The 288,358-nt window shown below is 34.8% G+C and overlaps 30 protein-coding genes across 50 annotated transcripts; 18 read left to right on the forward strand and 12 right to left on the reverse strand.

The window, feature by feature from the left end:
• The first annotated feature begins 4,551 nt into the window (after positions 1-4,551).
• On the forward strand, positions 4,552-12,303 carry LOC108214989 (uncharacterized). Of its 2 annotated transcripts, none has more exons than XM_017387279.2 (7): positions 4,552-4,876; positions 5,879-6,114; positions 7,701-8,370; positions 8,687-9,050; positions 10,457-10,551; positions 10,988-11,182; positions 11,550-12,303. In XM_017387279.2, the coding sequence occupies exons 1-7, from the start codon at positions 4,691-4,693 to the stop codon at positions 12,234-12,236; spliced, it is 2,433 nt and encodes an 810-aa protein (XP_017242768.1). In that variant the 5' UTR covers positions 4,552-4,690; the 3' UTR covers positions 12,237-12,303. The 2 variants fall into 2 exon arrangements, with proteins under 2 accessions (XP_017242768.1, XP_017242769.1); XM_017387280.2 differs by having other exon boundaries at positions 4,570-4,876; positions 5,860-6,114.
• A 7,905-nt stretch (positions 12,304-20,208) lies between these two features.
• LOC108211437 (protein EXECUTER 1, chloroplastic) lies at positions 20,209-24,281 on the forward strand. Its single transcript, XM_017383039.2, has 10 exons — positions 20,209-20,502; positions 20,979-21,085; positions 21,485-21,563; positions 21,883-22,275; positions 22,367-22,502; positions 22,653-22,822; positions 23,218-23,292; positions 23,466-23,552; positions 23,670-23,789; positions 24,000-24,281. Exons 1-9 carry the CDS (start codon positions 20,329-20,331, stop codon positions 23,775-23,777), a joined length of 1,329 nt encoding a protein of 442 aa, XP_017238528.2. The 5' UTR covers positions 20,209-20,328; the 3' UTR covers positions 23,778-23,789; positions 24,000-24,281.
• A 1,886-nt stretch (positions 24,282-26,167) lies between these two features.
• LOC108211812 (uncharacterized) lies at positions 26,168-30,465 on the forward strand. The gene is made up of 7 exons (XM_017383506.2): positions 26,168-26,321; positions 26,685-27,113; positions 27,641-27,760; positions 27,865-27,918; positions 28,489-28,652; positions 29,036-29,212; positions 30,030-30,465. Exons 2-7 carry the CDS (start codon positions 26,718-26,720, stop codon positions 30,244-30,246), a joined length of 1,128 nt encoding a protein of 375 aa, XP_017238995.1. The 5' UTR covers positions 26,168-26,321; positions 26,685-26,717; the 3' UTR covers positions 30,247-30,465.
• Positions 30,466-31,796: 1,331 nt separating this feature from the next.
• On the reverse strand, positions 31,797-44,252 carry LOC108214554 (PHD finger-containing protein 1). Of its 4 annotated transcripts, none has more exons than XM_017386618.2 (7): positions 44,099-44,252; positions 41,737-41,810; positions 41,028-41,155; positions 34,133-34,268; positions 33,374-33,592; positions 33,174-33,292; positions 31,797-32,209 (listed from the first exon to the last, which is right to left on the reverse strand). In XM_017386618.2, exons 3-7 carry the CDS (start codon positions 41,098-41,100, stop codon positions 32,115-32,117), a joined length of 642 nt encoding a protein of 213 aa, XP_017242107.1. In that variant the 5' UTR covers positions 41,101-41,155; positions 41,737-41,810; positions 44,099-44,252; the 3' UTR covers positions 31,797-32,114. The 4 variants fall into 4 exon arrangements, with proteins under 4 accessions (XP_017242107.1, XP_017242106.1, XP_017242105.1 ...); XM_017386617.2 differs by having other exon boundaries at positions 44,095-44,249; XM_017386616.2 differs by lacking the exon at positions 44,099-44,252 and adding an exon at positions 42,309-42,494.
• A 3,015-nt stretch (positions 44,253-47,267) lies between these two features.
• Positions 47,268-75,598, forward strand: LOC108211102 (putative late blight resistance protein homolog R1B-16). 11 transcript variants are annotated; one of them, XM_064089280.1, is made up of 6 exons: positions 52,137-52,410; positions 53,621-53,667; positions 54,122-54,546; positions 54,664-56,250; positions 74,981-75,053; positions 75,158-75,598. In XM_064089280.1, the coding sequence occupies exons 1-5, from the start codon at positions 52,408-52,410 to the stop codon at positions 75,025-75,027; spliced, it is 2,109 nt and encodes a 702-aa protein (XP_063945350.1). In that variant the 5' UTR covers positions 52,137-52,407; the 3' UTR covers positions 75,028-75,053; positions 75,158-75,598. The 11 variants fall into 11 exon arrangements, 9 of the variants coding, with proteins under 9 accessions (XP_063945345.1, XP_063945347.1, XP_017238096.1 ...); XM_064089275.1 differs by lacking the exon at positions 52,137-52,410 and adding an exon at positions 47,268-47,435 and having other exon boundaries at positions 54,122-56,250; XM_064089277.1 differs by lacking the exon at positions 52,137-52,410 and adding an exon at positions 47,268-47,435 and having other exon boundaries at positions 54,128-56,250.
• Positions 75,599-75,612: 14 nt separating this feature from the next.
• Positions 75,613-100,214, forward strand: LOC108192262 (chalcone synthase 9). Its single transcript, XM_064089281.1, has 3 exons — positions 75,613-75,828; positions 94,325-94,782; positions 99,599-100,214. The coding sequence occupies exons 1-3, from the start codon at positions 75,714-75,716 to the stop codon at positions 100,175-100,177; spliced, it is 1,152 nt and encodes a 383-aa protein (XP_063945351.1). The 5' UTR covers positions 75,613-75,713; the 3' UTR covers positions 100,178-100,214.
• LOC108211850 (uncharacterized) lies at positions 75,876-77,011 on the forward strand. The gene is made up of 5 exons (XM_064089282.1): positions 75,876-76,113; positions 76,191-76,290; positions 76,373-76,494; positions 76,602-76,689; positions 76,771-77,011. Exons 1-5 carry the CDS (start codon positions 75,951-75,953, stop codon positions 76,793-76,795), a joined length of 498 nt encoding a protein of 165 aa, XP_063945352.1. The 5' UTR covers positions 75,876-75,950; the 3' UTR covers positions 76,796-77,011.
• Positions 100,215-100,779: 565 nt separating the features above from the next.
• LOC108211674 (UPF0426 protein At1g28150, chloroplastic) lies at positions 100,780-102,961 on the reverse strand. Of its 2 annotated transcripts, none has more exons than XM_017383336.2 (3): positions 102,802-102,961; positions 102,591-102,710; positions 100,780-101,229 (listed from the first exon to the last, which is right to left on the reverse strand). In XM_017383336.2, the coding sequence occupies exons 1-3, from the start codon at positions 102,862-102,864 to the stop codon at positions 101,053-101,055; spliced, it is 360 nt and encodes a 119-aa protein (XP_017238825.1). In that variant the 5' UTR covers positions 102,865-102,961; the 3' UTR covers positions 100,780-101,052. The 2 variants fall into 2 exon arrangements, with proteins under 2 accessions (XP_017238825.1, XP_017238824.1); XM_017383335.2 differs by having other exon boundaries at positions 100,780-101,232.
• Positions 102,962-105,500: 2,539 nt separating this feature from the next.
• Positions 105,501-115,533, forward strand: LOC108215110 (phytochrome-associated serine/threonine-protein phosphatase 3). Its single transcript, XM_017387460.2, has 10 exons — positions 105,501-105,764; positions 107,779-107,925; positions 108,180-108,247; positions 110,986-111,043; positions 112,432-112,542; positions 112,670-112,720; positions 113,135-113,278; positions 113,352-113,447; positions 113,533-113,604; positions 115,154-115,533. Exons 1-10 carry the CDS (start codon positions 105,684-105,686, stop codon positions 115,235-115,237), a joined length of 912 nt encoding a protein of 303 aa, XP_017242949.1. The 5' UTR covers positions 105,501-105,683; the 3' UTR covers positions 115,238-115,533.
• A 1,065-nt stretch (positions 115,534-116,598) lies between these two features.
• Positions 116,599-117,769, forward strand: LOC108213774 (NDR1/HIN1-like protein 6). The gene has a single exon (XM_017385566.2). The coding sequence runs from the start codon at positions 116,763-116,765 to the stop codon at positions 117,570-117,572; it is 810 nt and encodes a 269-aa protein (XP_017241055.1). The 5' UTR covers positions 116,599-116,762; the 3' UTR covers positions 117,573-117,769.
• A 1,022-nt stretch (positions 117,770-118,791) lies between these two features.
• On the forward strand, positions 118,792-123,572 carry LOC108211720 (uncharacterized). The gene is made up of 5 exons (XM_017383397.2): positions 118,792-118,921; positions 119,320-119,523; positions 120,024-120,156; positions 120,257-120,371; positions 123,217-123,572. Exons 2-5 carry the CDS (start codon positions 119,348-119,350, stop codon positions 123,282-123,284), a joined length of 492 nt encoding a protein of 163 aa, XP_017238886.1. The 5' UTR covers positions 118,792-118,921; positions 119,320-119,347; the 3' UTR covers positions 123,285-123,572.
• Positions 123,573-123,910: 338 nt separating this feature from the next.
• On the reverse strand, positions 123,911-132,742 carry LOC108211048 (uncharacterized). Its single transcript, XM_017382534.2, has 12 exons — positions 132,526-132,742; positions 131,461-131,756; positions 131,314-131,388; positions 131,176-131,234; positions 130,939-131,074; positions 129,668-129,764; positions 129,533-129,599; positions 128,460-128,558; positions 127,109-127,198; positions 126,807-126,961; positions 124,616-124,717; positions 123,911-124,429 (listed from the first exon to the last, which is right to left on the reverse strand). Exons 2-12 carry the CDS (start codon positions 131,711-131,713, stop codon positions 124,294-124,296), a joined length of 1,269 nt encoding a protein of 422 aa, XP_017238023.1. The 5' UTR covers positions 131,714-131,756; positions 132,526-132,742; the 3' UTR covers positions 123,911-124,293.
• Positions 132,743-135,026: 2,284 nt separating this feature from the next.
• LOC108210773 (CDT1-like protein a, chloroplastic) lies at positions 135,027-140,080 on the forward strand. 2 transcript variants are annotated; one of them, XM_017382180.2, is made up of 9 exons: positions 135,027-135,137; positions 135,587-135,783; positions 135,882-136,001; positions 136,834-137,059; positions 137,590-138,264; positions 138,630-138,822; positions 138,905-138,995; positions 139,583-139,650; positions 139,786-140,080. In XM_017382180.2, exons 2-8 carry the CDS (start codon positions 135,611-135,613, stop codon positions 139,635-139,637), a joined length of 1,533 nt encoding a protein of 510 aa, XP_017237669.1. In that variant the 5' UTR covers positions 135,027-135,137; positions 135,587-135,610; the 3' UTR covers positions 139,638-139,650; positions 139,786-140,080. The 2 variants fall into 2 exon arrangements, with proteins under 2 accessions (XP_017237669.1, XP_017237668.1); XM_017382179.2 differs by having other exon boundaries at positions 135,032-135,191.
• Positions 140,081-140,617: 537 nt separating this feature from the next.
• On the forward strand, positions 140,618-141,100 carry LOC108210774 (miraculin). Its single transcript, XM_017382181.2, has one exon. The coding sequence runs from the start codon at positions 140,618-140,620 to the stop codon at positions 141,098-141,100; it is 483 nt and encodes a 160-aa protein (XP_017237670.1).
• Positions 141,101-141,589: 489 nt separating this feature from the next.
• Positions 141,590-143,271, reverse strand: LOC108213597 (alkane hydroxylase MAH1-like). The gene has a single exon (XM_017385407.2). It carries the CDS (start codon positions 143,245-143,247, stop codon positions 141,709-141,711), a length of 1,539 nt encoding a protein of 512 aa, XP_017240896.1. The 5' UTR covers positions 143,248-143,271; the 3' UTR covers positions 141,590-141,708.
• Positions 143,272-146,709: 3,438 nt separating this feature from the next.
• On the forward strand, positions 146,710-147,537 carry LOC108211554 (kunitz trypsin inhibitor 5). Its single transcript, XM_017383186.2, has one exon. The coding sequence runs from the start codon at positions 146,794-146,796 to the stop codon at positions 147,409-147,411; it is 618 nt and encodes a 205-aa protein (XP_017238675.1). The 5' UTR covers positions 146,710-146,793; the 3' UTR covers positions 147,412-147,537.
• Positions 147,538-147,594: 57 nt separating this feature from the next.
• LOC108211553 (alkane hydroxylase MAH1-like) lies at positions 147,595-149,464 on the reverse strand. Its single transcript, XM_017383185.2, has one exon. The coding sequence runs from the start codon at positions 149,410-149,412 to the stop codon at positions 147,877-147,879; it is 1,536 nt and encodes a 511-aa protein (XP_017238674.1). The 5' UTR covers positions 149,413-149,464; the 3' UTR covers positions 147,595-147,876.
• A 5,365-nt stretch (positions 149,465-154,829) lies between these two features.
• On the reverse strand, positions 154,830-155,836 carry LOC108211469 (miraculin). The gene has a single exon (XM_017383075.2). It carries the CDS (start codon positions 155,664-155,666, stop codon positions 155,043-155,045), a length of 624 nt encoding a protein of 207 aa, XP_017238564.1. The 5' UTR covers positions 155,667-155,836; the 3' UTR covers positions 154,830-155,042.
• Positions 155,837-158,672: 2,836 nt separating this feature from the next.
• On the reverse strand, positions 158,673-159,583 carry LOC108211411 (kunitz trypsin inhibitor 5). Its single transcript, XM_017383008.2, has one exon. The coding sequence runs from the start codon at positions 159,447-159,449 to the stop codon at positions 158,844-158,846; it is 606 nt and encodes a 201-aa protein (XP_017238497.1). The 5' UTR covers positions 159,450-159,583; the 3' UTR covers positions 158,673-158,843.
• A 2,897-nt stretch (positions 159,584-162,480) lies between these two features.
• Positions 162,481-163,451, forward strand: LOC108213239 (miraculin). Its single transcript, XM_017385009.2, has one exon. The coding sequence runs from the start codon at positions 162,690-162,692 to the stop codon at positions 163,317-163,319; it is 630 nt and encodes a 209-aa protein (XP_017240498.1). The 5' UTR covers positions 162,481-162,689; the 3' UTR covers positions 163,320-163,451.
• Positions 163,452-164,637: 1,186 nt separating this feature from the next.
• Positions 164,638-165,456, forward strand: LOC108212630 (miraculin). Its single transcript, XM_064090719.1, has one exon. It carries the CDS (start codon positions 164,695-164,697, stop codon positions 165,298-165,300), a length of 606 nt encoding a protein of 201 aa, XP_063946789.1. The 5' UTR covers positions 164,638-164,694; the 3' UTR covers positions 165,301-165,456.
• A 2,132-nt stretch (positions 165,457-167,588) lies between these two features.
• LOC108213651 (miraculin) lies at positions 167,589-168,405 on the forward strand. The gene has a single exon (XM_017385453.2). The coding sequence runs from the start codon at positions 167,639-167,641 to the stop codon at positions 168,245-168,247; it is 609 nt and encodes a 202-aa protein (XP_017240942.2). The 5' UTR covers positions 167,589-167,638; the 3' UTR covers positions 168,248-168,405.
• A 2,950-nt stretch (positions 168,406-171,355) lies between these two features.
• On the forward strand, positions 171,356-172,163 carry LOC108213606 (miraculin). Its single transcript, XM_017385412.2, has one exon. It carries the CDS (start codon positions 171,422-171,424, stop codon positions 172,028-172,030), a length of 609 nt encoding a protein of 202 aa, XP_017240901.2. The 5' UTR covers positions 171,356-171,421; the 3' UTR covers positions 172,031-172,163.
• An 8,257-nt stretch (positions 172,164-180,420) lies between these two features.
• LOC108213684 (hypothetical protein) lies at positions 180,421-184,398 on the reverse strand. Of its 4 annotated transcripts, none has more exons than XR_010290521.1 (7): positions 184,281-184,398; positions 183,619-183,680; positions 183,250-183,418; positions 181,956-182,014; positions 181,239-181,289; positions 181,052-181,128; positions 180,421-180,713 (listed from the first exon to the last, which is right to left on the reverse strand). XR_010290521.1 is itself a non-coding variant. In XM_064090707.1 (6 exons), the coding sequence occupies exons 4-6, from the start codon at positions 181,986-181,988 to the stop codon at positions 180,958-180,960; spliced, it is 255 nt and encodes an 84-aa protein (XP_063946777.1). In that variant the 5' UTR covers positions 181,989-182,014; positions 183,250-183,418; positions 183,619-183,680; positions 184,281-184,398; the 3' UTR covers positions 180,421-180,957. The 4 variants fall into 4 exon arrangements, 2 of the variants coding, with proteins under 2 accessions (XP_063946777.1, XP_063946778.1); XR_010290520.1 differs by having other exon boundaries at positions 181,048-181,128; XM_064090707.1 differs by having other exon boundaries at positions 180,421-181,128.
• A 21,327-nt stretch (positions 184,399-205,725) lies between these two features.
• Positions 205,726-206,471, forward strand: LOC108213512 (miraculin). The gene has a single exon (XM_017385310.2). It carries the CDS (start codon positions 205,781-205,783, stop codon positions 206,381-206,383), a length of 603 nt encoding a protein of 200 aa, XP_017240799.1. The 5' UTR covers positions 205,726-205,780; the 3' UTR covers positions 206,384-206,471.
• A 100-nt stretch (positions 206,472-206,571) lies between these two features.
• LOC108212632 (disease resistance protein RPS2) lies at positions 206,572-212,377 on the reverse strand. Its single transcript, XM_017384352.2, has 3 exons — positions 209,319-212,377; positions 208,073-208,678; positions 206,572-207,941 (listed from the first exon to the last, which is right to left on the reverse strand). Exons 1-3 carry the CDS (start codon positions 212,049-212,051, stop codon positions 206,997-206,999), a joined length of 4,284 nt encoding a protein of 1,427 aa, XP_017239841.1. The 5' UTR covers positions 212,052-212,377; the 3' UTR covers positions 206,572-206,996.
• A 5,486-nt stretch (positions 212,378-217,863) lies between these two features.
• On the reverse strand, positions 217,864-226,412 carry LOC108215046 (uncharacterized). Of its 2 annotated transcripts, XM_017387373.2 has the most exons (13): positions 225,984-226,412; positions 225,277-225,354; positions 224,895-225,052; positions 223,591-223,666; positions 221,447-221,514; positions 220,992-221,247; positions 220,647-220,775; positions 220,409-220,515; positions 220,279-220,332; positions 220,097-220,180; positions 219,675-219,838; positions 218,432-218,586; positions 217,864-218,305 (listed from the first exon to the last, which is right to left on the reverse strand). In XM_017387373.2, exons 1-12 carry the CDS (start codon positions 226,264-226,266, stop codon positions 218,439-218,441), a joined length of 1,605 nt encoding a protein of 534 aa, XP_017242862.1. In that variant the 5' UTR covers positions 226,267-226,412; the 3' UTR covers positions 217,864-218,305; positions 218,432-218,438. The 2 variants fall into 2 exon arrangements, with proteins under 2 accessions (XP_017242862.1, XP_017242863.1); XM_017387374.2 differs by lacking the exons at positions 217,864-218,305; positions 218,432-218,586 and having other exon boundaries at positions 219,698-219,838; positions 220,254-220,332; positions 225,984-226,398.
• A 20,444-nt stretch (positions 226,413-246,856) lies between these two features.
• On the reverse strand, positions 246,857-250,029 carry LOC135151564 (uncharacterized). The gene is made up of 3 exons (XM_064090104.1): positions 249,102-250,029; positions 248,026-248,939; positions 246,857-247,510 (listed from the first exon to the last, which is right to left on the reverse strand). The coding sequence occupies exons 1-3, from the start codon at positions 250,027-250,029 to the stop codon at positions 246,857-246,859; spliced, it is 2,496 nt and encodes an 831-aa protein (XP_063946174.1).
• A 10,176-nt stretch (positions 250,030-260,205) lies between these two features.
• LOC108212633 (glucomannan 4-beta-mannosyltransferase 1) lies at positions 260,206-263,118 on the reverse strand. The gene is made up of 5 exons (XM_017384353.1): positions 262,810-263,118; positions 262,200-262,298; positions 261,874-262,126; positions 261,521-261,797; positions 260,206-260,263 (listed from the first exon to the last, which is right to left on the reverse strand). Exons 1-5 carry the CDS (start codon positions 263,116-263,118, stop codon positions 260,206-260,208), a joined length of 996 nt encoding a protein of 331 aa, XP_017239842.1.
• An 18,602-nt stretch (positions 263,119-281,720) lies between these two features.
• On the forward strand, positions 281,721-288,144 carry LOC108214790 (dolichyl-diphosphooligosaccharide--protein glycosyltransferase subunit STT3B). The gene is made up of 6 exons (XM_017386987.2): positions 281,721-282,818; positions 283,338-283,874; positions 286,159-286,613; positions 287,034-287,156; positions 287,504-287,563; positions 287,719-288,144. Exons 1-6 carry the CDS (start codon positions 281,907-281,909, stop codon positions 287,846-287,848), a joined length of 2,217 nt encoding a protein of 738 aa, XP_017242476.1. The 5' UTR covers positions 281,721-281,906; the 3' UTR covers positions 287,849-288,144.
• Positions 288,145-288,358: the final 214 nt, after the last annotated feature.

Genomic DNA, 288,358 nt, shown 5'->3' on the forward strand with positions numbered 1-288,358 from the left:
AGGGGCGAAGTTCCTTTTCTTCTGTTTAATAGGTTTCCTCACGGGGTTTACATTCAACTTATGTGTTATGAATGAGGGGTCGATACCTGGCATATCAGCCGCTGTCCAAGCGAAAACATCACGGTTGTTCCTCAAGAACCTCACAAACTCTTGTTTCAAATCTTCCTGGAGTAATGCTCCAACATAAGTGACCTTTTCAGGTTCTTCTGTATACAATTGGATTGGAACCAAATCCTCGGCAGGCTTGCCTCTCCTTTCCTCTTCTTCTCGGACGTCAAGGTCCTCTATAGGTAATACTTGCCCCCCGGCTCCTCCAGATCTTAATGCCCCAATATAACAGCTTCGGGCCATTTTCTGATCTCCTAATTCTTCTCCGATTCCGTTCCTGGTTGGGAATTTGATCTTCATGTGGTAAGTAGATGGGATTGCTTTAAAAGCGTGTATTCCAGTCCTCCCAAGGATGGCATTATAGGTTGATGAGGCTTTAACGACCAAGAAATTTACCATGCACGTGGCTTGTCTGGGTTCGGTACCCATAGTTACCGGAAGTTGGATCATGCCTTCAATTTTGGTTTCCACATTGTTGAAGCCATATATAGGCATGTCTGAGGGTGTTAACTGAGTATCAGAATACCCCATCTTTTCATAAGCATCATAGAACAAGATATCCACCGAGGCTCCATTATCAACAAGCACTCTCTTTACGGATGAGTTTCCAATCACTGGGGTAATCACTAAAGGGTCATCATGAGGAAATTTCACCTTTTCAAGGTCGACATTGTCGAATGCTAGAGCATAATCGATTTTTGCCCGCTTCGGAGGTTCTCCAACTATATTCATCACTTCCCTTGCATAAGCCTTTCTTGAATTGCTTGAAGTGCCTGCAGCCGTAGGTCCTCCGGAGATTACATTAATAACAGGCCCTCGAGGCTGAGTTCTTTTGTCATCGTTGTCTCTTCCACGATTATCACTGTCTCGATGATTCTTGTCTCCATCCTTGGTAAATTTGGATAACTTGCCTCTTCGGATCAGGAATTCAATCTCATCCTTCAACTGCCGGCAATCATCGGTCTTATGTCCTGTGTCTTTGTGGAATCGACAATATAAATCTTTGTTACGTTTCTCCGGATCGGTCCTTATAGGCTTCGGCCATCTAACACTTTCGTCCTTCTCAATTTCCAACAGGATTTGACTCCTCGGGGCGTTAAGCCTGGCATACTCAGTAAACCTCGGACCCATCTTCTTTTTGGCAGGCGATTTTTCCTCATCTTCCTTCCGGGAGTACTTATTCTCAGCATTATATTCCGTGTCATTCCCACGTTTCTTGAAGTTGGTATTCGGTCCCTGATTGTTCTGGGATTTTCTCAAGCTTTCCTCCGCCTTTATATACTTTCCGGCTCTCTCTTGTAAATCGTTCATATTATCCGGAGCCCTCTTGGCCAGAGATCGGCGAAAATTGTCATCGGTGGTGCCTTGTTGGAGTGCAATCATGGCTACCTTCTGATCAAGGTCTGGGACCTTCAAGGCTTCTTTGGTAAAACGATTCATATACTCCCGGAGCGATTCGTTCTTACCTTGATGCAAATTCATTAGAGAGGCAGAGCTCTTGGCATGTGTTTTGCTTCCAACAAATTGCCCTATGAAAGCCCTGCTCAGGTCAGCAAAACAAGAGATAGAATTAGGGGGTAGGCGACTATACCAATGTTGGGCCATCCCACTCAAGGTTTGGGGAAAGGCGCGGCATTTGATTGCTTCGGTGACGGGTTGGAGCAAAAGAGCGTTCATGAAGGTCCGAACATGATTAGCGGGATCACCCGTACCATCATAAGCTTTAATGGTTGGGAGCTTGAATTTTCGGGAAATTCTTGCACCCATGATTTCTTGCGTAAAAGGGGGAACCGGGTTATCAGGATCGCCTGCTGGTAACAAGTGAATCTGATTCATCACGGTTTGACGAGGGGCTTCATCCCTAGATTCTGGGGGTTGCATCCTTGCCTGGTCTCTTTTTAACCGTGCGATTTCCTCTTCATGGGCCCGGATTCTTTCCTCATAAGTTATTGGCCCCCGGGGCTCATTAGTTTCTTGCCTATGGCGGCGTCGACGGTGCCGAGTATGATCGGTTTCTCTCCTTCTTCGAGGGGGGGTGTCACGCTCCTGCTCTGATTCCGAGGAGTCGTAATCAGTTACGTGCACATAGTCGTCACCCGTGCCTCCACGAGTGGTTGTCGTGACGGTTGAGTAATGCGTGCCGGTGTCGGTGACGGTTGCAATTACTCGAGTCAAAGGGGGCAGCGAGCCAAAAGTCAGAGGAGTAGTAGTCTGAGCAACGGTCGCATTCAGCGGAAGGGTGGTAGTCACGGGGGTCGATTCAGTCGAGACTCCGGTGGTGGCTCGATTGCGTGGATCATGGATTTCAGAACGTGGTCCGGTCATGGTTGTTGTTGTCTTCCCACAGACGGCGCCAAATGTTATAGAACTAAAAACGGGGGTGAGCGATTCGTGCTTTAGACTGGTCTCGGTGCGAGATGCCTACGTATCTTCTGCGTGGAGAAGAATCAAGTCCAAAACGTAGTTCTAGTTATGAGGGGTAGAGCCCTTTATATAGATGCTTCGAAGTCAGAAGCTGAATAGAAATACGATTCTAGGTATCAGACTTCTTATCGAAGTATGCCTCGAAGCAAGAAATAAGATAGAACTTTTATCCTCTTGTTGTTGACGTTTATCCGAACTTCTGAATATTTATCTGCTAGAGTCAGATGTATTGTAGAATTTGGACTTGTAACTGGACCTCTGACTGGGCCTTTATTAACTAATTACGAAATTAATTAATATTTAAGAGTCTCAGGCCCTATATAACTGGGCTTTAGTGTTCTCGGGCTTCTAATATATAATAGTGATTAAATATCATTTCTGACCCATATCACCGTGCGAAGCACAGACGGGTATAGAATTCGTAATTTATTAATTATAATTTAAATTTTAACATCATCTTATTAGTAGTATTAATGAATTAGATTTTAACCGGATTATATTTATCAATTGATTACATTTTTAGGACGACTACGAATTATACCAATATCGGTTTATTATAATATAGTATATAAATAATATATAAATTATATCTAAAAGAATAATGGTGGAGTTTTTTATCTTGTATTACCTCACAAGTGTTTGTAATTTGAACGGTATAAAACTCTTTAATATTGTAAGAGTAAAAGAAGAAGTCTACATGTGACAGACTTGTAGTTATAAAAGAGATGACCAAACCAAAATTTTGTACGACTACCGATTAAACCTATGTTGGCTTATTATATTATAGTATAGATTGTTTGCACATGCTTGCTTTTGAGGGATAAAGAATATGATCAAGGAGGAGGCAGAGAAGATGAAGTTGCATGCATGACTTCAGCGAACAAAATCCATTCCAAGAAATAATGACCATGAATGCCAAGGTGAAAAGGGCAACGATGGACCAGTCTAGCTCTGGAAACAGGCCATTCAGGATATGACAGCTGTTTCTTTTTCATCTGGATCCAGAAAAGCCAACATGTTGCTCTATCAGTACTGTTATATAAGCTAACATGGCAAGCTGAAGCTGGGCTAATACAAGTTGGTGAGTTTAAACTGATTTAAGGAAGTTGTCCTTTTGATCGAGAGGCTAAGAATTAAGATAGATAGAGTACATTCCTTATTCCCACAGAAGGGGAAATTCTTCCTTTTGATTCAAAATCCGAGATTTATTGATTTAATACATTTCTACAAAGACGGAGATAATGTATTTCTGTTACCTTTTTGTTTGAGAAATGTACTATTATTGTTTTCCACATAGGGTAAATATGTGCGAAATTTTATTCATATTGTGTCATCTTTTTGTTTGAGGAATGTATTATTATTGCTTAATAGAGGGCAATTACGAAATTTTATCTTTAATTTTTAAAAAAATTATGATACTTTTAAGCACATTATGACAATTTTCAAGAAAAATGACCCGTGCGAGATTATTATGCTAGTTTGTTTCTAAATTTTCTTTAAACTTTTATTTATATATTCTCACCTTTTTCTTTTGCTTTCATGCACTTTTACTTTTTTTCTTTGCTGTGCTCTTCTTTGCTTGATGTTGAATTATTGTAACGAAGAAGAAAACACGAATCACGGTGAATTCCTTTACATATTCTCATATGTATCTTTTGATCGACTTGGCATCACATTCGTGCAACTGGACCTCCACTTGACACATATTACTCCTCCTATGTATATATTTTTATAATATTCTGTTTATTAATTGTCAAAATATTATATATTTATACGAGAAAATAAATTATCAAAATTTTAGTTATTGCACTAATTTAATTTTTATATTAGTAATTAAAATATATTTTCACTCAAACATGTATATATATATGTTACAAATTAAATTTACAAATATTTGTAACAAAATAAAATTTTGAGTAAAAGAATAAAATCCAACTGAACCGGGCGGGTTATTCTCTGTAGTAGTGTAGAATAAACATACCAACCGTCCGCAAATAAACAAATAAATATACTCCTATAGTTTCGTTGAACCGCTTGAGAATCATAGCCCACCTTTTACAATTTTCCACTCTTCATTTTCAATCCAAATTCAAATCTTTCTACTCTTCAAACAATTTATTGACAAACCCTCTTTTCTTCAACTGAAAAAAATAAAAAGATGGGATTTTTAACCCTCTCTGTTGGGTTCTTTCTTGGTGTGCTTGTGATTATTTCTCTTGAATTTCTGGGTTTGTATTTCTTGGTAGTAAGATTGAGTAAAAAGAAAGTTAAAGATGAAGAAACAAAGCACACATCTCGAGAAGTTCATGGAGATCACTTGGATCTTTCTTACCCCAGTAAGCAGGTTTTGATCTTTGGACCCTTTTGATTATAGTCTTTATATTTTTTGTATGAGTGTACATATATTTAAAGATTGTTATTTTAGTAAAAGAAATGCTGATTAAGATGGGTTGCAAGAATGTATGTCTACTGTTTTTGTGTGTGGAATGATTATGTGTATGTGTTTTACCCAATGTTATGTTGATTTCGTGAAGGAATGCTGATTGAAATGGTTATCTGTGTTTTGCTGATTGGTATAAACCTCACTACACACTAATTACTATATATATATCTGTAATATAGAGTAATTCAATTCGTGCTGTCCTCCGTGATCAGTCTCATCCGTGTAAGAAAGGCATAATTAGTTCCACAAATCTCACTGTGCATTGACCTTAGTAAGTGCCCGTTCATGGTGTCAAAATTGGGATGTTCTAGTATGCCTATGGGTTCGTCAAGGATTAAGAATGCATATGAACTCTATATGGAATTAAAACAATCCATAAATTTGAAAGTTCTTGCAGAATCCATGGATTGTTATTAATCCAATAAAATTTCAGCCTCTTTGCCATAATAGCATCAGCTTTTGTTAACTATATAATAATAAGTCAAAGGAAGATACCAACGGTTTGAATCTTTAGTGTTTAAAATTACGTTGCAAAAAGAAAAATAATAGTTAATACCAACCACCAATTTTCTGTTTTCTATTTATAATATCATTTTGAGATAAAAGAAGGTTGCTGCAAACACATTAAGTGCATTGATTTTGGCAAGCATGTTTTTGGAGTCATGAGGTAGTCATAGAAAGGTGATAACCAAGTGGGCAATCGGAAGGTATTCTGATACATATTCTAAGATTATAAATCTATGTGCTTGGTTCTTGTCATCAATGTTCACAATATTTAATTGAGTGTAGTATATTGTAAAACATTAAGCTGCCTTAAGTGTCGTTTACAATTTCACATGATACAACTTTAGTTGTAATGTTCTAGGTTCGTGTTTCATTGACAGTTACTTTACTATACATCAGGGACCAGTGTGGATTCTAGATTTAGAAAAGGTCCCAAAGAACTGGATAAGTGACAAAGGATCACGAGAACAGAAAAGAAAGATTGATGTCCTGGAAGTCAACCCTGTCCGCAAATATGCTAATCTCAAAGATCAGGCACTTAAAATAACAGAACCAGATGGCTCGAGTACAGTAATCCAGTTGAAGAACTGCAGCATTGCAGCTGTGTCTGCTACAAACTTACCTTCAAGAAAATGGTAATGTACTTTGCACTCTACAATGACCTAGTGACTAGTTGTTTACCTGTTAACCCTTTTGATTTCGCTTACATACATGTGTGTTTGTGTGGTGGTGGTGATTTGTGTGTGTGTGTGTGTGGGTGGGGGGGGGGGGGGGGGGGGGGGGGCTTGTTGCTTCGTGTTAATGATACAACAATATATTTTTTAATTTTTCTATCAGTTCTTGTATTTCGCAAAAGTGTTGAAGTAAGGCTCTACAGAAATTCCTTTGACTTAGTTCAACTTCAAGATCATTTGATTGTACTTTTTATTGTATGTAAACCTTCTATATATTGGCCTCACAGTCTAATTTATATGATCCTGTGCCAGCTTTTATGTTGTGTATTTCTGAACGACCAGTTTTACTTGGAGCTGTGTCTGGGTAATTGTGGATGGGCATATGGGTATGTATTAGGTATTTTTTGATTTTGCTACCTCTCTTTGGTGGTTATTTAGGCCCTTAAATCAGTTGGATTTTAACACAGGAATTACAGATGCCTCAAATTAAAGGTCATTTTCGATTATTTTTTTTGCACATTTGTTTAGAATCCTTCCTGGTTCAGTAATTATATTCTCCAATTAGAGCTTCAAGTTTTAGAACACGTGCAGAAAACAGTCATTTTTATTTGTCTTAGGTATGATCTCTTTTGTATAGTCAGCTGGGGTGGATTCATGTAACAGGTTCTGAATATTGCGGACGAGAATGGAGAAGACAAGGACTGTTCCTGCATTCTCCTTTGAAATATTCATCTTTTGGAATTTTACCTATTTGGCATTATATTAGGCTTTGAGTCTCTTAAAAGGGTAGTATGATTTCAGTGGTAGATATATACTAATGATCTGCAGACTGCACATACTCTGTTTGATTTACACTAGTTTATTTCATTTTTTTTGTACTGTTTTGCATGTTGTACTGCTATTTTACCCGAATTCGGGTATGGGTGTCGGATACGGGTACAGATCCAAGAGTCAGATTCGTGGTTTTAGGATAAATAGGATTCCTGGACATTGCCCGAAATTAGACCTGGGTACGGGGTTTGGCACTTAAGCTCCACACAAGTTAAAGTTTATATAGACTGATCTATTATACATAAATCACGTACACTAATCATGTATGTTAAATGGTAGCATAAAATTAATAGAATAACATAAAATAGGTCATTCATGGACCTTGATCTCTATAAAAAAGTTGAAACAAGACCTAATTTTTCATTTTGACCTGGGATGCTACAAGGTGAAGTGTCCGGTTGTAATAAGTAGAATCCGACTCAGATCCCATAACCACACCCATGTCATTTCTGGTGGACCCAGTTATAGGCACAGAAATAAAGAGTCCGGGTAACATAGTGTCGTGTCCAGTGGACATGGGTATAGGCACAAAAATGGAGAGACCGGGTAACATAGACTGCTACTATATGTTTGTTTGATGTTACTTTGCCTTTAGGTCTAATTTTTTTGGGTTGTCCATTTAAGGGGGTTGCCAATCACAACCTGATCTCTGACAATGGCCAATTATCAAGACAGATAAATTAATAATTGCTCTAATGTCTATAATTTGTTAATAGGGCTAAGAAGTACCCGATTAAAGTGGAGACTGAGACTTCAGCAATATACAATGGTAGTAAAAGCTTATACATTTATTTGGAGACATCTGTTGAAAAGGAATCGTGGAGTAAAGCACTCCGTATCTCCTCTTGTAGTACCAACAAAAAACTCAAATCTTTTGTACAGCTGCGTACGGACTTTCAAAATTACTTGACAGCTCTAAACACCGAACATCCTTCACTAATGAAACCAACTACGGGTTTCAATGCCGAGTCAATAGAAAAGTCTATAAAGATTGACGGCTCCTCATCGAAGGTTCGCCACTTCCTAAAAAAACTTGCGAAGAAAACTTCTAAGAGTGGTTCAGATTATAAGGCAAACTCCGAGCTAGGACGTGGAGGGAAAAATGTGAATGAGAAATCTCGTTTACTTCAGGAGTCTGCAGCAAAATTCTTTGTAAAGCCTACTGCAGTTGGAAAAGTACTCAACTCTTTGGATGAAAATGCGGAAGCAGCAAGCATTACTCGTGCAGGTAGCACAAGTAGTGTCTCTGTCATTTCTGAAGCAGATTCTGATGATAGGCTTTTTAGCGATGAAGGGACGCTTTGTTGGAATTTATTATTATCACGATTATTCTTCGATGCAAAGAGCAACTCGAGGATAAAAAGCTTTGCACAAGCAAGAATTCAGGTATGATTCGTGTAGCAGCTTTTCAATTGTAACCTTAAAATGTTTCTAAAGCATGTTTGCAATTTTGCAGCTTAAACATGAAGTATTTTGTTTGCTAAGATAACTTACACTTGCTCTTTTAACTCTATTCACGTTTTTTGTTTTCAATTGAATTACTAATAGAAGTCTAGTCAATAAATGGTCTGGGAGTTAGACACTTTCTATGGGTCAGAGATTGGATGGACTATATCATAGAGATATCTTTCCTTTCTTGTTGTTCTTGCAAAAAGTAGTTATGTGCACAAATATCTCTGATACTAATTCTCTATTCTGGCAGAGATCTTTGTCGAATATTAGAACCCCCAGCTACATTGGTGAAGTTATGTGCACTGGTGTACATCTTGGGAACCTTCCTCCATACATTCATGGCATGAGGGTTCTTCCATCAGATATGAATGACATCATGGCATTAGAACTCGACATTGAATATCGTGGTGGTGCAGTGTTAGATATTGAAACAAGGGTTGAAGTTTGTGGTATTGATATATCAGAAAACATGACTTCAAATTTAGACCCGACCTCTGTGGATGAAGTCACATCAGATCTTTTAGAAGGTATTGAGCACTATGGGAACCAGTTTAAGCTCTCTAAAGGGGAAGCCGATAAAACGGAGGCTAGGAATGAGGGCAACCCTAAATTTGGTTCGTCTATGATCTGTTTTTTTCGACTCCTGTGATTCCATGTATGCATTATTTCCATGCTAAGATTATTTATGAGATAATATATAGACTGCAAGTGGTGGGGCAAAACGAGTCTACCCAACCCAAAATAAGTTAATTAAACAAACAACACTAACAAGAAAGTAACTGTACTATCTCTATAGAGATCACAAGCATGAAGGCCCTGTAATGCCATCCATTCAAAACACCGAGATAAGCTGAAGAAATATTTATAGTATGTTGTGATGTGATTCTATATATCTATTCATAAAAATCAGTATTCAGTAGTAAGTATATGAATAGCATAGGGAATATTATAGGCTGTAGCAGAATGCAAGATTTCTTTCACCGCATATGTGAAATTTAGAAATGTCTCGTGAGAAGTATGAGGTCATCATAGCATCTAAAATCGGAAAACAAGATCAATACTATAGATTGAACTTCCTCTTTGTTTTGAGATTAGCTCACTCTTTTCTAGTTATGATCAGTATGACACTGTTTAGGAGTTAGAGGTTTGAGTGATGTTAGAGGCTTGACCAAGAGAATCTAATTTTGGTGCTTGGTAGTTAGCGGATTGAAATAGCGGTTTGGATCAAAAAGCTACTTTGTGGAGTTTTTTAAGTAGAGGCTTGATATGTGTCTATTTAAGATGCAAAAAAACTAATTAAACAGCTATTTACCAAACAGTTTCACACAAACAGCTAATTCAATCTGCTAGTCAAAGCAACTACCGTAATTAGCTAGTCAAAGCAGCTCATTCACTCCGCGCCAAACCCCAAACAGGGCCTATGTTACTCTGACTTAGGGACAAACTATCGGATACAACATATACCTGAATGTCGGACTCAAAAATATTAGAATTCGACAAGGACACTGTCTTGTATTTTGGACATGGGTATAAGACATGACATAATACATTAATAAACAAGCTTGATAAGTAGATAAATTTTTAAAAAGTAGCTATCAAGTTCTGATGAAACAAAATTATGTAAGGAACTTTGCAAGTAGGGATCTTCTAGGCCTTTTTTTTTTTTTTTTGCTTCTTTTTATTATGGTTTGCATTATATATTCAACACACATGTGGTCTGTTAGTTGGTCAAAGTGTCCACATTCAGTCAAAGGATCCAACACGGAATAAGTGTCCAAGTGTCAGACATAGGTACGAGTACCTAAATAGAAGGGTCGGAGTAACATAATGTATCTAACACATGAAATTCATTAAATGTTGTTTTGACCTGTGTTGTTGCTTGTATGTACATGCATATATTAGTGCTAATCAATAAAGTTGCCTACGCATGTTATGCCGTGAATTTCAATACTGTCAACTTCTTCAGTTAATATGTTGTGTTTATAAAGTAAAATATGTACTTGATTGACATTTGTGACAGGTAAGATGAAAAGTTTTAAGAGTTCTTTACAGGAATCAACTTATGCATCTAAGTGGAGATCAATGATAAATACAGTTGCTAAACAAGTTTCAGAAGTTAGCTCTCTCTCTCTCTCTCTCTCTCTCTCTCCCTCCCCCTCCCTCCCTCCCTCCCTCCCTCTCCATCTCCCTCTCCCTCTCCACCCTCCCTCCCCCCCCCCCCCCCCCCCCCCCCCCCCCCCCCCCCCCCCCCCCCCCCTCTCTCTCTCTCTCATTTTATGGAGGTCATATTGACCAGTTGCAGTTAGGATGAACTATAAGAATTTTCTTTGTGATTTTTTGAGGATTCTATATTGTTATTGCCTTGTTGGTAACTCGCATTAAATTGTATGGATTTTTATTCAATCTACTGGCCTTGTTAATTCAGTTTTACTTGTATGAAAATATATTCCTTAGTACCATTGAGGTGCCTACGCGAAAAGTCTAGTCAAAAGTTTTTACTGTTCCCTTTTGTAGTATTTGAACTTACTGATTGATCTTTAAATAACTAAAGGTGCCTATCTCTCTGGGAATAAGGGTAGCATCTCTTCGAGGAACTCTGAGATTAGAGATAAAAGCTCCTCCATCTGATCAGATATGGCTTGCATTCACATCTGTGCCTGATATTGATTTAAATTTGGAGTCTTCTGTAGGGGAGCACAAGATTACCAATGGACATATTGCTCTGTTTCTAATCAATCGATTTAAGGTCAGGTCACTTGAGTCTTCTCAAAGAGCTGTTCTATTTCCTTTGTCTTATATATGATATTACCAAATTGTTAATAGTATGTTACTTGTCTTATTAGTTGATTTTATACATCTATTATTCTTAACTTAGTAGCAAAGGCAACTATCTCTTAGTGTCACCAAGGCCAACCAAAGAAACATTTTTGACCCCTAGTTTCATGATTCTTGATTAAACTATGTTGTTATGTCATTTCTATTATATGGGTGTGCTGATGATACTGTAGACTGTAGCTATACTCGTGCATCTATTAATGTGTTGATGTAGTGTAGTAATAACTAATAAATGTGTTTTATCTTTTTGTTAAATCCTTCTGTTGTCATTGATGCAGGCAGCCATTCGTGAAACTATGGTGCTTCCTAATTATGAAAATATATACATCCCATTTATGATAGCTGAAAATGATGACTGGCTCCCTAGGCAAGCAGCTCCATTCATTTGGGTAAATCAAGAAGCCAGCACTGATTCCCCAATCATACATGAAAAACCAAGCTCCCAACACGATGAAGGAACACAATTAAGTGGATCTGAAAGGGAGACGCACAGCAAAACGGAATCAAATGAAAGCAAAATCGAAAAAGCCGACGGTCTTCAACTGCAAACTAAGAAATCCGTAGCAACACCATCAGAATCCACTAATCAGTCATCTGTTAGTGAAAATCCTATCCAAGAATTAAAAACTCCATTGTTGGGAGCTGGTGAACCAGAAGAAATTCCCTTGTTGAGTAAAGAGGAGCATGTGGAGAGGCAAGAACCAACTCCAGGAACCCAGTCACCATCACGATCATCGAGTATATATGATTCATCATCACGTTCATCAAGTATAATGGATGAAGAGACTCATTCAATTCAGGGAGACGAGTCAAGGCCAAAAAGAATGGGGAATACGCGTGCAAAGATGCTTGGTTTGGGGAAAAAGATGGGGGAAAAACTTGAAGAGCGGAGGCGTCATATTGAAGAGAAAGGCAGAAACATTGTAGAGAGGATGCGAGCGCCTGACAAAGCTGGCTCTCAGTGATACACATGTAGAGAGTTACTGGACACATTTAACATACAGTAAGCAAACCTTTATTCTGCCGAGTCAATGTCTTTGGTCACTCTAACTAAAACTGAATGGCCGAGGTCAGCGATAGATGCATTAAAGATTCTGCAACTGGTAGCAATCAATTCTTTGAAGAAAAATTGTTCTGCATACTCTTCTTTTTGTGCAATGTCAAAACAGTTCTAAAAGCAGCTTTTGAGCTAAAGACTGCTGTTCGGAAAAACTGTTTAAAATTACGAAACGCTTTTTCACCCGTTCTTGAGCAAAAAGATGTTAGTTACTGTATGAAACAGAGATACCAAACACTGTCTAAAACTACACTACCTAAAACTGATTTTATACAGAAAGCTGTACAAGCACAACTACTATACCCATTAAACGACAACTAATAGGAAACAATATTATGAATTAAATGAGTATATTTTATCTAATTGTTATTAAAAATAATCAATGGGAAAAATAATATTTTAGGGTTGTATATTTGTATAAATATCATTATTTTAAAAAAAAGTCTGAAAAAAATGAACTATCAAATATTTTAATATTTTTCACTTGTATCAACTTATAAACATATAAAATATATGTGCATTCCTGAATTTGTTTAAATTATCTAAAATCGTTAAATTTTATTAACTCATCAATCAAAATTATTGTAAATTTATACTGTACCCATCATTGAAAGTAGCCCAGTTTAAAACCCTCGCCCTAATTAACAAGAAAGCTCGGGCTCGGCAATCGGAGAATTTGACGAGGTAAATGTCTTTAAACCCTTGTCCAAAGTATGCAATTGCATGGCTATATATAGATGGTAACATTATACAAAATGGTTTTGATGGCTATTCTTATGATGGTCAAATGGCTAGGCTTGTTAAGCTTGATGTTACTCTGAAATTTAAACAACTCTGTGATGTTATATGTGCAAAACTCAAGATTGATACTAGATTATATGGGCTGAAGATAAGGCATAAGTGTTTTAACCCCATGACTAAAATGTTTGATTTTGCGCCGGTTCTTGATGATGATGATGTTGAGTTGATGTTTGAGTTGGTGGCTTCTTTGGGTGTGAAGAATGCTGTTGTTGAGCTTTATTTGGAGAGGGTTTTGCTTGATGGGTTTGTGGAGAAGATAGTGGATGTGCCATTGGATGTGAATTGTTTGAGTGAGCAAGCGGGTTTTTTGTTTGATAGTGAATTGGGAGTTAGTCGGGGTTTTGGGAGATGTGGGGAAAATGTGGATTTTTGTTGTGATTTGGGAGGAGGTGGTGTAGTTGTGGAAGGTTGTGGGGATTTCGGGAAGAGAGGGGAAGATGGGGACGATAGGGTAGGTTTGGGAGAAAGTGGTGAGAATGGGGATGTTGGTCGAGATTTTGGAGTAATAGGTGAAAATATGGAAGTTAATCGTGATTTGTGTTTAGGTGGTGAAGAAGTAGTGAGGGGTGGTTTAAATAAGAAAACGCTTTGTAAGCGACGTGTGAATAGTCAAGGAAGGAGGAGGGTTTCAAGAGGGAGAAATAAGGGTGGGGAGAGTGGTACTCTTTATAGCAGCTTTGACGGGTCTTCTATGGTGGAATCACTTAAGGCGCCTGTTTTTAGAACGAGCGGGGATGTGTTACATGTGACGGACTTGAAGAAGGGGATGTTGTTTGTATCTAGGGAAGAATTGGCCGATATAGTTTTACAAGTTCACTATAGCAACCAGCAGGAGGTGAAAGTGATGAGGGCGGATCCATTGAATTACTCTGTGATATGTAAGCAGAAAGCAACTGGGTGTATGTGGAGCTTAAAGGCTAGAAAACGAAAGCAGCATGGTTTTTTTGAGATAATGACGATATGTGGTTCACATACTTGTGTCAGCCCCTCTTTCACACAAGGCCATGCTGCATATTCAAATGTAGAAGAAGTGCCTGATGCCCAAGTTGCTGGCGATGGCGATCCTTCCTATCAAGAAAAGGTTAAAAAAGAAATTAGCGAAGTTTGAGTATGTCATAAAACAAAATTTCTCTTGCAAATCAGTTACTATTTTTTAAAATTTGCATAATTGCTTCTTTAGTTTGTTTCCGTTGCTAAATTTTATACTGATGTCGGATTTAGGACCGCATCTTGAACATGTTATATGTTGTTGATAATTAATATTGTCAATCGTCCTTCATTCTGTCCAATCTTGACGGGATAAAGACCTTTTAAAAGAGGCTCTTGGAAGAAATTTACAGCTTTACAGACTGGCAATTGAGCTTAAGTATTGAATTTTTTGTTTGATTTTAGGTACAGATCTTCCAACTATGATACTGTTATTAAGTGCAATTAAGAAATTTACTTGTTACATAAAGTATAGAATTTGCTTGAGCTATCTTTTATCAGTCAGTGTTTTCCTTTGTTTATTGACATTTGGCTTCAACTGACTTTCTTAATAAATTACACTAGCTTGAGAATGGAGCGGATGAATTTGCAGAGGGCAGATATTTAATTTAATTTATCGTTTATCATCTCAAAACTTTTGTGCTATTTTTGTCTACCAATCTCTGTGTACTTCCCGGTCTTCCCCTAGTGTAGTGTCTGTTAATAATTCGGAGTGCAGTCCAAGGTTTTCAAGCAAAGCTGTAGACGGTCCAGAGATCAACAAATTTCCAATATATAACATCAACAGTAATGATTTGACTGTCTTTCGGAGACCAACAAATTTCAACTATGCTAAAGATTCAATGGTTCTTGCATAGACCAACAACTTCCCATTACATAAATCTTACATAATACGCATCAAACTCACACAATAATATCATCACGTAGCAGAACTTTAGTGGAAGTGCATGTGTTCTTAGTTTAAAAAGATGCTCTCTAATGAATCAATTTAGAACAAAGACACGCTATTAGGAGTGTGCATGAGTGTTTATCTTAACAACAATTATACACCATCAAGGAGTGTGCATGAGTTTGTATGTTAACAACATGTTTATTAGTGAATCAATCAAGAACAAAAACATGCAATCTTCAACATGACAAGTTATGTGAGTTAATAGCTCCCAAATTGAGTATCAGAATTCATTATACATATTTGATTACTCAGAATTTGATCGTAGATATTTAATTACTCAGAATTAGTAATTTTTAAGTTTACAATAGTACTCTGTTTTCTTTTGTGATTATAATCCTATTATATATAATTTTTTTATTTCTTTATATGCTTAGTCTAAGATCGGAACGTTTTCTAGTCATGACCATTACACTATATTAGTGTTTTATCTTTTTGTAAGACAAATAATTCTACATTAATTAAAGATATTGTATTGTCAAGAAAAATTTGATAATAAAACGATAATACGTAATAACAGCACATATATGATCGTTCTATTCATATAATATTTACTCATCTCTAATACTCCCTCCGTCCCACCAGGTAGTTTACGTTCACTGTTTGCACGCATTTTGAGGCTCTTATAAAGGATAGTTGAATAATATTTTTTTAAATTATTTTTTTTCTGAATAAAAGTTTAGACATCAAACTTTTTTTCAAGATTTTTTTAAAAATTATATATAAAATGTAAGTATAGAACCTTAAAACATAAAATGCGTGCCAAAAAAGTAACGTAAAGAACCTGGTGGGACGGAGGGAGTAGATGAGTATTTGTTACTTTCTTTGTATTTTTTTAAAGAACACTTACACCCCAACAAATTTATCCGAACTTAAACATTATTGTACCGAGCTGAAAACAGAATAATCAAAATTCTAATACATATGACCGTCGGAGATATAAAATTAATATAAGAAAATATGAATTCAGGTGCTCTCAGTCTCACGGCAGGATGTCAAGAATAAAGACAGAAGAATCATTCAGAATTTTTGTCAATTATTTTTTAACACAACTTTACCAAAACAGTTTCGAATATCTGTATGTCAACTTCCACTAAAACAGACTCTCACACACACACACACATATATATGTCGATTTGTCATCGATGATGGACGTAGCTTTGACCTGAATTAATCACCGACCCGATTTGACATTGTAATATATATATAAGTATCCGCATCATGATTATATTTCAGATCTTCAGAATCCAGTGTTATAAAAAGAGGGAATCAAACTTAATCAGTAATGTTACGAAACAAAGATTAATCAAAGATTAATTAGATTGATCAGGAATTAATCAAATAATTAATTGAATAATTGAATATTTAACTAATTTCACAAGCTACAGAACAAAGATTGATTAGTGATTAATCACTAAATTTTAGAACATTGCTTGGTACAGATAAAAAATTGCTGGAAAATGATTAAATGACCCACTTCATTTTTCTGACCCAAAAATGTGAAAACGGCCTTTTAATTCATAGTTGCTAAATACACTTCATATTTGCTTTGTGCAGTTCGCAGAGATTACAATTGTGTCCTTCCTATGGTTCCGTGCAATGCTATGATACAAAACAAAGTCAACCCTAATTTTTTGTGCACTTTGAACAGGATTAATGTAGGCGCATTTACTAATTACTCCATTTAATTATCTTTTTTCAACTATTAAGTGATACATAAATATTATTTAAATTATTAGGCTCTAATGGGTTAAAATCTCCGTAACTTAAAATATTACAAAGTTAACACTAATATTTGATATATTATTTTAGTCAAAATAAAAAATACTTGGATTTTTTTTATAATATAACTTTTAGCTGGCCTAAACTTTTTAATATGTATTAAGAATTTAGAAAGATAATTTAATTGTATAAATAATCTTTATTCGTATAATTTTTATTTTAACTTTATGTATAACCATATAATTTAAATACTTGACTTTATATATAATTTTATCAATGTCTTTATTTTTTTATTGATGTGTTTAATTTTTTTACTTTGTTCATTCTCATTTAATCAAAACAACTTAAAATTTTGAAACTATACTATCACAGCCAATTCCCAATAATATAAAATACTAAAAAGTTAACACTAGTGTTTGATATAATATTTTAGTCAAAATAAAAAATACTTATTTTTTTTATAAAATAATCTTTGGTTGGCCTAAAACTTTTATTAAGTATTAAGAATTTAGAAAGATAATTTGTTATATATAATTTTTATTTGAATTTATGTTCACTTTGTTTTGATATGTATATATGTATGCACAGTTTATCATAATTGAATTATTAATTCATATTATACTTTTTAAATATTATAATCATTATTTTAGATCCTTTTGAACAAAAATTGCCGGGTTTTGGTTCAAATTTCATGAAGATTATGGATGCTCCTATAAAAACTAGAGTCGGGGAATGGAAGTGGCTGAATGTTTTTATTTTTAATATTGAATATTGTCACGTATTTTAATATATTTTTAAAATACATTGTTAAATATAAATTTTTAATATAAATTTTAAATGCATTTTAATGTGTTAACTGTTTCTTCCCTTCTTTAATTTCCAATTCTTTTATTTATATAAAAACTTTAATATATATATATATATGTGTGTGTGTGTGTGTGTATATATATATATATAATAATCCATCCAAAAATAACGATTACAAAATATTGTGAAAGTATTTTTTAATAATTTTTTTGTAATTTTAATTATTTTTCTTGTGAATAAAATTTACTTTTTGCACAAAAATTTGAATGTATTTAAACTTTATAAAAATGAAGAATATTAAATTTGCCAAACTAATAAATTACTGAAAAATGTGATAATCATATTTTATAATATATTTTTGAAAAAAACGTGTGTTTAAGAATTAAAATCTATATATTCTAAAATTTAAAATTAAAAAAATAAGAAATTATTTGAAATGTAGTGTTGTAGCACAGTCTTTTAGGTCAGATGTAAACGCGCTGTAATCAACGCCTATTTATTAGGGTCTCACACCTTTAATAAGCAAAAGGTCACGTATGCAAACTGCAAAAAGCAAAAATGAACTGTATTTAGCAACACCGTACTACAGTCTACAGATAATACCCAGTACAGTCAGCAGTGCCCCCAATTGTAAGAACCCTAATTGGAAAACAAAAAAAGAATCTTCACATCGAGCAAATAAGGTAACATGTCATCAAACCCATCTCCAAATTATGCAATTGCTTGGTTATATATAGATGGCAATATTGTACAAAGTAGTGTGGATGGTTACTCTTATGATCGCCAAATGTGTAGATTTGTTAAGCTAGATGTTGCTCTGAAATTTAAACAACTTTGTGATGTTATATGTGCAAAACTCAACATTGATGCTAGTGTATATGGGTTGAAGATTATGCATAGATGTTTCAACCCCGTGACTAAAATGTATGGTGTTGCGCCACTTCTTGATGATGATGATGTTGAGTTGATGTTTGAGTTGGTGACTTCTTTGGGTGTGAAGAATTCTGTTGCTGAACTTTATTTGGAGAGGGTTTTGCGTGATGGGTCTTTAGAGAAGGGCGCGGATGTGGCCGTGGATGTTCAGGTGCCTTTGAACTCTTCGAGTGAACAAACGGAGTTAGTTTGTGGAGATTTGGGGGAAAGGGGGGAAGATTTGGGAGTTAGTACAGGTCGGCGGAAGAGAAAATGGAATGTGAGAGGTGGTCGACCTTTGCGGAAGAGGGGGGAAATTGTTGAGGTTGGTGAAGCTTCGGGAGTGGGAGGGGGAAATGTGGAAGGTAGTGGGGATTTGGGGGAGGGCGGTAGAACTGTGGAAGTTAGTGATGAAGCGGAAAATGGTGGGTCGAATAAGAAAATGTTTTATATGCAACGTGTGGATAATCAAGGGAACCGGGTCTCGAAAAAGGGAGACAAGGGTGGAGGTAGTAGTATCCCTTTATATAGTAGCTTTGATGGGTCTTATTTGGTAGCGTCACTCAAGGAGCCTGTTTTTACTACAATTAGAGATGTGACTAATGTTACCGATTTGGAAAAGGGCATGGTGTTTGTATCAAGGGATGAATTGGCAGATATAGTTTCCCAAGTTCACCATCGCAACCAGCAGGAAATCAAAGTGATGAGGGCAGATTCTAGTCACTGGAATGCAGATTGCAAGCAGAAAGCAAGTGGCTGTAAATGGAGATTGACAGCTGCTAAGAAAAGGCGTCACGGGTTTTTCGAGATCATGAACATTTCAGGTTCACACACTTGTGTGAACCCAGCTATCACACCAGAGGATCGGAGTTTACAGCCAATTGTCACACTAGACGGTGCTGATGTAAACCCAACTGTCACACCAGAGGGTGCTAATTAACAGCCGGCCATGAAACCAGTGGGTGCTAATTTATGGCTGACTATCACACCAGTGGATGCTAGTTCACACCAGGCACACAAGAAGAAGAAAATTTGATCTGTTCAAACTCAGAGAAGGAGCCCATTACTCAAGGAAGAAGAGAGAACTTAGACTGTATAGAACGTATATTTCTCTTGCGAAGTAGCTTCCTTTGTTCAGACATAAGTCTGAGGTCTCCAAATTTCTTCTTTACTTGTTTTCTGATTTTCTCAATACATAATTTACTTTCTGTGTTTTCTTTGAAAATCAGCATTATAAAATGTCAATTTAACTTCGAAGCTTTGTTTAAGGAATTTTAACTTTGCTTGGCTTTATATGCTGAATGTTTGGGAAATCTATGTTTTGAAACTATATGCGGCGACCAGGTTCCGGTGGGTATGATGTGTGATACCGATCAGGCGATCACATCCGTTTCATGCACCTCGATCACATCCTTCTCATGCACCTGACAGCCCCAGAAGACTTGGTTATTGATTTTTTTTGATATTGTAGATTGCTAGACGAATTGTTTCTATACCTGACAAAATTCTGATGGCGAGACCGGCTTAATCCAACTTATTATGCACATATTTTCCAAATATGTCTAGAACTAGAATTTCATTATTTCTTTATACTTTATTTTGACTCCGTACAGTCTGATTCCCAGCCGAACACATCACACGTAAAGATGTAAATCTATATACATAATGAAGTAGTCAAGGGAAGTGGTCGTTCCCTCCAAAACAAAAGACATTTCTAGTTTTGGTCAGCATTGGCACTAGAGCCTGCTGCTACTCACCCTTTGTCTCTCACTCTCTCGTTCTTGCGTGATCCGACTCACCTACCGCCATTTTTCCACTTGCAATGGCTGCCGGTATGAAAAGGAGAAAGCTGTTGATGACTTTCGGGAACTCAGTATCAACTTCTAACATATTTACTCGTATTGTTTCTTATGCTCGCTCCACCTTTCTTACTTCTCGCCATCTTCTTCCCGGAAACCACCATCATCATTCCGATGCTTCGCTTGATCGACAACTCGTAACTGCTTTAACTCATCTTTTTGGAACTGTTTTTACCCTTGTTGTTCGGTTTCATTTTCTCTTTTCATTACTTGCCAGATTTATGACTTGATTAGCTTTTCAATGAGTGGAGTCATTTTTAAGTATTATATGGCCGGATGTTGTTGGATGTCGATATCAATAGAATCTCGCCACTGATTAATGTTGGAAATTATGAAATTCGGTTAATACCAAAATTAATCCTTAATATTTAGATGAGCAGGTTACTTAACAATAGCATGGTATCGAGCTCGGTTTTACTTCCAATGTAGTAGTATTTTTAGTTAAGTTTCCAGAGTATCTTGTGGTTTGTATTTTCCAAAATTGACTCTTGTTCAGGTACTTTTATTCAATGTATATGAGTACATGTGGATTATTCTTATCAATGTCAGATTTTCTTCGTTTTGTGATTTTGTTTCAACCACGGAAGTTGATCGTTGTATATATATTTTTCAGGATGGTTGGTGGGTTGGAATTTCCGGAGAAGCAAAATATCCTTCTGGTCAAATTGTTCATATAAGTGCGGAGCAGGGGAGATACTTGGCAAGAAGTTATAGTCCTTGGTATGGTCGATAGTTTTTCCAACATCCATTCTTTAACAAAGAACTGTGTTTGGAATCAGCTTTTAATCACAGTACTGTATAGTGTGTATACATAAAGAGTAACATGGTAGTCAGTTATCGCATTGGCAAGCCATATCTTACTTGTCGACACACTTTCTTAAAAGTGTATGGATTGTGAAACTAATGACATCCTTGTTGAAAATTTACAGAACAGTTTTACCTGAATTACATGTCAGGTCCAGCCCTGTCAGATTTTTAATTAGCTTACATTATTGAATCACACTATGCATTTTTTTTATTGGTTAATTCTATTAATTTTGTCAGATTCTTATTGTGTTGAACAAAACTTAGTATCTGTTTTGTTAAAGGATTTTGATTGCGACTGTGTTTTGGTTTCAGGCAGCTCGCAACAGCCAAAACTGGAACTCCAGTATTTGAGATATATGCGATTGGTTCAGAAGGTGAATACAAGGAACAGGTAATTCTATATACAAGCTGATTCTCCTATAAAATCTTTTGCATGAAGAGTAGTTGCATACATCATGTAATATTATAACAAAGTACATTACTTGCTTTCAGCTAGATTTGATTAAACAACTAAACAGCTTAAGCTCTGAACAATTACCATTTATCATTTGAACTCTTTTTGATGACATCAAAATAGATGCTTTAGAAGATTAAATTTGTTGATTGCTACTAGTAATGAAGAAACTGAGGCAGTAATTAAAAGTAGATGTCTGAGCTTCTAAAGTCATCTACCAATTTTCTTATCATAAGCTCAAATGTTTGTTTTGTAGGCCATCTATATAAAGCATAAGGAAGCTTGTCCATATTCATCAGGGTCCTTACAGGACATGAAGGTATGTATTGGCATGTTTCCCTTGACAAGACCAAGTAGTAAAACCGATCAGGCAAATGGGGCTGCAGTGGATTCACTCGTAGAGAAAGCTGCAGTATGCTCTGGCTTTGTTGTTGGTGACATTGTAGAGAAGGTTCCTGGGACTCACAATAAAAAAGTAGTTCGGGTACCAGCAACATTTGAGAGAAAAGAAAGCTTCTTATTCTGTCTGACGCTGGAAGGAGACCAAGATCAAGATGTTTATGACGACAATGATCATGAAGTTTATCGTACTACACACCATGATTATTTTAAGTTTGTTGAATTTATTGGCATAGGGACACCCATGAAGGTTTGTTCTACTGCTTTTGTATTAGACTTCTGTGACTGAAGCTATTATTAAGGATATTATCTTACATCTTATGTTCGTATTCATTTTACAGAATATTTCACCGAAGGAAGACAAAGATAGATATATTTCGCTCCTCGTCAGCCGGGCAAGAAACCAACAACCGCTTCTATCTCGAATAACAAACTTCATTCGGATTGACATTCCAACATCATCTGATCCTTTAAATGGTAGTGTGATGAATATATTTAGCGGTGTTTGTATTCTGTATTGGAACCTCTAATATGAATGTGTCTCGTTGTTTTTATACTCTTCATCCCAGTATTCCATATTTAAGTTTTATGTTCTTCTGAGTTAACTAATATATTCAGTTTTTTCAGGATTATATATTGGTTCAAATGGTTATCTCGCTTCAGAAGTCATTCAATTGAGGAATTTTTATGCTCCTTGGCACGAGGTTGGAGGCATAGAGAATGTTTCAGAGCCTGAGTTGTGCAAATATGTTGAAGCTGTGAATTTGACTGGTGATTTTGATATGGCAGCTGGCCAGGTAAGTAATTTCACCTCGCCCTCATCTCTTTTTGTTTAATTATCAACTACCATGTGAATATCTCCTTTTAATGTTTTGTACTATGCATAATATATTTTTCATATTATTTGCTTAAATAACTACCATGCCTGTGTCTTTTAAGGTATTGATGGTTTTCCTTCTTATCGCTTCACTTAACTTTTGGGACCAGTTGTAGTTTTGATGCACTTGAAATTGCAATGTCATTTGATGATTTACAGAGCTAATGCAGCAACTGAAGCTTGATCATCATAACCCTTATATTAAACATATTTTATTTTTTTTGCCGAATTATTAAACATATTAATAGAACAAACATTGGGATATTCCAGTCAATATCTATCTCAATAAAGTTATTTTGTATTATGTTTCTACAGGTGATGTTCCGGGCAAAAGTTGGGGAAAAATATAAGCTTCGTCCAGAAATCGATCTTGAAGAAATGTATGGAGCTGTAAGTTGTTCTCCTATGCAGTTTGAAACTTTCAATACTATAGTGTCTATATTAGTTTATAAAAATCAGTGACTTGACATGGTAATTTTATATGCACAAGAAAACTGGTAATTTTTTACTTCACTAGTCTTTGTAAACCTCTCGACTGCACTGTGATCTTCATGACATTTCAGGTTGATCTCTACAAAGGAAAAGGGAGGCTTCCTGGATTTCAGAATTCTGAATGGGTGGATGTCGATGTTTTGATTATCGGGGAAGAGGTGCATATTGTCTTTGTAACTAAAAGCAATTTAATGTCACCTTGTTATAAGTTTTCCTTGCTTTAGAGTTTCTATAAGAATTGCTTAAAATGTGCAACTAAGTTATTGTCTATGCAGCATTGCGAAGATGGAATTGCTATTGCAGTTCTATATTCAGCTCCTGAATATTATTTCTTGAAGTTTTTTAAGCAGCTGAATCTGCAGAGCTTTCAAGAATCTCACTAATTTAAATTTTTAGTAAGTCATTTACCCTTGACTTGTCGACCTAGTTCAGATCTCTCATTCATGTACTCTTCGCCTTTGCAGAGCTTAAATTTTGTATGTGTATATTGTTACCCTGCAAATTAAATACTAAATTCATCTGGTATCCCATGCTCAGGCTGTCATAAAATTTAGTCCTTTTTTTTAAGGCATTCTCTAATATATATCCTTATATTTTTTTTGCAGTTTACTGATGTTTGTTATTCTGATCAGCTAATGTACCTATCGATTCCAAATGTGAAGTTGAAGGATTGGCACTGGATCATATTGGTAGCTTATTGAATTTTTGTTACCTTTTTGCGCTACTTTATCCGGCCTCGTTATTTAGGAGAGAAGTCCCTGATCTTGAAAATAGGTGTTGAAAAAATTGAAAAATTCTACAAATTCCAAAATTATTATTCTCAAAAAAATTTAGATGTAATAATAATGGACCAAACATCATTTTTGATTGATATCATCCAAATATTAGACAACTCATTATTTGGGAATACTTCTATGAATTTTGAAAATTATTTAGAACACATAATATGATTCCTAAAAATCTGCACTCGTACATCGACTTTGATTATATTATTCCTAAAAATTCAACTTGATTGTACAAATATAAATTTATTATACTTCAATTAATTGATTGTTCAATATTTTTTGACTAAGTGATTATATATTTTACACAATATTATTATTTTATCATATTTCAAAAAATCGTCTTTTGTTAATAAATTTTCACACTTCAATCTAATTATTTTTGATAATAAACTTTATTATATATAAAATGGTTTGACACATATTTCAGCTTAGAAATTATACCACAATTTAGTTGCGTGCTCCATTTCTGTTATGTCCATGATTTAACTAGAAATCTTATTCAAAATTATTGAAATTTATAAGATTACTAAAAAAGATTCTACCTTTTCTTCTTTTACTAGCCGCCGTCGACCGGGGCTTTCATCGATTTTTTTTTTTTATAGAAAGTCCCAAATAAATTAATTTTTTTATTTATTTTTATTGTACAATATACTCCTCATCGGATTTATTCTTAGTGAGTTTTGTACTCAATTTATTTGGGTTGTTTATCCTTTCTTTGTGAGAAAAGTTCTTCTTATTCCCCCTTGCGGGAGGTCGGGAGTTCGACTCCCCGCGTGTGCGTGTGTAATCAACTAGCAAAAAAAAAAAAAGTTCTTCTTATTAGTCTACGATGACAAGTTGATAATGATAACGATATCAATTTCATCATATGGTATGTTTTTAAACTTAAGGATCTGTTCTCGTGTAACAGTAGCGAAAAATAATAATATCTCTATCATTTGTTTTAACTTTTAATGCAAAGGATCGACCTTGAGATACTGCTAGTGACATTTATTTTGGTAAGTATGATTTTCAGATTGCTTTTAACAAGATAAAAAGCTCTATTTCCGGTTGATGTTCTTCTTTTAAGGTGTTAAGCAAGATATTTTTAGAACAAACTTCGTCCATACATACATCACATATTTAAAATCTTTTTTACGGAGAATGTCGAAAATGCTTTAACTTAAAAAAATAAAAATAAAAAGAAACCAGTTTTACACACCAATGCGTTTAATTTGCCGAGATAACATGAAAACCACCGAACATGTGATTTTTCAATGCATGTGGATGCGTTCAAATGAGATGATTGTGCGAAAAGTTCAAATGCCCTCAAATTATGATACAGTTTTTAATCAAAATTCTGCTAGTATCAATTTAATTGGTGGATCTAATTAAATTTCTGCTAGTATCTAAAGAGTTATGTGACACTACTCTTTAGTATCAATTTAATTGGTGGAAAGATTGTAGACGGTAGTGATCACAAGGTCAATATGCGTATCACTTTAACTAGATAATCTTGAAGTAGATGGATTGTGGGTGATAATAGCCGCGAGATCAATACCACCTCTCAATATGATTATATGATTGCAGAATTAAGAATGAGCTTTATCTAGTAATATTTCGTCGCATAGAAATATATTATTATTAAATATGATTGTATAAATTTCATCAACATAGAATTGTGTTGTTTGGATTGAGGTGTGGGGATATCAAAATATTTACATATATTTTTAAGCTCGTCATTTAAGTCTCGTTTTTGTAAAATATATCTTTAAAATATAAAAACTCAAATTAAGAGAGTTTGTTTCGTGTTCTCCTTCTTGATTTCCGACTTCATTTTTAACGAGCAGTGATTTTTCTTCTTAAATTTTTTCAAAAATTGATTTCCTGACTTCTTTTTGTAAAAATCATAGAATTACAGAAAAACCATAGAAAATACTGCTGTACAAAGTTATTGTGAATTTAAACAAGCAGTCATATGTCGTGGTGGCAATTAGTATATATAAAGAAATGCATATACCTCCATATATACTAGTCATAGTTACCAGGAGACGATGACGACTGGTAATTTGAATGTTTTCTTTAATCTCTCCCCATATATTCATTCAATTCAACGCATTATCATTAATTAACAATCCATCTTCTTCAGCACGAGCTTCTTAGGTAATTTTTTTAATTTCTCAGTAAATTTGCTCCATTAGCTGATATTTCTTGTTCCATTCTTTACTTATTTGCACGCTTATGAATGTTCATCAATTACCCATCTATCCAAATATGAATTCTGTTTCTCTGGAACCATTATTTTCAATTTTTTTTATTTTGTTGTGCTCTATGAATTTAATAGTATTCTGTGTTTATGTTTAATTCATTTGCTAAAAAGTTGGAAGCTTTGCCTCTATTTATTCATGATTGTTAGTATTTAAGTCTTGTAGATGCTTATGGACATGTTAAGAATTCATCAGCTGTTATAATTAGGCTTTAGTTTTCATGTGTACACAATCTTGAAATGGGTTTAACTTATTGCAGATCGAAACCTTTGGATTAGTTTTTTGTATTCACATGGTATTGTGGTTAGTCCCCTCGTGGCCGACTTTACGTACACGGCCTGTCTGCAAATTTGTTACTGGAAATGAGTTATCGGGAAACTGCAGAAGAATTGTTAGGTGGAAATGTACAAGAAGACCGGAGATATTGCCATGTGTTAGTAAAGAGAGAACTGGGTTACGAGTTTTTGTACTCTCGGACTTGCACACTGACTATGCTGAGAACATGATGTGGGTTAACCACATCTCGATGGTGACACACAAGAAAGATATTTTGCTTGTTGCCGGTGATGTAGCTGAGACATTCAAGAATTTTGTTCAGACCATGTCTCTTCTAAAAGACAGATTTGAACATGTTTTTTATGTACCGGGGAACCATGATCTTTGGTGTCGGTGGGAGAAAGAAAAATATGTAAGAAATACTATTTTGGGCATGCATTTTAGAATTACTTGTGATACAGATTATAGTATGATAACTTGTATTGTGAATATATCCTTCCCACGTTTAGATTTAGAAGTCAACAAAATTCTTTCCATTTTATCCGATAAGCTTATGTTTAATTGTTTGCGACAATTAAGATACATTATAATTTGATCGAATGCTCCAATATATGTTGAAAGTGTGAAAATCTTGTGTGTAGCTAGTTTTTGCCGGATCAATATGACATAAGTGCTGCTTGGATTGTATTAAAACTATATTGAACAATCTGAAGTTTCACCATGTACCTGTATATACTGGACAATCTATACTTAATGAACCGCAGCAATAAAACCGTATAGCTGTCATAGTGACCATAATCTTGTACAGAATATATCTTGTAAAATTTCTTCTGTTAGAGTAGAAGTGTATTCAGTGTTGCATTATGGTTGGATTTTATTCTAGGTTATTTCCTGATTATATGTCAGAAACTTTACATTTGTGTATTTGTGAGTTGGCAGCATGACTCTCTTGAAAAGCTTGACAATTTGCTTGATGCATGTAAAAGAATGGGTGTGGAGACCAGCCCTATGGCCATAGATAGTTTAGGGATCATCCCTTTATTCTCTTGGTACCATGAGGTAAGTGTTGCACAATATATTCTGCTTAACTGTTTAGCGATTAGTTATTATCTTGAATTGAATAGGTTATTGGAATAATCTTTTCTGTTATAACGTTTTTACAGAGTTTTGATAGAGAAGAGGAAATTACTGGTGTTCGCATTCCACCTCTGGAGATGGTGATTCACTTTCTCTTCTCCTAGTAAGGAGTTCAAATCCTCAATATTTGGTTTTATATGCATGCTGCTTGGTACTTATGTGGTGTATCCATTTTATCAACTGGTGCTTCAGCACATCACATAAGTCTATCAAGTCCCACATAATATTTTCTTTCCAAAGCTTCCATCGACAAAATAAATAGCTTAACTTGTTTTCTCGAAAGACAGTTGCTCTTGTAGTCCTGTCCCTTTCCATGCTTATATAGTTATCTATACTAATGTCTATCACATAATCAAACGTACCGAGTCTCAACTTTTACCCTTTCAATTTAATTTGGTGATGGAACTTCAATTAATTATCTAATAAACACCAATTTCCTGTAGAACTCCATAGTACTCCAAATTAGCTGACATATTATTTACTTTTAATGCTTACTGTTATATTTATGCATTGGTACTCATTTAGTTTTCTATGATTAATTATGTGCAGGTTAGCTGCCTATAAGTTTGTTTGAGAAACTCAAAGAGTAAATTTACACATTTTTATATGTTACAATAATTATTTCCAACATATCATTGTTTTATGATCAGGCTTGCAAGGACTTTCATGCTTGCAAATGGCCTGATCAGCTATCAAAGGAAGGCGTTTCTCTTGCACAGTACTTTGATACGATGAATAACAGTAATCAGAATGCAGTCTCCGATATCCAGAGGACATGCAACCAAGTTATATCTTTCTCACATTTTCTTCCCAGGTTGAGTATGCACTTAGTTCTTGGTCTTGTTTATACACTACTAGTTGGGGTCCTTGCATTGTTATTAGATATGAACCAATTTCTTTATCCAATAGTTATGATTGGGTTAAGAACATTTGGGCCAAAAAGTAGCTCTGAGAATAGCCCTATTGTGGGGAAGTATAGAATTTGAAAGAATATGTCTTTAGAAATTGTTGTGTTTTTCTTTATATATATATGACAGGTTTTTTATTTTTTCTAATCTCAACACAACAGATAATAAAAATGGAACAAACTTCTCTCTCCCCTCTAATAGTTATGGTATTCAGTAAAAATGATTAAATTAGTATGTTGAAGTCTTGTCATAACTGTTGGCAGTTATTTCCTTTGTTTTTGATTTGCAGGCAAGAGCTATGCCCAGAAAAAAGAATGCTGTTTTATCCCAACCTCCCAAAAATTATTGGCTCTGATTTCCTCGAGACGCGAGTTAGATCTATACATAGTGTTAATGGGAGCAACTCTGCTTGTCATGTGTTTGGCCATACACATTTTTGTTGGGACGCTGTTCTTGATGGTATCAGGTATGCGATCTTACTCGAATATAACTTTAAATGCACTGGAATGTACATGCAGAACTTCACTTCTAGGTTAGCTGTCAGTTAATTTGTGTCGGAAGTATAGAATATTTTGGCCCTCCTTTAAAGATTAGAACACGGCTTATATTAATTGTGTAGTATGCTCATGAATAATTCTGGGGCGAGAAGTTCATTGATGTCAGAGGTGAGAGAACCGTCTATCATATGTATTACGCACAATGAACAAGTCATGTGATGAATAATTGAACACCCTGTAATAAAATATTCAAGACACGTTGATATAATATATATGACAGAGAATCAGTTCGATAATAATTACGCTGTTGATTATTCAGCCATAAGCTGGTTTGGCATTTGAAGATTCTGATCCTTGGGGATTATAGCAATTGGTGTAGTAAAATTATCCAGATCCTCTCATTTAGTGATATTTAATCTATTTCCAATTTGTCTTTTCTAATTTAGGATAAAATCTCTAGTTTACACGTCACTTCGCCTTCTTTTATTTTTATGCATACTGCATACATAGGTTCTTCTTTAAATTTTTAAGTTTCATTACTGACCAGTGACCACATGTTAAATTATGGCAGTTTTTTAATTTCTAATGAAAAATCATTTGTGCTAACATGTATCATCTAGAATATTTATGCCAGAGTTTTAGATATAAAAAATTCAAAGATTGCTATTAAGCGGTCAGTAGCGAGAAACTTTACTCAAACTTATATTGACCTGGGGAACATGTTCTAGTTTGTGATTTCGGTTGTATAGATAGACTTGAATTCATATTTCAACCTGACATATGCAGGTATGTTCAGGCACCATTAGCATATCCAAGAGAGCGTAAAAGGAGAATGAATGGTGGTGAAGACTGGCTGCCGTTTTGCATATACTCTGATGGTCAATTAGCTGATCCTTTATCTCCTTGCTTTTGGTCTGATTATTACTCTGAAAACCCAAGGACCCCTCATGTCACACAACTTGCGCCTTGGGTAGCCAAATACTACCTCCATCGAAAGATCTAGTGATCATACAGAACTCTGACTTCACTCGGCAATGCCTCCAATTATCAGTGTTTTTCATGCGTTCTGCTGTAAAATAGAATAGGCAAAGCCTGTGGTGCTTGTGGATAGTCTTCTATACATATGGGATTTGTTTCTCTACATAATGAAATATTTAATGTAAAATAGAGAATGTATTGTTAACATTTTACAACATATGCGTATATTTCTTTGATTTAAACTTGTCTAAATCTTAATATTGTTTGCTTAAGCATGCGAAAAATTTATCACAGGAATATGGTGTGGGTTTGAGTATGGTGTATTGGTGTGGCAAAGCCTCCGGCTGTATGATCCTGAACTCATAGATCAAACCGGACAATGCTGCACCTCCGAGCCAATAGATCCAATGGTTGTTCAACCTTCACCCTAACAAAGCCGGTCCAAACGCCCTTGCCGGATTCATGGATGCGCCTGAAAATGCCCCCCCCCCCGGAACCAGCACATTAGCCCCCATTATCAGTCCAATAGCCAGCGGTGCAATTGTTTCCAAATGACCTCTTTTTGGACCAATAGCGGTGCAATTGCTCTGCAATTTCCATCAGCAGAGCATTCAAGTTCCCACATCAACAGAAAACAGATTTATGTATGATTGAGTGACTTCATGATCAGAAAAAAGAGAAGTATTTGTGTAAATAGATAAATATACCAAGAGCAAGAACGGAGCCTTCGCCAGCAAACACAAAGATGGAGGAAAGAAACTCAGCCAAAAACAATCTATGAAGCCCTCGAAAATTGCAAAACCATTGTTGATCTTCATCACCGATTCTTGATGATCATTCAGTTTCTCTTGTGCTTGATTCAAGTACACCATTCATGAGGCTTTCAAAAGTTACATTTATCTCTATCATCGACTCTTCATTAATTTTTAGTTGACAAATCATTGTGCATTTTTTTTTGGAAGAGCTCATGAACACATAGAATTGATACCACGTCTAATGTATTCAAATTTTCACAAATCAAGCACAAAGAGAAATTGGAACAAGTGACTCAAAATTCAAATTGGAAGGAATTATATATATAGACACTGAATTTTTTTGACAATAATGCATGATAAACACTGAATTTTTGATATTCACCTTTCCTTAACAATCGAAATAACCACACAACTCTATATGATTATCTGGAAATAACTCTCGTAATTCTTTCTTTTTAAAAGTTTGATTAACGTTCCAACAAGAGATGTTAATTATTAGGAAAACTGAGATTGGAATGTTCCCACAAACTACAACGCATGACTACTCAACGGCCTTTGTAACCTTCTCATAGCCTCTATATCAACACTATCTTCCAAAGTTCCTTATTAATTTTTCCCTATCTGATGATCCCCGACATCTAATTCATTACAATAAATAGTGAATAGAATATTCGTCCGAAAATTGCAAGCTCTAACCACCCCTATTTTCTGCCCATATCACATATCCAACATATACATGTCACTTAATCTTACTCAACTAATAACCTATAAATAAATTAGAGGAGTACTTACAACACTAGCTTCGAAATTTACCCTAACAAAATCAGGAAGTCTGCTACTTATATTTTCAAGGCATCCAGCCCTCACAATTTCAGCAGTCATTAAACATTTTAAAATCTGCAATATTAAGCAAATAATTTCAACTGACACCCAACAAACATTCCATTTGAAACCAAAGAAACAACATTCTCACACCTGAGGCTTCTTTTCCATCACCATAAATCCTTGAAATTAAGTACCTCCTACAAATCTGACCAGAAAAAGTGCCTCCGGTAAAAGAGGTGCATGTAATAATTAATCTGGATTCTGGACTGTCGAACCAGAATCTAGGCCAACTCCAATTGTCCTGGCGGAATGTCTAAATTCCTCTCCCTTGACTGCTTTGGAACGCACCTTTGCGCTTTCCATGACGACGTCGATATAATCCCCACAGAAAGTAAGACTTGTTCCTCTCTTGAAAAAACAAAATTGCCAGTAAGAAGTATATAAGAAAGTGATTTCATAATAATTATGTGCATGTTAATTATGATACAGGTTAAGGAGAAACTAAATATGATCCAAAACTTTATCACATGTTCTTTACTTCATCTTGCCTAGCGACAACACAACTGAAGCAGGTACAACAACAGAATCTTCCTCTCCTACTTCATTCAGTATTACCATTTTCCATTTTATTATCTTCCCAAAAAATATACCTATACATACCAAAAAGTAAGCTAGACAGATAAAACTATCAGAAGTCAAGATGTTAAAAATTGTAATGTTCAAGTTCAAGGCCTGGTGGTATCACCACAGTTAAGTACTTCTAAAGCATTATTAACACATAAACACCAGTGCCATGTCTTGACACTTTTACATGGCTTTTTTCACCACAGACGTTGACATGTAAATGATAGAATCAAGAGTTTCGGCGATAAATATAATGACCCCAGGGCATGATTACAGGCTACTACTCCCTCCGTCCTAATTTATGTATCTTGTTCGTCTTTTTATGGTCAAATTTACCAATATTAAAAAACAACATATATTATATAATTGAACAAAATTACAACCAACATAGCATTTGAAAGTATACCTAATCTACTTTAAGATTCAATTTTCAGTTTTTCAAAATGTAATTTTCGGTTTTTCAAAATTATAAAAGAATAAATTTTAATTATCAGTCGAAGTTAGGTGAATTCGACCATGACAAGACAGACAATACAGTTAAATTAAGGACGAATGGAGTACTAGATTAAAATAAAGGAGCCCGCATGAACAAAGTGAAGACAAGTATAACTTGAACACTGCACTGAACAATATTTTCCCCAATTTTATAATAAAATGAAAGACGGAAACCTCCCAAGTCAAAGGAGAATATGTTGCAAAAGATTACTTATAGTAATGTTAGACATGAGCAAAGAGATCAGAAACTCACTACGATATTCTTTTTGCAGAACTTTGGAAGTAAACACAAGCAACTCCACTCCATCAATGTAACTCCTTAAAAAAAGATTCCTTGATAACTGCTGTAGGAGGAACATGTACCCGTCCGGCCTTTATAATGAAAGCAATTACTAAGAGACCTATTCCAGAAGAAAATGTTCTAGAGAAACATTAGATGGTGTCAAAGCAAACCTGGCATTGTCATTAGGAAAAAAGTATAATCCTATGTCTTTGTCATCAGGTTCACATCCCTTAAAAACAGTCCTTAAAAAGTCCTGGTACGGACAGAGCTCAAACTCAAGAACTTCTGGCATATTTCTAGAAATCTCATTCACCTTTGAGTAACCTTCTGATGTTAGATGAGCTTGGAAACCTATTCTCGTCTTTTCATCTTTCAACATGAAGCTTCCCCTGATTATTATATAGATAATAGTTTAATATGGCGTGAAAGGACAAGGCATTAAAAACATATATGTAAGGTAAAAACAAAGTAAATTTTCCAACAATATGAACGATTCTACGCCATGCGAGATACCTCATGAACTAATACAGTAAATGTTGCATCTTTACAATAGTTTTTACTAATTTAATGAAGAGGATAGCTAGAAACATGAAACCTATTAGTGACGAGCAACAGAAAGGATTCAAACTATAGCAAAATGATTAGTCTTACACCTGATAGCTTACATCTGAATCGATTGCTAAGTGATTAATCATCTCTAGTGTACATTATAACATATATGTGTTCTCATAGTGAAACGGCATATATCTTCTTTTTTTTGACAAGAAAAGAAACTGCATATATCTGACTTCAAAATAAATTTTTAGGATTTAATAGCAGTTGTACTACTGCAAGAAACAATGATAAAATTGTAGCTGTCTAACTTGATATTTAAGCTATCATAAAAGTATCAAGCTGATTCTTGGAGTGGAACATGATAGACTACTTACTTCCATGAAGCAACTGGGGCAGGATCTGTGCGGAGAGGTTCTTCAGTTGCAGCTTTTATGTAGAACTCCCAGACTGTGAAAACAACATTACCAGCATCTGATTTCTTTGGTCTAACATCTTCAGAAAGTTTAATACCTGCATCATAGACATGCCATTTAGTTATAATTTTAGGTTGACTTCAATGGAAGCAATAAATCTACACATATCATGTCATGACTCGAAAATAATTTATACTTTAAGTAAATTTCTGTCTGGTCATAAACTAAAACATTAAACATCTTCAAATCACAAATTTGAATTTTAACCTAATTATAAAAAGTGGGCTTTCAAATACTAAGTAAAAAGTTAATTGAGGAAGACAATCCTTTTCCACTCATAATGCTGTCATTTATTTTAATCAAGTAAAGTGAGCATCTCTAAAAGCATCTTTGTGGGTACCTTCAAATATCATTACTTGTCTGTTAGCTGATCTAAACAGTTTTATGTAACCCAATGAGTACAATCCCTATCAACTCTATGCCGCTGCTTGTCTTCATCTATTTTAATCGAGAAAAATGTGTGATACCAAGGTTTATGTGAGAAAGAAAAATAAATAAAGGTGCAAGAAAGGGACAGCCGGCAGTGGAACATGCGCGTGGGAGTTAAAGGCAGAAAGAAAGGGGATCTGGGTTTTTATGAAAAGAGTAAAGTAAATTTAGGGTTTGGGAGAGGAGCTGGACCTCTCGAAGTTTCCATGTTGTTTGTTGCGTTTATCTTTCTTTTGAGTTATAATCAGTAGCTATTTTGCTCTGTAGAGTGTTAATCGAAGTTTACTGGGTCTTTTTTGTCTCATTTCTTATTTTAGAGTTGTTTTAGTGTAAATCTCCGATCCAGTTCATCACAAGTGGTATCCGAGCGCTACGATCTATGGTGCCTTCCACACCTACAGTGGGTCAACGTGTCGAGGAGTTGGAAGAGGCGGTGGGTGGACTGGAGAGTAAAACCTTGGCGTTGGTGTCTCAGGCTGTTGAGAAAGCTGTTGCGGTTATGAAGCACTCGTTGGTCGAGTTGTTGCTCGAAGGTCAGTCCGAACAGTCCCGCAAAACCAATGGGGAGTTAGAATCGGTGGCATCGCGACTCGAGAATCGTATTGCGAGATCTCGCGAACACCAGGAGACTCTCATTTATTCGATGAAGAATGATTTAGACCAATTTCAGGCCGAGATTCGCAATACAATCAGTCAACTTCCCCCCCTGAAATCTCCCTCGCCAGAAGTGCTGGCGGCCGAATCGGTAGGTCGTGGAGTCGGTTTCTCCCCAAGGGCACATGGGTTGGTCATTTGGAGCATCAGAGATGGATCTTAATGGACCTGGTGGGTCTGGTGGTGGTCTGGGAAATTGGCGTTTTCGAAAACTTGACATGTCAGTTTTCAATGGTGAAGATCCGGATGATTGGGTAGTACAGGTGGAGCGATATTTCAACTTTTAGAGGCTGTGGTTGTTGCTTTGGAAGGGGATACCCTGATATGGTACCAGTGGGAGACCAAAAGACACCCGACCCGCAGGTGGGCAGATCTGAAGGGTTTTGTTCTTAGGCAATTTCGTTCATCTAGTGGTGGCTCCTTGTACGAGCAATGGTTAGCGACTGTTCAAACAGCATCGGTGGTAGAGTACCAACGCAAATTCATCCAAACTGCAGCCCCTTTAGATCATATTTCAGAGGATATACTATTGGGACAATTTGTGAATGGGCTTAAGGATAATATCAAAGCTGAACTCCGTGTGTTGAGTCCTATGACTCTCGAACAGGCTATGGAATTGGCCGTTCGCATTGAAGATAAGCAGAAAGCATGTTGGTTCAAGCGGACTACTGTGAGCTCTTTTCGGGGTGGATTTTCGAGTTTCCCATCTAAAGGTACTCCCTCGACTGTAACCTTTTTTATTTCACAGCCTAGTCCTACTTCGGTTCGCAGTTGGGCAGTGGGTGCCAGTGAGTCGCAGTCCTCAGTCACTTCTCCCAGATTGGGGGGCACTGGTTCTAATCGAGGGGCTGGGGAGGTTCGGAAGTTGTCCGACAAGGAGTTGCAGGAAAAGAGGGCTAAGGGTTTATGCTTTCGTTGTGATGACAAATGGAATGTTGGCCACCGGTGTAAGAAGCGCGAACTCGGTGTGTTGCTGTTGGAGGGAGATGACGAGGACGGCGTGGATGATAGTCATAGTGAACTTCCACCGTCTCCAACGGAAGAACTATCACCGGAGGTCAGCCTACACCCAGAGGTTTCGCTCAATTCGGTTGTGGGGTTATCTAATCCGCGCACAATGAAATTGCGTGGCAAGGTAGGCGGCGCACATGAGGTCATTGTGTTAATTGACCCGGGGGCCACACACAATTTTGTGTCCCTCGCCAAAGTGGCAGCCCTCAAGCTACCAGTGTCGGATTCTGGTGGTTTTAGTGTGTCCCTAAGCAATGGAAAGGCTGTGAAGGGGAGTGGGGTTTGTGAAGGTGTGTTGTTAGAATTGACAGGAGGACTAATAATAGAGGAGGATTTCTTACCCCTGGATTTGGGCACGACATACATGATTCTAGGTGTTCAATGGTTGGAGAAATTGGGTGTTGTTGTCACCAACTGGAAGTCTCAGATTATGCAATTCACCGTGGGCACGAATATAGTCACATTGGCGGGGGATCCGTCTTTAACAAAGTCTAAGATCTCTGTGAAGACGATGATTAAGACTATACGAAAACAGAAACAAGCTTTCATAGTTGAGGTCAATAAACTCGAAGCTCCGCTGCCTGAAGTTTCCGAGCCTGCTGTACCTGAATTTGTGGCTGAGATTGTCACTCGCCATGGTAGCTTATTTATTGAGCCGAGTGGATTACCACCTGTTCACGGCCACGAGCATCGGATCATCTTAAAAGAAGGCGGTAATCTAGTGGGTGCAAGGCCGTACCGCTACCAACAATCTCAGAAAGATGAGATCGAACGATTAATTCAAGAAATGCTCTCTGCTGGTATTATCAAACCCTCAACTAGCCCATACTCTAGTCCAGTTTTATTGGTTTGTAACAAAGATGGTTAGTGGCGTTTTTGTGTTGATTATCGGGCTTAAAATAAGGAGACTATACCGGACAAGTATCCGATTCCGGTGATTGAGGAGTTACTTGATGAGTTGCATGGAGCTCGGTATTTCTCTAAGTTGGACTTGAAGTCCGGCTCTCATTAGATTTTGATCCACCCGGAAGACAATCCTAAGACAGCTTTTCGTACCCATGATGGTCATTACGAATTTTTGGTTATGCCGTTCGGGCTTATGAATGCCCCGACAACTTTTCAGTCCCTCGTGAATGATGTTTTCAGGCCCTATCTTCGGAAGTTTGTTTTGGTGTTTTTCGATGATATTTTGGTATATAGTCCAACCTCTTCAAGTCATTGTGAACATTTGGATGTGGTCTTAACTGCCCTGGAGTCTAACAGCCTTGTAGTGAATTCTAAGAAATGCGTTTTTGGTCAACAGGAAGTGTCGTATTTGGGCCACACAATTTCAGGGGATGGCGTTGATGCTGATAAAGACAAAATCAGAGCTATACTTGGCTGGGAATTGCCAAAGACTCTTCGTGAGTTACGGGGGTTTTTAGGCCTAACAGGCTACTACAGAAAATACGTGGCCAAGTACGCTTAATTGGCAGGGCCGCTTACAGATCAACTACGTAAAGACAGTTGTTGCTGGACAGAGCAAGCTACTACGGCGTTTAATTTGTTGAAACAAGCCATGACGACCCCACCAGTACTAGCAACACCAGATTTCACACGGGGGTTCATAATTGAAACTGATGCTTCGGGAAAAGGTCTGGGTGCAGTCTTGATGCAAGGCAACCGTCCTCTTGCATTCTTTAGTAAGTTACTGGGTCCCAAAGCTCAGCAAAAGCCTATCTACGAGAAGGAACTCATGGCTGTTTGTATGGCCATCCAAAAGTGGCGGTACTATTTGTTGGGAAGGCATTTCATTGTCCGGACGGACCAACAGAGCTTGCGTTACTTAGCACAACAGAAAGAGATTGGGGTGGGAGTATCAGAAATGGATGACCAAGCTTATGGGCTACTCGTTTGACATTCAGTTCAAACCAGGCAAAGTCAATCAGGCAGCAGATGCTCTATCAAGGAAGTCCACAAGAGAAATTTGTTTGGCTGCAATGCTTTCGGTTAATATGGTTGATTGGGCTGAGTTGCAGATGGAGGTTCAGCAGGACCCGTTACTGAATCAAATTCGACAAGAGCTGCTGAATAACAGCAAAGATCATACGGGTTTTGAATTGGTTGATGGGAAACTGCTCTACAAGGGCAGGACAGTGGTTCCAAAACAATCCTGTTTCAAAGAATTACTTCTCCAGAAATATCACAGCTCTCCAGTTGGGGGCCACAATGGTGAGGTCAAAACATATAAAAGGGCTGCAGCTGATTGGTATTGGGTGGGCATCCGTGCGGATGTAACCAAGTATGTGCAGGGGTGTCAAGTCTGCCAACAGAATAAGGCCTTGCAGCAGTCACCGGCGGGGTTGCTTCAACCACTACCAATGCCGACACGAGTGTGGGAGGACATGTCTATTGATTTTATTAAGGGGTTACCGAGTTCTAAAGGGGTGGACACTATTCTTGTTGTGGTAGACAGATTTTCTCAGTATGCGCATTTTCTGGGATTGAAGCATCCTTTTACAGCTATTATTGTAGCAGACTTATTTGTCCGTGAGGTGGTTCGACTTCATGGTTTTCCAGCGTCAATTGTTTCGGATCGAGATCGTATCTTTTTAAGTTTGTTCTGGCGGGAGTTATTTAAGTTGCAAGGTACTGAGTTGAAGCGTAGCACCGCTTATCATCCTCAAACGGATGGACAGACGGAGATTGTTAATAAAACTCTAGAGACATATCTTCGTTGTTTTACTGCTTGACAGCCTCGTAGTTGGTCTAAGTGGTTGGCTTGGGCTGAGTTCTCGTACAATACATCATCCCACTCGTCCACACGGTACACACCCTTTAAGATAGTTTATGGTCGCGAACCACCTGCCATTATCCGGATTAGTAGAGGCCAGTCACCAGTGAACAGCATTGAGGACCTGTTGTGTGACCGTGATGCCATGTTGGATGACTTGCACTTTAACCTGTTACGTGCTCAGCAGCGTATGAAGCATTTTGCAGATTTAAAACGCCGCGATGACAGTTTTTCAGTGGGGGATAAAGTGTAACTGCGCTTACAGCCATACCGCCAACGTTCTTTGGCTAAACGACCTTTTAAAAAGCTAGCTGCCCGATATTATGGTCCTTTTGAAGTGATTGCACGAGTAGGCCAGGTGGCTTATAAGCTACAGCTACCAGATTCTTGCCAGCTACATCCGGTTTTTCATGTTTCGCAACTCTGGAGAGCTCTGGGCTCACAGGACTCGTCACCCACCATTCCACAGCAGTTAACCTCAGATTTGGAGTTAGTGGTGCAGCCTGAGAAGCTGTTGCAGGTTAGAAGAGTGGGCAATTCTGCTACAGGGCACTTGGAAGTATTGATTCAATGGAAGCGATTACCAGAGTTCAAGGCCACTTGGGAACAAGCTGATTCGTTACAAGAGTAATTCCCGGAGTTTCATCTTGAGCACAAGATGGCTGTTTGGGGGGAAGGTAATGTGATACCAAGGGCAGAACTGTCAAAGCAAACCAAGGTTTATGTGAGAAAGAAAAATATATAAAGGTGCAAGAAAAGGACACCTGGCAGTGGAACATGTGCGTGGGAGTTAAAGGCAGAAAGAAAGGGCATCTGGGTTTTTATGAAAAGAGTGAAGTAAAATTAGGGTTTGAGAGAGGAGCTGGACCTCTCAAAGTTTCCATGCTGTTTGTTGCTTTTATCTTTCTTTTGGGTTGTAATCAGTAACTATTTTGCTCTGTAGAGTATTAATCGAAGTTTACTGAGTCTTTTCTGTCTCATTTCTTATTTTAGAGCTGTTTTAGTGTAAATCTCCGATCCAGTTCATCACAAAATGTGCACAAGCATCTTTGTAGGTACCTTCACACATAAAAATTTACTTGACTGAAAATTAGTTGATTTAAACGGGCTTATGTATCCCAAAAAAATATCTTGCGTAAGGATATATTATAAAAATTAAAGGAGAATAGAAATAAAGCATTAAAGGACATGTGCTCTTGCCGGACATGGGCGATTGACAATCTTCACATGGTTCTTTGCTTATTTTCATTTGAAACTGGCCATTTGTTCTTTTAATGATCTCAGTGGATGGAAGGGGAATTGCAGTGGGATAGGGTAACCAAACCATATGCTAAAGTTCAATGGACAAAAAAGTAAATGTAAAAACAATAAAGTAAAAAATAATTCCAAGATACTTGCAGAATTTCCATAACAGTAATATTGTCAAGCTTTTTGAAATTAAACAACAAAGTCTGTACCCTATCACAAGGGAATATTACCCTTCCCAATATAGGAAATCTGAACTAGTATAGCATACTGGAAAACTGCAATATAGGTAGTCCCACATAGATATTTAGAACAAAAGCCATTTAGTCTAGTCATATTGTCTGACTGAGAAATGCTGGGCATACATATTTCAGAGCAAATGGACATGCATTTGTAATCTATACAAATTACTAAGGGACCCATATAGAATTGTTCGAAACATTTCGCGTGTGACCTCAATCATCCATTAACATGAATTCAATCAACACTAGTGGACCAAATAGAGTATTTGCATATCATGGGCCAATTGGGAATCAGAATAAATACCGCAGAGGCGAAGTGTAAAGCCACAAACACAAAATGACTTTTTAGTTTTTACCACACACAAAAATACAAATAAATAAAGCTATTATTAAAACAACCTGAAAATACTGAAGTAATAGTTTGTGGAAGTGATGAACAAACCTTTGCCTTTTTGCCTTGTCACCATATAATTAGAGTCCGAATGAGAAATAGTTTTGAACTTCAACGCACCCATATTATGGTCAGATGATATGGATTTAGAAGGCCTGCTACATTTGGTGATGCAATAGCTGAAAACCAGGAAATATATTTAGAAATTCATAGTAAAACAATAACATTATAACAAGATCAATAATTTTAACCAAAAGGAACCTATTAGTAATTTAGTAGTCTCATGATGCCGTAATGCCCACCTCTTTTGTGAATGAATAAAATTATTGTACTATTAATTTTGTTCGTAAAAAGATATATTAGACATTAACTAGCAAAAGTAAAATTAGTGTGGACACCATTCACAAAGAGTTACTGTGACCACTTCCCATAGTCTCTCTGCATATGTAACCGGGAAAAAAAACAGATATATCGGAGGTACAAGTACACTATAAATTGTGTTCTGGTCTACTTAAGTTTTGTTTCCATTACATGAGAAAGATATACAATATAGCATGTTGAACAAAATAACCTTGTTCAAGAAATCCCAGATATTACATGTCTGAATAAAGCAGACCATAAGACTAATAAATACCACAAACAGTAGTCTTTCTAGAAATATGGTCAACTGCGTCCTCTAACCCACATATTCACTAAAGAATTTAACAATTAATAAAGAGAAAAAACAAACTATAATTAATAATTTTGAGAGAGAAAGTACCTATAGTCCACCCCATGTTTGCACAGCGAGAAAGTAGTTGGTGCTTCCTGATCACCAACATCGCCATGTTTATCCTGAAAGTTAGCCGGCCAGTAGATCAGCAGCAATAATAAAAAGGTGTTTGAAGTACACAAACATCACTTGTAGTATGTTGCTAAATTGAACATAATTACAGTTGCTCTGTTCCCAAACCATCAATCGGTTGGGATGGGTTGAGGGTAGGCCTGTAAACGGATCGATTCATATCAGAACACCCAAAATGCATACCGAAATTCATTTTAGTTTTCCGGATTAAATCAATCCGATTTTCCACCGGATTAGGGTTATTGACAGACCAATCCAACTCTGATATTCTAGAGTCACAGATAAACAAATCGGAGATCCGATCCAATTGCACTTTTAACATATAGTAAGATAATTATATTAACATCAAAGGGCAGATAAAACAATAATAAGGCTTGGATTCACTTTCAATTACTCATAAATATATATCAAATTATTGAGACTAATATGGGAAAAAAAAATTGATGAAACTACCTAAACAAAACCTGAAAGGAGAAAAGAAGAAATACCATATCAATCTAGACTAGATTTAGAGACTGAAAAACAAAAATGGAAAAGATTGATAAGATCCAGTAAGCTGAATCGCTTGATACTTTTGAATTTGTTGAGCTACGCGAATTGTTAAAGGGCAAGTGATGAATGGGAATATATAAGGGTAAATGGGATTGAATGATAAAGTGAGATATCATAAATATTAACGAAATAGGGCCTAAAACAAGTGGGCTAAGAAAATAGAATACAACAAGGCCCGAACTAAGGGCTAAAATAAGTATATACCTAATCCTATAAGATCTCATAATATAGGAAATAGTTTGACTCTATGCATAATGCTCAAAACGGTCAGAGCAAGCCGGTGGAAATATGCGATGCTAAATCAAGTCTCTGACCTGCCACTGAACCAGATACTATCACTATCAGGAACCACCAAAGAGAGTTGGCACAGACATCTCATCCAAAATCAATATGAACATTTGTCGTCTATCATGCCATTAAGATATTTGAGGGGGGTGCGAGTAGTGGTGGGGTAGACATAGACAATTGGGGCTGATGAATAACATAGGTACATTAATAGGTGAAGAAGATGAATGCATATCAAATGGAGTAAGACGAATGAAACGTACATATATTAGTTGCTCCATGAAAATAAGTAAGATCTTTAAACTTAAACACATGACTGATATTCTCGTCGCTACGAAGTTTCAACTCAAAAACTTTAGTGTCAACTTTCTTTTGACTCCACATGAACTCATTCTCTTTCCATACCATCACCAATAGGAAATAACCTCTTAGTTAGTGTCTAAACATTACCTGATCACCCTCGTCATACTCTTAAAAGCTAAGATGGAAATTGCAGTAGACTTATTATATTCATTGCTCAAATCAATTTCCTTATCTATCTCACCGTTCAACTCATAAAATTGATGTGCAAAGGACTTTACAGACTCAGGTGAGAAACCAAATACATGGTTTTCCTAAGCTAACAACCAATGTAGACCTCAAAGAGACTAACACTAGTAGATGTATTAATAGGCAAACTCCCAAGTACACACATGTTTATCTATCAGGACACTTAATCAATCACCAAAGCACCTAGAACCCTGTAAACGTCTCCAAAATCTTAACATAAATGCAAATCCGACTAACTTTACAGTCAAAGTGTTAAGGATAAGGCTACCCATGCAATTCCCAACTACAAATGCCGTACTCGTCAATAGACTCGAGCATCAATATACTGAAGTGCCTGGTGGTCAAAGAAATGAACGAACTCCATAGACAAGAATTAATGTCGTAAGTAGTGTGGACACCATTTACAATGAGTTATAGTGACCCGTCTCCTGAGGCGTATCTCGGAATTTGTAACAAAAAAATGATACTATAAAGGTACAAATTCACTAATCCCCCCAAGTATTGTTTTTATCACAAATGAGAAAGACAAGATAGGTATAGAGCAAGCTAAAAAAATAGGTATCTGAAAACTGGTAAATAACACTATGCGTGGACTCTTACTACAAAAATGGTCACCAAAGTCTCAAATCCCTACTAATTAAATGAAAAATCTAAGAACAAATATGCGTTAAACAATTGGTTATAATCTGATTGTAGCAACCATCACAACAATGTAGGTCAATTACTCCGGAGAAACACCCGAAATATAAATTTCAGAAGAAACCTCGTAATCAATACATTCGTGTGTGTGATAATACATATGTTTAAAAGCATGCCATGATAAACAATTGTTGAATTCATAATCAGAAAACTCATATCACACTAGCAATGCAGGTCGCTCTTTCTTACCTACCCCAAGAAGAGAGAGTCGAAGATCTCTGCCTCAGCACCTCTGTCAAACGACATGCTGCAATACATGACACACATATAAGCACTCAGTCAGACCACAACGAACTCCTCATTGATGCAGACTCAAACACCCCTCCCCCCATATAATTGATGTAAACATATCAAAATAATACTCCCCGTCCCACGATAGCAATCTCTTTTGGACAGGGGTTAGCAAAAAAAACCGGAAAACCGAAACCGAGCCAAAAAACCGAAAAATCAAATCGAAAAAAATTGTAACCGACAAAAATTGTAATTGAACCGAACTGATATAACGGTTCGGTAACGGTTACGGTTTTACCCTAAAACCGAACCGTTTATATAATATATAATAAGAATATAACATTTATTATATATTATTATATATAACATATTATATATATATGCTACAATATATTAATTATATATTTTAGTAAAAGAAATTGATAAAATAAGTATATAAATATTTTTCTAAAATTAATTAAAGGATTAGATTTGTATAGTAGTTTCTAATAAAAAAACCGAAACCGACCAATGATTAACCAAACCGGAAAAAACCGTTTGAAATGGTTCGGTTACGGTTTCTACCTAAAAACCGAACCGAACCGAAATACACGATTCGGTAACAGTTTTATGTAGAAACCGAGCCGAACCGAACCGTGCACACCCTTACTTTTGGAAGTAATTTTTTTCCAATAATACTCTGTCTACTTTTAGTTTTCAATACAAATTTGTTGAAATTATTTCAAAATTATCATTTTTCAAAGTTGTATAACAATTAATAAGGATTGAAAAAAAGACTACATTCATACATTTAGAAAGAGTACAAGAGAGAAAATATTATTTAATTAATACTTTCTTAATATGCGTAATATTTTTAAAATAGACTTGTAATGTATTGTGGGACGGAAGAAGTATCATTTATTATGCCTTTGCGATATATAGAGCTATATGTAAATGTCTCAAAATATCCTTTGCTTTGCACATGGACCCACTTTCTATATTAAAATTTGAAAAGAATTAATTGAAATATCAAATTTTAAAATTCATTATAAAATGTTTAATTTCATCTATCACAATTAATTCCGTTAGATTTTTAAATTATTTACGTCATTTCGTTCATAGATAACACTCTTTAACTTTAATAGAACCGGAAGACTCCGCAATATTTTGAGATTATTGAGATCATCCATTTTAATCATGAGAATGAGAATATTGGAGGTCAGAGCTCATGGGGAGTCGAACTCGAGTTTCACGGGAGACTAAATTCTAAGAGTATTATGTTTTTTTTTTGTTTTTTTTTTTGTCACAAGATACTTTCTCGTATAACGAATTGTATCAGAATACAAAAGCCGCTGCAAGGAGTTCCTTTCGTTCAAGAAAGTTTACCATCTAACCCTCGGACATGCAGAGATGACCGGGGACGCTTAGACAATAAAGCTTTAATGTTCGATAAGAAAACACCCATAAAGGTCCCGCTACCATTCTTTCTTCCAATCGCATACCTGAAAAAATACAATACAAATAAAACATAATAAGTTCATACATACAACAAAATAATAAAACTATCTAAAATGATGGAGGAAAAGATTTAACAAGCTCATAAAAAATTGAATATAATATAATTTTTTTAAAAAATAAGGAAAGTAAAATCAAAACTTATATAAACAATTCACTAAAAAAATCTACACCAAAGAGATAATGAGATCTCTTTGGTTAGATACATATTAGGACCATCAGAAAATAACTAACAATTATGTCAATAAATATTTAAAAATATAACTAAGAAATTATAAATAAAATTTGAAAACAAAGGTAAGATATATCTAATCAAATATTCTTGGCAAACAAATTTTTCGCGATTTTAGCTGTCATCAGTATCAGCAACATAAATTTGGTATACACCAATCAAACCAATCCACCATTAATGGCGCATTAATACCTCATTAAGGCACAATAAAACCCGCCCATGAATAATGGAATTCAGGTACAATAATCCGCAACAAAATTCTATCAATTAATTTTTTAATAAAAACACAAATTTTCAAATTAAAACACGAAGAGATGGTGAAAATCAAAGATAAACAAATTTAAAAAAGTCAACTAACCATTCAAGATCACTAAAATTAAGCTCTCTAATTAATACTATTTAAATCAAATCATATCCAAAAATGATCAAAATCAAAATAAACAAATTTAAAAACATCAACTAACCATTCAAGATCACTAAAATTAAGCTCTCCAATTAATAATATTTAAAACAAATCATATCCAAAATTACAAAGCAAAAACTAATATCACGCAATAAAATTAGTCAATCACGATAATCCAAAATTATAACGTGCACTAATTAAGTCACCACTCTCACCACCTCCACTGCCACTATCCAAATCACTATCCAAGAACCGCAAACAATAATCAAGAACACAAGCGAAATAGTAAGAGACGCACATGAACATGAATAAGCAGAACACATAAAATGAATAAGCAGAACACATAATATAGGATTAACAACACATATCCAATCTACTCACATTGAAACAAAAATAGATTGAAAAAGACGAAATAGAATACAAAACAACCCAATTATACCTAATCATGAAATATGAACCACACCACAGTAATATATACAGTAAAACAATAAACAATCACATAATTATAATCATATAGATTTTTGTTTTGAAAAGATTACACCTGTTTTTTTAAATGTATTTTTGGAGATCTGAGCCATGACAATCTTGAGCACTATGAGTCGATCAAAATTAATCCCACACACACTTGAATTTATCTCATCGGATCAATCCCGAATATCTCCAACCCAAAAGAGCATCCGTCTGCCTTGATCTCGAAAACCGCCGATACACCATTGACCATCAATTGAGTATGTTAATATAACCAAAAACATATCTTTGCAGAGATTTGATTCATAATGAAAAGAAGAAATTGTTCGCATGCAAAAAGAAAAACGAAACGCTGGGAGAAGAACTTAGAAACAATCACTTAGTAGAATTAAGAGTATTATGTTAAGTGACCAATCATCTGAAAAACTAAAATTTCAAGATGTGAGGATCATACGGTATGCTAAAAGTTTTGACTTAATTTATAAACATGTCAACTAAGTGAATGAATGTAAAGAAATTTAGATTAGAAGGGGAAACTATCTGAATTTTTATGATTCTTTCTTCATCATACACACAGGTGATATATATCAGAGCCATTGAAAAGAGCAGCGCAGAGCTGTATTCTGCCCTGGTCACAAGATATTCCTCTTTTTTCTTAGCCAGAAGAGATCGACGGGTTTCGCAGAAAAGAAAAGAAACATGGTAATATTACTTATCTCGAAATTTGTTTCCAAATTTTTTTCTCAAATGACGTGGATGTGTGTTTTAATTGGATGATTGATGTGCATATAGGGGTTTATTATTATTAGTGTGAGACGATATAGTCGTAAAGTGGTGAGATCCATTGATTTTTAATGTATAAAAAGAATAATGAAATAAAAATAATATGAAAAGGGAAGAAAAGTGGGAAAATGATAGAAATCATGGACTATTTTTCGTAAGTTTTGAACTTTAAAGAATTGAATGAACATCTAAAAAATAATTTTAAAAAAATGGTTGGGACCGAGGAGCATGTACAGTAGCAAATGGTCCTGAAAAAACAACTTGCCAGTGCACATACGACAGTCTTCAACGACTCTGGCAAGCGACTTAATTGAAGTTGGCCCCTAAGAGACTTTACAAGTGAACCAAAGTTTGCTAGACTTTAGCCCAAGAGTATCATTCTCCTCACACTCTACTTTTCTCGTTTGTAATTAGGTGCTCATTCTGCCATATAAACAGCGTTAACTCATCATCAAAGTTGATAAAATCAAAATTTAAGTGATAGTCAGGTTACTAGGATACCTGATGAGTTGATAAATACTAATGGATCACACTCATGTTGTCAGACAGCTAAGCTAGTGTCCCTGATTTCTAATATCTATATATGGAAGGCGAATCAAGGTATGTATCAGCAGTTAGGCGTTCAGTTTCTTCATCCTTCAGAATCAAAATTCAAGTGAAGATTATGTTTTCTGATTCTGTAAGATTCCCACAGCGTCTGTCATATAAAATGTTTGATGTGTTGTTGAGACAAGTAAAGAGGCTTCTTGTTGAATATCCTGATTGGCTTTCGATAGAAAGATGTCAAATTGATTTTTATCATAAACAGCTTTCTTTTTTGTCTAGAAATTTCGAACGACGCTTAGTCACATATAGAGTATATTCTGAAATTGAAGAGGAAGCGTTGAGGCTTCTTGCTAGTGAGATACTCACTTCTGAGCATGAGAGGGGCGTTGATCCTCCTGATCTTACGTGTATTGGAGAACAATTAGCTTCTCAAGTGGCTAGGATTCACAAAGCTTTCTTTCATGAATTCAAAGACTTTCATTGTTATTTTTATTTTCACAAAAAGAAATTTGAAGAATGTGATGGGGAAGCTTTGGTTGGATTCCAAGAGGAGGTTACTAATTTACTCCATCAACTTGCGTCTATCACAAAGAAGCAGCTTCAAGTGATATCGATTGTAGGGATGGCTGGACTTGGTAAGACCACGTTAGCCACAAGGCTCTATAATGATCCTTATGTTGTATCTTACTTTTATGTTCGAGCATGGGTCACTTGCTCTCAGGTTTATCGTAAGAGGGATTTATTGCTTTCTATACTTAGCTCTGTCACTGAGATTACTCCCCAAGTTTCTGCGAGGAATGATAATATGTTGGCCCATGACTTATATCGTGCTTTGAAGGGTCGGAGATACCTTATTGTGATCGATGATATATGGAGTATTAAGGCGTGGGATGATTTTAAGAGTTGTTTTCCAGATGGCAACAATGGGAGTAGAGTTATGCTGACCACCCGTCTCAAAGACATTGCTTTGCATGCACAAACTGAAGGGAATCCGCTTTGTTTGCGTTTCTTAACTGAAGAGGAAAGTTTTGATTTGTTTAAAAGAAAAGCATTCATACATGGAAATATTTCTAGAGATCTGAGTTCAATTGGACTAAATATTATGAAAAAATGCCGTGGTTTGCCTCTTGCGATAGTTGTAATTGCAGGAGTACTCAAATACGATATGGAGATCGATTGGTGGACACATGTTGAGGAAACTGTAAGTTCGTACATCGTAACTGATGTAAATCAATACATGGATACACTAGCATTGAGTTATAACCACCTGCCTCAGCATCTAAGATCTTGCTTTCTCTCTTTTGGAGCATTTCGCGAAGATCATGATATCCCAGTATATAAGTTAAGTTGGTTATGGATTGCAAAAGGATTTATACTCGAGGATGGAACAAAAAAGAGCTTAGAGGATGTTGCAGAGGGTTATCTGATGGACCTTATAAGAAGAAGTCTAGTCGTTGTAGGCAGGAAAGGGTTGAATGGTGCAATTAAAACATGTCGTATTCATGATCTCTTGCGTGATTTGTGCTTGAGAAAAGCAGAAGAAGAAAACTTTCCACTAGATATATACAAGTACGATAAACATTCCTATTCATGTCCGCATTCTATTACAAGTCTTACGACGTCCCAACTATATTTGAGCTCTACTGATGTGCTTAATATTCCATCAAACTGTCCCTGCTATTCTCCGGAAATCTCCCAGTCATTTTTTCTGGATGTATCTATTCACTGGGATACCTCTAAACTTATTAGGGATTTGAATATATCATCAATAGAATTGTTCGTATTTCCATGTGAAGTATTGCAACTAGTCCAGTTGAGGTACTTAGACCTTCGGTTCACAGCCGGTAATCCTCCAGAATCTATATCTGTCCTTCGAGAACTCCAAACACTTATCATGTCATCAAGTATGAACATGGTTGTCCCGAAGAATTTGTGGAAGATGATAAATATGAGGCATCTTTGCATCAATTCAGGGGAAAATCTTTTGAAATTTTCAAGTGCAGAAGAACCAAGCTTATTGAGAAACATGCGGACCATGTCACAAGTGAGCCCTATTATGCCATGTCAACATATCTTCGCCAAAACTCCTAATTTGCGGAAGCTAGGTCTTTGTGGACCATTGACAATGAACGCGGAGTTGAAGTGTCCTGATCTAGGCCCTTTGACGCTTCTTGAATCATTGAAATTGGTGAATACAATTCCTTCATGCAAAGCCGGAAGAGTAAGCAACTCCATTATATTCCCTGCAAGTCTCAAAAACCTTGCTCTGTCAGATACTTGTTTAGATTGGAAGGAAGATTGGGTCTTCCAAATGATGCCTAACCTTGAGGTTCTTAAGTTGAAATGTAATGCCTTTTTTGGTAATGACTGGGAAACAAGTGCAGAAGCATTCCCTCGTCTTAAATTTCTAAAACTTGATGAACTGGATATTGTGACTTGGACAGCTTCCCGTGATCACTTTCCTGTGCTTCAGCACTTGCAAGTGTACCGCTGCCCATATCTGATGGAGATTCCGGAAGACTTTGGTAATATATACACACTTGAGTGGATTGAGGTGAGTGGTTGTAGTGATGCTGCGACAGAGTCTGCAAGGGATATCAAGAGAGAGCAGGAGCGCAATGGCAACGATTGGCTTAAGATCCTTTTTAGCCATCTACCAAGTAAACCGAGGAGGTATTGAAGCCTTTTGACTAACAAATCATAAGACATTTTTCCTTATTTTTACAATTATTCTGTGGTCTTTTAAATATGTCCATTAGAACACATTTATCTTTATAATAAAAATTTGAGACTCTATTTCTCCTTGTACAACTCAGTACTGTATGTTTGTACTTTGTTTCAGTCGGACCCTTTTCTTTATAAGTTATATTCATTACAAGATTCGGGGATTTAGAAATTCCTGTTGAATTTGGAATCATTATGTTCGAAAAGGCAGGGGATATATATTTATCGATTCAAATTTATTGTGCAAAGTAACTGTAACACATAAAAAATAGAAATTTCCTCACTTTTGTAGTCAAAGATAAACGAAATTTAGGCCGAGAACAAAACTAAAATAAACTGAAAAAGGGTCGAGGTGTACAAAGGAAAACCAGGGGAAACAAGGGTAAAAGAAGTTTCTTTGAAGGTTTATGCATCCAGTAGGTGAAACTTAAAGGGCCACTTTGTTAGGAACCTTATATTTCACTTTTATATTAGTGGTTGTCTTTGAGACTTATGAATTTTAATTAGTGGATTAAATTGAAGAGGCCATTGGAAAAGATGAATCATCTGAGCATTAGAATGGAAAAGCTATGAAAATCTGCTGTTACCTTTTAGGTTTTTTCAAGTCTAGTTAGGAGTCTGTACAAATATAAAAGGGGTAAGGCTTATGATGCTGCTAGAATTAAGTCTAATAACTCTATTATCAATATTTTCATATTTATCATTTCCTATTTATTAAATCTGTTTCTTGAAAATTATAGTTGGAAAAGATAACCAAATAATTCATGTATTGTTTATCAGTTGGTTTAAACATTATTTGTAGTAATTAAATTGTCGAAAGAGCAGGAGAGGATCCAGATGAGTTTGAAACATGGAGAGGGGTCTCTTAAAGAAGCTTTGATGAGCTACATTAACCTGACTCTCTTCATTTTATTTGAAGTATCCGTGTCGGACACTCGACACTCGGACATGGATCTGACACACTGACACTTATTTTAGGCTAAAAACATGTAAAATTTTCAGAATATTGTTGAGTCCAACACTCGGACACATATCCATGTTGGACACTTTTAGCCGAGTTGGGTAACATAGTTCATGTGGAGGGAGTAGGCTCTCTGAATATCCGGATTGGCTTGCTCTACAAAGATGTCAAATTCCCTTTTATTCTCAAATGCTTCAGTCCTTCTCTAAAGCATTTCAATCAAGGATGATAATCAGGAATTCAAATTCTTGATTGATCCAACACTAGAAGTTCTTGTTAGAGAGATACTTAACTATAATTATGCCAGAACAAGCGTTACATGTCAAATGTCACTCATCCCTCTTCTGATCTCACTGCTATAGGAGACCGCCTGGCATTTGAAATGATACCTAACCTTCAAGTTCACAAATTGAAACTTCATGCCTTTGTTGGTGAAAATTGGGAAACAAGTCCAGAAGCATTGCCTTGTCTCAAATTACTAAAACTTTCCGGAAGACTTTGGTAATATTTGCACGGTTGAGTGGATATGGTTAAGCGGGTGTAGTGATGCTGCTACAAATTCTGCTAGGGATATCCAGAAAGAGCAAGAGGGCAATGGTAAAGATTGTCTTAAGATCCTTCTCAACCCTGGACTAGCTCCCTGCTAAACAAAATCACAAAATGGCAAGTCAGATTACTGATTATATTCAATTATTCAGGGAATTTTAAATTTTCTTCATTAATGGTTCAAATGTTTATGCAATTGAAGTTTCTTCGCGAAGTGGTTACTTGTTAAATTTTAGCACTTATGTTGTACTTTATTTTCAGGTCAACCAGTAGATCTTGTCGAAACTCTAGAACTTTAACTTTAGAAACCTGTCTAGTTTTCTACTAATTTACCTGCTGCGCCAATTTTAGCATTAAATTGTGTACCTAGAAAAGGCTCCATATGTTAGAGTTGTGAAAAATAGCCCAAAATACCACTTATCAACGCCAAATAATCCAGCATCTTGATTTTTGGAGTTAAATGGTTTATCGCATTGTGTTTAGGTCTGAAAATCACTACAAAACGCTAGACGATCTGGCGTTTTAGGGTTGTAACACGATATGAAATAGCATTTAGGGTTAAAAAACGCTAGACGATCTAGCGTTTTGAAGTCGAAAGATGGAAAATGCTGCACGAACTAACGTTTTAGATTGCAAAGTGGTAGGCTGAGGCCATCTACTTCATGTGGTATTTGGGGGTTTATTCCGGGAAAAAGTGATAGTGACTAGTGAGGGCCAACACTTGCCTATTAAATTTTGGTATTTGTTACGGGGATGCTAATTGTTTATGAGATTAATGTCTATTACCCAATATTACAGATGCTAAGAACATTTTACAGGTCAACAGGTGCTATATCATATACAGACTATCAGATGCAGGTTGGATATGAATTTATGCAGACATATTCAGAAAAATATTCAGCTGCAAATTTTGGCATCTGAAAATATGTCTATATTTGAAGAAATCACACTTATAAAATCAATTTGAACCACAATTTCATCATCAAAATATCTTCACCGATTTCATTATCAAGCATTGCTTTGTTCTCTGTGTTGTAAGTTGTAACATAGAACACCTCTGTCATAACATGGAACAGTGTCTATATCGCTAAATCTTATCAAAACACTAAACAAAGTTATTGCTTTATTCTAGCTTATGTACCGAGAAACTCAAAGAAGGATGCACATAGATCACTTATACATTCTTTGTTTTTGCCGTCCAACTACAAATTTAACATTTTGTTTTCATAGCTATCCAACTAACATCTATACACAGATCTTTTGCAAACACTGATTACTATAATTTTCTTTCTCTTGTTTTTCTAACATTTTGATATCTTACTGGCAGAGTGGCAGCATGCTGTTGGGCATTTTTGGAAGTGTCGGATATTTAAGGTAAGAGCTGAACAGCTGCTACTCCCACATCTAGTATTCTTTATTCGCTATTATCCTCCATGGTTAAAGCTTTCCGTTACACAGCTTCCATGTTATCCCGTGTGAGCAGTCTTCATTCATATCCTCATTGGCTTCCTGTAGAAAAACTTCAAATTACTTTTTATTGTCAAAGGCTTGAATCCTTGTCTAAATCATTCGAGATCCTTGCAAAAAAACTTGTGAATGGTCTCTATGATGTGTTATATGATAGAACACTTACAGATCTTATTAGTAGGATTCTTGAGTTCAAAAATGTGAGAACAAGTGCTGAATTTTTGAATTTTAAAGATCCCCCTGATCTCAACCTTGTTGGAGAGCGGCTAGCATCTAATGTGGCTCTTATTTATAATGACTGTGTGATAGATTGCGGGCAGGCATCCCAAGACTTTGCTTACAAACTTTTTTATTTTGATAGATACAGATTTGAAGAACAGCCCCAGGTGGAAGTCTTCATTGGATTCCAGGAGGCAAGTTATTTACTTCAAAAACTTGTGTCTATTACAAAGAAGCAGCTTGAAGTGATCTCGCTTGTAGGGATGGCTGGACTTGGTAAGACAACATTGGCTAAAAGACTTTATAATGATCCCTATGTAGTATCCTACTTTTATATTCGAGCTTGGGTAATTTGTTCTCATGTTTATAACAAGAGGGATTTGTTGCTTGTAATTTTAAGGTCCATCAATGAGATTACTGATAATGTTCAAAGGATGAACGATAATATGCTGGCCCATGTTTTGTATCGTGCTCTAAAGGGTAGGCGATACCTTATTGTAATTGATGATGTATGGAGTAGCAGCGCATGGGATGATTTTAAGAGATGTTTCCCAGATGACAACAATGGTAGTAAAATTATGCTAACTACCCGGTTTAAAGATGTTGCTTTGCATGCACAATCTGATGGGAATCCTTTATGTTTGCGCTTTCTAACTGAGGGGGAAAGTTTTAATTTGTTTACAGTTAAAGTTTCCAGGACTGGATATCTATTGGACGATTTGAGTTTCATTGAAAGGAGCATTACAAAGACCTGCCGTGGTTTGCCTCTTGCAATTGTTGTAATTGCTGGACTACTAAAAGGCAATTTCAATGTAGATTGGTGGGAGCAGGTTGCAGAAAGTGTAAGTTCCTACATTGCAACTGATGAGACACAATACATGGATACACTAGCATTAAGTTATAACCACCTGCCTCGACACTTGAGACCTTGTTTCCTCTCTTTTGGTGCATTCCCAGAGGATTATGACATCCCAGTACGCAAGTTGATTTGGTTATGGATAGCAGAGGGATTTATACCTCAAGATGAAATGAAGAAGAGCTTAGAGGGTGTTGCCAAGGATTACTTGATGGATCTTATAAGTAGAAGCCTGGTTTGTGTTGGTAAGAGAGGGTCTAATGGTGCAATAAAAACATGCCGTATTCATGATCTCTTGCGTGATTTGGCCTTAAGAAGAGCTGATGAAGAGAATTTTTCACCAAATATGTTTAAGTTCAATAAACATTCTTTTTCATGCCCTCATTCTTTAACAAATCCTTCTGCAATAACCCAACTCAGGCTCACCACTGATGTGTTCAATATCTCATCAAACTGTTCATGCTGTTCATCTGAAGTGTCCCACTTACTTTTTAAGAATGTATTGATTACATGGGATACTTCCAAACTTATTAGGGATTTGGATATATCAGCATTTGAATTGTTCGTATTTCCATGTGAACTGGTGCAACTTGTACATTTGAGGTATTTGGAGCTGCGGTTAAGATCTGGTGACCCTCCAGAATCTATATCTCACCTGAGGAAACTCCAAACACTTATCATGTCATCAAGAATGAATATGGTCATCCCAAACAATATGTGGAAGATACTAAGCTTGAGGCATCTTTGTATTAGAACAGGGGAAAATCTTGTGAACTTTTGTAATGTTGAAGAAGAACCTAGCTTACTTGAAAACTTGCAGACCTTGTCACTAGTAAGCCCTACCAGGCCATGTGAACATATCTTATCTAGAACTCGTAATTTGAAGAAGCTAGGGCTCTGTGGACCATTAGCAACAAAGAGAGGGGAGTTGAAATGCCCTGATCTAGGCCTTCTAATTCACCTTGAAACACTGAAGTTGTTAAATACAATTCCTTTGTGCAAATCCGGAAGATTAAGTGATTCAATAATATTCCCTGAATCGCTTAAAAATCTTACGGTTTCAAATACTTATTTGGATTGGAAGGAAGCTTGGATCTTTGAAATGATACCGAACCTTGAAGTTCTCAAGCTGAAATTTCATGCCTTTGCAGGTAAGCACTGGGAAACAACTACAGAAGCATTTCCTCGTCTCAAAATTCTAAAACTTGATGACATGAATATTGTGACTTGGACAGCTTCCCGTAACCACTTCCCATTGCTTCAGCGCTTACAGGTGTTTCGATGTCCATATCTGACAGAGATTCCTGAAGACTTTGGTAATATATACACACTGGAATGGATTGAGTTAAGCGGGTGCAGTGAAGCTGCATCAATTTCCGCAAGGGACATCCAGAAAGAACAAAAAAACAATGGCAATGATTTGTAAGATAATTAAAAGGAATCATGTAAGAATCAATAAAAGAACCATGAACTAATAACACTATATGTTATAATCAGGAACAGTGTAAAAGAACGCCAACAGGAACAGTAACAGGAATCCACGGATCTTGAACTGTATGATCATCACAGATAAGTAGAATACATACCCGACGACATGGTGATGATTGTTTGAATGCAACAAGGTCTTGTATGTTAGTGCTTCAATAGCTTCAATGGATATGAATGAGTTTCTCTCTCTTTTCTATATACATCTATTATGTGTTACCCTTACACTATTCTTAAGTCCAACACTTTTGATGGAAAAGGTGGATATATATATAGACAGAGAGAGGACCATCCATCTCACCTTATTTATTTACCACTTGATTAATTGTCCATCAGAATTAATCGGGTAAGTTATCCAACTCTTGAGTTTCCTATAGACCACTTTATGAGAAAGAAATATTTATAGGAATAAATGTAAATTCCTTACAATAATATAAATATTTCTTACAGTCTCCCACTTGGTCGTATAGGAAACATGTCATGAATGTGCACAAAGACATTAGTTATTCTTCAAGTCCCTAGTTGATAGATTAACAGATGCATGAGTCATGGCGTGCACATGTTATTGTACAACACGCTTACTTCCATGTACTACCACATCTGCAATTTTCTCAACCAGGTCATAATGAGAATGGCTTAATGGTCACCTAATGTTTCATTCATCTTAAACATAAGTGTGTACACCTTTATGATGAAGAAACAGAAAACTTCAGATGTTATATATACATTAGGAGCTCAGTAATTGTCTTTCACATATACATAAAAACAAGCGACATAACAGTAATTTAGGAACTGTCCAGGAGACCTAAACTTTCAGCATGCCTTTCAAAGGTCTTAATTGGCAGTCCTTTTGTAAGTATGTCTGCCACTTGCAAGTCAGTGCATATGGACTCAATGACAATTTTCTTTTGTTTAACATCTTGCTTTAACAACAGGTATTTTAGGTCCATGTGTTTTGAACCATCAGTAATCCTGTCATGCTTAGAAAAGAACGTCGCGGCTTGATTATCACAACAAATCGATAATGGTTTGGAGATAAAATTTAAGTCTCCAAACTGTGACACAAAATTGCGCAGCCATGTTCCTTGAATGGAAGCTTCATAACAGGCCACATATTCAGCCATCATGGTGGAACCGAAAATCATTTCAGATTTTTGACTTTTCCATGAAACGGCACCTCCACATAAAAGATATGTATATCCAAGAGTGCAGAGCCTAGTATCAGGACATCCAGCAAAATCCGAATCAGCATAACCAATCATCTGTGGATGATTTGATTTTCTGAATGTAAGCATGTGATTTTTGGTTCCCTTTAGGTATCTCAGAACTTTCGTTGCAGCTTTCCAATGAGCGATCCCTGGGTCACTCTGAAACCTTCCTAACACGCCAACAGCATGGCTAATGTCAGGCCTGGTACAGACCTGTGCATACATCAGGCTCCCCACGAGAGATGCATAAGGATATTTCTGCATTTCTTCTCGTTCCATAGGTGTCCTCGGACATTGCTTAAGAACAAGTTTGTCTCCTTTATGCAATGGAACAGGACTAGCGGAACAAGAATCCATGTTAAATCTCTTAAGAACTTTATCGATATAGCCCTTTTGAGACAAGCCCAAAATTCCTTGTGTTCTGTCACGAAAAATTTCTATTCCCAGAACATAGGAAGCGTCCCCCATATCTTTCATTTCAAAGTTCTTTGAGAGATAATCTTTAGTTTCTCGCAACAAACCAAGGTCACTACAAGCCAATAATATGTCATCAACATACAGAATCAAAAATATGAATTTGCTCCCACTGAATTTAAGATATATGCAGGTATCAACAACATTTTCAGTGAAACCGAAACTTGTAATGGTTTCATGAAATTTTAAATACCAATCTCTGGAAGCTTGTCTTAGTCCATATATTGATTTCTTAAGTTTACAGACCATATGCTCTTGCCCTTCAATTATGAAGCCTTCGGGTTGACACATATATATTTCTTCTTCCAAGTCTCCATTCAAGAACGCCGTTTTGACATCCATTTGATGCAACTCGAGATCATAATGAGCTACTAATGCCATGATGATTCTAAAAGAATCTTTTCTGGAAACTGGAGAAAAAGTCTCGAAATAATCGATGCCTTCTTTCTGATTAAAACCTTTAATCACAAGTCGAGCTTTATATCGTTCAACATCGCCTTTAGAATCACGTTTGGTTTTGTATACCCATCTACAACCAATTGCTTTACGACCCGGCGGGAGTTGAACAATTTCCCAGACTTGATTATCACTCATAGATTTTAATTCATCCTTCATTGCATCAACCCATTTGTCAGAATCAGGGCCTTTAGTGGCTTGAGCATAAGAAACTGGATCCTTATTTTCATCAGCTTCTATGAGATAAAGCAAGAAATCATCAGAAATAGCTGATCTCTTTTGTCTCTGAGATCTCCTTAATGTTATTTCTGATGAATCTTCATTATTATTTTCATTTGTGAGAACCTCATCAGGGGGCTGATCATTCATTGGGATTTCCTCAGTGTTCTCTTGTTCATTCCTAGAGGTATTCCCAACATCTTTCGAAATAATAGGTAGCAGAACTGGTACCCTTACTTCTTGAATGATCACATCATTTTGCTTTATGCTCCCACTGGTCTCATTATTCTCATAGAACTTGGCATTACCAGTTTCAACTATTCTCGTACTATGGTTAGGACAGTAAATTCGATATCCCTTTGTATTTTCTGGATATCCTATAAAGTATCCACTCACTGTTCTAAAGTCCAACTTCTTTTCTTGTGAATTGTATATTCTAGCCTCAACCGGACAACCCCAAATTTGGAGATGTCTTAAACTAGGTTTCCATCCTTTCCACAGTTCAAAAGGTGTTTTTGGAACTGCTTTGCTTGGAACCCTATTTAAGATATAAACGGCTGTACGTAAGGCTTCCATCCACAAGAACATTGGCAAATTAGCGTGACTCATCATGGATCTAACCATCTCCATATATGTACGATTCCTTCTTTCAGCTACACCATTCTGCCATGGAGAACCAGGCGTTGTGTACTGAGCTATAATACCAAGCTTTTGGAGAAATTTAGCAAAAGGTCCAGGGTGTTGCCCTGTTTCATCATACCGTCCATAGAATTCACCACCTCTATCCGACCTAATGATTTTCACCTTTTCTTTTGTTTGTCTTTCTGCCTCAGCAATGAACACTTGTACAGCATCCACCGATTGAGATTTTTCATGTAATAGAAAGACATAACAATAGCGTGAATAATCGTCGATAAATGTGATAAAATACTTTTCTCCTCCAAAAGTCGGAACATCAAAAGGTCCGCAAATATCTGTATGTACAATTTCAAGATGCTTAGTACTTCTTGTGGCTCCTTTCTTTGTGTTCTTTGTTGTTTTTCCCTTAATACAATCAACACATGCTGGAACATTATTAAAATCCATTTGTGGAAGAATACCATCCTTAATTAATCGTTTGATTCTTTCACTGGATATATGTCCCAGCTTTTTATGCCACACGAAGTACGTGTCATCTTTAGATGGCTTGGGCTTTGTTTCTTTATCATGCAGGGTAAAATTTATTTCAGCATTTGGATTCTTAAGTTCTAGCTTGTAAAAACCATCAATCAAAATTCCAGAACCAATACAACTGGAATCTTTAAACAAGCTGAAATTTCCATTGCCAAACTCAAAAGAGTATCCAGCCTTATCAAGTGCACTTACAGAAATAAGATTACGGGAAATATACGGTACATAAAGTGTTTGGAACAAGTCCAATACATAATCACTACTTAAATTAAGACGATAAGTTCCAATAGCTTTCACCGGAGCTTTGTCTTTATTTCCCATAAAAATAAAGTCCTGATCACTTGGATTTGTAATTTGGATCGTACTGAATCCCTGCATGGAATTCGAAACATGAACATTAGCACCGGTGTCTATCCACCAAGTAGAGGAAGGAACATCAGTTAGCTTTGATTCGAAATAACTTACAAAACCCATTGGGTTACCTTTCTTTTCGAACCAAGCCTTACGTTTATTGCAATCCACCTGGAAATGTCCAGGCTTCTTACAGAATTTGCATACATTATCCTTCCTTTTCTTCTTTAATGGTTGATCAGACTCATCAGACTTAAGTGGTGTTCTTTTACTGTTCTTTTTCCCAGCCTGCTTAGCAGTTCCTTGAGTGAAATGAGCTGCCTTAATACCTTGTGATCCTTGCCTAGATTCCTCCTGAACCAATTTATTAGTCAATTCATTCAAACTCCACTTTTCCGTGATAGTGTTGTAATGAATCTTGAATGGTTCATATTGCGGAGGCAAACTAGTCAGAATAAATTGGACAAGGAAAGCATCATCCATTGCCAATCCCAAATTCTTAAGTTTGGCAGCAAGGTTGATCATTTCAATGACATGAGCATTCATGGTGCGAGAACCATCAAACTTCATGGTTACAAGATCCGTCATCAGCTTTCCCGCAAGGGATTTATCTGCTGTCTTGAACCTTTCCTCAATATTCTTTAAGTATTCCTTAGCATTATCAGTGGTAGGAAGTGATGACTTAATGTTAGTGTCAATCACCATCCGCATAAACATCATGCTCAATCTATTGGATCTTTCCCAATCATCATGGAACTTTTTCTCTACAGGAGTACTTGATTCAGTAAGTGGACTTGGTTTATCTCTTAGGAGAGCCATGTCCAATTCAAGAACTCCCAATGAGAACTCAACTTGCTCTTTCCATTCTGAGTAGTTGGTTCCATTGAGCTTAACAATAGATGTAGCGTAAGAATTAAGAGCCGAAGTTGTGTTGACTGCAAAGAGATACAAGAATCAAATCTTAAGGTAACACATAAAATAAATCTTTCAGTTCAAGAATTTTGAGCACTCCTGTGGGTAGTTCTCAAAACCTTCCATAAGATCAGAATTCAAATACTCCTGTGGGTAGTATTTAAATCCTTCAATAAGATTAAATTTAAATACTCCTGTGGGTAGTACTTAAATTTATTCATTAGTTTAATATTCCAAGTACTCCTGTGGGTAGTACTCAAAATAACCCATAAAATTTGACAAAACATAATAGCCAAATATCACCATGTGAGATTATAATCATAATTTGGAGTCAACATAATATCTCCAGGCAAACACATCATATATCATATATAACAACATATAGCAAACACATAATAATCAGATGAATACTAATTGATGATGATTATAAGTCCAGATATCATAACACTGATCATGTATGGATACTACTTATATTGATGGAACAATCATACGTTCTGTAACCGTTGGCTCTGATACCACATGTAAGATAATTAAAAGGAATCATGTAAGAATCAATAAAAGAACCATGAACTAATAACACTATATGTTATAATCAGGAACAGTGTAAAAGAACGCCAACAGGAACAGTAACAGGAATCCACGGATCTTGAACTGTATGATCATCACAGATAAGTAGAATACATACCCGACGACATGGTGATGATTGTTTGAATGCAACAAGGTCTTGTATGTTAGTGCTTCAATAGCTTCAATGGATATGAATGAGTTTCTCTCTCTTTTCTATATACATCTATTATGTGTTACCCTTACACTATTCTTAAGTCCAACACTTTTGATGGAAAAGGTGGATATATATATATATAGACAGAGAGAGGACCATCCTGTTAGGAATCAATAATTTTTGATGATAACATAAACATTTTGTAACATGTCTTACTTAGAACCTTTATCAAATTTCAGTTGTAATTGTTATGTTTCTTGTCTTTGGGAATTATCAACGGATGGGTAGAATAGGATGGCTAATTGTAAATATCCAATGCCATGTAATTTTATCTAAGTGAAGGATATTCAACTGATGAGATGTAACTATTCAACTGATGAAGACTGGATGATGTTTCAACTGATGAAAATCAAGCATTCAACTGAAGACAAAGTGTTCAACTGATGATGCTGAGGAATTCAACTGATGAGACTGGAACAGCATTCAACTGATGAAGTTTGTAATTCATTCAACTGATGAGCCGGGCATTCAACTGATAAAGTCAATAGCAGTTGAAAGTAACCAGAACTTTCAACTGATGAAGCAAAGAGCAGTTGAAAGTGACTAGAGCTTAAGTCTGACAAATCACATGGATCGAATTACACTAAAATAGACATGGAAGCCTAATTAGGAAAATAAAGAAGAAGCAGAAACATACTTATCTCATGCAATGCAATCTGGATCAAATCAAGATGATGGTCAAAGATGAAGACATCTCAGAAAGCATGCATAAGACAAAGTTGTGCAGCATTGTTTTTAGATTAGAGTGCATTTTGTAATCTAGCTAAAAGCTTTGTAAAACTTGGAGTATATAACCAAGTTAGTAGCATCAGTTGAACTTGTTCAAATTACTTGAGAGAAAAATCTGAGAGTTAGAACTTGTTGAGTGATGAACCAGCAGCTGTGCGAATTGTAAAACAATCCACAGATTCTTCTATATAAAATCTCACGGGTGGATCATTCAATCCACCCGTATTTTTAATACTTGGTGTTTTTCTGTCTATTGTGTTCTTAGTGTATTATTCTTGAATCTTTTAAATTTGTAAAAGATTGTATTCAACCCCCCCCTTCTACAATCTTTCTCATAGTTGGTGTAAAATAACAATTGGTATCAGAGCGAGGTTCCCAACAAACAGGGAAAAAGATCAACACTGCTAGAGAAAGATGGGAAAGAAGGATGCTGGAGTGAAGATTCCTGTTCTTGACAAAGACAACTATTTTCACTGGAAAGTGAGAATGCATCTGCATCTGTTGTCCATTGATGAAAGCTATGTGAACTGCATTGAAAAAGGACCTCATGTCCCCATGAAGGTCTGCACAAGCATGGGAGCTGATGGTGAAGACATGGTAGGTAAGATGATTCCAAAACCTGTCCATGAATATTCTCAAGAAGATACTGAGGAGGTGCACAAGGACAAGAAAACCATGAACCTTCTGTTCAATGGTTTGGATCAAGAAATGATTGATAGTGTTATTAGCTGCACAAGTGCCAAAGAAGTTTGGGACACCATCAGGACTATCTGTGAAGGGAATGAGCAAGTGAGAGAAAACAAGATGCAGCTTCTGATTCAACAATATGAGTCATTCCATTTCAAGGCTGGTGAAAGTTTGAGTGATACATTTAACAGATTTCAAAAACTGTTAAATGGTCTAAAGCTCTTTGGAAGAGTATATCAAGTTAAGGATTCAAACCTGAAATTCTTAAGAGCTCTTCCTAAAGATTGGAAACCCATGACAGTCTCTCTCAGAAATACACAAGAATTTAAAGACTATACTCTAGAGAGACTGTATGGAACCTTAAAGACTTATGAGCTTGAAATGGAACAAGATGAAGAGATTGAGAAAAGCCAAAAGAAAGGGCATTCATCTGTGGCTCTAGTTGCATCTCTGGAGGATACTGTCAAGGACAAGGGAAAGTCTCAAGTTGAAGAAACTGAGAAGTTGGTCAAAGAGGAGAGCTCAGAGTCAAGCAAAGGAAGAAGAAAGGAGAAAGAAGTAGCTGATTCTGGTGAAGAAAGTGATGGAATTGATGAGCATCTAGCCTTCCTGTCAAGAAGATTCTCCAAACTGAAATTCAAAAAGAATTTTAATTCTGCAAAATCTTTTAAAGGCAATCCCAAGTCTGATAGAAGCATGGTAGACAGATCAAAATTCAAGTGCTTCAACTGTGGGAATGCAGGTCACTTTGCAAATGAGTGCAGAAAGCCTAAAGTTGAGAAGAAGTCAAGTGAAAACATTGACTACAAAAAGAAATATTATGAACTTCTCAAACAAAAGGAAAGAGCATTCATCACAAAGGATGATTGGGCAGCTGGAGATGATTCTGATGAAGAGGAGGAGTTTGTCAATCTAGCTCTAATGGCCAACTCCACAGATCAAGAAGAAAACACTGGAAGCAGTAGTCAGGTATTCACTACAAACCTAGTTGAGTTAACTAAAGATGAATGCAATGCTACCATTAATGAAATGTCTACTGAACTGTATCATTTGCATGTTTCTTTAAAATCTCTTACTAAGGAAAACAGTAGAATTAAGGAAGCTAACACCTTTCTTAGTGATAGAAACAGTGCCTTAGAAGCTCAATTTATTGAATTTGAGAAGCTGAAGATTGAGTGTCAGACAGCCAAGGATGATCTCTTGGTTGTTCTGAAGAGAGAAGAGGTCATAAGAAAGCAGCTTGATAAGGAACAAGAGATCATTGCCAAATGGAAATCTGGTAGAGATGTTTCCACCAATATCATTAACATGCAAGGCAGAGAAACCTTTGTGGAGAATGAATGGAAGAGGAATAAGAAAGTGCTTAAGATATCTGAGAACAGTTCAGGTGATGAGAATACTGATGATGATCATCAGTTGAAGAACAAAGTCTCAACTGATGAGAGTCATCAGTTGAACAAAAACTCATCAGTTGACAAGAATGTTCTCAAGAAGCTTAACAAGAAATATGGTCCTGTTAAAAAGAATTTTGTTAAAGGTGAGAATAGTTCTTCTGAGACCAGTGATAGTGTTAATAACACTCTTCATTCTAGTAACAAGAACAAGAAGAATTTGGATACTAATGAGCATAAATCTGAGGAGACTAAAAGGAAGAAAGGAAATAGAAATGGCAAAATAGGAGTTAACAAGCACACCAATTACACTCCCAATGCTAGTGCTCTTAGGAAAACCTGCAGTAAGTGTGGTAGTGTAAATCATTTATCTGCTAATTGTAAAACTGTGGTTGCTCCTAATTTATCCTTGCCTATTCCTATGACATCTGTTCCTCACATGAATTTATCTGCTATGAATATGATGCCTGGTTTATTGCCTCACAATCTCTATTCTCAGCCTAACATGCCATATATGTTCAATCCTTATTTCAATGCCTTTAACATGCCTCAATTTCATTCAAACTTGCATGGTATGAACAATTTATGCATGACTCAAAGGCCTGTGTTTGAAAACAAAGTTGATATTCCAGTTTCTCAACCAAAACCAAAGATTGAACCTATTCAATCCAAGGAAAAGGTTGAGAAGGTGGAAAAGGCTGCTAAGACTAACAAATCTGGACCCAAAGCAATTTGGGTACCAAAATCAACTTGATCTGTTTGTGAAATGTGTGCAGGGAAACCACAAGAAGAATTTGTGGTACTTGGATAGTGGATGCTCCAGGCACATGACTGGTGATTCCTCCCTGCTCACAAAGTTTGTGGAGAAAGCTGGCCCTAGCATTACCTTTGGAGATGACAGCAAAGGATATACTATGGGATATGGCTTGATTGCAAGAGAGAATGTCATCATTGATGAAGTTGCATTGGTGTCTGGTCTTAAGCACAACTTGCTTAGCATCAGTCAGCTCTGTGACAAAGGTTACAAAGTAAATTTCACTTCTGCAGCCTGTGTTGTCACCAAAGGAGATGACAACAATGTGGTTCTGATTGGACAAAGAAAAGGAAATGTGTATGTAGCTGACTTCAATTCTGTCAAGTCTGAATCTATCACTTGCCTTCTCAGCAAAGCAAGCTCAGATGACAGTTGGCTATGGCATAAGAGATTGTCTCATCTAAATTTCAAAACCTTGAATGAGTTAGTAAAGAAGGACTTGGTAAGAGGTCTACCAAAGCTGGAATTCTCAAAAGATGGACTTTGTGGAGCTTGTCAGCTAGGAAAGCAAAAGAGAAGCTCTTTCAAAAGCAAAACTCTTTCATCAATTGTGAAGCCCCTTCAGCTCTTGCATATGGATTTGTTTGGACCAGTTAACATCATGTCTATTTCAAAGAAGAAATATTGCCTAGTGATTGTTGATGATTTTTCAAAATTCACTTGGACTTTCTTTCTGCATTCTAAGGATGAAGCTGGGAAAATCATCATCAATCATATCAAGGCATTAAACAACAATCCAGATGTCAAAGTTGGAAGGATAAGAAGTGACAATGGGACAGAATTCAAGGACTCTGTGATGAAAGAATTTTGTGAAGAAGAGGGAATTACTCATGAGTTCTCTGCACCAAGAACTCCACAACAAAATGGTGTTGTTGAAAGGAAAAATAGAACTCTTATTGAGGCTGCAAGAACCATGATTAATGAAGCTCAACTTCCAACCTATTTTTGGGCTGAAGCTGTGAACACTGCTTGCTTCACTCAAAACATCTCACTAATTACCAAACCTCATAATCTAACTCCCTTTCAACTCTTCAAAGGAAAGAAGCCAACAATTAGCTTTCTTCATGTATTTGGATGCAAGTGTTATGTTCTAAGAAATCAAGGTGAAAATCTTGGAAAATTTGAGGCCAAGGCAGATGAAGCTATTTTTGTTGGATACTCTGATGGAAAATCATTTAGAGTATATAATCTGAGAACCAACATTGTTATGGAATCAATCCATGTGGTTTTTGATGATAAGAAGATTCAAGGATTCTCAGATGAAGGATTTCATGATAATCTCAGATTTGAAAATGAAGGTGAAGGTGATCTGTATGACAGTGATGATGATGATGACATTATTCAAAATGTTGGAATTAATCCTGGAATTAATATCCCAACTGATGACTCTCTAGTGCAAGGAACAACTGCAACTGGAAATTCAACTGAAGCATCAGTTGAAACTACATTGGAGGGATCAGTTGAAACACCTCAAGGATCATCAGTTGAAAGAATGTCTCAAAGTTTCAATCAGTCTAGAAATAATGAGATGTCAAATTTAGGGGGAGCTTTCCAACATGGAAACCTGAACTTCAACAATGAAGCCACATCATCAAGACAATCACTTCCACCACAAAGAAAGTGGACAAGGGATCATCCTTTTGAACTAATTATTGGAGATGCAAATGCATCTGTACAAACAAGAAGAGCAACTCAAGATGAGTGTTTGTACAGTGCATTCCTTTCACAGGATGAACCTAAAGTCATAGAAGATGCTCTCAAAGATGCTGATTGGGTTCTTGCTATGCAAGAAGAATTAAATCAATTTGAGAGAAACAATGTTTGGAAGCTGGTGCCTAAGCCTAAAAATAAAACAATTGTAGGAGTAAGGTGGGTATTCAGAAACAAGGTGGATGAGAATGGAGTTGTCACCAGGAACAAGGCCAGACTTGTTGCTAAAGGATACTCTCAATCTGAAGGAATTGATTTTGATGAGACCTTTGCACCAGTTGCAAGACTGGAAGCAATAAGAATGTTCCTAGCTTATGCTGCTCATGCCAACTTTAAAGTTTATCAAATGGATGTCAAGAGTGCTTTTCTAAATGGTGAACTGGAAGAGGAGGTATATGTCAGTCAGCCTCCTGGTTTTGAAGATCCAGAATTTCCAGGGTATGTTTACTTTTTATTAAAAGCACTCTATGGACTAAAGCAAGCACCAAGGGCATGGTATGACACTCTGTCTCAATTCTTATTAGATAATCATTTTTCCAGAGGAACTGTGGATAAAACACTATTTTACAGAAATGTAAATGGTGCCTTTATTCTGGTTCAAATTTATGTAGATGATATAATTTTTGGCTCTACAGATGAGAAACTTTGCAAGAAGTTTGCTAATCTTATGAAGAGTCAGTATGAAATGAGCATGATGGGAGAGCTCACCTACTTTCTTGGTTTACAAGTTAAACAAGTAAAGGAAGGTATATTCATAAATCAAACTAAGTACATCTATGATCTACTTAAAAAGTTTGATTTATTGGATTGCAAAGAAGCTAAGACTCCCATGCCAACAGCCACCAAATTAGAGTTAAGTCCTAATGAGAAATCTGTGGACATCTCTAATTATAGAGGCATGGTTGGTTCTCTTTTATATCTGACAGCTAGTAGACCAGATATTATGTTTTCTACATGCCTCTGTGCTAGATTTCAATCTGATCCTAAAGAATCACATCTTATTGCTATAAAAAGAATATTCAGATATCTTAAGGGAACACCAAATCTTGGCATTTGGTACCCTAAAGACTCTGGATTTGATCTAATTGGATATTCAGATGCTGATTTTGCAGGATGCAAAATTGATAGAAAAAGTACAACAGGCACCTGTCAATTTCTTGGTGACAGACTGATTTCTTGGTTTAGCAAAAAGCAAAATTCTGTATCAACCTCTACAGCTGAGGCTGAGTACATTGCAGCTGGAAGCTGTTGTGCACAATTATTGTGGATGAGAAATCAATTACTTGATTATGGATTAAATCTCTCAAAAATCCCAATATTTTGTGACAACACCAGTGCTATTGCTATAACTGAAAATCCAGTACAACACTCAAGAACCAAGCACATTGACATCAAATACCACTTCATAAGGGAACATGTGATGGCTGGTACTGTTGAAATGCATTTTGTTCCAAGTGAAGAACAAATTGCAGATATCTTCACAAAGCCTCTTGATGAATCCACATTCACAAGGTTGGTAAGTAAATTAGGTATGTTAAATTTCTCCTAATTTAGAGTGAATTTTTCTGTAATTTGGCAGCCAGAATTTGATTAATTTTGATTTATCAAAATTGAATTAATTATAATTCTGGATAAAATCTATAATATTTCAACTGATGAACTAGTGAAATTGTTTCAACTGATGTTTGAAACAATATCCTCCTGCGCTGTTTTTCATTCAACTGATGACATCAGTTGAAGACGCCTTCAACTGATCTTCATCAGTTGACTAGGAAGTTTAAAGAGGCGCTTATTTCATCCGTTGAAAGTATTATCAGATCTGAGCCGTTGAAATTTCTTTTGTCTCTCTCTTACTTTATATACACGATCGTGTGTGTAATTTTTGTAGAGATAAATAAGAGTAATTTCTTCTCAACGGTAATTTCTCAGCCAATCACAGCAATTTTCTGAGAAAGTATTTAAGTGTTTTAATCTATTTTCATTTCTTTTCATCTTACTCTTTCGAATTCTCAAAGCTCTCTTCTCTCTCTGTGCAAAACCAAGTTCTAATTTCTCTTCAAGCTTTCTCTGTAACTGCAATGGCACCAATGAAGAAGTACACTGCACCAAGTGGGTTTATCTATGAGAAGAACAACTTTGCGTCATTTGTGGATACTAAAGCTGTGGAGGAGAAAGAGTATCACAGGATGATGGAGTTCATCAAGTCAAGCCAGCTCTCTTATGCTATGACTGAAGCTCCCATCATCTACCATGAAATAGTTGAGGAAATGTGGACCTCTGCAGAGTTTAATAGTGAGCATGAAACTCTAACTTTCTCTGTCAATAATAAAACTTACTCTGTTAATGCTGATGTTATGAAAGCATGCTTTAAGATTCCTGAAAATACTGTTTTATCTTTGCCTAGTGATAATCAGTTGGTTAATTTACTTTATGCCATGAATTATGTTTTGCCAACTGATGCCTTAGGTAAAATAGAAAGAAGGGGTCTTAGGAGAGAATGGAGTTACTTATGTGATGCATTTATTAAAGCATTTTCTGGTAAAATTAGTAATTTTAATGCCCTTACTTCCCAGATCTTACAGATGCTTTACATGTACCTGACTAATGAATATTTCAACTTTGGTGGTTTGATGATCCAAGAAATTGGGGAGAAACTAGGTGATAAAACTGATAGACCTAGGAATATATATTATGTCAGATTTCTTATGATGCTAGCTAATCATCTCAATGATAAGCTAGTTATTACTAACAAGGAAGCCAAGCTTCCCAGTTTTGTGCAGGAAAAGAGAGTCTTTAAAGACCTCTTTAGGATGAATTTATACCCCTCCTTGGAGGTGGTGTACCTGCCAACAATGGAGGCTGGAAAGCACAAAGAGGTACATGGCTTTCCTACTACTCTCTCTCAACCCTCAACTTCTTTGCTTTCTGCTATCAGGGCTGTTGAAGAGGCCCATCAACAGCCTACACAAGTAGCAAAACCCTCTAAAACCAAGTCTTCTAAACCAACCTCAGATGCCTCCCAAAAGGCATCTGTTGTAAAAACTAAGAAACACAAGCCTGAGGGGAGTGTGATTGGAGGAAGTGAGGGGGAGGGAAAGGGTGATCATCAAAGAAACCCTAAGGATAAGGATGGAGTGGTGAGTGCTAACCAGCCTAGCCACTCTGCAGTCTCCCAAAAGACTGTAGATGTTAATATGGATTTAAGCACATCCCTAGCAGCATCCTCCCAAAAGGATGTTGTTATTGAAAACAGTCCTCAGTCAAGGACACAGTCAAAAAGGGGGAGGGACACCACTTCTTCACCAATAAAAGCCTATGGGAGAAAGAAGCCAAGAAGTGACAAACTGAAGCACTCTGCACACACACAGGCATCCATTCTGGACTTCATGCCTTTAACTTCTCAAAGTCAGATTGATGTGACTCCAATAAATGTGGAGTCACAGCCCCCTTCTTCATCTCAACCAATCACCCATATTCATGATCTTACCATCTCTACTGCTCAAACACAATCCCCAACCTCCTCTGTGGATGTGGAATTAATTCACACCACACTTGTAAATTCTCCATCTTTGGATTTCATGGAGAAGCCCCCATCTGAGATTGATCATCATCATTTTGATGATTTGTTGGATCTTTCTCTTCCAATTCCTTCTTTTGTGAAAGTGTGCTCTGTGGATATACCATTAAAATCAATCACCACAGACTCAACTATCACAGCCTCTAAACCTATTTCTTCATTTTCTTCAACTGATCTCCCTCATCAGTTGACAAGTGTTTGTCCTTCAACTGATCTGCTTAACAGCTCTCATCAGTTGAAAGCATTCTCTACTCATGTTTCAACTGATGTCTCTCATCAGTTGACAACTGCTACTACCTCAATTACTTTACCTTCTTCTACAGCAGTTGATCACATGGTAGCACAAACACTTTTAGGATTGAGTGGAGTGAGCTATGGAGTGGAGAGGCAGCCTAGTGAGCTGGCAAAAGGAGAGGGTGTGGAGAGTCTGGCATTTTCTTCTAGCCAGGAAAAAGGAGAGGATATGAGTGACCCTTTAGTAAGGGTAAGTGAGGGAGAGGTGAGTTGTGTGGTGAGCCAAGGGGAGCCCTTGATGCAAGAAAAGAGAGAAATTGAGAGAAATGCAGGTGTCAGTGAAGGGTTTAGTGAACAAGAGTTTCAAGCTGAATACAGATCCATATTGGATGGTGTTTCACTAGACCCTGAGACTTTTACTCATGGAATGTCTTCCATTCAAGATTTTGCCAGATTGGACAATCAAGCAGCTGAGAGGCACCTTAATCTAATTCACACTACATCTTCTATGCTTAGAGCAAAGGAGGCATTTACAGCTCTGCCTGCCAATGCTGGAGATGATTTTCAATATGATGATAGTGATGAAGACCTCAATGATGCTCTTGAGGAATCCCTTGGTGAACAACCTACCACTTCTCTACCTTCATGGCTCTCCATGCAGTCTGCAAATGCAATGGTTGTCAGCATGGAGCTGGAAAGGCAAGCCTCCACCATTCTTCAATCACAACCTGGAAGCTCATCCTCCTCTCAAGCCATCTCTGCCACCATTGCCAGTCAAGCTTTGGAAAACCTCAAGCTTCACAAATATCAATCTCTCCACTTTCAGAAAGAGATAGAGCATCTCAATTGTCTCATTGCCTCTGTTAAGACTGATCTGACCAAACAAATTGATGAAAAGCTTCCAGCTCAGGTCAAATCAGCTATTTCTGGTTCTGAGCAAAAACAACTGCAATTGGAAAAGCAAGTAGAAGCTCTGGAAGGCAATGTCTATATCTTAAACTCTAGGATGGATGAGATGTTGCAGCATCAAAGAATTCAGACTGGACTCCTTCAACATCTTCTTCTTGCCTCTGGTGCTTCTCTTCCCAGTCCATCCCTTACACTTGCTGCTAACAAAAAGGGGGAGAAAGAATTACCAACTCCTGCAGAATTAATCAGTCAAATTCCTCCTCCTTTCCACACTGAAAGGGAAAAGCAAAAGATTGAAAGGATGAAAGAATTGGACTCCATTGCAAAGAGAGTGGCTCAATTGGGCAAGAAATCATCTACATCTTCTACAGCCACCACAGCTCAAATCTCTTTTCCAACCACAACCACAATTCTCAGGGTAATCACACCTGAGATTGTTATTCCCTCCAAGACAGAGAAGGGTGAGCCATCATTTCTGAATGAGTTCAAGCCAACTCTGTTTCCAAACAATTGTGGTTACTCCAGGCCTGGAAAAGACTCAAGCTCAATCTACTTTCCATTAGCCAGGCCTGACAAAAATGAATACAAGCTTTTGGGCCAAGAAATCAAAAGTTATAAAGATTGTGCAGATGTGGCCTTAAAGACTCATTTTGCCATCATCTACAGAGAAGGCCAGAAGTTGTTTATTGGAACTGGCCATCCTCATTACTCATATGCAAAAGCTGAAGAGGTGGCCAGAGAATGTGAAAAAGAGGAGTTTGAATCCCAACTCTCTTTAAACCAAATAGAGGTGGATGAAAGGTTTGCTATTGAGCTGGAAGAGGAGTTGGCAGCTGAGCTTTTAAATGAGGAAAGATTGCCTCTTGAATCATCTCCAAAGAAAAAGAGAGTCAAATCTAAGACTAAGATGCCTGAGGCAGCCAAGAGAAGAGAAGAAGTGCCAGAAAAGCCTATCTCAAAGCCTTCTTCTCCAATCAAGGACACCACAGTGGTACATCCAGATGTCAACTTCCATGATGAGCCAATAATGCCAAAAGAGGAGCCAGTTGACTTGGAAGATATCCCAATTCCAGCTTTTCTTGTTCAAGAACCTTCCAAGCCAAAGAAGAAAGTCAAGTCTGTTGCTAAGAGGATGGCTAACCCTCCTAAACCTCCAAAAGAACCTGAAAATCCTGATGACTATCTGATCATTGCTAACATTGAAGAAATTTCTGAGTTGGAGCTGGAGCTGGATGATCTTCAAGAAGTAAGAGGAATAGAAGCAACTTCAAAGTTACCTGAAAGATTGGTATTCTCTTACAAAAACAAGGGTGATGTCATCTGGCCTCTTCACAGAGTTCTGAATTCTGAGGGATTCAGTTCTCTAACAAAAATATATGGATCTATGAAGAGGACTGGAGGATTTACACCACCTGCAAAGCAAATGGTACTAAAGAGAATCCTTGAGATCAGGAAGGAATGGAACTCAGATGCTAGTCTACAAAGAAGGCTGAAAATTCCCTACACTGGAAAGAAAATTCATCATGAACCTACTCCAGTTATGGAATTTAGGGACAATCAAGGTGTTAGGAGATTTTTCAGACCTAAAGATCAACTCAAGGTTGCTAGCTTGAATACTCTGAAGACTCTCCAATCCAAGCTCAACAGACAAGATAGTGATGAAGAATGGTTCTACAGGATCTTTCAGAAGCAAATTAATATTCTTGAAGAAAAACTTAAGTCCAGAAGAAGAAGATCTTCTAGGAACAAGTAACTGCTCAGTCTAGAGGAGCATAATCATCTGTAATCTTTTCTAACTCTTGTATTTAAATTCTGCATTTTATTTTATTAATGTTTTTGTTATCATCAAGTGTAGAATTTATGTCTGCATCTTCTCCAGTCATAAATTGGGGGAGATTGTTAGGAATCAATAATTTTTGATGATAACATAAACATTTTGTAACATGTCTTACTTAGAACCTTTATCAAATTTCAGTTGTAATTGTTATGTTTCTTGTCTTTGGGAATTATCAACGGATGGGTAGAATAGGATGGCTAATTGTAAATATCCAATGCCATGTAATTTTATCTAAGTGAAGGATATTCAACTGATGAGATGTAACTATTCAACTGATGAAGACTGGATGATGTTTCAACTGATGAAAATCAAGCATTCAACTGAAGACAAAGTGTTCAACTGATGATGCTGAGGAATTCAACTGATGAGACTGGAACAGCATTCAACTGATGAAGTTTGTAATTCATTCAACTGATGAGCCGGGCATTCAACTGATAAAGTCAATAGCAGTTGAAAGTAACCAGAACTTTCAACTGATGAAGCAAAGAGCAGTTGAAAGTGACTAGAGCTTAAGTCTGACAAATCACATGGATCGAATTACACTAAAATAGACATGGAAGCCTAATTAGGAAAATAAAGAAGAAGCAGAAACATACTTATCTCATGCAATGCAATCTGGATCAAATCAAGATGATGGTCAAAGATGAAGACATCTCAGAAAGCATGCATAAGACAAAGTTGTGCAGCATTGTTTTTAGATTAGAGTGCATTTTGTAATCTAGCTAAAAGCTTTGTAAAACTTGGAGTATATAACCAAGTTAGTAGCATCAGTTGAACTTGTTCAAATTACTTGAGAGAAAAATCTGAGAGTTAGAACTTGTTGAGTGATGAACCAGCAGCTGTGCGAATTGTAAAACAATCCACAGATTCTTCTATATAAAATCTCACGGGTGGATCATTCAATCCACCCGTATTTTTAATACTTGGTGTTTTTCTGTCTATTGTGTTCTTAGTGTATTATTCTTGAATCTTTTAAATTTGTAAAAGATTGTATTCAACCCCCCCCTTCTACAATCTTTCTCATAGTTGGTGTAAAATAACACATCCATCTCACCTTATTTATTTACCACTTGATTAATTGTCCATCAGAATTAATCGGGTAAGTTATCCAACTCTTGAGTTTCCTATAGACCACTTTATGAGAAAGAAATATTTATAGGAATAAATGTAAATTCCTTACAATAATATAAATATTTCTTACATGATTGGCTTAAGGTCCTTCTTAACCCCGGACCGACTCCTCTCTAAAACAGATGTGCAAAAGAGTAGCTCAGGTCACTGAACAATTTCAGTTATTGTATGAATCTTTTTCCAATTGAACTTCTACAAAATTGTAAAGTTTTAGCTCTAATTCTGTAATATTCTGGTTCAATTGCAGTATGTCACGCACTTCTTCATTACATGCAGAAGTCACTTATTATAGTTGAAATGCTATTCCTTCTTGCGTCATTCTTTTTCTGGCATTAAAGATTTGGGCTTTCTACAACAATGGTACCACTCTTTCTCAAGCTACATGTACCAAAGATCTTCTGCAGGCCTGCCCTTTTGTTTTACTTTCCAAAGCAACAACTCAACTTCCTTCACATTTCAAGTTAATTAACAGCAACTGATGGTTCATTAATATCCCATCCTGAACTATATCATTCTTTAGCTGGTAAAGTAGATTACTTAACCAGTGCTCGTCCCGATTTGAGCTATGTTGTTCAGAGGAGGACTTGATGATGAAATTAAAACGAATGATGTCCTTACTCTTCTGTTAATCCGTTCTTGCTGTTCTTCTGAAACTTAATGCAGTAGTTTGTATTTCCGTGTGAGTTCCTGGAACAAACATTCCTACAACATTGTCACCCTCTGAAATACTTGAGGCAAACATGTTGACTGTCAACGAGTTCTGAAAAGCACAACGGGCTGAGGGTCCGGCAACGGTGTTGGCGATGGGAACCGTAACGCCACCCAACTGCTTCGATCAAAGCACGTATCCGGATTTTTATTTTCGTATAACTAAGAGTGAAGATCAAACCCAGCTCAAAGCTAAATTTAAGCGCATGTGTAAGTTTCTTGAATCATCTTGTTTCTTAATCAACGCTTCATACATCGGCCAGCTACAGAATTATTTTACTGAAGGAGAAACCTATGATGTGAATAACTTTGTTGTTAGGCGATATGCGGACATGCAACATGGTAGATGTTTTAAGAATGATATCTACATCCAGTTAAACAATTTGACTGAAGTTATGGTTACTGGAGGTGTGGATTACATCCAGCAGCATGTATTCGATTTTACTGATTTGGATTCTTTGTACACTGCTGCACAGGAACAGAAATATCTGATTGGTAATAAGTTTCCATCAAGTAGAATTGTTTCATAAATCAAGTGAAGAAATTTGACAAAATCTCTTTTTATGTTGTAGATGTTGTGGGGATTTTGGAACAAGCTGGGCCACTCACTCACTTTAGAAACCGCCTCGGTCAAGAAGAGCAGTGTGTTGAGTTTAGAATCACTGATATGTTGTATGTGTCTATATTGTTAATCACAAATTTTATCAAATTATTATTGTTTTCTTACTGAAACTTTCTATAAAATACTCAACAGCACATCGGCCAGAGCAGTTTTCTACAATGAAATGGCAGAAGAGTTTCACCAACCTATCCAACAAGCCAACCAACATCCAATAGTGGTTATCATCTCGAGCTGCAAACCTCAAATGTTCTCAGGTACTCTTTCTTGATATTTTAACACAGAGCCTTTCAATTTAAGCTTTCAATTAGCTACAATATTTTGTGATATTTTAACACAAAAATGGTTTACATGTAAACTATAGAGGAGCCAAACGTAACAAACTTCCAAGCTACAAGATTTTTCATTAATCCAAATCATGAGGCAGTTGATGATTTGAGGAACGCTTTAAGGTTCGTAGTTTATCAAACAAAATTGAAATATAGGCTTCTCCTTATTATGTTAAACCAATTTCAAATTACTGGATGCAACAGTGTGGCTAATTGGCAAAACCACTAACGAGGTCCTGAGGTGATCTGCTCTTTCCAAGGCCTGCTGTTTGAAGAGTTTCTCTTTCCGCTTAAGCATTTTGTTGTTGTATAATCCAGATTTAAAACTTCGTCATTTCACTGCCTGCCTTTGCTTTCATTTCAGTTTTTTAAATATAACCCGTGTGTAACCAAGTATTAGTCTGGACAAATGCTGTAATGCGAACTGAATTTCATTTCGGTACAAGCTATTCTGTTGTGCATGCGCCCAGCACCGCGGGCTTAAATACTAGTATATATATTGTTCTGTGTTTGGTTGAGGTAATTAAATTTGGAAGAAACCAAATAAAATTTGAATTTTATCAAGAGTAAACTTCAGGTTGTGATCAAAATTTATATTAATTTTCAAAACGTTGGTTAGAGTTCCAAATTCTAGAAAGATTGTCAAACTTTGGCTTCGTTTTTGAAAAGTGTGGCTCTCACTGACGGGATCAGGAGCCACATTTTTGAAAAGCGGACCAAAGTTTGGTCACTTTTATGAGAATTTGGAACTCATTTTTACCCTTTTGTTTATTCCAAATTCTGAGAAAAGTGGCCAAATTTTGGTCTGCTTTTCAAAAATGTGGCTCCCGTTAGGCTCCCGTAAATACATTTAACAGGAGACACTGTTAGGTCCCGATAGAGTGTAATTTAAGCTAGAAGGGGGGGTTGAATAGCTTAATCACCAATTTAAAAATTGATGTGGTGTAATAAAATTTATCCCCCTTTTGAATAGCTTTTATCGAGAGTATAGGCAGTTTATGTGTGCGGAAGCAATGTAAGAGTAATACGACACACGAGATTTTATCCTGGTTCGCGGTGGCTAACTCAACAATTGGAGTCCACTCACCCCTACTCCAGTCCCCGAGCTCCTCCCCGGACTCGAGATTTTCTCTACTATAAAGAAACTCCTTTACAGTAGGCGGAGAAGCCTTTACAAATATATATCTTGGAGCGTAACTTCCCGTTACCTCCTCACTATAAATGTAAACTTACAAGACTCTTCTTGGAGCGTAACTCCCCGTCACCTCCTCAAAGTCGTTGTACTCCGGGTGTAGTCTTTGAACTTCTAAACTTTTGCGGGTCTTGGATCTTAGGTCTTAGGTCTTGGGTCTTTCCTCTTCCTCACGGTGCAAAGACGACTAACTCCCAGTTAGCTCGTCTAGGACTTGGGTCTTAGAACGAAGATCACCTCACTTCACTTCACCTCACTGCAAAACTTAGAAAACAATATCTACGACAAATAACCTTAGTTTATAAAAAGGGTTTTGGACTAGATACAACTAGGCCGATAGTGGGTATATATATATGTTGAAGATATATATATATATTCAAAGTATACTTTCCGAATGATTTAGAAAGATTTAAGTATACTTGATGTTTTACTCCAATACTAAATATGAGTATATAGTTGGAGTAATAAAAGTCTCATAAGCTTTAGTCTCGCTTAAGACTTGTATAATACTTGTCTTTTTGACTAAGTATATATATTACTTCGAATATACGTCTATTTTCGAAGTACGGATTTAAGAGAGTCTTTTGATATAGCTCTTTTGGCTATGGACTCTTCTTAATACAACTCTTCTCTTGATATAGTCTTTTTAGACTAAATATAATCGATTTAGTGCGGAGAGAGAGAGTGTAGTCTTTCTTTAACTTTAGCACAATATAATGATATAGCCAAACTAGAATCCGCAATTACAACAACAATAAATAATAAATAATAACAATAAAGTGCAGAAAGTAAATAGCGGAAAGTAAATAAGTTAGTTGGCTAAGTTAGTGCTAAGTAAAGTTAAAGAATTAAAGTAAGCCTTTTAGAATTTCTTCCCACGGAATAATACGATGATAGTTGGGAATAGAATCAAGCTTAATAAAATTGATTTTGACCGTCGTCAAATATTAATCTCGTTTTCGAGATTTATTACGAATCTTTAGTTCGTAAGAAGATACAAATCGTAGTTCGTTTGTATCAAAATATATTTGAGTATATTCGAAAGATATTGTAATATCCGTATTATTTATTTAAATCTGAATTAGAATAGAATTATTAATATTAGTTTAGTATTTTTGATTTAAAATAGAATTAGTAATTAGATTATATAAAGATTAATATTAATTATTAGAGTTCTATTAGAGGTAGGATATTTTAAAGACCTATATATATTTAGAGGCCTTCTCGTTAAAACCCTAAGAAATAAAGTGAAGAGCGCAGCGGCAGAGTAAAAGGAAAAAGGAAACGGGGAGGAGAGAACAGAGGAGAGAGATTTGGTGCGATAAAACCTTGCCAAGGTATTGATACAAATCATTGCTATAACATGATTATTTAATTACTCACCTTTTATTGTTGATAGGTTATAACCTCTAAACTATTACTCTGTCAGTATAGCTTGATTGTATTCATTCATTAGTTTATTTAAAATTACCGTAACAGAGTTATGGCCTGATGTTCAGTGGTGTACATGCTTGAGTTAAGTCAATTAGCTGACATGTTTTGAAACTTTGGCCGTAAGCTGATTAGGCGTATCGGATGTTATTAATACGATTACTAAATATTAGTATAATATATATTATGTTCGCGTAAGCCGTTTAGACCTAATATCGATTAATAATAAATTATAATTTTGTATTTAGGTTCGGGACTGGGAGTTTAGAGAATTATTTACGGCTTCTCGTGAGTGTTTGGTATGTTAATTTCGAGGTACGGATTTTATTCCTTTTATTCAGCGCTACTCCTTTCGATATTAAATGATTTTGATCTGTCCTATTTTGATCCGTCTGATTTGCTAAGTTTGTTTTTCATTTGACTGTTTTGATTTCTGAAAAATATTTTAAAAATCGGTTTTGATTTCCGAAAAATATTTTAAAAATCTGTTTTGAAAGATTGAAATATTTATTATGCGATTTTCAGAGATTTTACAAAATATGATTTGTTCAGTTTATTTGAAATATATGTACCATGTGATTTTAAAGTTGTGAAAATTGTTTTGTTTGAACTCTTAGAGAGATATAGGGTATACCGAGTTACCCAGCTGTTGGGGTACTACAGCCATGTCTTTGCGGCACCATTGACATGACACTTCCGTGACAGTGTGATTGGTCACGGCGTATCCTTCTGTTAGCTCTTGGGAGGAGCTTTGGCCATTTTGATTATTTGTTCAGGATACGTGGGTGCACCCAGTTCAGTTTTGATATGATTTGTGATTTGACGGTGACGTTGTATATGCCGTACACGTTATCCGATTTGTTGCACACATTAGGTACCCTATGATGTGTGTATCTGTATATGTTCTGATATGATCTCGGTATGAAATATTCTAACCCCTTGTTGCTTCAGCCTGTTATTTTAAAATAACTGATTTATATTACTGTCAAAATATTTCAAATGTTTCTTGTTTTGTAAATGATACCAATCCGTACTGGGTATTTGGCTCATGCCGTATTCTTCTTCTGGCAGGTACTTAGGGGGATTCGGGACTGTGTGATGGAGAGCAGCCCTTTTTCATTGATTAGGATTTATGGAATTCTAGCATTTATTCGGATTTTACTGTTTAGAGATTCTATTTATTCGCATTATTCAGATTAAATGATTTTGGAGGATTGATATCATTCTAGAACTTATTAGAACTGTTTATCATCGTTTTGAATATATATTAGTGCTCTGTTTGCAGGTTTTGGATTTGTAGGTAACCTCTCGTCTTAATTTAAGATGGGGGTGTTACAAAGTAAACTTTGTTTATGTATATAACTCAAATGTAACGAATCTTAGTTCGTTTAAATATACACCGAATCTATAGTTCGTGTATATATATTTATATTTCGAATAACACGACTTTGTTAGTTCGTGTTTGAATTTAATTCGAAATAAGAAATCTCTTTTATAAGAGATATAAGATGAAGAGCTTTAAGATGAATAGATCGAGAATAATAACGAGCTCTTGTATATATAATGGTCGGTTAAGACTCGGATCGAAGCTAAAATAATAACCACTTACAAAAACGATCGGAAAGTTCGCCGGAAAAATTCGCCGGAAGTTCGGCAGAATTTTGGCTTAGTGGCGGAACTTGGGCAGCCCTACGGGAGGCCTAAAGTATTAGTGGTTGAGCTAGTTGGGTTGGGAGAGAGCTTGGTTGGTTGAACTAAGCTTATATAACTAAAACCTTGTATATATAAATATATATGTATAAGAAAAGAGCTTTTAGAGAAGAAGTATTTGTAGAGAGTGTTTGTAGAGATGAAAGAGAGAATACTTCTAAAATTCCCAGCAACTAATTAGCTCTTTAGCTTGTGTAGAAAATGAATGGGGATGGGGTGGTATTTATAGGGAAAATTTGGGGTAGTGGGTAGTGGAAGGTGATGTAAGGGATGATGTAAATGGGTAGGTGATGTAAGGGATGACTACATTGTCTTTGTCCACTAGCCTAGCAACTTGACAAGCAACATGTGACTTCTTATCTCAGCACTTAATGCTTGGAAGAGGATAAGGCACACACCCCAATGCAACTCAATTAACTATTAATTAACGATTAAGTATCGTTAATTAAAACTAGCTTATTTCTAAACATCTCCAATAAATCCAACAAAAAATATGACAATTTTTTAAATATTGGAAAATGGAAATCTGTGAAGTTTGGTAATTTTTGGTCAAAGTCTCCTAGGTCAAACGCTCAGTCAAAGCTTCTCGGGTCAACCGTTCAGAAACAAACCCCGACAAACATTCTCCAAAAATCACGAAACTTTTACCTAACATACATCACATCATAAAAATGACGTCCCCAAAGTTTCAAGTCATTCTAGCAAGTGGAAGTATTTTATCCGGAATTAAAACGATAAAAACCGCTTTTCGGGTATGAATAAAATACGTAAATCTTTTTGACGATTTGTAAAACGTTTTTGGCTAGAATTTTGAATTGGATAAATACTACAAATATATTTCCTTGAGAATAAAATAGTTTGGAGTGTTATGGAAATATTTTGAGTATTTAAATTAATTTCCTTCGATAAATAAGGAAATATGCGTAGACCGAGAAAATTAGTATTTGGTCAAAATGAGTAGACCCTTGACTAATTTTTGATACCAAAATACTTAGAATAATATGATTCATGATAAATTATGGTTTTAACAATTTTAAAGTGCATTCTAAGTATTAAAATATTTTTCTCCGAAAAATGAATAATTTGAGAGACCTTGGAGAAAATATTTAATAAACCAAGAAAAATGAATATTAATATTTGACCATCCAAATATTAATGTTTTGATAGAGTAAATCTTTCTTTTGGATAGAAAACAATTTTTGGAATGAAAGATTTATTTTTGGATAATTAAAGATAATTTATCCCGTAAAATAGGAATTGGTAAATCAGGGAATAAATTACTTTAATTAAGAGATTTAAAAAATAATGTTTCATGAGGGTTCTAAAGAATATCAAATCTTGATAATCCTTTTTCGATCTTCATGCGAGTTTAATTTTGCAATATGAAAATAGGGAAATATCGTAGAATGGCGATATCCCTCAGTATGAATATTGCGTTAAAAATAGGTATTTTGATATGAAGAAATATAAGATGATTTTTCAAATGACTTGTTAGAAATAACTTTTCCACTTAAGGATGATCATGCAAGTTAATGATCCTATTGGGAGGATTGCTAAGTGATTTAAATTTTACGTTTATTTATAAATACCAAAATAAATTAATATCGAAGACATCCTTTCAGACACATTTTTAAAAATCGGAGCCAAAGTTTGGCTATTTTTTTGAGAATTTGAAATTCTGACCAACTTTTCAAAAATTGGTGTAATTTTTGGCCATAATTTTGAAATTTACTCTTATATCAATTTCTTCCGATCTCAAAAATAGATCAAGTTTTGACTTAATTTTTTTGGAAACTTTCTTGCTAACTCTCTTATTTTCATTATTATTAGCTCGAAAGCAGGAATTTCGCTCACCCACACCACGCGCTCGATTCTTGGAAATTTTTCGGTGTTCGGGATTCTTGCTAATGATTAATTTTGTCATTAGTTGAATATTCAATCACTTAACTAACTTATCATGTAATAATTGTTTTATTAAATAATTTTACTGCAAATTGTTTTATTTATTTGAAATAATTATTGCAAATCTATATACTTCTTAAAGCATGAGTCATTTTTTAAGGCTGATATGGTAATTTCACATGCTCTTGGATCAACCCATTAAGCTCTGGATCGACCCAGCATCTTCCTCATTCAAATTAACACTATGAAAAGATATTTCGGATCTTTATTTGACCCGACCCGGATAATACTGGATATGCACCATATTCATACCATATCAGTAGCGCAGCATTGAATGCAATCTCTTCGATCAAGCCACTCATTACGAGCTCATTCAAATCATATCAGGATCATCATATTAAGATCAGAATTTAAAAATAGCATTAATCACACATCCTTGAATCGTGCCACTAATCACGACGTCAGTTTAGATTTAAGCTTTGCTACTTATTTGCATATGATATTCTTATTAGATCAAAGCAGATTAGTTGGATTTCACATTCGAAATCATTCTTTCTTCCACGCATGTAATCGCGACGAGTATGTTTCCTTGCTTGGCTTTCGAACTGATTTGTGTTCTCGGTCGGATTTTGGTGTAGTACTACTGATCTTGGCTTTCTTTACACATTAATTTCTCTATCCACGGATTTTGCTTTGCGCTTATTTACTATATTGTATAATCAAATTGTACTTATCTTGCACAAATCGCGTTGATCCGTGTATGCATCAGGTAGTATCCGTCAAAGTCCTTTTGCGACGATGCTTCGACAAAGGATGATGTTTCGAAGTCAAAAAGAGAATAACACCATTGGCCGTGAAATAAGTCTGCAGTATTTCCATCTTAATTTACAATATTTGCTACATTGTGTATATTTGTTCATTCTATTATTTTTGAACGGGTTCTGAAGTTTGTTGTTTGAACGCTGCAGGTACCATAATCAGTACATGATTTTGTATTTAACGTGTTTGATAATTTGCTACAGAGAAAAGCTGAGAGATCCGTCCTCACGATTTCTATTGATTTCATGTTCCAGGAATTTGAGAAAAGGTTCGAACACTTTAGTGCAAATGAAAGATTTGTGTTGTGATATAGAAATTGGGATTATTTTTTGAACATCATTTTTAACTCTTCGTGTTGGGATTTGTGTTGTGCAAAAAGTAATCTTAGTGTTTTGTTTTTTAATTCTTCTGGATTCAATTTATTTTGATTTTGTATAGATGACATGATAATTTGTAATTAATTTTTTTAATTTTTTTGCATAATTTCCTTTCGTATTGATAGTGATTATGATGATGCATATATGTCCTCCACTGTATTTATTGAGCCTCTTTTTGTTATTAAGTTTTCCTTACAACTGTTGAACAGAGATGATTCGTCTTGGCCACCATCGGATGCTCATCGTGTGAAGATTTGTATTCACTTTTCCTCAACATCCACTACTAGAATTAGTAGAATAGACATCAGGGTATAGACATCGGTCGAGTTAGGCCCTGATGTAAAAGTGTGTATTAACATCGGTTCAAAAATCACCGATGTAGATGTTAGTTTTGACATCACTTAGTATCACATCCGATGTCTAACTTATTTGAATTAAAAACAAAAAGTGCGCGGCAACCCTATTCTATCCCCCTCCCCAAATATTTCCCGTATATTTCCCCCCTTAGTCAAATTTTCATTCCCCCCATATTTTTAACCCCAAAATCAGACAAATTAAACACACTGTTCTTGAATATTCAGACAAATATTCACTTCAAATTTAAACTCTCCCTCACTCCCTTCTCCCCGCTTTTCTCTTACTTCTCACAATCAAAGCTGCTAAAACCCTAATCAACCGAAGTTGTTCAAACCCTATTCAATTGAAGCTCTTAAAGTCTAATCACTGTAGTCGAATCCCAAAAACTACTCTCGAAGCCCTAATTCTCGACCTCTTTTTGTTGCTTCGAAGAAGCCCTAGTTCTCTCCTCAAGTAATTAATTACTTTCTTGCTCTTGTTCTTGTTCTCTTGTGGTTGCTCTTTTGACTTTTATCGCTCTCTTGCTGCTGCTTCTTTGTGATTTATTGATTTTTGTTTTGTGTTTTTTTAATTAGTTTTTTGTTTTGGTTCGATTTGTGTATATATATGTGCCTGGTTTGTTTGGGTTCGAAGATGATTTTGTTTATATGCAAGTTGAATTAGCTGTTGCTCTCTTGAAACATCTGATTTTGTTGATTTTGGTTAATGGTTTTGTGTTTTTGTTAATTAGTTTCTTGTTTTGGTTAATTAGTTCTGTTTTCATTTGATTTAGCTCTGTTTATTTAACTCTATTTCAACTATGATTATTTAACTCAGTTTTAGCTTTTGTTAATTAGGTTCTTATTTTGGTTAATTAGCTCTATTTTGCTCTAGCTGAGAAGGTCTCTATCATTCAATCTTGTACCTGGAGTGTAGCCTTCATATTACAATATTCCAGGGTACTTTAAATTCAGGTTATTTTACTTGAATTTCTTATATACGGCAGCTTTAAGAACCACATTTAAGCTTGCCTATAGTGTTATAAATAGACTTGCAGTTACATGTTTAGGTCTGTATTTCTCCACATATAAGCTTGCCTTCAGTGTTATAATTAGGTACGATATGAGACTTGTGCTATTGAATAGGATGGGAAGGGGTATTGCTTTTGATTGTTGGTCTTGTGATTTGATTTGTGCTGCCTCTTCTCCAGATATATACATAATTAACTTAGAACTAGTTTGTTGAAATCTTTCCAACCTCATGCTAAAAGGGCAATCTTTGTGCAAGCAGGCTATAGGTGTTGATATTTATCGTTTTCCTTGGTTTTGTTTTGACTAATGTATGTAAGTTTTGGTCAAAGTAGCTATGTGAGAACACTAGTTTGACTTGATGATGGTGTGTCATGTATGTTTGAATATATTGTAGTAATAATCTTTACATAAATTGCAGTGATGGTGGAAGGCCAAGCAGCGGAAACAGCATCTTCATTGGTGGCTTGGTGTTAGGTGGAATAATTATTGGTGCTCTTGGTGCTGTATATGCGCCTCAGGTACTTTGTTAACTTATTTATATTATGTTCTTATCCGGACAAGTAATTGTAGAGTGGGATATCACCTAATAGGCTAATACCTTTGTGATTGACCGTTTTTCATGTATTTTAGTTAAAGACAAGTACTGCCTTAGGTATTTTAGAACATAACTAATAAAGCCATTTTTTAAGCAAACTGAAGATCTCATGTATCGGAGTGGAAGTTTCTGTGTTCTCATGTATTAGACCAGGATAATAGAAAAGTACTGTGCAGTTCACATCTATTCACCACCTGAAATTATCAATGCATCATTAAGCACCAGTGATTATGCGACATGCCTTCAAAATTTCTTGGTATTATTGGTACATATGTATAACAACTTGTAGGGTCAACAATTCAATAATCTTACACAGGGCTTATCCCTCCACTTTGTTTATTCCACGCCTGGATTTTATTATATTTGCTTGATTATATATGTTTTATTAATGCAATTTAATTCAGTTCTCATATACATACCCTGTTGCTATCACTGAATAAGTTAGAGTTTGGAATTGTAATTTTCAACATACTTTAATAGATCTCGAGTGGGAGGCTTTTAAGTGAGAATTGATATTTCCAAAAGTATGTGCAGCATCTTCTAATGCATAAGATATCAGCATCTTCTAATGCATAGGATTCTTGATTCACCACAGACCATGGAATGTGAAAAGAGGCCTCCACTTCTGTCACAATTTAAAACCCGAGGTAAATATTTCAGCTTTTCGGATTTCATTTTCATTTTGCTGTGAATCCGAATTCAGTGCTATTATTTTTTTATGCTTGTATCTCTATTTGCATCATCCTCTACTTCGGGCATGGTTGGAGCGCAATATCTTGTTGCTTATCAGAAATCTGATGTAAGCATGAGGGCTTATATTCTATATCGAAATAGCAGTCCATTTTGGTACTAATAGATGGATATCTTGATCCAGGGGAGTTTGTTAACAAACACCAGTTATCAACCGGTGACCTTATGTTGGTGTATGAAGATCGCGAAAGCAAGGAATATGTAAGTGCACAAGTAAAATATTATTAGTAATGTAGATGTTGAGTCCCAATACTAGTTGAGCATTCCTTATTTCTTGTCAGGTAATTGAGGCTAGAAAAACACTGAGCAAGAGTCTGAATGACAGTCCAGAAAAGAAGATTCTCAAAAACCACTCTAATAAAGCTAGTACTCAAGGTCAGGCACTTGATGTACTCCTATGTGGTGGTTGTGCTCCCAACACAGGAGCAAAATGACTCATTCATCTATTCTTATTTTGCAAAATTTTATGAATTTGCTAGATTATTGTAGTTTGGAGTTTTTGGATAACCTTAGATTTTGGTATATTGCCGAGGGATGGCTAGATTGGTTATGGTTGAACGTTGGATGTATATATTGAATGGTATATTGTGATTTCTATGAACGAATCAAATTTTTGGCAGCATTAATTTTTCGTAATTTTTTTTGTAAACAATTGCAGTAATTACATTAGGCCTTTCAAAAAAGTGATGTGCATGTGAATGAAAACTAGTGGCAAAAAACTAAATATACATCGGTTATTATAAATAACTGATGTAAAAAACATACTCAGACAACAAAATTTTTAAGAAAACGATGTTATTATTCGCATATACATCCTACATTAAAAATAACCGATGTATAAAAGAACCTATGACAACGAAAACTCTAAAGAAACGATGTCTATATCATCTAATTCCTTACGAGTCGCATGTTTAAATTAGTGTTATAGAGATAATATTACATTATGCACAATTAAATCATGTAGTTTAACCATAAAAATGGCTGATAGACATCAGAATTTAAGCTAAAAAACGATGATAAAAGTCACAGAGACATTAGTTTTTGGCCGATGTCTTTGTATAGGACCTTTAACATCGCCGACCTAGACATCGGAGGCTGATGCACAAAGACATCGGCCAAAAACCGATGTCTATTAACTAAATTCTAGTAGTGATCTGCTTCATTGATCTAGACTTTTTGTTAACTTTTTATCATGTGCCATTGTTTTTTGACAAGAGACACAGAGAATGAATATGACGCAATTTCCGTCCAGATACATGAATCTAGCCTGCTACAACTCATATGTAAATAGGGAAAAGTAGTCAAAATATATTTGATTTTCAATGATTTTGGCATTTATTATTACAATCCTTTTTTGTATAATATGTAGTTGTTTCGATATTCAGTATATTCAATTTTCAAATCTTGATTTTTTGTTATAATTTCGAATTAATGGAGTCTTTTTTCACTCCACAATTTTAGCTCTTAATAACGAAGTTTTTATATATTAGATTTTTAAATATTCGGATACATGGATCTAGACTTTTTAACACCACAATTTTAGCTCTTGATAATAAAGTTTTTATGTATTAATTTTTTTTATATTTTCCGATACATACGTATACACTACTATAACTCATAGCAAGTAAGAAAACATAGTCAAATATAATTTGATTTCCACTTATTTTAGCATTTATTACTACAATATTTTTTCGTATAATTTGTGTGGTTTCTATTTTCACTATATTCAATTTTCAAATCGACTTTTTGTTATAATTTCCGATTAACAAAGTATTTCTTCACTCCACAATTTTAACTCTTGATAAGGAAGTTTCTATATATTAGACTTTTTAAATTTTCAGATACAGGAATCTAGCCTGCTGTAACTTATATGTAAATAAGGAAACATAATCAAAATTTATTCGATTTTCAATGATTTTGGCATTTATTATTACAATCCATTTTTGTATAAAATATAGTGGCTTCCATATACATTAACAATTCAATAAGCAAATCAATACTTTTTGTTATAATTTCAAATTAATTGAGTCTTTTCTCTCTCCATAATTTTAGCTCTTGATAAGAAAGTTTTCATATACAAAGATTTTTCAAACTTTCGATACATGGATCTGGATTGCTATAGCTTATATGCGAATAGAGAAGTCAAACTTCATTTGATTTCCACTGTTATGACATTCATTACTACAATACGTTTTTGTTTAATTTATGCGGTGTCCATGTTCATTATATTCAATTTTAAAATCAAGATTTTTTTGTTATAATTGCATTATTAATAGAGTATCTTTTCACTCCACAATTTTAGCTCTCGATAAGTAAGTTTTTATATATTTGACTTTTTAAATTTTCGAATAAATAGGTCAAGCCTGCTATAACTCATATGTAAATAAAGAAAGGCAGTCAATCTTTATTTGATTTTCGCTGATTTTGACATTTATTATTACAATCCTTTTTTCTAATATATGTACTGGTTTCCATATTCATCACATTCAAGTTTCAAATCTAGATTTTTTTTATATAATTTCATATCAATGCAACACCTTTTAACTCCACAATTTTAGTTCTTGATGATGACGTGTTTATATATTAGATTTTTAAAATTTCCAAATATATGGATCTAGCAAGCTATAATTCATATGCAAATAAGAAAACGTAATCAAACTTAATTTAATTATCACTAATTTTAGCATATATTACTACAATGTTTTTTCATATAATTTATGCAGTTTCCATTTCACCACATTCAATTTTCAAATTAAGACTTTCAGTTATGGTTTTCGAATAACAAAGAATTTTTTCATTCAACAATTTTAACTTTTAATTATGAAGTTTTTATATATTAGATAAAAAAACAAAAATCATACTCGTGTGCGTAGCATTGGCCAAAATGCTATGAGTATATATTAATCTGATAAATGAGCATATTAGAAGTTTAAATAACTTAACAATAAAAAATTTTACATACAGTAAATTATACAAATTATTATTTAATAGTATATCTATAAACTTATAAATTTTTAACTATACAAATATTGATTTAATAATAAATCTATAAACTTATAAATTTTTATTCCAAACATAAAAAATTATTATTATATTAAATATTTGGTTATATTAATGATACTAATGAAAAGTATATTCCGTTATAAAAACAATACAGAATCTATTCCATTATAAATATTTATCACGTATATCTTCTTATTATAAATTTTAAATATAGACAATAATTGTAGCATATAATTTTAGTAATGTAACTGAATTATGATCACATATGTATTCCTTTATTGATGTATTCCTTCAAGGTTAGTTATTCCTTAACTTATCAATCAATTTTTATTAAGGACGGGAGAAAACTCTTTTATCAGCATATTCACCTTACTTTTATAATTAAGTAATGGATGGAAACTTTATAATCTGCATAATCAGGTTAAGTTTAAACTTATTTCTATTTCTAAATACAAAAATTTATATAGTCTGCGTCGTTATAATTTCTGTTGCGTGATTTTATTTTTTTTCAATCGAATCGTATATATTATCTTTAACATTTACAACGTACTGATCGTCAATAACATAACACGATTATTTTGACTCTTACGTGCGTTGCATTTCATAACTCATATCTCATATCATATTATTTGTTAATAAAAAATGTATAGCTAAACTATATAAAAAAAAAAAAAAAAATCATACCCATGTGCGTAACACGGGCCAAAAGCTATGAGCATATTTTTGTTTAAATAACTTAACAATAAATTTTCTTACATACAATCAATTATAATTTTTTGTTATTTTATTTAAAATACGAGGGGTCGCAGTTAGCCAACCCCAAAATTTTTTAATTATATAGTGATTACTATTTTCATGTCTTTTATAAATATTTTAGTAAAAATTATCAAATATTTTTATTTATTTTAACTATACAAATAATGATTTAATAATAGATCTATAAACTTATAAATTTTTATTCCAAACATAAAAAATTATTATTATATTAAATATTTGGTTATATTAATGATACTAATGAAAAGTATATTCTATTATAAAGACAATACAGAATCTATTCCATTATAAATATTTATCACGTTTATCATCTTATTATAAAATTTAAATATAGACAATAATTGTAGCATATAATTTCAGTAATATAACTGAATTATGATCACATATGTATTCTTTTATTGATGAAGTCCTTCAAGATTAGTTAATCCTTAACTTATTTATCAAATTTTATCAAGGAAGGGAGGGAACTCTTTTATCAGCATATTCACTTTAATTTTATAATTAAGGAATGGATGGAAGCTTTATAATCTGCATAATCAGGTTAAGTTTAAAATTATTTCTGTTTCTAAATACAAAGATTTATATAGTCTGCGTCGTTATAATTTCTGTTGCGTGATTTTTTTTTTTTAATCGAATCATATATATTATCTTTCACATTTACAACGTACTGATCGCCAACAATATAAAACGATTATTTTGACTCTTACATACGTTACCTTTCATAACTTATATCTCATATCATATTGTTTGTTAATGAAAAAATGCATAGCTTAACTATAAAAAAACAAAAAATCATACCTATTTGCGTAGCACGGGCCAAAATTCTATGAGGATATTTTCATTTAAATAACTTAACAATAAATTTTTTTACATACAATTAATTATAATTTTTTGTTATTTTATTTAAGATACGAGGGGTCGCCGTTAGGCGACATCGAGAAATTTTAATTATACAGTCATTACTATTTTCATGTCTTTTATAAATATTTTGGTAAAAATTACCAAATATTTTTATTTTAACTATATAAATAATAATTTAATAATTGATCTATAAACTTATAAATTTCTATTCCAAACATCAAAAATTTATTATTATATTAAATATTTGGTTATATTAATGATGCTAATGCAAAGTATATTCCGTTATAAAAACAATACATAATCTATTTCATTATAAATATTTATCACGTATATATTCTTAATATAAATTTTAAATATAGGCAATAATTGTAGGATGGTATTCCTTTATTGATGTATTCTCGCAAGGTTAGTTATTCCTTAACTTATTTATCAATTTTATTTAAGGAAGGTAGGAAACTCTATTATCAGCATATTCACCTTAATTTTATAATTAAGGAATGGATGGAAAGTTTATAATCTGCATAATAGGGTTAAGTTTAAAATTATTTCTGTTTCTAAATAGTCTGCGTCTTTATAATTCCTGTTGCGTGATTTTATTATTTTTCAATCGAATCATATATATTAACTTTAACATTTACAGAGTACTGATCGCCAATAACATAACACGATTATTTTGACTCTTATATGCGTTGTCTTTCATAACTTATATCTCATATCATATCGTTTGTTAATAAAAAATGTATAGCTTACCTAGATAAAAATAAAAACAAAAAATCATACCCATGTGCTTAGCACGGGCCAAAATGCTATGAGCATATTTTCATCTAAATAACTTAATAATAAATTTTTTTACATACAATTAATTATAATTTTTTGTTATTTTATTTAAGATACAAGGGGTCGCCGTTAGGCGAACCCCGAGAAATTTTAATTATATATTCATTACTATTTTCATGTCTTTTATAAATATTTTAGAAAAAATTACTTAATATTTTTTTTATTTTATCTATACAAATAATGATTTAATAATAGATCTATAAACTTTTATTCAAAACATTATAAATTATCATTTTATTAAATATTTGGTTATATTAATGATACTAATGAAAATCTATCCCGTTATAAAAACAATACGGAAACTGTTTTATTAAAAATATTTATCACGTATATCTGCTTATTATCAATTTTAAATATGGTCAATAATTGTAGCATATAATTTTAGTAATGTAATTGAATTATGACTGCTATGTATTTCTTTATTGATGTATTCGTTTAAGGTTAATTATTTCTTAATCAATTTATTAATATTAATTAAGGAAGGAGAAGACTCTAGCGTCAGTATATTCACCTTAATTTTATAATTAAGGAATGAATGGAAGCTTTATAATCTGTATAATCATGTTAAATTAAGAATTATTTATGTTTCTAAATACAAAGATTTATGTAGTCCGCGTCGTCGTAATTTCTGTTGCGTGATTTTATTTTTTCAATCGAAATTCGTATATATTTTATCTTTAACATCTACAACGTACTGATCGTCAATAACATAACTCGAGTATTTTGACTATTACATACGTTGCCTTTCATAACTTATATCTCATATCATATTGTTTGTTAATAAAAAATTTATAGGTTAACTAGATAAAAACAAATCATACCCGTGTGCGTAGCACGGGCCGAAATGCTATGAGCATATTTTTCTATAAATAAAAATTTGATAAATGAGCATTATTCATTTAAATAACTTGACAATAAAATTTGTAGCATATAGTTTATTATAATTTTTCGATTTTATTTAAGATACGAGGGGTCACCGTTAGGCGACCCCGAGAAATATTAATTATATAGTCATTACTATTTTCATGAATTTTTTAAATATTTTAGAAACAATTACCTATTTTTTTTTATTATATTAACCATACAAACAATGATTTGATTATTGATGCATAAACTTATAAATTTTTATTCTGAACTTGAAATATTATTATCATATTAAATATTTGGTTATATCAATGATACTAATGAAAAATCTATTCTGTTATAAAATCAATACAGTATCTATTATATAGATATTTATCACGTATATCTTTTTACTATAAATTTTCGGTATAAACAATAATTGTAGCATATAATTATAGTAATGTAACTGAATTATGACTACATATGTATTCCTTTATTGATGTTTAAGGTTAATTATTTCTTAACCTATTTATCAATTTTTATTAAGGACGGGTGGAAACTCTATCATCAACATATTCACCTTAATTTAATAAATAAAAAATGGATGGAAGATTTATAATCTGGATAATCAGGTTAAGTCATGTTTCCAAATACAAAGATTTATATAGTCCGCGTCGTTATAAATATTTTTTCGTGAATTTTTTTTTTCAATCGACATTCGTATATATTATCTTTAACATCTGCAACGTACAGATCGCCAATAACATAACTCAAGTATTATAACTCTTACATACGTGCCTTTCATAACTTATATCTCATATCATACTGTTTGTTAATAAAAAATGTATAGGTTAATTAGATAAAAAAACAAAAAATCATACCCGTGTGCGTAGCACGGGCCAAAATGTTAATAAACACGTTAAATTTTATAACTTAAAACTCATAAATAAGTAGTTTGACTGCGCTTATTACCCGTCAGATTTGGGGTTATTCACGACAGAAAGTATAGGTTAAGTTGATAAAAAATCAAAGAATCAATACCCGTGTGCGTAGCACGGGCAAAAAGGCTAGTTGTTAAGAATATTAAACTTATTCATTTGATTATTTGATTTGAATATACATATAACTCTTGAAATACATGTATAACATCGTATAATAGTATATATTTTTAATATATCAATATTTACCGAATCCCCGCCCCCGAATCCCTTATTCCAATCCATTATTCTCAACAAAATATAACATTAATGATTCTAGACATTCTTATAGACCAAGGTACTTTGAATTAACTTTTCAGGTGACAAATCGATGATCAATACCCGTTACATGCACTTGACTGAAGAATTTCTCAAGGAAAATCCAAATATCTGCGAGCACATGGCGCCATCCCTCGACGCTAGGCAACACGTGATGGTGGAGGAAGTGCCGAAACTAGGTAAAGAAGCAGCTACACTGGCCATAAAAGAATGGGGACAGCCACAGTCCAAAATCACCCACCTCATCTTCTGCACCACGGGCGGTGTCGATTTGCCAGGCGCAGACTACCGCCTTAGCAAACTCATGGGGTTCAGTCCCTCCGTCAAGCGCTTCATGATGTACCAGCAAGGCTGCTTTGCAGGCGGCATGGTTCTTCGTCTGGCAAAAGACCTGGCTGAGAACAACAAAAATGCTCGTGTGCTTATTGTGTGCTCCGAGCTCACGGTCCATACATTTCGGGGGCCTAGCCATACTTATCTCGATAATCTGGTTGGCCAGGCTGTAGCTTATATATAAAAACAAAAGCCTTTTGATAAACTGAAAGAATCAAAATCACACAGACTTGTTTGCCAATGTCAACTACTTTATTCTGGTGCCAATGCAAGATACAAATATGTAAAAACTTTCGACAGAAATGCCATAAAACTAGGACCTGATTTATCTAGTTTCCTAAACAGACTCCAACACTACTGTTTTATTCTATACGATCCTATATTAACGCTAGAAGCCAGCTGAGCAAATCACACTAATACTCCAGCTGGAGATACTGCAGAAAACAGAATATTAACTTAAAATAAAAATGACAAGTTTGAGATTAAAATCCCAACAGATTCCCCCTTAAGCTCAAACTTGTCTTGTGAGATTCTCAACACCTGGCAAACTCCGCAGCTTCTCAAATTTGATTGTCGTCAGAGCCTTTGTCAATACATCTGCCCTTTGTTCATGACTAGGAACATGCTTCAGAATGACCTCTCCTCGTTCCACGCATTCTCGAATAAAATGGAACCGTATATCAATATGCTTACTTCTTCCGTGAAACACAGGATTCTTTGCTAGATCAATGGCTGATCGGTTGTCAATGCACAATGTTACTGGACCAATGCTTTCTCCAGTTATCTGAGCTAAAACATTTCGTAACCAAATTCCTTGACAAGCAGCGGATGTGGCAGCCATGAACTCCGCTTCACAAGATGATAATGCTACACAGCGCTGCTTCTGCGAGACCCATGTAATGAGACTTTCATTCAAATAGAATACTACTCCACCTGTGCTTTTTCTATCATCCAGATTTCCTCCCAAGTCACTATCTGAGTAACCGAGCAAAACATTATTTCCTCCTTGCTTGGAATATGTCAAACCAAACTGTAAAGTACCCTTGACATACCTCAGAATTCGTTTCACAGCATTCACATGTAACTTTGTTGGTCGTTCCATGAAACGGCTCACAACTCCTACCGAGTAGGCTATATCCGGTCGTGTGTGGACCAAATAACGCAGCCCTCCGACTAAGCTTTTATACTGAGTAGCGTCTACTGCTGTCCCCCCTTCGTCCTTGGTTAACAGCTCCTTTGGATCCATCGGGTATTTTGCAGGGTTACAATCATTCATTCCAGCTTTCTCGAGAATTTTCCGAGCATACCCAGTTTGTTTCAGTTCTATATATCCTTCTGATTGTTTCACCTCAATCCCCAGATAGTAACTCAACCTGCCAAGATTGCTCATCTCAAAATTACTACTCATTTGTTCTTTAAACATTTCGATCAAATCTTTGTCAGAGCCTGTGACCAACAAATCATCTACGTAGACAGCTATGATCAAGGTCTCACCTCCTTCCTTTCTCGTGTACACCGCATGTTCATATGGACACTTGGTAAACCCAAGATTTTCTAAACATGAATTCAGTTTTGCATACCAGGCTCGAGGGGCTTGACGCAATCCGTATAAGGCCTTTATCAGTTTGTAAACTAGATGTTCCTTTCCCACCTTCTCGAAACCTTCTGGTTGAGCAACATATACATCCTCTTTTAATTCCCCGTTGAGAAACGCTGTTTTCACGTCCAAGTGATGGACTTCCCAGTTGTTTTTAGCTGACAGAGCCAATAATAAACGAACAGTTTCTAGCCGAGTAACAGGAGCGAAAATCTCTTCAAAATCTACCCCATGCTCTTGAACATACCCTTTAGCGACAAGTCTCGCTTTATGTTTCACAATTCTTCCGTCTGCATCCTTCTTCAGCTTAAAAATCCATTTCAAACCTATGACCTTTTGTCCGGTTGGCAGAGTAGACAACTCCCACGTGTTATTTTTCTCAATCGACTCAATTTCTTTCTCCATAGCCTTTCTCCACTCTCGATCTTCCACAGCCTGTCTGAAGCTTGCAGGTTCCTCGACACCCATGAGATACAACTCCTCATCCAACTCGACTTCTTCTGTGTCATTGTAGATGTCTGTCAATTTTCTGGTATGTCTGGGTTCTGTACTGTCGTCATAATTCTCAGAACTTAGCCTCAACCCTTGTGACCGTGCTTCTGGTGTAGCAAGGTTCTGTGACATATCATTATCAGTTGCATATGTTCCTTCGGTGCTCGTCTGATTTTCACCATCACTCTCTTGGCTCTCCAGAACTGCAAACTGTGGCGTCTGTTCATTAGCTTCACCTTTAGACTGATTCCAGGGCCATGCCTTTTCCTCTTCAAAAGTGACATCTCTACTAACAAGTATTTTATTTTCCGTAGGGTCCAGGAGTCGATATGCTTTTGTGCCTGGTTCCTTTCCCAGGTTGATTACTTGTCTGCTACGATCGTCTAGCTTTGATGTCTGACAGCTAGGAATTTTCATATGACTTAAACAACCAAAAACTCTTATGTGGCCAACGTGAGGTTTGTTCCCAGTCCACACCTCATATGGGGTTTTCCCGGATAATGCACGGGTAGGCAGTCGGTTCAAGAGATACACCGAGTGTCTGATTGCTTCTCCCCACATTATCGATGGCATGTTCATTTCTTTCAAACAACTTCTTCCCATTTCAACTACCGTACGATTTCTACGCTCAACCACACCGTTCTGTTGAGGTGTGTACGGGGCTGTGTAGTGCCTCTTTATTCCAACCTCTTCACAAAAGTTTTTGAATTCATTCGAGCTGAACTCCCCTCCTCTGTCAGTTCTAAACACTTTCACCTTCCTCTCAGACCCAGTTTCAACCAAAGCCAGAAATTTCTTGAAGGCGTTAAGAGCTTCATCCTTGTTTTTTAGAAAATAGACCCACATCTTTCGACTGTAATCATCAACGAGTAAAAAGAAGTATTTGTTACCTCCTGCTGTTGGGGGAGAAATTGGCCCGCACAAATCACCATGAATTAAATCCAGCACCATCTTTGCTGTGTAGTTAGCTTTGGTAGGAAATTGTTTCCTGGTTTGCTTAGACATGAGACAACCAACACACACAGTCTTAGGCTGGGCTATTCTTGGCATTCCATTCACCATCCGGTGCTTAGACATAAGATTCAAGGCCTGATAATTGACATGTCCGAGCCGCAAGTGCCACAGTCTTGATACTTCATCTTGTTTGCTCATTAAACACTTCTTGCTTCCAGTTTCAATCATCAACTTGTAAAGCCTGTTTTGAGATCTTTCGACCTTCATAAGAAGTCTTTCTTGTTGATCAAATACCCACAGGTATTCTCCTTTGATCACGACTCTATTGCCCTCCTCTGATAGCTGTCCAATACTGACAATATTTGTTTGGAGGCTTGGTATGTAATACACTTCATGCAGAGCAAACTCCTCTCCATTTTTACATACAAACATAACCGTCCCTTTTCCTTCAATTTTCACTGATGATCCATCACCAAAACGCACCTGTCCCGTTATTTTCTCATCCAGCTCAGTGAATTTGGATCTAAAACCAGTCATGTGATTGCTTGCTCCATTGTCGAGATACCATAATTTTGTTTCACTAACCTTTGTTTCATTTTTTGTCAATAACGAAAGCGTCACCCTGTTTTCATCAAGTTGCACAGGATTTGATTCTTTTTTCTCATGTTTTGCCAACAACAATGCAGGTTCGTTGTCTTCTGCTACAGCCATATTTACTTCTTGATATTGATCTTTGGCTCGATTTGGTTTTCGACACTCTGCTGCGAAGTGACCGTAGATGTGGCAGTTGTAGCACTTTATTTTACTTTTGTCACGACTTCCTCGATTCTTGTAGCCTGATGATCCCTCCTGGCTTCCTTTGTTTGTCCGCTTTAACCATTCTTCCCGGGTAAGAAGGAGTTTTTTATCTTCTCTATCTCTTTTACTCCACTCTTCCTCCGTTAGCATCAACTGGCTTTCCTTTGGTTCTATTTTCCCCCTTATTCTCTCATCATGTGCCTTCAGAGAACCAATAGCCTCTTCGATCGACATGGTCTCTAAATTTCCGAACTGCTCCATTGTTGACGTGATCTGTAAGAACCTTTGAGGGACAGCCCGAAGTAGTTTCTTTACCACGTATGACTCCTCCATTTTTTCCCCCAGGGCTCTTATGTTTGTGACAAGAGCATTCAGTTTCATGTGAAAATCGTCAAGTTGATCACTTTCTTTCATACTCAATGACTCGAACTCTGACTTCAAGGTTTGAATTCTTGCTTTCTTCACACGATCTGCTCCCTGGTATAATGTTTTGATCGCTTCCCAGGCCTCTTTCGCCGTTTTCTTCTCAGCTAGAGACAACAGCACTTCTTCGGGTATACCCTGGTAAATCATAGCCAGGGCAACCTTATCAGTCTTCTCTTCAACAGCCGCCTTTGGATCCGTTTGCTCGACAGCGCACCAGACCCCCTGGGCTTGCATGAATACCTTCATCTTCATCGACCAAGCTGTGTAGTTTTCTTTGGCTAACATTGGATAGCTCAATCCAATCGATCCACTACTCTTCAGCTTGTTCATCTCCATCGTCGACTGCTTTGACATACACTAGAATCTTCCTGCTCTGATACCAAGTGTAGCTTATATATAAAAACAAAAGCCTTTTGATAAACTGAAAGAATCAAAATCACACAGACTTGTTTGCCAATGTCAACTACTTTATTCTGGTGCCAATGCAAGATACAAATATGTAAAAACTTTCGACAGAAATGCCATAAAACTAGGACCTGATTTATCTAGTTTCCTAAACAGACTCCAACACTACTGTTTTATTCTATACGATCCTATATTAACGCTAGAAGCCAGCTGAGCAAATCACACTAATACTCCAGCTGGAGATACTGCAGAAAACAGAATATTAACTTAAAATAAAAATGACAAGTTTGAGATTAAAATCCCAACACAGGCCATTTTTGGCGATGGGGCTGCTGCGGTCATAGTGGGCTCGGACCCCGTGGTTGGAGTCGAGAAACCATTGTTTGAGATTGTTTCTGCAGCCCAAACGATCATCCCCGATAGCGATGATGCAGTCTGCGGTCATCTTCGTGAGGTGGGGCTTACCTTTCACCTCCGCAAAAATGTTCCTATTTTAATTTCGAAGAATATTACGAGCAGCCTAGTTGAGGCATTCAAGCCCTTGGGCATAACTGACTGGAACTCGATATTTTGGATTGCGCATCCTGGCGGCCGAAGTATACTAGATCATGTCGAAAATGAGTTAGGCTTGACGCCTGATAAACTGAAGTGTACGAGAAAGATTCTTTGGGACTACGGGAACATTTCAAGTGCTGGTGTTATGTTCGTGTTGGATGAAATGAGGAAGGCTTCAGCTAAGGATGGAAAGACTACTACTGGAGAAGGACTTGACTGGGGTGTTCTGTTTGGTTTTGGGCCTGGTCTCACTGTTGAGACTGTTGTTCTTCATAGTGTTCCTACATATTTTATTGTGTGTTTACAATGTAACATCACGACATCAGTCATCTGATAAGTTATTACTCCTATGTTGTACATGTTTTTTTATGTTATTTTTTGACACGTATTTTGAAATTTCTATAAAATACAGTTTCATACTCCCTCCGTCGCATTTTAGTTATTACTCCCTGTGTTGCGCATGTTTTTTTTATGTTATTTATTGACATGTATTTTGAAATTTCTATAAAATACAGTTTTATACTCCTTCCGTCGCATTTTAGTTGTCACATGTTTTTTTTTATGTTATTTATTGACACGTATTTTGAAATTTCTATAAAATACAGTTTTATACTCCTTCCGTCACATTTTAGTTGTCACATTTGGTTTTGTACCGGTCAAATTGACTAAAATTTGACTAAAATTTATTAATATTTTATTAATTGACAAAATAAAAAAAATATGTCACCAGAAATAACTTTTAATCTACTTTAAGGTGTAATTTTCTGTTTTTTAAAATAATGAGTAAGTGACTTGTAATCTTTGACCAAAATATAGTCAATTTGACCAACAAAATTGGAAATATGACAACTAAAATGGGACAGAGGGAGTAATATTTTTTTTCTGAATGAAAGTTTGAACTTGTGATGTTTAAACTTTCATTCAAAAAATAAATAATTAAAAAAAATTATGAAATTATACTTTATAGGAGTTTCAAAATACAAGCAACCAATGAACATGTGAGTTAACTTGATTACATTATCATCTATACGTATTTTAAAAAATAAATAGAGAAAATAAAGAGGTACTGATTACAATCTGGTACTTTTAACTTCATATTAAGGATACATGTTCTTTACAAGGCATGGCTTCTACATGTATTACAGTCGTGAAATATAGACCCTTCTCCACTTTCAACTGTGGCTAAGGAGGAAATCATTCTGGTTTGGATCATTCTATCTCAATCTCTTCTGGAACATTGTCTTGTTCATCATCTTTAGCCTCAACTTCTTCAGCAGTTAACCCAGAGGCTTCGACAGTCCTACTGATCCATTCTTTGAGAGGATCTTCATTCAAATCAAGCCTTAGAAGGCCTGCAAACAAACCTCCCAAGAATGCAACAGGCTCCTGCTTTTATGAAAACAAATTTTTCAGGATTCAGACAAATGGATTTTGGACTATATATAAGCAAACCTAATACCACAATTTCAAATAAGATGTAGGTAAATATCCAAAGCATATATAGTATCAGATTTGTAATATAGTTGACATGCAATTAAAGACGAATTATAATGTGTCTGTAACACTGTCTGCGGTATATGCCGAAGCCAGCGATTTCATATGACAATACGTGTCTCAAAAGTCTTAAGTGCCTTGACTTGATTAGTGCAGCTAAATAGTAAAATATGGCATCGCAAAAATATAGACATAAAGATTCACAATTTAAGAGGCTGGTGGTGTTTCTCGGTATGTGAACTCTACAACAAGAAACCAATCATTGTGTTATAACACATCCTAGAAACAATACTCACTCTGCAAACAAAAAGAATTTATCCAACCTGATAATAACAGAACACTATATAAGATGCTCACTGTCCAAGTTCAAAGCAAACAAAGCATGCACAGGTCATCTCACTTAAAAGAAGGGCCAGGAAAAGGTAAAATGGAGGCAAACCATAACTTGATTATATTGTAATTAGTAAGGGAATGTTTTAATTAACATCCTGGATCTCATTAAAAATGATTTCTTGGAAAATTCAAAACATAATGCAACTGGTATTAGATATTTACTGTCACAGTGTCGCTGCACCCACTGATTTCAACACTGAGCATGTCAATGGCAAGTATCTGTATAGCGTAGATATCTGTGTGTTCAAAAACAGTGCTGAAACCAATACAGAGTTCCCCTCATTTGTCACCGAATAATGTGCAAATCTAGAATTTCTTCAAACCAATTTCCTTTGTTTTCCCGAAGAAAACGGAAATTGTCATTCCGCATTTCCAGAAAAACATACACTTACCCAATCTATGCCATTTATATGAGAAACTAGAAAACATCAAATACATAAATGTGGAAGTTCCTCCATTTTATTGTTCAAATTCAACAACATTCAAATCTGAATGAGAGCATTCATCCTTAAAGCTTGCAGTACAAGGATATAAAATAAAAACAACTCAAAAAATTAACTTGCGAGTTGATTAGGCCGAGAAACCGATAGGGTGGAACTTTCCATGACAAATTATGTAATCGATCCTACATTTGACAATGTACTGCAAGTAATTTGGGTAAAATCGTATACAGTCCTTTGCCGCATCATCATACCTTTCCATACCATTATCGAAATAATAAACTCCCAAGTCCCAACAGACAAAACAAGATTATACTTAATTGGTTGCCACTAAATCAAACACACATATTTAAAAACATATGGGGCACTTGTTCCTGTTGTTTCGATTATTAAATTGGAATTAAAATGAATAGAAGCTACCTTAAGAGCTTCTCTAAGAATGGGCTCATCGGAAGAATTGCAGGAAGAAGCTTTAACACTAACAACTCTTCTGCTTCTGCTTCCAAGCTTTCCATACACAGCAGCTTCTTTATATCTGCACTGTATACAACAACAAAAAAAAGCAGTAGAAAATTATTATAATGAATAAATCAAGAAGGCTAAGAAGAAAAGAAAGGAGGGGGTTTGATACCACTTTGGTTAAAATTGGAGGAGAAAATGGAGCCACTGAAGCCGTCGTCGAGGTCATCATCATCTCTCTCTTTATCTTTTTCAACAAAAAATAGCTTTGTATTATCACTTCTCTCTGTCTGGTTTGTTGCACGATTTTTGTGCCGGTCTTCTTCTTGTTTTATTGTAACGGTTTTTCTCTTTTTTTTTTTTTTTTTTACAAAGCATTTCCTCCTTTAATTTTTTATTTTTTATTTTTATTTAAGTTTTCACAATTAATTTGTAATTTCATTGCTATTTAATTTTTGGGATCTTTTTAAAAATACCCATCTGTAAAATTATTTTTTTAAAAATACTACCATCTTTTTCATTGTTTTTAAAAATACCTTTTCATAAAATTTTTTTTTCAAAAATACGATTTGCAACCTTTGCAACCTCATTTGCAACCTTGGGCGGCGCAGCCGTAAAAGTTGCAAATGAGGTTGCAAAAGTTGCAAATAAAAATGGAAATGAGGTTGCAAAAGTTGCAAATAAAAATGGAAAGTTGCAACAGTTGCAACTGCAATTGCAACTAGTTCAACTGAAAACTGTAAGTTGCAAAAGTTGCAAATGAGGTTGCAAATGAAGTTGCAACTGAGGTTGCAAATGAAGTTGCAAAAGTTGCAACTGCAGTTGCAAAAGTTGCAACTGCAGTTGCAACTTTTGCAACGAGGTTGCAAAAGTTGCAACTGAGGTTGCAACTGCAGTTGCAAAAGTTGCAACTGCAGTTGCAACTTTTGCAACTTCATTTGCAACCTCAGTTGCAACTAAATGTAACTGAAAACTGTAAGTAACAACAGATGTATGGTGTGCCCCTGGCGGGGCCGTTAGATTACAATAGAATCAACTGAATGCAACCATATGCAACTGAATACAACCATATGCAACCATATATGCAATTACAAATCCTGATTTCAAGTTCCAGTTTTCGAATGTCGTTTTCGACCTCATTTTCGGAATCGATATATATATATATATATATATATATATATATATATATATATATCGATTCCGAAAATGAGGTCGAAAACGACATTCGAAAACTGGAACTTGAAATCAGGAATTTGGTTGCATATGAAGTTGCAAAAGAGGTTGCAACACGGCTGGCGCCGCCTGGAGTTGCAGATGAGGTTGCAAAAGTTGCAACAGTATTTTTGAAAAAAAGATTTTATGAAAAGGTATTTTTAAAAAGAATTCTGGAAGGTAGTATTTTTGTAAATAATTAAAGAAAAGGTAGGTAGTTTTGTAGATTTCCCTTCTTTTTTTTAAATAACATAATTCATTATAGAAGTTGTTTTTTAATTTTAATTAGTATCGAAAAGTCGGCGCGTAATCATGAAGCGACGCCGATAAATGATTACATTATATAATACATAATTTGAATTTCTAATTTATTTTTACTAATGAATTTAAAAAGATATAGGTATATTATGTTTTTGTCTTAACATTCATGAATAGTTTATTATTTTTTATTTATATCATTTGTATATGAAATATTTCTTATTATTTTTGGACGAAAAACGAAGAATTTAATAAAATAATGAAACCCGGTTTGAAAAAATTCTCGAACTGTCAATTATAACCTGATTGTGAAAAAAAACAATGAGTTAAACAAATAATCATTTTGTTTTTGATACCTTAAGTCCTTAACACATAAAATTTCTAAATTCTTTGATCTAATAAGTATTATAATCGTATGTCAAGTAATTCAACCTACATCAAGTATCGCAATTAACTTTCACATAAGCACATATGTTGCTCGATGTTCACTTACAACTACTGATATATTACAGCGCTAATACCCTCAAAATATGAACATTTTTTTTAACAACAAAGGTGGGTTTTTACGATATTCACCACTTGCCATATTTGATACGAGATTTATGGATCATCCAAAATATTGTATAAGTACTTATTAGAAAAATTATCGAAATTCATAGAATTCACACAAAAACACTAGAACATAAAATACTAATATCCCAAAAAAATGGGTATGACTAACAATCCCAATAACAAGATACATAACAAGAATTTATCCAAAAGGATCATATTTTGAATTTATTGAAAAAACGGCCAATTGGAGAAGTTAGAAGAGCAAAGAAGTTTTAATCAGGGGGAAAAGCGGAGAAGCTATGGCCAGAACCCTAAATCAATCTTACAAGTTTTTTATGAACATGAACATGTTGAAGTCGAAATGTAGTCGTTAATGATATTGATAAATGATTATATTATTAATATTTAATTTTGCTAGGGTTTATGTTCTTATATCAAGTAAAATTATGTATATAACACAAGTAAATTAAGTATATATTTTCATATTTTTGTAGAGTATAATAATTTACTTGAATAGAAAATAATATCGAAAAAATACATTCCATAAATTAAAGTTTCAAAATACATATAATATTATATATTAAATCTTGTATTATACCGTCAAATTATTTTCGAATATTATATATTGTTCAGTTATAAATTATACTTTTTAAATACTTAAGTATTAAAGATTTATTATAATTATTATTTAAATAATACTGTGAAAGTTAATACTTCAATTTTACAAAAATTAAGAAATTAATTAAAAACAAAAATTTCTAAATAAATATAGCATATTCTAAAACTATATCGGCCGGGGTAAAAGTGTCAAACGATTATGAATTTGGATCCACTCGATCTCAGCAAAAGAAATTACAAATCGAGAAACAAAAGAAAAAGAAAACGAGGGTTTCAAAAATTTCATTACAATCGGAGTCTCCTCCCGTTTCACAAATTCCGACCCAACCCCATTTGCCTCCACATCTTGAAGCTCTATCTTTATTATACATACACATATACATACATTCACAGGAGGTGATTGAGTGAGGGCTGATGGATTTGGATCTGTGGATTTCAAAGGTTAAAGAAGGCCAACACTTGTCTGAAGATGAGCTTCAGCTGCTCTGCGAATATGTATGCGTTTAATTTCTATATTATTAATATTTTGTGTTTATTTGTTTGTGTTTTTGCGATTCTTTGATCTTGGATTAGGGTTTTGTGATTCTTTGATTTGGGATTTTGTTTGATTGTTGTTTATTTGTGTTTATAATGTTGGGTTTAGTTTTTTCTTATGATTCTTGATAAACCCTGTTTGATATGAATTTGTTTTTGCTTGGTTGGTGTTTGGTCATAAATAATTGGTCCGAATGGGTAATGGGGAAAAGAAATGTGGGGGTTATGTGATGATGGTAAAGAACCTGCCTTGGAATTAGATACGCTACGTCCGGTATTATGGGAACTAACGTTTGATGACGTTGATTGGTCTTTTCTAGTTTAATTGTAGTTTTGCTGGTTTCCGTGTTATGATGTATTAAACATCATGAATTTACTGGAATAGCCTCGGATAATTGTCTTTTCTATAAGAATTTGCGTAAAATGTAAACTTCAGATAGGTTTTTCCTTGTGAATATTAATTACGCCTACAGTTGGGATAGTTTGAAGCGTCATATGTCTTGTCTGGGTGCAACTATTCGGTTCATTTTGAATTTTCTAGTTGGTTTGTAATATATTAACAAGTATGTAGAAACTTGATAAATAAAATAAATTCTCTAGATTCTTCATAGTGTTGGACCGTAGTTGCTTATATGATCAATAATCTTGAATATATACTGTTCAAGTGCTCGTATAACTATTTCCGTATACAGCTAACTAGAAAGCAGGTGGGGGGGGGGGGGGGGGTTTAAGTCAACACACTATCCTGTAAGTTGAGGGTGCTGTATGGGTAGAGTTGGTAATTTTTCAAGTCAAACCTAAAATGAATTAAAAGAACTAGCTCTTATTACAATCGAGGGGCGGGGGGTTGCGTCTTCATTCTTACAACTTCAGCGTCTCTATTCAATCAATGGTAGCCTCCTGCTTTCTTTTCCAGTAAGGGGTTCTTATTCTTTCTTCTCTTTTCTTTCGTCTAGTTTATCAGTAATCTTCTGTTCATTTATTAATTGTTGATGTAATCTGTTGATTTGTTTCTAAGTATTGTGTATATATATCAGGCCCGTCTTATGAATTCTGAAGGCCCGGTTCAAAAAAATACAACCGAGGCCCTTAAATTTTTATAATAATTAAACCAATTTCTTCTCAATGAATGGACAATGAACGATCCTAGAACCTTTCAGGAATGGGTAATCAAGCACGTCTGTTACTATATTGGACCTTCAAAAGGATTTTATATATGGGTCAAACACTGAATTGTATGTATAATATATAAATATACTATGCATACACACATTTTAGGCCCCTCCTGATTTGGGGCCCCGTTCAAAGGCTCCACTTGCACATGTGGATCGCCGTCCCTGATATTTGTATGTATATATGTATGGTGTGAAGTGTGAACATGATTTTTCATAGATTAAATATTTGACTTTATCTACCCATGTGCTCTCTGATGTTTCAGTTTGTCTACTGGACTTCAAATTTTAAGTTTTTTTTTTAACCTTTGATGCATAATATTTAATTTGATTTGAATGTGACCCGTGGTTTGTGTGTGTGTATATATGATAATATTTTATTAAATTCCATATCGTATGGTACCTGAATTTCCTTATTTTTGGATTCACCGAATCCGTCACTTTACTGCCAACTTGCAATAGTGATTCTGATACCTGGGGCACAATTGGCAGTACTAATATTTTAAGCATGCTAATCGTAATATATGTTCCAATTTTTTGGTTGTCACTCTGTATATATAGTATTTTTCTTTGTTGTGGGATTTAAGTTATATTTAATCTTTTATCGTGCACACCTCATCCGTTCCATTTTTAAGCAGGGTATTTTTGTTAGGTTATGTTTCGAGCGTTTGTATCTTATTTGTATAAATTCATCTTATGGCTATCTTTTCTGGTACTAGCTATTAAGTATATATGCATTTGTATGCAAAGATTACTACTGACTTGAGTTCATTTGTTTGCATTGTATATATTAATTATTTCAGGTTAAGGACATTTTGATTGAAGAATCGAATGTGCAGCCTGTTAACAGTCCAGTTACAGTTTGTGGTGACATTCATGGTCAGTTCCATGACTTAATGAAGCTTTTTCAGACAGGAGGTCATGTACCAGATACAAATTATATTTTTATGGTCTCTCTCTCTCTCTCTCTCTCTCTCTCTCTCTTTGTGTGTGTGTGTGTGAGTATGTGTGTGTTTCTTGTGCTTTGGATTTTAGAACTACTTAAGCTATGGCTTTGAATTATTTTTGCACTAAATTCTCTCTCTCTCTCTCTCTCTCTCTCCCTCTCCCTCTCTCTCTCTCTGCGGCGCCTTTAAATTTCAGAACTACTTTAATTGTTGTTCTTAATGCTTTTTTTTAAATTAAATTGTGAAACTTTTGGCAGGGAGATTATGTTGACCGCGGATACAATAGTCTTGAAGTGTTTACAATTCTGTTGCTTCTTAAAGCAAGGTATTTATGGATCTTGTTTTCTCCTTGAGTGTTCGTGCATATTTAGTGCCTGTATGATATTTTTTATGGTAGTTATCATTGCATGAAAAAATGTGAACACCAGTAATGATTCTCGTGCTTCCTAGCACGGACTCTTCAAAATGGATGCCGTATGCATGTCCGACTTGCCCGACTCAGCTGAGTATGTGTCCAACTCGCCATGTGGCGTGTTGAAACGCATACGATTATGGTAGTCAACTTGCGTTCGACATTGGAGCGACACGGCCATGGACTCGGCCCATCTTAAAAAGGCCAATTAACCTGATATCAAAGCCTTTCTTACTCTTTTCGCTCATCCACACCTCTTTTCTGTCATCTGTATACACACCCATATATATATAACACCCATAAGTACTTCTAAAAATATATATCCCGTGTCGCCGTATCTGAGTCTATGCTTCCTAGGTATCGTGTCTTATGTCTTAAATTTAAAATCTCAGTTAGGTTAATCTGAGATATGACTTCTCAAAATATTTAACTGCAGATCTTCTAATTACAAACTACCAAACTTGATTTTGGAAATTTATGTAAAATTATTGTGAAATTGGTGGTTACCAAACTAGATTAAGCTCAACAGATATTGTGACATTATATGTAAAAATGTCACCTGTATAGTGAGATAACATGTGTATTCTTGTGTTGCTTCTGTAAATACGTCACCCAGTATCTTTGCCAACATATATTCTTCTCATAGTTGTGAAAAGCAAAAAGCGCACTGATGCGCAACGGGGTGCTGGGGCTTTAGTGAAAAGAGCGAAGCACACAAAATATTTAAATTAGTATTTATTTGGAGGATAATAGATATTTTAACATAATTAAATGCGTAGTAGTCAAAAAGCTTATAGCCAATATGAGCATGCTTATTAAGTCGACAAGTCGAGCCTCGGCGTCCGGACACCTTGGAATCGACTAGTCGACAAGTCGCCCGACTAGTCGAAATAAGTCGACAAGTCGTGATATACATAAATAAATATATATATTTATATATTTATTTAGTAAAGATTATATAATATAGATAAAAATAAATTATTTCATATTTAGTATTAGAGGTAGCTGTCACAGATGGTATTTCTTCAGCATCTTCATCATAATCCCTGCATAAATTTAGGACATGACATTATTAGTTGGAAAACCGAAAACTTGAAAACTGAGTAATAAAGCATGCATAAGAAACAGAGCAACCCCCCCCTATCAATTGCAAAATATTATAATAAAAAAAGTGATAATCTTATTATTGAATATGAATAAAAATTAACTAAAAATAATTATTAAATATTTTTAATTAAATAAAACAGGATAGAAAAAATAAATATCAAAATATTTTAAGTAAAATAAAACTAGAATGTATTTTTTTAAATAAAAGATAGAAAAAATAAATTATAAATATGAATAAAATTTAATTAATATTGAATAAAACTAGAATTTAATTATTATTTTTAAATAAAAGATGAAAAAATTAATTAATATTAAATAAAAATTATTATTAAAATGTTTTTTAATATAATACTAATTAAAAAAACTGGATAAAAAATATATACCTTTTTCAGGAAAAAAAGAATTAAAAAATAAATATTAAAACGTTTTAAATAAATACAGAATTTAGAGTTAATTTTGAAAGTAAAAGATTAAATAACATAAAAAAACAATCAACAAGTACATGTACTACTTGTACAGTTGTACTGTACTGCACACCTTATATACACACGGTCGCGTGTGTATATACATCGCTATGACCTAAAAATGAAAAACAGAAGTGAGAGAGGAGAAGACGAGAAGAGAGAAAGAGGAGAGGAGAGAGAGAGGAGAGAGAGGAGAGGAGAGAGAGAGGAGAGAGAGGAGAGAGATGATGGCTTACCGGATTCGCGGCGCAGCGGCTGATGAGCTCCCAGGTAAGTATAGGTTTAAACTGGGTCGGGTTACTCTTACTGGACCGGGTCGGTACCGGGTCGGGTCGGGTTTGACCCATGACCGACTTTTCTACTCAGTCGTTCAACGAGTAATTCAAAATAACGACTTCCCGACTACTCGACGACTAGTCGTCGACTAGTCGTCGACTCAATAAGCATGAATATGAGAAATACTAATACTAGCGGAATTAAGTTAAATTCAGATATTGGGGCATCATCCTCATCGCAAAATATCTCAAAGCATCATCATAGCCTGAATTTGGATGGTCATTCTTAACAAATTCAATCTCCTCTGAATCCTCATCTTTGTCAACCAGACGCCTAGTAGATGATCTTTAATATGCTGCTCTTGAAGTTGATTGTGACCTAAAGGAGTCACAGCCGAGTCTCCTTTTCCTATTCTTCTTTAAGAAATCCTAGTTCCTTGGCTGCTTTGATGTATATGAGCCACAAAAAGTCACTATTTATTTTAAACAGAGCGAAGAACAGTAATAACAAATGGACTGAACTTTGGGACAGCATATGCAAAAAGTGCAGTACATTGGCAGACTGCAGAACAATAGTTCTCACATGTCCTCGAGCCAAAATATTGCTCACTCGAGCTTATATATCTGTGTGTGTGTGTGTGTATTATGTGCACATCTGTGTTTTTGTATTTTGTCATCTGCTCGAAAAGGAATTCTCGGGGTCTTGCAATCATGCTTTTCAGTTGAGTGAGCGTGAAAATTCGGCGTTTGCTAATTGATTTGCTGATTAATTTTATGTGGTTTGCTTTTTCTTATTTGCTACCAGATATCCTGCAAATATCACTCTTCTTCGTGGTAATCATGAGAGCAGGCAACTCACACAGGTATAATTATTTCAGATACATGTAACAGCTATCTTTCTTACATGATTATTGACTTGGGTAATAAATTTCTATGGCTCAAAGTACGAGGAAATTACCACTTATTTAAATCAGTAGATTTCAACTGAGTTTAATGAATTTTTATCGCCAGTGCTTCTGCTCCTTTATTTGATGCATTGCTAATAGCTTCCCAGATTTTAGAGATTATATTTAGCCATCTTAAAGTTTGTGGTGCACATAGTTTGTGGTGCCGTTTTTGCTTGGATTAATGTTCTGCTCATTTCCTTTCTGCCTAGCTGGCTTATATAGTATAATAATCCTTAATAATGATCTGACAAATCCTTACTTCTCTAGAGTAAATTAAAAGTAAAACAGAAGTTCAAATTTGAACTAAATGGAAGATTATGAAACAAGTTAAGATACTTAACAAGCATTACTTTCTATGCTTGGTAAAAGGTGCTGTTTTGTAGTTTGCTGCACTTTTTTCACATGTAACAAATAAGGATTTCCATCTGAAGTACTTTGTTCTTGTGGTTCCTAATGTAAATGTATGTAAAAGCCATAAAATATATATTAGGAGGCTCACTATATTAACAAGGAGCAGGTATTTATATATTTAACATAGTTCAGTGCGTTAGGATTTACATTCTGTGACTAGCGAGTTATATATAACCTTTTAGGCCTTTTTTGAATGGACTGTTAATCATGTCATGCTATGTGAAGTATTCAGAAAATTAAGCCAGTGAATCTTTCATTCTCTTCATGTCTGTTTGTTAGCGACAGTGTAGTAGCAGTATTGTGACAGTAGTACACCTGTAAGGGTATAAAGTATAAAGGTCATTTCAGGAAGATTAGTTTATATCTGTACTTGTAGTGTAAGTACCAGCAGCATAGTACAGTTGTGTTTATGCTTTTATTATGAAAATGGAATATTATTCCACCAAGCCCCTTGTCTCTCTATCTGTATCTCTATTTCCAAGTTTCTACTACCTCTTCTGCATTCACATCTATTTCTCTATGATCTGTCGCTTTTTTACCGCATGTTTTTATATTTTAGTTAATTAAACACAGAAATACCAAAATAATTTCATTCATTAGTCAGGTTTCCACCAATTCTTGACAATGTCCAGCTAAAAGGTTTGAGTAACGTTATTGCGAAATTGTCATAAAGCCATGGAGCTAAAATTTTGCTGCTTAGTGTTGTGTTAAATATTTTTGGTTCAAAATGTTCACGTACCTATATCTGCCTGATGGCAGCTTTAGATGTCTTGTCATTGCTTATCCATGGTTTCTATGTTATAATTACTGAGATTTTGAGGTTGTAGTTTTGTACTATGTTTTGTTATTACTTATCCCCGGTTCCCATATTAAAATTACCCTTTTTTTTCAAGGTCTATGGATTCTATGATGAATGTCAAAGAAAGTATGGAAATGCTAATGCTTGGCGGTATTGCACTGATGTTTTTGATTATCTAACTTTGTCAGCAATCATAGATGGCACGGTATGCTCTTCTTTATCTCTTTCTATAGTTGTGTGTATTCTTATGCATGTATTACCTCTATTCGTCCTCTTTTCTTTTGTGCTTGTATGCTAAATTGATGTCTGTCATTATTTTTTTTAAATTTTAGGTACTCTGTGTTCATGGTGGCCTTTCTCCAGACATTAGAACCGTAGATCAGGTTTGTTTTATTGTATGGTTACTTTACTAGTTTTTTTCTGAAAAGCTGCTGTGTCTACTGTACTATACAGGAAGATGATTAGATTTTTTTTGTTACTTGCAACTCTAGCAGATTTGAACTATCTTAAACATAAATTGCTTCTTTCAGCTTGTCTATTAGCTAGTATATGAAGGCTTAAAAGTCATTTTTTATTAAGCAGAAGATTAAAGCATGAGGTATAACTTATAAGGGATCTGGCCTTGTGCACTTTCTGTGTAAAAGGAATCTGGCTTTCTCTAGGAGATGTGATTCTGTGCAATGAAAACTAGTAGTATGTCCTGTTATTGTAACCATTGTTTAGTGTTATATTATGCTTTTTGAAGTATTGTCCAAATTTTGAGGATTAAGTTTATTTATGGTTTTATTTCTTCACAGATTAGAGTTGTTGATAGAAATTGTGAAATTCCACATGAAGGCCCTTTCTGTGACCTGATGTGGAGTGACCCTGAAGATATCGAAACGTGGGCTGTCAGTCCTCGTGGTGCTGGCTGGCTGTTTGGATCCAGGGTTACTTCAGAAGTAAGAGTAGCAGTTGTGTCTAGCTACACAGTTTTGCATGTATCTATTTTCTTACCATTTTTTTTAACTTCAGTTTAACCATATCAACAAACTTGATCTGGTTTGTCGAGCCCACCAACTTGTGCAAGAAGGTCTTAAGTACATGTTTCAAGACAAAGGACTTGTAACTGTGAGTCACTTATGTTTTGTTGGTTGGACCTGTAATTGAAAATATTTCTGTCTGAATATGACTCCTTGTTTCTTGATCTTTGCAGGTATGGTCTGCGCCAAATTATTGTTACAGATGTGGAAATGTTGCCTCGATACTTAGCTTTAATGAGAATATGGTACTATGTTCAACTTTTATGCTACAGCCTACATATATAGATAGTAAAGCGGGGTCTCAGAGTCGAGCTGTAGTACCCTATCATGCAGATAGTGTCTGCAATGATGGTGTGTTCTGTCATGGTAGTTGTCAGGAACTAGGGTTTGTAAGTGGAAACAAGTAGGTGCTTTTGGTGTTTAAGGTTTTATATGCAGAAAACTAACAAGAAAGGTAGAGGTTTTACAGAGGGATGGAGAGAGATCTAGCTAAGAGAGATTTAGGAGAGAGACTAAACTTGTAAAAGAACTCAATTGTTGATAGGGAGAAACAAAATAGAAATGTATAGAGAGAAAGCCTGGTGGAATATTCGAAGTTATAATAAAATGTTCAACATGACGACGTGTTACTGAAAAATTACAACTATGCAACTATTTATAGACTATAATATGCTAACTGACTCTGAATTACCAAACTGATACTATTCTTATTTAAAACTACTGATCCTGACAGTAGGTTACTCAATGTATACGTGATTCATCTTTGACAAAGTTGTAACTATATCTGTTGCAACAAATTGGTTAGTCTATCTTTTGGTCAAACCCAAATTCCGGTGTTGTTTCCTATTTTATGTGCAGAAGTACCGTGGAAGCTTTTCTAAATGCATTTAGTAAATTTTAGTTGAATGTGCTGGGAGAACTCAACTTCTAGATATTTTTGAAAGAGTCAAATACTAGATTTGCTGTCTAAAGGATAAAAATTGGAGCACTCATGATAGTTAGTCTTATTATATACTAAAGCAGATATTTAAAATTATATGATACAAATACCATAATAATACTTTCTTAGAGCTGTTATGTTATATTATTTAAACATACATGTCTGTTGCCATTACTGTTTAAGTTTACACATCAAATACTTATGTAATGTTTGTTTGGGGTGAAGGAATTTGGAAGGAATGGAATAAATTTGAATTATATTATGGACACTTGTTCATAAATTTCATTCCTTCCTCCATTCCATTCTTTACACTCTATACCTGAAGTCACACCCCAAGGAAAGCTCCATTCTTGCATATAGCCAATTTCTTATCAAATCTCATCATAACAATTTTACACTCACTCATTTTCATGAAAACTTCCCTCCTTCCTCTAATATTTTATTTTATTTATACTCATTGCATTCCATTCCATTCCACCCTCCCCAACCAAACACAACATTAGATGCCAACATATTACAGGTCCAAATGTGAAATGCAAAGCGTTGAACTTTTCCGTTGATTAATTTCCCTTGTTGGTATGATCTGAGGTTTGGAAGTTCATTTGTTATAGTCCATCAAGGTGAAAACTTGAGCTTAAAGCCTGTATAATAATTGAAATATTATTATGTAGATGAAAATGTTGATTCTAGTTGTAAAACTCCAGTAACTTGATCATGAGATTTTTTTTACGTTTTTATCTGTGTAGTTTAATCTGTTTTTCAAACGACTATCTAATATCCTTTAGTTATCAGACATATTGGGTTGTTTATACTCTATGTTATTTACATTGTTTTGCTACTTTTTATGTCATCAGGAGAGGGATGTGAAATTCTTTACTGAGACTGAAGAAAACAATCAGATGCGAGGTCCCAGAACAGGGGTACCTTATTTCTTGTAAGTGATATCTGTTCGTCTTGTCAACTGTGAGATGGTTTCAGCACTTGATTATTGCTGCTCCAGTCGAAGAGATTAAAGAAGTTACTTTGATTAGAACTGCGACTGCGTGGATAACTAGCCACATAAGATGGGAACTGTGCTTGATATCTGTGATTTTGGATAGCTGACCTGTGTATTAAAAGATTCTTTAGTGGTCAACTGTTTTGCTCATTTCAAGTTTCGTAATTATTTATATCGATGTTACATTGTAATTCACTTTTGGATCAAAAGTATAAAATCTTAGATTACTCTCGACAATGGGACTGTTTTCTGTCTCTTGCTTTTTGTTTGGTGGTGTTGTAGCCGAGTCTTGGTATTAGTTGGTACCAGGATTTGGTCTTTACAATAAAAACTGAAGATTCTGCATGTCTTTTTTGCTTCAAATAAGTCAATCTTAATGTTTGCCATCTTTTGGTTAAATTATGATTTTTCTCCAAGTTAAAGGTTCTGTTTGTTGTTGTCAACTTTTAGCAAAAAGCTAGTGATAAAGTGTTTAGTAAATCTAAAAGCAGTTTTTTCGAACAATAATTTTTGGCTTAACAGCTATTTTTCCCCCATATTTTTGAATAAAGTTGTTTTTCAACTTTTGAAAGCTAAGTAACATATTTTCCGATCAAATTCTATAAAAAATATTATTTTTTTATAGAATTCCTTAACATATTTTGGCACCTCATCTTGAACCATTTTGACTTTATTTTTGTCGTTTTTAATGAAAATTAAAATGGTGAAATAAACTTAAGAATTAACTAAAATGTAATGTTACAAACTTTTAAGTCTACTTTATCTTTTTAATCTAACATATTGATAGATTAAAACAAACGAAAATAGAGCAATTCAAAAAGGATGTATTGTGCAATTAATTGAAGTTTAGGTAATATTTGCAATTAACCCAAATTAGAAGGATGCGCTTTGTAATTAACTCTTTATTATATCATAACTCAAAATATGAACTATGAAGAAAATAATCAAATTATTGTCTGATTTCTAAAACTTTACTTTTTTGTCGGCATTTTTTTCAACACACTAATTTTTTAAACGTACTCCTCGAACACAGAACCTGAGTCTCTCTTTAGTATATTGATATTAGGCTTTGCTGAAGGTCTAATATAGCTGGTAAACTACTTTTACATTAATGTGTCACTTTCTAGTCATATATTCATTCATATTCTCTATATTGATCCCCTAGCATCCAAAATCTTGGATTAGAGCAGAATTGAGCAGAAGTTATTTTTACAGTAGGATTACCTATTATAAAGTCAATTGTATTGTAGGTCACCAACATCTTGCATTGTTTTGTTATTAGGTAAGGAAGGTAAGAACTTTGCAAAATTTCTAATCCAACTCCTCAAAGTGCTACCTACACAGACACCATATGCTTAACTATATATGGTCTCTTTGTATATTAACAACTCCATCAGCTTTACATATTCATAGCAGCATTCAGCAACAACTCCATCAGCAGCAGAAATATCTTGTATAGATGCAACATGGCTGACCATCTCAAAATTCATCCTGTAGTAGATATTGAAGCACCTCCAACGGCTCCTCTAGTGGCCAATTCTTCATCAAAAGCTTCCGAAAGAGGGGGATCATTATTGCATGTCAAAGACATGAATCCAGCTCCACCGCGGGCACAACCTCCACCAGGCCCTCCACCACCACAATTTAGGCAAACCACCCCCTTAATCCCATCACCACCACCACGACGTAAATCAAGAAGCTTCTGCTGCAAATGCATCTGCTGGACAATCTCTCTGTTGATCCTCATTCTCATAATTCTTGGAGCCATAGTAGGCATTCTTTATCTGGTTTTTCAACCAAAAATTCCTAAATACTCTGTGGACCGCCTCCAAATCTCCGACCTGAGGCTAAACACAGATGGCAGTCTCTACGCTAAATTTGATGTCCAGATCACAGCAAAAAACCCCAACAAAAAGATAGGAATATACTATCAACAAGGAAGCCACTTAAGTGTATGGTATGCAAAAACAAAACTATGTCAAGGCAAGTTTCCGAAATTTTACCAAGGTCATATGAATAAAACTAGATTAGACGTGTCGTTAACGGGGCAAGCACAATATGGAAACACATTGTTGGGGGCATTGCAGGAGCAACAACAGACAGGAAGGATCCCATTAGACCTTAAAGTGGATGTTCCTGTCAGTGTCAAACTTGGGAAGTTGAAGCTGAGGAAAGTGAGAATACTGGGGAAGTGTCTGTTGATTGTTGACACATTGAGCTCCAATAGTGTGATCACTATCAAAGCTAGTTCTTGCAAGTTTAAATTGAAGCTGTGAAGGCTGTGAAATGTGTGGGGGTTTATAGGTTAAATGAGATCTTTTGCATGGACTACTATTGTAATTTTGGGTATTGGTGTTTTGTTATTATGGGTATTGATTGATTCTTTTAATTCAATCTTTAAATGGTGTTTATAAATCAGTTTCTGTAATGGTCTGTAATAATTGTTTGGACAATTTATGCTACAAACTTTGGAAGAAACTAAACAAATTTTTATCTACTGCTCCCTACCATACAATTTTATTAATTTTCAAAAACAAATTAGAAAGCAAGAGTGTTAGTAAAGCAAGGATTAATCAAACTAAAAATCGGATATATTTAATATTAAAATAATATTTAATATACTAGTTTAACTTACTATACCACATATTTAAAAAGAATATCATATTCATTAATCGGGGAGGGGGATTTGATCACTCGATTTTTAGTACGTCATATGAAATATCATCGAAATTATAAACTTTAACTTTAATTTCACAAAATTGACAGAGTATATGATAAGATATACTCCCTCTGTCCCCTCATTTTTTTACGTTACTTTTTGACACGCTTTTCAACACTCATTTAAAATATAGTTTCATGATATATTTTTAAATATTTTTTGCTCTGAATAAAAATTTGATATATAAACTTTTATTTAAAACAAGAAAATTATGAAAAAAATATTATGGAACCATACTTTATAAGAGTCTCAAAATGCGTGCAAGTGAACGTAAACACCTGAGAGGGAGAAGGAGTAATGCATTAAACTTGTCTTAATGAATTGAATTATTTTAATAATATAATAAAAGTCGATATATATATATGTTCTCATATACATATATTTCAAATTTAAGCCTATTTTCAAAATCTATTTACTTTAATTAGAAATTAAATAGAAGTGTTAAAAATCTATTTGAACATAAAACCCATTTTGTTGTGTGACTCTAGGATGTAGACCTATATATTCTTTTTTATACGGGAAAGCACCTACTTAAACCGAAATAAATACTCTCTCCGTCTTTAAATACTTTTTCTGTTTGTACTTTTCACGTTTGCCAACGCATATTTTTGATCGTTAATATCTTTCATTTCATAGTAGCATTAAATATAAAAACTTCACCGTATTAAAATACTCGTGAATATGAATCTAACAAGATATAAATTAGTAATTATATATAAATTAGTAATTATTTAGTTTTATAAATTAGATATATAAATTAGTAATAGGAAAAGAAAAAAGAGTATATCACAAAATACTTTGTAATCTGGTCATCACCAATCCGTACAGACAGAACCTGCGATTTAACACTGTTCTTAGCTCCTCTTGCTGGACTGGAGTTTTCAAGCTTTGCACCGAACGACGTTGGTTAGTATCCTCTTAACTTTGCTCCCCGCACTTTCCGATTTACTCATGTATCAAATATGTTTGTGTATTCACATGTTTTGTTTTGTCTTTCTGAAACCTAGGGTTTCATTCACCCAATTTGGCTGCCCTAATTTTAATCGTCATGTTAATTTCACTTCATCATTATGCTCTGATTTTCTACTCTCTGATTTTGTTTTTATCGTAAATGGAAAATTTTGTGCAAGTCAGATTAATAAGCTAAAATAAGTACATCGTGAACAAGTTAATTTATGTGAAACAAGAATAGTCTTGGATGAATGTTTAAGACGAGTTGTTGAATTTAATGCGAGATTATTGTGAATGGGGACTGTTTTTATATAGCGGTTTGTGTTTTGATGAATGTATCTGGATTCTTCTAGGCGATAGTAAGTGTTTTGAAGAGAAACAATGGGCAGTGAAGAAGAACTCAGTGTTGAGCAAGCAGCTGCAGAGCGTCGGGAGAGGTTGAGAGCTTTGAAAGCTGCGAGAGAACTTTCTGAAACTCCTGCTGAGGATGACAAGCCTGTTCAAGCTGAGGGCGATGATGAGCCTGAAGATGATGCTGAGCGAGATAAAGAAGAGAAGTAAGCTTTTATTCTATGTTTAGTCATGCTCTAGCTCTCTTATTCAATGACTATTTTTTACTGAAAAAAAATAGTTGTTTCACTGTGATTAATATTAGTCTGGGTTTTACTGATGCATACCAGTGAAAGTTCATGTTTTAAGTATCAATGTCTATTTCAAAAGTTATGAGATATTTTGATGGGTTTGATATTAGTGTTTTGCTTAGTATTATGTGCTAATGTGATTGTATTTATTGTATAAGCATGATTTACTTCTACTTTTATATTACTGTGTTATAGGTAAAAGATGCAAACCACCGACTAGAAGTGCACAATATGTATATTAGATAAAAATATTTATCAGAAAAAATCTGTGCTTATGATAGCGAATTTTTGTATAGTAGACTATACCATCAACTGGCTGTAGATTTGGAGGAATTTTGTTATGTCATGGTGCCAGGTTGTATTTATTGTATTAGCTATGTGAATTTTCTTTTAAGTTGGATTTATCTTTTTTACAGCAATGTCAACATGAAATTTCGTAATTACCTTCCTCATGACAAGCAGCTTCAAGAAGGTAAGCTTGCTCCACCAGTGCTACCAAAGTTTGAAGACCCTGTAGCAACAGAACCTCCTGAACAGGATGATAAAGAGGTCAGTCGGCAGTCAAAAAATCTACTTCACTTAATTCATTATTTGCACTTGTATATTTTGGTGTCCTACCGATGAGACTCTGACTTTTGGATCTGTTTAGGATCCATTTCTGAATATTGCTCCTAAAAAGCCAAATTGGGACCTCAGAAGGGATGTGCAGAAGAAACTTGACAAGCTCGAAAAACGCACGCAGAAAGCAATATTTCAACTCATGGGTATGTTAACATTTACTTATCTGCATTCATAGTTCTATCCTGAATAATATAAGCTACCAATGTCAGTGCAATTAGGCAACTTATCTTCTTAAACAGTACATCTAGTCAGGTATATGATTTCCAGACATTATACGTTTAAGTTGAGGCTTCATGAAGTCAAGGCTTCATGTTTTAGTGGTCTTTTGTATTTGTACCTAGTGTTGTGGAAGGCACAAACTTAATAAAAAGTGCAAGAGTCAATTTTAAGTAGCAAGCAACAAAATAGTTTGTGGCATAATCACAAACCAGATTATAGGAGAAGGCAAGTGAGTTAGGGTTTTTTTTTTGATGAGAAGCTGAAGTGGCATCCACTCTTTTACATAAACTACAATTATTTTCCTTTCATGAGTGCTCTAGCACCAAATATGAAATCTATTATATATCTAATAGGAGAACTTTGAGTAATTTAATTCGAAAGGACTGATATACCCTTGCTCACTATCATATATATATACTTTATATAAAAGTTATTATTGACTTTTAATATTAACCTATTTATTAAACATTAATGTCTATTCATTATACATTAATTACTTTACAATTAAAAATCCAATACATATATTTGTATTATATTTATAATTATGATTTAATAAATAAATAAATATCCATAATTCTAAAAATCGGGAATCAGAAAATTAGCGATTTATCGGAATGATTAGTAGGGTCATTATTCAGAATTAATTTAATACTATATATGTAAAGAATATATATATATATATATATATATATATATGTATGTATGTATGTATGTATGTATGTATATATCATCATTTTTAAAATTTTAAATTTCCCCCACACATTTTGTAAATTTTAATATTCTTCTAATTTTCGACTGATTAATCCAATTTTAGACCAATAAATCATCAATTTAACCGAATTTTGTCAAATCTGATTAAAAATCCGTATGATTATCGACTAATCGGTTGATCGACCGATTTTTAGAATATTTAAATATTATGATTTAATAAAATTGTGTATATATATATATATATATATATATATATATATATATAGAGAGAGAGAGAGAGAGAGAAAAGTTCTATGGAGACTGAATTTTGTGGAGGATGGAGAGACTTAATCACAGCCATCCATTTCTTACACATCCAAGGGCTCATGTTAATTGTCCTGCACATTTGTTTTCTCTCCCTATCCTGTCCTGCACTTCTAAATCGGTGAACAAGCAGTACTTCTAAATCCCGCATAACATAAAATAATAATTCTATAATATTGGTGTTCAATTATCGAAATCCTAACAAATAAAAATAATAATTGCATACAAAATAAAGATGTAGTTGGACATTGCTATGATTGACACTGAACTCATTGTCATTGTCCTGCAACGAATTGAATTTGTTGCAAGACAAAATAACACTTAGATATATAAGAAATATGCGGGACAAATTATTAATATTATATTACAAGAAATGCAGGACAAGAATAGTGTAAATTATAAAGATAGTTTTGATTTTTAAAATTAAAATAAGAAATGCAGGACAAGACTATTAATAATACATTATTAGAAATGAAGGACAAGAATAGTGTAAATTATTAATATTACATTACTAGAAATGCATGATAAGAAATGCAGGATAAAGAATATTTAATCATGTCCATTAATTGCCCGATTATTTTAACGGTAGATCTGAGAGTCTCTAAAGACTCCAAAGTTTTAGGTCTCCATTGAGCCCAACTCTCTCTCTCTCTCTATATATATATATATATATATATATATATATATATATATATTAGAATAATTTTAAATATAATACATAACTATATGACAAAGACTCTGATTCGGCAAGAATCTCATTTAATATATCAAATTTTCAATAATTTTAGGTAAGTGGTAATTTAATTATATAAAAAATTTTAAATAGTGTATATTTTTAATGTTTATATTTTAATAAATATCATAATAGTGAGGATATGTGTACCTACATCATTAACATAATATTACTTAAAATACAAATAGATATATAATTTAAATTACTTTTATAATTCAAATAACCTCAAATTAAAAAAAATGGAATAAAAAGATATAAAATATATTGAAAAAATAATTTAAAGCAACCCGTGCTTTGCACGGGTTTAAAAAGCTAGTTTGTTTAGAGTCATAACTTTTACTTGCTAAGTTTGCGCCTACTTGCAAAATGCAAGTAAAGACACAACTAAGCTAGTAAGCATGCTTTTCCATTGATCGATCACCTGTATTCCACACTGATAGGTTTAGACGCTGTGGCTATATGACATGTACTCATTATTCGACCTCAATTAGTGTGTAGATTTTGGGTACTTGTGTCAGACACTACCTCTAGAGTCTAGACTGAGCCATGTCTTGGGACAGTTGGCACAACATTTTGGGCAAAAGAACATATGCAGTGCTTTAAAATATCTTAGAATCTAAAAATCGGATACTTACTGGCCATTTGTTAATGTTTGGACATTTTCAACAAAGTCTGGTTGTGAAAATTTGTTTTTGTGAAACAAAGACTAGTAACATCCTTAAATAACATCATAAGATAAATTAAGTAATTTAACTTTGTGCTACGTTCCATATCAGCTTATACAGATTATATTATTATATACCGTGATTTTAATTTGGTCAGCTTGAGCTGAAGGATAACTAGGGTTGTTTTCTCATACACTATTAAGTGATTAATCCATCCTTGAAAGTGAATTTTTTTGATTTGATTTGCTTTTGCATTTTGATCCTTAGGAAGAACTTATTACTTCTGTTAGATATACTTAGATGGAGACCAGTTTTTTTGCTAAGATACTTTCCTGACTAAAGTTTGACATCTTGCAGAAGAAGAACAAGAGAAACAGAAGAAATTGGAAGAAGGAGAAGCAGAAGGCAGTGTGCAGGAGCAATGAAAATGTTAGAGAGGTTTAAGAGACTTACGAACTAGAAAAAAGAATCAAGATATGGGATTGTGTCTAATCTGAAAGGCCTTAGTTCTGCGTAATCCATATTCAGGTTATTTGTCCAGACTGAAGTTGAATTTAAGGAAAACAAAATGAAGAGGAAGATTAACAGTTTCCCCTGTACAATTGACATGATGTTTTTAGTAGTTTAACTTTTCTGTGGGAGGTTTTATAGTTTGAATTATACGACATGTTTTTGCTTTATGGAAAATGCCAGATATTCAAAAATTGTTTCTATTTTTTTTTTCTCCAAATCCTAGTTGACAATGTTTGATTGCTCACATCACGAAGATTGATAAAAATGAGACTCATGACTCGTGTGTGTATACAAATCAATTAAAACTAGTCATTTATTTGACACGATATTGGGGGGGGGGGGGGGGGGGGGGGAATTGGGACATTTATTTGACTACGATTTTTTTTGTTTGGGTTGTGGGGGGTGGAGGTTGGGTCATTTATTTGACATGATATTTGGGGAAAAAATTGGGACTATATTAGGAGTACGTAACATTATTTTTTTTTCTTTTTATTACTTTTGAGAGTAGATGCTACTATAATTTTTGATGTACAGAAACTTACACTTAAATGCAATTTTATACTATAAAACATTAAAAAAATTAGAAATTCTTTTTTTTGTTGTTACATGTAATAATGAAAGTTTGCACACGGCACAGGATTGTAAAATGCTATTCTATCAAACAATTAGCGACCTTTACCCACTTTGTATACATTCAAGAAATATATGTGCAAGGCCTTCATCTTATTTGGACTTTGGCAAAGACCTCCCCTTCTTCTGCACTAGCAAATCCCATTAAGGGGATCTGTACCAACATAATATTTCATATTTCGTTGGGGAAAATGATTTGTGAACGAATATGAATGGCTAAAGTGATCCTTCGGCTTTCACTTCTCCATTTGCTTTCTCTTTTCATTGTAAGAAGATAAATTTCGTAAATTTTCATGTTCTATTGCCATTGGCCTGTCCTTTGTCTTGCTTCTCATTGTGCCAAGAATTGTCCACTACAGGTAACTGAAATTCGTCCGGCTTCAAGGCCAAAGTAAAATCCGGTAATGTAGGGGCTGTCTCCATGATCCTATAGCCAACACTAGCACAATCAGTTAATGTTCCAAGAAATGATCAATAGTAGTACTGAGTGAATTGTTGAGATATGTAAGTATATAATACTGAACTAGAGAAAAATGTCGTTATTATATTGTTCTTCATGCATTACCTAGTAAAAGAAATAAATGGGTAAACCGGAAAACAGCGCAAAACTTACTTTTCATAAGAGTAGAGATCCCGGTTAATGCGCACCTTGCTGGAAGTATCTTTGGGAATCTTCTCAGAGAGATACTTCATGGTTCCCCAGAGAGGGGGATTTCTGCATCGAAGATAACACAAAGATAAGGTAAGCTAATCTAAGTGTCCACCATTATTCGTAAATATTGCAACTGTATTATAAAACACCGGTAAAAAGAAACGATGGCAATTTAACATAATATGTCAAAATCAATTTAATTGAAACAGAATATCTAAACAAAAACCAAATTATAGAAATATCAAATCGTTCAGGTAAGTGGCCAATAATAAACAACTAGTGAACAATACAATTTTAGCAACGTGATAGGGGTAAAAGGTTCTCTCTCTAATCCCTGTGAATTGTGATGATTCCTGCCCTCGAGTTGGTGATGGAATATACGAACCAGAAATAGAGTGATTGAGATTTCAATTACAGGGAAGTGTCCTTTTCCTTTTGTTTTCTTTTCTTCTCAATCCCCGTCCCCAATACTCTTTCTTTACTCCATTAATAATACTGATGTACTATACAGTCTTTGTGTATTTGTCATGTTCCATTTGTTTTGTCCATAGATCTTTCCTCCTATGAGCATAGCAGAGAAGCGGTAACAGGAGCATAGGGGCGTTGCAGTTTGTAGGGAAGCCTCGGGGAGGCAGACAACAACAGTCCGATAACGTATCATGTTTTCAAGATAAGCTTTACAGGCCCCTGTTCAATTTATTACAGTAGCTTTTGTACCAGGATTTATATGTTATATTATGTTTCTCTCGCTTAGATTTCATTTGCCCCTCCACGTTTTGACTTTATTGTTTAGATTCTTTTCCGTTGAATTATCGCCATACCCTACTTTTGCAGCAAAAGCAAGATAGCGTAATGGTGTTACCGAGAGCGGTGACGGCGACGGTGGTTCCGAGATCAGAATGGGGTCCGGTTTCAGAAAAAAAGTTGTTAATTGTGCCTTAATTGGCTTTAATTGTGTCTCTTAATTAAGAGCGTAAATTGTGCCTCGTAATTGAGGGCGTTAATTGTGCCTTAATTGAGGGCTTTAATTGTGTCTTAATTAAGGCATTAATATTTTATTAATTGTGCCTTAATTGAGAGCTTAATTGTCTCAATTATGAATTATCATGATTGTGGGAATATTTTGATCAGCACTTGCAATATACACGTGTTTTTAATAATTACTCCCTCCATCCCAAATTAGATGGCCCCGTTGACTTTGGGCACACAATTTAAGGTTCATTGACCGCATAGATACGTGATTTATTTTTAAAATTTTATTTTTGCAAATAAAAATTAAAATATGAAATTTTCATTTATAAAAGAAAAAATAAAAAAATAAATTTCGGAAGTAGACGGTCAATGCACCTAAAGTTACGTGCCCAAAGTCAACGAGGACATCTAATTTGGGATGGAGGTAGTATTATTTATTGGATATATATAATCTGTTACATATATCGACTTATATTATTCTTGTTTCCTTTGTTTTATTTTCAGGATTTTCGGAAGAAGACCGGTTTTTCTTTTCGGACATTAAAGTTTTATTGTCTAAATTTCCCCGGTCATCTTGCATGTCCGACGGTTAGATAATAAGCTTTCTTGAATGAAAGAATTATCACGGTGAATTGCTGATTCATATTCGTTGAGATTTATTCTCATTTTCAAAAAAAAGAAAAAAAAAAAAGGGGTAAAAGGTTCTTAAAAGATCAAGTTTAACTGATTATGTAAAGTTTAGTAGTGGTTGTAAAAGAGGTGGTAAAAATAGTAAGCAGGAAGTGAGCATAAGACAAGTTATGGATATTGTTAGAAACAACAGGATATCTAAAGGTCTCTCTAAGTATCTATCTCTTTTACTAATAATTCTTACCAAACAAGAATCTGAGTGGATTACTCAGATACTATATTCAGTATCTAAGTGTCAGCAACTGCATTTCATTCACACTTGGCAGGAAAAAATAGCCAATGCCATCTGCGAAATAGTTGCTGTTTCAGATTTTTGTTTGTCTTTATGGGGTAAATTTCTGGTTGATTCTTAATGATTGCATTCATGATTCACCCTATTTCTGTTTATCACTTTCAAGCATGATTATGCATGGTTATACATATCCTCCTTTTTTTTGTTTCTTCCCAGTGACAAATATGGATGCATAGATGTAAGCAAAAATCGAATTACCGTGAGAGAGGAGGAGCCATGTTGAATGCTTCACATATTTTTTTGCTTTCTTTGAGATACTCATCTGCCGCCTTTAAAGCAGCTACAGCCATCCCGTGTGATTTCTCGGTGTTCCCTTCGTCGAGGATCAAGCCATGATAATAATACGCAGCAGCCTGGAAAAATATATCCACATGTGGCTAGATGTTAACACACATTCTTTTAAAGGAAAGGGAAACTAGAAAGTAGAACAACGTTTGAATAAGGTGGCCACCAACTTATAAATAAAAATATGTGTATCCATGAGGTTTCTTGAAGATTACCCTTGCTTCAATGTATTTCCACTTCACGAAGAGTTTATGCTTTTCTCCCCAACCATTTGTTAAAGGAAGATTAGTGATATTATCTTGGGCCTGCAAATTAGAAAGAAGAGGCAGGATGAATAATATTTTTGGATACATAATCTGTACAAAGAAAAAGGAAACAAATTAGATCAAAATCAAGGCAACAATACAATTAAATACAACAGTAGTGTGGTAAAATCAAATAAAAGAGGTTATAAGTTATAACACCATCAGAAAAATGATTTACGCGGAATAGAGGCAGTCTTTAGTGTCAAACTGACATGCTTTTGGTGATAGAAATATTAATAAAACAGAATTGCAGGAGTTGGGCTCTCACAGATTCGAAACAAATGGACATGATAGATCTTCATTTTACTATATGTGTTGGATTTTTATGGCTACCAACCAGTTACTCCGATACTTGCAAAAGTTCACCTCAAAGCACAGTTTAAAGATCGCACAGCAAAAAGGATGCAACAAGACTTGAAGTATTATCATTTTTCTCCCACGAAAGAAGCTATGAGAATCTTAGGTACTTGACATCAGTGCCAGAAGAGACCGCTCTTTATCTGCTAACTCGCACTTACAGTTTGAAAGGTTAAGCTGGATGCAGTTGACCAGAAGCCAATGCAATCACAGATCAAAGGCGATGCTGTGTACTTTTACTATAAACTAGGTATCAGGGAGAAGTAAAAAGAAGCAGCTCTGAAATGTGCTAGTGTAGAATTTAAAAAATAATATTGACTAACATCGTTCAGGAACTTAGATATCTTTAGCAGAATTCTGTGAAGCGTTGCAATCAACATTGCACAAAATCCCTTGTTACATAATAGGGATGAGACATCTGGGAATGTATTACAGTAAAACAGTAAAGAGAAGATGGAGTTCTTGAGTTAGTATCAGCAATGGTGTTTAGGTTGTAGTGCGCAGCATCCATGCACCAACTTGAGGGGATGTTTTAAATCATTTGGTAGTTGAAATATTTTATTTGTGGAGATAATTAGCAAATCCTAATCGCAGAACATACGAATACTATTAAGTTGAATCAGCACGTGAATACACAGGTATTATGGTTTCCAAACGTTCCATTCTAGATTGTTCATGTAATGTAAGAAACAATCTTACATATTCTATTCTTTTACCTAGAAATACTATAATGAAATATTCCAACTTCATATACTAGTCATCATAGCAAATACTACTCTGTCTTTCTTTTGCACTTCCTATTACCAGCAAGTAATTACCCTTCAATGGGGACTATTTTAAAGTATTACAAAAACTGCAGTACAATGAAAGCAAACAAAATTTTAATCAAAATCATGCAGCATACCTGCTGCCAGTATTTTGCCATTTCACATGCAAGCCTACGTTTTACTGCAAGAGTGGCCTTCGTACTATCAATTGCAAGTCCAAGTTGTATATCCACACTCTAATCAAGTATCAAAATTTGAAATATATATCAGGACAAAGTAAACCTTTATATTTCTCTACAGAACATGTAACACTTCATTGCTAATGTCATATCATGAGTATTACAAGAAACAGATGGAAGATAGGGAAGAGAAAACAAAGATCACCATCAAGGTCTTAACAGTTCTTGTTTTATATTTTATGTGATAGGGAAGGCAGCTTACAGAACAAAGATCACAGACTATGGATATCAGACTTTGCAATATTAGAGCAGTGTATTCACATAAGACGTATAAAACTCTAGACACCAGTAAATGTGAAACATAATTTTCCTGAGAGATTGTATGATCATATTTTGCTTACAATCTGCATGAGCATATAGTAAAGACATGCATACAATCGAAGATCAAGTTCAATCTACAATCTGCAAGTCATTCCTTACAGAATACTCAGTTTTCTGTATCTAATAAACCATGGGCAAAACATAATGCTTCCCTAACAATGTACTAGTATGATAAATTCTAGTAAAAAGTTCTTCAGCAAAGTTAATAATCCGTAATTGATGGCGGCAGGCTAAACATAATGCGCATGGAATGTTTCACTGGCCCAAAATTTATAACTTTCTCTTTAAGATGAGATTTCTACAGATCCAAGCCCTTTATTAGAATAATATACGGTCTTGTTTCAGCAGCTATCTATTAACTGACATACTAGAAATCAGACATCCGAAAAACATAAAAAATTCTGTTATTGTAAATTAGGATATTTTAACAAAGTGATGATACTTCAGGTACTGATCAACACCATCTTTCATTGCCTTCAAACAAACAGGTCAAGTAAAATAGATGGTCAAATCCCTAGCATTGTAGCCTATTGAATCCCCCTCTTCATTTGGTAACAAGAGGTTGAGAACTCAAGCCTCAATGGAAGCATCGGTGTGTGCAAATTTTATTTCCCGTAATTTACTAGAGAAAAAGGCTGACGAGATGGTACCTGCCCCAGTGCCTGGAGACAAAGAGCACGCAGGACTCCTTCCGCAAGGTCGACTGGGAGATCTCTCCTGAAAATAAAATTGGTAAGACAAGAGCATACTTGCAATTTCCAAAGCATTGGCTTGTATCAATGAACCTGAGTTCGGGAGGCAACTGTGGAAGAATATGTCGAACTGCACAATCTAGGTATCCAGCTGCCTTCAAAAAAATGTCGATGGAAGAACGCCTGTTCTCTGTTGCATTGGAAAAATAAGACAAACAGATCTCCCAACACAATAGAACACGTACTTATGAAAGAAAGTAAACACATACAAGTCGAAAAGTACTCCTTTTTACAAGCACATGAGAGACCATATATAGAATACATCTAACTATAAGCTCAGGTTCCCAGAATTAAATCAGATATACAGTAATAACTTCAGAAGATTATATTTATTCTCTTTGAGAGGATATTTTATTAAGAAAGAAAAGTTTTCAAGTGGTATCATAATCTTCTAAGTTCTAATTGCTTTGCTGAGCTTATTCTGTTGGATATTAATATATTCAGTTTCATAAGTCCATAGTGCATACAATTTTACAGTAAATCATTGCACATACAGTGCTTGCTGTTCGACCATCAAATAAAAGCATATTAAAACATAATTGCAAAATTTTTAAGAGGGACTGTTGCCTAGTCTACCTATATAACTAAACCTAACTTATGTTAATCTGACTAAAGGTGACTGACGAGTGAAGACATTTCAACTCCTTCTATCCACTCATTTAAAAAATTCAGCATCTATACACCATCATAACATTTAACATCCATGATCCAACATTCCCAGTTTTTTTATATTCAGATAGTACTTCTACATGGAATAACCATGTATGACTGTATCATGTAACACTAGAAACCAATAAAATCAAACCACACTGCACAATAATTTAAGGAAACAGTATTCTCACATACTGATGATCTTAAGAGCAAAAAACACTACACACTACTGTGAACATTGTCCAATATAAATTACATATTAATATAAAGATACACAGATTTCTAACCGCAATTACGGATAAGAAATTACCTGTGCTTCAATTTAATCTTTGAAACACTAGTTTGCTACTCCCTCCGTCCCACTCATTTCTATATATGTTGTTTCACTGCTCGGCATGCATTTTAATGCTTCTAACTTATTTTTAAAAAATTCACTTTTTGAATTAAAATTTGAACATTAAATTTGTATTCAGAATAATTTTTTTTTAAAAATAATTTATGAAACTATACTTTACAGGAGCATTAAAGTGTGCGCCGCGTTTCCGTCCCCCAATGTATACTATTGGGTAGGACTGAGGGGGTATCAGTTATTAATGAGAGAAGAACGAGTTGACATACATCATACAGAAACTTTGCATGAAATAAGTACCCACCTTCAGAAACCTTGGGCTGATACCCATCACTGGACATTCTAGGAAGAAGCAGTAAGTTAGCTTGCAAGAATGATAATGCTGCCATCAAGTGCAAAACCGATAGTACTTCGTACCAAGCACTAGACATTGCTGTTTCCTATAATTTCAATACTATTCATGAATACAAGAATCCTCAATGAAATCAGGGGATACAAATATAATATTGTAACAAGTATAAGCTAACAAAGAAATGTTCACCTCCGCATCATCCTCCTGATTTACCCAAATGAATTGTACCTTGTGTTGTAGGAGGCTGCCTGCACATAGATTCAAGCAATGAATATTTTGAGTAACTAGACATAAAATCCAGGTCAAGAAAAATCATTAAGAATATACCATCTTTCACCAATCCCAAAAGAACTGGCAAATAATCATTAAGAGCCTGAATAAGATCTCCAAGTACTGACCCCCCTGCAGATAGTAGCAGATACCACTTAGACCACAGTGTTAACAAATAAGATGATAGGCATGACTAAGACTAACCATGTTGGGTAGAGCTTCTCCTTCTTGTTCTGGTGATTGTTGGACCTTCTTGGCCAGCCATAACAACTATTCGGGTTCTAAGAGCAGACAGGCGCTCCACTAAACTCTTAGATAGGTGATCACCTAGTGAATGAGATATATCTACAGGTTTAGGGATTCGTAAACCAGGAACAAACACTGTTACTTCACCGATATTTCCTGGCCGCCTTCGGTTTCCACCAGTGTCCTTTGCAGTAGACACAAAGCATCCCATATTCAAGTGTGTATTGTTCAATTCGAAACGTCTAGTTGTCAGTCTAAACAAATACAAGTAATTAATAGAAAACTGTTAGTGAATAAGAATGCATATAGAACCATATGCATTTGTTGTTTCTTATATTTGTAATCCAAATATGGAAGAGAATAAAGGCAAGAATGAGTTACAAAAATATAATACTGATAACCAAAAACATATGACATAGACAACAGTCACATGAAAAGTTGAAAATTTGCTAGCATTGAACAACTAATATATAGGTGAATCTAATAAATGATCAACCAAAAAAGAAACAGACAGTCACGGGCATCATCACACATCGCCACAACCATCCCTCTTTACAGAGAAAGAAAGGTCTTTTATATCAAAGTCAAGAGTCTACATACATTAATACACAGTCAGATTTCTCACCCTAGCTAAAATTATCAGAACATCAAGCACATGAGATCAAATATTCTTACAGCTTCTGCATGATGAAGAATTTCATGAGGAAAGTGACCAAAAACATTTCGAACTTCTTTCATTTTTTCCAACGAACTTGAACAATTACACAAACAAAACTCAAAAACATATCTCAATAACATCAAGCACTACAAAACTTCACACCCACAACCACAATTGAGCTAATCCAAGAACTAAGACTAAGATCAAACATGACAAATAAACAAAAAACATTCATCAAGAAAGTCAAAAACCAAAATTCAAACCCACAAACAACTAATAAATGCACCAACTGAATTCCAGTTCATATTGTAAACCAAATTACACAACCCGACAATTAAATCTAGAAAAGACTCAATCTTTCTTACCAGACCCACCAGCTGAATATTGTGAATTGTAGAACAAAGCTGAAAGAAAGACACAATCTTTGAGAAATTGTTGATAAGCAAGCAATACAAAGAGACTTGTACAGAGAACCAAGTTCTCTTGTTTTGTCTTTGTCTTTGTAAGTACACTAACAAGAATTTTAGGTACCTTGCTTTATATATTACTCCATAGTACTATAACATTTGACTGATTTACTATATAAAATCTATACAATGGGGCATATTATATACACGTATGTATACAAGGGGTGACTTGTTTTTGATTTCTGATCTGTTAAATTTGTTGGGCATGGAGTGGGAAGTTTTATGTTCTTGGTAAATATTGGACCTACTCTGCTGGTTTTTGTTCTTCATGTCGTTGAATTTTATTTTTTCACACATCACATAATCAATCACATGCTGTAAAGCTCTGAAATTTTTTTTTCCTCTGCACTAAAAAGAATAATTATGTAATTGACAAAGACCGGCGGCCCCAAGTACCAAGGCCCACCACTAAAGAGTTTGGATCTCAATTCGTCGGAAGTTATTTCTTTGGAGTACATCACTTTATTATATACTTCCTGTTTCGAAATATAAGTCGTTTGACTGTTTTGCACGTATTTTTAAGTGCTTTGACTGCATGTTAAAAATCACTATTTTTGAAATGTTTTATCTGAATAAAAATATATAATTGATATTATTATTCAAAAAAATAAAATTTCAAAAATAATGATTTTAAGCATCCGGTCAAAAAATTTAAAAATACGTGCAAAAAAATCAAACGACCTATATTTCAAAACGGAGGGAGTAATTTGTTGTGTTTGGCCAGGATCTTAAGCACGACTTATAATTTAGAAATACTTGTTTTGTGTAAAACGTTGAGAAGTATTTAAAAAAAATTAAAAATATTAGCTTTTGTTTTATTATTTTTATTTTTTCCCAAACATTTTAATCACTTATAAGTTTTAACTTATAATTCACTCTTTTATTTTAAGTAATAAACATTTATTTTAAACTCACCCAAACAGGTCCTTTGAGGTTGAAAATGTTTAGTGCAACATATTTTAAATAAACTAGAAAAGATCAAGTGTTGGGGGTGAGTGTTTGGATAATAAAATTGTGAAGGTTATGGAGATTCATGATTTATCAAAAAGGGGTCGTGTTGATAATTTGGCTCGAGTAGTCTCGTGTATTGGATCTTGTAAAAAAATTTAGTCGACAAATGTTTTTATTGGTCTTGTGTATATACGTGCGCCTCAACTAATTTATAGGATCAAGGACATGTATCTAGAGCCGTTCCATTTTGGTATTTTTTTTATTAGGTTAATTATCAAATAGATTACTTGTTCCAACCCAATGTATCATCCGTATCACCGTGAAATTTTTGACCTCACATAAACCACTTAACAAACTAACGGTTGCATGCCGTTAAATCAAATTAAAAAAGATGTTAAAGTTAACTTTTTCCGTTAAGTTCAGGTGACATGGCGCTTACGTGGATTGCAGGAATAAAATAAGTTTAAACCTAACAAATAAACTAAAAAAAATTCCTACAAGTAATATATAACGAGGTATAGCCATGTTCCAGGTTATGTCAGATGGCCTCCTGATATATTTCAGAAGAGGCAATTCTTACAAGTCCTGTCCGGCAAAAGGAAGCTGATATTTTTAAAGATGAAGAGGATTTAGAAGAGGATGAGGATTCTGGGCAGGGTGATCAACCATCGCAGCAACCAAGGAGGAGTGTCAAATATAAAATATGTGACAAAAGATTCTACATTAATAAAGCTAGAGAGTAGTATTAAGCTTTTAGTTCACGTACAGGTCTAAAACTCCGAATACACTAAACATACTTATGTTTACTGGGGAATGAAGTGAAGTGGAATATACGGTCAGCGGAAGTAGCTGTCACTTTTCCAACTTAGCTGCTCCTGTTAGTTTTTTTAATTTGATTTAACGGAATGCAACCATTAGTATGTTGAGTGATTTAAGTGAGATGAAAAATTTCATAGTGATGCGGATGATACATTGAGTTATTAAACAGGCTAGTGGACGTTGATTAGCATGTCTATATTATGCTTATTAATTCGTGTATTGTTTTTAAAATTTATATTCGTTGATTTTGTAACCTAAATCGAGTCGATTATAATTGAACTGAGATTTTTTAAATCGTAATTGAATTCAAACCGTCGGTTGGTTTTCGATTTTAAAAACCCAAAATATATGATTGCAATTCAAGTTTGTAACAGAACCGAGCCGAACCGAATCACTCTATCCCCGCATGCTATTATCATCTCTCGAGAAGGATCATGTTCCTCCGACTCTTCACTCTAATAACATATTAAATTGTATGGAATAACTTATTTAGAAATCCAAATATAAATTCAACCTCGATCGTTAAATGCGCCGATCAATTACAATTTTTTGAAATTATGTAAATAAATTAATCCATTAAATATAAATAGAATAAAATATATTGATTTAAGCTGATAGTTGGACCTGGATTGACTAGAAAGCAGGTAAAAAGGGGCAGCCCAGCTCAACCCAGCCCAACAGTGGGACCCTATAAGATCCGCGCCTGATTGAAGCGTTTCAAAAGCATCCCTAACCCAACGGTACAATTTCATCTCCTCCGATACTCACACACAATTACTCAATTCACTAATTCTGTAAGTCTTTTCAATTTCTCATCTACAACAACCTAATCTACACTATCGATTTCTGTAGTTTATGATTTTTTTGTATATATGTTTGTGTATGTATGTAATTGGGCAAAGCTGTGTTGCTAGGGTTTTTGTTCTCTGTTAGTCGTGTTAATTGCTGTCAATTAGAGTTTTAGTTTCCATATTATGTGTGGTAATTAGCTTCATTTACTTGAATTTAGTCTTAATTGTATATTTCAGATCGATTTTGTTGTTCCTAATTTAAAAGTGTGGAAACTGTAGTTTCTCTGCTTGTTTTTGATGCGTACAATTGAATTTATGTCGAAATGATACTTTTAATTGAAAATTCTAGAGTCAATTGACTTTAACTTTACGTGTTTCCGTTTTTGTTTCTTATGAAGTTCATAGTGTTGTCGTAGCAAACCATGGAGCAGATAAAATCTGAACAGATCAGAAAAACTGTCGATGCTCAAAATTTTGATTCCACGACTGTAAAGTCGAGTGATCTTCAGAGTGATGTTTTATCTCGGACACCAGCTAAAGCGAATGAGACTCTACCTAGCAGGGACAGAAGAGAAGCAACTGAACTTCCACAAAAGTGGGTATTATACATGTCATTGACTACTTATTTCTGTGTTGGAACATAATTGTATAATCGATCACTTATTAGCCTTATATTTCTGTTTTGCCTCGCAGATACAAGACTATGGCAGAGGTTTTTAATCGTATGACTAGTTCATTGAGGTTGCTAAGTCTGCGAAAAAAGTCTCCTACTTTTAAGAATGTTTCTTCTCAAGTTCAAATACTTGCACGAAGGTTCATTTTATCCCTTTATTAGCCTATTATAATTTACTAGTTTTATATGTTATTCTTTGTTCCTGCATTATGAATTGGGCGTAGAATCTTGTACATCATCAGTGTCATTAAGAAAACTAAGCTACATGAAATTATATTATTGGTGTGTGTATTTATATATATAAATCTTGCCAGTTCACATAAATTGGTTGTAAATGAGGTTCTCTTTGTTATTTTCTATATGATTTCTAACAGTGCTCAGTGCTATTTTTCCTCAAGTCATATCACTCGGAGCAAAAAGTAAGCTATCTGTTATAGGGTAATGTTGTAATTATTCTCATGGCGGACAATTGGGATTTGACAGTAATGACTAACCAGTCATCTCTTCTTTGTAAAAGTAATCTTTTAGCAATTATATTTTGGTGATGACTCCTCAAAATTGTTTACTAACATAAGTTAAACACTATGTATTTGTTACCAATATATATTTAAAGCCTGAGTTAGCCATGGCATAGAGTAAATCCCACCTTGGTGCTAGATGTCACTTCATTTGGGTTGATGTACTTCTTAGAACATTAATTATATGATATATAGATCGCAGCAACATATATATGGATTGTTAAATTATTATGTTTGTTGATCACATTGATGGATGCAGAAGCTAACTTTTGTAGAATTGTATTCCTCATTTAGTAATATGCTTACTATCTTAATATTGCTGTAATGCTAACTAGCGCATATGAATCTGTAATTCTTAACTTTCTATTAATTAATGTTAATGAATTGCACTTGGTAGATGCCTTTAAATGCCATTCCTCAAATATCTGGTTCATTGTATTCTTCTGTTGCTTAGGGAGTTCTCATACAAACATCTTGCACAAATAATGTATATCCTCCCTGAAGCTGTCAAGACTGATAGGATACTGATCCATAATGAGAAGACGATGTGCATGGAGCCAGAAATGAAAATTACATTGCTGTTTGATATCGTGAAAGGTCATGATGAGGGTTCTGATTATCTGGCTCTGTTTGTGTTATTCACTTCTAGGCTCTTCGATTTTCTCTCTGCAAATACTGAGGTAAGTTTTCTTGGAAGAGGACATGTTCAGTTTAGTTTCTTGTCTATTTTGGCTGAGTTTATTAAGATGTGACTATGAATAATTATGATATGGCTTTGAGGGAGTATATGATATTTAAATACAGCTTTGGGATGCAAACTGTAGTAGTTGATGTTTATTAATGGATATACTGCTGTAATGTGCTTAACTTATAAGTTTTCGGTATACTGCTGTATATGATATTTAAATACAGCTTTGGGATGCAAACTGTAGTAGTTGATCTTTATTAATGATATACTGCTGTAATGTGCTTAACATATAAGTTTTCGATATCCCATGAATTTGGTCTGCTTAACATAGAGCTTGTCCTAATGGGTTGGAAACTTGAATTTTAAATTCTTAAGTGTATCCTGTATTAGGAAGTGATGTCTTTGCTTATCTGTGCTGAAAGTAGAGGAAGAGGGTATTTCTATTACCAAATGAGCAAGAGATTATTTTGACTTGAGCTAGTACATGAAAGGCTAACCTGCATGTTCACATTTTAAAATCAGGGCTGTGAAATCCCCGAGGCAGAACTTCCTGAGCCTTTCAACAAACAGAGTATAAACATCACTGAAGACTCATTGACATTGGATTCATCCACAGTACCAACACCTACTCTTGGTGAAGCTGAATTATCAAATGCTTCTAACTTACCTTCATCTTTCAGTAGACACTTCTCTCAGAAAGCAATAACAGAAAGGACTCAACTCTTAGCATCTGCAGATCCTCTCTTGCCTACTAAATGTGATAGCCTGACGCAAGAAGATACTGAACCACAAAAACAGTCTCCTGCTTCATGTGTAGATTCCACCATTTCCACAAACCCAGTAGAATTGACTAAGCCCCCATGCTTTAACCCCATTACATGTGAGAACACCCCTATAAAGTTTACATCAGAAAAAGAAAATTTGATGGTCGAAACACCTGCGCAAATGACACCTCAGAGATCACTGCCTAGTTGTGATGTTAAGTTGAAGACTGGATCGGTATTACAAAAGACAACAAGCAGTTTGTCTGCTAAAAGGACTTTAGATTTTTCATACTCTGAAGGCAAGGGCAGAATTTTGGATTTCGGTGATGACATTACGGAGCATGGAGAAGTTGCACATAATACAAGGCCCGGAAGAGAAACAACTGATGTTGTGGAAAATGAAACTGCTTGTTTGGCTGTTCCTCCTGTAAAGGTAAATCTAGTGAGCACTTCGTTTTTGATTTATCAGTATGTTTGCAATTATATGTAAAAGTTCATAGCTTGGTCTATCTTTTCTGCCATAACTATATACGCATCTTGTCACTTCGCTAGTAACTAGTCTAGTACGCAAAAGTTAGAACTCAGAATAGTTTGATGTCCTCCTTATTTAAGGTTCCTCAGACTATCTCTAGATGTTAACAATTGTTTTTCTTGTACCGATGTGCCATATCTTTTGGACTATGTCGGATGTTTTCCATTTATTTTTTTTCCATTCTCTGTTTCTTTACCTGGCTGGATGGTTCTATTAAATACTTGCTTATCTTAAGCACAAATAACCATAAATATCGACTGTGACAGGTCCACAGCTGCACCTCCGATAATAGCATTTTCAATCAAAGTGGATCAACATCAAGAAAGCAGATTCTTTCTTGTCTGCCTGACATTGTTGTCGTCGTTAATAATATCTTTCAGTGTGCTGACCGTACTTCAATCACCAAGGAGGAACTTGTGCATAAAATAATTATGAATAATCTTGATATTGTTGAGAGAAGTATGTACAAGTACTGCTAATCCTTTCTATTATTTACATCTATTCCCATGTGCACCATATTAATAATTTTATCATCCTAAAGGGGTGGTTGAAGAACAAATAGACCTTCTTGAGAAGCTTGTTCCAGATTGGATTGGCAAGAAGTTGGCTCCTAGTGGTGATATCTTGTACAAGTTAGTATCTCATTTTCATCTTAGCTATAGTGATTCTGTATGTTGAGAACTGAAATCACCCCCCCCCCCCCCCCCCCCCCCCCCCCACACACACACACACACACAAAAACAAAAAGAACACACACACTGATTGGTAGATGTAAATGAAGGAACAGAATGCCGCACAGAAGTATTATGCACTTTCTACCTCTCCAGTCTCCATGTCACTCTTTTTTACTTAGATCTTTAAGAAAACTGGTCTGCTCTGGTGAGAATAAGGCATCTTAACTTTGTTTGGTTTAATTGTGTAGTTTTTCCCAACAATGTTCCCTCATTGTCGCACTACAACTTAATCTACAACAAGAACGATATTATTGCACTCAATTATTTGTCCGAAAAATATGCATAATTAGCACAGTAGATTAGAGCAGATGACTAAATTATGTCAGTATTATCTAAATTCTAAGGGCAGTGTGCTCTCCGGTCTTCCTTTAAACTAGGGAGTCTTTTGGAATTTAGTTTCTTTTGTTAACAATTCTCTGCCAAGCCTATGGTTCTTAGTTTTAATACAACTATCTATGTATCTGATATATTTCCCTGAACTGCAGTATTAAGAAAGTGTCTGATCTGAAGTCCATCTCGGAAAGGCTCATCTGCATTTAAGCAAGTTTTAAAGGTACACTCCAACTTCGACAGTTGATTTGCTCTGTTGCCAATGATGCTATGGATGTACCAATGTCTTCTAATGGTTCTAAAATTTGGCTGTGGTACACTGGATATAGAATCTAATAATTGTTCTATTTCTATGCAGATCTAGCTAATCAATCAGGTTGAAAACAATATTTTTGTTAATAAGAGAGGTGTTCGTGTGCAAGAGGTGTTAGGATCAAGCAGTCTCGCCATGTCTTATTGGTGCCAGACTTGTGATATGTACTAAATTATCGTTACGCTTTTCCAGATTGTTATGTATGCGAGTGCACAATCAAACTTTATCATATTTAGATGAGATCCGTTATCACGAATTTGAAACTTTGCAATTCGGAGTTGTTCTGATTTCATAATAACGTGGCACACAATCTTAATTGTAATTGGTTGATTTATATGTATACAGGGTCTAATCATTGTTAAAGTGAGTTGAACCAATTAAATTTTGTCAACTAAGATTTGAGAAAATTTTGGAAATATTTTTCAGGATACATTGCATTTTTCATTATTATTTGATAAAATTAATTATATGCCATTTATTCCAGAAACAATAACGAAACGTTATAATCAACTGGGACAGGTTGAATGCAGCAGCTCTAACGTTTTATGACTGCAACTTGCATTCGATTGTCAGCTAGTTCCCATTGATATATTTTCCATCCCACAAAGTCACATACTACTAAACTCAAAGCTTAAACACATCTTTTGTGGTTGGTCAAGCACACCCATATATTTTACTTGTGCAGTTCGCAGTATTTTGCTGCTGTTATGAAATTCTGGTACAAACCATCCAATGTATTTGATCTCTCCTTTGTTTTCGCCGCAGCAATCAGTCAGACTCACTATGTTATGAAATAAGATCATACGTTGCACTGTAATCTATAAGTACAACAATTATTTGGTCGTGATATTCATTCAGTTGCCAAATATTTCATAATATGAAGCCGGCTTTCCTGATTATTTTCTTTCTTCTGTATGCCTTTGATTTTGCAGCAGCAGACCTCGACCCGGTTTACGATCCCTCACACCGAAAGCTCCAGACAGGGGTGGAGTACTACATTCATCCATTTTTGGGCGGCAGTAATGGCGGTGGCATCACGGTAGCTGCTACTAGGAACAAAACATGCCCGCTTGACGTTGCTCAGGACCGGAGCAACTTTGCGGATGGCCTAGGCCTGACGTTCCATCCAGTAAATATCAAAAAAGGCATGAGTGGCCGTGTCATACGTGTTTCTACTGATTTGGTGATTAAATTTTCATCTGTCAAGGGCTGCGCCCGATCAGGAGTCTGGAAGGTGGATAAGTACGATGAATTGAGAAGGCGGTATTTTGTGACAATCGGAGGAGCAGAAGGCAGGGGAGCTGGTGAATCTTTCGTGGTTGGTTTAGGATTGAAAAAGAGAAAGATGATTACAAATTAGTGTATTGTAAACAAGTTCAGTGTATTACTGCGCCCTGCAATCCTGTCTGCGACAATGTGGGAGCGTATTATGAACACGGGAGGACTCTTCTGGCATTGACTGAGGAACCTCTTGTGGTTCTGTTTCAGGAGGTGTTCAAGGGCTAAAGCTTATCTGTTCTGGATTATTATCATATGGCTGAACCACTAGCTCACATTCTGTCATATTGTACTGCCTTAAGTATAACATTGTTGTATTATTTACTTTCTACATATCAATAAAATCAACTACCTCTCTTTGGGCTCCTACTTGCTCTTATTTACTTCTCCTTGGTGTGTTATGGTTATCATGATTATCTGAAAACTGCAAATGTACAATTATTTGCGAAATCGGAGAGTTGAACTTAGCAAAATAAGTTTAGCTATTACACTTATCACAGACTGTAATACTGAAAGCATTTAGCTATTACATGAAATCAAAAGAAATAACTCAAGAGAACATCTGGTGAAACTCAAATTTGCTTAGTACACATATGCCAAGGGCTTCTTTCGAACTTTTATTATAGATATAGCTTATAATCAATCCTTGAGGCAGAACTATTAGTGACACTTGGGTTTTAATTGAAAAACTTAGGACCATCTGTTCTGAACAGTGACCTTCAAGCCATGTTTCATATACAAGATCATGGAGAGAGTGGGAGTCACTACATGTCCTTCCACCAACCGGAAACTGTAATTATGGATTAATGCAGCCGCAGCCAGTTTCATTTGCGAATAGGCCATATTTTTCCCCAGGCAGGTCCTAGGCCCTGCATTAAATGACACAAACTTATAAGGAGGTACATGTTTTGTTCTTCCATCATCACAAATCCATCTCTCCGGTTTGAACTCCCAGCAGTCTTTTCCCCACACATGCGCCATCCTTGCCATCGAATACAGGGGTATCATCACTCTCAATTCTGGATGGACCTGGTGGCCTGTGGGGAGAATGTCGGCCTTAGTGGCTTCCTTGTGCTGGAATGGAACTGGAGGGTACAACCTCAAAGCCTCGGAAATTGCAGCGTGCAAATAAGACAGGCCACTCAGCTCTGCCTCGCTGAAAAGACGCCTTGTTTGGGCTTCTTCATGCGGCAGGATTGCTTTTAGTTCATCTCGGATCTTTGCTTCTACTTCCGGGTGTGTTATGACAAGCCAAAGAAACCAAGTGAGAGCTGAGCTAGTCGTGTCCCTCCCCGCAAGCATGTGATTTAGTATGATATCTCTTGCAAACTTGTCGTCATTTTTTAACTCCAGTGACTTATCCTCCTCTGTTAAATACAATGTTAGAAGATCAACCCCTTCTTCATCTTTTTTCTCACGGCATTTGACTTCCCTGCTTCTTAGCTCAATTCGTTTTCTCGATATATAAGTGTACATGATTCGGTCCAGAGCCTTATGAGCCTCCTTCATTTTCCGCTCACATCCTATATTCATCCATCTCAGCAACTTCCATAAGTACTGAGGAATGACATGCCGAGTGAATATCACTTCTTCAACATCATCCAACGCTTTAGAAAACGGAACATCTGGGAATTCAACGGAGAGGCTCATCGGATCATAGCCCGTGACAAACATGCAAGTAGTATCAAAACTGAGTCTCTGGAACACATCTTGCATGTCCACAACTAGGCCCTTCTTGGAGACATGATCTATAATCTTTAACAGACCATTTTCGATCTTCTCCTGGCTTGTTCTCATCAAGAATCGGCGGAACTGATGATGATTAAAAAGGACTTGAGCATGTCTCCTCTGTTTCCTCCACAGATGGTCCTCAGCATTGAAAATCCCATCTCCTAGAACATCGAAAATGACCTTGAATTCGGACCCTTTCTGAAAATTTTCATACTTTTGGTTGAGAATATAGCGCACATTGGCAGGATCAGCTGTGAACAACATGTCGGCGTTAGCAAACCAAGGCCCTTTGAGCAGAAAAGTGCCGCCTGCTCGAGCAAGATCTGCTGCACCTATGTCATGACGATCCTGACGAATAGAGGTATTTATGAGCCATGGGATCATTCCGACTAAGGACCAGTTCCATGGGAGACCATCGTCGTGGCGAAGCTTTCTGATGCAGTAAAAGCTTAAAACTGCAATAGCAAATTCAAATAACCCAAGGCCTAGTACTTCCATTGTTACAAAAAGTTTGCTGAAAATACGAGTGAATGGTGATCTGAGGAGTATGTAGTTTGGGTGCCTCTTTATAAATAGTGGAAGATGGCCCGACTCGGTTTGTTTTGAAATATAAGTCGTTTTATTTTTGTTTTCAAATATAAGTCGTTTTATATTTTGCCCGTATTTTTAAGTGTTTTGACCACGTACTAAATTTGATTATTTTCAAATTTTTTTTGAATAAAAATATATGATTGATATTTCTATTAAGGGATTTTCTATGGTGTGCCTAAGGGCACACAATAGTCCCTCGCTCCAATAAAAATAGTTCCTTTTGATTGGTGGATGAATAATAAATGTTAATGGCCCCTGTATTCACATCAACTCCACCAATCAGAATATGCCATTTTTATAGTATTTAGTGATTATTGTGTACCCTTAGGCACATATTAGAAAGATCGTTCTATTAAAAAGGTAAAATTTCAAAAAACAATAATTTTAAGCATACGGTCCAAAGATTTAAAAATATCTGTAAAAAAGTCAAGTAATACTTTACAAATAATAAATAAACAGAGGGAGGGCTCTTCAAGTAATACTTTACAATCCAATACCGATATATACATGTTGAATGCTCAGACGGGATAGTAATCCCCTTGCCGCAAGCCAGCTTAAGTTTTTGCGTAGTAATCTCCTTGCCGCAAGCCAGCTTAAGTTTTTGTGTGAAAAACTTTGAAACTTTAGACAGTGAAGCACTCTGAATTGCTCGCTTCAATTTGCTTCATATTATTTTTTTTTAAATTTTGTATTTGTCGGTTTTGTAACCGAAACCGAGCAAATTATAACCGAACCGGGTTTTTTAAGCCGAAACCAAAACCGAATTCGAACCGACGATTGCGGTTTTTATTTTAAAAACCGAGATATATAGTTGCGATTCCGGTTTTTACGGAAACCGAGCCGAACCGGCATATGCTCTCTCATAACTTACAAGTCATAACACACGCTCTAAATAGGTTATTATAATGGATGAGGGTAGTTAGAATATAAATTTTAAAATAATTTTTTCTTTATATAATACCAAAGAGAAAATAAATATTTCAAAAATAAGTACACACAATTTTTTTTTATAGGAACACACAACTTTTATTTTGATTTTAAAAATATTTTATCCTTTTACTTATTTTGATAAAAATATTATCATCTCGTGTTTTCTTCCCTTCTTATAGTTCCTTATTATACATTTATTTTAATTTTTGTTTTTTCTCAGAATAATAAATATTTAGAATAATATTGTTTATATTTAATTAAAATTGATTTTAAACAATTAATAAGCACATCTAGATTAATATAGTTTTTATAAGGTATGTTAAAAAACTTTCGATAATTAAGCCAATTAAAAAGTTAAATATTAAAATATGTCTTATTTATAATCAAATGAAACCAAAATGATGGTAAACAAACTCATGGTATATCCAAAAATAAAATTTTTAATATTTCAGTAGTATCTGCAGTATAGCATAGTGTGAGTTTCAAAAATACTCTTGGAAACTTCTTAAAATTATAATGTTTGAATTCATCTACACTAAATATAAATAAAGGGTTTACTTCACCAGAAACTAAATTAGTCTAGAAAATGAAAACTCATCCATGGCCAATTTTTCATCACTATTTTTAACTACAAAAATTACTATTTTATATATGCAAAATCTGACAAATATAAATATTTAAATACATATATATACGACGTATATCATCATCATCTTCAATCATACTACATTGATGAAACTCCTGGTATCATGATCAACACCTTCCACTACTCGCCGTCACCTACAACAACAATTTGCCTATTACCGTTTGTCATCATAACTTACCACTACTAATGAATATCTGCCATCACCGCACACATCATCCTGTCATTTGATACCATCATTAACCTCCTACAACTATAATTGATCATTAATCATCGATCACAAGTATCAATCATAAGTAATTTTTCTCAATTATTAAAAATAAAAACTTATGATTTTACTGTATTAAATAGTGATTAACAGCATATATAAAAACTAGTGATTTTTGTGGTTATAAACAGTGATTGAAGAAAAAGTTTCTAGTTTCCAGATTAATATTAATTTATATTTGATCACTTGCGTATAAATATATACAGTACTGTTAATATGCCAGCGGTTATTTGCTCGACTTGGACAACTCTATGTACACCAATGGATCAGTTTTTTTTTGCTAGGCTCACAATGGAAACACATTACTTGCCCATCAAGGACAATTTATGTATGCATGGATAAAAAAAGAGACAGCTCGCAAGGCAGGACTAAAAGACGATGGTGATTCAACTAATCGAATGTACATCCGAGACTTGATTGGTTAGCCCATTAAGTCGACAAACTATATTTATTGTAACATGTCGAGCCTTCTCGATCGATCACTTCTTAAAACATCAAACTACCTCCTCCCCATTTCTTTAGGACCCGAGGCCCACAATTTCGCACTACACATGAACATATCAACAACTTGTAGATATAGGTCGATTATCGTGGGCAAAAGATAATGTTTTACAGGACAGGTTGGGAGTTGCATGCTTTTCAGAGATGAATAATTTCGGAACCAAATGATTCTATAAATGCGGTGGAGGAATTTCTTTTTAGTTGTATTGTATATCTGGGACTGGGACTGACTCATCGATCAACCCGGGGTTATGTTCAAAACTCGTTAAAGCTTACTGTTGGGCCTCAATCTAGTTGAAGACCGAGTACAAGCCCACCAGAATAAAATTCAAGTGAAGAGACCTCTCCAATAGTGGTTCAAACATATGAGTAGAAATTCTCATCTAATTGTTAGAGATTCTGGTTTTATTTCAACAGCGAATTTCAAATTTAAATAAATGACTCGAATAAAAAAAACATGTTGGATAAGTTTTTATAATGTAGTCAACTAGAAACTAGAATGAAGGATTGCTTCCGTACTCAATCTTTCCATATATTCATGTATGTATTATTTATATCTCAATCCGCTGCAAGTGCTTGATTGCTTGCCGCATAATGCACAAATCTAATTCCTGTGGATAAACGTTAATCGTTCCGTTCCATTCATTAGTATATGGAGAGTGGCACAAAGATTATAGAAAAATAGAAAAGTGGATGAAGAGGCGGGGTGAATAAAGTGGTAGAACCAACTAATATTTAATGTATAAAAATTTACTATGCTTGATAGGTATACGATTGAATGGAACGTCCCAAAAGGAAACTATATACACATGAATACGATAGAGGGGTATCTGACATCTTGCCATGGAATGGAAGAAGCCAAGATATGACTATTGGCATTCTAAACTCCAAAGTCAAAACCCATGCATCTCGTTAAATGGATTTCAGATTTGGTATTAGTCAACTTCTGCACGTTGCTCCTTTTTTATGACCTTTTCTCCGATCCTTTGCTTTGAGTTGGAGTTATAAGTTGTTATACATGGACTATAACCTTTCATTTCAGTATAAATACCTTAATCGTTCCTATTGTTACATATCATTATATCAGTAAAACAAAATCAAGTTAAGTTAAATGAAGCCATATATCTTTCTTCCTTTCTTCCTTTTACTTGTCCCTTGTGCTCTTGCGGCATCAGCACCGAATCCAGTGATTGACACTTTTGGAAGGTATCTCCGACAAGGCGTCAGCTACTACATTGTGCCTGTTCCCCCTGAAGACCCGACGGTGAGCAGCCGAGGTGGCGGCCTCAACCTGGCTGCTACCAGGAACAAAACCTGCCCCCTAGACGTTGTTCAAGAGATGGATGAAAATAACAAGGGCCTTCCGTTCAGTTTTATACCAATTAATCCCAAGAAAGGCGTTATTCGCGAATCAACTGATTTGAACATCAAGTACATGGGTGACACGGCCTGTAATGAGTCCATGGTTTGGATGCTGAATCAGTTAGGTGATCCCAATGGACCATATTTCGTGACGACAGGGGGAGTTGAAGGGAACCCTGGGGCTCAAACCATTGGCAACTGGTTTAAGATAGAAGTATTTATCGACGACTATAAAATCATGTATTGTCCCACAGTATGCAAATACTGCAAAGTTATTTGTAGAGATGTTGGAATTGTGGTGGTGAATGGCAGGAGATATCTGGGACTGACTGATCAACCCCGCAGAGTTATGTTCAAAACTCAATAAGGGTTAGAGTTATGATTTTCACCAGCCATTTGAATATGTATTTCGTTTAATGTAACAAATAAAAAATCTGTGTGAACTTGTTTGGTTTGTAAAGCTGAAATTGAACCCAGATTGGTTATTCTTGAATTGAGGGGAGATTGTAAAGCTGGCTAAAAAGATAAAAGAATGTTGCATCATGCAAAGTTCACAAAAAACACAATATCACAAATAGTAGTACAACAATCACCAAGCTATTACAATTCAAAATACATAACTTAATCAAAAGAAAATCTGCAGAACCTTGCATTTGCTTAATACAGAACAATATGCAAGGCTTCCTTTCGAACCTTAATATGAGTATATATGCTCGCACAATATGATGACTTTAGCTTATAATCAGATCCTGAGGCAGGATTATTACCAGGAACTCAAATTTTGAAGATCAAGGGGAGGTGGGGAGTAGGGTATTACATACCTATGACGGTTTTAGGACCATCTATTCTTCACACTAACTTTCAAGCCATGTTTCATATACAAAATCATAGATAGACCGGGAGTCGCGACATGTCCTTCCACCAAATGAAAACTGTAATTATGGATCAATGCAGCTGCAACCAATTTCAGTTGATAATAGGCCACATTTTTCCCTAGGCATGTCCGCGGCCCTGCATTAAACGACACAAACTTATAAGGTGGTACGTGTTTTGAACTTCCATCAGCTGAAATCCATCTCTCCGGTTTGAAATCGCTGCAGTCTTTTCCCCAAACACTCACCATCCTTGCCATCGAAAACAGGGGAATCATCACTCTTAAGTTTGGATGAACACGGTGACCTGTGGGAAGAATGTCTGCCTTAGTGGCTTCCTTGTGCTGAAAAGGAACTGGCGGGTACAACCTTAAAGCTTCCGAAAGTGCACAATGTAAATAAGTCATGTTACTCAGCTCTTCTTCGCTGAAAAGTCGCCTTGTTTGAGTTTCATTAGGCGGTATGTGTGCTTGCAGTTCCTCTCGGATCTTTGCTTTTACTTCCGGATGTGTGATGACAAGCCAAAGAAACCAAGTTAAGGCCGAGCTAGTCGTGTCCCTCCCTGCAATCATGTGATTTAGCACGATATCTCTTGCAAATTTGTCGCTTTTCAACTCCAATGACATATCCTCTTCAGTTAAATACAACGTTAGTAGATCAACGCCCGCTTCATCTTCCTTCTCGTGGGATTCAACTTCCTCTGTTCTTAACTCGGCTCGTTTTCTTGATACATAAGCGTACACAACATCGTCTAAAATTTTCTGAGCCTCCCTCATTTTCCTCTCAAATCCGATGTTTAGCCATCTTAGCAACTTCCATAAAGGCAGAGGCACGATATGGCGCAAGAATATAACTTCTTCAGCATCATCCATTGCTTTAGAAAACGGAACTTCCGGAAATTCAGTGGAGAGGCTCATTGGATCAAAACCCGTGACGAACCTGCAAGTCGTGTCAAAGCTGAGTCTCTGAAACACATCTTGCATGTCCACAACATATCCCTCCTCGGAGACATGATCCATGATTCCGAGTAGCCCCTTCTCGATCTTCTCCCGGCTCGTTCTCATCAAGTAGTGGCGGAATCGATGATGATTGAAAAGGCCTTGCGCGTGTCTCCTCTGACTCCTCCACGAATGGCCATCCGCATTAAAAATACCATCTCCTAGAACATCGAATATGACCTTGAATTCGGACCCCTTGTTAAAAATTTCGTACTTTTCATTCAGAATATAACGGACATCGTCAGGATGAGTAGTGAACAACATGTCCATGTTAGCGAACCAAGGCCCTTTGAGTAGAAAAGTACCCCCTGCTTGAGCAAGATCTGCTGAACCAGATGCATGTGGATCTTGAACCATAAATTTCTTTATCATGTATGGCACCATCCCCACCAATGGCCAGTTCCATGGGAGACCATCGTTGTAGCGCAGTATTTTTATGCAGTAAAAGCTTAAAACTGCTATAGCAATTTCAAACAATCCAAGACCTAGTACTTCCATTGTAAGAAAATGTTTAGTTCAAGGATAACTAAGTTAAGATCATAAAATCATCTAGCCTCTTGGTCTATATATATACAAGAGTTGCACCTCAAATTAAATTAAGTAGTACTGTATTCTTTTAATCATCATTTCTCGGATAGGAGAGGTCAAACTATAAGAAACACGGGCATTTCTGACCGTTTCCGATATTTTTTATATACATTTTCCGTGATGCCGATATTTTATATTTAAAGAAACTAAAATACTACTAGTGTTTTTTCAATAATAAAAATACCCTGAATTGATAATTAGATATAGACGCACCTGCGAGATGATTTAAAATGCTTTCTAGATTCTTCGTGCTATAAGAAAGATAACCTACATTGAAAACATTAACCTCCGAGAGATATTTTCTTGTCGTGTATCACAAAATATTAATTGTCATCGCTCGCGAAAATTGTAAGAAGACTACGTCCAAATTACCTTATAGAGGAAATTTAATGAACTGTGTTCACTGACATATACGAGTAGCTCTAGTGCAGCAAATATCCATGCATTTTTTTCTCTATTTGCAGCTTTCATATTATCAGTAGTACACAGGGGAAGTTATGAGAAAGTTACAAGACAGTAAGACTGCATGTACTTCAAATAGGCAACGTCTCTGCTCTTGCTACAAACCTTGTTATAATCTGAGTTATTTGATTATTGTAATATTTGATTTGATATTGCCCGTTTTGGGTCGAGCTCGCACGACTTTGTTTTTTGACACCTCCCAAAATATATCATTCTATTGGAATTGTTCTGACTACATATGTTATAGCTTTATGCCCTTGTCCCACAACTGATGTGGACAACTCCTAACAGAATTTCCCAAAATTCTTGTATTTTCAAGATTTTTTTTGAAGATGTTATATATATTGGGTTTCTTGAGTAATTTATAATAATTGTGTTCAATATCTGATAAATAGTTTGGCCGGAAAAAACTCAGCGTTACAGTGGTTATATAAGAATGTCAGGCCTCTATGCATATATGAAGACACAAATTAGTGTATGCTGCTATATATATACTAGTATTCTTGTCCGCTACGCGTGGCAATATATTTACGAAATCGTAACATATCGAGGATTATGTTAAACTGATGCTTATTGTGATGTCCCAGGCATTCGAGAATTAGGTTCAGTATGAAATAAAAAACTGTTCCCTCTGCTTCTAAGTTTGGTGGACCTGATAGAGAGGAACATAAATACTTTTGTAATTAATGTATTCCAGACCAGCGGTTTGGACTTGTCGAAACATTGATGAAAATACAGGGTTATATAATAGCACTACATAAATTTGTCTAAGTTATTGCTATTCCAACGTTCTGCAGTTCTGCTACTACTGCTGTTTACCCACAAAACTATTGCAGCACTAGCTCTCTACGCGTGTTTAAGTTTCATATTTCTGTACAATGGAACAATGCTGGTCCCTGTGAAAAATTAATGTGAATAGAACATTAATCAAAATTTAAGATAGAAATAATTAACTCCAGATGAAATTATTGAATTAATCTGAAAAATGAATATCAGATGGGTCTCATCCCAACACAATGCACGCACATGCAAACATTGAACCTAGCATTTTAGTGTTGTACAAACAATGAAGCAGAGAACAGAGAACTGATAAGGTATGGCCTTTTAAATGAGATGATTGCACTGATTTATGCTGTATATATCAGTATCTCAACCGTAGACATGCATTAAGACTACTTAATAGTGAACTGGATTTGTGGGCCGACCTATTGGTAGCTCACACTTTGGTAAGTTAAATGCCATTTTATGTTGATGGGAGTTGGGGGTTTCATATTGCACTTTAATCTTGTTTGAAGATGGTTGGGTTATACTCCCTCCTTCACATTTCAATAGTCTTGTTTCTCCAATATATATTTTTCATATTATTTGTCCTTCTTTTTGTCCAATACAAATTTTATACAAGTTTAAACGTTAACATTTATTAACCCACACAGTTTTCATGATTTACAATGCAAATTATGTTAACTTTTAACAAATTGAATGACAACTTAGTAGTATCTTTGTATAACCAATGCATGACAACATATCACATTTAATATTTATTAATATGTGTGATTTTTGCTAAGTGGACTATTAAAATGAGAAGGAGGAAGTAGTATTTATTTCATGTCATCTATTTCCACTACAACAAATCGGCCTATTTACGACGGAAATTAAGCCTACAATCCGTCGTAAGTTCCTAATTTACGATGAAAAACTTCCGTCGTTTTTGCTCAAATAGTTAGTTTAAAAAACCGTCACAGTCTTCTACGTGCTTCGTAAGTTTAACCGAGCGTCGCAAGTTACCCCATGTAGGGCCCATAATTTTCATTATAATCATATTTAAAACTACGATGTATAGTCCGTTGTAAGTTGAAGAGTTAAGACGGAACTTCCGTCGTATGTTCAGTGTGGGCCCACAATTTCGAAAATTTTGATTTCAAACTTGCGACGGAAATTTTTGTCGGTAGTTAATTTACGACCGAGTCTATTATGAACATCCGGCATAAATTATAGAAAAATCTGGAACTTAAGACATATATATCCGTTGTAAGTTTAGATTTATATTTTGAAGCCCATGTTGTTTCGATATTCCTGCCATTTTATACCAATAAAAAATAGTCAAAAACCTATTCAACACCTAACAAATATTTTAGCTAATTATACCAATCCAAGCAAATAAATCAATCTACAATGTCATAATTTTCATGAACAAAACATCCCAAACACATAGTCATGCACAAACAAAAGGCTAAAACATCCATAAATAATCATACACAAACAAAAGGCACTAAGACTCACCAGCATTATTTATTTTATATTATTAATAGGTAATGGGATAAGTAACCTATTGGACTTGCTCTAAATGCCTCTAGTATATGAAAGGCTTAGAGCAAGTACAAGAGTGTCCTAAACTAAAATTTGAAGCATTTCATATAAATAAGTACTCCAAACTTGTCATAATGGTGCCTTAAAGCACCGGGACATCCATCAAGTGCCTCATTTTTAAGGCATTGATATGCAGGCATGTTTTATTTCACTTCTATCAATAAAAAAAAAAAATTCCCTCACTTTTTACACATCTCTTCTCTCTCATCTTCTCTCTTCCTCCAATTATAAATCGAAATATAATATTATATTAATCATAAAGCACTATTCACTACAACAAAACAGGGTTTTTACAACGGAAATTAAGGCACTTTTCCGTCGTAAGTTCGTAATTTACGACGGACTATTTCTGTCATTTTGGGTCAAGTAGTAAGTTCCAAAAAATATCATAATGTCCAACATGTGTCATAAGTTTTCTAAAAGCGTCGCAAGTTAGGCCTAGTGGGACCCATAATTTCATTAAAATACATTATGAAGAAATATTTTCATCGTCTTAAGCTCCAATAAAATGACGTCGATGTAAAAACTGGTACTTTTTTTTTATTTTTTGAAAATTAGGGAAAAATATTTAAATAAGCTAATTTATGACGGATATGTTGTCCGTCGTAACAACTTACGAAGGATACTTGTTTTACGTCATAAGTTCGGGCGCCCAACAAATCCGTCGCAAGTTATCCGTAGTAAATGCCCGATTTCTTGTAGTGGTTATAACACATATTGTTGGAGTTGATATACACAACTCATGCCTTAAATCATTAGAACACTATATTTTATTATATTTATATGACATATACTAGCTAGAACTCTGTTGGACTTGCTCTTTAAATTATTTATTCGAATTGATTTATCATTTGTAAATCTTTTATAGTGTTATTATTAGGAACTAATGAACCCACCAAACTGGCACAGTACATTTGGTTGGTGCTCATTAACGCATTCAACCAACAACAATACTCAATAAAGACACCATCTGCGATTTAGATTCGCTTTTGACTTCATAAAATCTCATAAGACTATTGCTACTGTTAAATTGTTAATGCACGCACAGACTGTCAAAAGATTAATAAAGCTGTACCAATCGAATTGAACATGTAAATAATGCATAAAGTGAACCCAAATGTTAAATTACCTAGTTACTCATTACTGAATTCATTTAAGTAGTATACCTGTCACTTTCTCTCAAAAATTAGGATCCGAAAAACTGCATTTCATCTTTTTTATCTTTGTCCTTTTTCAAGCTAGTCGAGAAATTTTCACTAGTTTTTTCTCCGATGAAAAGCCTAATCAACTCTTTTGTTTTCTTTTGATTTTTGTTGATGTATTCAATAAAATCCAATTGTTTAGGTGTTCGTATGTCTCTGCTTTTGAAGTGTGTTTGTTTTGTCTCTACTTTTGTAGTGTTTTTTTATGTTTTCATTTAGTTATATTTGAGTTTATTTCATTTTGGATTTGTTGAGAATGACTCTTTTGATCATTTTAAGAATGTGAAAAACCTTCGTCAAGTCTGGGGAGCCGGTGGTAACTATGACAAAAACTCATATTTTACAACCAAAGATTGTTCATCCTTTGAGGGTTTACACTTTCAGCATGTTTATAGCTGGAGTAGTTGGGGCGCCGTTCCCCCAATCTCGGTTTATGCGATTAGAGTTTTTAAACACTGGTCTAACAATGACTTTTATATGATAAAATCAATTGTGATGTTGCTGCTTTCTACGATATTCGTGCAATTTAGATTGCTTATAATATCTTTGATTTCATTTTTGGCTTTAATAAATTTTAAATTTTAAACTTTTAACTTTAACCGGCAACAACATCACTCAACTCATGGCCAATTTGCAGGTTTAAAACATTTTTAGCAACTTTCGACCTATATATAAGATCTTGGCTTCAACGAACAATGGCTGTTGTCATTTAATCATGTTCTAAGTTCACGCAAAATGTTATTCAGGAGGAATTCAACTATGTATTCTATCAACGTTGTTTACTGTTTCAGATGGAAGATAGAAGATTTACTTGTGCTGTTTCTCAAACTTAATTTTTGTAATTAATTTATTAAATATATTCTAAATTTACTGTATGATGCTCCCTGACTTCTAAAAGCATGTTTTTTTATATGTTCATTGAAGGAAGAAACCTAACCCTCCTCCGATCAGGTACGGTGAGAGCATAGGAGTTAAGGACTCAAAGTTAACACTTGATGTGATAAATGGTCAAGGAGAGTACGTGTTAGAAGTAGGTGATCATGTCATCAATCAATGTAAAATACTACTCCAAATTTTATGAGAAGCTGCACTCAAACATGTTCGAAAGCATACCACCAAGATTGATCACGGACTAGCTAGATTGCCTTGTATGATTAATTATTGTTATGTTTTTACGTCTCCCCTTAATTATTTGGTGGATGCTTGTTCCTTTGATGCTTCTTTTTAATGAAATCGGCTCTTTATTTCAGCCAAAAAAAAAAACAAAACAGAAACCCTTTGTAATCGTGGACAGTATGGTGCAAAAATGCTCGAATCGTATAATTATATGGTAATTAAATCTGCTTTTCCACATCATTTTACAAGGTAAATGCAAACTGGTAATCCAGCTGCTTTATTCAAATATGTACTACATATCATAATCCACGAAACATCAAACAAGATCGTGATTTATTTTATACATAATAATTAATCAAGCCCTCGCATGCTTGTCGATGCGTCGTAAGAAGCCTAAGCCTTCTTGAAGAAAACCTGAAAAGCTTTCTCAGTATTCAAAGCCAAGCGTCTGGTTCCACTCTTTTCAATTAAGATACCAAGGTCACCACAGACAGGTCTGCAAATGTCGCACACCCCGGGACAGAACACAAGCTTATACCAATTGTTGTTCCCCTCGAGCCTCTCTATTTTAAACCAGTTACTTAATGTATCACTGCCAGGATTTCCAATAACTCCCCCGGTTGAGACGAATCGTTGATTCGAACCTGCATCGCCTCCATCGAGCCTCCACACAGTGGATTGCGGGCAGGCCGAGCCGCCAGAGAATTCAATGTTCAAATCTGTGGATGCTCGTACTGTGGTCTCGTTAGGGTTTACAGGGAAAAATGTGACAGGGACACCGTTGTTGAGCTCACCGCCCTCTTGGACGACGTCTGAAGGGCATTCGCTGGTTCTTCCACTGTACAACTTGAGGCCTCCGCCATTGCCTCGGACCACGGGGAGTATGTAGTATTTTGTGCCGGTATGGAGCTCCTGGCCGTCTGTGTCGAGAACTGCATCAGTAGCTGCGAATATGATCTGCAAATTTGTGATGATGAGAACGACAAGGGTGGAGAGTAAGACGTTTGTGTTCTTCATTTTCTTGATTTTTGGTTTGATGATATGAATTGAAGTAATGCGGATGGTTCTTTATATAGCATGTTTAAGGATCGGACCGAATGTGTCTCTCTGGTGACTTCTTGATCTTGCGTCCGCTAATAAGGCAAAGCTGCCGTTTGCAATGAAAGTTTGAATAGTATTACAAAATATTGCTGCTTATTTTCTTAAGAATTTGGCGCCTACAATGTATATGAATCAAACTCGTCATTTTTGTGAAATTTACGTTTACGTGAACATTTTCAAATTCTATACATTGTTTTTGTCAACCATCAGTACTCTAACATGGCCACATGTAAATGCAATTCTTTTCTGTGGTAAAATGTGTTGCACACTGTGCGTCTATCATATAATTTTATATGATTGTTTTTTAATATTTGACGCTTTGACTTTGGGCACATATGTTTAAGTGCTTTGACCGAGTTGTTAAAATTATTATTTTTTAATTTTTTTTTTCTGAATAAAAATATATAATACAAATTTTAATTCACAAAAAAAATCAACCAAAAATAATAATTTTTAATATCTGGTCAACTCACCTAAAGATGTGTGCCAAAAGTCAAAACGCCAAATATTAAAAAAAGGAGGGAGTAAGTTAGAAATTTTACATGTCTATTTAAAGAATTTTGATTTATTAAAATTTATGAATTATTAAAAATATAATAATAAAAATAAAAGTGATTTATGGGTAATTTGTAACTTTTATTAAAATATTTAAAATATTTAAATAACTGAAAAAATACTTCAAACTAATTTTTATTTTAAATCAATTTTTAAGTTATCTAATATATTATACAAACAAATATTCCTCGATTTAAAATGTCAAACATTTTTAAGCCTATCCTAGGAATTAGGATAGACAAAAGGATCTTTGTCAAAATAACCAAAATCTGTGATCAAGTCAAAAAATAACAGCCCAGCTAAAAGCAGGTGCGGAATATTACAATTTACATGTTAATCTGGGAGTCCTGGAAAACAACTAGCGGTCCTTATTTGTTACTATTTCGGATAAATCCTAGAAAATGTGGGCATGGGTAACAAAAGTCCAATATTGACAGCAAGCTAGCAAGACATTATGCCCCGAGTTGAGGGTTATCAAATTGTGGACTGTCATGCAAGGTCCAGCTTACTGCTTGGATGGATATAATTGGATAATGTATTTAATTCATCGACATAACAGCAAGTCCAAGAGTGTCTTAATTCAAATCCCAAATATAATATACAATATCATGTCCTAATAATTTAGGACATATTTTACTCCTCCGTCTCAATTTATAGGTCCAGTTTTGAAAAAAAATTTGTCCCAAAATACTTGTCCTTCTCTTCTTTCAATACAAATTTATCTACATATTAATTGTGATTTTTTTGAAACTCAACATTATTCTCATTTCTCAATGCACTAAATCCCTATATTTATTGTGATTTTTTTGAAACTCTACTATATTTTCACTTATCAATGCACTAATTAATGATACATGAGATAAGATTCCATCTAATCAACTTTTTTCTTAATATGTGTGTTTATTCCAAAATAGACCTATAAATTGAGACGGAGAGAGTAGTAATTTGAACTCCAACAATGTGCCTTATTCTCATAATATATCTAATATTTTATTATTAAAAACTTTCTTTCATCATTAAAGCATAATATAAAAGTAGAGAGAGAAAGAGAGTGTTGATGAGAATTTATAATAAAATATTGAATAGGGTAAGGAGAGATGTGCCCAAAAATAGGGTTTGAGGAGGTTGTCCTAGTGATACAGGGTATCACTAGGACATTGTTGGATCAAGTTTTTTCATCAATTGCCCCATAAAATAGGGCATCTTTTGAAATTGCTCTAAATCTGGGCAAATATATACTTTGAACTAAACTTGATGCACTACTTCCACACTTGAGATACTTTGCTTCTTTAAGGACGGATCTATCCCAAAACTCGAAGAAAATAATATTGCAGTTTGATCTATCTACATGCAATCATGCATTTTGTAAGGTGGATGAAGGTATCACATGTTAAAGTCAAAACAGGAAAAGATGTCAAAACAACTAGCGGGCCTGGTAAGGGCCCTTATTTCGGATCAGTCGGATACAAAAGTCCAATTTTGACAGCAAGCTAGCCAGAAGACATTAAGCCATATCGAATTCGATACACTGGATTTGATAATATACTTTTAGATGGATAATATATTAAATCTATCTATTTAAGTCGGTGAAAATATTTGCTGCAGAATTTAATACATTACTTCAATTACATATATTCCTTTAAAGACATATATGACCCAAACTCGGAAGATTTATATTGCATATTATGATCAGTGTGATTTATCTCTTATATACGTGGGAAATGATAAAAGATCCTGAGGTTTAGCCCGCGATCACTATTTTTTAGGAGATCCATGGACATGTATCCTCAAAATTAAATTATCATGTTTTAATGTCATTTATAAAAAGATTAAAATGTTTTTTCTTGAGTATCAAACACTACTCTACATATATAAATTGAATTATTTTTTCTTAAACATATAACATCACATCTTCAACTGTATAAATTTTGTAGTAAAAATTAATTAAAAAATATTATAGAAAAATATTATAAAGATTTTACCAAAAAAAAAAATCCAAATCCAAGATATATTCCAGTAATTACTTACTTATAATTAAGTTTGGAATAAATTGAATGCTACCTTTTTTGCCCACACTACAAGAAAAACTTATAATTAAGTTTGGAATAAATTGAATACTTACTTATTTTATAAAATGTTTAAAATCATTTAAAAGTTAGTTTGGAGTATTTACTATTATATTAGTAATATTTAATTAGTTCTAATAAATTATCTACATTAATAAATTAGAATTTATTTTTCATTCATAAATAATTAAAATTTTCTAAATTTAAACCAAACCGGTAATTTTTAGTGAAAAAGTTCGGTCAACAATTTGAATATAAACCATAATCATAAGCTAACGAGCAGAACCTAACAAATAACAAGTGCCAAAAAAGAATTCCCTGAAAATTAACAATAATCAGATAATCTTATGGGAGAGAAGTATAGAAGTTCATTAGAACTTGTATCAAACTTGATACTTTATTGTGAAATTATTCAGAGAATTACATTGTTTTATTCTCAGCTTCTCAAAAACGTTAGGAAACTCCGGTGTCTTTAGGCTTTCTTGAACATAACTCTGAACGGCTCATCATCTGTGAGCGCCAAAATCCTCCTCCCATTTTCTATAAAATAACCAACATCCTTACAAATAACTTTGCAGAACTTACACACCGTGGGACAGAACACAAGCTTGTAATCATCCCCATTTTTCTCAATCTTAAACCAGTTCCCTGTTGTGCTAACACCAGGACTTCCTTCAACTCCTCCACTAGTCACGAAATACTTCTTCCTCGATTCATCGTACTTGTCCAGCTTCCAGACAGTCGATTGCACGCAGATCGTGGCGCCCAAAAACTTGACATTCATATCCGTGGATTCGCGTATCACGCCTTTCTTGACATTTACGGGTGTAAATGTCACTGGAAGGCCATTTTTAACTTCATGCAGCTCCTGGACAACATCAAGTGGACAAGTTTTGTTCCTGGTTGCAGCTAGGGTAAGGCCGCCGCCTTGGCCACGGATCACGGGCAGTATGTAGTAGCCGGTGCCTGTAACCAGCTTCTTGCCTGCGATATCTAGCACCGGATTGTTAGTTGCCGAATTTACAGAATTTAGGGCACATAGAAGGGAAAACAAGAAGAGGAGTGTTGCTTTCTTCATTTTGCTAGATTTTCTTTTGGTATTATGACTACTAATTATACAGTGGAACCTGCGGTATATATTGATACTTGATAGTGTTGAAATAGAGCAATGATCTATTTGAAGTCTTCCTGTAACAACTTAAGAGTTTTAGATGTATTGGTTCTCAACATGGTATAGAGTCAGGTTTGACGGAGGTCTGAAGTTCGACTCTCCGTCAACTCCAGTATTTGATAGTGTTGAAATAGAGCAATGATCTATTTGAAGTCTTCCTGTAACAACTTAAGAGTTTTAGATGTATTGGTTCTCAACATGGTATAGAGTCAGGTTTGACGGAGGTCTGAAGTTCGACTCTCCGTAAGAGTTTTAGATGTATTGGTTCTCAACATGGTATAGAGTCAGGTTTGACGGAGGTCTGAAGTTCGACTCTCCGTCAACTCCAGTATTCTTACAATTTAATACTAGCCTTTAACCCCGTGGGCAAAGCACGGGCGGGTATATATTTAATTTTTAACACCATTTTATTAGTATTTTAGTATTAATGAATTGGATTTTAGTTAAATTATATTAACCAACTCGTTATATCTTCTAATGGAAATTTAGCTTTCACAATTTATTATCTATCTATAAATATTATTCTATATTAATATGTGACAGTTTATTATTCAATTTAAATCAAAATTTTCATATTTCATATATCCTCGTGTTTGTAATGAAATAGAATACGTAAGTGTTAAATTTCGAGTAGAATGCGTTATAATTAAAAAATAGCGTCTTTAATTATTTATATGTATTTTAGACAAAAGATATTCAAAATTGTATATTTATAATTAGTTATACGTTTATCTATAAGTAATTTTTAATATTAATATATGTTATTAACAGTAGTTTCACCTTTTTTTTAACTAATTATAAATTATATTTAAAAAAATATTAATATACATAAGGAGTGTTTTTAATATATGGAACTGTTTAATAGATATCTATTTGTAGACTTTTAGTTTTAGAGGAGAGTACCAAACCAAAATTTTGTACGACTACAAATTATACCATGTTGGCTTTTTATAGTATAGTATAGATAAGTTCTCAATAGATAGACTTAAATATATCGGCAGAAGACAACGATCTTAAAATGATCTTCTAAATTTGTACAAGTCAATTCACTCAATAGTCAATATCAAATTGTATACTTGTTTGGTTATTTTATATGTAGATCATGTTGACATCTTGTCTTTATCTTTATCTATTTATATGTACCGTATATTGTCGTAATAAGAGTGCGAAGACAATAAGTTCTTCATCATGTGTTTATGGCTTTGAAGGTGGGTCGCAGAAAATCATACAATTGATTACGAAGTCTATATACCTCATACCTGTGCTCAGATTTGGAAATTATTTTGAGATGTGCGCAAGCAATAATAAAAGTATTGAATCCCTGGGAGAAGTCCACCACTAAATTATTATGGGGTCTTCTCGTAGACACCCGAGTCCAAAACATTTTCTTGCAAAAATATTATAGTTTTTTCAAATATTTGCAAAAATATCAAAATTTTAAATATATTTATAAAAATACTGTATGTAAAACCGTTGCAATCACGCAAGCAACAGATCCTCTCCTCATATATGTGTTTTTGTTTTTGCACTTATTGACATTAGCAGGTAGCCAAGTACAGTGATGAAAATGGCTATACTACCCTTAGTTCTAACTACAGCACTAGCTTTGTTAAATGATTTTTAACAAAAATACACATAATACAAAAATCTTGAAACTAGCTACATATACACGCTTTGCTGGATTCGAAAATCGCATTTTACTCAAAATACTCCCTCTGTTTTTTAATATATGACGTTTGACTTTTTGACAAACATTTTTGATTTCTAGTTATTGGGATTGGGATACTGATCTCGGAGTTAAACAACAAAGGGGCAATTTGAGGTCCACCGACCACCGTGAGTGTTGACTCCATGATCCATATCGCGTATAACTCAATTCTTATCTTGAAGTTCAAATAACTGATTACATACACCAACTTGTATAATGTACCCTCCATGTAGCTGCAAATTGTAGACAACTATATCCTATTTATCTTCCATTTTATTCGATTTCCATTTGCATTTGCGGCCGCTCATGACGACTTGTTGTTATCCACAGCGCTTCAAATACAAGAAACTGTAATATTACCGTTTACCGGAACATTTTGTTGAAAACGAATCAAACCGATGCATATGTGCTAAGTGCTATCATGTTTCATCACTGTTGAACTGTTCAGTACAGTTGACTTAACTCGAACCTAGTGGAGTTTCTACCGAACTCGATTGCAATGAACGGTGGAAAGAAATGAGCCCAATAAGGATACAGAGTGGCCAGACATAAATTAAACGGCAAACATCTTGTGATTGAAATTGAATTAAACATATTCAATCAACTAAATCTGATCATATCTCGAGTAGGGTTTTTCTGGTATATTTACACTAACAAATGTACTCTCCACTTAGATGACAAGGGGAGATAATTGTTTGCGGAGATTAGGAGCGGGTTTGGGTAAGTTTAAAATTGTGACTATGTCCAGTTGCCAACTTTAACTTATACTAATTATTTTCGACCGGATTACATTTTCGACCGTATAGGATCAAATATAATTGTGGTAAAAAATTATGGTCGAAAATAGCCGCTTTTCCGATAGTGTTTTCCTTTTTGGGGTCCGCGGACTTTGCATTTTCCTTTGAGTGTTTTCCTTTTAAATATTAAGATTTTTTATCTAAATTTTCATGAGACGTATATGGATGTCCTCTATTTAGATGAAATACGTTTATGTGTGGAAGAAGCTCTCACTTTCGATATTACATATCGATATAATTCGTTTACGTAAAATTTAATAACACAAAAAGGTTATGATTACAGTTTATTTATAATTTTAGGCTAGATCTTAATTAGTTCAATATTCAGTTGAACGAAATGTGTAACTCAAACTACGTTTACTTAGCTCCTAGAGTTCTCATTTTTTGACATTTGTATATCTACTCGAAATGTATTCATATTTGGGCGAAGAAAAGATTGACTTTTCCTTCTTGTTTCTCTCTTTTTACTTTCGCTTTGTAATAGAAGCAAAGGCGATTTTGCATTTGTGTCGTCAAGTTTCTGAAAGAGGCTCTAGACACGCATTTCAAATTATTCCAGTGTCTGGTTCTTGTTGTTATAAAAAGGACCCTCTGGTTTGCAATTTAGCAGATATCCTTAAATATTAAAACCACCAAGTGAAAATGAAAACAGCAATTTTCTCACTGTCCTGCCTTCTCATTGGCTTCACAACCAACCTCTGGCTCGCTTCTGCCGCAACAAATAGAGTGATCGACGTAGATGGTAAGGATCTTCTAGCCCGAACAAACTACTACATTTTGCCAGTCCTTCGAGGCAACGGTGGTGGCCTTAAAATGTACAGTGGAAGAGATACTGAATGCCCATTTGACGTTGTACAAGAACCGAATGAGGTTAACAGAGGCCTTAAACTTACAATTGTCCCTCAAAAATCTACGGAACAGTTTATTCGTGTATCCACCGATGTGAACATTCAGTTTTCAGATAAATCAACATGCACTGCACACACAAATGTGTGGAGGCTTGACCAAGCCGATTTAGCTAATGGTACAACGTATGTCTCAACTGGAGGAATCTTAGGCAATCCCGGTGCTTCGACATTTAACTGTTGGTTTAAGATTGAGAAAGTTGAGCGTGGAACCAATTGGTATAAGCTTCGGTTCTGTCCTTCTGTGTGCAAGCATTGCCCGCCTGATTGCGGTGATGTTGGTGTTTTGATTGAGAAGAGTGGAACAAGACGCTTGGCTCTAAATACCACTGGGAAAGCTTTTGAGGTTTTCTTCAAGAAGGCCTAGACTTCATTTTATTTGCACTTCGTCTTTTGCTAAAATAAAAACCAATAATAAGCATTTGATCTGTTGGTCAATATCTACATCCTAATAAATCCATGTAATCTGTTTTCTTTATGGGTAACTATTATTGTTTGATCTGCTGGTCAATATCTACAGCAGGATGCGACGGATTTAATCATGAAAATTGTTGAAGTAAAAAACCGATGTAAGCCTTTGATGATATTTATAAGTCAACAATATCTGTCGGCTTTAAAGCTTATACATGGATTACAAAAATTTTATACGTCAGTCAGTCAATAGGTTTTTATACATCGGCGATAGAGAACATTATACGTCGGAGTTTTCATCATTTACGTCGGTTTGAAAAAAGACGTATATTTAATATTTACGTCGCATTTTTAACCGACATAAAATCTTACGATTATATACGTCCCCTCTATATGTCGACACATCATCCTTTTGCCAACGTATAACACATATTTAACCGACGTAAAAGGCCTATTTTGTGATAATAAGTTAGTCAAATACTTTAGTCAAATACTTTTAACTGTAAAGCTGCTGGTAAATCTTTCTGGGACCAAAAGCAATGGTATGGTTTGTGTTAAATGAAAAGCAATCTAATTAATAATAAAAACTGGCGACTTTGGCTACACAAAACTCTTATTCAACAATCCAAATTATCAATTTTCATTCTAACTAGATTTAATTAGAGTACGGCAACTTCCTCTCCCATTCAATTATATACATTATTTTTTGGCACGCTTATAAGAAACCTTTAAAATGAAGCTCTCTAATATATTTTTTTCTGAACAGAAGTTTGATGTTGAAACTTTTATTTAAAAAAAAACATTATGAAAATATATTTTATAAAAGACTCTAAATACGTGCAAACAGTGAACGTATACAAATCAACATAACATAGAGAGAGAGTAAGTAGTAGGTTCGTCCCCTTAAAGCGTAGGGACATGATTTTATAGAAGAGGTTTAACCGAATATACTCAACAAAAACCCATAATAATTTAGTACATAAGAACCGATAAATCGCCACACTGAATTGACTTCTCTTACAGACTGAGCCCACTGCAAAGATGCCATATATATATATTGAACACAGCCAAAGCAGCTACTAGTAAATTAAAAACCGAGAGAAACACAGTCGTTTAAAATGACCGCTGGAGTTTCATTTTCGTACTTTCCTAGAAAAAAAAAGGCAAGGATTAATAAACCCATGGTATCTTAGAAATATACACTGCAATTCTTAGCCGTGTTTTGATTTTAAAAGTTAATCGCCCATTTTCTTCTCCCTATATATAGAGCAACGAGAGCTAGCTCTTATGCTCCACACAAAATTAGTTTAATCATATACAATAAATTCATAATGAAAATATCATCAATAGCTTTCCCATGCCTTGGAATGGCTTTCATGGCATTTTTTCTGGTTTCGTGTAATGCAGCACCTGCTATTGTGCGTGACATGAATGGTGACATACTCCGAGAGGGCGCTAACTACTACATCATTATGCCGGTGGACCACGGAAAGGCCGGTGCAGTAACTTTGTCGAGCAGGAATGGCTCCTGCCCGCTTGATGTCGTTCAGAGCAAATATGGGACCGATAAAAGATACCTTAACATTTTCTCATTCACACCAGTTAATCTCAAAACAGGCGTGGTTCGTGAGTCGACTGATCTTAACATCGAAGCTGCAGGTGGATCATACTGCGGAAAGCCGGTCTGGAAGCTAGACAGTTACGGGGGAGAGTTTGTTGTGAGTACCCTGGGAGTAAAAGGAAATCCTGGAGCTAAAACTATAGGCAACTGGTTCAAGATTGAAAAATATTTGAATCACTACAAGTTTGTGTATTGCCCATCAGTATGCAAAACTTGCAAAGCAATGTGCAAAGACATCGGCATTTCGAGGAAGGGTAAGAGTGGAAGATTGGTTCTTAATGATAAACCATTCATGGTTTCATTCAAGAAGTTCTAAATGTTTTATACCGACTCGGCGGTATTTCAAAAATCATATAGCATAATATTGTTATGTTATGGTTGATTTCAAATAAATGGATCAAATCCGATCCACAATGAATATCATGAAATAAATTCTGTTTTTTTAATATATATAAATACGAGAACTTTAATATCTTATTTGTTAATGAGTGAATGAGAGAAAATAAACTAGACTAAAATTTTGATGAGTAGTTGAATGGTTCACACCGCCATATATCATGTATACCGACTGAATATATGCAAATCTGGGCGACGAGTGTTGATTTAGTTCTTTTAAATAAATTTAATATCAAACAAAATGTTAAATCAAACTTTAAATTTATTAATAAATATTTAATAATATAATATATATGTATGTATATATGTATCATCAGTATCGTATAGATATATAAACAAATCATAATATTAGTTTGTATTATAAATTCTTGTTAAATAACTGAAATATTTTTTTGATTAAGACATTCAATAGTTTTGAAATTTTATTCATTCAAAATATTTAGTCAATCCAGAAAATCAATTTTAAATTTAACAAATGAAAAATAATTCAATCATTCAAAATATTACTCATCCAGAATTCTCATTCATTCAGAAAATATGATTCATATTTAACAAATATGATTTTTTTCGAAGGAGTGTCTTTTTGGGAGATTTTTTGATTATATATAATGATTTTATCTTCTCATCAATTAACGATTTTGCGCTTTTCTAAATGATTTTATTTAAATGTTTAGCAATAATTTTTGTACTTGATTTCTTATTTCTCTTTTACATTCCTTCCTTCCGGCCCGCGCTTCTTCTGTCTTTTAATTGGATTTTCTTTTCAATCATTGAATTTAACTGACTAAATTTTCTGAGGTCATCTCAGCATGACATTTCGGTTAGAAAGTAGATTTGTCGACCCTGCTATTCTTGGCCGTCAAAACCTTGTCAAAAATATATTTTCGACCGCAACCGGTTGAAATTACAACTTCCACTCTTCTCAGCCGAAATCAAACACATAATGATAGTAGAAAATACATTTTCTACCGTTTGCAGTCAATATATATTCAACCATAGATGATCGAAAATGTATTTTCTATCGTGCCTAGTTGCAAATAATATTTTGCGCCCTAATATTTCATATAAGAAAAAGCGGCAAGATTTCCGCCCAAGTTTTATTTTCGACAACAATCTTATTTGACGGGGGATGTGGGCAGGAAAATACCCACTTATGTGTTGGAGGGATTGACTGCTTGTACGGAGTCGAAATTAGCCTGGCCCGTTCGATCAGCTTCTTATTCAACTGTGTCGCGGCGCCAACTTTAACTTCTACTAATTATTTTCGATCCGGCTATATTCTCAACCGTATACGATCGAATATAATCGATATCGAAAATAGTCACTTTTACTCATGTAGTGTTTCCTTTTTTGGGTCCTCGGACTTTATATTTTCCTTGGAGTGTTTTTTTTTCAAATATTAAGATTTTTTTCTATTTTTTTTATGAGACATCTCTGTATGTCCTCTGTTTAGATGAAATACTTTCATGTATGGAATAAGCTCTTGCTTTCGATATTGTATATGAGTATAATTCATTTACGTGAAATTTAATGACACAAAAAGGTTATAGCACTACAACAGATTCAGCATCAGCTCTTAAAACAGTTGTCTAACATGCATCATTACACAATACCACAGTTAAGAAAACGTTGTCTAATTGAATTTACTAGACAACATTTTTTTAACCGTTGTAGGGCGTAGGTGTTAGACAATAGTTTTTCGAGGACGAAAAGAAAGTGTTGTGTCTTAATTCCAAACAACGCTTTTTTCACCCTGCGTTGTCTGATCAGTGTTGTCTAATGGTGTTTTTGTTGTAGTGTAGTTATAATTTATTTATAATTTAAGGCTAGATCTTAATTAGTTCAATATCCAGTTGAACGCAATGTGTAACCGAATCATATTATATACTCAACAAAGACCTATAATAATTTAGTACATAAGGACCGATAAATCGCCCCACTGAATTGACTTCTCTTACAAACTGAGCTCACTGTAAAAATCCATATATTAAACACAGCCAAAGCAGCTACTAGTAAATTAAAAACCGAGACAACCACAGTCGTTTAAAATGACCGCTGGAGTTTCATTTTCATACTTTCCTGAAAAAAAAGGCAAGGATTAATAAACCCACGGTATCTTAGAAATATACACTGCAATTCTTAGCCGTGTTTTGATTTTAAAAGTTAATCCCACGTTTTCTTCTCCCTATATATGGAGCAACGAGAGCTAGCTCTTATGCTCCACACAAAATTAGTTTAATCATATACAAAAATTCATAATGAAAATATCATCAATAGCTTTCCCCTGCCTTGGAATGGCTTTCGTGGCATTTTTTCTGGTTTCCTGTAATGCAGCACCTGATATTGTGCGTGACATGAATGGTGACATACTCCGAGAGGGGGCTAACTACTACATCATTATGCCGGTGGACCACGGAAAGGCCGGTGCAGTAACTTTGTCGAGCAGGAATGGCTCCTGCCCGCTTGATGTCGTTCAGAGCAAATATGGGACCGATAAAAGATACCTTAACATTTTCTCATTCACACCAGTTAATCTCAAAAAAGGCGTGGTTCGTGAGTCGACTGATCTAAACATCGAAGCTGCAGGTGGATCTTTCTGCGGAGAGCCAATGGTCTGGAAGCTAGACAGTTACGGGGGAGAGTTTGTTGTGAGTACTCGGGGAGTAAAAGGAAATCCTGGAGCTAAAACTATAGGCAACTGGTTCAAGATTAAAAAATATTTGAATCACTACAAGTTTGTGTACTGCCCATCAGTATGCAAAACTTGCAAACCAATGTGCAAAGACATTGGCATTTCGAGGAAGGGTAAGAGTGGAAGATTGGTTTTTAATGATAAACCATTCATGGTTTCATTCAAGAAGTTCTAAATGTTGTATACCGACTCGACTGTATTTTAAAAATCATATAGCATAATATTATTATGTTATGGTTGATTTCAAATAAATAGATCAATTCCAATCTACAAAATCAATAATATTTTCTCTTCGTTGTCATAATATGATTATTGAATATTTGTGCTGATAAAGGTTGGAGTTCGCAATTCAAGTTAAGTTTGTGGAGCCTAAAGAAGTTGACACAATGAAAATCAAATCCACAATGAATATTATGAAATAAATTCTGTTTTTTTAATATATATAAATATGAGAACTTTTAGATCTTTTTTGTTAATGAGTGAACGAGAGAAAATGAAATAGACCATTCTTTTTCACCATCCATGTTATTTGTTTTACACTTTCAAAATTTGGATGAGTACCTGAATGGTTAACACAACTGTATATCATGTATACCAACTGAATATATGCAAATCTGGGCCACAGAGGGTTGATTTTAGTTCTTTTAAATAAATTTAATATTAAATAATATGTTAAATCAAACTATAGATTTATTAATAAATATTTAATAATATAATATATATGTATGTATATATGTATCATTAATATCGTACAAATATATAAAAAAAATCACAATATTAGTTTGTATTATAAATTCTTGTTAAATAAATGAAATATTTTAAGATTAAGACATGCAATAATTTTGAAATTTTATTCAGTCGAAATATTTAGTCATCCATAAAATCAATTTTAAATTTAGCAAATGAACAATAATTCAATCATTCAAAATATTACTCATCCAAAATTCTCATTCATTCAGAAATATGATTCATGTTTAACAAATATGATTTTTTCGAAGGAGCGTCTTTTTTGAAGTTTTTTTGATTATATATAATGGTTTTATCTTCTCATCGATTAACCATTTTGCGCCTTTCTAGATGATTTTATTTAAATGTTTTGCAGTAAATTTTGTACTTAATTTCTTATTTCTCTTTTACTTACCTTCCTTCCCGAGCCTCTTGTGTCTTTTAGTTGGATTTTCTTTTCAATCATTAAATTTTACTGACTAAATTTCCGAGGTCATCTGTGCATGACATTTAGGTTAGAAATTAGATTTGTCGACCGTGCTATTTTCGACCACCAAAACCTTGTCAAAAATTAAAACTTCGAGTCTTTTCAGCCGAAAACACATAATGATAGTAGAAAATACATTTTTGACCGTTTGCAGTCAATATATATTCAACCAGAGATGATCGAAAATGTATTTTTCTACCGTGCCTAGTTGCAAATAATATTTTGCGCCCTAATATTTCATATAAGAAAAGGCGGCAAGATTTCCGCCCAAGTTTTATTTTCGACAACAATCATATTTGACGGGGGATATGGGCGGGAAAATACCCACTTATGTTTTGGAGGGATTGACTGCTTGTACGGAGTTTAAATTAGCCCGGCCGTTCGATCAGCTTCTTATTCAACTGTGTCCCTGCGTCAACTTGAACTTCTACTAATTATTTTAAATCGGGCTATAATTTCAAACATATACGATCAAATATAATCGCGATCGAAAATTAGGATCGAAAAAATCACATTTCCTGTAGTGTTTCCTTTTTTGGGTCCGCGAACTTTACATATTTCTTTTAGTGTTTTCTTTTCTGATATTAAGATTTTTTATTTAAATATTTATGAGACATTTATGTGGATGTCTTCTGTTAGATGAAATACTTTCATGTATGGAATAAGCTTTTGCTTTCAATATTGTATATCAGTATAACTTATTTACGTGAAATTTAATGCACACAAAAAGGTTATGGTTTCAATTTATTTATAATTTTAGGCTAGATCTTAATTAGTAATATGCAATTGAACAAAATGTGCAACTCGAACTACGTTTACTTAGTTCCTAGAGTTCTCATTTTTGACATTTGTATATCTACTCAGAAATGTATTCATATTTAGGCGTAAGGAAAGATTGACTAATTTTGCTTCTTGTTTTTCGTTTTTTACTTTCGCTTTGTAATAGAAGCACATAGATGATTTTGCATTTGTGTCAACTTTCTAATAGAGGCTCTAGACACGCATTTCAAATTAATCCGGTGTCTGGTTCTTGTTGTTATTATAATAAGGATCCTCTGGTTTGCAATTTAGCATATAACTTTAAACATTAAAACCACCAAGTGAAAATGAAAACAGCAATTTTCTCACTGTCCTGCCTTCTCATTGCCTTCACAACCAACCTCTGGCTCGCTTAATTCTGCCGCAACAAATAGAGTGATGGACGTGAATGGTAAGGATCTTGTAGCCCGGACCGACTACTATCTCCCTTTTATACATTAAAAATTAATGGGTGCCACCACTTCACCCTTTTTTTTCGCTCTTTCCCGCTACCTTATACAGATTTCTTAACCTCTTTGACTAAATCTTATGTAAACAAATGGCTGGGACGGAGGGAGTATTTTTGATCTGCTGGTCAATATCTACAGCAGGCCAAGCACTGTTGAATGCATATAGCCAATATTCAATGGATTTAATCATGAAAATTATTCAAGTAAAAAACCAATAGTAAGCCTTTGATGATATTTATAAGCACCGATAATAAGTTAACCAAATGCTTTTAACTATAAAGCTGCTGGTAAATCTTTCTGGGACCAAAAGCAATGGTAATTAGGTTTGTGTTAAATGAAAAGCAATTTTAAAATAAAAACTGGTGACTTGGCTACACAAATTATTCAACAATCCAAATTATCAATTTTCATTTCAATTGGATTTTATCAGAGTGCGGCCGTTAAGTTGACAGTTAACTAGTAGGTTTGTGTCCTAAAATTCATATTATATATATACTCAACAAAGACCCATAATAATTTAGTACATAAGGATTGATAAATCGCCCCACTGAATTGACTTCTCTTACAGACTAAGTTCACTGCAAAAATCCATATATTAAACACAGCCAAAGCAGCTACTAGTAAATTAAAAACCGAGACGTCACAGTCGTTTAAAATGATCGCTGGAGTTTCATTTTCATACTTTCCTGAAAAAAAAGCCAAGGATTAATAAACCCATGGTATCGTAGAAATATACACTGCAATTCTTAGCCGTGTTTTGATTTTAAAAGTTAATCCCCCATTTTCTTCTCCCTATATATAGAGCAACGAGAGCTAGCTCTTATGATCCACACAAGATTAGATTACTCATATACAATATATATTCATAATGAAAATATTATCAATAGCTTTCCCATGCCTTGGAATGGCTTTCGTGGCATTTTTTATGGTTTCGTGTAATGCAGCACCTGATATTGTGCGTGACATGAATGGTGACATACTCCGAGAGGGCGCTAACTATTACATCTATATGCCGGTGGACCATGGGAAGGCCGGTGCAGTAACTTTGTGGAGCAGGAATGGCTCATGCCCGCTTGATGTCGTTCAGAGCAAATATGGGACCAATAAAAGTTACCTTAATATTTTTTCATTCACACCAGTTAATCTCAAAAAAGGCGTGGTTCGTGAGTGGACTGATCTTAACATCGAAGCTGCAGGTGGATCATTCTGCGGAGAGCCAATGGTCTGGAAGCTCGACAGTTACGGGGGAGAGTTTGTTGTGAGTACTCGGGGAGTAAAAGGAAATCCTGGAGCTAAAACTATAGGCAACTGGTTTAAGATTGAAAAATATTTGAATCACTACAAGTTTGTGTATTGCCCATCAGTATGCAAAACTTGCAAAGCAATGTGCAAAGACATAGGCATTTCGAGGAAGGGCAACAGTGGAAGACTGGTTCTTAACGATAAACCATTCATGGTTTCATTCAAGAAGTTCTAGATGTTTTATACCGACTCGGTTGTATTTTAATAATCATATACCATAATACTGTTATGTTATATATGGTTGATTTCAAATAAATGGATCAAATCTGATCTACAAAATCAATAATATTTTCTCTTCATTGTCATAATATGACCGATTATTAAATATTTGTGCCGGTAAATGTTGATGTTTACACTTCCAAGTTAAGTTTGTCTGGGGAAAAGAAGTTGCCACAATGAAAATCTAATTTTTTAAAATAAATTCTAATTTTTTTAAGAGTGATTGACACTTTGCACCCCTTATGTTTGGGCGCTTTTTCGATTTGGTCTCAAACAATTTTTTTTGTCACTTTGCATCCGTAAGTTTAAAAAGCGCTTCACTTTGCACCCCTTTGACCAGTCTCCGTTTATTTGACTGTTAACTTTAACGGAGCCAGGGTTAAAAGGGTAAATTCGCTTGCCGATTAAAACTAAATAACATTTTAGCGAATTAAAATTACATTTCAGTAAATCAAACAAAACAAAACTCCATCCGCCTCTTGATCGAACCCTCTTCCCGCCCCCCAAATCTCTCTGATTTCGCCGATCGATAAACCCTAGTGCTGCGATGAGAGGTCGATTACGAGTTGTTAGCGATGATAATCTGAGGACTTGCACTTGGGCTGAAGTCCCCGACTGGTATTGGCTCGCGAGTCTTGAAAACCACACTGAAGTGCCCACAATCGAAGTCCCTGCAGTGCCAGAAGGATCTGAAGTGCCTGATTATGGGGGTAAGTATCTCTAATTGAAACTTGTCTAATGTTGATTTCACTTCGGATGTATATTGTATTTCGTATGCATGCATGATAGATTAGGGTATGAATAGTTTATTGTAGTGGTATGAATAGTTTAATAGTGTGTATTGTCCTGTAGTGCTCTTTTTATATTCACTTGTTTATATCCTGTAGTTGTAGATTTGTTGTGTTTTTCGAGCTTATTTTCTTCAATTAGGGTAATTTAATTTGGGTAATTAAGTTGTAGGTTTACTGTATATGTTGTAGTCCTTAAATTTGAGGTTGAATTTTGGTAATTTTGTTGTAGGTTTACTGCATTTGTTATATTCCTTAAATTTGTGTAATTTAATTTTTTCAACAGCTGACTCTATAAACTTCACCATCAAACTGTATCATGGTGGAGAATTTGATGAAAAGTTTGAGAAATATACTGATGGGGAGTTCAAGTACTTTGACATGTGCTCACCTAAGGATTTTAAGTTATTTGACCTCCGGTCAATGTGTGAGGAAATAGGAATAGGTGAAGGTTGTTATGATTTGTGGTTCAAGATTCCTCACCAACCTTTAAGCGCAGAGATGTTGCTCCCCCTTGACAGTGAAAAAGATGTGGGAGTGATGGTGGACTTGCTGATATATAGCAATTGTATGGAAGTGTACACATCTGCCAAAGATCAAGGTGAAGATGATATGTTTGACTTCTCGTTCACACAGTATGCAGAGGATGAAAGAGAGAGGAGAGTAGGTGAGATGTATGATGAATTGGAAGAGGGAGAAGGTGAGGCTGAAAATGAGGGAGAAGGTGAGGCTGCAAATGAAGAGCTGGAGGATGATGTGAGTTTCCATGGAGATTCTTCGAATCTGGATTCGAGTGAGAGTGAGGTTGAACCACCCCCGAAGAAAAAAAGGAGAATTCCTCCTCCAAATCAACCATTCAGGCTAAGAAAAAGAGGAAGATACTCAATGTTAAGGGTATGATCACATTTCAAACTTTGAATTACTGTGTTTCTTACTTACTGTCTGACTTACTGTGTTTCTTGTTTCTTGTTATGTATTAGGGACTATTCAAAAATACTCCTGATAATCCGGTGGTAGTGGATGATGAGGGTCCTCCAGTGACCCAACCAAGCCAACCAAGTGAAGATGTCAAAAAGAAGAGTGATAAAAAGAGGCAACCAAAAAAGCAGACTAAGAAGACTAAGAAGACCAAGACCAAAAAAAGTGAAATAGGGGAGTCAAGTGCTACCATTCCAGAAACACTGGAACACCCTGCAGATACAGAATTGAACCCCACTGCAGATGTACCTACCATTCCAGAAAAAGAAGACCCTGCAAAGGAGGAAATTCATGACAGTGCTGGTCATAATGCTGAGGACAATGCTGAGGAATTTGTGGCTGGTGACAATGCTGAGGAATTTGTGGCTGGTGACAATGCTGAGGAATTGGACAAAGAATTTTTTGGTGATGATAGTTCAGAAGGTGCATTCAACAGTGCAGATGAGAGGATGGCCTTGGACTCAGGGGATGAATCTGGCAGTGATTGCAAAGAATTCAATGAATTGACAGATATGGAAGACCCCCAATTTGAAATGGGTATGAAATTCACCAGTGGGAGAGTCTTCAGGGCAGCTGTATGGAAGTATGCCATAAAAAATCAGAGAGCCCTCAGATTGAAGAAAAACCTACCAGATAAGATTAAATGGGTTTGCGCAGATGGTTGTCCATGGAAATGCTATGGTCTGAAGCAGCAAAGGACTGAAACAATTCAGATAAAAGCTATCTGCAGACTACACACTTGCAATCCCACCTGGGAGCAAAAATTTGTGAATTCAACATGGATTGCTGAAGCCTATGAGGATGAGATAAGGCTTAATCCAAGATGGGAAACCACTGCTTTTCATGCCAAGGTGGTTAATGACCTGAAATGCAAAATCTCCCTCTCTATTAATTACAGAGCACTGAGGAAAGCTAGAGACAACATAGCAGGCAAGCATGAAGCTGAGTATGCAAAAGTTTTTGCATATGGTAATGAGATAAAGAGACAAATGCCTGGATCTACAGTGAAGATTATGTCGGAACCTAATCAAGCTGGTAGGAGGTTTCTGCGGATGTACATATGCCTTGCACCATTGAAAGAAGGCTTTTTAGATGGCTGTAAACCAGTTATAGGTTTAGATGGGTGCCATCTCAAAGGACCTCTAGGTGGCATCCTCTTGACTGCAGTTGGGACGGATCCCAACGATGGGATGTACCCAATTGCATGGGCCCAAGTAGAAGCAGAGAATAACTCCAGCTGGGACTGGTTTCTAGGCTTGCTGAAGGATGATTTAAACATAATGAATGATGGTAACTACACATTCATATCTGACAGGCAAAAAGGCCTTGTAAATGCACTTGAAAATCATGTTCCAATGGCAGAGCATCGCTTTTGTGTTATGCACTTATATAAGAATTTATGGAAGGAATTCAAAGGAATTGGTGTAAGGAGGCTTCTATGGTCAGCTACAAGGTCAACTACAGAGTACTATTTCAAGAGGCACATGGATGAATTGGAAAAGGTAATTACTTATTTCTAAATTTGTTACCTATTTCTTTCCAAATACACCAAATGCACTGTAAATTTGTTATTTCACCTAGATTAAATGCTCTGTAAATTACATGTTATTTCACCTAGATGAAATGCACTGTAAATTTGTTATTTTACCTAGATTAAATGCTCTGTAAATTACATGTTATTTCACCTAGATTAAATGCACTGTAAATTAAGTTGTAGGACCTAGATTAAATGCATTGTAAATCTTGTGATTTGTTAGGTTTCACCTAGAGCTTATGAATGGCTGGCAGCAAAGCCAAGGTCACAGTGGAGTAGGTCGGCTTTCAGGGATGTCAGTAAGTCAGACACCTTCGTGAATAACAATTGCGAAGTTTTTAATCATGCCATTAACAACTTCAGAGACATGGGAATTGTCTCTATGTTCACTGCAATTCACAATGCCTGTATGGAAAGAATAAGTAAAAGAAAGTCTAAAATAGAGCAAAGAAGTACGAGGTTCTGCACAAAACCTCTGAAAAAACTACACAAGTAAGTGAAAACTCTTCTTACAGTTCTTACTTGCTCTTAATTTTGTATCTTCAATTTGTATCTAATTTTTGTTTTTTGATCTTATGAAGATCAATGGAAAAAGCAGGAACTGCTAGACCAGTGTGGAATGGGGGCTCTAAATATCTTGTCACAATGACCGAGGGTGGTCATCAAATTGTTTGTGACTTGCAGAACCAGACATGTGCCTGTAGGAAATGGCAACTGACAGGTATTCCTTGCTTCCACGCTTGTTCTTGCATCTTATTTCAAAAGCAAAGTCCCCTAGACTACATGCATCAATGCCACAACAGAGATTGGTCCTTGAGAGTTTATAGTCATGTTCTTGAACCTATAAATGGGGAGCAATATTGGGAGGAAACACATGAAACACCATTATTACCTCCCAACATTAAGGTGGCTCCAGGAAGGCCTAAAAAAAATAGAGACAAAAAGAATGACATTCCTAAAACTAGACCAAATGATCCAACAATGATGAAAAGGCAAGGCACATCAGGTAGATGCACATGGTGTAAGGAGTGGGGACACAACACCAGGACTTGCAAAGCTAAGGTATTATATACCATTTTGCTAGGTATTATATATTCCTACTGCAAGGTTCTAACTAGGTTTTATTTTTTGCTAGAAACTTGATGAAGAGAGGAAAATGCAAGAGGAGGGACCTGGATCTGCTGAAAATGTGTCAAAGGAACCTACCACTGCTGCTTGTTCTAAGGTATGAATTTGAGCATTCTTGATGTACAATTATTTGGCAAAGACAGGACTCTAACTATGTAATTACTTGCAGAAAAAAAAGGTGCAGTTTGAAGACACAACCGCAACCACAGGAGGTAGTCAAGACAAACAAGTATCAAACTCACAACCAAGAACAAAGCAGTTGGCAAAGAAAAGTGTGAGGACATCACCAATGAAGAGTGGAGGCAAAATCATACCATCAATCACAACCATAGATGTTGCTTCTCATGGAGGTATTATCAGACCCTTCAAAGCTCCAGGTAGAATAGCTCCTAAAACTCCATTGGATGTGCAGCCAGTAGAGGGCCAAAGGTTTACTTCATTGAAGAATTTGCAAGCTGCAGTACAGGAGAGGAAAAATAGCAAGGGCAAGAAGAAAGCATGAACCGTGAGGGACCTTTTTTTTGGTCATTGTTGCCACCCATATCTTCAGCCAACTGTTTTTTTCTAGACATTTATGCTTGCATTTATCTTCTCAGATCTGTTTTTGGTTCAGTTGGTGGTTGATTTGAACTTAATGTTGCAACTACTATTTAGTCTATTTGGTCCCATGTTCTGTAAGATTCTATGCTACTTTGGAACAGCTTTTATCTATCAAATCTGTTTATCAACTTTGTAGATGTTCAGTCTTCTTTTTGAAGATATTCTATATTTGCTTTTATGTTAATTTTAATGAATTTAGATGTTATTTAGTGCAAGTAATTGCTTTTATGCTTTGTAATTGTTCTATGGGCTCCAGTTTACTGCCAGGCGTTGCTCTGTTTCAGCATCTGCATGTTAGATATGATTTTTGGGTAAAAACGAGTGAATTTACCCTTTTAACCCTCGCTCTGTTAAAGTTAACAGTCAAATAAACGGAGACTGGTCAAAGGGGTGCAAAGTGAAGCGCTTTTTAAACTTACGGGTGCAAAGTGACAAAAAAAATTGTTTGAGACCAAATCGAAAAAGCGCCCAAACATAAGGGGTGCAAAGTGTCAATCAGTTTTAATTAACATAAATTATATTATATAGTGTAATTTTTTATATTTTAGGACTTTTAAATTTATAAAATAATATAATTTCATTTTATATGAGATTTTTTATTTTATTATATATTTTATAGATATAAAATAGTTCATGATAATATTATTAGTAGTTTTGGATTTTCTTCTCTATGATCTATATGACTCATGACTCATCATGAGGATAATAAACTTTTATATTTTACTATGTTAATTTTGGGATAGGTAGTTGGGCTTTTAGGATAGGTAGTAATTGGGCTTTTGTGATTGAATGAAAATCAAAATAACTCAAAAAAATTTGTTTTTCAACTATTTTTTAGTGCCGGGGGCTTTTTGAGTTTTGTGACCTTAACACAACAAAATTAACAATGGTGATCATAAACGTGTCTTATTCAAATTACAATTTTCTTGATACCACCAATTTGTTATAATAATATAAACGGTAAATAATATGAAAAGTTTGTATATTTTTGTAAAATAAAATTCATGAAAAACATGAGTGATTTGATAATAGATATTTCATTACAAGTTTGGGGTATATTTTTGTTTCAAAAAACAAAAAAAAAAAGTCTGGGGTATATTTCCTTTGACTTAGATATTTAATTATTTCTACTATTTTGCTATTTATTTTGTGTTGCATGTTTATATTTTAATATTTTTATGATTTATATATTTTATTCAAATAAATAATTTGAATAGGTAAACGGCTAATATTTTCAAATACTAAGACCCAAATGTGTAGTATCTTATATCTATATTAATAACTTCTTATTTTTCAAAAGTTATACAAATAAACTTAATATGTCGTCGCTTTTCTAGAATAATATGATTATTTGATTTTCATGAATAAAAATTTTGATACACATTTTATGGAATTGAAGAAATTTGTCATTTTATTTTCGGCAGTGAGCTAAAAATTTAATTTTCAAAAATTATATTAGTTAAATTAATTTTACCTCTCAAATATTTTCACCTAATGTTTTGAGGAAAATTAATTTTTATAACAAATAAAATGAAAGAGATTATGTTCAACACCACTCTCACATGCACCTGAAGAGCACACAAGCCCAATTTACATATATTTAGTAGGCAATCCAAAGATTTTTTTTAGAAGAAAAAAATTTTAATCCTATGCTAATGGATAAATATCAATTTTTTTAGTTATTGAATTTCTTATAATTAAAAGGATCAGAGATTAATTTAACAATGTAACTGCTGTAAACACAAACACCAAATTGCACTTACAAACTCACACCACAAACAAATTTCATATTTAGCAAAATAAGTTATTCACATGAGTAGTCCATTAAAATTCAACTTTTAGTAAGCAACACTAATAAACAGGGAATGATGCATTGAGAAAATTAAAGTGCATAGGTTATAAGAGCACAACATCTTATCCTAAGCTATTATAATAAAAAATATGACATAAAATACAACCCCGCCACTTCATTCCTCATTTTTAAGGATCTAGAACCATTCTTCATAGTATTTTGAATAAAATATTCTCTCCTTCTTCCCACTCTTCCCTCCTTTCCCTCTCCTACTTTTGAATATAATATTATAATAATAATAAGGAACAAATGGAGAATGTTGTTGGAGTTCTCATTCAATATAGTAATCTCTTAAAAATACATATTTTATTATATATTTAGGGAACATGTAAAATATATAAAATTTCTTTCATTGTTATCTTTTAGATTTTGGTATATGAGATCAGGTAGATATTACCATATATTATAATATGACATGTGTCTCTCTTTATATGGAGCACATGATATCTAGATTTTTCATTATTTATTTGTTTCTCTACAAAAAATAATAAAGAATATTATGTTTTATAGAAAAGTATCAAAGAATATTTAATATTCTCCACATATCTTGTTTATATTCAAAGAGTGTATTTGATTGGGATTATTTTGTGTTTTAAATTTTTTTTGAAATTCATGTGTATTCAATTCAGATTAAAAACGTATTGGAATTTTGAGATATTCAACTAAGATTTTAAATTATCATAATAAAATATAGTGATATTCAATTAGAAATTGTACTTAAAATCGGATGACATTCAATTGAGATTATTTAGAATCCATAAAATTTATGACATTTAATTGAGAATATATAAAATTTATTAAAATATGATAATATTTAATTGAGATTATTGAGAAGCCATTAAAATATGATATTATTTAAAGATTAATGTTTTTTTAGATTTTACAAAATGATGATTTTGGATTTTTATTGATACTTTATAAAATTATGATTTTTGTGATATTGTTGGTTATATTTTATGTTTACTCAAATCCTACCGAAATTGAAGAGATTGTGTGCTTAAATCCATGGAGTTTATATATAATTTATTCTACATCCCCAGAACACCCTATAAAATCAAAATCACTTATATATTTTAAAAATATATGGACATTCATTAAAATCCACACACATATGATGGGAATATCATTGTAATAAATCAAAACATGAGCACTAATCTGTATTTTTCCACCAGCTCATATGTGAATGAATGATGCTACATTTCTCCGTTATGAAGAGGTCTAATTTTTCAAAGAGATTGTATTTTGATGCATAAGTCTGATTACATGCAATGACAACCTTTAAGGTGTGTGCAGCAGGGAGCAGCTGCATGCACCTCCCAAGGCACCATGGCCAGCAGTTCGTGTTACAAAAGAAAAACAATAACCCTTGTGTTACACAAGAAATGGTATTAAGCAACTTACTATACAGGGCTTTGTCGGAAGATTCTACAGCACTGAATTTCTCTTCTTTGAATCTGACACATTTGAGGCTTCTTTGAATCTTACTTGTTTGAATCTGACACATTTAGACCTGCACCGGGAGGACTTACTTGTTTGAAAAATCATGAGCTGATTGATGTTGTTATTGCTGAAGAACATATCTTCGATTGTCCTATGCTTGAGAAGTTGACTTTGGTGAATTGTGAAGGCCTCTTCGGTACGCTCCTCATCTAACACGCGCTCTTCTTCTTGAGGGAGCCCAAGATTTGCATAGTCTTGATCTCCTAGCTGACTCAAGATTGGTTCAGTTTCTTTTTTCTCTCCTCAGCTCAAACTTATCCTGTTAACCCAAGATTTAATTTTATTAGAACACTTGTATAAAGTTTCAATTTAATGTTTAAAAAACTAAAATTGTGCATTTCTTTTCAACACAGATATATGGAGTAATTTTTCTTCTGCAATGACAAACAAAGAAAAGTATATCCACATACTTTAGTTCATTAGCTATTAGATTTCAGATATAAGAAAGCAAAGTCAACCTAGAAGGGCGTCCCTGATCCATATTGTACTCCTTGTAACACATATCAAGCAAAAGCTTTTTGAGTGTAATGGGACCGATAAAAAGGCAGTAAAGGAATCAGAAACACAAAGCTAAGCATAAGATAAAGTAACACCTGCCTTCTCCCCATATAGGGATGGAGGGTAGGAGAAGCTACAGTTGTGGCATAGAATGCCGCAGCTCCGTCGTGAAAAGCCTATAAAGGATATAGAAGTGTCAGCTGCTAAAGTACTGTACACCAGAATGATATAAATATATTCCATGACTTCGGAAAAAACTATTATGAAGCTTAGTTTTGTTAGGAACCTGCACAGAGCTTGGCCGATCAGGACCTGGAGCTGTTACTTTTGGCACTTCCTGCATGTTACAAACGAAGAATAGAACACCTGTTCCTTATCACTTTTTGTAGTATACAGTGTTTCCATAAAAACTCAAATAATTGCTAGTTCCGACCTAATGGTCACAGGCTTATATGTTTTTTTATAATTTGGTTCACGAACGTCTGCAGAAGGACAAAATATGGACCAGTATGAATACTCTATCAAGGCTGGTTAGAATTGTATTTTGTAGAAATTAGGAAATTTCAGTCTTGAGCTGATAACCCCAATTAAGTTTGATTGTACATTCCAACAGGGATAACTATACTTGTAATTCATTTCTTCGATCAATTTGGATGATTATAGGAGGTTCCCCATTCCACCGGCAAAGAAATTTTTACTTGTATTCAAGATTGAGTGTGGTGTCTCACATCTCACAAACAAGGCCTTTCCCTTGGCATTTAAACAATTCTTTATGAGGAGCAATAAATTAAATTATAATGGGATTTAATTCTTCTTTTTTTGAGAGAGAAGTCTCTATAGTACAGGGTATATTTTAAGGAAGAGGCGATGGTAGAAAAAGGGTAAAGGGGGCTATATGTTTCTGCACCCGAGCTATATGCCAATCATACCTGAAACTACACCGATCAATACTACCAAATTCGGGATTAAATGAATGTGTTTGTTTGCTTCAGTAGAGACATACCTGAACTGAAGAAGCCGGTTTAGAATGCCTCATAGGTGTACCCTCTTCCCCGTCACTCACTGAATCAAGATATAAAAACTTGTTACTATATTTCTAAGGTTCGCAACCGTCAATATTGACAATTAAAAAATAAAACCCGAAAGAATAAGATAGCAAGTATAACAAAAGTTTAACATGCAGAACCAGATTGCACATAAACTACAGTTTCCTATAAATAAGGCTTATATAGTTGAATTTCGGTGACTCAAAAGTAATATAAAACTCACCTTGCTCTTAAACCTTTCAACTTTTAAATTTTTCAACCTCTAAATTTTTCAACAACATTTAAATTTCAGATTCTAATATTTATTACAATCGAAACTTGTTTTGTGAGTAATAATAGAAATATACATAGTAACACTAAGTAGTTCTGTTAGCTAGTACCTTCAACTCATGTATGTAAAGACATACATAAATAGGCACATAAATAATTGTAAAGTGCAAGTGACAAACTGTAAAGTAGCATAATTCATAACTTCAAAGATAGTATGTTATAGTTATAGCTCCAAACTTTCCTTCTTTATGGCTGACTTCTGAGCTTGAAAGTTCAACCTTTAAAGCCAAAACACAATAGATAACTATGCATTGATTATGATTACAAAATTCATATAGGGGGCCAGGTGGGGGAGTTCACAATAAACACGCTTGTAAAAAATTATGTACTATATTTGTGACAAAAAAATCTCCCGAATCACATAACATCATAATTAACACATATAGAATAAATTATGCAGATGAGAGATGAAACAAAATAAATTTTACAACATCAAGATATATAATTACCCACTTAGGTGCAATCTTTTAGCCATCAATCAATCTACACACTTTTTGTTTACAACACTAATGAATCATAAATTCAGCCTTTGAGAGTAATTCTTGAAGGCAAATTAGATAATTAATAGTGTTGATTTCAGATCTGCAAGCGGAGATTTTACAAGCCTCCCTTGTCATTTATTAGGTACAACATACAGTCCATAGCATATATTCTCGACAACATGCAAACAACATTTCACAATACTTAAAGTATATGTTTACACTCTTATCAAATATAAAATTTAATATAAAAAAACAAGTAAAAATCAGCGACAGCCACACAACAACCACTACAAATTAAAATAATAAATTCACACACTTGTTGATCTAAACATATGATTTTGCAAGTTGCAACTCCTATAGAATAAGCAGAAGTGTGAATCTTAAAGATTAGTAGTTGTAAACCACCAAAACTAGGAAAAAAATCAAAATATTCAATTACCTGATCCAGCCTCGGGAATTCCGGATATATAGTATTGATTTTTTGGATCAAGTCCATGATCCTTATACCCACGTGGACTCGACCCCGTTCTTGGTAAGGATCATACTGCTCCGAGTTGTAGCTTTGATGTGGTTCAGCTGCAGGGAGTGATGAAGGATAACCACATGTCCTATATCAAGATTGGAAGAAAAAAAATTAAATTTTTCAAAACAAAAATATGCTAAAACAAGTGAAGATATAATTGTATATACAAAGTTTAAAGGGCACAACGATATTAACCCTTATCATACAATGATATTAACCCTCATCATTAATTCAATAAGACAGTATCATTAAATAGTTTCTTTCCATGAAAGCAAAATAACGTACCTTAACATATATGCTATGAAAAGGATTCTCAATCCAGGTTGGAGCATTTTCTTCATTATTTCCTACAAGTATTTCATTAATATATATTAGTTGAACACTAAAGAATATGGTAGATGAGTTATGCTAAAAAATCTATAAGAAGCTAATTTGAAGATGATAAAAAAATTTCTTGAGATCATTTTGCAAAGAAAATTCAATGTGGGCCACAATAAAGTTGTGAGCTGAACTTTCTACAAAATTTTCCAAGATTTTATGTCATCTCTAGTAAATTGAGAAACTTTAGCATCAATTATCACCATACATTATCTATTTCCTCTTTGTTTTCAAAACCCCTCCCCCTTTCCACCTGCCGACCAACCAACACAAACAGATAAGATTAATCACAAGATTAAACAAAGAAAACATAGCTAGTACTTGAAAGGAACGGAAGCAATGAGTAAGTACAAGTAAACCCTTGATTGAGCATAGTATCACATATCATACAGACTATCAAAACACCTAGACCAACAGAGGTGAGCTTCTTCGAATTTGTTTGTACATCAAAACATATTAATTCTTCAAAAACTCATAATTTTAATGCATCATAAGCGAATTAAGGATTCGATTGAAATCGATGTAAATCAAAGATTGAATAAATTGTTAAATCTACCTATAACACTTACTTGACATGTATCGTGAAGATAAATAATATACTCATCATTCATAATAGCAGCTTCAGAAAGGCGAGAGCACAAGTAGAGCGGCGCCACCCGACTAAATAGGCAAACCTATTAGGCAAACCCTAAGACCCCAAAATACGTGATTTTGGTATGCTAATTTTGGGCCTGATTGGGCTCTCTAGAACATATGTACGTAACGGGCTTTGAGATCCAACTATTATAAGGGTTTTTTTTTAAGTTTTGCAAATAACTATGACCGTCATAAATCATCAAATTCAAACTACAAATTTCTTAATATCACCAATTTATTAAAATAATAAAATCGGGTAAATAATATGAAAAAATTGTATATTTCTTTAAATTAAAATTCATGAAATGCATGGGTTGTTTGAGAAGAGATATTTCATTTCAATCCTTGTGTATATTTTCTTAGACTTAGAAATTCAATAATTTTTATTATTTTGTTATTTACTCTGTGTTATACTTTTTATATTTTATTTAAATAAACTATTTGAATAGGCAAATGACTAAAGTTTTCAAAAATATGGACTTAAGTGTATAGTATATTTATATATCTATATTAATAACTTCTTAATTTTTGAATTTTATTTAAATAAACTATGCCTCCACTTTTTAGAACAACTGAGATTATTTGATATTCATAGACAAAAATTCTGATACACATTTTACGGAATTAGAGAAACTTGTCATTATATTTTTGAAAGTCATCATATCCTAAAATTTTAATTTTCAAAATTTATATTAGTTAAATTAATTTTTACATCTCAAATGGTTTTAGTCATCCCATGTATACTTCTTACATTTTGATAATCACCCATAATTTGCTAAATATTTTGATAAAAATATGGTTGGGTCCCAACCTAATTAAGTCAATAATATCCTTGTTACACGGGATTATTATGATTTTTATTTCTACCAAACCAATCTAATAAATCTAATATCCTGGTCAAATTAAAAAATATTATTCTGAAATAAATTCATATCATAACATGTATTTGAGAATATATATTTTTAGATAAAATCAATATTTTAAATAGGATTAAATATCAATACATTGAAAGTTTTAAATATAAACAACGATTATGATAATGTAAATAAGTATATTAAGAAGATAAAAATATAATTAAATAAAAATATTATAATTATGATAAATAATGAATGAAAAAATTATTTAAACCTATGCTGGGCATGGGCATAAGCTACTATGGATAATATGTAAAACAATGGCACTTCAAAGGATCATTCCCCCTAGTAAAATAATATAGCCAAACATTCCAGGCAACCTATATCATCTATTATCATAAAATAATATATTATATTTATTACAACTTGAAATAATAATCACATGCCATTTTTTAACATATTTTCAATCATCATATCCAATCTCATTCGTGCATAATGTCTTACAAATTCGACAATAGAAATTAATCTCACTCTTTATTATTAATCTCACTCTTTATTGGGCCTTTCCATTATCTAGACTTGGAAGAATTCATGGCTTGTGGAAAAGTTAGAGGTTCATTCTCGATATTATAAGTGATAAAGTCACTTCCAAAGTTTTTGACTACCTTCACACGCTTATCAGGAGTAGATCTACTAGCAAGATCTCCCCTATATTTGTCATCATTTTCACATGATCAAGAATGAAAGATGTGTGACTAAGATCATCATCAGAAGTACCATGAGGTATACGACTTTTCATGGGAAACACATTCTCAAATAATGTTGCATCACGAAATTCAACTATCATGTTGGCCAATATACCATCTATGTTAGATTTTCTTACTAAAAATCTCCTAATAGAGGTTTCAAGATAGCCCAAAGAGATGCAATTAACAGTTTTTAATCCTTGTTTCTTTCTCTTGTGTTCCCGAACAAGTAATTTAGTAAGACACTCTCACAGTACACGAAGAAATTTTAAACTAGTCTTCTTGTCTTCCAATAGTTCATAAGACGTCTTGTCCATAGTGACTCTATACACAAGCCATATTTAAGAAGCATACTGTTAATCATATATTTAAATCTTATGCTCTATCTTTCGACCACCTCAATAGACTAAATAGTGTATGGTGGAGTCACCATATGAACTATACCATTGATTTTACTAAATTCCCCGGTATACCTAACACCTCTATCAGAAATTTAAAAATTAAGTGTGAACTAGTAATTCATTAAACGAGGTTTACTATCAGAAATTTAAAACTTATTCACCTCTTAATTCTAACTAATTCCCTTACAAGAAAAATAATTGTTGCTTGTTATCTCAACAATAAGAACAACTAAACTATATTAAAGCTGAAGTTTAGGTTAGTGTCGGTACTTATCACAACCAAATTTCATGAGTAACTTAAGTTCGTATTGCATAACAATGAAAACTTCAATATCCGGGTTTAAGAATTTACAATCCAAGTTTTAAATTCTTATGAAAATCCAAAATGTTGGACAATCAGAAGAAATTTCAGTTCACCACTTAATTTTTATTGAAGGAAACAATCACTGATCATCTTAATTTTTCCTAAAAGAACAAAGGCCCACCTGATCCCATGTTAAGTTTTCGAGTTTTCTCGTCAAACTAACCGGCAAAAATTAACCAAGATAATTGATTATTAATCATGTCCAAATCAGTACTTTTCTAGGAAAAACCTCAATAAATTGATAGGCTGGAAGCCACACTTAATTACACTTAAAAATCTTAATAAAAAAATTATAGCTATCACTACAAAAAATTTATCATACCTAACAGTTTTATAGATGCATAACCTTATATACAGAGGAGGCCACTCTAACATTGAATTTTTATTTTAGCAAAACTAATGAATATTAGATCGTAAGTCTTAGCAAAAAAAATTACCAGAAGAGATAGAGAGACACATAAGCATATATCTGGTGTGCAGCTCAAAGATTCAGTTTTTGATAATTAGCAACACTAAAAAAACATATATTTTTAAAATGAAATTTTCGTAACTTTCTATAAAAACAAATACCCACTCATACAACACTATACAACATGAATTAATATATCTTGAAAACTAAGTGTCGATATAACTACCAAGAGCTCCCTCATTTTACAAGTTTTATTCCATTATTGGTTTCTTGAACTTCATAATACAGTCCATATATGTATCATTCATTCGAGCTATAATTAGGTATCATAATATATAATTAGCTTAGGTACTATAATTAAATGAGGATTTAAGATTAAATGAATATTGTTCAGAAGCCTATGGTGAGGCATTAGGATGCCCTAGTCATTTTTGACATGGTATATGCTTCATATGCCTCTGCTGCTTCACTAAAGACTCTTCATATGCTTCAACAACAGCAGCATCAAAGTCCTCCATGGTCATGTTTCTTGATCCAATAACATGATCCATACTCGGGAATTTGGGGTCAGGTATTGATCTCTTGGCTCCATGATAGTACATATAATAACCACCTGGAAATCGGGTCCGTTCTATATAGGGATGGTATTGCTCCGATCGAGTTGTTGTTTTGATGTGGTTCATCATCAGGGAGAGATTAGGATAACCAGGGTCCTATACCAAAATTGGAGGGAAATTAAATTTTTTAAAAACAGATATGCATACATTTTAAATTGGGGGAAAATATAGTGTATGTGTGTATATATATTGGTATTTCTTAATTTCAAAATTTATTCAAATGAACCATGTCTTGACTACTTTTTTAGAAAAATTAAGTTTGTTTGATATTATTAAATAATAGTATTAATACACAATACACGTGATTAACGAAACTTTTAAACATTCTCATTTTATTTTTCAAAAGTCAATCCTAAAAATTCGGTTTCCAAAAATTATCTTGTTTAAATTATTATTTTACCTCTTTTGACCATAGTAAGTAGTTATGATTAAGTTTCAACTATTGTTCTACAAACAAAACAACACACATATTGACTCACAATTATTCCACCCTCTTATTCCACCCTCTTACCTTAAAATTATATAAATTTAAATTTTTAAAAATCATATACATATATATACATGATTTTAAATATACAAGGAAAGAATAATAGTACATACATATATGTATTTACATACTTGCAATATGCACCCATAAGCATATAAAAAATTAATCTAGCATTTTTTTTCACAACTACCTAAACTTAGAATTCTTTTGGTCCATGGGCTTTACTTTATGCGTCTTGAACCTGTGCGAAGCAACCTTGTAGTCATCGGAGAGGGTATCATAATATCGTGATCCTTGCCTTCCAAAGCCTTGGCATAACGGGGAAATCTAGGAAGTTCCTTGCACTGCTTGGTTGTTGGGTTCCAGAGGTAACACTGTATATCCATTGCTGCAGAAGGATTAATGGATCATTTGATTCCATCTCCTCCCACACTAATTCTAATGGAAAAAAGTAAGGGAACATCACTGTGGTTGAACCAACCATATCAGGATCCTCTCCATCTTTGTTTGTCTCCTCTTCCATGTCCTGTAGAAACGCCATTGTGGATGAATCACCCAAATCAGGATTCACTCCATCTCCATCTTCAAAAACAAGTAAAGATATAATTACATATATGAATCAGACCAGGCATAACCATATATATACACATATTTTAATCAACAAAAAAAATCATGGCCATGACCATATATATATACATATCAATACATAATCTATTTATGTGAAAGAAAAATAAAATTACCTTGAGAGAGGTGTCATGGACATGATTCTCATGGAGCATTTTCTTCATTATTTGCTGCAAGTATTTCATTAATATATATTAGTTGAACACTAAAGAATATGGTAGGTGAGTTAAACAAAAAAAATCTATAAGAAGCTAAACTGAAGATGATAAAAAAATTTCTTGAGATCATATTGCGAAGAAAATTCAATGTGGGCCACAATAAAGTTGTGAGCTGAACTTTCTACAATTTTTTCCAAGATTTTATGTCATCTCTAGTAAATTGACAAACTTTAACATCAATTATCACCATACATTATCTATTTCCTCTTTGTTTTCAAAACCCCTCCTCCTTTCCACCTGCAGACCAACCAACACAAACAGTTAAGATTAATCACAAGATTAAACAAAGAACACATAGCTAGACCTTGAAAGGAACTGAAGCAATGAGTAAGTACAAGTACACCCTTGATTGAGCCTAGTATCACATATCATACAGACTATTAAAACCCCTAGACGAACAAAGGTGAGCTTATTCGAGTTTGTTTGTACATCAAAACATATTAATTCTTCAAAAACTGATAATTTTAATACATCATAAGCCAATTAAGGATTCGATTGAAATCGATGTAAATGAAAGATTGAATAAATTGTTAAATCTACCTATAACACTTACTTGGCATGTATCATGAGGATAAATAATATCCTCATCATTCATAATAGCAGCTTAAGAATGGCAGGGCAGAGCACAAGTAGTGCGGCGCAACCACCCGACTAAATAGGCAAACCCTAATAAGCAAACCCTAAGACGCCAAAATACGTGATTTTGGTATGCTAATTTTGGGCCTAGTTGGGCTCTTGTGTAACAGGCTTTTAAAATTTTGAGATCCAACTATTATAGAGGTTTTTTAAGTTTTGGAAATAACTATGACCATCAAAAATGATCAAATTCAAACTACAAATTTCTTAATATCACCAATTTATTAAAATAATAAAATCGGGTAAATAATATGAAAAAAATGTATATTTCTTTAAATTAAAATGTTATTTGAGAAGAGATATTTCATTTCAATCCTTGTGTATATTTTCTTTGACTTAGATATTAAATAATTTTTATTATTTTTTATGTACTTTGTGTTATATTTTTTATATTTTATTCAAATAAACTATTTGAATAGGCAAATGACTAAAGTTTTCAAAAATTTAGACTCAAGTGTATAGTTTATTTATATATCTATATTAATAACTTCTTAATTTTTGAATTTTATTTAAATAAACTATGCCTCCACTTTTTAGAACAACTGAAATTATTTGATATTCATAAACAAAAATATTGATGTACATTTTACGGAATTAGAGAAACTTGTTATTATATTTTTGAAAGTCATATCCTAAAATTTTAATTTTTAAAAGTTATATTAGTTAAATTAATTTTTACCTCTCAATTTTTTTAGTCATCTCATGTATACCTCTTATATTTCAATAATCACCTAGAATTTGCTAAATATTTTGATAAAAATATGGTTGGGTCCCAACCTAAGTCAATAATATCCTTGTCACACAGGATTATTATGATTTTTCTTTCTACCCAAACCAATCTAATAAATCTAATATCTTAGTCAAATTAAAAAATATTTCTGAAATAAATTCATATCATAACATGTATTTGAAAATATATTTTTTTAGATAAAATCAAAATTTTAAATAGGATTAAATGTCAATACATTGAAAGTTTAATATCTAAACAACGATTATGATGATGTAAATAAGTATATTAAAAAGATTATAATGTAATTAAATAAAAAGGTTATAATTATAATAAATAAAAAATAAAACAGATACCGGAAATCGGTCCGTTCTATATAGGGATGGTATTGCTCCGAGAGAGATTAGGATAACCACGGGTGGTATACCAAAATTTTTGAAATATTAAATTTTTCGAAAACAGATATGCACACATATTTTAAATTGGGGAAAAATATAGTGTATGTGTGTAAATATATTAGTAATTTCTTAATTTCAAATTTTATTCAAATGAACTATGTCTTGACTTTTTTAGAAAAATTAAGTTTGTTTGATATTATTAAATAAACTTTTTGATACACAATACACGTGATTAAAACTTTTAAACATTCTCATTTTATTTTTCAAAAGTCAATCCTAAAAATTCTGTTTCCAAAAGTTATCTTCTTCAAATTATTATTTTACCTCTTTTGACCATAGTAAGTAGTCTTGATTAAGTTGCAACTATTGTTCTACAAACAAAACAACACACATATTGACTCACACTTATTCCACCCTCGTACCTTAAGAATTATATAATTTAAATTTTTAAAATCATATACATATATATACATGATTTTAAATATACAAGGAAAGAATAATAGTACATACATGTATGTATTTACATACTTGCAATATGCACCCATAAGCATATAAACAATTAATCTAGCATTTTTTTTCACTACCTAGCTCCTAAACTTAGAATTCTTTTGGTCCATGGGCTTTACTTAATGCGTCTTGAACCTGTGCGAAGCAACCTTGTAGTCATCGGAGAGGGTATCATAATATCGTGATCCTTGCCTTCCAAAGCCTTGGTATAACGGGGAAATCCAGGAAGTTCCTTGCACTGCTTGGTTGTTGGGTTCCAGAGGTTGTTGGAAACGTGATAGGTTTTGAGTAATTTTCTTCGGACTTAAGCACACCTGATTTATACCTGGGTGTATCTGAACTGTATATGACTTGGGCTATTATATGATACAAACACACTTTTTATTAATAAAGAAATAGCTACAGCTATTGATTTCTACTACAGACAACAGGTGCAAGCTTCAGCTTGTATTCTCTCTCTGCTGTTTTCAAACTTCACTCGGTACATCTTCAAATATAAAACACAGAAACTATTTATAGACTTTAGAATACAAGCATGTTACATAGTCATCTAGCTGCTATTAATAGTACGCGTATAGCCACCTTACTTTAAGGACTTCTTCTTCCATTTTCCACATGACCCGCTTGTTGTTCCCTTCTCTGTTTAGATTTCTATTTAGCTTCCCAGGCTGCCACGTTCCTATTTCATTTATCAGTACACGGTTTTGAGAGCACCACCTTGCATGAAACATATTTCAGCCTACCATATTTTCTGGATTCAAACAAGACTGCTGCATGGTTTTCCAGTAAGCTGCTGCATGTAAATATTGTAGAGTGCCACGTCCATGTTTCTTTTATTACTACACGTATTTGACTTCAAAGATGAAACTGCATGTAGCTGGCTTTGAGACTTTCATGTGTGTACTCTGGACAGCAACCCATTTCATTTACTCATGCTTATTTGACCACCTTTCCCAGCCATTTTCCTAGCTGCACTTATTTAGTCATTTTGTTTTTATTCATTAACTAAGCATCCGAAAGAGTTTGACATTCTAACAGAGGTAACACTGTATATCCATTGCTGCAGAAGGATTAATGGATCATTTGATTCCATCTCCTCCCACACTAATTCTGATGGAAAAACATAAGGGAACATCACTGTGGTTGAACCAACCATATCAGGATCCTCTCCATCTTTGTTTGTCACCTCTTCCATGTCCTGTAGAAATGCCATTGTGGATGAACCACCCGAATCAGGATTCACTCCATCTCCTAGGCAAATACCATCTCATCAGGCAAAACGAACTTTGAGCATGCCATGACGTTCCAAGACCGTCGAGCTCACGAAAACTACACCTGTGGAAACAAAATCAGAGCAAATTTTGAGGCGGGTTAGAACGAGAAAATCAATTTGAACTTTAATGCCACACAACATTTTAACGAATCATATACTCCATCATAACAAAGCCAAAATTCAGGAATTTATTAAATTCCCTAATTTCAAACATATTTAAGCCTAAATCTTATTAAAACATCAACACACATGTACATATACAACTTCTTCAGAATCATATACACCTACATATGTTCACGGTAGTGGAACCATAGTTACGAAGTTGCACAATGTTGCAGCCTCTACATATTCTTGTATCTGCAGAGAACAAAGAGTAAGGGGGACGAGCATTTAACTAGCTATACAAGTATAATGAATTGACGGGTGATTTATAGGTCACATGGTATCCCAGCGCTCTATTTAGCCGGGGTCATGGCTTGGAAAGACAAGATGGGTGTAAACTTAAAGTTTTGCAATAACCTGATCCAGCTCGGGGTCCATGGTATTGACCTCTTGACTCAAATCCAGCTCGGGGCCCGTTCACCGTAGGGATCGTACTGCTTCGAATTGTAGTTTTGATGTGATTCAGCAGCCAGAAGCCATGAAGGATAACCACGGGTTCCTATACCAAAATGGGGCAAAAAATAAATGTTTAAAAAACAAATATCCAAAAACAAGTAAAGATATAATTACATATATGAATCAGAACATGCATAAACATATATATACACATATTTTAATCAACACAAAAATTCATTTTTGACAAGAAATATCAAAAAGAGACATCACCCCAACATTGTATAGTTAAATGATAATAAAATGCACATGGTTGATTATATAAAAAAACGCAAATTCTAGTCATGTATGTGTCATAACTCAAGTCAAGTGCAACCCAAAACTAAATACATGAAGTCTTGCATGCTTAATTACTCGATTCAAGTGCAACCCATAACTAAACTAGAGGAATCTTGGCATTGTTCTTTTATAGTTCAAATTTTCATATTCATTAGAGTAGTACTTATTCCTATTACTATAGGAGGCTTTGCATTGCTACTTAATATATAGTTCAATCTTTCATATTCATTAGTAGTACTTGAATCTATTAAACATCAGTAGTGGACCTATATTTTTAGACACATCCGGAAAGACTCTATTAATGGAGTTTAATAAATGGCTGTATGTACAAGTGAATTATATTTTGTCAACCTCAGCGCTACTTGATTGACACTACCCATCATCAAATAACAATCACTATCTTTAGCTTCAAGGTTTTTGTGACTCTCATACTTATTCGACTTTCGCTTCAAAGTTCTCCTCGAATCTCAAGCACATGTAAAAAAGTAATTAAAAAAAACCTTCAAATACGTCAAAAGTTTTCTTATGTGATTTTTCAAGTTCTATAGCCAATAATGTGTATAAGCGGACAAATTTTAAAGGGCACAATGATATTAACCCTCATCGTAAATTTAATAATCCATTATCAATACATAGTCTATTTCCGTGAAAGAAAAATAACATTACCTTCATAATTGTGTCATGGACATATTTCTCATGGAGCATTTTCTTCATTATTTGCTGCAAGTATTTCATTAATATACATTAGTTGAACATTAAAGAATATTGTATGTGAGTTAAACAAAAAAAAAATCTATTTTAAATTAACTTGAAGATATTAAAAAAAAAATATTTTTTGTTAGGATTTTGAAGAAAAAGATCAATGTGTGCCAAATAAAATTGTGAGCTAGCTGCAAATGTTTCCAAGATTTTAGATCATATCGAGTAAATTGACAATGTATAGCATCATTTACCACTCGTACATATATAACTTATTGCCTCATTTTCAAAACCCTTCCTCCCTTCCACGGGCACACCACCCTAGAAAACATAAACATATTAAATTAGTCACAAGATTAAACAAAGAAAATTGAGTATGTACATGAAAAGAAAAGAAAGGAAGCAATGAGTCTTGCGACTTGAAAAACTCATATAAATTAGGCATGATAAGGTAACTAAGTTGTTTCAAGATTCAATTGAAATTGATTTAAATCTAAGATTGATAGAATTGTTAAATCTACACCTATAACACTTACTTGGCCTATATTAGAAGGATAAACAATATATCCATCATTCATAACTGTAGCAACCTTGTGAAAAACAATTGCACTCGAAATTTCTGAGAATGATAGAGGTACAATCAGTGCGGCGCAATCATAAGACTAAATAGGCAAACCCTAAGACTCTCATACGTTTATATTGGGCTTTCTTCTACAAATGGCTCCTAATAATAACAAATGTTTGTGAGGATATGTAGTGGGCTTTTTAAATTTTGAGGTCCAATGAAAACAAAACTAATCCCAAAAAGTATACCTTATTTAAATAAATCATAGCATATTCTTTAGCTCGTTTTTTTTTTAATATAATGGACTTTAAAATTTTAAGATCTTTTAATAAATATGTATATGTGTGTGTGTATATCTCTCTCTGTGTGTCATAGTATATATTATTGACAAGTTTCTTTATCAATTTAATAAAATAATATGTCTTTAAATAATATGAAAAGATGGTATTTTTTGCAAATTACAAGGCATGATCTTGAAAATTGAGTTATTAATTAAACAATATTAAATGTTAAGTCTTGTGTATATATATATATTTTTTGAATTACATATCTTGGTCTAGTTTTATAATTTATTTTGTGTTTTATTTATATATTTTAGAATTCTTAAGTTATAAATTTTATTTATTCAACTAAATTATTTGAATACGCAAATGGTTAAGGCTTCGAAATAATTTAGACCCATATGTGTAATATTTATATACATATATATATATATATATATATATATATATATTTTAGTTTAAAATTTTATTCAAGTAGACTATGTCTCGACCTTTTTTTTTTTGAAAAATGAAGTCTATTTGATATTCATTAATAAAAAAAATTATTATACATTTTACTTGATTAAAGTAACTTGTAAATATTCTCTTATAATTTTTAAAATTCAATTCCTACAACTTCTATTTCCAAAAGTTATTATTATTATTTAAGAAATAATATTACTTTTGTAAAAATAATATACCTACATTATGTAATAAAATTGTATAAATGATAAATTTATATGTATACAAATTTATTTTTATTTTATAAAATAACCGTTAGGTGCATAGAATTACCACCGATAAAATGATAGTATTTATAGTCTCTAGATTTTAATAGATTATAGTTATTTTGATTAAGGATTTCAAATAATTAAGCTTAACGAAATAAAATCATATTTTTATACATAATTTAATAGAGAATCCTCATAAATACCACCAAATATTTAAGAATTGAAAACAATTTCTACAAAATTTATGGAATGACGTCGAAATTACAAAAGAAACCAGTAATGCTATAAGAAAATAGATAATACGTTATTTGATATGAGATTTGCAGGATATTATCTATATCGCTCATTCAATGGATATTAATTAATATTCATTATACCATTCCTTTGACGAAACGTAATTCATGAATCAATTTAAAATATTTGTCCATTCATCTTTATCTTTCTTTCCACTATAAAAACAAGTAGAGTGAGGATCATATCTTCATTTTATATCAACAATGGCGAAATTGATCTCCACCACTCAAATTCTTTGTTTTGTTTTACTAATCTCCGCTCTTTCATTTCACTAAAGTAAGTTCCTATCGTTGTTTCAAATCTAATTTATTTTTAATTATCTGAGCATCTTAATATTGCTAATATACATTTTTTCAAGTTTCATATTTTGCTAAGTAAATCAAGAGAGCATTGATAACTTATCTATTTTTATGTGTGAAAATTAGTCGTTTTTCTTATAATATCTTCACATAACAATTCTTAGCATTAAATTTATAGGCGTGCCCATCGGAGATCATTCACCGGATATAAAGCTTAATGGTCATATATACTGCAAGATAGCAGAACACGGACCACATGGAGAACCATTGTATTGTTGCACCAGAAAGGATTGTACCTTGGCTTGTTGGCAAGATTTTAACGATTGCACTAAATTCTTTTGGGAAACTTGTACTCCATATCCAGACACTTATAAAATGTAACAATTGATAAGGATAGCGATTCTTATCAGTGAGGATCACATAGTTTATCGTTTTTAATGTATTGATGCAGAATGTTATTGAAATTATATTTGAGAGATTTTCAATGATAACCTTGTGGTTTTTGATTTTTCATATAATGTCTCATTTCGTATTTTCGACTTGTAAATGGTACCCTTATATTTTAAAATGCATACATAAAAGCGGTTCGACTCTTGCTCACTCATAGAGTATTAGAACATATACTTACTTGTAAAAGTAAGAATATCAAGTAATTATGTATGTAATAGTACTCATCTCTCCGACGACAATCTGTCAGAGTAAGCAGTCATGAGTGTATGTGGCTGTGAGCTGCGTTTTATTCTAAGAAGAAGTTCATTGCCATCCTACAAGCAAAGAACACGATACATATTGACTCAAGCCTCAAGGTTACCCATAAAAATAACATATGTATAGAAGAAGCAAAACAGCGATTTATTTCAAACTGTATCAAATCTCCAGCAGGACAGCTCTACCATTGATACCTTCAAAAATGATAAAATTTTGAAATTTTGAACCAGAAACGAATTAGATAGAAACAAGTACAATGGTTCTCCATGTGTCACTAGATAATGCCCGCGTGTAGCACTAACACAACTACCTGAACTTACATACTCAAAGTTATCTAGTTGAAATAGTTTGAAATGGAAAAATTGAAGCAATGAAAATTTTAGACATTTTATCTGAACACCACAATTTGGAATACTAATTTCATTTTCATTCCATTCTCACTTCATTGCTTCCATCGATCCAACGCGCTTGTGTTTGGTTGGGGAGAATGGAATGAGTAAAATTACTTGAAACTAGTAGAGATAGGAGGAAAGTTTTGAAAAAAGTTAAGTAGTTGCAAAACTCATGATGTAAGGAAAATGAAGTGTTTAAACACAAATACACATGAAAGGAAAATTAATAATACTCGCTGAAATATTCTGGAAAAAAATATTTCAAAATACTCATGAAAAAAAATTAAAACTGTGGGGTGCAAAGTGAAAACCCCACATCTGTTAATTTTAACGGTCAATTAAACGGAGAGTGGTCAAAGGGGTGCAAAGCGAAGCGCTTTTCAAACTTTAGGGTGCAACTGCCAAAAAAAATTGTTTGAGACCAAATCGAAAAAGCGCCTAAATATAAAGGGTGCAAAGTGTCAATCACTCTTTTTTTTAATATATATAAATATGAAAATATTAACGTCTCATTTGTTGATGAGTGAATGAGAGAAAATGAACTGAACCATTCCTTTTCCACCATCCATATTATTTTTTATACACTTGTCGAATTTCGATGAGTAGCTGAATGGTTCCCGCAACATATATTCTGTATACCAGGTGAATATTCATGAATATTCATGGGCGACGAGTGTTGATTTTAGTTCTTTTAAATAAATTTAATATTAAATAAAATGTTAAGTTAAACTTTTAATTTATTAACAAATATTTAATATATATATATATATATATATATATATATGTATGTATGTATGTATATGTATGTATATATGTATCATTAAGATCGTAAAGATATAAAAAGTTCATAATATTAGTTTGTATTATAAATTCTTGTTTTTTTTTTTGATGGATCAAATTCTTGTTAAATAACTTAAATATGTTATTATTAAAACATTCAATAATTTTGAAATTTTATTCATTCAAAAAATTCAGTCATCCACAAAATCGATTTTAAATTTAACAAATGAACAATAATTCAATCGTTCAGAATATTATTCATGCAGAATTCTCATTCATTAAAAAATATGATTCATACTCCCTCCGTCCCAATTTATTTGTCCTTTTTGATTTTTTGTGGTCAAATTGACCAATTTTTTACTGTAATTTACATATATCAAATACTTTCAAAAAATTATAAAAAAAACATATCACTAGAATCTACATCTAATTTACTTTAAAATGTATTTTTTCAATTTTCAGGATCATGTAAGAATAATTAATAATTATTGGTCAAAATTTGGTCAATTTGACCACGAAAAGTCAAACAAGACAAATAAATTGGGACGGAGAGAGTATTTAAAAATGATCTAATTGTCAATCACCTATTGTATTTTCTCTTCAATCCCCGATTCAAACATCCGCTCTTCCTATCTCCATCAAATCAAGATCCTTTTCACTTTTCACTTGACACTGCATCAACAAAGGCCTTTGATCATTCGAATCCAGATTCATATATATCTATGCCACTGTCCTCCACTTGAGGAGTCTTAACTGTAGGCAAATCTTCAAGAAGATCATCAATGCTAACTCCTTCAAACGGAAAAAAGATTATGCTCCTCATAGGACAAAGCATGGTAATGCAGTCTGTCACAGATAATCTCTCAAGAGACATCTTTAAAGGACTGATCATATATGAAAACGATTCATTTTATGTGAATATACCTCACAAAATTAAGGTGTACTTTTTCTAATTCACAATCTTACTTGTTTATGTGATCTGTTGATAATTTAGATATTTGCATCAAATCTTAATTTTGTTATTCATAAATTATATTTTTAATTTGCATTTTGATATTTGCATGCTTTAGATTAAATTATGTGCAATCTCGACCAGATATGGGTTTTTGATCACTACAAGAAAAATCGGGTATTTTTGACCGATTATTTTTGACCGGCTTATTTTTGACCGCTAGCAGTCAAATTTAAGGTCAACTTCATATGATATCAAGTCAAGGTTAAAATTGACCGACTATTTTTGACCGCTTTCATATTTGACAAAAACCGGTCAAATTTAGCACCGGTCAAATTTATCCGGTCAAATTTAGTATGCGGGTCCCCAAAAAAATAGGAGGGAAAATTCCCTCCAAAAAAAATTAGGGCTGACGTCATTAATTTTGACCGCCTTCGGTCAAAAATGAAGTCGGTCAAATTTAACTTTGGGCGGCAAAATTTCCCGCTTGAAGTGATGGAAATTTTTTGAATAATAATTGACTAGTTTTAGTTTAAATTTTAAATATTTGTAAATTTTTAAATATGAATAAAAATATATTTATTTTAGGCGTGTGAAATAATTTAAAAAATTTAAAATTTAATGTGCATGACTTTGTAAGAAATATTCAATGAGAAGTACTACTCCTTAAAATGCGATTCATTCCTAATTAATATAATAAATTTTTGAAATAATTTATTCAACGATCCAACCGTACGGATATTAACATATGTTGATTTTATTCATGTGAAAAAATAATTAAAAGATTTGAAATTTGACTTGCATGACCTTAGAAGAAAAATCCAGTAAGAAGTCATACTCCTTAAAATGAGATTGATTCCGGATTAACAAAATAAATTATTAAAATTACTTTTTCAATGGTCCAACTATACGGATGTTATGATATATTAATTTTAGTCATGTGAAAAACAATTTAAAAGATTTGAATTTGACTTGCATGATTTTGTAAGAAAAATTTATTAAGAGAAGTAGTATTCCTAATATAACATTCATTCCTGATTAACAAAATAAATTATTAAAATTATTTTTTGAACGATCAAACCGTACGGATGTTCGAATATATTGATTTTAATCACGTGAAAAAATAATTAAAAGATTTGAAATTTGACTTGCATGACTTTATAAGAAAAATATATTAAGAAGTACTACTCCTTAAAATGAGATTCATTTCTGATTAACAAAATAAATTTTTTAAATGATATTTTCAACAGTCCAAACATATAGATGTTAAGATAATACTATTTGAATTTAGCACCTTTTTTTTAGTAATTTAATTAAATGATTATATATTTATTTTGCTTTTTTTGAAATTAATCTACTAAATTTTTTTGACCGAAATCGGTCAAATTTACATTTTCGACCAGCGATGGTCAAATTTGCATTCAAATGATTCGAATTATTTTGTGAGGGAAATTTGCCGCCCAAAGTTAAATTTGACCGCCAGCGGTCAATTTTAACTAAATTTGACCGCCAGCGGTCAAATTTATTGCCATGTCAGCAATCCGCGTGAAACACATCTAATGGTCCTTATTTAACATACCAACACAACAATCCAACGGTCTAAAATCATCACAACATATCCTTATCCTATATATACATACAAACACACATTATAACCTAAATACACTCTCCATTCTCCAAATCTCTCTCTCTCTCCCCCTCCCCATCTTCATCTCCATGACTCCATCTCCCCCTCCCCATCTCCATGACTCCATGACTCCATCTTCACCTCTTCCCCTCTTTTACATACACATTCATAACCATATATATTTATACATACACAATCTCTATCTACAATAACATGATTTGTACAAGAATATCACCAAGAAAATTAACTCGTGGAATGGTAATTTGGGAGGAATTCCGGCAACTCAAGCAACTCCGGCGTCCGAGAAACAACTCCGTCGACCAAAAATCTCAAGTCACAATTTCCGTCCAAATTGATAAGGAACAAAGTGGAACTACAAAATCCAATTAGGAACTTATATTAAATTTGTAACATTTCTTTTGTAAATAGAAAAATTCTTAATGTGCATGAATTTCATTACGATTTTTTTTTTGTTAATAAGGTATATAATAATTTTGAGAATTATGTGATATATATGTTGATTAGTAAGATAATATTATGTGAATTTACTAAATAAAATATTAAAATTCGCACACAAGAATATACCACAAAGTAGCAAAATACATTCTGTCCAGGTTTAAATTTGACCAGATATGGTCAAATTTGAAATTTGACCGCATTCGGTCAAATTTATAAATTTGACCGAATGCGGTCAAATTTAATAAATTGTAGGCGGCAAATTGAAAAAAATTCAAATTTCAAATTTTCAAGCGGGAAATTGAAAAAAATTCAAATTTTAAAATTTTCAAAATTTTGGTCAAATTTAGTCGGTCAAAAATATTCGGTCAAATTTAGCTAATTTTGACCGAATTTGCTAAATTCGACGACGTTATGACTGACCGACATGAATCGGTCAAATTTAACTAAATTTGACCGATTTTTTCGGTCAAATTTACCCGTTTTTCTTGTAGTGGATTTAGCGTTAACATGTTGTATTTTACAAGATATTAGATAACTCGTAGATGATGGTGGTTTAACGGTGGTTTGCGGTGGTGATTTGCGGTTTTAATATTTTTGACCAAAATTTGGCATAATTTAAGATTTCAGTTTTGTAAAATTGTATTTAATTTTCAGTTTTTAATTGACTGCGTTTAATGCTTTTAATTACTCTATTTTGGTTGTAATAGAAGGAAATTGTAACATGCAATATTTCTGATGTGCTAGAAATAATATATTTAAATCGCAAGCGCACGATCACCTTAATCCTTAACCTAGGCGAATTAGAACTAATTAATGTGAAGAGGGTTTGTATTAAAAAACTAATTTTAATTATTAGAAACTTAATTTAAAATCAAATCTAATTAATCTTAATTAACCAAAATTAACTACCCAAATAGCTTCAAAACAATCTTTTAAACATAAAAGTAGTCCAAAGAAAATAAAACCAAAGCCAGTGAATCATGAAAAGAAAATTCAAGCCATGACAAAACGAAATCTATTAACAAAACCCTGAAGATTCATGTTCGGCGAAAAGAAAACTAACTAAAACCAAGCTAATAATGAACAAGAGCAAACAATTCAAATTCTGGCCAGGGGAAATTAAAACACTCGAAATCAGTCAGCCACGAGAATACAAAAACAAAACACCAAAGACTTACACTTGCGATTAATAAAACAAACTATAAGACAAACAGCTTGACACCCATTTCTAAAACACCAACAAAACGCAAGAACAGTAAACAGGAAACATACAAAGCAATCAACGAAATTGGAAACAACTGAACTCGGTGCAGAACAGACTCAGAACTCAGGCAACGACTCGATCGACTCAATGACTCGAAAAGAAGACAAAACTGAACTCAGAATCGAAACAAACAAAAACTCAGCAGATGAACTACAAGACTCGAAACCAAACTCAACCAACGCAGCAGAACAAGAACTCTGCAACACTAGAGCAAACTACGACGCAATCAGCAGAAACTCGGTACTGACTCGCCACTAAACTCAACGAAAAACAGACTCATGACTAAAATCGATGAGCTCGACTCGGACTACAGAACACACGCAAAGCATCAAAAACAGACTCGACTAGGAAACTACACAACTCGGCTGAACTACGGCTAATGCTAGACTAAAATCAAATGACTCAGCTTCAATCGACTAATCAAACAAACGACTATGCAAACACTGGACACGAAACTGTTGACATAACATAGAATCTATTTATTCTGCATACATGCAGCAGCTCGTGTATAGCATTACACAGCTCATGTACAGCTCATAGTTAGTTAGAAAGTTAGTTGTGGTTTGTGTATATATAGACTTTCTTTCCACGTTCTGTAACACACCTTTTATGCAATATATGTTCTCTGAGTTTTCTTCTCAATATTCTCTCTCTACACTGCTGAATAGAACTAGGTTTGACAGAAACAGCTGCTCGGAATTGACAGAATACACAGAACTTAAAACAAATCTCAGACAAGACAAGCAACTCGACGCCAAGCAAAACACAGACTCGAATCTGCAAAAACGAAACAAAGAAACGACTCGGGGCACAGAAGAAACAACTCGACTCGGACAAAAGCAAACTCAAATAGGACCGAAATAAACACAACTAAAGCAGATAAATCGCAGCCACCACAGAACTCGGTGACTCTGACCTCGAAGAAACTAAGTACGAAAACACAAACTCAAAAGACCAAAACCAGCGAAAACTAAAGAAAATAAGCTGCTCGAGAATTCAAACTAATGAAAACAAGGCCTCGGTGGAAACAAAACTCGGGGAAAACAGAGGAAGGGGGTGTATTCATTTTTGTGCAAACAAAACAAAAAAAAAACTATATAAAATAACTGAGTAAGTGAAGAACAGGGGTGTGTTTAGTTAACAAGAAACAGGGGCGGTGAGTTTTAAATTTCGAAGCAGGGTACTGGGTTTAAGAAACAAAGCTAATAATTCGGGGTTTTAACTTATTTTAACAAAGCAAGCAACTACTTAATAACGCATAACAACTGAAATAATTTTGGGGCTTTAAATATAAATCCTAACACAAATTAATTTTGTGCTAGGACTAAGTTAACTATTTCAAGAGATCACAAATCTACACTAATCACAAGCTTAATGATTCTTCATTTCCCAAAAGCTTAAAAGCATGTGGTGGTATTTAGAAGAGTCATTCAACTTGGAGAACATAAATTAAAACGACAATACAAGATTAAGCTAAAAGAGATTTGCATAGAAATTAAAAAGTGTATACAAGCTTGGAAAGAAAATTGGGGCTAGCAAAATGTAAATCTATCTAGGATACTAACTATAGAAATGACTAGGTAGAAAAGGTGGGTAGGTAGCTAGGTAGGTCTTTACAAATAAAGAGAAGGGGGTATTTATAACTAAAGAATTAGGGTTTAGGGGTAGGGTGGCTCAATCTTGACCATCCATGTGCCTTGTGTGTTGGGAAGATTGTGGCCCTCCATGTGTCCCTTAGTTGCCAACTCTTTTTTTCTTCTTCTTTTCTTTTCCTTTTCTTCTTTTTCTTGCATTTTCTCTTCTTTCTTTATTTATCTACAATTTCCTGAAATAAAATAAATAAGCGATTAATACTACGAAAATAAACAAAAAATAGGCACTTAAATATGCAAAAATATGGACTAATCAATTTCCTTAAATAGTGATTGACTTTTTTATATTTTAATATTTGATATCAACCTTTTTAGAAATTGTTATATTAGATTTATTGATTGATGTTTTACTTAGATTCTAAGGATATATTATAAAAGTTTTAATCTCTTTAATTTAATTTCCTTTTTCACTACTTGAATGATATACACATGATGTTAATTATTATTAATTATTGGATATATATTTCTTTATTTTTTAATAATATATATATAATCAGTTATATATATGGACTTATATTCTCCTGTTTCCTTTTTTATATTTTTCAGGATGCTGGGAAGAAGACGGATTTTTCTTTTCGGACATTAAAGTTTTATTATCTAAATTTCTCCGGTCATCTTGCATGTCCGATGGTTAGATGATAAACTTTCTTGAATGAAAGAATTATCACGGTGAATTGCCGAATCATTTTTGTTGAGATTCATTCTCATTATATAAAAAAAAAATGATCTAATTGTCTTGAATATAGATTGATATTTTTTTTAAAAAAAATGAGTTTTAGATTTAAGTGGTGAAAGGTTAATATATAGATGGATCTGGTTATATAATATTTTTTTTAATTTTAATTTACTTTTAGCGTGTGAAAATTTCTTTGAGCAGAGCTCATTGTATATATATTATATATATTGTGCCATTTCACTCGAAAATGTTGATCAAATTAGTAGCAAACCTTCCATTGTTCAATCTATCTAAAGGGCTATGTTCGCACGGTTTTATAGTAGTCAATGTATCCCATAACCGGAATTATGATAAATTTATTTAATATTTAACGTTTTTTTGCTGTTGAACTGATAAAATACTTATTTTGATCGTCTAGTTAAAAAAAATTGTTGAACATACGAATAATCATTTTAGTCGTCCATAAAAAGAACGTTAGACATGACAGAAAGTTATTATATAATCGCGGCCGCGATACAGCCATATATTTAAATGTGAATTCACAAGGCCGAAATATGAATAAAACCATTCGAACACAATACCTTGTCTCAATTCCTCAGTATATTTGTCCATAGTTCACTCATCCAGAGTCTCTGCCCCCAGTTCTTGAACTAAAACTGAAGGCCTCAACAAAAGTGTGGAATAGCCTTACAATTGAATCACACAAAATACCCCTGTATCTTCAAATACCGAAGCAACCCCTGGGATAACAGATGTGCAAAATCCATAGTATCAAGAATAAGCCTCAACTTAACTTATAAACTAGTAATACTTGCCTAACTTAAGTTTCACAATTGTCAAATCAGAAAATGAAGGTTCTCTATAAATACAACAGCAAGCTAGAATATGCAACTCATAGCAGAAAATAAACCTTTGATACAATGAAGACCACATTGATAACTTTTCTCTTTTTATTAATTGCCTTGCTAAGTTACTCTCATGTTTCAGGGAATGCAGCACCTGATGTTGTACGAGACACCAATGGCGATATTCTCCGTGTCAGAACTGCCTACTTAATTTTGCCCTGTTTATCCAGCACTGGTGGCGGAATAACACTAGCCAGCCTCAGGAATGAATCTTGTCCACTTGACGTAGTTCAAAGCCTGGACAAAAATGATAGTGGCGTTCTCCCCTTGGAATTTTACCCCAGAAATTCTAAAAAGGGAGTCATTCGTGAATCAACTGATCTGACAATTTCATTTGCAGGGGAGGCATCCTGTGTCGAATCATTGATTTGGAAGCTTGTCAACTACAACGGAGAACATATTGTGAGTACTAGGGGACTTCCTCGAAACCCTGGAGCTGAAACGTGGTTTAAAATTGAAAAACATTTGAGTGGCTACAAGATTATTTTCTGCCCAACAGTATGCAAAACATGCAAATCACTTTGCGGAAATATAGGCATCTCTGCTAAAAATGGTGCTCGAAGGCTGGTTCTTACTGATGAACCTTTCATGATTAAGTTTGTAAAGACACACTATTAATTCTATGACTCGAGTCCAATGCCATCTAAGATATGCTTTCTAAATGTAATCTATACTATATTGTAATGAAGTGTTGTTCTTCAAGTTATCATGCACCAGATCAGATATTCAATAAATTTGTAACATATGCCGCGCATTTTCTTCATTATGTAAACCAATTTTCATGGTCAGCTAAGGTGAACTAGCTAATGTCCAAAATTCAATATCCAGTTCATCAAATATAAGAAATCTGAGCTGAGGAAAAGCCGTCAAACTTGTTTCCCAGTCTCTGCCAACAAAAGCATAATATTTTAGCTTGAGAATTGAACTTCAAGAATAGGTATCATTTCAAACGCCCAAGCTTCTTTCCAATCCAAATAAGTATTTGACAAAGAAAGACTTTTAAGACTTTCAGAGCATATGAACGAATCGCTTAGTCTTCCAGCTCTGCACCAAGGACCTGTGTTTAATAGCTTCAATGTTTCGAGGTGAAGTAGAAGTCTTAGATCAGAAAGTTTCAACTCCCCGCCCTTTGTAATATCCAAAGTCCTAATAAGTTCGAAGGTATCCTGTGAAATATACACCTCCTTAAAAAATGAGCCTCTGATTGAAAGTTAAGTTTGAGACTTTGAGTTCAAGTATCAAGCTCAAATATATTCTTCAAAGCAATGGTAAACATTTCTTCATCATTTTCGACTCTTATGTACTCATTAAGATCCGAGAAAGAAACTCCCCAATTCCAGCTGCTAGCCACATGTAGCAAGGGTGTGTGCACTTGCAAATTAGTGAAGTAATTCATCTTCTGACATTCGTCCCATCTAAAAGAACGTAACGCTGGGAAGTCGAAATTGTAGGTTGGGCTGCTACTGAAACTCACGAGCTCTGGTAATTCCACAAGTCGAAGTGATTTTAACAAATGTAATGAAATTGTTTTTTCTTCGGTGCTAGAAGTTTTATCATCTGCGACGATCTGATCCAACAATCTGCATTCTGAAACTTCCAACTCTTCCAGCTGTTGGAGATTTTTAAAGACGGTGCAAGTGAAAAGAGTAGAGAGTTGACAGTTACATACTTTTACCACTTTCAAAGCTGGCAAATTGCACGCGAATATTGCTTTGGCTCCAAAATCTTTAAGGCTTGGCAAATTCCCAAGTACAATTGATGTCAGTCGAAAGAAGGAAAGGGTCTTTCCATTATTCATGGAAGTTTCGCTATCCTCTATGATCTCTTCCAAATGACAACAGTTCTGTAGTTCAAGTTCTTCAAGTTGTTGGAGATTTTCAAAGACGGTGTATGAGAAAAGAGCGGGGAGTCGATGATGATAAACTTTAAGGACCTTTAATCTTTGGAAGCTTCCCTGAGGATTGATTTCCTTGAACAAGCCATGCCTCCAACAGTTCGCCAAATGCAATATTTCTACATTTTGAAGTTGCCATATGGATGGAAGCTGTAATTCGTGCTGACTGTCTATTTTGAGGCTCATTATGCCAGAGTTGAAATCATCACTGCTAAGCTCCATATCATTTAAACCGATTCTTAGGCCTTCAAATTCCAGTACCATCAAATTCGGGAATGTAACCTACAAAATCAAATCATCTTTACTTGACATGTATGATATCATCCATATAAACGATCTCATTTAGTATCATAGAGCTCTGGGTAATATTAAACTAATAGATAAATTAAAAACACTGAATAAGGATTCAATACCTTCGAGACAGTACAGGAATGGCCTTTGCATATATCAGCTTCATCCGACTTCAGAGAATGAGAAATTTCAGAAAAAGGCAACTCAGCTAGTAGTGAATTATCAACCAGCTCATGGTTCAAAAATGTTGTAAAATGTGGTAAATGGGTGAGTTTTAAACTTTCCAGTTCCAGGAACACAACTTTTTCATCAATATTAAGTACATCATCACATATTTCCATGATTATTTCTTTCATATTGTAGCAATAGGATACATGCAGCTGCTTAAGACACACAAGGTTTCTGGCAGCAGGAGTGAGGAGAACATATGTCAAGCTGTTGCAATTGTTGATATGTAGCTCTTGAAGGTTTTGTAAGCCATATAACATCTCTGTAGGAGGTAGAAACACATATCTCAAGTTTGGGCAACTCTCAACATGTAATTTTTCAAGGTTCTGCAACCTACTTAAAATTTCTGGTTGGATTACAACCTCCAATTCTGTACAATTTTTCACCTCAAGGATCTTCAGTTGACGAAAACAGTTGTTCCCACAATATTCCTCTTTCCAAACTTGTCGTACATTTTCTAAATCTTCTAGTTGCAGGATTTCCAGTGAAGGTAATGCAACCTGTAGCACAATTGCAGAGTTACTTCTTTTCCTAAATCTGAATGGAAGTTACTAAATGATTAAGCTTGCTGAAGCACTTGATTAATTGAATGCTATTTATATTAGAGTAATTTACATTTTGCATCCCATAAGTTTAGTCGCTTTCTCAATTTGATCTCAAACAAATATTTCTTTCAATATGCACCCTATTGTTTAAAAAGCGCTTCGATATGCACCCTTTTGACCATATTCCGTCAAGTTGACGATTAAAATTAACGGCTATAGGGGTAAGACAGTAATTTTTATGGAAAGAATCAGTAGAAGGAAGTCTACAAAATTATTATTTTACATCTGCAGCCGTTAACTTTAACAGTCATCTTGACGGAATATGGTCAAATTGGTGCATATCAAAGCGCTTTTTAAACATTATGGTGCGTATTGACAAGAAATTTTGTTTGAGATCAAATTGAAAAAGCGCCTAAACTTACGGGGGCAAAACGTAAATTACTCTTTATTAGACTATTAGTATGATGTCTTCAGGATAATTTATGACTACTTGGTCTTGCTCCATCCAGTCAAAAAGGTTTTCTGAATGGCCCCCTTAAAGAATCGTAATCTATATGTCATATGAGAAAAGAAAAAAAAAATAGATGAAGCTTACCGTTCCATCAAAGAGAGATTGGTCCTGAACACAGGGGATATCGAAGATGTCCATTCTTGTTGAAGTAGAAGCTGCCTCTCTCTTTTTGCCATAAAAGCTAGTAAGCTTCTTCATATAGTTCAGCTCCAACAACTTTAATTTGGGAAACATTATGATTTCCTCGTCTATCTGGTCGTCATTTCTTATTATATTCTCCATTTCGTGACAAGCATATATGCACAGCTCTTGAAGTTGAACAAGACATTTTGCGACAGAAGGGCAGAAAAGATATATTAAACTCGAGCAGTTGCTAATTTTCAAAACACTTAAGTTTGTGAAACACTTGATCATTGAATTAGGCCTCATCTTACCATCTGGTATGGTAGTCAGATGTTCCATATCATCACATCCTCCTATGTGTAACTTTCTCAACTCTGCAAATGCTTCGCTTTTGCTAATGATTAGCCCATTAGGTGAACCCTCGACGTTTCTCAAGTTCACTTCTTCAGCCCTCTGGACCGCAGCTATCCCAGCCCCTTGTAGCTGCGTGTCAAAGAAATTGACTAATTTCGTTGATGTATAACTTCCACCCTCGTGTTCATATGAATAACCCACATTTATACTAAATTCTTGTAGGTTTTTCATAACATTTTCCTCTGGACAAGACTCAGGGTGTCTCAGACGGATTTTTAGAATTTTCAGACGATTCAGTCTACTTAGTTCTGCAGAAATCTCAACACAAGAGCGCTCTAATACCCTTTGACCACCAAGCCATATTTTAAGTCCCCCCGGAATATGCAGTTCTTCGAGACTGGAAAGACTTGATAAGGCATTTGGCATCATCAGTATTTCATAAAAATACAGCAGTTCTAGCTTTTGGAGATATTTCAACTCGGGTAATTTAATTGGACTGGGGATATTACATCCCCAGACCATCAGTGTTTCCAGATTCTTGGAAACAATGGTGGATATATCATCCAAGTTGCAATGATCAAAAACTAGCATATTTAGTTTATGCGGAGCTTGAAATCCAAGAGGAAACGACAGACGCCTGACTACCATAAATCTGACATTCAAGAACACTTTAGAGAAGCTTTCTGAAAAATGTATTCCAAGATGGCAGCGCTCTAACCACAAGGTATGCAGATCCGGGAACACCAGATCATCCTGAAAACGAACCGCGTCATTCTCTATACATAAATGCAACAATCTGCAAGCATGATCATCAAAAGTACTCGGAAATCTTGAGCTGCATCTTAAAAATAAGAAAGCATATAAAGGGTCTTTGGCAGCTACAGATCTTGCTACATCTCTGATGCTGTCATGCAATTTTACCTTACCGTCATCATTACAAGCAAGCAACAATGAAGCCGATTTGAGGATTTCAACCATTGCATAGACCCTGTTTCTTTCGCTGTTTAGTAGTTGAGACCCTATTGCAAAATCAAAAAGCACATTTATTTCAATCTCAGCATCTTCCGGGAACAATGAACATAGCAAAAGGCACGACTTTGCATCCTTAGGTAATTTGTCGAAACTCAGTTTGATGCACACATATACTTCACGGTCAATTCCAGGAACATCTTCAATAATGCAATTCTGAAGTTGATCGAGTGCATCTCTCCATGAATACTCAGACATGAATTTGAGTGCTTTCGCGACTGCAACAATGAGGAGTGGCAAACCAGCACACTCTCGACACACTTTTGGTGCCAACGATTCGTCCTGCAGGAGGTCAATTCTAGAAGTGCCAACGCAGTTCTTGAACATATCCCATGCTTCATCATCTGTTAAGGTTTTTATCTCTACAAGACGTTGGCAGCTGTTGCGTAGGCATACATCTTGCAACCGAGATGTCAAGAGGATCTTACATCCATCAGAACTACCATCACCAAGGGGAATTCCAATTTTATGAAAAGGTATCACACTCCAAACATCATCAAAAATAACCAAGACCTTACCTCCATTCTTTAGGCTTTTCATCAGTTGACTAGCTCGCTGATCCTCATTAATTTTCAGATCTAGATTACAGCCTAAGTAACCTGCAAGCCGCTCCTGAATTTTCATCACATCTACTTGATCATTGCCAACATTCACTCGAATAACCTTGTTGAAGATCCCCTTCTCCTTGACTTCTTCCCATGCTTGTTCCATCATACGAGTCTTGCCAACACCCGGCATTCCATAGATTCCAATTCTTGAAAATCCATCATCTTCCACTAGTGCCTCCCAGATCTTCACATAAGCATCTTTTCTTGATTCAAATTTCCAGTATATAGTACCATCTGACACAGGAACATTATCACAAGGGGGGTGATATGCAATTTCATTATCAATAAGCTCTTTTCCTGAATCAACTAGTTTAGTCACTTTCTTAATCTTCTGAGCCGCTTCTTTGCCATAACGAAAACGAGCGACTGGATGACAAAAACGCACATCTTTTAAGCACATCCACGACCGCTTCTGTTGGTATCTTTCAGAAAAAACTTCTATCTGAGTTCTGATCTCTACCGCCTCATGTTGCCACTTGAGTACATGATCCAGTATTACTTTTCCATCACTTCTCTCAGCATCAACTTTTCTCGCGATTCTATCCTCCTGTATTACAACTTTCTTAGCTTCAGAATTAAGATCCTTTACAAGTCTCTTGTAACAGAAACAATATCGCAATCCACGCGTCCCTGCTTCAACAATGACATCTGATATTTTATCCAGAGTTTTTCCGACAACTGGAATGTCAGATATACTACACATACTTAAAACTTGGCAACCCAACTTTTTTCACAGTTGATTTCTAAATCTGAATTAATGAAGATGAAAATGCGACAAGCAAAATAAACGCCATGAACTACAACTAGATACTTAAGATTTTCCCTGACCCTTCCAGAAAAGTCCATAACTTAGCCGACCAGGGGCGGATTCATCAAGTCCTGACGCTGTGCCTTAAGCTTTTACCCTTTAATAAATTGTCGATTGCATTTAACTTATTACCAATGTATTAAAGAATTTAGAAGAGACTCAGATTTTTTGGCCCATCAACAACAAATTTTCTGGCTCCGCAGCTTAATAGTACAATGTTTATAACTTTATATACATCTGCATAGTATTTGTCAAAATTAAGCCGTCTGCAGCTGACAGACTAAAAGCAGAGACAGCGAAGAGCTTTGTAATTGAAGATATCTCCCAATAGGTATAAACCAAAATGATTCTATCATCTTTGAAAAATTCTCAACTTGCGCGTATCAGACTATTCCTTCCTACAGTCAGCCATAAGTTTAAAACATGCGTTGGATTCTATGAAAGACAAAAGAGGTAATGGAATAAAATAAATGAAGGATGAGAATAACAGAAATAAAGGCTATGGGAAGATATTGCTGCTAATTCATATGAAAAATACTTCATGTTCAAGTAAGGTTGTATATGAAAATCACTGGGTGTTGGCCTTCTCTACCACTCTTTCTACAAAAATGACCCCGAATATTTCTGTCGGGGAAGATGGTCCCAAATCTCACTTAGCAATCAAAAATGCTAGATCGTGCAACCTTCATCCATCTTTCCCTTCTTAACGCTAGATCGCTTAGCGTTTTGAATCTCTAAACGTTGTTTCATGTAGCCTTTCACACTAAAAAGCCAGATGATGTTACGTTTTGCAGGGATTTTCATACCTAAATTAGGGCTAAGTAAAAAACCCCAAAACCAGTAAAAACCGAACCGTAAAAAATCAAGCCGAAACCGAAAAATAAAAAACCGAACCGATGTTATGGGTTCGGTTCCGGTTATTAGCTAAAATCAAACCTAAAAATCGAACCGAACTGATTATTAAATAATTAAATAAATCTAACACACACACACATATATTATATGAATTTAAAAAAAATGAGTAAAATAATATATTATATTTTATAAGTTGGGCCAGTGTTAATTCACTAGTGTATATGTTCAGAGTTCTGCAGCTAGATAGCATGTCCAGAGTCTTCGCGCTCTCTGCTCTCACTTCACTGTCAATATAATTTTGATACGTAAGATATTACAATTGAAAGGCTAAAATCTAAACATGAGCATAATTTGTGAGTTAATGACCACATTTCTTGAAACATGGCAAAATTAATAACCTGGTTCTAGTTTAGAGACAGTACTGAAACTGATCAAACAATACTAGTTTTTGAAAATTGCATGAAATACGTTATTTTTTGTTAAACTCTAATATTGTATTAATTATTATGTCTAGATTACGCGCATCAATTTTTCTCATTCATATAATATTTTCCATTCTTATATTTGTCGGTTTTATAACCGAAACCGAACCGATTATAATCGAACCGGGGTTTTTTAAACCGAAACCGAATAAAACGGTAGATTATCCGACATTAATAAGTGAAATTTCATGGCAATTTCATGTCATTTTTCACAACCCTCATATTTTGGACATTGCTTGTGGAAATTGTGGCATATGGGACCTTTTCCCAAAACGTACTCCCTCCGTCCCTCTGAGTAGTATACATTGGGGGACGGGAACGCGGCACGGACTTTAATGCTCCTGCAAAATGTAGTTGTGCAATCTATTTTTAAAATTTTTCTTTTTTGAATTAAAGTTTGGATGTTATATTTTTATACAGAAAAAGAAAATCGCAAAAATAAGTTACGGAACTATATTTTATAAGAGCATTGAAATGCGTGTCGAGCAGTTAAAAAGAAACGTATACAATTAAATGGGACAGAGGGAGTATTATTTAGCATTTCCTTCGTCATCCCATGTATCACTGTTCCCACATTTAGTGTTGACACATTAATTAATATGGTTTTCTATGCAATTCTTGAGGTTTAACATTCCGCATTCTGAAACTTCCAACTAGATCTACACTTGCAAATTTCTACGTTTCATTTTGTGTAATTAAAAAGTTGGAATATGGATTTTGATAGCAAACAACTACCAGTTTGGTACTTAAAATGTTGTGCATGCATCCGTTTATCATAATATCTCGTAAATTAACTCCAGAAACAGATGATAGCTAAAGAAAGGAAATGTATTAGGAATGGTTACACTCAAATTCATAGTTAATGCAAGAAGCTAATTCGTATTCAGTCTTACTCCAAAGTAAGTTAGAGCTGTTAGACTACTGCAAGACCATCCATAGCCCAGAAACCAGGCTGAGAACGATCCTCTATGGCATTGGCAGGAAGAAATGTTGCAATGTTGTTTTGGCAGCAGCTCAACAAATTTATAAGTTTTGACCTCAAAAGTTATTACTCACTGGTTGCACAAGTTTAGTCAAAATTTAGTCAATTTGATCACAAAAAGTTAAACAAGACAAAAGAAGGTGGACAGAGGGAGTAATTTTCATTTTTATTCGAAAATGAAAACCAACTGAATCGCGTTTTCCACTCGTATGATAACACGTGAAACCTCACAAGTTCCCTTTTTGGGTTAAATATTCAAATTTAAAGTATATGCATGGTGCCACTGCCGCGTTAAGTCATTAACTGAAAAAAGCAACCATCTTGATTTCATTTGCAAAGGGGTCACGTACATGCAACAACAAAAAGAACGGAGTAACCAACTACTTATCTACCATGCATGTTAACAGGTTTTAAAATTAGTCTGTTTGGGAATCTGGATTTGATCAAATAACCTGTTTGGGAATTTGGATTTGGATTTCATTTGAAATCCAAACATTCAAACATTAATTATTACCATAATCGGGTTTTTTTCCCAACTCGTGCATCTTTTATCTTCAAAATTATGCCCGTTTTAGTTCATTCCAGATAGACTAGTAACATAATCATTGATAATGCTCCTTAGACCTTAAGTCACATATTTGGTGCTCGACTCCTGCGAAGCCGGAAGGGTTGTCAAAAACTATGGCCCTGTTCGAAAATTTAGTGATTGATGGTTAGCGGATTGAATTGGATGTTTTGACTAGGGGATTGAATTAGCAGTTTCTTGTGAAACTGTTCGGTAAATTGCTGATTGATTAACTTTTTCTGACACAAACCGAAACCCCTAACCTAAAAAACTCCTCAAAATAGCTCTTTCAAAATTAGCTTTTTGGATCCAAACCTCTATTTCAATCGGTTAACTACCAAACACTAATATTAACATATTTTAGTGGTCAAACCTCTAATTTTGCCCAAAACTTTTAACTTTCAAACAAGAGTTATGAATAATTGACACTATCCTACGGCAATATTGTTAAATCGATTTTTTCATGGGGTGTCAACTCCCACATGTTTAATACTAAATTTTATGTATTTAACTTATTCACATTGATTAGCGATGGACCCTTGCATACACAACAACTGCATCAATTAAAATTTATTTTGATTGATTCCTATAACTTATTTTGATTGATTCTTATAACTCTTCCTCTGTCTGTTAACTTTTCTCCTCATCTTCCTCCACGTGCATGTAACTTTCTCTTGTACTGATGACACTTATCCAACTGCTATTTAATTACACTCAGAGCATCTCCAAGGGTAATATTTAAAGGGTGCTGATTTATGCACACCCCAAATGTATTTATGCACACCCTATCTTCTTTTAAGACCATTTTATCCTTATTATGTGCATTTCAGAAATATTGTTTTTTAATTTTGCTCACTGCTATGTCAATTGCAGAAAACATTTGATTTAAAATTAAAACCAGAATTGAAACTCAAGAGCTAGAGGGTAGAGCAATACTATGAAGTAAGAAATTTCAAGTGCTGAATATGAGATTTCCAGAAAATATCACAAGCTCCATCCATGCTTTCTGTGACTTTCAAGTTCATTATTTAGTTTAGATTTTTATTATAACTTTTGAAGATCAAGAGAACAAAATGTTAAATAGAGTGATAGTTATTCCAGTTTTTTACATTTTATGACTTTGATTTATCCTCTGTATTTTTATGAAAAAAATATCAGTGTATTTGGAACTCCCTTATATTTTCATGACATATGTGCTCCTGGAGAAGATATATTTTTCTTCAAATTTTAATTTTTATTGTAGCATTTGATCTATAGTGTTATAATGCAGCCGAATAAAACAAACATATGGCAGGATAATTGTTTCAGTATTACTTAAATATGGATATTTTGGTCCAAAAAATATATAGGGTGTGCATAAATACATATGGGGTGTGCATAAATCAGCACCCTATTTAAATCTATTAACTATAATGTCTATCTTACTGGATCATACAAATTTTTTGCTAACAATAAAGATGTACTCCAGTAGGGTGATGTATAATTATTATAAGGTGATGACTGAAGTGGAACTTTTTTTACATATTTTCTGAAAGGGCCGCCTAAATGACACGTGGGATGACACATAGATTTTTAGCTAATAGTTTTCAACTCCTGGAGATGCTCTTACAAATTTCTACCACCTTTGAAGCTGGCATACTGCAAAGGAGAATCGTTGGGGCTTGGGAGATTCCGAGTAATATTGATGTAAGTTAAAAAAAAATGAAATGCTTTGCTCATGATTGACATAATTTTCGGCATCCTGAACGATTTCTTCCAAGTGACAACAGTAATGTACTAGTAACTCTGTCAGCTGTGGGAGATTTCTGAAGACAGAGTACGAGAAAAGAGTAGGGGGTCCATAATCATAAACTTTAAGGACCTTTTTGTAGCTCATCGATATTCTTTCGTAGACCCTGCCTCCACCAGTTTGACAAATGCAATGTTTCCACAATTTGAAGTTCCCACTTGGGTCGAAGTTGTAATTCTGACAACCAAGTAGCTGGCTTCTTTCCATGCTTGTTCTCTCATCCGAGCTTCTGGCGTTCCATAGATCAATCCCGTAAAATCTGTCATCAACTTTCACTATAGTTCCTCCCATATCTTCATGTAAGCATCTAATTGTCACCTTTAACATTTTCAGATGGTGGATGATGTGCAATGTCATTACCCATAGGTTCTCTCCTGACCTTCATTACTGGTCTACATGATCCTGTATTTATTTTCCATAACGGCATCAACTTTTTTTCTGACTCTATCCTCCTCAAATTTCAACACTCTATTTTCAGAATGAAGATCCTACACAAGAAGACTCCTGTAACAGAAACAATAAACGCAATCCGCGAGCCCCTGCTTCAACAATGACATCTGAAATTCTATCCAGAGTTGTTCCCACCACTGGAATGTCGGATATACTACAAATTCTTCAGTCTTAGCTTCCTCCCAACTTTTCAATTATCTCAAGTTATTATGTATATTCAAAAACACATATGTAACCAAGTTCAAATTCAGCCCCGTCGATAGCTTACTTACCAATCAACCCCAAAATCTCGTTATTGCAGGTCTAAAGCTCCTGAATATCACCAACCTATTGAAAATAGTTTAAGTAATACTGTTGCACGAAATTCTTATATAAAATTGCCATTAACAGAGTCTAAATATAGGGCACAAATAAAATATATGCTAAAAACCATGGGTAAAATTAAAATTTATGTCCTAGATAGTTGAAATTGGCTATAATAATACCACTTACTAATAAAATAATTATTTTTTATATGAAACCTGGGCTATTATATGAATGATGAATCAACTATATGGATGGATGTGAATGGCAGAAAATAAGGATTATAAAAACAAGACCTGTAGTTTCCCATTATTTAGAAATGTTGCATTTGATACAAACGGATAATACTTCACAAAGAACTACCTGATTTATATACAGAAAATCAATGTTTGATCACAACTAAACTATTATCACAACTGAATAGGTTACAGAGGCAGTGCCAGGATACACATACACCAACATAAAAAAGGGAGTCCAAACTGGGAAATGACACATGCAAACTCTGAAATTTCATCAGCTCGGTCACAAGCGCTGCATTTATTGGTGTCAAAATCACCACATCTCTCTCAAGTGTGTACATAATAAATGTTATAGCCTTGTGGTGGTCCCTTCCACCAAATGAGTTTCCATGTCCGCAAGCTTGCACCTCTACTAGTCAAAACTCAAAAGAATATTTAGCCAAGTAGAATTTCATCCATGCACCTCATCATTAAATGACTTTATCTGCATGTTACAAGGAAATCATTTTTTGCAAATAAATTATCAGCAGTATTGGAACTTGGAGATCGCGCGCGGGGTGGGGGGGCAGACTTAAAAGCACATCTAAAAAAATTTACAACATAAATTTACCTTGATTTTAAGTACGAATCCACAAGGGTTCCAAAGAAAAGGATTTATCGTTCTGAATATGAGCTGCTGAAGTTGTTTGTGGAGGTGCATGCACAGTTATAGGAAGAACCCATTCACATTTATCCCTTCCCTCTACCAGAAGTGGGTGCTCCAATCTAAAAGAAAATTTACCATTGTAAGTGTCTAAAGGCACTGTAAGAATTGCTTCATACTTTGGCAAGCCCAAGACATGTACTACCTCAGATTACCATATCTATTGAAAGGAGAATGTATCATCTCCCCTAAAAAAAACAACTATGCTTCCATGTACTGCCTCAAATTACAGTATCTATTTAAAGGAGAATGTATCATCTTCCCTTGTAAGTTGTGTTAAGCTAACATGTTTCAAGTCCTACCCATAACTAGTGAGCACGAGGTACTGTTCTGATCCACCCATGAACAGATTTTGGCCCCTTGTACTGGCATTTCAAAAACCTGCCTATATATTGTGCGCATAGTACTTATTCATCCAATATCAAAATTTGGCACCTTGTAATAAACTGACATTTCATAGGCCCACCCATACAAAGTACCCAAGTAACAACCCATATCATCAATGTTTTACAAATCTGCATATTAGTATGCTGCTCATAACAATCTGCACACAATTTTCATCCTCAATTCCAGTGCAGTAGCTACCCGGGTCTAACTAGTTTTATGCAACTTTAAAAAAAAACAAATTCATTGCTTCTGAACAAAAAAACGTAGTATAGTCTCAATACAAAATACAAAGCTCTGAGAGTCATTAACTATTTGAATTTGCATGAATTGAGATCCAAAAAGATGTCACATCTTTCACTTTTGTACACCTCAGAGAAAAATTCTAATGCTTTGTTGGATTAATTAGTTAATTGCCAAGCACTAATTACTTCCTCAAGTCCAAAAGAGATTTATAATATGACTTTTAAAAGTCAATTTTCCGAGCTTTATAGATATTCAGGATAACTAGGTCCATTCAATAAAGTGAGAGTACAAATTGCAAAAGTCACCCATGCCGCATTCCAATTCATGAAATATGTTCAGCCACATAAACAAATTGACAAACAGAAAGATGATATATTCTTGATATTACTTGGCATTGTTTCAGCATATTATTCAAAACTATTATACATGTAATATTAACATAGAATAAGAAAAACATGGGAACTTTCGGTTTTAGTTCTGGCAAAACAGCGACCTTAATTGATGCATTAAAAGGATGTACCTAGTCCAGTCAATATTCTTTGGAGTGGTGAAAAATTCAAATCGAAGTGCCCATTGCACTGAGACGTGGCGAGTAGAAAAGGACATCGGCCCATCCATAGGGATGGAAAAGAGAAAGCTCGTCTGTAACAAATCTGCGACAACCTCATAATGATCACTCTGAACCTGAAAGAACAAGAATAACAGGTAAAAGAAGAAAACATGTTTGTGCAAGTGAAAACGTAAAGGGGGACGATCATAATTATCATATAAAGCGCAGCTAGAGACCTCAAATTGCATTTTGTTCAGAAAATCATAACAGGCAGATTAAAGAAAAACACCAAATGCACTTCCCAAGCACTTCCCAGTTCATAACCAAACTCATGAATGACGAGGATGAAAGTAACTATCACATATATTTAAAGCACCGGAAAAGTAGTAAACCTTAGTGATTGTTGGAGAATGCCTACGAGATTGATGAGCAGAACGACGATTTATTGTCTCTGACAACTCCAGTGTTACTGAAAGCTATGATAACACTGGGAGGTTAGTAATCTTGACGGACTTGCCAACAAATAATATCTTCAAGAATAATACTGACTTAATTGCTTGTCATGCAAAACTACCTCAAGACATCTCCGAGATCCTTCTTCGTGAAAGAAAGTAAGAGTTCCACCTATCTGTACAAAAAGAACTAGCTTAATTAAGTTGGCAAAATAAAGTGAGAGTTCATTACAGTAGATTAAGTGCAACTACCATATCGCTAAAGTAATAGGTTGATTCCGAATTCTTTGGGGAAAATCTCAACAAAACCTCATCATCTAGTCTAATGTTGTATGACCTTCCACGAACAAAGCCTTCTGCTGCAGAGAATGTCAGTAGACACTTAGTTTTGCTTGCGCAGTCGTAAAGACAAGGACTGAGTTACATAATGCATGTCTTTTACATGCATATTAGATGTACAAGTAAGCATATAGAAGGAACAATAATTTACATGCAAAAGGTTCATCAGCTCCCGGGCCAGATGGTGTGCCCGACTCATCATCCATTTTAAATGATTTAGCATGTTGCAACTGCTTCAGTGGGAATTCAGTAGATAAAGACTTCAGAGGAGACAAAACTTCTGTTGGAAAGATAAATTATTATTTGACAGTGCAGCTTCTAACACTCAATAATTAATTTACAACATCAGATTACTGCATAATGAACATACCAACTATAACATGAGCGAAAAGATTTAAATCGTATATAATCATATATAATTCTAATATGTGAAATATAATAATTATCCATGACATTAACTGTTCTCTATAAAAGACAGGTCCCAGGACCAGCTTACCCCCTGCGGAATCATAGAAGACTTCAGCCACAGAGAGTCGAGGAAGAGGCATGTATGAAGATATACTCGAGCGATCTTCCAGATATGGATAATCTTTAATAGAAGACCTAGTTGCTGATGACTGCAGGGACAAAGAACTTCCAAAAGCTTTGTGTAAGCTTTCTTTGCTTGGATTGTAGGATGAAATGGACGAAACTTCGTCCCTTGAGCTGTCATAACCATCCTCTGCTCCGTCATAAGTTTCATGCGCTCTAGCCTGCACTCAGTATTTCAGCTCTTATATTCAACAAAAACAAATGTTTTACTCCCAACCTATGATTAATACTCTATCAATCAACTGACCTAGTACTATAATTTTAACAGTGAAAAAGTAAAAACAAACAATATCCATCGAATAAGATGAAAATTGAAATTTGGATGAGATAAAAATAAAATCCTTTCAGCTTAAAGCTTACCCAATCAGTGTCTGTGTTTATTTCTTTCCAAAAAACATCCAATAAGATGGTTGAATGGGGAACAATTCCTGAAAACATAAATGACAATAGCTATCATTGTACTGCCTGCATTAATAAAAGAAAGCTTTATCTGCATGTTAAACAAAGGTGAGCTAAAAAACTCATACACTTAATAAAAATTCGAAGTTCCATACTGTAGGTATGAATCCAAGGGCCGATCAGCTGAAATTCTATGTAAAGAATTCTTAAAATGGTGTTTCACATCTGATTATCTCATTATTTCTTCTATATAAAATGAAACAACAGCGGAAAGCTACTAACACTCCCTGCCACAGAGCTTAGCATTAAACTAAATAGATTTAGAAAATCAAAAGAAGTGGAGTTTCTGTCAGGAATACAAGTATACAACCACTATGTGAGCACAATTAAGTAGCAGTATCATAGTAGTGGTGTGAGTAAGGGTATAGCAGTCATCTCAGTTTATCAGTTGTATATAAATACCAGTAATGTCTGTACGTTAGAGTTTATAATATGAGAACGGAAGTATTTCCACCAACCTCTTTCTCTCTCTAAATTCTATTATTCTATCTTTTTCTCTCTCTTTTCTTCTGCTCTCTGTCAAATCTCCCTCTTTTATATCTGAATTCTCTCGTAATCTCTCTCAACCTATCTCTCTTGCTCTTTTCTTGGTTCTTCACTTATATAAACAGAAAACTCCAAATTAAGAACCAGAACAGTTCCAAATTCCTGACATCATCTTTTTTTTCAATGCATATGCAGACTATTTAGGTAGGCGCTAGAGCGCTTAAAGTATCTCCAACAGTCTCCTAATTGGCTCTTATATAAAATATAAAATATATAGCTCTTAGCAAGTTAGTACATTTCTAAGAGTGTCAACTCCAACAACACTCTGTGTACTCATTCTCTATTTTTATATTTTAATATTATGTGAACTGAAATAGTGGGAAAAGTGGTGGATAAATAGGAGAGAATGAATTATTTATCAATAAAAATAGTTAAGGACCATGTGGAGGCTCCTAAAAGAGAGGAGAGGCTCTGAAGTTTATAAAGAGCCTTTAAGAGTCTCCTGGAGCTCTATTTTAATGAAGGCTCTTTAATTTTCTACTTAAGAGCTCATGTGGAGAGGCTGTTGGAGATGCTCTTAGAAACCCCATCCATTTAAAGGATAAGGAGGCCTTGGTTTCTACTGCAATTCTTATAGGTGGTGAATGACAATATTAGCGGTTTAAAATAGTGATATTGCATGGCCTGCCATAAAATCTCCAAGATTTGGACCTAAAAGAGGCGGAGAACTTTTCACCATTATTGGAATAGATTCTGTTTAGAAGATTATATCACATTGGAAAGTCATCATGATCACACATGACATAACAGTATCCCTTGAAACTATTATCCTTGACTGCTGTTATTTTCCCTTCAGTACGGGCACGCGGGGGGTGGTTTAAATCTGCACTGCCTGCGATTATTATTTTAAAAGAACCTTTTATCGGTTTTGAAGGAAAGGAGCTATCTACTATGCACATAATAGCCTTTTTACTATTCATGTCTTCCAACATAATGAGGTATCCTTGATTAGTCATTTCTTTTGTCTATCCTTTGTCCAGAGTAGCTAGTTTTAGGATGGGTATTTATAATAATAAGTTTTACACATTTGATCATACCCCTTTTTATATTCTTATTATTTTGCTTATTAAACAAACACACACACACACACACACATCATAATAGTCAAAATTTATCTTAACACACACACACACATATATATATAGAGAGAGAGAGAGAGATTGTGAAACTTGAAAATGAACTTATTCTAAGAACTATCACATTCTTTAACTAAATTTATTGGGAAATTTAAGAACTTAATCATCATCTAGTAGGCTTTCACAGACTTCTCATATCAGAAATAATGATAATTCCATAATTAAAGTGTTGTTAATAAATGATAAATTGACATAGTAGACATCATTGCTGTCCATAAGTCCTCAACTATTAAGTTTTACCCAATACAGTGTAAGAAACACAAGTATCAAAAGATATTCTCAATCATAGAAATTAATGTACTGGTTCTCACAAATTTATTCAAGGCGAAAATGTACTTTACTACTAGACTTCAAGAACCTTACCATCAGTCCGTCCATGTTCATAGAGCAAGCCATTAGTTTTCTGAGAAACCCATAATTGTATTGGAATACGGGCTTCCTGCATGGACAGGGAAATTTCATTAAATGATTTAAAACATTGGAATGAGATGAAAAAAGATATTGAAAACACTATCCAAATTCATGTGCCCCAGATAGATTATTTGATAGAACATTAATAACCAGGAGTTAGCTAGACTATGAGAAAATAAGACTCCTATTTGCATGGTTGTCACGGCAGTGAGTCAAGTCAAGTCAACAGGCCTCAGGCCACGTGACAATTCGACTAGTTCACCAATTAATATTAATAAAATTTATATAGTATATTATATATTATACACATTACATTACTAAAACATAAGTACTAAAATATTGTTTATATATAACTTACAATAGATATCATGTTTTCTAATATGTGAATAGAGATAGATGTAATTCATTATGTGCAGATCATTTAATCAAACACCTTATAGCAAAGTTTACCCCTTTTTTCCTTCTTCCCCCTTTCCTTCTCTAGTACTGTATACATATACACACAAGTATATACTTGGGTCATTACTCTGTATGCATATATATACATATAAATGAACTATATATATCAAATATCTCTTTCCTTCTCTACTGTATACAAATATTGATATATACACACAGATATATACTTAGGTGAAAGTCTATATATACAGACAAGTAAACATATAACAGTCATGTACCCCATAATAATAAATATTTATATTTATGTTCTAGAGAAAGGAGAAGCTGCACATCAGGCTGTTGCCTGCTGATTAATGTTCTAATATAAGTTCTTTCTCATTTTATTTTATCCAACCAATCGGTGACTCGACCAGACTAGTCACCTAGTTAACCACCCAGTTGGCAAGGCTACCGAAATATTGACATGCACCTAGCCCAGGACTCCAGTCGACCTCCCTTTCCCACTTAACCGACTAGTCATTAACTATTCGAGCGACATACAACAATGCCTATTTATGATTCCTTCAGCATTCTAATTGCCAAAAAGTAATTTACAGAAAGAAAGAAGACCCTATACTCAAGACATATATATTTAAAACATGCACATCCACAGCATAATATGATATGCAGCAATTGTAACAATAGAACCTAATAAGACATACATGGTAACCATATTTAAGAAGTCATATCTACCTCAAGATACAGAGCTAAATGGATATTTGTACAGCTTATAAAAATAACCACAGATTAAATATTAAAAACAGAACTACTTATTTAATCATCCTTAAAAAAGGAAACACAAGTAGCAAGATACAAACCAGCTTCTTAATATCTCGTATTGATTCTCCAGGGAACTGTCCGTTCTCCAAGATTAAATACTGCCCAGATAATATACTTTTAGCATAGTACAGATACCGAATGGTCGCTCCCCTGTATGATGGTGGTATAATGTTGGGTAAAAGAGTCCGCACCACATCTGCAGAAAATATTAACAATAGCCGCCTGTCAGTAGAATGAAACAGGTAGAGGTAGAAACTAATTAACAAATAAACTTTCATAACACAAGCTTAACGTAAGAAGAGTTGAAGTTCCAGATACCCGCTGTCTATATCTCAATTTATAGCATGCCGAGGAATTGGGGAACCATATCAATTATACTTATATACACAACAACACATAACAATGATTATGTTGGCTTACATGTTCTTGTTGCTCTGGCTGAAATAATTTGATTCGCTACAATTGATGGTACTGAAGAATCCATGAATATGTACTCACCTGAAATAAGGACAATACCAAACTAAAAAGTGACCAACAGGTACACGAGAATAAAATAAACATCAACAGACTTGTCATTCTCAAACTAATTATCAATTCTAAAAAAATTAAAATTTGATACTAGTGTGATAATTTGTCATCACAGGATAGCACAAAGCTTCCCCAGAGATTTGTAAAATACTAGCAGAGGGAGTTTGCAATTTAGACATTACAAGCCAAGTAGACTTCTCCTAATTGGTGTTACATTAAAAAAAATAACTCGTCATGCAAATTCAATATTCAAGTTCTATATGTGTACAAACTATAGTTGGCAGTAAAATGCTATTCCAAGTCCTTAAACAAGTGAGCACATCCCCTCCCCGTAATCACATTTCCAAAAAAAAAAAATAATAACAACCTTCACCTCTAATCCTAAAGGCCAAAACTATAACTTAACTATTCCAATTCCGATATAACAATATAAGCATCCATAAATTACATACAAACAACAGAACCAGTATAAATAGCCTTTATCATTTCGCAACAATTTTGTAAATTATCCACAAATATCTAAACAAAATGTAGACACTAACATAACAAACTCCGAAAAATCGATATAGCGAAAAAGAGAGAAAGTTGCAGTAAGCGACCTCGTTTAGTCTTATTATCAAGTGACTTATGAGTAGTAAACCACTGAGTATCGCACTTCTCGATCCCTTTCATCTCGAAACGCAGTGATTCAACTAAAAGTGAACAATTAGCTGCGGGATTCTCAATCTCAATTGTAATCACCACCGGATCTCCCGGCCTGTACACTTCTCTATCCGTCTCTAACTTCATCACCGGCGCCGACACCTCCGGATCCGAACTCTTCCTGCCGCCGCCGCCCATCCCGAATATCGAGAAGCCCCGTGGCGGCTTCGATTGCGACATTGATGGAGTCTCTGTGTATTTGTGTGGAATTTGAATGTATATGTGTATCGGAGAATTAACACTGAAAAATTTAGGGACCCGATCTGAGATGTAATGTGTAGAGATACAGAGTTTGATTGTGGTTTTACATTTTACTGGTTGAATTCGATTTCTACTTCAACAATTATTTGGGTAATTATTGTATTATTATTATAATTGTTTTACCAAAATTTAATAATAATAAGTATAAAATATTGATGTTAAAGATTTTATTAAATTTTAAAATAATTTAAGAGCTAGTTACTATATTTATTAAAATTATCATGATTTTCAACTAGTTTATAACAGGTGTATGCACTACTAGTTAGGGGAAAATAGAATATCTATTGCTCTTGGAAATATTAAATCATGTAAAAAATTAGATGGAATAATGCAATCTATGGGGGTGTTTGGATCGTGAGTGGGAATGGGAAACGGGAATGAGTATCCCAAGGGGAGTGTAAGGAATGATTACCCTCCAAGTGGGTTGAGGTTCCCATTTTATGTCACATAATTGCTAATCCAAACACCAACAAATGAGTTTGAGGTGCCGATTCCCGTTAACCGGGCTCATTAACCATGAACCAAACACCTCATATAAGAGTAGTACTCGAATATCAAATTACAGACCTCAGAAAATGTAAGACGCAACAAGCTAAAGAATGGGAGCCATCCTTCCCTTCAAGTTGTCAAATTAAGAGAGTGGGTTGTTACAATGTAAATTAACAAAATATGAATGTATCACGTGAGAATATGTTTTTACGTTATCTTTTAACTCTTATAGTCTGAACTTAAACTACGCACTTGTACTAGTTTCTATGTGTTTGCTTTGAACTTGTGAACTTTGCAGTGGACATTACCTGTGTTAGCAAGTGTTAAAAAACTAGTAGGATGTTCTTAAAGTGGTATGTCCTCTCTCCCATTTATTTTAAGCAGAGATAAATATGTAGTTGGATTAATCTGTGTTTTGGGGGCTGGGAACGGGTTTTTTGATTCTCAGGGCCTGGGAACTAGTAATAAAATTTCGGAAACTGCAAATACTGACCGCGCAAATACTGACCGGGCTTGAATAAAAGATTAAAAAAATCAAATACAGTTGGAAGCATAAATTTGGGCAAGGCCAAGTGGGACCGGACTGGCGAGACCGAGAGAGGTGTGTAAAAACAAAGACTTGTGAGAATGCAAAGATGTCATGTTACTATGTTAGAGTACAGTGGGCAATACGAATTTGCACTGCTTTATATTGTTAGCTTGTGAGCTGATGCCAATGAATAATTAAATTCGATCAGCTACACAACTAAAATTAAGATTCGTCATACTTTAATTTGTTAATTATATGCACAAGTTTATTTTTATTTTTTCACTCATGAATTATAATCCAATTTTGTAATTTTATATATTAATATTGGTATTACATCGAGATGTTTACAATATAAAATTTATTTTATTTTACAAATATTAATCTTGAATCATTAATATAATTTTTATAGACTGCCACGCATTTATTTTATTTAAGAGAATTTAATAGCTAATTGTCCTTTAAGATTCTCTGACATTTTAAAGAAGTTCAGAGTTAGTGGTCTCCTTTCGAGGCCTGCAGCTCATGGATAACTTCTCCGTCTCTGATTAATGTTGCAGACAAAGAATTTTCAACCGAATTCTAAAAAAATTAAATATCGTTCCATTGCTATTGAACGAGTTATGATATATAAACTCATCGTATTAAGTATGGCCATTGAAGTTATTTATGAAAGAACATCACCATGATAGCTACGAGCCTACGAGCAACTAAAATCCTTACAAGTTGTTTCATATTCTGAAGATGGATAAATTGTTAAGATTCCCCAATTGTCTAATCCCAGTTCTTACAACAAATTGCCTGCATATAGTCCAAGAACTAATTGTTGGGAAAACTTGGTGGCCTCTAATACTAGTTCGGGACTTGTACAGCTACATGATAACTAAAAGAACCTAATTGATATAACTAAGACAACCTAACTGGTGTATATATACAGTGTATATCAGCCACAAATTAAAGCAAGAAATAACAGAGGGATGGAGTACATTGTAGCTATGAATGGTCACCATGTACGGACAACAACTAAAATCCCATGATAGCTACGGACAACAATAAGTTGTTTCATACTTGAAGATGGATGAAATGTTACTATTGAGATAGCTACGGACAACAATAAGTTGTTTCATTTCTAAAGATGGATAAAATGTTACTATTGATCTGTAGTATATTGTGTTAGGTCCCGATAGATGGTTTAATTAAGCTAGAAGGGGGGGTTGAATAGCTTAATCACCAATTAAAAATATTTATGTCGTTTTAAAAAGTTTTCACCCCTTCTTTAGAACTTGTATCGAGAGTATTGGCAGTTACGTGCGGAAGTGTAAGAAAAGAAAAGGAAAATATCACACGAGCGATTTTATCCTGGTTCGCGGTGGCTAACTCAACCCTTGGAGTCCACTCACCCCTAGTCCAGTCCCCGAGCTCCTCCCCGGACTCGAGATTTTCTCTACTATAAAGAACTCCTTTACAGTAGGCGGAGAAGCCTTTACAAATATATATCTTGGAGCGTAACTCTTCGTTACCTCCTCACTATAAATGTAAATAACAAGACTTGTCTCGGAACGTAACTATCCTCGTTACTTCCTCAAAGTCGTTGCACCTCCAGTGGTCTTTGTACTTCTAAACCTTTCGCCGGTCTTGGATCTTAGGTATTAGGTCTTGGGTCTTTCCTCTTCTTCACGGTGCAATGACTATCAACTCCCCGTCAATACGTCAAAGACTTGGGTCTTAGAACGAAGATCACCTCACTTCACTTCACCTCACTGCAAAAGTTAGAACACAATATCCACAAGCAAATATATCCTTGTTTTATAAAAGTTTTGGTTCCGCAAGTTTTAGTCCGATTTTAACCACGTTGAAATTTGTCGATTATAACGTTTTAGTATGGTGGTTAAGTCGTTGGTTCAATTTTAACAAATTATATCGCGCGGAGAAATATAAGTTGTTGATTTTAATAAGATCGAGTGATGAGTGAGTTTTGAAAAGACGGAGTCGAAGTCGAGCAAGATATATCGCACACACTCTCACGAACGCAATCGAACCAAGTAGCTTGTTCGGATAACACCCCGCGATAGCGAAAAGGCCCAAACGGGGTTTACCACCGAATCAAGTAAAATCACTCACGTCACACACGTTCGGAAAATAAACACGTAATACCACGTATCTTATCTTAATGATATCCCCACCGAGCACAGGGCTGAAAAATGGGTTTCTCACTAAAACAAGAAGGGTATGGGAGTGATGGGAATGGGAGCACAAATATGAGTTAGTGAGCAAATAAAGTTAGTGCACAAATTCCCGATAATAACGAGTGGCCAACTCGAGTATTTTGAAATCAAGAGAGCTTAAGATGAAGAGAAATTTGTTTAAAAAGCCCTTTGAAAATGGTCGATTAAGACTCGGATAGTTGAAGCTAAAAGAAACCACTTACACGATTATTCCACGAAAGTTCGCCGGAGAAATTCGTCGGAGGTTCGATACGACTTTAAGCACACGAACGAATTTGGGCAGCCCTTCGGGAGGTTGAAAAGAGTGGCTTATGAAAATGCTAAGATGAGCGGAGCTTGGTTGGGTGGAACGAAGCTTCGGGGTTTAAAACCTTGTATATATCGGAATATATGAAGAATCGAAGGTTTTAAAGATGAAGTAGAAGAAGTAGGCACTTGAATAAACTTTGGGAGAGTGTTTGTTCTTCAAAATCTCAGCATATGTTTGGCTATTAGCTTAGGAAAAATGAATGGGTGGAGGGGTGTATTTATAGGCAAGAATGGGTGGGGTAAATGTAAGAAAAGTAGAAGTAAAAATGCAAAAGGTAATTTACCAAACCTTGGCCACTACTCCACTTTGTCCCCTTGTCCCCCACACCTAAAAAGGTGTTCTTGACCAGCATCTTGGACTAAAAATTCAGGGCATTTAATGCACTAGAAGACAGACACGCTTTACGAGATACCGATAAAAACCGTTACATTAAAAACGTGATATTTCGAACGTACGAAATAAATTCCGTAAAAAATATGATAAATCTTAGAATATTAGAAAATGACATTCTGGAAATTTTGGTAATTTTTGGTCAACTCTAGCTTGGTCAAACGTTCAGCCAGTGATCGGGTCGGCAGACAGAAAACGCTCCGAAATGAAAGTTCTCGGAAAATTACAAAAATTTAACCATGCACTAAGAATAATATTTAATTGGCTAATCTCAAGTTTCAAGTCATTTTGGCAAGTGGAAGTATTTTATTTGGATTTAAAACGATAAATCATGTTTTCGGGTTTCAAATAAAATACGATAATTCTTTCGAAATTATCAGAGAGGGATTATGGCCAAACTTAAAACTTGAATAAATACTTAAAATATATTCCCATAAAGATAAAATACTTTTGAGGGACGGGAATAATCTTAAGGTATTTAAACCGATTTTCTAAGATAAAATCCGTTTTATGAAAAACCGAAACACTTCGTCTTTTGGAAAATACAAAAGGATACTTGACGAAGGTTTTGATACCAAAAATACTTAGAAAAATATTGTTCATGATAAATCATGAATTTGATATGTTGAAAGAGCTTTCTAAGTATTGTGAATATTTTTCTCTGAAAAATACTGAATTTGAGAGACCGGGAGAAAATATTTCAGAAGAGGTATAAAAGTGATATTAATATTTTTAGAGACAAATATTAATATGGAGAAAATAAATCCTTCCTTGAATAAAAATAAATCTTTAGGAATGAAGGATTTAATAATTTTTGAAAGATTTAAACTAATTTATTCCGAGAGATAATAAATGTTTAAATATGGAATAAATTACTTTAAATATAAATTTTGTAAATAATGTAACATGAGTACTCTAAAGAATACCAAATATTGATAGTCCTTTTTCGAGCTTCATGTATTTTACTGTTGCAGTAGCAAGAAAGAGATAATCGTAGACTCACGATATGTCTCAGCGCCACTATTGCGTAATCAGAAAAAATTCCTTTTAAGATAAATGTATTTTGATGTGAAGGAGCATTTTGAGATTTAAAATTACTTGCCAAAAATAACTTTCCTCTTTTAATTAATCAAATAAATTAATGTCCTATTTGGGAGGATTACTAGGTGAATTTAATTTTAATGTTTGTCACAAATACCGAAACAAATATATAAATAATTATATATCGAAGATATCCTTTCAATCTTCCCCTTTTTGGTATTTGTCAAACAAACACAAAATTAAATTTTAAAGTGTGTGCTTCCCCTATGTGTATGCATGAGTTTGAAAAATAATTTTCTCACACGAAGCACTTAGCACATAATCCTTCCGAGATCCTGAAATAGACAAGAGATTGTTAGAAAGTGATTTTTGCATTTTATTTTGGGAAGGTCTTAAAATTTTAAATTTTGTACGTTATATAATAACGTCTTCTTCCCGTTAATTTTCATACGTTTTTCTTCCTTTTTGGAGTAAGACTTTAAAGTTTATATAACGTATTCTCTTCCCCTTTGGTAAACAAATAGTAAGTTTATATAACGTCTTCTTCCCCTTTGGTTGATAAAAACCAAAAAGATTTCTATTTAAAGATCTTTCAAGTCGATTCATATCGAATAAGTGTGATGGGAGAGAGAAAGTTTTCGTTCCCATAGCTGAGTTTAAGTTAGGATTTTATACGTGTATCCATAGTCAATTCAACTCGAGATAAATTATCCTCGAATTATTTATCTAATTCGATTTTCTCTTTATTTTACGAGTAAAAACGAATTGACTTTATAAATCTCAGTCAAGTTTTACTTTTCCTTGCTGTGTTGATACGAATTTTATCAAATTCAAGAGTAGTATTAAAATCGTTACTCTTTTAATATTATAAATTCAAGTCGAGATAATCATTCGATCGAGAATTAAATTTTATATTCGGAATATTAATTTTGAGATATTAATCTATCAAAATTAATTTCGATAAATAAATAAATAGTGTGTGTTCTCGTGTTTGCAGAAAAATAAACGAGACAAATGTATCCGAAATATTGCCGGTTTTATATTACAACCAAAATATTCCTTGTAATCAGTGTGGTTCACTGATTATTGCGGAATAGAAACCTGCAACAAGTTTATTTTTATACGCCAGTAGAAACAAACTTTACTGGCCCCACAGCAAAAACATCCTTACAACACACATTAGATAATATCAGAACAGAAAAGTCGACCGATATAAGCATTCGGTTCAGCAGTCACGATTCCCAGCACAGCATTAAAGTCTGTCAGATTTGGCAGATTCGAAGTCACAGAAACAGTACCAGCACACACAGAGTCAAAGTTCACATCATCATCTAACTCTATCACAGCCTTTTTCCCATTTTCTACCTGCTCAATCCTCAGCTTGCCTTCTAGATCTGTAATCTTAGAGGAATTTTCTAAGATTTCATTTTTAAGAGCTTTAATCTCATGTATATTATTCTCATTTTTAATCTTAAGCTCATCAATGACAGATCTTAAAATCACATTTTCTCTAGCATAATCCCTATTAGCAGATTCTTCAGGAGGGGTAGGGGGACCGTACTTATAAGGCACTATTTTCTTAAGGGGAACTTGTTCAACAACTAAATTCTCTATCCTACAGTATTCTACACGTTGAGCAAATACACGTGGGGTAGGAATTTTAAACAAGTCAAACACAGCAGTGAGCAGTAGTCCATAAGGCATGTAATCTAGTTGAAAAGCAAGAAACATGTTCAGTATTATCACATAAACAATGTTAAACTCGAGCCTATTGGTGACTAGTTGGTACATGATTTTTAAATCAATGAAATCAAAGTATTGGTCACCTTGGGGTTTAGGCAGCAGATTAGCCCTAAGTATGATAGCTAATTGTTGAAATTTAGGCAGAAAGTGCTTGAAGCTAATCCCGCAATTCTCATGACACAACCCAATGGGAGCGTCTGTCCCACAGAAAAATCCGATATGGATTTCGAAATCCCGTTGATTAAACTTGTAAGCCTCGTAAATATTTATACAAGGCTGAGGGATATGGGCTGGGTCGATCCTTAAGGCCCGAAAAATAACATCCATATTGACATGGATAGTCTGACCTTGAACAACACTGTCAAACACAAACAAACCAGCCTGATTTGTTTTCGTGACTAAATTACCGTAGAACTCACCCATTAGGTAAGTGTGGTAATTTTGACCACGATAAAAAATCAGATTGTCCCATCGGGCAGTCATTAAAAACGAATGAACATCCCCTTTTTGTTGAATAAAAACCATCATTCCCGTTTGAAAATTTTTCATCATCTTGCTCAACTTACCAACATTTGAAAGGTTGATAACTCGTGGAACCCGAGCACTTGTGGAGCTCTTCCTTCTCCTACTATAGAGAACAGGTGGCAAGGTGATGGGAGGGGAAATGGTGTTTGAGTAAATTTTGGTTTGGGTTTGGGATGGGTCAAGGTTATAGTTGGTGGCAAAGGGAATTTGGTTCGGAAGGTAGGGATGGTAGTAATGTTGTGGTTTTCGGAGTAGGGAGGTGGCAGTGGAGTTGTTTTGTTTAGGGGTGTAGTATTTGAACGAAGAGGCTTGTTGGGAGTGGACAAGCTGTTTGGTTTCCATGGTGTCAAGGAGGTTAGGGTCGAATTGTTGGGTGTTAGGGTCGGGATTCGGGTTGGAAGGAAGTAACTGAAAATTCATGTTTGGGTGTTTTGTGTTTAAGTGATGTTGGTGTAAAGTGAGTGAAAGGGACAGTGGTATATATAGTAAAGTGGTTAGGATCTGTTTGGCCAGGGGAAGTTTGTGGGTTTCTAGGGAATAAAGGAATGGTACTAAGTTCTCTATCATAGTAAATGAAGGGACCCCACAAGTGACATCAGTTCACAGATTTGTTTGAAAAATCAAGGGATTTTGTAAGATACCACCTTAAATGAGACATGACACTTTTTGAAATCCGTTTTGTCACAGGACTTTTTGAAAGGTTATTTTCTTTTAAAATTAAAGATAAGTTGAGCAAAGACTTATTTAAAAAATGGGTCAGGTACATATGTTTTAAAAACAGGGGACCATTCACTGTTTAAAGGACTGATTTTATTTAACATTGTAATTCAAGCACAAACTATCAAATAAGCATACATAACACATACAGCTAAGCAAGCATACATATCATACACATCAGTCAAGTGAAAATCGACAAGAATTTTGAGTTCCAAGAAAAATAGTACAAGTTTTAATTGTTAAAAACTCCCAAATTTTAAAAGTATTCGAGTTTTGTCTTTTTCAAACCAATTCGATTTTAAGAAATCTGAAATTCTTAAGTGCCAAAAATCGAGTCGAGATCGTTTTAATCCGAGTTACAAAAGATTTCATTTTTATTAAGTCTCGAAAGTCAATTAGTCCAAATTTTACAAGTGTGATTAAAAACAATACTTTTTAGTTTAAGAAACTTTGTGTTAATTAGAAACAAACCAGGCTAGCAGATGCATTAAATCCATTTTTAACCAAGCACATAAGACACATGATCAAGCATATAACTGGCAGAGCATATATCACAAGTAGTACTCAAAACACAAGGCTTAAGGAGAACTGAATACCTGAATTATTACAACCCAAAATAACCTATATTAAAATAAATCACTCTAATAGGTAATTAAGGTGATTCCTAATTCTAAGTGGCCGTTAAACACACCAGTGTCAAGATACTAGGGCTCTCAAAGGGATCCCCAGCCATGTCTTTGTGTGTGGGCAAGTGTGTGAGTGTGCCAATTTTATTAATTAAGGAATTAGATAATTGTAAGGAGTCCTAATTTATCTAACAACCTATCTATTTCCAAGGCATCACTCATTTACACAGCTGGCAGAATCAGAATAAGTCAAAGAAGCAAGTTCAGCCACAGAGTATATTTTCAATTTCAAGGAGACAAAGTATCCAACTGGCATAGTACAGAATAGTCAGATTATGCATACAACATTAAATTTTCCAACTAGTACATGGCAGAGATAAGACAAAAATGGCCAAGCATATCAGATACAAACATTTTGTACATCACCACAGCACAGTTAAGAAAGTTCAAGAAGGCAAGCATGGCAGATACAGTTCCAGCAAACAAGTCAAGATGTAGGAAGCTTATTTCAGCAAATACATGGCATGAGTTGCAAAGAAAGTATAATTTAAATTTTAAGCAAGCAAGCCATTGTTATCAAAAATTACAGGGATCAGTACACACAAATGATAGACAGCCAAATTTTTCATATATTCATTTAAGTCCAGAAAAGTATCATATACCAAGAATTCAGACTGCAAATATATAAATTCATGAAACTGACATAGGCAGGATTTTCAGTTTAAGCAAGCACAAAGTCAAGGCTTCAAGTTCCAAAGAATTCATATACATCAAGAGACAGATAACAGCCAATTTCACAAGGAAACAAACATATTCATAATTTTCAGAATTAGCATGGATGCAACAGTTTGATGCAAGAAGTATCCAAACACACATGTTTTAATAACCAGGTTTTAATAAACAATTCATATAGTTTTGCTTTAAGAAGTTTGCCAGGCACATACTCATATAGACATAGCAGACAAATCAGTATATATATATGTAATCATGCCAGAACATACATTTGTCATTTTAGACATCACTTATAACAAGTATTTTAGCATTTAATCCACATGGTATTTATACATACAAGATAAGAATATTAAGTGACAGAGTGATATAAATAGCAATTTTTTTAAGAATTTTATCCAAAAGATTTTAGACATAAACTAGTTAAAAACATGAGTACATTATTAAAAACTTTCTTTTTAAGTAGTTTTAGATCAAGTATCAACCAGGACATGATATTCAGTTTGGATTTAGTCCCAAAGATATAACAATATCATAAGTTTGATACAGATTTTGAGAAGGTTCACATTTCATAAAAATTTTAGCAAAAACAGACTAACCCAAATACATTGTTCCATAGCAGTATAAAATCCAGTCTTCAATTTTGATCATGGACAATTAAGGTCTAGTTTGGTTAAAACTTAAGAAAAACAATTTTGAGAAGCAGAAGATCATTTGTAAAGACAAGTTACATAGGTATTATACTCAACCAGAATCTCATGGTAAGCACTCCATTTAGTTCAATTAAGCCAACAACCATACAAACAGAGTGCAGACTCAACTAGGCACAAATTTCACTAGGAAACAGTTTGTCACATGGCCAAAAAAAACTTCATGTTAACATTTTAATCAGTTTCAAGATTCCAATTACAGTAGTTCATAGAGAGCATGCTGATTACAGTTGAACAACTACATACATATCACAGATTCAAGTCCAGACACATATAGTCATTTTAAAGCACTAATTTGCACAAAAACATAGTAATCTCATGGCACTAGTTAAAAAGAGCTCACATATATATATGTATATATATATATATATCAGTTTATCAAATGGCAAGAGATCAAATGTACAGGTACAGTCAAACCAACTTTCATGACAGCATATAATCCAGCAAAATAGAGCATGTCAGCAAGCCAGATTTTAACATGGTAGTTCAACTCATAGTTAAGGTCATGTATAAATCATTTAGTTAAAAAAAAATCACAGATATGGCAAGCATCCGTACATAAGGTCAGTCCAGAATCATGGTAATGGTTCAAGTAAATGCATATAATCAATTACCCCAACAAAGCATATTTTACCATAAGCATTTCAGCATTCAAGACACATATATATCATGGCTTTTAAGCATGTGAGGCAGGTTATTCAAACATTTCACAGATCAGGCATAAAATAGCAAGTATCAAACAGTCTTGACAGTTATCAAACTCATAAATATACAAGAGCGGCTTAGGCCGTAGAACCCCTCACCATTGTTTCAGGGCATTGCATCGCCTGAAACCCTTACCCTTTTTTTTAAGAAGTAACGATGGAGGATCTGAAATCTTTCGTGCATCCAAAGCAGTAGACTTGATCAAATGTCTAACTGGCTTCGAGGTCAGGTTAAGGTTTTAATACCCAACCTTCAACGCGATTGAATCGCCCTCAATTTACCCAGTTATTCGCAGATCGAGCTCAACAGCCATCAAGCAAGCCAAAAACTCAGAAGTTCAAATTAGGGTTTTTAAATCCCGAAGACTCAAACAAATTGATTTCGCCCAAACTGGCTTGGTTGAGTCATAGACTCACCAATTTGACCAGTACCTGAAAAAAAACAACACATCAGGTTAGTAAAGGATCTAAAATTTAAACCCTAGAATGAGGGTTTCAAGAATTAAATTAAGGAGAGCGAGAGAAGGGATCTATAGGCTTCAAATCAGCGGAGTGAGGTATGACAGCCATTCATCGAGAACCAGTAGCCCTCGAGACTGAGTGAAACAGCGTTGAATATCTCCGATTTATGCTTGAATCACCACCAAACCTGCAAAAACACTTAGCAAACTCGTTAGAGTTGTCGATTTATGAAACCCTAGAAACAGGGTTTTGAAAATCAGCTCGAAATCAAAGAAGACTCGAGTGTATACATATATAAATGTTGGATTAGGACCGATTCTCGTCGATAAATATAACACCGACGAGATTTGGAGGTCAAAATCCAGTTCGTTCTTACCCAACCCATGAAATCACAGCGAGATTTAAACGAAAACACTGCTTAAATCTTAATAGAACAAGTGTAGAGAGTGTTTAGATGTGAGATAGGTCGAGAGGATTAACACGAAAAGAAATCGCCGAGTGAAGAGCTTTGAGAGCTCGAGAGAACTCGAGAGATTTCAGAGAAAAGCAACGAAGTGAACAGTTGTGCGGCTGCTGTTTGCTTCGCTACACATATATATATATACACAGTAAGAACGGCTGAGATTGCACCGAGGGTTTAACGAACGGTACAGATTTAGAGATGCTGTTGGGTCGGGTTTAAGCATAAAAATGGGTAGGTATTTGACCCGCGTTTAAGAAAATATTAACTGAATTTTGTTTTTGTTTTTGAATAAATCAGTTTACGAAAATTAGATTTTAAATAGTATAAAAATCATAAAAATAGTTTAAAAATATATATCTCCCTTAAAATATTATTGTCCAAATTATAAAAATAAATTTGAGAAAATTTGGACAAAAATTGATTTCAAACATAATTTAGGAGATTTAAATATAATTATATTTACCAAAGATTTAGGGTAAATAAATATAATCCACAAATTGATAATTCCATAAATTTATCCAATTTTTGAGAGAAAAAGGTATTTTAAAATTATATTGGATAAAATTATGTATAATTATCAATCACATAAAATAGGTGGATATTAAAATATATTATTATTAATTTTGGCAAATTAAAAAGTGTGTATTGTAAATAGGATTAATGCCATATACATAGTATCTTAGAAATATTTTTAAGAAAATATTCGCTCGCCTAAGAAATGTTATCAATTGTATACGAAATAAATCAGTGCTCTAACTCATAAAAGTCCGATCAATAAATTTTTATTGACAAATCTGAACTTTAAGAGTACACACAAGAAGAATTCCGTTTGATATTATTTCTTACACGTAAGATGACTAGTATATATGATAAAAATTCTATTTAAAAATATATTTGGCCAGAATTAATTACTTTGTATATTCCAGCATTCCTAAATCCAAACGGAGTTTAGCGAATCTTTCGGAACTTAAAGGTTTAGTGAAAATGTCAGCGACATTATGCTCAGTTTCCACATGAGTCATTTTGATATCACCTTTATTGACATGATCACGTAAAAAGTGATGTCGTATATCTATATGCTTTGATCTTGAGTGCAACACAGGATTTTTACTTAAGTCAATTGCACTCGTGTTATCGCATAAGATCGATATGACATTAAAATTAATATTATAATCCGCCAATGTTTGCTTCATCCATAATATTTGTGCACAACATTTAGCAGCGGCTATATATTCAGCTTCCGTAGTGGATATGGATACAGAATTTTGTTTCTTGGAAAACCACGAAACTAAATATCCACCAAGGAATTGACACGTACCACTAGTACTTTTTCTGTCTACCAAATGTCCGGCATAATCAGAATCAGAAAAACATACTAGTTCAAAAGGTACTCCTTTAGGATACCAAAGGCCAAGATCCATCGTGCCTTTTAAGTATCTTAATATCCGTTTAACAGCGGATAAGTGCGATTCCTTTGGAGCAACTTGGAATCTAGCACACTTACAAACACTATATTGAATATCGGGTCTACTAGCGGTAATATATAGCAAACTACCAATCATGCCTCGATATTTCTTAGTGTCAACAGGAATTCCTTTCGGATCTTCTGTTAATTTGTCAGAAGTTGACATAGGAGATGATATGGGTCTAGCATTCTCCATATCAAATTTCTTGAGCATTTCTTTACAATACTTAGATTGTGAAATATGTATGCCCTCATCGGATTGCCTAATTTGCAAACCCAAAAAGAAATTTAATTCTCCCATCATACTCATTTCGAATTCCTTACTCATATTTTCAGAGAATTCTTTACATAGATCATTATTTGTTGAACCGAAAATAATGTCATCTACGTAAATTTGGACAAGTAGTATATCATCTTTTTCTTGTCGTGTAAATAGAGTTTTATCGGCCGTTCCCATCTTAAAATTATTCTCTAATAGGAACTTACTAAGCCTTTCATACCAAGCTCTTGGAGCTTGTTTTAATCCGTATAAAGCCTTATATAGCTTATACACATATTCTGGATTAACTGCATCTTCAAAACCGGGAGGTTGCTTAACATAAACTTCTTCTTCCAATATCCCGTTTAAGAATGCAGATTTCACATCCATTTGATATACTTTGAAATCTTTATGACACGCGAAAGCTAGAAACATACGAATAGACTCAATTCTAGCTACCGGTGCATAAGTTTCATCAAAATCAATTCCTTCCATTTGAGTATATCCTTGAGCAACTAACCTTGCTTTATTACGAACAACCGTTCCATTCTCATCTAATTTATTTCTAAACACCCATTTAGTTCCAATAATGGAAGTATCTTCGGGTGGTGGAACGAGTTCCCAAACTTTGCTACGAGTGAATTGTGTTAATTCATCTTGCATTGCGGATATCCAATCCTCGTCTAGCAAAGCCTCTTTAGCAGTTTTAGGCTCAATTTGCGAAAGAAAACTAAGATGATTTACTACATTTTGAACTTGTGACCGGGTTTGAACTCCTTTCGTCAAATCCCCTAAAACATTATCTAAGGGATGACTTCTTATCAACGGAATCTCTTTAGGAAGTTCATCTTCGGTTTGCAACAATTCTAATGGATTATTAGGAGGGGAAATACCCATATCCATATTTTCGAATTGTCGAATAACATCTTCAACACCATCCGTTTCGGTGTCTTCTTTATCAACAAGATCAATATACTTCGAGGGTGGTTTTGATTCATCAAAAGCAACATTCATAGATTCTTCCACCACAAGAGTTTTAAGATTAAATACACGATATGCTTTACTATTGGTCGAATAACCAAGAAATATACCTTCACTTGACTTAGGGTCAAATTTAGTGTTAGGTCCCGATACGATTGTAGAAGGGGGGGTTGAATACAATCGTCACAAAAATTCGCGCGGAATAAATCTGATTTGGATAAAACAGGATAATCAGATTTTAATTAATTAAATAAACAAGGTTCAAGTAAAAAGTTATTTAAACTTGAAAGTCGTTATTAAATTAATATGGTTCAGTTTAAATGTCCACTAATGTTTGTAGAATAAATTCGACATGATGTATTCTAGATTAGTGGTTAAAACAACCGAGTGATCAAAGCACAGAAAACTGTGGATATAACAAGCAAGTTACGAACAACTTGAAAGCTTAACAATGCTTTGAAATCAAAGAGAATGAACACTTTCAAATGAAGAAACTAAGCCATATTTATAGGCAAAGCTTTGTACATGCAAGACAATCACTAGACAAGACAATTACAAGCTAGCAAAGACAATTACAAGAAGGGTAAGACAATCTAGGCTTGGGCAAGACAAAAAGGGGCAAGGGAAGACAATCTCAGATTGTCTACCAAGCTTTAACCAAGTCAGAAAGACAATCAAAGGGAAGGGAAGACAATTGCACTGCCAGTAAGACAATTGCAAGAATCGGCAAGACAATCCAGGATTGTCTTGCACACCATCCACTTGACTCGTCAAGACAAGACAAAGAGATTGTCTTGCTGTCTTACACATGCCTTCGGCAAGACAATTCCCAAGAATTGTCTTGCACACCATTGAAGCACTGAAATGAATCGGCAAGACAATTAGAAATTGTCTTGCTGATTCAACCAAGACCCTAGGCAGACAATGGAGAAATGTCATGGAAGCTAAATGACTCCACTCGGCAAGACAATCAAGTCACAAGGTAAGACAATCTGATTGTCTTACAAACATTTGAATTGTCTTGCGCTTCATTCAACATTCGGCAGTACGCTAGTTACGAAAGTTTATAAACTTTCGTCCTTCAGCCAGCCCTTAGAACTGCTTTTAATCCCGCACAGCTTATAATCTTTAATTAATAAATATTTAATTTAATCCAGAAATTATATAAATAAATATCTAATATTATTAGACATTTATAAATATAATTTTCTAATTAATTAAAATATTTATTAATATAAATAAATCTTTACGGTCTAAGCTGCGGTCTCTAGAGGGCCAGGAACCGGACTCCTTTTGCCTTGCAAATAATATTTTAATTCCATCCGGGGTTCCAGCTTTAAGATTATATCACTTTCCATAGCGTTGGTGATAATTCTTTTTCCTCATAGTCAGACAAGTCTAAGATTCGGTCTCCTGTGGGTCTGGAACCGGATCCCTTTTGCTTTGAAAAATATAAATCAATTCCAACCGGGTTTCCAGCATTAAGAATATATCACACTCCATTGCGTTGGTGATAATTCTTTTTCCCATAGCTAGACAGGTCTGAGCGGCGGTCTCCTTGTCCTTCCTTTTGGCCTTCTTTCTTTTGCTTTCTTGTTGTAAATTAATTCTAAATCAATTAACTTATTAATAAACTTAATTATCAAATTAATTCTAATTGAATTAATTTAACAACTAAATAAATTAATAGAGATTAATTATTTAACAAAGAATTAATTAAAAACTCTATATTCCAGAAAGCAAATGTCTTGAGCCTTCGTCTTGATCATCACACGGCTTGAACGACCACCTTCCTTTGATGTTAAATATTCAATATAAATAGCTGGCATACAAATGTACTGTCTGGTTCATCTTTGCCTAACTAAATTGAATATTCTCCATCAATTAAACATTTGAGCCGTGGTCGGGTCTTCGAATCTTTGTCTTCTAGTTCTTCTTCATTTCAGTACACATATGGAATCTCTGATAAAATAAATACTTGAATCTTCATACCTTCCGAACTCCTTGAACTGCTACACAGTTTATTTGACACTGAGGCTTGATCATATGGAATGAACTTCTTCCAGTGGCTTGTAGCTGATATCTTGGAATTCTTCTGACATTCTGATTCTTGTATCTACTAGACTTTCTTGAACTGATTCCAACTAAACTATCTACTATCTACTGACATAACTTATCAGAGACGATTCCAGGTTGAGTTACAAGTTGAGTGGTTATCAGACACTAGTTGAGTTATCACTGGTTGTACAAAATAGGATTAGACATATACCTTTGAATAAGGCCTTTCAATCTCCCCCTATTTGTTTGTTAGACACTAACACACAAATTCAGATGAGGATAACTCAACTAACAACAACTAACAACTTTCTATGACTCAACAAACATTAATACCAACTCAACCTATTAGGAAACAATCCCAGTTGATAAGAGAAACATAAAACATTAAAATGTACATAGTAGATGGTTTCTGGTAATACATATAACATTGTACCAGTTTCCATTTTTCTTCAGATAGCTACTTCTTCTGGAATACCTTTCAATCTCTTAAGACCTTTAAATCTCCCCAGATGCCTTGCAATCTCATTCCAAGATATAACATGTAATTCTCCCTTAATCTTCTCCATCATAGGTTCATAATATTCTCATCTGATAGATCATAACATTGATATTCTCCTTCCATGGGTTCTGGCAATATTATTCTTCCCCTATGTGACTCTGCACTCCCCCTAAGTGAGGCATAGAACATTCTTCCCCTTAGAGCATGGATCATAGAATATTCTCTCAGAATATTCCCTCAGAACATTCTCCCCTTTAACATCATTGAACATTCTCCCCCTTAGTTGAGGAATCCTCAATTGTTATTAATAATGATTCCAACTGATTAGATAAAACATTGAATGACAGAATCCAGTATGAAGAAGACAGGGTTTCGTAGAAGGTGCATCCAGTAGAAAAGTAACCATAGTAAGCATCCACTTAGATAAAACATTACAGATACCAATTTTGAACAATAAGGTTTAAATTTGGTTAACAGTGGGTGTCTCACAAAAACATTCTGCAGGTGTATCACTCGACACTTAAAAAATCTCTCAGTTTATAGGTAAAGGTGTCACTCACAAGTTCTGTAAGTGTTTCACTCCACACAAATCCTGAGCTTCCATAGATGGTGTGATGTACCTGCAATTAAGATCACCTTTGCCTCCTCATGGAAGGTCATTGGTGGTGCAATGGGAGTTCGTAATTCCCGATCCTCGTAGACTCGTCGGATAAATCCAAGTCATAGTCCACAAGTTGCCAACTACTTTCAGAAAGTAGTAAATCCTTTAAAGGATCCAGAGTTTGATTCTGGGAGGGTAGACATTAGGCCTTTCAATGGCATGAAACCTATGTTTCCCTCGGATACCTGTTAAGGCATATGATCCTTAGAAGAATCCTCTACCAGAGTAGATTGCCTTTCACCTTCGAGGGTGAAAGATCCCTTAGGGGATCCGGAAATATTCCTTCCAGGAGGGTAGACAAGGACGTTTTAGATGGCAACGTGTCCAAGTTTCCCTCGTATGCCTATGAAGGCACTTGGTTCAATAAAGAACCTGCAATTCCAGTGTCTATCCCTGATATGGACGACAAAGTTATTGCAACCGTCAATTACTTGAATATTTACAAACCACAGAAATATTCACGACATAATTAGTATTCACAAACATTATGCATATCAATAAAAAATAACTGTACAGGCATACAACAAAATAAAATTGAAATAAAAATAAAACCTATTTACAAGAGCTCATGTCATGTTTAACATTCCAAGTTCACAAACCAATCTTGAGAAAGTGGGTTCATCAAGTGGTTTAGTGAAGATGTCAGCAATCTGATCCGCTGATGGTACAAAGTGTAACACCATAGTTCTATTCATGACATGTTCTCTAATAAAATGATACCTTATGTCAATGTGCTTGGTTCTCGAATATTGTACAAGATTGTTGGAAATGGCTATCGCACTTGTATCATCACAAAATATAGGGAATTTTGTTTAATACAAGTCCATAGTCATTAAGCTGATTCCTAATCCATAAGATCTGAGCACAACAGCTACCTTCCGCAATATATTCTGCTTCCGCTGTCGAGGTAGATACTGAGTGTTGTTTCTTGCTGTACCAGGAAACCAACCGTCGTCCTAGAAACTGACAGCTTCCAGAAGTTGTTTTCCTATCAATCCTGCATCCTGCATAATCAGAATCTGTATAGCCTGTTAGGTCAAAACCAGTGTTCTTAAGGTACCAGATACCTAAATTTGGTATGCCCTTAAGATATCTAAAAATATTTTAACAGTTATAAGATGTGACTTTTTAGCATCACTCTGGAACCTTGCACATAAACATGTTGCAAACATTAAATCAGGTCTACTAGCAGTGAGATAGAGTAATGAGCCAATCATACCTTTATTGCTTGAAATATCAACCTTCTTACCAGATATGTCATGTTCAAGCTTAGTGGTAGTGGTCATGGGTGTCTTTGCCGGTGAAGAGTCTTCTAGATATTATTTCTTCAGAAGATCTCTGACATATTTTTATTGGCAAATGAAGATCCCATCATCTTTATGACTTACTTGAAGACCAAGAAAGAATGACAGTTCACCCATCATACTCATCTCATAGTTACTCTGCATTAACTTAGCAAATCTCTTGCACGAGTTATCGTTAGTAGAACAAAATATAATATCATCAACATATACTTGAAAAAAATATCATATTATTATCATGCAATTTGTGAAAGAGAGTTTTGTCTATGACACCACTAATGAAATTGTTTCCAATTAAAAACTCAGAGAGTGTGTCATACCAGGTTCTTGGCGACTGCTTGAGGCCATAAACAGCTTTAAACAAGAAGTACGCAAAATCAACAAATTCTAGATTTTAAAAGCCAGGGGCTGTTCTAGATATACTTCTTCTTCAAGCTTTCCATTCAGAAATGCACTTTTCACATCCATATGATAGAATTTAAAGTTGGAATGTGCAACAAATGCAAGAAAAAATTCTGATCGCCTCAAGACGTGCAACTGGAGCGTAGGTTTCATCATAATCAATTCCCTCTTCTTGGGAGTAACCTTTAGCAACCAGTCTGGCTTTGTTCCGTACAACAATGCCATCACCATCAAGCTTATTCTGGTAGACCCATCCAATTCCAATAACAGACTTTATCTTTGGTCTTGGAACCATGGCCCAGACTTCTTGTCTCTCAAATTGATTGAGTTCTTCTTGCATGGAAAGAACCCATTCCAGATCGGCTAGTGCATCTTCAATTTTCTTCGGTTTTTCCTGATATAGAAAACCCAAATATAGACATTCATTCTGAGTTGCACTCCTAGTCTAAACACCAACATCTGGATCACCAATGATTAGTTCAAAGGGATGATCTCTATTCCAGATCATCTCCCTTGGAAGATATAATCTTGATGATTCGCCAGAATTATCATTGTGATGCTGTGTTTGACCAGTTGATCCACCATCTCCCCCTGAGTTGCTGCCAGGTTGACTAGATGATCCACCACTAGCATTAGTAGAGTCCACAGTGTTTCCATTGTTTTCTCCACCAATACCTGATCAATATCAGCATTGTTAGTCTCATTACTAGTTGCAGCATCAGGTTATTCATCGTCATCATCCGAGTCTGAGTCAGGATAATTATCAAACTTTAGTGACTCAGATGGATCTTCAAATTGGATACTTGGGAGTTTAGTGTCATCAAAAGTAACGTTGACACTTTCCTTGACTTGTAATTGATCAATGATAAACACCTTATATGCTTGATGAGAATAACCAACAAATAATTGCTTAAAGTGCTTTGGGTTCAAACTTGCCACGATGTACATTTCCATCCTTAAGCACAAAGCATTTAGCTCAAATACATGAAAGTACTTGACCGTTGGTTTCTTTCCGTTCATAAGTTCATAAGGAGTTTTCATGTGTTCTTTGTTGATCAGAGTTCGATTCTGAGTATAACAAGAAGTATTCACAGCTTCAGCCCAAAAGTAGATGGGCAACCCTAATTTGCTTAACATAGTTCTTGCAACTTCAATCAAGGTACGATTCTTCCTTTCTACTACTCCATTCTGTTGCGGAGTCCCTGGCGCTGAATATTGTCTTGTTATCCCTTGTCGGAGCAAAATATGTTGAGAGTTTCATTCTTAAACTCGGTTCTATTATTGCACCTCATTGCTCTGACACGAAGTTTATCATTCGAATCCAACTCGATCTCCTTGATAAGATCAATTACCAATTGTGGAGTTTCATCCTTAGAATGTAGGAATAAAACCCATGTGAACTTAGAGAAGTCATCAGCAATCACCAAGGCATATCTCTTTCTTGATAAAGACATCACATTGACTGGACCAAATAAATCCATTTGTAATAGTTGCAGTGGTTCAGTAATGTTACTGGTGTCTGTGCCTTTGTATGATGCTAACTTAGCCTTCCCTTTCTGACATGCCTCACAAAGACCTTGTTGAGTGAATTCCAAAGGAGGCAGTCCTCTCACCAAATCCCTCTTGACCAAAGAGCTTACAATTTTAAAATTAAGGTGAGACAGCTTCTTATGCCATAGCCAACTATCTTCAGGTGAAGCCTTTGAATAGAAACAATTATCTTCATCATTGGTTCTTAAATTGAGATCAGCTAAGTATAAGTTAGCTTTTCTTACTCTACAGAGAGCAAGACGGTCATCTTTAGTGTGAGATATCAAATACTTCTCCTTGACAAAGTTTACTTGGAATCCCTTATCACAGAAGATTGTGCTTGAGTCCTTCAACCAAAGAAGCTTTTTCAATGATAACATTTCCAGCATGTAAATTGCCATATCCCGTAGTACGACCTTTGCTGTTATCTCCAAAGGTGACAATCGGGCCAGCTCTCTCAATCACATTTGATAGCAGGGCTCTATCACCGATCATATGTCTAGAAGATCCACTATCGAGGATCCATACAACCTTTTCAACCTTGTTTGGCTCCCTGCACATATCAAACGAATTAAACCTTCTTCGGAACCCAAACTTGATTGGGCCCGGCATACTTAAAGAATTGACCTTTGTCAGCTTTGACAACAGATCCTGTTCGAATAACATCAGCATCCACCTTGACTGTACTTACTTTCCTACAAACAGCCTTGAACACTTTAGGTTTAGGCTTGGGAACATAAGTATCCTTCTTGATAGGAGAAGGACCGGCAGTCTTGGTTTTTGCAAACTTACTATTCATGTGCTTTCTAGGTGTTGTGTTTTCTTTGTTAGCATGCATACTTTTAAAATAAGCATACATTACATTAAACGCACACAACATGCAATTATCAACACCACAAGGTTTATGGCACATATCAACTAAAGGAACAGTAGGCATGTTATTCAGAACAACAGGGGGTTTAATAGTTTCTACATTAACATTTTCAGAAGTTCTAATGTTATTAGTAGATGAGCATGTATTGTTACCATTCCTGCATTTAACAAACTTATTAGGCTTGTTAAAATTATTCTTTAAGCCATTGGCACCTATGCCATCTTTGGGCGAACTGAATGTGCCCTCAACTTGCATTGGCTCTACAGATGCCAATATCTCCCTCTCATTCTCAATATCCTCTAAATTCATTTCATATTGAATAATCACGGGCATATCAAATAATGGTTCTGCGACAGGGGTTTTGAATAAAGGTTTGGGAGCATCCTTTAAAACATGTGGGATACCCCTGTCTTCAGCACTCTTAACAAAAGGAGTTATATTACTAGCCTTACCTACCGACTTGTTGTAATCGAAACCTATACCAACTTTCCTTTTAATCACTTGTTGGTCCACTAGGTTCTTAACAATATTAGTCGACTCCTTATAAGCAAGGCACCTAACCTTTTCTTCAGCTAACTGCTCATTCAACTTTTTCTCCCTATATTCTAACACTTCGACTTTATTAGTCTGAGTCAATAACTGACTAGTTAGTTGTTCAATTTTAGGGGTGAGCACTAGTTTTTCTTTTAACTTTAACTCATGAACCTCCAGCTTTAAAGCTTTGTGTTCTAGAGTTAAAGCTTTCAACTTATTAAGAGCATCATCACGTTCAAGTCCTAATTGCATAAAAAGTTTAGGGCAAGTAGGATCTACCGGAAATCCGCCAGTGCGATGTGGAGGTGTAGAAGGTTTCATGAAAGCCATTAGAGCAACATTCCCCCGCTCTTCCTCCTCATCACTATCTGTGTCATCCCAGCTTTTTCCTTTTGCCACATAGGACTTCCCTTGGCTGCTTTGGCCTTGATGCTTCTTTAGCAGAGCCTCATACTTCTGCTTTAGCTCGTCATAAGATTCTTTCTTCTTTGCCAGCTGATTGGGCTTCTTGCACTCCGATGCAAAATGACCAGGCTCATCACAGTTGAAACATTTAAACTTGCTTCGATCAACCATCCCAGTCTTGTAAGCCCCTTTTGATGTTGTGGACGAAGATCCCCCTTTCTGAAATTTACTACCAGAAGATTTAAACTTGTAGGAGGGATTCTTCCTAAATCTCATGTTACCAAACTTCCTGGCAAACATAGCAAGAGATTCGTCCTCCAGCTGATCTAACTCTTCCATCGAGTAAAATTCATCATCTCCCGTACTTACTGAAGTATGTCCCATTTCCGGCACAACATACTCCTGGGAGCTTCTTGAAGGTACAACAACCTTCCTTTCTTTCACAAGAGGTGATTGTATTATGAGGGCAGTAGAATTGCTGACAGACGTAGACGTGTTCAGTGTCTTTCCCCATCCGTATCTCTGTTTAGTTTGAGCCTGTTCCAATTCATAGGTTTTCAGAACCCCATACAGCTGTTCCAATGAGATCTCTGTCAAATCTCTGCTTTCTCTGATGGCGGTTATCCGATGTTCTAGATGCTCAGGGAGCGTCAGCAAAAACTTTAGGTTCACCTCTTTGTTGTCGTAGTATTTCCCGTTCAGATTCAGATTGTTTATCAAATTGTTGAATCTGATGAATACTTCAGAAATTCCTTCTCCGGAATTAGAACCAAATTGCTCATATTGAGCCACAAGAATTTCCTTCTTGTTTTCCCGTACTTCCTCAGATCCTTCATTGATAATTTGCAGAGTGTCCCATATCTGCTTAGCACTTGTACAATTGACAACATTATTGTACATTACTGGATCCAAAGAATCAATCAGAATGAGCTGTAGAGTTACATCTAGATTTATCAGCTCATTATCCTCATCCGAGAACTCAGCAGGTGTTTTCAGATAGGTTCTGTGAGGAATAGTAACTCCATCTTCAGTATGTTCCAGGATAATATTCATTGGGGGCGAAAGACCCTTCGTCAAAATATTTATGTATTTTTTATTCGCCGCCCGGAGGAACAAAAGCATGTGTCTCGTCCAGAGACCAAAATTAGCCTTGTCAAAAGGTGGAATTTTAATGCTGCTAATTTTTGCGGTAGACATGGTAGAAGATTTAAGTGTTTGAGTGTTTGGGAAAATATTTGGATTTTGCAAGAAAAATATTTTTCAATCAAAAATAATTTTTGGAATAAAATTATTTCGAATTAAAAAATATTTGAAAGAAAAATAATTTTCGATCAGAAATAATTTTTGGAATAAAATTATTTCGAATTAAAAATTATTTGGAAAATGATTTGAAAGAAAAATAATTTTCGATCAGAAATAATTTTTGGAATAAAATTATTTCGAATTAAAAATTATTTGAAAAAAGATTTGAAAGAAAAATAATTTTCGATCAGAAATAATTTTTGGAATAAAATTATTTCGAATTAAAAATTATTTGGAAAAAGATTTGAAATAAAAATAATTTTCGATCAGAAATAATTTTTGGAATAAAATTATTTCGAATAAAAAATTATTTGGAATTTTTAGAAATTTTCAGAGTGAGTATAGGATCTGATAAGGTAGATTATATCAACCGCTCTGATACCAATTGTTAGGTCCCGATACGATTGTAGAAGGGGGGGTTGAATACAATCGTCACAAAAATTCGCGCGGAATAAATCTGATTTGGATAAAACAGGATAATCAGATTTTAATTAATTAAATAAACAAGGTTCAAGTAAAAAGTTATTTAAACTTGAAAGTCGTTATTAAATTAATATGGTTCAGTTTAAATGTCCACTAATGTTTGTAGAATAAATTCGACATGATGTATTCTAGATTAGTGGTTAAAACAACCGAGTGATCAAAGCACAGAAAACTGTGGATATAACAAGCAAGTTACGAACAACTTGAAAGCTTAACAATGCTTTGAAATCAAAGAGAATGAACACTTTCAAATGAAGAAACTAAGCCATATTTATAGGCAAAGCTTTGTACATGCAAGACAATCACTAGACAAGACAATTACAAGCTAGCAAAGACAATTACAAGAAGGGTAAGACAATCTAGGCTTGGGCAAGACAAAAAGGGGCAAGGGAAGACAATCTCAGATTGTCTACCAAGCTTTAACCAAGTCAGAAAGACAATCAAAGGGAAGGGAAGACAATTGCACTGCCAGTAAGACAATTGCAAGAATCGGCAAGACAATCCAGGATTGTCTTGCACACCATCCACTTGACTCGTCAAGACAAGACAAAGAGATTGTCTTGCTGTCTTACACATGCCTTCGGCAAGACAATTCCCAAGAATTGTCTTGCACACCATTGAAGCACTGAAATGAATCGGCAAGACAATTAGAAATTGTCTTGCTGATTCAACCAAGACCCTAGGCAGACAATGGAGAAATGTCATGGAAGCTAAATGACTCCACTCGGCAAGACAATCAAGTCACAAGGTAAGACAATCTGATTGTCTTACAAACATTTGAATTGTCTTGCGCTTCATTCAACATTCGGCAGTACGCTAGTTACGAAAGTTTATAAACTTTCGTCCTTCAGCCAGCCCTTAGAACTGCTTTTAATCCCGCACAGCTTATAATCTTTAATTAATAAATATTTAATTTAATCCAGAAATTATATAAATAAATATCTAATATTATTAGACATTTATAAATATAATTTTCTAATTAATTAAAATATTTATTAATATAAATAAATCTTTACGGTCTAAGCTGCGGTCTCTAGAGGGCCAGGAACCGGACTCCTTTTGCCTTGCAAATAATATTTTAATTCCATCCGGGGTTCCAGCTTTAAGATTATATCACTTTCCATAGCGTTGGTGATAATTCTTTTTCCTCATAGTCAGACAAGTCTAAGATTCGGTCTCCTGTGGGTCTGGAACCGGATCCCTTTTGCTTTGAAAAATATAAATCAATTCCAACCGGGTTTCCAGCATTAAGAATATATCACACTCCATTGCGTTGGTGATAATTCTTTTTCCCATAGCTAGACAGGTCTGAGCGGCGGTCTCCTTGTCCTTCCTTTTGGCCTTCTTTCTTTTGCTTTCTTGTTGTAAATTAATTCTAAATCAATTAACTTATTAATAAACTTAATTATCAAATTAATTCTAATTGAATTAATTTAACAACTAAATAAATTAATAGAGATTAATTATTTAACAAAGAATTAATTAAAAACTCTATATTCCAGAAAGCAAATGTCTTGAGCCTTCGTCTTGATCATCACACGGCTTGAACGACCACCTTCCTTTGATGTTAAATATTCAATATAAATAGCTGGCATACAAATGTACTGTCTGGTTCATCTTTGCCTAACTAAATTGAATATTCTCCATCAATTAAACATTTGAGCCGTGGTCGGGTCTTCGAATCTTTGTCTTCTAGTTCTTCTTCATTTCAGTACACATATGGAATCTCTGATAAAATAAATACTTGAATCTTCATACCTTCCGAACTCCTTGAACTGCTACACAGTTTATTTGACACTGAGGCTTGATCATATGGAATGAACTTCTTCCAGTGGCTTGTAGCTGATATCTTGGAATTCTTCTGACATTCTGATTCTTGTATCTACTAGACTTTCTTGAACTGATTCCAACTAAACTATCTACTATCTACTGACATAACTTATCAGAGACGATTCCAGGTTGAGTTACAAGTTGAGTGGTTATCAGACACTAGTTGAGTTATCACTGGTTGTACAAAATAGGATTAGACATATACCTTTGAATAAGGCCTTTCATTTAGTAAGGTAATCTTTCGAATTTAAGATAAAGCATTTACTCCCGAAAACTCTAAAATAACTAACCTTAGGAGTTTTTCCAAAATAAATTTCATAGGGAGTCTTTTGTGTCATAGGACGTAATAAGACTCGATTTAGAATATGACAAGCAGTAGACATAGCTTCGGCCCAAAAATATTTAGGACGACGATATTCATTAAGCATAGTACTTGCCATTTCTTGTAAAGTCCTATTTTTCCTTTCTACAACTCCATTAGATTGAGGTGTGTATGGAGCCGAGAAGTTGTGAGTTATTCCATTATCCTCACAAAAAGTAGTGAAACTAGAATTCTCAAATTCCTTACCATGGTCAGTCCTTATATAGACAATGGTGTTACTTTGTTGATTTTGAATCTTCTTACATAAAGAGGCAAATGATTCAAAAGCATCACTTTTCGATTTGAGAAATTCCGTCCACGTAAATCGTGAAAAATCATCAACAATGACCAATGTATAAGAACAACCTCCGAGACTTAGTACCGGAACCGGTCCGATTAAATCCATGTGTAATAACTCGAGAGGTCTAGAGGTTGATACCATAAACTTAGCTTTGTGAGAAGCTCGTATTTGCTTTCCAATTTCACAAGCCTCACAAGTATGATCTTTTTGATAGTTTAACTTTGGTATACCCCTAACATGATCATTCATTGAGATATTCTTTATCAACTTCATATTCGCATGACCTAATCTTCGATGCCATAACCAAGGGTCATCTTGTGTAGTAATTAGGCATACATTAGAATGTTTACTAATATCGCATGTGTACACATTTTTGCTACGAGGACAAGTAAGCATTAATTTTCCATCCTTATTTAAGATAGAACAATGAGTAGGATAGAAAATCACCTTATATCCATTGTCGCAAAGTTGACTAATGGAGAGAAGATTATACTTAAGTCCCGTAACTAGTTGTACATTAGCAATCTTGAAATGTTCATTCCCGATGTCGCCAATACCAATGATACTCCCCTTGCTACTATCTCCAAACGTGACACTTCCAGCGGTGACCTTTCTAATGCTTTTCAAGAGTGACTTATTACCGGTCATATGTCTCGAACAACCACTATCAAGATACCACATGTCTCGTTTAGTAACAAGGCACACCTACAAAACAAATCAATAGAATTTATAGGTACCCTTTTGTCTTGAGGGTCCTCGGGTTAGAGTATCATGATAAACATTTGCATTATAGAAACTAGGCATGGTATAAGTATGAGTAGGCACATAGGAGTTTCTAGATGCATTGTTCCTAGAATAATCATAGTATCTTGGTTTTTGATAATTACCACCTTGATACATGTTGTTTCTATCATTTGAATAATACATGGTATTTTGAGGATAGAAACGATGACTAGGAACAAAATGACTTCTAGACGATTGACCTTTAGTATATGCCTTATACCCTGAATTTCTATTTTGATACACAATGGGTTTTTGAACATAACTAAACTTTGGTTTTCTTTGAGTGCCATCAACATAGTTATTTGGTACAAAACGATCAACCTTTGTATATGGTTTAGTTCCTTTACGAACCCATATATACTTCCCCTTAATCTCACCATTCTTTATCTTGCAATATTCAACCGTATGTCCATCTTTATTGCAATAAGAGCATTTATACTTTGGTGTAGCGGGGACAAAAGTAGTTTGTTTCTTTCCTTGTACAAACTTCTTAGGTTGAGCATTTTTATCATATCCTAAACCTTCATGGTTATATGATATTTTCGTATGTACCATTTTATCTAACAACTCATTCCCTTTTGTGAACTTTTGAATTGTTTTCTCAAGATCATCTTTTTCTTTGCTCAAAATATTAATTTTGTCGTTAAGAATCCTTTCTTGATCCATAACTTGAGCTAAGATCTTGGAGTGTTCATCTTTAAGCCTTTGAGTTTCCAACTCGAATATTTCATCTTTTTCACTTAAGGCATGAACCAATTCATCATTATCCTTTTGAACAACCGAATTTGACTTACCTTGAGCCAATGACTCATTTTGAATTTTTAAGTTTAGTAAGTCAACATGAAGCATACGAGTATTTTCATTTAATTGTAACTTCTCGTTTTCTAATTCTTCGGTGTTCAAAACTAAGGATATATTTTCGATTTCTAGCTTTGTAACAACATCCTTATACTTGTTGTTTTCATTTTTCAAGAAATCGTTTTGTTCACATAAAGATGAGACTTCCTCCTCGTGTTTAAGATTTAATTCACTAATCCGAGAGAGGGTATGTTGATTTACACTATTGTTTCTTTCATTCATTTCAACCAACAAATCAATCAAATCACTTTTACTCATATCTAGCAAGTTTAACGAAGATTCATTAAAAAGATGCATATTATATAAAAGTTTAGTACGAGAGCTTACCTCATCATTTGAAGTGGAGATGTCCGATGACGAAGAATCATCCTCGAGAGCCATTAAGCATAAGTTAACCACTTCTTCCGTAGCTTCCGAAGTTTCTTCATCTTCACTTAAATCCCAACCATTCTCGGCCACGAGAATTCGTCCCTTAGAGAGCTTAGGACATTCCCGTTTAAAGTGACCGGGTTGCTTACACTCAAAACACACATTAGGTGTTTCCTCCGGATTTTGTTCTTTTGGCTTAGGAGGAGTGTAAGTACCATTGTTATTGGCATTATTATAACCATTGGGACTTTGATTGATTTTGCCCTTGTTGTAGCCCGTGGTAGGATAATTACTCTTATTGTTAGGAGTATAGTTTTGAGAGTAATTTGGCCTTCCATTAGAGTTAAAAACTCTTTGTTGATTATTCGATTTAAGGAAGCCTTTTCCATACCGTTGAGCTTTACTTTGAAGTACACGACGGAGTTGTCTCGTTAAAAGAGCTATCTCACTTTCGTCGAGATTTTGGAGTTCTTCGTTCAACTCTTCGTCGTTTTCATCTTCATCGATTAAGATGGACTTCAAAGCCATATTTTTCTTTTTGTCTTCCACTTTAGGAATGACCTTATCCGGAACATTATCTTCTTCGTAAGCACGAAGGTTCCCGAATAAGTTATCGATGTGGTAATCATTGAGATTGTGCATCTCTTTGATCGTAGTAACTTTAACTTTCCAACTCGGAGGCAAAGATTTAAGAACCCGACGATTCTTTTCGTTTTGAGTATAGTTCTTTCCGAGTTGAGTTAATTCATCGATTATACGCGTAAATCTTGTTTCCATATCGATGATATTTTCTCCATCTTGGAGTTTAAAGTTCTCGTATTCTTGGATCAAAGTATCCATTCGAGAATCTTTTATGTCGGTAGTTCCTTCATAGGTAACTACTAACTTGTTCCACATTTCTTGTGCGGACTTGCAATTGTTTACTCGTTTATACTCTTTTTCTGCAAGTGCACTTGTGAGAACCATTTCCGCTTTAGCGGCGATATTCATTCTATCTTCTTCATCGTGAGTATATTCACTTACTTTCTTTTCGATGATAATATCGTCGACAATTTTAGTCGGAAGTATTGTACCATCTTCTATGGCCATCCAAACTTTGACACCTTGACTTCTAGCATAAATGCGAAATCTAGTTTTCCATGTGGCAAAGTTTGTGCCATCAAACAAAGGAGGTCTAGAATTTGAGAGACCTTCACTACAACCGATAGCATTAATAAAGGCCATATCGGATCTACTTTACAGAGTGCTTTTATAACCGTAGCACTTAAAAAAGTAATCGCTCTGATACCAACTGTTAGGTCCCGATAGATGGTTTAATTAAGCTAGAAGGGGGGGTTGAATAGCTTAATCACCAATTAAAAATATTTATGTCGTTTTAAAAAGTTTTCACCCCTTCTTTAGAACTTGTATCGAGCGTATTGGCAGTTACGTGCGGAAGTGTAAGAAAAGAAAAGGAAAATATCACACGAGCGATTTTATCCTGGTTCGCGGTGGCTAACTCAACCCTTGGAGTCCACTCACCCCTAGTCCAGTCCCCGAGCTCCTCCCCGGACTCGAGATTTTCTCTACTATAAAGAACTCCTTTACAGTAGGCGGAGAAGCCTTTACAAATATATATCTTGGAGCGTAACTCTTCGTTACCTCCTCACTATAAATGTAAATAACAAGACTTGTCTCGGAACGTAACTATCCTCGTTACTTCCTCAAAGTCGTTGCACCTCCAGTGGTCTTTGTACTTCTAAACCTTTCGCCGGTCTTGGATCTTAGGTATTAGGTCTTGGGTCTTTCCTCTTCTTCACGGTGCAATGACTATCAACTCCCCGTCAATACGTCAAAGACTTGGGTCTTAGAACGAAGATCACCTCACTTCACTTCACCTCACTGCAAAAGTTAGAACACAATATCCACAAGCAAATATATCCTTGTTTTATAAAAGTTTTGGTTCCGCAAGTTTTAGTCCGATTTTAACCACGTTGAAATTTGTCGATTATAACGTTTTAGTATGGTGGTTAAGTCGTTGGTTCAATTTTAACAAATTATATCGCGCGGAGAAATATAAGTTGTTGATTTTAATAAGATCGAGTGATGAGTGAGTTTTGAAAAGACGGAGTCGAAGTCGAGCAAGATATATCGCACACACTCTCACGAACGCAATCGAACCAAGTAGCTTGTTCGGATAACACCCCGCGATAGCGAAAAGGCCCAAACGGGGTTTACCACCGAATCAAGTAAAATCACTCACGTCACACACGTTCGGAAAATAAACACGTAATACCACGTATCTTATCTTAATGATATCCCCACCGAGCACAGGGCTGAAAAATGGGTTTCTCACTAAAACAAGAAGGGTATGGGAGTGATGGGAATGGGAGCACAAATATGAGTTAGTGAGCAAATAAAGTTAGTGCACAAATTCCCGATAATAACGAGTGGCCAACTCGAGTATTTTGAAATCAAGAGAGCTTAAGATGAAGAGAAATTTGTTTAAAAAGCCCTTTGAAAATGGTCGATTAAGACTCGGATAGTTGAAGCTAAAAGAAACCACTTACACGATTATTCCACGAAAGTTCGCCGGAGAAATTCGTCGGAGGTTCGATACGACTTTAAGCACACGAACGAATTTGGGCAGCCCTTCGGGAGGTTGAAAAGAGTGGCTTATGAAAATGCTAAGATGAGCGGAGCTTGGTTGGGTGGAACGAAGCTTCGGGGTTTAAAACCTTGTATATATCGGAATATATGAAGAATCGAAGGTTTTAAAGATGAAGTAGAAGAAGTAGGCACTTGAATAAACTTTGGGAGAGTGTTTGTTCTTCAAAATCTCAGCATATGTTTGGCTATTAGCTTAGGAAAAATGAATGGGTGGAGGGGTGTATTTATAGGCAAGAATGGGTGGGGTAAATGTAAGAAAAGTAGAAGTAAAAATGCAAAAGGTAATTTACCAAACCTTGGCCACTACTCCACTTTGTCCCCTTGTCCCCCACACCTAAAAAGGTGTTCTTGACCAGCATCTTGGACTAAAAATTCAGGGCATTTAATGCACTAGAAGACAGACACGCTTTACGAGATACCGATAAAAACCGTTACATTAAAAACGTGATATTTCGAACGTACGAAATAAATTCCGTAAAAAATATGATAAATCTTAGAATATTAGAAAATGACATTCTGGAAATTTTGGTAATTTTTGGTCAACTCTAGCTTGGTCAAACGTTCAGCCAGTGATCGGGTCGGCAGACAGAAAACGCTCCGAAATGAAAGTTCTCGGAAAATTACAAAAATTTAACCATGCACTAAGAATAATATTTAATTGGCTAATCTCAAGTTTCAAGTCATTTTGGCAAGTGGAAGTATTTTATTTGGATTTAAAACGATAAATCATGTTTTCGGGTTTCAAATAAAATACGATAATTCTTTCGAAATTATCAGAGAGGGATTATGGCCAAACTTAAAACTTGAATAAATACTTAAAATATATTCCCATAAAGATAAAATACTTTTGAGGGACGGGAATAATCTTAAGGTATTTAAACCGATTTTCTAAGATAAAATCCGTTTTATGAAAAACCGAAACACTTCGTCTTTTGGAAAATACAAAAGGATACTTGACGAAGGTTTTGATACCAAAAATACTTAGAAAAATATTGTTCATGATAAATCATGAATTTGATATGTTGAAAGAGCTTTCTAAGTATTGTGAATATTTTTCTCTGAAAAATACTGAATTTGAGAGACCGGGAGAAAATATTTCAGAAGAGGTATAAAAGTGATATTAATATTTTTAGAGACAAATATTAATATGGAGAAAATAAATCCTTCCTTGAATAAAAATAAATCTTTAGGAATGAAGGATTTAATAATTTTTGAAAGATTTAAACTAATTTATTCCGAGAGATAATAAATGTTTAAATATGGAATAAATTACTTTAAATATAAATTTTGTAAATAATGTAACATGAGTACTCTAAAGAATACCAAATATTGATAGTCCTTTTTCGAGCTTCATGTATTTTACTGTTGCAGTAGCAAGAAAGAGATAATCGTAGACTCACGATATGTCTCAGCGCCACTATTGCGTAATCAGAAAAAATTCCTTTTAAGATAAATGTATTTTGATGTGAAGGAGCATTTTGAGATTTAAAATTACTTGCCAAAAATAACTTTCCTCTTTTAATTAATCAAATAAATTAATGTCCTATTTGGGAGGATTACTAGGTGAATTTAATTTTAATGTTTGTCACAAATACCGAAACAAATATATAAATAATTATATATCGAAGATATCCTTTCATATTGCTCTACCACTGAGCTATAGACCCCTGCATATGAAAAACGTGGACTCTTACTCCATGACCCCTGCAACTAATAAAATGATATGGCAATCAAAATGTCGTTTTCGACATTGTTGTCATCTTCCTAAATTAAAAATACAAAGGCATCTTTCAACCGTCAAGTACCTTTCTTTTCTTGTAATTTATCTTTCATGTATGCTTATTCTTGAACCTTTGGCTCCAACACTCTAGCAGACTCTAATGAAGAATGGCCTAAATCCAAGGTCATTGTACCATTACTAGCACTTGAACAAAATTCGCGTTATAATAAACGGACCCGGTCGACTAATTGGTGTAATTGTTCGGGGAACTCGATCACTAGTAAAATATTTGAATTCTTAGACGACAATAGTTGAAAGTAGGTTGAACTATTCTAATATTTAAGAGTATCTCCAACGGCAAAAGTTAAAACTGTTAGCTAAAATATGATTAGCTAAAAATTTAGTGAACCTATAAGCAACTATGCTGCGGTGGTATTAGCTATAATCATTAGCTATATTTAAAATATTAATTTTTTTATTATTTTAATTAATATATAATCAATTATAAATTTAACTAATTTTGTTCTATATTTATATATGAATATATTGTTGTGTGGTGCAATATGAATTGCACTAGTAATACATAAAATCATAACCCACATCGCACCGCGCAATTTGTGAAAAATCCAACCTGCAACAGTATCAAAAAAAAATTAAAAACCGCTTTTTGTAGTGCGGTAGTGCAACGGTTCATATGGTTTGGGCGATTTTGTGATAACACATGCTCTATGCCACATTCATATACATATACATACACATGAGCGCGCGCACATTTATAGTCAATTCAGTCTTTAAAAATTTTTAATATAAGTTTTTAACAAATTATAAATTTCAATATTATAAAAAACAAGTAAAAATTATATGATAAAAATGTTCTTTTAAACATAACTTTGGAATTCAAGTGCGGTAAGAGCAACTCCAAAGGAACATCTCCCTTACCTATAATGAGCCTACGTGGACAAAAATTGGGGTTTGAGTAAAAATTCTTCACTCCAACCATCCTCTTCTTACCTAAAATTTTTAGGTGAGAGAAAACAAAACCCCTTCTTTAGGGGATAGAAAAGTAAGCCCCTATTTTTACCACTTCATCTCCCTCTTTCATTTTCTTTCCTTTTTCATTTTCCCTCCTTTTTTATCTATCCCATCATAGTAAAAGTTGTAATAAAATATTATTTTTTCAAATATAAGGATGTTTATAGGGAATACCGTTGGAGGTAAACAAGTTTTCGCTTACCTATATTTTAGGTAATCATTATTTTATTATATTTTAGGTGTTCAAAATAGGTAACAGCGTTGGGGTTGCTCTAACAATATTAAACCAAACATAACTTGTAAATATGACAATAACGAGTTTTGAATTCAGAAGGTGAGAAGGATGTTAAATATCCTTGAAAGTTTATAAAATATGTATTGAATATAATTGAATTTTAATATTTTGTAAAAATATTTGTGAAATACCAAATTTTAATATTTTCCTTAAAAGAAGTTAAAATTGAAAATATCATCTCACATAATCTAAATTTAATACACTATATCAACAGATTATATACGCAAAATAATTATTAGTATTTCTATCAGTCACCTCACAAGCACAAATAAAACACAAATATAATATATATCATATTAAAGAAAATTCTTATTCATACAGGTCGAATAAAGAAAATTCTAACTGATACAAGTTTCCCCAACCAGGCCGAAACTCTCTTATTATTGTTACACACTACAGTTAACATAATCTCACGAAACTCTTATTAATACACACACTAAAATACGATAATCACACCGATTCTTGCTTTTGTAACTTCCACAACGCCGTCCAAACTTGACTCCCCTTTGAAATTAACACACATATCCCAAGGAGAAAAATTTCCAACCCAGAAGAACAGACCTCATAGTAAGATCCATAATGTCCGCAGTGCATCGTTCTTTCCATCTGCCTGCATCTACGATGGCTTCAATATCCCACGCACCGATCACCGTATCTACCAACACAAGATTCATCAATTTTCTCAAACTAATTTCGTATTCACTTATGCATAGGGGTTTTAAATTACCATCGATTCCAAAAGGCAGGCATGCATATGATGATAACTCTTCTTGTTGCTCAACAGTGAAGTGATAGTTAAGTGAAGTCTCCGGGAGCCAGGGCACAAGCCAGTCATCAACTAGGCAAAATAAATAAATTCTTGTTAGGCTTAGTGTTAATTATAATAATCATGAAAGAGGTTTTTTTGGTCTTACCAGAGGTCCATCTGGCCTGAACCATCCCCAGGTGGTTGTTTTCAGTAAGATAAGGAATGGTTTTCATAAGAAAATCATTCCTCGGCTGGAAACCTGGATTAAAGATCACCAATTGGTCGCAATCGTTGACATACCGCTTCAGTAATCCTTGGTACAGAGCTCCTATACGCCAAGTAATTATGTTTGTCCTGTTTTCGTACTTGATATTCACGCCTTGCATTTCCCATTGCCTGCATTCTGCCTTTACATGTGCCTGCACGCGGACATTAGATTACCAAATTTGTGTCCAATTAGTATAACTCCACAAATTAGGTTGATGGTTGTACCTTCATCGCCTCGTTGGTTGAAAAATCAATCACTTGAACGATGAGTCGCTCTTGTGGCCATTTGAGTACACAAGCAGCGCCAATTGAGAGGTCGTAATCCTGGAAAAAATGAAATAGTTCATAGAGAACTTTGTCACTCATTCTGGCTAGTATATGTGTATGCACAGCGAGGTGTATCAAGTTGAAAATCAAAGTGCAAGTTATACTCAATTACTTTAACCAATTAAGTTTATTAGCACATGCTATTGAGATGACTCTGTTTATTTTTAAAGCATGTTTAATATGCAGAGATATATGCTGATGATTTGAACATCTTATTGGAGTGACTGTTTATATGTAAAGTATGTTAATTATTTTCCTTCTTGAGAAATTTGCAGAGATATATGATAATTATTTTGAATATCAAACCGATCATGCTAATGGTAACATTCTATCTGACAAACGGTGGTATGAAATAAATGATGAGTATGGATATGCTTCATTTATTGATGATCTGTTCAAAATTATTTGGTTAGAGTTCTTACATGTGTGAAATTGGAATACAGTGTATACTGATTTATACATGTGCATAATTGTTGCTAATAGCGCAGAGGTAAAGTTATAATTTTACCTTACTTCTGTTGTATATAGGTATCTGGATCAGGACTCTTGGATGTTCTTTATTCCGCTCCATCATTTCTCTCACGGTGTCGAGCTTGTATTGTGTGTATGTTTTTTTTCCATACGCTTTTAGACACAATATCAGGACAGTCATGTAGAGTCGTTCAAGAAAAACCACAAGAAACATCAACATACACACTAAGAATGCAGAATATAAGAGTGGTTCTTCAATACGTGATACTTTTAGTTGCTTGAATTGCTTCCAAGCATCAGTAACACTCACTTTTATCTCAGGCTCTTGAAAAATTGTATTTCTCATTGTTTCTGAGCTCTGATGTAGGGAAAGAAGCTGAAGTGAAGAGCTAATAAAGAAAGTATATGGAGAAAAAACTGAGCTGTAGAGCTTATAATGAGAAAATAAAGGCGAGACTTTTTGTAGATGAAGGAAAGGGATAACCATGAAGAGTGCATCGGATTGACTATGTGCTTCTGTGATTACGTAGTATATGCTTAACATAGAAAATCTTCAAGATAAATACTAAAGAGGATAGTTGGGCTTAGTTGGAAGTATTTAATGAGTGGAGTGAACGACTGAAATTGAACTCTCCTTTAGCAAGGACACGCGGAGGACATGCAAGCATTGCTGCTGCAACGTAGCAACATGCTTGCTGGAATTCTGGCATTTACCGTCGACAAGTAAAGGATGTCATGGAATTGTTGATCTAAGGTATTGAACGTTTTAGTTATCACCTTGCTAGGAATCCTAGGATACATATTACTACTGTAAAGTCATTTTACATTTTCCATGTCTAAATTTATTAGGATACTATATATGAGCTACATTGTTAGGTCCAATCAGACGTAGAAGGGGGGGGTTGAATACGTCGTACCAATTTCTTCGATTTAATTTAATTGCGGATAATCTGTTTCAGTCCATGTTAAATCAATCGTAAATAAATAACTCCAGCAAGTCGGGGAATATTCTTTGTATTAGAAATAATCCTCGGGTGCTACAAATTCCAACACAAGTGTCGGCTGCAGAGACTACAAACACTCTATTACAAACTCTCGATAAATACGATCTTCTAATTTAACTCTCGAGAATGTGTATAGTGTGTGCACTTACAAAGTGTGTAGTTGTTTTCAAATGAAAACATCAACCTCTATTTATAGGCATTCCAACAACTAACCATGGTTAACGAGTTCGTCCTGGACGACTTGAGTTCGTCCTGGACGGATTCGATTTATGAAAATAAATCTAACTCCCAAATACACTAGAGTTGGCGCCAATTACATATACATATACATATATGAATATGTATAGCAGAGTTGCGCCAAAACAGTTGTATAAAGGAAAGTCAAAGTTTGCGCTTTGGTCAAACTTTGCGCTTCCCTTGAAGTTGCGCCAGGAGTGTGTTGCACTGTGTACTTGACTTAGAGATTTTCTTCACTTCAGAAACTTGCGCCTTGAACATAGTTTGAAGGCGCAACCTTTGACTTGGTCAAAGGTTGCGCTCCAACCAGTACTTCAATTGTCTTCACTGTAAAAGGACTTGAAGAAATGATCCAAGGAAGAGATCACGCGCAAGGTTTGACTTTCAGTCAAACTTGGCGCTATACAGTGTCCACTGTGAGCCTCTTGTACTTAGGAATGTTCTGAAGGTTGTTTCCTCCACAGCATATGGCGCAAGCTTTGACTTTCTTTTAGTCAAAGTTTGCGCTTCGTTCCATTGAGTAGACCTGTATGACTTAGAGATTTTAATCCCTTCCATTCCTTGTACAGATAATTAAATATATATATATATATACATAATTAATTGTGCTTTAATTAATTACTTGAATTATTTATATCCAAGTAATTCACAATTAATATATATATATACATAAATATATTATAATTAGTATCTCTGAAAATGTGTCCTGGAGAGTCTCGATTGACTTGATCAATTAATCCGTTGATTGAATCCACTGAATTCTTTCGTACGTCCTGACGTCCTGTGCACTGGTCTGGTTCACGAACGACTCGAACTGAAATAATCCCTTGAATTCTTTGCTTGATAAAATACTTGATCAGTCATTCCGGGTTAGATGTTGCTTCGATAAATTTAATTATAAATAATCAAATTAAATATACTGGAATCTTCTGGTCTTTGATACTTGATCTTCAGGCAATCTTGATAGCAGAAACATATTGAACTTTATTCTTCACTGAGGCTTGAACATGTTAATGAACTTCTTCCAGTGGACGGATGCTCGTCTCAGATATCTTGATTGTCTTTGTCTGTTCGTATCGAATCTCCAACCTGTAGACTCCTGTATAATACTTACGTATTGTTTCCTGTCTTTCGTTGTGTTGAGTTATCGTAATTACAGTTACGTTACATTATGCTTTACAATCTCCCCCTATTTGATTGTTAGAGTTCGACAAGCAAATCCTTTAAGAGGATAACTCAACTGACACAATGAAAAAGCATACTATTTTAAACAGGAAATAATACTAAGTACAGTCTGGATTATATCTTTACATTTTCCAGAATTCAAAAGTAAATACAAGAAGCCATTGTTCCTCTAGCCTGAACTAATCTTTCCTTGCTTTCTTGGCTCTTGCATTAATCAGCTTCAACTCAGCTTTTCTCTTTGCAGCTTCTTCCTCCTTCTTCTGAGTGAGCTTGTTTTCAATCTCTTCAATCCTAGCAGTGATGGTACTCAGTGCCACTTGCTCCAGTGTGTTCTCAGGTGGAGGTTGCTCTAGATTCTTCTTCATCTTCTCTAATGTCTGGACATGAACCATTTTCTTCAACTTCTTAAAGGTGACATTCATCTCCATCCCTTCAATTTTCATGATGATTCTTGATGGATGAGCACGAACCCTTGAAGTGTTATGGACAGTCTCTAAAGCTTTTCTTATCTCCAGAAGATCAATTAAATCTTTGAGCACACTCTTATCTTCTTTCACAACTGATAACTTGACAGCAGCAACAGCACGAATGATTCTTTTGGAAGAGAACTTTCCAATTTCTGTCAGAGGTATAGCAGTGGCCTCAGAGTCTTTCTTCTTCTTGAATATCACAGAGGTAGGATTGTAGGTTACAACAGGTGCTTTTGGATCTTCAGGAATTTCAGGATTGAGTGGAGGCAGTGGATATGGTGGTTGACGATTGATTGTTGATAAGTCTAAGTCTCTCAGAGCAGCAAAGTTCAGACGATAGGCATATAGCAGTTCAGCAGTTAGTCTTCCCTTGCTAGTCCTTGAGCACTTCTCCCTGACTTGAGTTTCCAGATATTTCAGTATACGAGGATTGTATGTTGACAATGCTTCATCAGTGAGTCCAATACTCTGAATCATACCATCCTTGAAATACTTGATAACTGAAGGTTTGTCATGAATTTCAACTCCAACATCAGTGATCCATTCTTCCACCATGTCTCTGAATACTTCATTATGCTTTCTGCCGGTTGAGATGATCTTATTTCTTACCACAAACAACTCAGTTAGAGATAGATCTCTGAGAAACTGGCTTGACACATGCTTGAGTCCATGGCCTTCTCTTTGTAGCTCAAATGACATGTTTACCATCCATCCTCTTCTGGGAAGAACAGCAATAGACACAGTAGAAATGATATCATTTAACACCTCGTGATAATCATGTAAATCTTGGTAGTTGTTCCTGAAGGAGTCAAAGATATCTTTTACTTCGTCATCATCATTATCTTGAGTGACCTCTGGAAAGTCAAACACTGACCTAGCAGCATCCCACTCATCTCCTTCTTTGTGTAGATTGGCAAGTCTCCTTTCCCTTCGAATCCGTCTTTGATTTTCTAACTTCTCCCTTGCTCTCCTTTGCTCAGCATAATCCTTAGAAACTTCAGCAATGTCTTGTGGATTTGCAATTTCAAATTCTTGAGGAGGAAAGATGTCATTATGATATGCAAGTTCATCAGCAAAGACTTCATTGTCTGGGATTTCTCCTTCTTCCAGATCATCATTCTCAGCACCAACCATTCTTATCACCCTGTCATCCACAAACTCAGGGATGTATTCATCATGAGTGTAACTGAATTGATGCCTAAGAGCAGAATCAATCAGTTCTTCAGACACCCCTGTTATCACCCTTTTTCCCTTTGCTTTTTCTGCTGCTCTCTCCCCCTCAGTTGAGTAATCCTCTCTGGAAGGTTGAGATGCCAGCAACTTAGCCTCCAGGGCAGCCAACCTTTGCTCCATTGTTGATTTTATTTCTACCAACTCCTCCCGTAGAACAAGATTCTCAGCTTCTAAGTGTTGAACTTTGAATTTCAGAGCTTCAAATTCTGTCACAGATACAGTTGGAATGGCAGATTCAATTGTAGGTTGGGATGTGGGGTTCTCACTAGTACGTTCTGCAGGTGTTTCTCTCATTTCACTCAAAGCTAGAACACTCAGTGGGTCAGAGGGTTTCTGTATAACTAGTTCTGTAAGTGTTTCCCTCTCACTCAAAGAAGTTCCAGCATCCTTAGATGTACCTGCAAGTGAAATCTTCTTAGCCTCTTCTAGAGAGGTCACAGAAGGTGCAATGAAGGTTCGTAAGCCTTCGTCCTCGGTTTCCTCGTCAGATGAATCTGAGTCATAAGAAACAAGTTGCCGACCACTTGAAAGTGGTGAGTCCTTTGATAGATCCTGAGTTGGAATCTCAGGGTGGGTAGACACAGGGCTCGAAGGATGTGATCCTTGAATTGGCGAAGCACCCTGGTTTCCCACAACTGCCTTTGATGGCGAAAGACTTTGTGACAAGTCCTCTATAACTGGCACACTTCCTGATACGAAGGGCTCAGAAACAGATTGCCGTTCACCTTCGAGAGGTGAAGAGTCCTTTGAAGGATCTGGGAATGTTCCTCCCAGGGGGGTAGACAAGGATGTAGAATGTGGCAATTCATCCAAGTTTCCCCCAGAAGCCTGTGAAGGCACTTGACCCTGAATAGGATCAGAAACAACAGTGTCTATCCCTGACATGGACGACAAAGTGTTAGCAACCGTCAATTCTTCAACTGTGTGTGCAACCTCACTGTGCATTGGAATAGTATTTGGCTGAGGTGGTGAAGAAATAGATTTATCTGCAGTTGTCTCAGGTTCTATTCTCCTTTCCTGACTAGGAGACAGAGCTGCAGTTTCAGAAACAGACTCCTTGTGTGGTGCACTTAAGGCACTTTCTCCCTCTCTCTCAGAAATAATAAGTGGTTGGCTGAGGGGTAGAGTAGTTTCTGCTTCAATTGGTTGTGAAGTGGTGCCTTGGTTATGAACTTGGGGGATTTCAAATTCATTGACACTAGTGAGAGGTGGTGAAAGCTGATTGGAATCCAAAAGATTCTGAACCCAATCAGGTGCATCAAAGGACAAGTTGTCAGAGTCAGAAGGAATACCTGACTGTAACAGTGGATTGTAAGTGTTAGAGAAAAGTTCATCAACATCCACCATTACATCAGCTGCATTGGTTTGAACCGGAGTATTCACTTCATCTTCAGAATCAGTGGAGTTGTCTTGCAGTGAATCCTCTCCTTCAGATTGAGCATTGTCATCTGAGGATGTCTGTGCATCTTCCACTATCACCTCTTCTTGAACTTGAGAAGTTTGAGTCTCAGGAATATCAGCTTGATGAGATGACTCAGTGACTTCTTCAGTTTGTGTTTCAGGGGCCTCCTCTTCCTGAACCACAGGATCAGCAACATTTTGAATGTGTGGTGGAGGCAAGTTCTGGTTGTTTAAGAATTCTTGCATTGCCTCCGGAAGAACCACATCCTCATTGTTAGTGTAGTTCTGGTGACTCTCCAGCATAGATATCACCCTTGTGGTCATGAAGGAGCATATGACATTGTCTATATTTGGATAGACAGCTCTCTCAGCAGGAGTCAGCATTTGATTCAGAACAATCTGAAAGAACCGAGGGTAGAGAAGTACATTCCTGTTCTTTCTTAGAGAATCCTGAAAAGCTCCCATGATTAAGTGTCCCAGATTTATCCTTGTGTTCTGTGCTATTGCAATTCCTATCTCCTGGTTGAAGATAGTAATTCCATGGAACCCTCCAGTCTTTGGTGCAAATACATGAGAAATGGAATTAAAGAAGAAATTCCATTCTCTGGGTAAATGCTTGACGTACATCTTTCCTGGAAGATCACCATTCTCCCTCTGGCAGTGAATAGCAAAGAAAAAGTTTGTTCTTTCAGCCCTATCTGGAACAGCTTCAAAGTCCTCTGTTGGAAGTTGCAGAGCAGTGTTCAGGGTATTTTCAGTAATTGATAGTGTTCGTCCCTGAATTTGACAAGTAATACCAAGTACCTGTCCTGCATTCACAACAGAAATAGAAGACAAGAAATCTCGTAGAAGAGATTTGTTAAGATATACTGACTCTGTCATAGCAAATCTAGCAAATGAATATTCTGACATATATCTAACCCAGCGTCGATAATTCGCTTGCGTAATTAAATTATTATTTTCAACAATAGTGAAATTTGTTTTCGGAATATCAAAATTTGCAGCCATTTTTAATTAAAATTAAAAATGATTATAAATTTCGTTTCACGAATAAATACGAACAAATATTCACTTTATGTCACGAAAATAATTAATTAATAACGCTCCGAAAAGCCCTAAATTCAAGAATTTCAGAATTCGATGAAATTACAGTATGTTATACTTCTTGAAATTCTAAGAATAATGGTATCGGTTTCGCAAATTATCGATGCAAAAATCACGTACAAAACAGTCCAAGAAGCTCAAGAGGTTCGAAAAACCCTTACGAAAAACAACGATGGATCGTTGATTTTAAGGTATGAAATGAAAGCTCTCGGTGAGGGGATCACGAATCTAGTTCCAGAATCTAAAATGGACAAGGTTTCGGTGGTGATTTGTGAATTTGAAAAGCTCGAGTACGGGAGATTAAAAATGGCAGAGAGAGGGTTTTTGAGTGTGTATGTAATTGTGTGTATACGACTGGAGTGAAGATATGAAAAACAGACGAAAACACATAAGTCATATACTACATATAACTCTATACAGGTGGGGCGCAACTTGGTTATTTACCAAGTTGCCCCTCATAGAGTATACAGGAGAATCGCAGTGGCGCAGATATTAAAAGGTCGAAATTGCCCTCTATACATAGCAGTATAGAGGCGCAAGTTCGAGTGACTTGGGAGAAATCTAAGTCAGTACACGACTCATACATACACATATACATTTAAAGACGCCAGGGGCGCAACATTTGACTTTAGTCAAATGTTGCGCTCTGCAACCCTCAACCATCACATAGTATGTGAACTTAGAATTTTTGAAAAGCCTTCAAAAACTCACGCCCACTTTATCATTTTATTAAATGTATTTTGATTAATCTCAAAATAATCTAATAATTTGATAATCACAATTAAATTAAATAGAGTTTAACCAAATTGGTTTTAATCAAACAATATTTAATTAATTATGCTGCAACTATTTTAATTATAATTCAATTAATGGTCAACTTAAAATAATTTGAATTGCTCCAAAACCATTAATCAAATATAATTAAAATATGAATTAAATAAACACTAATATTCATTAATTGAATATAAGCACTTAAATAATTCAAGAAAATTAATTCTAAATATCTACCACTTAGCAATTAATCACATAATCACATAAAATCATGCAAATCATATAAATCATGGCAAATAATTAAAACTAATTATCAGATAATTATGTAAAATACTGGATGCACTTTGTAAATTCACAAGTCCTGAAAATATGTATATTTTAAAACTTGTGAACTTACGAACAAATTGCAGTTATTTCTTGTCTAATTAATTAGACATATTTAACATCCCAAGTTCACCAACCAGTCTAGAGAAAGTGGATTCGTCTAGTGGTTTAGTGAAGATGTCTGCAATTTGTTGATCAGTAGGTACGAAGTGTAACTCTACTGTTCCATTCATGACATGCTCGCGAAGGAAATGATACCTGATATCAATATGCTTTGTCCGGGAGTGTTGAACAGGATTGTTGGCAATGGCAATGGCACTCGTGTTATCACACAGAATCGGAATTTTATCCAACATAAGTCCATAATCTTGTAGTTGATTCCTCATCCACAAGATTTGAGCACAGCAACTTCCAGCAGCTATGTATTCAGCTTCCGCTGTAGACGTAGACACGGAGTGTTGCTTCTTGCTATACCATGACACCAACCTTCGTCCAAGAAACTGACAGCTTCCTGAAGTACTTTTCCTATCAATCTTACATCCTGCAAAGTCAGAATCTGTATAGCCAACTAGATTAAAACCTGTATCTTTAGGGTACCAAATCCCTAGATTGGGGGTTCCCTTAAGATACCTAAAAATACGCTTAACAGCTATAAGATGTGACTCTTTAGGATCAGCCTGGAATCTAGCACATAAACAAGTTGCGAACATGATATCTGGTCTACTAGCAGTTAAATATAAGAGAGAGCCAATCATACCTCGATACTTCGTGATGTCAACTGACTTACCAGATTTGTCCTGATCAAGTTTGACAGCAGTTGGCATAGGGGTTTTGGCAGTAGATGCTTCTTCCATTCCATATTTCTTCAGAAGATCCTTGATGTATTTAGATTGGCAGATAAAAATACCGTCAGGCTTCTGAATGACTTGAAGTCCTAGGAAGAAGGACAATTCTCCCATCATGCTCATCTCATACTTGCTCTGCATTAACTTAGCAAATCTCTCGCACAAAAGATCATTAGTAGAACCAAATATAATGTCATCGACATATACTTGTACAAGAATTATATCATCCTTATGCTTTTTATGGAAAAGAGTTTTATCGATGATACCTCTGGTGAAACCATTTTCAAGTAAGAACTTGGAAAGAGTGTCATACCAGGTTCGAGGGGCTTGCTTCAGGCCATAGAGTGCTTTGAAGAGAAAGTATACGAAGTCTTCAAATTCTTTGTCTTCAAACCCAGGGGGTTGTTCAACATAGACTTCCTCTTCTAGATCACCATTCAGGAATGCACTTTTCACATCCATCTGATATACTTTGAAGTTGGAGTGTGCAGCAAATGCTAAGAACATCCTGATTGCTTCAAGCCTAGCAACTGGAGCATAGGTTTCATCATAATCAATTCCTTCTTCTTGTGAATAACCCTTTGCAACCAGTCTTGCCTTATTCCTCGTAACAATACCATCTTCATCCAGTTTGTTTCTAAAAACCCATCTGGTGCCAACTATAGATTTTCCTTTAGGTCTTGGCACCAGCTTCCAAACTTTCTGCCTTTCGAATTGATTGAGTTCTTCCTGCATTGCAGATACCCAATCTGGATCACTTAGAGCCTCTTCAACTTTCTTTGGTTCTGTCTGAGACAAGAATCCAGCAAAGTTGCATTCATTCTGAGTTGCTCTTCTAGTCTGCACTCCTGTGTCTGGATCACCAATGATTTGTTCAACAGGATGGTCTCTACTCCATACCCTTTGTCTTGGCAGATTCAATCTTGATGATTCACCAAAATCATAGTTGTGTTGAGTGTGATGACTAGTGGATCCACTTTGACTTACTCCCCCTGAGCTGATGTAGATTCTATTTGATGATCCTCCACTTTGACCACTGTGACCATGATGATCATTTGTATTGTTGCCAATACTTCCTCCAGATGGTTCAGGATCAGCATTCTCTTCATTTGCATTAGGATCTCTTATATCAGCTTCAGGTTCATCTTCTCCTAAGTAGATGTCTTCTAAATTCTCAAATTCCAGAGAATCAGATTCATTTTCCTTTTGAAGACTTGGGAGTCTGGTATCATCAAATCTTACATTGATGCTTTCAATCAGCTTGTCGTCATTGATCAGATAAACCCTGTAGGCCTTAGACTCCAAAGAATAGCCCAGAAAAATGCCTTCTTCAGCTTTGGCATCAAACTTTCCCAAATGCTCTTCTTTTAACACAAAGCATTTTGCACCAAACACATGAAAGTAACTCAGTGATGGTTTTCTGTTGGCCATTACTTCATAAGGAGTCTTATCCAAATCTTTGTTAATCAGGGTACGATTTTGAGTGTAGCAAGCAGTGCTTACAGCTTCAGCCCAGAAATAGATTGGAAGTCTTGATTGACTAATCATAGTCCTTGCTGCTTCAATCAAGGTTCTGTTCTTCCTTTCTACGACACCATTTTGTTGTGGAGTCCTTGGAGCTGAATACTGACGAGAGATGCCCTTATCAGTACAGAAGTTATTAAGAACAGCATTACGAAATTCTGTTCCATTATCTGATCTGATTGCCCTTACTGGCAGATCTGCTTCCTTTTCAATCTTCTTGATATGATCAATGATGACGAGTGCTGCTTCATCCTTTGAATGTAAGAATAATACCCATGTGTATTTTGAGTAGTCATCGACGATCACAAGAGCATATCTTTTCCTTGATATAGAAGGAATGTTGACTGGTCCAAACAGATCCATATGAATCAGTTGAAGGGGTGAACCAATGTCAGTCATGCCTTTGCTCCTGTGTGATGCTTTCTTTGACTTCCCTTTTTCACATGCATCACATAGTCCTTCTTGACAGAATTCTTTCTGTGGCAATCCTCTCACAAGTTCCCTTTTGACTAAAGAGTTCATAGTCTTAAAGTTCAAGTGTGAGAGCTTCCGATGCCATAACCAACTATCATCAGCAGAGGCCTTGGTGTAGAAACACTTGACCTCCCCCTTACTTGCTGAGTCTATGTCGGCTATAAACAAACTTGATTTTCTTACACCACGGAGTGTAAGATCCTTGTTCTTCCGGTTCTGGATTAAGCAAACTTCCTTCTGAAAGATTACGTCGTATCCTTTGTCACAGAACTGACTGATACTCAGTAAATTATGCTTGAGTCCTTCCACCAGAGAGATATCTTCAATTATGACATTTCCAACTTTCAGCTTACCATATCCCGTTGTAAAACCTTTGCTGTCATCTCCAAAGATTACAATTGGGCCGGTTCTCATCACCACATCTGTGAGCAGGGACTTTTCACCAGTCATGTGTCTTGAACAACCACTATCAAGAACCCACACAACCTTACTTTTTCTTCCTGTGCCCTGCATTCACAAATGGATTAAACTTTCTTTGGTACCCAGACGTTCTTGGGTCCAGGTGATTTAGTAGAAACAGGATTATCAACAGAAACTGGTTTAACATGTGCTTGTTCAGGGGTGACTGGACTCTTCTCCTTTTTAGTCTTGGCAGAAGTGCTTTTAGACTTGGAGTTGGGAGTTTCCTTCTTCTTAGAAGGACTAGCAGTCTTTGCCACAGGGGCAACAGAAGGTGCAGGCATATTCATATTCATGGTAGATGGTGCAGAAAAAGATGCATTCATCATGGTAAAGCATGCAGACATCATATTCATAGCACATAGCATGCAACCTACTCTACCACATGGCAAATGAACAGCATTCATGTTAACAGTATTAGGCATGCTAGAAACAGAATTATCTACTTTAATCACTTTACATGCATGAGTAAGATGATTAGTAGAATTGCAATTATTACAAACCTTTCTAGCATTAGAATTCCTAGAGTTGGTGTTCTTAGGATCTAACTTGCCATTCCTGTTGTTCTTCTTTTTGTTGGAACTAGTACTTCCTAATCCAGTTTTATCTGAGTCATCTCTGACTTGGGAACTAGAAGGTACATCTTGTGATTCCTGTTTTACTTGAGGCTTAACAACTTCCTCATTTTTCAACTCTTCTTTGATTACAAGATCTTCTTCTATCAGAGGTTCTGTTTGTGCCATTCTAAAGATAGGGGTCTTGGTGTTCTTCAGAATTTTAGGTATATTTGTTCCTTCAGGAGCATTCTCAGTTCCTGCTGAAACAAATATGCCTTCATTCTCTTTTCTTTTCTTTCTTTTAGCTCTTTCCAAAGAACTATAGTCAAGGCCAATAGCAACCTTCTTATCAACCCTTTGACTATCCAAGATCTCTTTCTGTAGAAAGGCAGAATTCTGATAGGCCCTAAGCTTAGTTTCTAGGTCAGCAATCTGAGACCTAAGGGACTCCTCAATTTCTGCACTACACTTCTCCTTATTCTCTAGATATTCAATTCTATCTTTAAGGTTAGTGTTTATGAGTTTCTCTAAAGCTAATTCATCTACTCTTTCTTCAAGTTTAGCTATCTTTAGAGAAAGACTACTGTTATCTGATTCTGAAGCTAATAAACTAGTGTGCAAGTTATACATCTCTTGACCTAGTTCATTTATAGTCTTTTTATAATCAGCAGTAGTCATGTCATCAACAGAAATTTCAGGAGATACCTGAGATGGAGATTCCTCGACAGTGTCAGCCATTAATGCAAATGCATAATTGCTTTGGACAGGTTCATCATCAGAATCTGTGTCATCCCAGCTTTTTCCCTCAGCAATGTAAGCCCTTCCTTTGTGCTTGGCCACCATTGCTTCCAACTTAGCTTTCAGCTTCTCATTCTCTTTCTTCAGATCCTCATAAGAATTCTTCTTATCATATGAGTTGCTTCTGACAGGAGCAGCTTTGGGTTTCCTGCACTCTGTTGCAAAGTGCCCTAAGTCATTGCAGTTGTAGCATCTGACCTTGCTCTTGTCATACATGTTTGGTTTGAAACTGCCAGTAGTCTTTGACCCTGAGCCTGAGTATCCTCCTTTACCCTGAAACTTGTTCCCTGAAGTTTTCTTGTACCGGGGGTTCTTCCTGAACTTGATATGCTTGAACCTTGCAGCCATATAAGCCATTGACTTATCTTCCAGCTGCTCCAGCTCTTCTTGAGTGTAGAACTCATCCTCTGGTTCTTCAGAAACTTCATCAACTTCAGCTTCTACAATCTCAGTAATGGTAGAAGGATAATCAGCTTTTATGGATGAACAATCACTCTGAGCAACAGTGTGATCATTGATACCATATTCAACTAATTGTTGATAACCAAAGTATGGTTGATCAGCAATCAGTGCAGTGGTCTTCTGTAAGGCCATACTCTTGGATTCTGTTGATCCACCACCATATATAATCTTTCTCTGTTCAAGTTCCATCTCAAACGTCTTCAGTTTTCCAAACAGCTTTTCCAAAGTCATAGTCCTGAAGTCGCTTCTTTCCCGGATGGTCTCTGTCTTTACAACTAGATGGGGTGGCATCACAAATGAGAACTTTCTGTTAATCTCTTTCTGTGGATAAGTCTTTCCATGCAGGGTGAGTTCATTCAGTAACAACATGAACCTCTCGTAGATTTGAGAAATGTTCTCTCCAGGTATTGCCTGAAATGCTTCATATCTGGCAATTAGCATATCGTATCTGTTTTCCCTGACTTCTTCAGATCCCTCCATCAATGCCTCAATAGTGTCCCACATCTGCTTTGAAGTTTTCAGACTTAGTATCAGATGTGTCATTGTCTTGGTCATTGATTCAACAATTATGAGTTGCAGATTATGATCCTGTGCAACATATTCCTTATCAGTGTCAGTGTATTCACTTTTCTCTTTGGGAACAGACTTCTGTGGAATACGAACACCATTTTCAACAGATTCAGGAATAATCTTCATAGGCACAAATGGACCATTTTCCAGAATCCCAATGAACATGGGATTAGCAACTCTGATGTACAGCAACATCTTCATCTTCCAGTTGTTGTAGTCATCCTTGTCAAATGGAGGTACTTTGATTCCTAACTTGTGTGTCGACATTGTTATCAGATAAAATTACGATTGTACGGACAGCTAGCTTTTCAGATTGGTTACGGATCTCAGATCTGTATATCGATCAGCTAAGCTCTGATACCAATTGTTAGGTCCAATCAGACGTAGAAGGGGGGGGTTGAATACGTCGTACCAATTTCTTCGATTTAATTTAATTGCGGATAATCTGTTTCAGTCCATGTTAAATCAATCGTAAATAAATAACTCCAGCAAGTCGGGGAATATTCTTTGTATTAGAAATAATCCTCGGGTGCTACAAATTCCAACACAAGTGTCGGCTGCAGAGACTACAAACACTCTATTACAAACTCTCGATAAATACGATCTTCTAATTTAACTCTCGAGAATGTGTATAGTGTGTGCACTTACAAAGTGTGTAGTTGTTTTCAAATGAAAACATCAACCTCTATTTATAGGCATTCCAACAACTAACCATGGTTAACGAGTTCGTCCTGGACGACTTGAGTTCGTCCTGGACGGATTCGATTTATGAAAATAAATCTAACTCCCAAATACACTAGAGTTGGCGCCAATTACATATACATATACATATATGAATATGTATAGCAGAGTTGCGCCAAAACAGTTGTATAAAGGAAAGTCAAAGTTTGCGCTTTGGTCAAACTTTGCGCTTCCCTTGAAGTTGCGCCAGGAGTGTGTTGCACTGTGTACTTGACTTAGAGATTTTCTTCACTTCAGAAACTTGCGCCTTGAACATAGTTTGAAGGCGCAACCTTTGACTTGGTCAAAGGTTGCGCTCCAACCAGTACTTCAATTGTCTTCACTGTAAAAGGACTTGAAGAAATGATCCAAGGAAGAGATCACGCGCAAGGTTTGACTTTCAGTCAAACTTGGCGCTATACAGTGTCCACTGTGAGCCTCTTGTACTTAGGAATGTTCTGAAGGTTGTTTCCTCCACAGCATATGGCGCAAGCTTTGACTTTCTTTTAGTCAAAGTTTGCGCTTCGTTCCATTGAGTAGACCTGTATGACTTAGAGATTTTAATCCCTTCCATTCCTTGTACAGATAATTAAATATATATATATATATACATAATTAATTGTGCTTTAATTAATTACTTGAATTATTTATATCCAAGTAATTCACAATTAATATATATATATATACATAAATATATTATAATTAGTATCTCTGAAAATGTGTCCTGGAGAGTCTCGATTGACTTGATCAATTAATCCGTTGATTGAATCCACTGAATTCTTTCGTACGTCCTGACGTCCTGTGCACTGGTCTGGTTCACGAACGACTCGAACTGAAATAATCCCTTGAATTCTTTGCTTGATAAAATACTTGATCAGTCATTCCGGGTTAGATGTTGCTTCGATAAATTTAATTATAAATAATCAAATTAAATATACTGGAATCTTCTGGTCTTTGATACTTGATCTTCAGGCAATCTTGATAGCAGAAACATATTGAACTTTATTCTTCACTGAGGCTTGAACATGTTAATGAACTTCTTCCAGTGGACGGATGCTCGTCTCAGATATCTTGATTGTCTTTGTCTGTTCGTATCGAATCTCCAACCTGTAGACTCCTGTATAATACTTACGTATTGTTTCCTGTCTTTCGTTGTGTTGAGTTATCGTAATTACAGTTACGTTACATTATGCTTTACATACATACTTGCACAGAATTAAGGTTTGATGCATAATTAAACAGAATAAAGTACAAATATGGCATATAATCCGGTCATATATAACTATATATCAATAATAATAGAATAAAATATTAAATAAATTCATCCATACATATGTTTAGGAGTGAAAAATCAGCCTAAGATATAAAGATGAAAAATATGAGATTATGATCTATATATGAGTGCAGTTGCTACTATGAATATCTGCTGCTATAGTCGTGTTTAGTTTTCCGTAGTTCTAAGACACCTTACTAGAAGATAGCATCTATATATTTTTTCCAGTTGACAATCTTCTTATATGTTTTTGCAAAATTATTTCTAGTTACGACTTACGATATGGAATTGCAATAAAGCCCCCCACCTTGTCCTTCCACATTTAGGTGGCTTGATTCATGTAGGTTGTAGTTTTAGAATGGGACAATTCAAAATACAGGAGCTTTAAATTTCGGAACTTTTCTATTAGAACCCAATACCTTGTCTCATATGAACAAGACATATCTAATTTGCAAACTGCCATTTGCTCTTAATTTGCCCTTTTTTCTTTCTTTCTGTTTTATATTGATCATATTGATAGTGCTTGCAAATTGCATTTCTTAATATACCAAACCTTGTATTAGTAGCTGGATTTGGAAAGATCCTGGGGTTACATCAACCTAATCTGTGTAAGTTAACATGCATCTTATCAAGAATGAACCCACGTATTGATAAATTGAATGTAAGATCTATCAAACAGATAATGAGATTGATGTTGTGATCCAACATAACATAACTGAAGTTATTGTTTAGTAAAGAAGTTATGTATGTTATCACTAAGATATAACACAGGTAAAGCTTCAGTTATATACATTGTCTATCAGATGCTTAGATCTTAAGAGTTTTATGCATTTGTATATATTTGGAGCATTGCTCCACTTGAATTTTTATTGATACTTAAAGCTGGTTTACAGTCATATCTACATAGTACATGGGGATTAATTTGAAATAAAGAGATGATGCATAAATATTTTAATCATATTCAAGCAAAAATCTCCTCACAACTGAAGCTTGAGGTAGTTTTTATTGTAATGTATTTTCAATGCAAAGGTCCATTCATAAATCCTAAAGATCTCATATATAGAAATTATTTTGGTATAAAGATTCTGATTTTTATCTATATAGATACACTGCAGATCCTTACATCTTCTTTCTCCTGAATTTTATTTGAGAATTGATTGGACTCTTAGAAGCTATGCAAGTGAATAAATGGTTCGTGACTATAAAGCTCGAAAACTTCATCAAGAACCAAGCAAGAGCATCAATTTTGAGAGCCAGAGATACTATCTAGTTATCGTCTCTCCATATTCATGAAATTTATGGTTAACAATGGGAACTTTTATACTCTTAATCATACACTAGGTTAAGCAGGATTCACATTGTGAGAAAATTTATGTTGCACTATATATACTTCTGTGTACGACATGTTTTATGGATATGTTCACATCTTCCCCTGCAATCTGAGGCATTCTTTGCAGTAGCATTGGCTTAGCCGTCACCTTTTTCGCGAGTATGCGGTGAATATATGCAAATTAAGCCATGAGGAAGACCACCCGTTATCACTTATTAGGATGCGATGATATATGTGATACTAGTGTCCTTTGTTAAGGGTGTCTATGGGATGTTATATAGTCATCTAAAAACTTGTAATGGAAAGGGCAAGCTGTTTCTCATTTTGCAAGAGAATATAGTTAAGTAGGCTCTTACTTGAAGGATTGAGCATTAGCAATTTGATTAAGAAATGGAATTATGAGATTGGTTCCAGGATTAAGGTTCTTTGCATATTTTTGAAGCGCTCAATTAAAGAGTCCTTCTCAGGCCAACACAAATTCTTCGGTTCGTGGATGGTTCAGACTCTAATCTAACCATATTATATACAGAAATGAGCAGATTAGACAGCTATTGGTGAGGGTAATGTTAGCATTTTCATTGACGGAGTTCTCTCTGTTGAAGTATAATTATCTTTTAACCTTTCCTTCAAGACTGAGATAATTGTATTTATTTGCAGTGGTATTCTGATATAATTAATACTTAGTATCTTATAGATTGGAAAATCTGTTTAATGCTGGTGAAATTTGTTGCATAATTTTTTTTGAGGAACGACCAGTTTTCAGTTTACTGATGTGTTTATGTTGCTGTTAGATTTTTGCTTCCTGCATTGTCATGGTCATATTCTTAGTTTTTAATCGAGCTGTGAATAAAATATTTTAGTTGAGTGGTGGGTTATTTTCTGTTATTCCCGTTTTCGGTCAAAATCTGAGGAGTATTTAATATAAAAACAAAGTAGATATCTTACTCACCCTCTTATAAGTTTTCGGTCAAAATCTGAATTATGGATCAGAGACAACCACCAACACACTATTGAATATATCATTTATAAAAAATAAAGTTGGCTTTCATTATTCAAGTTCGATTACCCATTCGAGGAGGGCAATACTGGAATACTGGATAACTTTATAAACATTATTATTGTCCAAAATTGACTCATTAACAAACTCAAGCTTAACGTGTTATCTAAATTATAAAATTTTACTTTTCATCTAATTATAATAGACTTGTTTAAGTTAATTTTCAATCAATGCCCATATTGAATATGATTAATAATGAGTATGACTTATTAATTTTTCATACTTTTTCTCTTGAATAAATTAATTTTTCATACTTATATTATGATTTAGAGAGTCGAGTTCAAATTTAGAAAAAGATATTCAATTTCAAAAGTTACGAGTTTATCTTTATTAATTAAACACTTATAAATCTCACATAACTCAAAACTTCATAAATTTATTAAACAAAATTCAAATTCGATAATATTTTAGTGAAATCGAACCTTTTAGTTAGTCTATCTCCAAAGTCGATATAAAAATTGGGTTTTATATCAAACTAGCCACCCATTACGTCAAAATGTCTCACTTTACCCACCAATCTCATCAGGGACTCGTTTGAGCCACGGTAAACAAAATATATATCATTTTACCCACAATATTATTCATATTTTTTTATTTAATCATTTATCAAAAATTAGCCATTTGTTTTTTTGCTACAAAACCACCTCGAGTACCTTCATAATTGTCTCTAGTATTTATCAAAATAATTTGGAAATTAATAAAGCAACATAGCTATTTATTAAAAAAAATATTTAGAAATAAATTATGTGATCACCCTAAGTATGTTGCCTTAGAAATTTCTATATTATTTTAATAAATAATAAAGACAATTATGAAGGTACTCAAGGTGGTTTTGTAGTAAAAAAACAAACGGTTGATTTTTTATAAATGATTAAGTAAATAGGTATAAATAGGGATGTGAGTAAAATGATATATATTTAGTTTATAGTGGTTTAAACGAGTCCCCGATGAAATGGGTGGGTAAAGTGAGACATTTTGATGTAATAGGTGGCAGTTTGATATATAACTCTATAAAAATTATAATTAAAAGATATTGTCTTGAGCGCGACCCATGTGATAATCATCAATAAGGTATAATAAAACCAGAGCATACAAATTTTTCTTCCCCAAACACTGCCTTATTTTATAGTCAAGTCAACCACCCTGTTCCGAGTTTACACAAACAATCCAAACACACTACACACACAAACATGTTCAGTGTCACACACCCTCACTAGTGTAGGTTTATCTCCCCCATCATTTTCTCCCAACCCAGCTCAAATTCTAAACACAACCCACCTCAATTCGCTCATAAAGATCCAACCTTTCTGCACAAAACCCCGTCAAATCTCTCAGAATGGTGGCCAAAACAGACAAGCCGACCGGCGTCGGAAAGCCAGATCTAACCCCACAAACAACAACAACATTGTCATCAATCTTGTCACTCAGAACATTCAAACTCAAGACAAAGCAACAAGAACTGTTGATCAGGGTATCAATCCTCTGTCTTGTTTACATTTTGGCTTTTATTACAAGGTTGTTTAGTGTGCTTCGTTATGAATCTATGATCCATGAATTTGATCCCTATTTCAATTATAGAACTACTCTTTATCTGACTGAAAAGGGGTTCTATGAGTTTTGGAATTGGTTTGATTCGGAGAGTTGGTACCCACTTGGGAGGATCATTGGTGGCACTCTTTATCCTGGTCTTATGGTTACTGCTGCTTTGATTTATTGGGTTTTGAGGTTCTTGAGTTTCGCGGTTCATATCCGTGAGGTCTGTGTTTTGACTGCACCGTTTTTTGCTTCGAATACTACATTGGTTGCTTACTTTTTTGGGAAAGAATTGTGGGATTCGGGGGCTGGACTTGTTGCTGCTGCTTTGATTGCGGTTTGTCCGGGATACATTTCGAGGTCGGTGGCGGGGTCTTATGATAATGAAGCTGTGGCGATATTTGCGTTGTTGACTACGTTTTATTTGTTTGTTAAGGCTGTGAAATTGGGTTCGCTTGCTTGGGGTTTGGCGTCAGCGTTTGGGTATTTCTATATGGTTTCGGCTTGGGGTGGTTATGTGTTTATCATTAATTTGATTCCGCTATATGTGTTGGTTTTGTTGATCACTGGGAGGTATTCTATGAGATTGTATGTTGCCTATAATAGCATGTATATCTTGGGGATGTTGCTAGCTATGCAGATTCGGTTTGTTGGATTTCAGCATGTGCAATCAGGGGAACATATGGCTGCAATGGGAGTCTTCTTTTTGATGCAGGTACCAGGTTACTTTTTAAATGTATGATATTTTAATAATAGAACGTGGAGCTGATTGCCCTCCATGAGGGAAGTTATTGCATTAATCAATAGTCGACTTTGAAATAGAATCTTTTGAACAAATCCTTAATGATTCGCTTCTTAAAGATACTGATATTCTTTTACGAATTTTATTGAGGTTACAATTGCCTTCAGTAATTAAATTGATTGAGCTGAGGGGAATTACAAGATCATTTAGTAAAAAAGGGTCAAATGAATGCATTTCCAGAATTGCATTTAATGCAAATATGTTGCATTTTTTTGTAACAAATAAAATTAATAATGTAAAGAGGAGTGGTCACCTTTAGTTAACATTCAGTGAACCCACATATGGTTTTCTGGACGCCTATATATATATATATATATATATGTTTTACTTTTGTTAAATTGTGCTGAATCTTCTTCTTCTTCTTCTTCTTTTTTTTTTTGTGTGTGTGTGTGTGTGTGTGTGTCTATCCTACTGACTGTGTTGTTGATTTAGGTGTTTTACTTCTTAGATTGGGTTAAGCATCAGCTCAATGATATAAAGTTGTTCCAAGCTTTCTTGAGGATCACTGTAACATGCGCAGTTGGTGTAGGCGCTGTTGCTCTGGGAGTAGGAACTGCTTCTGGGTACATATCCCCATGGACTGGTCGATTTTACTCCCTGCTGGATCCAACTTATGCTAAAGATCACATCCCTATAATTGCATCTGTATCTGAGCATCAGCCAACAGCATGGTCATCTTTCATGTTTGATTTCCATATATTGCTTTTTCTTTTCCCTGCGGGTCTCTATTTCTGCTTCAAGAGATTGTCAGATGCCACCATATTTATTGTGATGTATGGTCTCACAAGCATGTATTTTGCTGGTGTCATGGTTCGCCTGATTTTGGTCGCTACACCTGCAGTATGCCTTATTAGTGCTATTGCAGTCTCAGCCACAGTCAAAAATCTTACTCAGCTGTTAAGGGTGAAGAACAGGGTTGCTTCCTCTGGTCCTGGAAAAGGATCAACAGGCACAAAGGCTTCTTCGAAGGTTTGGTTTTATTCTGTTTACAAGTTAAGGTCATATGTTTCTCTCATATAGTTCTTATTCTGGCTTTAGGGTTCATGCAATGTCAATGTTCTAAGAAGTTGACATTCCCAGTAGCTTAATGTCACGAGCTAGGAAGCAGGGACACTTAGGTCACCCTTTTATTCCCTTGTCGGATACTGGATCATGGGGGATTCTTTCACAATTCTAAATTTAATTTTGTTTCGAGTATTTATAATTTGTGTTGACTAACAATTTTCAGAAAATTAGGTATCAATATTTGTTTGCAAATACAAGCGAATTGATGCTCATATTTGCTTTAGCATAAATGAAAAGATTTTTACTTATATTTTCGTGTCGTGGATGAATAAAATATGCATTTGATTCAATTTGTGTACATTTTTTGGGTTGGTTGATTGGTTTTAATTTGTGTGGGATGAAATATATATGATATTTTTATTCATATTGCACCTTAATTGCCATCTATATTATACTATTAAAACCGTAATATGAATTTTTGTGTGTTGGTTGGGGTGAATGAAATGGAGGGAATGGAATAAAATTTGAACTATAATTTAGTTAGATGTTAATAATTTCATTCTATCCACCATTCCATTCCTATCACCATTAATTAGAGCTTAAACACTCCATTTTGTGAAGGAATGCTCCATTCCTTATCATCCCTATTTTCTACCCAAATCTCATCATACAAAATTTGTATTCGTTCATTTTTATAAAGTCCTCCCTTCTACCCTCTTTTATTTCCTTTTATTTACTCATTGCATTCCATTCCATTCACCCCAACCAAACACAATATACAAGTTTTGGTCAGTCGGTCGAATGTATTTGGGCCGTAGGCCTCTTTTCATTTTTCCAAAATATTTTAACGGAATTGTGCTTTTTAATTAAAAGAAATTTGAACATAATAAAATAAACACATCTCTTAAGTTTAAATCTATTTTAACGGGCCTTATTATTAGAAAAACTTTTTTCAGACTCTATCAAAACCCATTAATCCAAACAAACCAATAAGTTTACTTATTTAGATCTAGTTTAAAGTTTTATTATTTGAACAAAAAACATATAGTGATTTAATACGACACCTCTAAAATTAAACTTAAATATAAATTAAATATTAGAATCAATATTCCATTATTTAAATTTGAAAATAATATAATAGTTACTTGGCGTTTCACGGGATATAAACTAGTTACATTATATTTGACAAATTTCATGTATCCCCGCAATACAGACCCACACTTCCGGGCCCACATCTTTGCTTCTTACATCACGAGTAATGAAAATTGCAAACCTTAGATGTGTTTATGTATAGTCAGCTGAGACATTATCATTATTCGATCTAATTCATATATCTGCATATGAGTGAAGTTGAATTTCATCAAACACTTCATATTACTAGACTTGATAAGTAATTTATTAGGTTGGGCCGGCACTTTGTGTTCTGATATATTCTTCTGCTCAATTGCCATTATTGTAAAGTTTGAGAGAATTATATCTAGACTTTCAAACTAAAATTTCTCCTTGCCAATTTTGTCTAATCTAAGATGAAAATGTAAATATAGTTAGAAAGAACATCTTTAAGATTTCTGAGCAGAGCTCGTCTAAGATGAAAGTGTATACTACCTCCTTTCCCTTTTACATGTCACTTTTGGCAAAATTACGTATCTTAAGAAAAGTTAATTGAACGAATAATATACTTGTTTACACCTAATACTTGCATTTAATTAAGTTGAATTGTTTGTATGTATGGATTAGTTAAACATTGAAAAGAGTAGTGGGAGGGTAGTGGTCGGAAAGTCTTTAAAATTTGTTCTGAAAATAAAAAGTGACAAGTATTTAGGGACAAATTTTTCCCTAAAATGGACATGCAAAAGGAGACGGAGGGAGTATTCAGTATTCAACCTCAAAAGAACATTTTTAAGATTTCTGATACTTGCATTTTAGAACACCTATTGGTGTTCCCAATAAAATTTGTGATAATTGTTATGATAAGAAGCAAACTGCACATAATTTTCATACTATAATGGTACACTTGACTTTGTTTATGTTTAATGTGGATCAAACAAGTAATTTATATCTTTATTATTTATCTAATTTTGCAATAATTTCTTGAATTATCTTTTGGCTATTTTAGGTAAATTATTTAAACTCTTACTGCATTTGAATGGATTAGGAAATATTGAAATTTCATTATAAAGATTTGCTATCTACTAGCTGTTTTGTCAAGACACAGAAGAATATTTATCTGGATTTATTAAATGAACAGGGTTTGGGTGATCAATCGCTGCCTTTCCAGAAAAATGCTGCTACAGCACTTCTTGTGGGTGCCTTTTACTTGCTTAGTAGATATGCTATACATTGTACTTGGGTCACATCAGAGGCATATTCATCTCCATCTATTGTCTTAGCTGCAAGGGGTCACAATGGACAAAGGGTCATTTTTGATGATTACCGCGAAGCATATTTTTGGTTGCGGCAGAATACTCCTCAGGATGCCAAGGTGATGTCCTGGTGGGACTATGGTTATCAGATCACTGCGATGGGGAACAGAACTGTGATTGTGGATAATAACACCTGGAACAATACCCACATAGCTACAGTTGGACGTGCAATGTCATCGTATGAGGATGAAGCATATGAGATAATGAGATCACTGGATGTTGATTATGTATTAGTTGTTTTTGGAGGTGTTACTGGTTACTCCTCTGATGATATTAACAAGTAAGTACTAAAAATGTTTTTTTTCTGATTCTTAATTTTCAGAATAAGTTACTAATCTAAGCTGTTCATCTCTAGATACCAATCTTTGATCCAGATAGTACCATGTCATATTTTGGCAGTTTCATAGTCCTATATCCATTCTTAACTTGACTATATACATATCATGAATCAGTTTTAACAGATGATCTGCAGATTAAAATATTGGAAGTTATAAACAGTACTTGACGATGATCCTAATTAAAACCTACAGCAGAGTCTGTTGGTTTGAAAGCAGGGTTTTCTGGTGGTAGTGCAAATGGAGCTCATGTATATGCGAATTATTTATATCATATTACTCAATAGGTCCCCAGTGAGAAATAATTTGCCTTCTGTACCTCCCAGGGTAGTGTTATCTGAACAAAATTAATATAATTGTAATAGGTTTTTGTGGATGGTGCGAATTGGAGGAGGTGTATTCCCTGTCATTAAGGAACCTGATTATCTTGTGAATGGAGAGTATCGAGTTGACAAAGGGGCAGCTCCAAAGATGTTGAACTGTCTCATGTAAGGCATCTACACCTGCTTCGCTTAATATTTCCAATATTTCTTTGTTTATCCAGGGTTGCGTCGTCAAGATATTCTGCAGTAGTTAAGTCACGATTTATGGGCTAATATTTTGTTCTTAAAATTTGCACCTATATGTGTACCTCTAATGTAAGAAATATAATTTTGACGAAACACTTATTAACTACCTAGGTTGCTTAGGAGGATGTTGTAAGGGTTTACTGCCATAAAATAATACTTTAAATTTGATTTCATAGAACTTTATAGAACTTAATATGAGCCTCTAATATTTCACATGTTATAATCTGATAAGAACTCTCATTGAGGTGTCAAAAATTGTGATTCAGGTACAAATTGAGCTACTATCGTTTTGGAGAGTTGACAACAGAATATGGCAAACCTCCTGGGTAAGTTTATGTATTAGAGTTGGAGGTATCGGTCATCTAGTTCAAATTTGCAAACATCTACACCATTTTGGCTTCTTCTACTTAGTATCGTTGGAGTTTGTGTGACTTCACACAATTTTATACTACAGTTTTTTACTAGCATTTTGTCGCTGCAGGTATGACAGAGCCAGAGGCGTTGAAATTGGAAATAAAGATATAAAGCTTGAACACTTAGAAGAGGCATTCACGACATCTAACTGGATAGTCAGAATTTACAAAGTAAAACCACCAAACAACAGGTGGTAATGAATAGCTTGCCCTCAGTTTGGGATAGGAAATGACTTTTAGATTATGAGTAGTCAAGTATTTCAAAAGATATAGAGATAGAACTACATTTTGCTAAGCTTTAATGTGTAACATTCGCGGGGGCCTCTGAATCCCGTCTTTCAGAATTGGTTGTAGTCTCCCTTTGAATTGTGAGGCACAAGTGCTTAACCGAATGTTGCAGCAAAGTAATCGTGTGGGTTGTTGCTTACTTTTCAATTTACAACATTAAGAGATGTTCTAAAGTTTGCGTTTACTGTAATGGTTTTAATCCTTTACTTTCGGCTCTAGTTCAGGTCCTTACCCAGGTGTTGCTCCCATGATTTGTTTGCCTCTAAAAATTATTTTTGCAGATGCTACAAGGTGGTTCTTGTCTACCTATTGGCAAGAAGCTTTAACGCTTAAATTATTTTTTCATTTTTATATGTAATGACAGAAATTTTATGTGTCCAGAAAGCTTTTTGAGCAACTTGGATCGTTGACAAATTTCTG

Source organism: Daucus carota, chromosome 3, assembly GCF_001625215.2.
Source record: "Daucus carota subsp. sativus chromosome 3, DH1 v3.0, whole genome shotgun sequence".
In the NCBI taxonomy this organism is placed as follows: domain Eukaryota; kingdom Viridiplantae; phylum Streptophyta; class Magnoliopsida; order Apiales; family Apiaceae; genus Daucus; species Daucus carota.

Excerpts from the sequence above, each read along its gene's own strand:
- LOC108215046 (XM_017387373.2), bottom strand. The coding sequence starts at position 226,266 with ATGTCGCAATCGAAGCCGCCACGGGGCTTCTCGATATTCGGGATGGGC. Across the intron at positions 220,333-220,408 it reads CCTATTACTTTAGCGATATG|ATAGGTGGAACTCTTACTTT; the intron begins GTAGTTGCACTT and ends CTTTTTGTACAG. Across the intron at positions 219,839-220,096 it reads ATTCTCCAACAATCACTAAG|GTTCAGAGTGATCATTATGA; the intron begins GTTTACTACTTT and ends TTGTTCTTTCAG.
- LOC108213606 (XM_017385412.2), top strand. The coding sequence starts at position 171,422 with ATGAAAATATTATCAATAGCTTTCCCATGCCTTGGAATGGCTTTCGTG.
- LOC108213597 (XM_017385407.2), bottom strand. The coding sequence starts at position 143,247 with ATGGAAGTACTAGGCCTTGGGTTATTTGAATTTGCTATTGCAGTTTTA.
- LOC108211554 (XM_017383186.2), top strand. The coding sequence starts at position 146,794 with ATGAAGCCATATATCTTTCTTCCTTTCTTCCTTTTACTTGTCCCTTGT.
- LOC108213651 (XM_017385453.2), top strand. The coding sequence starts at position 167,639 with ATGAAAATATCATCAATAGCTTTCCCCTGCCTTGGAATGGCTTTCGTG.
- LOC108210774 (XM_017382181.2), top strand. The coding sequence starts at position 140,618 with ATGAAGCCGGCTTTCCTGATTATTTTCTTTCTTCTGTATGCCTTTGAT.
- LOC108212632 (XM_017384352.2), bottom strand. The coding sequence starts at position 212,051 with ATGTGTAGTATATCTGACATTCCAGTTGTCGGAAAAACTCTGGATAAA. Across the intron at positions 208,679-209,318 it reads AATCTCTCTTTGATGGAACG|GTTGCATTACCTTCACTGGA; the intron begins GTAAGCTTCATC and ends ATTGTGCTACAG. Across the intron at positions 207,942-208,072 it reads ATTCCTGTACTGTCTCGAAG|GTTACATTCCCGAATTTGAT; the intron begins GTATTGAATCCT and ends TTGATTTTGTAG.
- LOC108214989 (XM_017387279.2), top strand. The coding sequence starts at position 4,691 with ATGGGATTTTTAACCCTCTCTGTTGGGTTCTTTCTTGGTGTGCTTGTG. Across the intron at positions 10,552-10,987 it reads TTGCTAAACAAGTTTCAGAA|GTGCCTATCTCTCTGGGAAT; the intron begins GTTAGCTCTCTC and ends AAATAACTAAAG. Across the intron at positions 11,183-11,549 it reads TTCTAATCAATCGATTTAAG|GCAGCCATTCGTGAAACTAT; the intron begins GTCAGGTCACTT and ends TCATTGATGCAG.
- LOC108213239 (XM_017385009.2), top strand. The coding sequence starts at position 162,690 with ATGAAAACAGCAATTTTCTCACTGTCCTGCCTTCTCATTGGCTTCACA.
- LOC108192262 (XM_064089281.1), top strand. The coding sequence starts at position 75,714 with ATGGGAACCGTAACGCCACCCAACTGCTTCGATCAAAGCACGTATCCG. Across the intron at positions 75,829-94,324 it reads AGCTAAATTTAAGCGCATGT|GTGACAAATCGATGATCAAT; the intron begins GTAAGTTTCTTG and ends TTAACTTTTCAG. Across the intron at positions 94,783-99,598 it reads TCGATAATCTGGTTGGCCAG|GCCATTTTTGGCGATGGGGC; the intron begins GCTGTAGCTTAT and ends ATCCCAACACAG.
- LOC108215110 (XM_017387460.2), top strand. The coding sequence starts at position 105,684 with ATGGATTTGGATCTGTGGATTTCAAAGGTTAAAGAAGGCCAACACTTG. Across the intron at positions 112,543-112,669 it reads CAGCAATCATAGATGGCACG|GTACTCTGTGTTCATGGTGG; the intron begins GTATGCTCTTCT and ends TTTAAATTTTAG. Across the intron at positions 113,448-113,532 it reads AAGACAAAGGACTTGTAACT|GTATGGTCTGCGCCAAATTA; the intron begins GTGAGTCACTTA and ends TGATCTTTGCAG.
- LOC108211553 (XM_017383185.2), bottom strand. The coding sequence starts at position 149,412 with ATGGAAGTACTAGGTCTTGGATTGTTTGAAATTGCTATAGCAGTTTTA.
- LOC108213684 (XM_064090707.1), bottom strand. The coding sequence starts at position 181,988 with ATGAGGCATTCTAAACCGGCTTCTTCAGTTCAG. Across the intron at positions 181,290-181,955 it reads AACCGGCTTCTTCAGTTCAG|GAAGTGCCAAAAGTAACAGC; the intron begins GTATGTCTCTAC and ends TGTAACATGCAG. Across the intron at positions 181,129-181,238 it reads ATCGGCCAAGCTCTGTGCAG|GCTTTTCACGACGGAGCTGC; the intron begins GTTCCTAACAAA and ends TATCCTTTATAG.
- LOC108211437 (XM_017383039.2), top strand. The coding sequence starts at position 20,329 with ATGGCTGCCGGTATGAAAAGGAGAAAGCTGTTGATGACTTTCGGGAAC. Across the intron at positions 20,503-20,978 it reads CTTCGCTTGATCGACAACTC|GATGGTTGGTGGGTTGGAAT; the intron begins GTAACTGCTTTA and ends TATATTTTTCAG. Across the intron at positions 22,823-23,217 it reads TTGATATGGCAGCTGGCCAG|GTGATGTTCCGGGCAAAAGT; the intron begins GTAAGTAATTTC and ends ATGTTTCTACAG.
- LOC108211411 (XM_017383008.2), bottom strand. The coding sequence starts at position 159,449 with ATGAAGAAAGCAACACTCCTCTTCTTGTTTTCCCTTCTATGTGCCCTA.
- LOC108211720 (XM_017383397.2), top strand. The coding sequence starts at position 119,348 with ATGGGCAGTGAAGAAGAACTCAGTGTTGAGCAAGCAGCTGCAGAGCGT. Across the intron at positions 119,524-120,023 it reads GAGCGAGATAAAGAAGAGAA|CAATGTCAACATGAAATTTC; the intron begins GTAAGCTTTTAT and ends TCTTTTTTACAG. Across the intron at positions 120,157-120,256 it reads CTGAACAGGATGATAAAGAG|GATCCATTTCTGAATATTGC; the intron begins GTCAGTCGGCAG and ends GGATCTGTTTAG.
- LOC108213774 (XM_017385566.2), top strand. The coding sequence starts at position 116,763 with ATGGCTGACCATCTCAAAATTCATCCTGTAGTAGATATTGAAGCACCT.
- LOC108213512 (XM_017385310.2), top strand. The coding sequence starts at position 205,781 with ATGAAGACCACATTGATAACTTTTCTCTTTTTATTAATTGCCTTGCTA.
- LOC108211102 (XM_017382607.2), top strand. The coding sequence starts at position 48,100 with ATGGAAGGCGAATCAAGGTATGTATCAGCAGTTAGGCGTTCAGTTTCT. Across the intron at positions 50,736-53,620 it reads CTACCAAGTAAACCGAGGAG|AGTGGCAGCATGCTGTTGGG; the intron begins GTATTGAAGCCT and ends TCTTACTGGCAG.
- LOC135151564 (XM_064090104.1), bottom strand. The coding sequence starts at position 250,029 with ATGAATATTATCCTGGAACATACTGAAGATGGAGTTACTATTCCTCAC. Across the intron at positions 248,940-249,101 it reads TTTCAACTGTGATGAGCCTG|ATAGTGATGAGGAGGAAGAG; the intron begins GTCATTTTGCAT and ends GGGATGACACAG. Across the intron at positions 247,511-248,025 it reads GCATGTTGTGTGCGTTTAAT|GACTCAAGCACAATCTTCTG; the intron begins GTAATGTATGCT and ends CTTTGGTTGAAG.
- LOC108211048 (XM_017382534.2), bottom strand. The coding sequence starts at position 131,713 with ATGGGATGCTTTGTGTCTACTGCAAAGGACACTGGTGGAAACCGAAGG. Across the intron at positions 131,075-131,175 it reads ATCAGGAGGATGATGCGGAG|GAAACAGCAATGTCTAGTGC; the intron begins GTGAACATTTCT and ends TTGAAATTATAG. Across the intron at positions 124,430-124,615 it reads GATCTCTACTCTTATGAAAA|GATCATGGAGACAGCCCCTA; the intron begins GTAAGTTTTGCG and ends TGTTGGCTATAG.
- LOC108212633 (XM_017384353.1), bottom strand. The coding sequence starts at position 263,118 with ATGAGAAATACAATTTTTCAAGAGCCTGAGATAAAAGTGAGTGTTACT. Across the intron at positions 262,299-262,809 it reads CTATATACAACAGAAGTAAG|GATTACGACCTCTCAATTGG; the intron begins GTAAAATTATAA and ends CATTTTTTCCAG. Across the intron at positions 260,264-261,520 it reads ATTATGGATCTTACTATGAG|GTTGGATTTTTCACAAATTG; the intron begins GTCTGTTCTTCT and ends ATACTGTTGCAG.
- LOC108211469 (XM_017383075.2), bottom strand. The coding sequence starts at position 155,666 with ATGAAGAACACAAACGTCTTACTCTCCACCCTTGTCGTTCTCATCATC.
- LOC108214554 (XM_017386616.2), bottom strand. Across the intron at positions 34,269-41,027 it reads GACAAGGCAAAAAGGCAAAG|GTATTAAACTTTCTGAAGAT; the intron begins GTTTGTTCATCA and ends TCTATGATGCAG. Across the intron at positions 33,593-34,132 it reads GCCCCAGTTGCTTCATGGAA|GGGAAGCTTCATGTTGAAAG; the intron begins GTAAGTAGTCTA and ends TATAATAATCAG.
- LOC108211812 (XM_017383506.2), top strand. The coding sequence starts at position 26,718 with ATGGTATTGTGGTTAGTCCCCTCGTGGCCGACTTTACGTACACGGCCT. Across the intron at positions 27,919-28,488 it reads GCATTCCACCTCTGGAGATG|GCTTGCAAGGACTTTCATGC; the intron begins GTGATTCACTTT and ends TTTTATGATCAG. Across the intron at positions 28,653-29,035 it reads TTCTCACATTTTCTTCCCAG|GCAAGAGCTATGCCCAGAAA; the intron begins GTTGAGTATGCA and ends TTTGATTTGCAG.
- LOC108210773 (XM_017382180.2), top strand. The coding sequence starts at position 135,611 with ATGGAGCAGATAAAATCTGAACAGATCAGAAAAACTGTCGATGCTCAA. Across the intron at positions 135,784-135,881 it reads GCAACTGAACTTCCACAAAA|ATACAAGACTATGGCAGAGG; the intron begins GTGGGTATTATA and ends TTTGCCTCGCAG. Across the intron at positions 138,996-139,582 it reads AGTGGTGATATCTTGTACAA|TATTAAGAAAGTGTCTGATC; the intron begins GTTAGTATCTCA and ends CCTGAACTGCAG.
- LOC108211674 (XM_017383335.2), bottom strand. The coding sequence starts at position 102,864 with ATGATGATGACCTCGACGACGGCTTCAGTGGCTCCATTTTCTCCTCCA. Across the intron at positions 102,711-102,801 it reads CTCCAATTTTAACCAAAGTG|TGCAGATATAAAGAAGCTGC; the intron begins GTATCAAACCCC and ends TGTTGTATACAG. Across the intron at positions 101,233-102,590 it reads TTCTTAGAGAAGCTCTTAAG|CAGGAGCCTGTTGCATTCTT; the intron begins GTAGCTTCTATT and ends TTTTCATAAAAG.
- LOC108212630 (XM_064090719.1), top strand. The coding sequence starts at position 164,695 with ATGAAAATATCATCAATAGCTTTCCCATGCCTTGGAATGGCTTTCATG.
- LOC108214790 (XM_017386987.2), top strand. The coding sequence starts at position 281,907 with ATGGTGGCCAAAACAGACAAGCCGACCGGCGTCGGAAAGCCAGATCTA. Across the intron at positions 283,875-286,158 it reads GCACAAAGGCTTCTTCGAAG|GGTTTGGGTGATCAATCGCT; the intron begins GTTTGGTTTTAT and ends TTAAATGAACAG. Across the intron at positions 287,157-287,503 it reads AAGATGTTGAACTGTCTCAT|GTACAAATTGAGCTACTATC; the intron begins GTAAGGCATCTA and ends ATTGTGATTCAG.
- LOC108211850 (XM_064089282.1), top strand. The coding sequence starts at position 75,951 with ATGCAACATGGTAGATGTTTTAAGAATGATATCTACATCCAGTTAAAC. Across the intron at positions 76,114-76,190 it reads GGAACAGAAATATCTGATTG|ATGTTGTGGGGATTTTGGAA; the intron begins GTAATAAGTTTC and ends TTTATGTTGTAG. Across the intron at positions 76,690-76,770 it reads GATTTGAGGAACGCTTTAAG|TGTGGCTAATTGGCAAAACC; the intron begins GTTCGTAGTTTA and ends TGGATGCAACAG.